Here is a 265,928-nt window from a genome sequence, read left to right on the forward strand (position 1 = left end):
CCGCGGCTCGTCGGTTCAGCTCCTGCCAATGCTTAAATACCCCTGGCTCAGCCACCTGTAATATCCAGAGCCTTGTTTATCCTCGATACGTCACATCAAGATTGTGTGCAAAATGCCATTCAAAACGTGGCTAACGGAGACCCTTGGGATTAAGGTCCCCATCGTACAAGGAGGTGAGGCCTTTCCGTGGTCCTTATCAAGACGTACTAATTCCGCAGGAATGATGTGGGTTGGTCGCGCTGGTGAGTTCGCCGCAGCGATTAGACTTCAGGCGTTGACTTCAAGAAGACATGACTTCTGCCGTTGCGAACGCTGGTGGTCTTGGGTTCTTGGTATGGAACTCGGCCGCTTATCGATGGACAGTCCTCTAATGGGTTAGATAGACAGCCCTAACTCAATCATCACCAGACGCCCTCCGAGCAGAGATTCGTCGCTGTCGGAGCATGACAGACAAACCGGTATTTCTGGGACAATTCTGGGAAAGAAATATGTCGCAAACCTGATCCAGCGTCTCTAGTTCGGCGTCAACATCACCATGCTTCCTGCCATGAAAGCCCCCGACTACCTGGGCTATGCTAAGGCCGCCGTCGAAGAAGATATCAAGATCATTGAGACTGCCGGAAACCCTGAGCCTATTCTCAATTACCTGAAGAGTAACGGTGTGATCGTCATTCATAAGTGCGTTTCGCTCGGACATGCATTGAAAGCGCAGGCGAAAGGTGTGGACTGCATCTCCATCGACGGGTGAGTGAGCCTTCAATCGCATTTTTGGCGGCTGGTTTACAACTGACATGAGTGGTAGTATTGAGTGGTACGTTTGCCTTTCGAGCCCTAGATATCTAGGCGGCGACTAACATGGGAACTTTTCGCAGCGCCGGCCACGGAGGCGAATGTAGGTGTCTACCTGTCTTGACCGAAGGTGAAAATCTGACTGGCCGAATTAGACGATATCACATCTATGATCCTCCTCGGAAGGTGCGCTCAGGAGTTGAAGATCCCATTCATAGCATCTGGCGGTTTTTGCGACGGCAAGGGACTGGCCACTGCTCTTTTCTTGGGAGCGCAAGGGTATGATCACGCTCGCTAGAAAATGCTCTCTGCTTATATGATCAGGATCAACATGGGCACTCGCTGGATGTGCACCGTCGAAGCTCCGATTCATCAGAATGTCAAGGAGGCGATCGTCAATATGGACGAGAACGGCACGATCCTCGTCCTTCGAAAATTCCGCAATACAACTCGATTAGCCCGGGTAAGATTTGCCCACCAGTTGGAATACTTCCATGTGCTGATTTTTGAATAGAACGAGGTCACATTAGAGGTCCATAAGATTGAGAACAGCAAGCTAGACCCTCAGTTTCAAGAAGTGGCTCACCTTATGTCTGGTGCTCGAGGAAGGAACGTATACGAGACTGGAGACATTGACGCCGGAGTTTGGTCTGTAGGTCTTGCGGCTGGGTTGATCAAGTCCATTCCCACATGCGAGGAACTCGCCCGTACCATTGAGAAGGAGGCTGTCGAGTCCCTGTCAAAGGCTTCTAGTCTGTATACCAACCGCGCCAGCCTTTGAAGGGCTAAAACGAGTTGGTCGGGAAAAGATGTATGTGAGAAATAAATCTGTCTCATCTATACTCACTTGTTAAGACTCCAACTCGTCGTGCTTTGAGAATCTGTGTCCAACGAGAGATGTAGATGATACCCAAGGCCTCAATATCCTGCCCAGGGTCGCCAGTGCATCACCCCGCCTCCTATCCATGTTCATGGAGAATCTCCAGACACAAAGACCGGTACTGAGCGTAGATCATTGGGGGATATTCTGTTCTCACATGCTTGTTTCATACTTTATCGTAGTTTGTGACCGCACGGTATAGTCGTGGAACTCCTCTCCCAATGTGACCGCTCATAACTGAAAGCGCGCTATCTCGCAGAGCAGGAGCCATGATTGAGATGCCATCCCTCCTTCTCTGAGTTGACTGGGTCAAACTCCCAAGTAGTCCTTCCCAATAGTATCTGCGCATCTGAACCTAATTCAAGAGTTGCTCGGTTCGGCCGAGGTTCCAACAATTCCCATGACCTTCCGCCAAGATCTGCACTCGTGGAGGACGATCATATCGCATACTCCGGAGTATTCCCCGAGCCACGCGGCAGCGCAAGGTCAGTATTAATGCACACTTTCGCTCCTCAAACTTTATGCCGGCAACCTGCTTCGCCAAGAGGCCGCAGAGCTAGGGCTAATTATGCCCAAGTGGATTCGTGCCAGCGGACTCGTCATCGTGAGCGATTTTGCTGCCGTCCGTCATTGTACTCGGTAGCGATGCTCGCTGCGCCTTGCCTGTCGAAGCAGTCAGGATCTCGAGACCTTGATCGAGGGTGCCAATTCAAGAGAGCCTTTAGTGGATTCTGTTCGGTTGGAAACGTTGCATATTGCAAAGCGAACTGTCACCTTGTGGGAAGGCAAAACCCCGTGACGTTGTGCGACCAGCCAAAAGTCCCTAGATGCCGGACCCTCGCAGTTTTCTCGGGCACCAAAGGCTATCACTATTTGGAATAAGGCGTCTGCAAGGCTCGTTTTCGCATTATTATTGCATCTGAAAATCGGACGTTCAGAATCATCCTCGGCTCCCCTTGTTTGACAGATACACCTGAATCAATAGCGGTCGATCCGTGACATCATCAGGGCTGAAACGCACCATTCAAATTCCACCGGAGTTTCCTCGCTGAGCCCAATTTCGAACCGACCCATCAGCGTCCCCGAAGCGAGAAACACTTCCCCCGAACGGCTTCGAGAAAGTGTGGAACGGTGGAGCACGAACCGGTTCGAGTTTGGCGCTGGGGCATGTCTGGAGATCGCTCGTGTTTCAGACTGCGATAATGATGCCAACGGGCCCAAGGGGGCGGATCCAATTCCATGGGGATAACCAGAGGGGTTCGGGAATTGAAGCTGGTGGGGGTGTTGACCTCCTGCGAAATGCGAATAATGCGATCCCATGCCATGCCTGTCCTGGTTCCTGAAAATTGGTAGGTAACGGTCCACTATTAAATATGGCAGTTCGTCCTCTCGACGTCGAATCTGAGGTTTCGTTTGACTGAGTTTTGCTTTCGCTTTCAACCTCTACCAACTCGCCTACTCCATCTACTCTTCATTCTTTATATACCGAGACGTTCTCGCTTCCGCTCCTTCAATCTATACCAAAACTACACAAAATGCATATCTCCAAGACCCTCATCCCGCTCGCCCTCCTGGCCCCCCTAGCTGCCGCTATTCCCGACGATGGGAGCTTACTAGGGATCCTCACGGCCGACGACTCGTCCCCAGAGTCCTCCTACAGCGTCAACCCAACCGTCGCCGAAACCGCCGTCGGCGCGCCTGTCGGCGTCAGCGGGCCTGTCGCAACTAGCAGCTCTTCTGCTGAGGACGAGTCCTCGAGTACCAGCACGGATTCCAGCCCTACAAGCACCACCACCAGCAGCGCTGAACCAGAGACGGCCGAGGACGCAGCAACCAGCACTACGACGTCAATCCCTACGAACATCCTCACGGCCATCGACTCGGACCCCACAGGTTCCGCCGTTGGGTCACTGACCACCGTGATTGGCACCGCTACCGCTACGGCCCAGCAGCAATCAGGCTCGCTTGCCGCCGAGACCTCGTCTTCCGCTGCGACTGCGACTTCCTCTGGCGAAGACGAGGGTAGTGCTGCGTCCCCGACACCGACGGATGATGCCGCGGCTGCTGTGCTTGGGAGTCCCGCTTCGATGCTGGGGGCTGTTCTGCTCTCGCTGGCTATTCGTCTGTTCTAGATTCAGGCTTGCCGCTGTTGCACCTGCGCTGTACTAGGTTGGCATCGCAGAGCTGGAGATAGCTTCTGGCGTGGGGCGCTCTCGATATCGCTGGACGATCCGACATCGAGACTTAATTCTTAATTGGACCAGGGCAAGTCGCCCTGGGCATTCGTTACTTTACATACTCATCTACTATACCTGCCTGCCCCTCTAGGTAGCTTACTACAAGATACCACAATCGTTATCCGTATTCGGAACTGACTTCAAAACTGTGAGACATTTGCATTCCAAGAATAAGACCCGAAAAGAATTAGAGTATTAAGTAGCATCTGCATCATCAGACTAGGTATTAGGTGCCAAAAAAACACATAACCGAAATAGCCTAGCGCGTTGCCCTTAACGCTTTGAGTTATAGGCATCCATATCATGCGGCAGGACAGTTACTCCCCGCTCCAAAAGGTTCTTGATGTCCTTTTCTTTCATAGTCACATATTTGAGGTAATCAGGGATGGGAATTTCGTCACTATATCATGTCAGTAAGCAAAGACCACAGACTGCACTTGGAGATACCCACCGATAATATGATATTTTCATATTTCGAGCTCGATCTTTAAATGCCACCTGGTCCCGGCCTTCAATGCGCACTTCGCCTGGTTTGGCAGACTGTGCTTTGTTTTCCTTCTCTATTGATGACCACTTATGACCAAGATCCTTCATTAATCGTATGAGTCTGTTGTCTTCAGCCTCCGTCCAACTACTCCGTGCTCTGGATGTGTATCGAGCGGTGGAAGGTTGGGAGATGATCGTCGGGTGGAGCACTATTCTTCGCCGTACTGGGCGTAGAGGCTCCTCTACAACATCGTCTTGGTGGGCATCAGCGCTGGCTTCCCTTTGTGTCGCCGCCACTTCCAGCCGCGGCTGCTTGCTTCTCCGCTGTTCTGGTGGCTTCTCCGCTCGCCGATGCTCGCCATTCATTGGACGAATATCAGAATCGAAGTCGGAACCGTCGCCATCGGAATCCGTCTCGGTACTCGCTCGCGCACGCTTTCGAGATGCACGCTGCTCAACGCGTGTAACGGCGCTTTGAGAGTCATTGTCTCGAATCGGCGAAATCCGCGCGGCGTCTCGTTGGCGGTCGATGAATCGTGAATTCACGCTGCGGCTAGGACCCGATGTGGGCTGCACAGAAGTACCACGCTTGGCTGTTTCCCATACTCTCTGACTCAGTGGCACTTCTCCTGTCCTTTGAGCGGTAGAGGTTGGCTCTCGGCGCCAAGGCGTACTTCTGGGAACGACCGAAGGGCTGCGGGATCTCTCTATCTGACTGTTCTCGTCTCCGTTGGCAAGCTCTGAATCATCTCCAATATCGATCTCCGGTTCCTCAGGCACCAAAGTCGGTTCTTCATCGAAAGACGGTACACGCCTATGAGAGATATCTTGCTGGACTGGGCGGCTTGACGGTAATGCTGAGGAACCGTGGGGACCGTCAACACCAGACTGCTCTTGGACAATATCAGGTTGCCCGAGATTTTCAGAGGGTTCAGTTCCTGTTCGGAGGCGCTCTTGTCTTTGTGCGACACGTTGAATAGCGATGGAGTTCAAGTATGAACTGCAAAGATGTTAGCAAAGTTGACTCATCCTAGGGTAACAACTTACGGCCTGGAAGAGCGTCTCCGCTGCGTATCCCCACGATCAAGCCGAGACTCAGGCTGCTGTTGTTCTGGCTCGGGCTCGGGCTCGGGCAGCGCAAATGTTTCTTGCGGGACGTTCTCCTGTCGCGTCGTCTGCTCATCGGCTTCCCGGGTTTCACCAGTTCTTTCGACCTCTGAGCCTCCCAACGTGCTGGTTAAACTGGAGTTTTTCGCATTAAAAAACATGTAGTGGACAGTTTGCGTGCTCATGCGCTGTTGCAGCTCCGCGTAGATTTCTTCTGTTCGTTTGCGGACCCAGTGGGCTGAGTGTAGGACAAACCGTTTCCAGCGATAGTCCTCTTTCAATTCATTGACGTCAAACTTCCCATCCTGCTCGACCAGAAGAATGTCATTGTAGCGCTTCTGAACGTCATCCATATATTGTGCGGGAAGTGTACCATCGGCCTTGTTGCTGAAATTTGGCAAATTGAAACCTCGCATCGGCGATTTGCGAGACAATGTTTTGAAGAAGCAAAGTTTGACAGCATGCCTGGCGTTGAACTTGGAATCTTCCTGCTTTTCTTCTAAATGCATAATCAGAGACTGAGTGCGAATTGACAACGCGAGGTCAAAGGTCTCCTTTTCTAGAACACTTTCCCCGGGCGCTTTGTCCTGTCCAGCGCCAACTAAGCCAGTCATGAAAGGCCGAGGGAACAATTTCTCAATGTTACGGATCGCCCGTTTCCGTGAGTCTGGATTGGTGCCTGCCAGAAGTATCTCAAGTGCAAAGCGAGCGCAGTTTGCCATTTGCACGATAGGATCCGGGCTCCAGTCCTCAAAGTCCTCACGTCTGCTCGCAAGGACGGGGGAGAATATACGATCAATACCGTCGAGGTCGATGTAGGTCTGGTTACTGAAGATTTTCATGTCTCCATCGAGATTCTTGATTAACCGGAGCAAGCGTTTGCTTTGGGTATTTTTGGGATCGCTGAGCAGTTCGGCCTTATTGACGATCGTTGCCGGGCTGGCCTTGGTAGGTGCAAGGAAATCCAGCACACCTTTTCCGGTTCGTTCAAGGTCCGGCAATGCCTCCAGCATCATCTCTGGGTCAAGGTCTGTCTCAGAGTCCGGTATGAAAGTTGTCCCTGTGATGTCCGCGACATCGGGCTCGGGTGTGACTGCACTTCCATCGCGAGCGCCCGTTTGATCAAGCGTTCTGGAGGGAGATTGTTCGACCACGGGGTCAAGGACTGTTGGAATCTGGGATAAGCAAGACCGTAATAGATAAGAAAGAAGGGAAGGGGGATGTAATTGTAAGTGATGGAAGAATGGTAGGAAAGCGAGGCGAAGGACCGTGTCCCAATCGGGACGCGATCGAGGTAAACAAAACAAGCTCAAGAGCTCAGAGCCACGTACCCTTGCTCGGGTTCCTCATACTCGGTATCACATTTAGCCTGTTAGAGCTGATATGAAGCCCATCAACTTCACGGCTTCGACTTCTCGTCACACGCCTGCGGCTTGGTGATCCTTTGAATTTGGAGAGAAGAGCTTGCCGTTCTCGCGACGAGGATCGCGACCGATGGCGAGTGCGTGATGACATGATTTAGGCCGTCACCGAAGCGAGGGATGCCAAGTATAAATGCAGTGGTTGGCAAACGATGGAATATCGCGAGGACTTTGATGGTTTGATAAAAGAAACGCTCAAGCACTATCAGCGATGCTGAGTGTTGAGGAGAAAAAGAGAGGTCGGTCTGGCGGGAAGGGAGAAGGGGCGGTGATCGAGCTTGTCTTGGCGTTGAGTTGCCCCCGGGGGGAAGGGCCAAATGCGGGTGGTCCGATAATTCTTATGGATTGCTAGGGTTAGGGTTAGGGTTACCCCAATGGTTACCCCAATGGTTACTCCTAGGGTTCTAGGGTTGCAGGGTTCTGGTTAGGGTTCCAGGCTCTTAACATTTGTACAGGTCATCAACCATCATTGACAGACAAATACAGATGCATTTGTACATAAGATCGCAATGCATTACAATATATCCATCCCTAAATTGAGTCTTGAGTCTATTGGCCTGACCTACAATACACGAGAGGGGCTTACGTTCGATCAAGAACGCATTACTACTAGTTGCCCTGACCATACCTGCCTACTTACCAACCAACTTTCCAAGTGAATTGAAGTGTGCTTGAAAGATAGTTTATTCTCATACTCTACATTATTAGATCTAGTCCACATCGTACAATTGCCCAAGATGACCGACTCTAAAACAACGCCTCCAGCAAATAGATACAACCAAAAATCAAGAAAGCCGCAGCGCCGCCAAGTGTCACTTCGATAGATTAGCCACACACTCAAGTCTTGCGAACAGGGAATTGCTTGGGAATACATACCAACACGCATGCTGACTTTACCAGCAATAGCACTGCCCCCAATGACTGCCGCTGCGGTACAAAGACCGTGTCCGGTAATGGCGCCAATGGTTACAAACCAGTAATCTTGTCCTGCAGCCATGGCAATTGTCGCGATTTGACTGCGATCACCCCACTCGCCGAGGAAGGTCATGACAAATGTCTGCACCCAAGCGGGGCTGAGGAGAAGGGAGAACAAGTTGTTCATGCCAACAAGAAGATCATTCCACCTCTGGCTGGGGCGAGGCGACGACCCGCGAGATGAAGAGGAAGACAAGCTTTCTGGAGGCGAGGGAAGACGATTCGCAGATGAGCGGGGTGTGCGTCCCAGTCGTCCGGCTTCCAAGGAATGCGGTGTGATCGATGAACGGCGGCGGCTCATCCGTAGTTGCTCGTGCTCCTTCTCTTCCAGCTCCTGTTCGACTTCCCTCATCTCCTCGCCGACACCCTCATCAGGCGACATCTCCCGACCTTCCTTCAACATCTTCGCGCCGAAGATAAAAAACAAGACAGCTGCGAGAAACTTTGTGAACGTCTTGGGGATCAAGGTGGGAACGGCGTGACCGAGGATCGCGGAGAGTACAGTCATGCCAATCAACGCGGAGAACGCCGCAGAGAAAACAAGCAGTCGCGGATGTCTCATGGCCATAAGAGCGGCCACGAGGAATGTCTTATCACCGATCTCGGAAACAACGATCATGGTAAAAGAGAATAGGAGGGAATGGAATGCGTCGCGTTCGCCCTCGGGAAGCCCTTCGGTGGCAGTCGTTGAAGATCCTTCTTCATCCAAGCCGACCGGGCTATCTTTGACGGTAGTCGGGGATTTGGGAAGCGGGATATCGTGAGGTTTGCCTGGCAAATCTGCGGGTCGCTTTAAGATCAAAGTTAGTTAAGCCCGATGTCAGCTGGGACGCGGCGTGGGGATTATACCTCAAGCACGCCGAGAGTCGAGTCGGCGCTGGAACCCTTCGTGTCCGTCGCGCCGTTGGATCCCGTGGTCGGGAGCTTCTGTTCTTCACTGTGCGGAAGCGGAGGGGCCTCCTTCGGACTATCCGGCAACTTGTCCCCTGTGTAGGTGCTTTCTTTGAGCTTCCCAGACACACCACCTTCTGTTCCCCGAGTGCCTTCTTTGGGAGCCGCCCTGTTACGGTCATCCATGACACCATCATTTGAATAGGGAATCGGCTCCCCATCGGAGTCCAAATATTCTGTAGACTTTGTGCCTGGCTGAGTCTGTTCATCTAGAGCACCAGATCTCTTGCGATCCCGCTCCGCAGTTGTCTCTACCCATGGGCCAGCGTGGGGTCTGCCATCTTTGCCGTCGACAGGGGCGTCCTGCGTCCCTTTCGGAGACGGCTTAGGTGCGAGCTCATCAAGATCTAGAACAAGAGCGTTGGTCGCAGAGGTGTCGCGTGCCGTGACAGCATAATCGGTGACGCCGTCAACACTAGAGATCTGATCGGCGAGTACAGTCGTGATCGCAGGCAATAGAAGGAGGACCCGGGATGAAATGCGGAGCTTCATTTTTGAATGATGGAATGCCACTCGTTTTGAATCCAGACCGTAAAAATGCGATTTGGAAAAGAAGACCGACTTGCTGCAACAGAATTAAAAGTTCGTAATGTGCAAGAGCAATGGGAAATTGGCGGTTTCGATGAATTCGAGGTTTGACAGGTGTCAACGACTACGCCACGATGGTATTCGACGCAGGAATAATGGGCAACAAAAATTAACGTAAATAAAGAAGCCCGTATATTTTCGCGAGTTCCCTCATAAGCCCAGAGACCAGAAGAAAGGAAAAAGAAGGGGAATTGAACGAAAAAGGAGGTGGGAAAAAGAGTGACGACGACCTTGGGGCTGGAAGCCTGGACGCCTGCATTTTCCGGCCGCAAAGGGGGGAATTCAAGGTCACGTGCGATGCTGCCGCTTGCGGTCCGAAACCCCAGTGTTGAGCCTCGATGATCACCACCAATCTCGATAAGGCTGAATGTCATCTTAGAGAACAAGGTCATCATAGTCAACAAACATACTAGGGCGTGAACCTAGAGAATTTATGAGGCGGAAGTGCATGCTGAAGAGTCTTAGAAAAGCTACGGGACGAGATTCCGGCATCATGGACGAGGGCGAGTTTGCGGCACAAATGAGCCTGGAATGGGCCTTGAATAAAAGAATGGTAATGAGTCCCGCATGAATCCTTCCGGCAAAGAAGAGTCATTGTCATGACAATGGTCTTTTTATTCAATCTATATTTCCTTCACCTTGATCTGCTTGCCCTCTGAAATGATTGGATCAAACCAACACAATAGCTCTGAATAAGGCATTCACTTAACCCCGTCAACACTGAGTGACTTATTTATCCTCATATTTACTTCACTTGACCTCCGTATTCCATAGACTTCTTCGGATTATTTGATATGCTCATGGTTTCTTCCTTCTGATATACTCTCTACCTTTCTCCCATCGCGTGCGTTTCAGCTGTCTCTTCCACCCATCTTCCACCTACTAGGGCCACCGTCCTTCTAAAGAAACCTCGACCAATTCCTTCAGCACTACGATTGAATCACGAATCCCGGCACCTCTGCTCTACAATGGCAGAAAGCGAGGATACAAAGCCAGTCAGCTTGGGGCCTGTCCTTGAAGAGAAACTCGGGGATCTGGCGACTTGTCTGAAGAGGTAAGTCAAGCCAGAAGTGGAAAGTGGACGCATTGAGGCCAGATGTTAACGATTACTCCAGCTATTACCGCAGTTCGAAGTTTACCGACCTGACTATCACCACTTCGGAGCAGGAATTCAAGGTCCACAAGCTCGTGCTTTGTAGCCAGTCGGGCTACTTTGCCAGGATGTTCAACGGTGACTGGAAAGTATGTACCGTTCTCTGAGCAATACGACGGCGAGTTACTCATGCCTTTATCCTTAGGAAACGCACACAAACATGGTCAAGCTGGAGGGTGACGACCCCTATTTCGTCCAGACCATGATTGAGTCCATGTATGGCATCGAATACACCACCGCTGACCACGGCGTTATGTCTACCATGATGTTTCATGTTGCTGCCTACCAGATCGCGGACAAATACGATGTCCCGAACTTGAAGGACTATGCTAAGAAGAAGTTCGAGCACGCCGTGAAGGCTAATTGGGCGATGGACGACTTTCCGCCCACAATCGTGGAAGTGTACCGGACCACTCCGATGAGCGACAGGGGTCTCCGCGATCCTATCGTCCGTGTCGTTGGGGACCATTACTTCGACCTAACGCTGAGGGAAAGTTTTATGAAGGTTCTTGAGGAGGCACCTGGTTTTGGGGCAGATATGACAAGGCACTTCTGTGTAGCGTTCCGTCCACCTGGACCGCCTGAGGGCTGGTGAGTAAGTCTACTATCCCCACCGTTCCTTTCCTCGGCGTTCCTTTGTCCAGATGCGTATCTTGCATATTCCATACCGCAGTGCTAATAGTTACCTTTGGTTTATTAGTAGTAGTATGTCTGGCAGTGGGGTCGACCATGATCAAGATTCATCTTTGGATGATGAGGGAGAACACGAGCCAGGATATGGCTGGTTTTGATTGCCCGTTACGGGACTTTCTTTTGGATCTTGCGATATCCATAGGCGTGATTGAACTTGGTTCTTATAGCCATAGGCCATGAGCTAGCTTGGGGCGAAACACTAATGAGCTTGTGTCGAAAGGCGCCAGGAATAATATCAGCGACTTTTCAAGCAGGCCAAACTAGCATAGCTCGAAATCGCAACGAAAGGCGCAGCCCTCGTCCAATGGGCCTTATTCTATTTATGAATGGCATGGGTAGACTTATCATGGGGCGTTTTAATCTGGTCTTGAAATGATGCAGTCCAGTTACGTCCAGCGGCGCAGCAGGAGTAGTGCCCAGTAGTAGTTCTCACGCTTGTTCCGTGAAGCCCCAGGAAAACAACACTGCCTCCGCTGGTCGTGAGAACAGGGTTTAAATGATGCGCAATTATTCTTTTCATGCCTATCTATCCTTGCTAATGTTTTCACGGCGTTTCAAAGACGTCGTTGGGCAAACAGAATCCAGCAAGCCCGTCCACCGGAATGACTTCGAGTGCTGATGACCAGCCTTCCATCCCTTCACATCCTCGCCCCATCAAACTCATCCTCCTTCTTCCGGCTCCTTCCAGCACCCTATTACCTCCATGTTCAGCTCTCCACCAGCCATTGGCGTCAATCTCCCAGCTTCCTCTCCGAGGTTCAGTTTCTCGTCGCCTTATTTCCAGACCGAAAGCCCTCTTCCCACTTGCACCAGCTGGCCAGAGCCCGGCAACTCCAGGCAAATACAGAACCCCTAATTTTACACCCCATCTTTCTAGAGATTCAACCACCTCAAAGACAGGAGAGCTCTTCACGGCGCTTGATCTTGGTGCAGACACTCCGGAAGCGGCTGTAAATGTGCCATCAAATCACTGTCCTCAAACGAAGCAGATATGACCGAAGAGGATTTCTCGAATGATGCGGCCCCCGCGGAAGTGATCCTCGCACAGCTTGAAGAATGGGCTTTGGCTGGGCTAGACCATCACCCCGATGGACGAGAGCTCTTCACTACGGGATCGAAGCGCGGGACATAGTTGACTGTCGGGAAGTAATAGATATGTTTACAGTGCATCGTGAGAGCCAGACAGACTCGCGATCTGGCCTTATGCTAAATTGACCAGGTAAGTGCTTGCGTTTCGGAAGAAGACCGTCTAACCACACACTTAGGGTTTATCTCAGGTCGCCCGTTCCACGAAAGGACTAATGATACCCGATCTCCCAGGTAACTATCATTTCTTTGGTCAGTGCTAGAGCAACGTCTAACCTTCCTTTCATTGGCTTTCGAGATCTCAACCACGCTAGGCGAGGTCACAGAGGCCGTACGCCAGCCCGAGCTGGCCCAACGAGTGAGGGCTGCAGGTGCAGACTTGTTTAGATGAGGCGTATCTTCTGATCCTTGAGCGATTGCGAGAGGGTGCCGCTGGAGGTAGATAATGTTTCTTGTTTTGGATCATGACTACTGGGCGTGGACAAGCACCAAATTGCAATCCTTTGAACATGCTACCACGGTTACTACGCCGTGTACACGACTATAGCGTTCTCGCCCCAGTCCCAAGGTTCTTTGTCGCAGCCTTTGATCGAATCACCGTCCGCCCTTCGCCGCTTCAACGTCCCGAGTCTCGTTTCCCTTTCATCACCCTGCCTAAAATAATCTGCCTCCGTTGAAACCTTTGTTGGCCGAGCCGGAATGGCGCATCTGATCATGCACATCCCACGCCTGCATCCGGCAGCCCGTACTATTTCAATCTCACTTTCCCACGCTTCCAGCCCCAGCCCCAGCCTTCATTATCACCCATAGCGAGTTGTCTCTCACAGGGTAGGCAGTCAACATGTCCTCCAATAATTCAGGAACATCAGCAACAGAATCCTCAAGACCTAGTACAGCGACCTCGTCCTCTGCCAAAGCGACGCATACGATCAAAGTTGGGCCTAAAGAAGATCCGCATGGCTACGTTCCACACTCACTAGACGCCAATGTCGGCGATTTGATCGTCTTCGAGTTCTCCCCTCGCAATCACTCTGTTGTGCAGGCAGACTGGAAGGCACCATGCATTCCTGCCGATGGGGACTATTTCTTCTCTGGGATTAAGAATGATTTCGACGAAGTAAATGGGCAGGTTGTCGGTGCATTGCCGACGTGGAATTGGACTGTCGAGCGGGACGAGGTATCTACACACCTCCTTTCTCGTCTATTCCCTCAGAGAGTATACACGGCTTGGCTGACTAGGAGTGCGCACTATACTAGCCAATATTCTTCTACTGTACCGGCAAAAACTCATGCATCGGAAATGGCATGGTTGGCGTAATCAACCCGGTGAGTACCCTCCCTTCCTCCCTCGCAATCTACTACCTCCAAACCAACCTGACATCCGCAGAACGAAACAAGAACATGGGAATCCCAACGAGACGCCGCCCTCGACTCCCCCTACATGCTCCTCCCCGGCCAACCCATGCCAGCCGAAGGCTCGAAACCCGGCAGCGGCACATCCACAACGGACCACGCGCCCCCACCCTCAGCAAGCAGCTCATCCTCCCACGGCCTCAGCCCCGGCGCAATAGCAGGCATCACCGTCGGCGCCGTCGCCGTCGTCGCGATCCTGTGTGGGCTCCTCTTCGTCCTCGGCCGGAACACGATATACAGGAAGTGGCTTTCGCAGAGCGCCGAAGGAAGCGGCGGGAGCGCAAGCTCTGCGAAGAATATCCGCACCGCCCAGTGGGTGCAGTCTTCGCCTTCTGCGGGCGATGCGGCGCGGAGCGAGGGCGATGCCGGGAGTACCGGTGTCCCCGGGTACATCAACGTGCATGGGTCTTCGCCGGTGAACGAGCCTGCGGGGCTTGCGCTTGGGCATGGGCATGGGCATGGGCATGGGCTTGGACTTGGATCCCGGCCGGCTACGGGGATGGGATTCGTCTCGATGGATCATAATCTGCCGCAGACCCCGCCGCATAGCGGTGTGTTTTCGGCGCTTGATGGGGCGTATGGGGTTAAGTCTCCGTCTCCTCTGGGGACGCCGAGGCCGGTTCCGCAGCAGCAGCAGCAGCAACAGCAACAACCGTATTGGATTTGGGATCAGAGCATCCAGCCGTATCACCTGGGTGGTCGGAGCGGCGGACCGTCAGAGCTGGAGGCGAATAGTGGCAAGTGAGATTATGCATTGCTATTCTTCTTATAGCAAGGTGTTATGTTATGTCATTCATGGCTTTTAGAACTGGTTCTACTCACCGAGGCTCGTTTCGCTGAGAGAACGACTTTGTTATATCACAGCGCTTGAGAAAAGATTCTTAGTAACTAATAAACAGATTAAAGACGGAGTATACAGTCTAATTCGAGTCATCCTTGGAAGATAGCTGTGCGAGACCCGGCAATTCATGTTCCAAGTCCTCTTCGTGGAGCATCTTGGGATTCAGAGACATGGATCCCCGCGGTACAAACGTGGCTACCAAGACCAGAACAGCGACCACGCTGAACTGCACGCTGCCCACGTTTCGGATCGCTTCGAAGATATTGCCATTTCCATCAGGCCCTCCCGTCTTTTCATAGACGTAGTCGATATAGCTGCCCAAGATAGGAGAGGTGATTGCGTAAAGAACGATATAGGCCGAGTAGAGGAAGGCCATGACGGCGCCCAAGGAGGAGACGTTTTTGGTTTTTGACTCGACCCGAGCAAGCGCAGCTTGAATATACGCTGCCAAGGAAACATCGCCGGCAGCCCATCCGAAAGAGATTGGTAAGAATGTGGCTGCGGCGATCCAGGCCATGGAAGCTTCATGCATTTCAGGCCGCCAATAAGGTAGGTACCATGTTATGAGCAGTAAAACAGCATCTAGTCGCAACCACGGGATCGGGGTTGCAACGGCGTTCGTACTGAGGATCACAAATAGCGCACCAAAAAGTTCGCCTAGATTCGAGCCACCGACAATAATCTGCGACCAAGCTGCGTTTCCAAGATAGCGTCGGGCAATAGCGGGGGCTACACTGTTCTCCAGATACCGATGAGCGTACAGCGCAATCGAGTATCCAGGCAGCAGCCAGATAAACTTGCGGGAGGAGAACAGGAGCCGAGCACCGGTCCAGATCGATTCTAAGAAGAGCCAGAATCCGACGACAACTGCTTGGATATATGGCGGTTGATCTTCGAGCACTTGGGTCCGTTGACTCTGAAACCCGTAATCGGTAAGGAAGAACCAGCCGACAGCCGCGAGGGCAAAGCAAACTGGCGTGATTAAAAAAGAGTAGTTGTTTCCGAAGTAAGGAATAAGGGCCAATGCGGTGCAGAAAGCACCACTTGTTCCTGACACTTCGTAGAAGATATGCACCAGAGCATCCACCTGACGTAGTTTCTGCACATTACCGCCAACAAGGTCTCGGGGAATTACACGTCGGATCAATTCCACCATGCCGTACGCAAGTCCGGCAACGCAGTAAACGGGGATAATGCCATCAGTATTATAGTTCCCGTAGTAGTGGAAGTCATGTTCAGGATGCTTGTCTCGAAAGGCGGAGGGCACAAATTGACCGCCTGTGCTGGCGTCGATGATAAGAAGCAGAGCGCTGAGAAGGCCAAAGACCAGAACGGCCCCGGCCAAAACCAGCCGCGAAGGGAACCTCCGTATTAGCGGGGCTATCAGGATAGACCCGACACATTGACAGGCCTGGTTTAGGCCCACCATCAGTCCAACGCGCTGAAAGGTTTTAGGCGTAGTGGCGGTCAGGTAGGCGTCATAGTCGTAACGATTAGTCGCGAGGGTCACGATGGATCCGTTGAAGGCCTCGAGTCCGAATTTGTACATCATAATCCCCAAAATGTAGATAGCTATGTTGCGCCTCTCCGTGGGAGTGAAACGGCGCCAGTTCTGCTTGACTGCATCGTAGAAAGGTGCCATAGCATGGGTCGCCCCATAGTCATCATTCAAAGGCGTGGAGTGTTATCATAAAGGCGCTCAGCAATGGGAGCTAGCTTGAAATATAAGTAATAAGTCGATGAAAGCCCCAGCCGTCAGAGATGTTGTGCTCAGCCTGACATCCCAATGACTGACTCAATAGCGTTCTTCTTCCCCCTGCGGTCATCCCACAGCCCATCTGACTGGCAGCTTGGCGAGCCATGTCGCGGACAATGGGAACAAATCCAACTCCGCGGTTTGAGCACGTTGAGTGGGTAAGTGACAGGGGCGGGAGATAGATGGCGCCAGATTCTGGCTTAGCAATAAGACGAAAGGATCTGGAAGCACTCTTGGAAGTTGTCTGGAAGGGCTTGGAAGACTGGGATGCATCCTGGTCGTTGTCCATGATGGAGGAATCGTTTGCCCCCTTCGATGCACGTGGTAATGAACTCTAAACGCGGCTACCACCAATCACGTGCAGATTGCGGGAAGCACGAGCCATCGCCAAGACCTGTGCTCTATGCCTCAGGTATAAATTTCGGGGTTCAGCAAGGAGTAAAAGTACCCGATCCGAGAGCCACAGAGAATGCCGTTGGATCTCGGGACCTTTTATATAGAGGCCGTTACGCACCAGCGAGTGTGACGAATATCTGTGAATAGGTTGCTCCCCGTGGGGTCTTGCATACGCTCGAACAATCGCCACATTCTGCCAAGGTTGCCTATGCAGTACTTCAGGACCCCGGACCCATACATATTCCTCTCCCAGTGTCGCCAGTTCATGGCAGCTAAGCTCCAAGGTTAGACGGTTGAGCTGCCACAGCCAATTTGAGCGTTCGCCCCGCTCTGAGTATCATGAGTACTTCACCAGATCATGTCCGCCTTCGAAAATCACTGGGTAGGATCACATGCTGAGCAACCGGTCGATTACGAAGCAGACCGAGCTTCAGGCAAGACAGGAAGCGGCAGTAACGATGGACTTATCGGCGAAGGAATCTCTGAGAAGATTAACTGACCGCTATTAACGCGAATTCTCAGCCCCATTATTGCTATACCAAGGATGGCTTGGTTTGGGTTTGACCGGGCGTTCCTGACTGCATGCAGAAGATCTGATTTTGATGCCTGAGGCCGTTATCACAACGCCGCAAATAGCCTTCAAACCTTGTCTCAAGAGCCGCTCCTGGCTGTGGTTCCCTGCGACCTCAGTTCCCGACTCCTTCGCTGCTCGACTTGACGGAGCTCAGAGCCACCATCGACCCCTCCGTCTCATCCTCAGCTTTTGCCAAAAAATTCTCAGACGTCAGCGTGCAGACTCATTGTGGTCAATGACCCTTGTCACATGTATGGCATTGTCGATCGGAGCTAAGTGATTGGATCGCTAGGAGGACAGCGACAAGCTACCAAGCCTCTTTTTTCGGCACCAACCCTCAAGTCTTCGACTGATGCGAGTCAGCCCTTGCCTGCCGTTAGATGAGCAACGTTCGCGTGACTTGTGCTGTATCTGGCTTTGACCGCTGCGGGACCACCGCATGACTGCTGAAACGTCTTGTTGTTGCTCCCCCTCATTGCCTGGGTTGTCACTGTCACATAAATATGCACGTTGGCCATCGACAGCGGGGTTCTTTGGCTCTGCCTGCTACAGGCTCTGATCGTGGGCGCTGTCCCCCTCAAAAATTATATGTGAGTATTTTCTTTTTCTGCCAATCGCGGAAGCTGCTGCTAGAGCCCGCTAACCAAGTGCCACACCGACTTGTAGAGAACGCGTGTTTCATAGCATAGACCTGGAGTTTCCTTTGTGACTTCATCGAATTGCGTATTTCTTCGCTGTCAGCATTTTCTCCGTCGTGCGCTGATTCCTTTGCATAACAATGGCTCCATCCGAAGGCGACATGGCTGCTGAAACGGAGCAGCGACACGAAGGCTTAGACTCACAACAATCAGATAAGCGGTGGTGGAAACGGCTGTTTCAATCTGAAAACTCCAGCTCGAGTACTGAGGACATGGACTATCGCCCAAAGGCGACCTTGGGTATTCTTAGCGATCGGGAAACCGACGAGGTGCCCGGTACGAATGTTTTCCTGTCTGCTCGAAAACTTGTTAACATGAGATAGGTACCGTGCTCCTGCTATCTTCCAACCGCAACGAACCGCTAGGATTGAGGCATCAGCCTCAGCGTACATCAGCCTCATCGCTTCCTGTTCCGTATCCCCCATCCAGATCCTCTTCACGTGCCTCCGCGCCTCCAACAAAGAAGACCGCCAATGGAAAGATCGTCCTGAATCCACAGCCGGACGATTCACGAAATGATCCTCTCAACTGGCCGGTCTGGCGTCGGGATGCCGCTCTGATATCTCTGGGCTTCTACTGCCTGATGGGAGGTGGCATGACGCCTATCCTTGCCGCCGGCTTCAAACAGGTCTCGGAAGACTACGACGTTGATACACAAAAGGTTGCATACACTACAGGATTATACATGTTGGGGCTGGGTATTGGGTCGGTGATCATGTCGCCTACTGCAATTCTGTGGGGAAAGCGTCCGGTCTATTTGTTAGGCGCAACACTGTTCATTATCTCTGCGGTCTGGTGTGCATTATCCCCCAACTACCCGAGTCTCGTGGTGGCTCGCATCTTTCAAGGCATTGCAGTCAGCCCGGTCGAGTGTCTTCCGTCGGCGACAATCGCGGAGATCTACTTCTTGCACGAGAGGGCGTATCGAGTTGGTATCTATACACTTCTCCTTCTTGGTGGTAAGAACCTCATTCCACTGGTTAGCGCAGCCATCATCGAAAGCCTAGGCTGGCGCTGGGTGTTTTGGATCGTCGCGATCATTGTTGGGGCGTGCCTCGCATTGATTTTCTTCTTCTTACCGGAGACATTCTGGGATCGTACCCCGCGACCACGTCGACACCACAAACGTCCCGATTTTTATCGAAGCGTGTCGGACATGGTATCGCATGGACTCCATCGAGGTCGCGGCATCGATGCTCGCCCCCATGAAATTTCTGAGGATGCTCCGGATGCCGCTTCTCACAAACGAATCAAGAAGGGCCATGTTGGATTTGCCGACAACAGATCCGAGACTGAGGACTTACATCAGGAAAAACAAGAGCCATTAGAAGGTTCAGACTCGATGCAGAAGCCGAATGGGCCAGAACAAATCGCGGGCCCATCTGTGGAGCATTCTGCTCATTCCGAAAAGCCGAGTGTCCCACCGCTATCCACCGGCGACTCCGTCCCACGTCCATCTGATCTTGAAGCTGGAAGACTCACATCGCGATCGCCTGCACGAAGTGAATCACTAGAGCCCACTGCAGGGTTAAGCTTGCCCGTGCAGTATACCAATCGGCTCCGTGAGCAGTCAGATATACCATACACTTACTACCTGCGACCTTGGAATGGACGGATCTCGCAAGATCGTTGGTTACGGGTGGCTATCCGTCCGTTTATCTTGTTTGCTTATCCAGCGGTTCTGTGGTCAACCGTTGTTTATGCGCTGTCAGTCGGATGGCTCATCGTCTTGTCGGAGCTCGTTTCCCACATCTACCAAGATAGTGAGACGTATAACTTCACCTCTCTTCAAACCGGCCTGGTCTACGTCTCTCCGTTTGTTGGGGGCCTACTAGGGACAGCGGTCGCGGGTAAGATATCTGATGTTATTGTCCGTTACATGACACGACGCAATGGAGGGGTTTATGAGCCGGAGTTCCGCCTTATAATGGCCATTCCTATCGCATTATCCACGACAATAGGACTTATGGGCTTTGGTTGGAGCGCGCAAGAGAAGGATGCTTGGATTGTCCCGACCATATTCTTCGGGTTGGTGTCGTTCGGGTGCTGTTTGGGAAGTACAACGTCTATCACGTTCTGTGTCGACAGTTACCGCCAATATGCTGGGGAAGCCTTGGTGACGCTAAATTGGAGCAAGAGTGAGTACGCCGATTGCGAACCGCTATGTGATCAATCTAACAAAAGCACAGACGTCTTCCACGGTTTAATATTTTCTCTGTTTGTCGTCGACTGGATGGAGGCCGAAGGAGCACGAAAGGTCTTTATTGCCCTGGGAGTAATCCAGTTCGGACTACTACTCTTCTCCATTCCGATGTATATATATGGCAAGCGGGCTCGGATGTGGACAGTCCGGAAGGGGATGATGGAGAGGTTCTAAGTCATTGCATTTTTGGGCAACACATAATGATTGTTCTAGATTGCATAGGGCATATTAGCACAGATCGGTTAAATGTTTAGAAGCTTTCTAGATCCAAGACGGATATGATGGAATGATAATCTCAGATAAGCCGCTAAGCTGTTTGACACAATCTGGGGTATGATGCCCGTTCATCAGATGATATTAGGCTGATTGGAACAAGCTAATGCAGAATGATGTGAGGTTGTGTCATCTATAATTCTTATGCCCTACTCCGGAGAATGATCGGGCGATCCATTATTATATTGAGGTTGGCTGACGCGGGCCAGTGGCGGGTCCGGGACGAATAGCCGCAAATCAGGGGGGACCCAGCGCCGGTGGGAGCTGACAGGGGTCTTCCGCCGCCTGCGACCAGAAACCGGTTGTGCTTCCTCGAATAATCGCGATCGGATCAGGTTTGTTGCCATCAGAGCCACAATAATAAGTCAATAACGGCAATAATAATGGCTCCATATCGCCCCTCATTCGCCCATGACTCAGATCAATCATCAGCTGCTGTTGATGTACTCTCAGCGAGGGAGAAATCGTCAAACCACTGCCTTGCCACAGCCGTGCTACGCCGAGAGCACATTACCAGGTTCGTTTCCAAGTTTTGGAAATGAAGGGCCGCGCATTCACACTCCATCCACAGCTCCCTGCATGAATCCTCCGTGGTTTGACCCGACTTTTTGCATCCGTTTCAGATTTTGTGCTTTCCGCCCTCTATTACCAGCTTCTTCCCTCTCACCATCGTTATCCTACTACGCTTCACTACCTCAACACTACACGTCTTCTACCAAGAAGATTACAGGCCTGGATTCTCAATATGGGGACTCGGTGAACGATCCTCTAGTATAATTTATCTCCTATTCGCAACCTCTCTATCCCTTACCCGGATTAGACGATTATGGCATCGTCAAGCTCGAGAGAGCAAGAGCATATCGATGGTCGTCGAGCCCGCGAGCTCTACCGTTATTTCCAACCACAGCGCTCTCTTTCCGCGGACAGAATACCGACACCCTCTACAATTGATTCGGACTCCGTACAACTGGGCGTTCCTCCGGCTAGAGAATCTGCTCTTGCTACTCCTCCATCACCCGCACTGTCTGCTCAGCATGCCGCAACCACCGCCGGTCTAGTTCCTGAAGCTCTCATCCTCGGAGAATACAATGCAACTTTGAGCTCTTTCGCGCAGCTGGCGGCCTTACGCCTCGATGTAGAACGAGTTATGATTAGGTGCGTTTGAAGCCATTCGATTTCTCTCACAACACCATTGCATCCTAACTGATTGTATGAAAATTCCAGTGTCTCCGACCGAACCTCTCAATTCATCATAGCTCAGAGCTCGAAATCCCTACTTGGTGGAAAGAGGCAATACGAGTACGATGGGAGTGGGACATGGGATGGCTGCCATACACATACATCCGCTGCGTGGCCTATGTGCAGGGTGAGCTCCCCGGAATATAACCGGAAATCTGCAAGTTCCAAACACTAATATGCCGTTGCGCCTTCTGCACAGAAAACCGTGAATCTTCCGCCGTCCAACAGAGAACGCGGGGAATACTCCTTCCTTGAAGTCAACGATCTGAGCCGCGATGACCGCTACAAAGATATCCCTTTCGTGAAAGACGACCCGCACTTCAAATTCTATGCTGGAACTCCTCTGACAACAGAAACCCCGAGGATCAATATTGGCTGTTTATTCCTGTTGGATACAAACCCTCACAATGGTCTCACCGAAGCAGAGAAGGAAATCATGGGATCAATCTCGGTTTTGATCATGAACTTCCTGAAAGTGAGCCGGCAGGCTTCCGAGGGCCGGCGAGCCGCACGACTGTCTCGAGGGCTCAGTTGTTTTGTCGAAGGCAGCTCGAGCTTTGTGGATACAGCCAACCACTCAAGCACGGGCAGTATTTCTGGTTTACCTAGTTCTCCTCCTTGCTCTGCGCCTAGAGGCAACCATCTTTCAGTACGGTCCTCGAATAGCTTGGAAGGGCTCTTGAAGAGATCACATAGCAGCGATGCTCGATCATTCAGCTCATTGTCAGATTATAAAATCGATCTAACACGCTCCTCCAACCCGACAACCAATCCGCCAACTCCGCTTCCTGAATGGTGGTCCGGAACCCAGCGCAGAGAGCTCGAAGGCTTAGACCAGTCACATAGCAATTGCTGGGCTTTCAAGAGAGCCGCAAATTTACTGCGCGAAAGTCTAGAGCTGGACGGCGACGGTGGTGTTGTCTTCCTCGAAATCGGAACCACTCCAGCGGTTGACATCGACTCGGGAAGTGACTATAGTACAGCGGAAAACGTGAGTCCGGCATCGATCTTGGCCATGTCCACTAACGAAGAGCCGTTCGCGCCGTCGCCTGGGTCGACCGTCGCCTCCCCCGCAGCTAACCTTGATACCGCATTTCTCCAACAGCTTATACGCCGATATAGTAAAGGAAAACTATGGTCATTCCATCGAGATGGCAGTGTTTCAGGCTCTGATGATGAAAACGCCAAGTCTTCGAAAACCAGCTCTCGAACCGCAAAGACTCAGGATCTAACAAAGGGCGCTCCAAAGAGATGGAGAAGCGTGGAGAATTCTTTGCTCAATACCTATTTTCCTAATGCGACCCAAGTACTGTTTGTTCCCCTCTGGAACGCCGCAAGCTCGCAGTGGTTCGCAGGATGCTTTTGCTGGAACACAGTGGAGAGTCGCGTCTTTAGCTCCTCTGTCGAGCTGAGCTCTGTATTGGGGTTCGGTTCCTCTATCATGGTTGAGCATAGTCGCCTCGAATCCCTCATATCAGATCGGCAGAAAGGCGATTTCATTGGAAGCATTTCGTAAGTGCCCTGCTAAAGTCTCAATCATCCGTAACGGGGCTAACTTCTATCTCAACAGGCACGAACTTCGCAGCCCATTGCATGGAATATTGGCAGCGGCAGAGTTCTTGAGTGGCACAGAACTAGACGAGTTTCAAGGGTCGTTGCTTGATACCATCAATGCTTGCTCTGTCACGTTGTTGGACACGATGAATCAAGTCCTTGACTTTAGTAAAATTGTTTCCCTAGAAAGGAAAACTCGCCAATTGAAACGGAAGACAAAGCAATTGCCTGCGGAAGCCGACGATAAACCATCCGTTGGTTTGGACACCTTTGTGGCTACTGATCTTGCGCTCTTGGCAGAGGAAGTGGTAGAGGGCGTATGCCTTGGACACGCATACAGCCTGAAATCATCTTCCAATCCCATGAGCCCCATTACGGAGATTCCCAAAACGGGCCAGGATGGTCGACCTGGTGCTGAGATGGGCGTGGAAGTATTTGTCGCTGTTGCTCAAAATAACTGGATCTACGATACACAACCTGGGGCGTTACGGCGAATCATCATGAACGTATTCGGTAACGCCATGAAATATACAGAGGCAGGCAGCGTTTGTGTCCGTCTTGAAGCTGCTGAATCTCCTGACGGTCGCCGTAGCCAACCGGCAGAGGATCTGGTAACCTTGACAGTTTCTGATACTGGAAAAGGCATTTCCGAGGAGTTCCTTCGGGGTCGACTATACACCCCGTTTGCACAAGAAGATACGCTCGCTGTGGGAACGGGTCTTGGACTATCGATCGTCCGCAGCCTGGTCAAAACTCTGGGTGGCAGCATCGACGTACATAGTCGCCCAGGTGAAGGAACGACTGTGAGGGTCACCATGCCTCTAGCGCGCCCTGGAGATGATGTGGATGTCCTTGCGCCCAACACAGCCGACTCGCAAATTGTCCGTTCAACATCCGAGAAAGATTCTGCAGACGATTGTGACATTCTTCGCCGCAATCACCCCAAGAAACAAGCCGCGATTCTGGGGATGGATCCCGTTGATGCGGGCACACATCCTTTGTGGTCTAGTGTTATGAACTACCTGACTAAATGGTACAACTATGAGCTAGTCTCGTGGGGGTCTGAGCTCCCTATCGACGTTGTCTTAGCGGATGAGCACATATTGGCCGAATATTCGCCACCTGCTTCCACCGCCACATCTCTGCCTCCACTTGTCATTATTTGTAGCCGGTCCATCGATTACATGACCGCGCGCTCTCGATGGTCTTCACTTGCCGACATAGTGAGCATCATTACTCGCCCATGCGGTCCCTACAAGCTGGCGCGTACAATTCAAAGATGCTTCGATTCTCAAAAGGAACCCGTCTCAGAACAACATGTCAAAAACCTCCCTATTCGACAGAAGGCAACACTTTTGTCGGATGCGAATGCTATGCCCGAGAAGAAACCAAAGACCTTTGAGGACCTGAACGACACTCCTGACCTGACTGATGCAGCGAGTTCGACCACTCCAGGTTCCATCAGTTCAGACAGGTCTACACCCTCGCAGGCAAGCTCCGAAGTGGCCGATCCTATATCGACCCTAACACCCTCCTGTCAATTGCAATCTCCGCCCGTGACGAAACTCGCGGCAAAACAGGGACGCACTCCAAGGGTTCTAGTGGTGGATGATAACTTCATCAACCTCAATCTCATGCTCACCTTCTTGAAGAGGCGCCGGCTAGAAACTCTGGAATCTGCTGAAAATGGACAACTGGCAGTTGACGCCGTGGAACGAACGCCAGGAGGGTTCGACTTGATTTTCATGGACATTTCTATGCCCGTTATGAACGGGTTTGAAGCCACGCGGGCCATTCGCGCTATTGAAAAGGAGCGCGGCACTGAGGTTTCTACCCCAGCGACCATCATCGCGCTCACTGGACTGAGCAGCTCGCGCGACGAATCCGAAGCCCTCTCTTCAGGCATCGACCTCTTCCTCACGAAGCCAGTCTCGTTCAAAGAGGTCTCTAAATTACTCGACGGTTGGATTGCGAAGACTGTTGTCTGATTTACTCCAGTTTGCTTTCTCCAAATATTTACCGCACCATCACGCGATAGCAGCGCTACGAACTTACGCATCATGAGACATAAACGTCAGTCTCGGTTTCCTGGTGTTGATGTTTCCTGTTTTGCTTACGGCCTGGTTGTATTCTCAATGGGCGGGTGTTCGGTCGGGATATCGGGTTTATTTCGGTTGATCTTGTTTTATTTGTTTTTAAATCTGGTGGGGTTGCTTTGTACACGGATAAGAAAGCTCGAGTGATACCCCTATTTGAATAGAGACAGCATGATTTGATTTGATTGATAAACATCGAGACTTCTGCTTCGTGAAGATAGACTACTTTGGCCAAGTATAGTACTGAAAGGTGACCCGTGCACACGCTAGGATCTGCCCGGAGTCCATCTCCGTGGCCCGGGCGCTCGTAGATTATTCCTGTTTGGGTATCTGCAGGTCAACAAATCTACTCCAAAGCCGAAGCTGTAGAGCTGTCGAGGTGAAGATAGGGATCCGAACTGCCGAGGCTGATCATTGTCAATTGTTTCATCTGCCACGTTCTTTTGCGATCGTCGCTGGGCCTACCTTGAGCTGCCTAATCCAGTAAGCCACATGCCCTCCCTGTCTCACCTCATCTTTTCTTCTTCTCCTGGCTTCCTCTTCTTCCTCACATTTTCTCCTCCAACACTTCTTTTTTTCTCTGAACTTTCTTAAGACCTTTCCTTTGTTTCTTAATCTTGGTTCTTTTGCTCAATTTGTTGTTCTGCCGCCATGGGTTCTCTATCTTACCTTCGTCAACTCATCCAAACACACCCTCTCATCGATAATCATGCTCATAACCTCCTCTCTCAGTCCGCTGCCCGCGATTATGCCAAATACCCTTTTGAGCAGATTATATCAGAAGCCCAAGGGATCGCCTTGGAAAACGCCCCTTCTACGCTCTCGTTCCACCGCGCTGCCACCCAACTCGCTACTTTATATGAAAGCTCGTCATCCGACTGGGAGCAGCTCCGGAATGCCCGAGACCAATTAGTCCAACGTGACTACGAGGGGCTAGTTCGCAAATGCTTGGACGGAACTCACACTCTCCTCCTCGATGACCTCTTGACCGATGATGACGTTGAGCCATTCGATTGGCATGACCGCTTCACCGCATCAACCACCAAGCGCATTGTCCGTATCGAGGCTTTGGCCGCCCGCGTCTTGGCCCAGATTGTCCGCGAAGGGTCCGTTCCACCAGAGTCGTCTGACGTCTCATCCTTCCAGGACCTCTGGGAGTCATTCTCCCGGGACTTCAGCCTCCTTGTCTCCGATGCCATTGCCGACCCCGCCGTGGTGGGGTTCAAATCGGTCATATGTTACCGTACTGGGTTAGATGTCCAGCCAACCGATGACAGTGATACAAAGCAATTGATCCAGTCCTTTGCGCGTACAATCTCTCAAGCGGCCGTCTCCACTCCTCGGGTAGAGGACAAGCCACTGAACGACTGGCTTGTGCGTCAGACGCTCAATCTACTGAAAGCTGCCAAGGTTACTCAGCCAAACAAACCCTTGCAGCTGCATACTGGCTTGGGAGACAACGACATCAACTTACTCCGGTCAAACCCTGCTCATCTCCAATCTCTTATAGCGCAGTATCCCGAAGTCGACTTCGTTTTGCTACATTCGTCATACCCCTATACACGCGAGGCCGGTTATTTGGCCTGTGTCTACCCTAATGTCTATTTAGATCTCGGGGAGGTATTTCCCATGGTTAGTCGTGATGCGCAGGAATCTATCTTGAGGGAGAGTTTGGAGATCGTTCCCACCACTCGGCTGCTGTGGAGTACCGATGGCCATTTCTTCCCAGAAACTTTCTGGCTGGCTAATAAGCAGTTCCGGGACGCTCTGGAAAAGGTTGGGAGTCTCTGCGTATTCTGATAGAAGCGATTGGAGCTAATTTGGCGCAGGTTTTCGTGGATTATGTCCAGAATGGTGATTACACCGTCGAACAAGCATGCCAGGCGGCTGTCGATATTCTTTTCCACAACTCGAACCGGCTATACGATTTGAAGGAGCAACTTCCATCTACTGCTCTTTGTGTATCTGGGGCTCAATCACTGACTCCATCTTCAACTGATGCGCTTGAGACTTTCATTCGGAGTAACCCAGGTGTCAAATACATCTGGATGCAGTTCATTGACTACACCGCGACAGTCAGACTCCGGATGTTCCCCATCTTGGAGTTTGCCAAAATCACCCGCAAGCAACGCCGAATCGGTATCTCCGTGGCCGTTTTCTGGATGTTGCAGGACGATGAAATTGCCGGAGGCTCAACAACAGGCCAATTCTACATGCTGCCAGATCTATCCACCCTGAGTCCAAATGTTGGGGTCAACTCCAAAAGTGCCACCGTACAGACCTGGTGGAAGACCGAAGAAGGCGAGCCAATGGAGGAGTGCCCACGCACCAACCTCCTCAGAATCAGCAACAAACTCAAGGACGAGTTCGGCATCCAAGCCACTTGCGGCTTCGAAATTGAAGTCGTCTTCCTGAAACCAACTACGGACCCAGAAACCGGAAAAGAAGACTGGGCTCCTTCTACAACGAACCACTCCTGGTCCCAAATGACGCGCGAAACCCGCAGCTATCTGCCACTCATCGAAGAGTGCGTCGAAGCTCTCGCCTCCATCGGTATCTACCTTGAACAATTCCACGCCGAGTCCGCTCCCGGCCAGTTCGAATTCATTCTCCCTCCCAATACCCCCGTCGCGGCAGTGGACACCCTCATCAAGGCCCGGCAAGTCATTACCTACGTCGTCGAGCAGCACGGCCTCCGCGCCACACTCCACCCACGCCCCTACCCGTCCGCCGCCGGCACAGCCTCCCACGGCCATGTCTCCATCACCCCTCCGACAAAAGAAGAGTCCTTCCTCGCTGGCATTCTCCATCATTACCCATCCGTTCTCGCATTCACCCTCTCCGGCGACAGTAGCTATGAACGTGTCAAAGCGGGTATCTGGGCCGGCAGCGAATGGGTCGCTTGGGGCACGCAAAACCGCGAGGCGCCGATCCGAAAGATCTCCCCGGGTCACTGGGAAATCAAGTCCCTCGATGGCCTGGCGAATATGTACCTGGCCATGGCAGCATTCCTGGCTGCTGGATATGCCGGCGTGAAGGAGGACCTGCCGCTTACTATCAAGGATTGTCACTGTTCGTCTATGTTCCTGGCCCTGGAGATTCCTGTAGCTAACGGTTAGATATAGATGACGCGGCATTGCTGTCCGAGGATGAACGCAGTGCCCTCGGCATCACAACGAAACTCCCCAATACCCTTGCTAAAAGCCTTGAGGCATTAAATTCCAACGAGACCCTCAAGGCGCTTCTTGGCCCGAAACTTGTGGAGAACTACACCATCGTGAAGAAGGCCGAGAGCAAGAAGCTCAGTGCGATGGACGAAAATGTGCGCAGGAAGTGGCTCGTTGAGAGGTACTGAAGCTAATGGGGACTTTTGTCTCGAATGGTGATCAAATAATAGATTCACGACATATAATTGATGAATATATACTTAGACATAGCAAAACATGTTACGAGGTAATGTCACAAATTGGGGGTAGCATTTCAATTCCAGCCAGCACACATCATCAAATCAATATTGCCCATCAATTGTCAAAGTTCCAGTCTTGGTAATCAAGTACTCGTTCACAGCCACTTCCTTTCCACTCTCCTTTCCGTATCCTGATTCCTTGATTCCTCCGAACGGCGACTCGGCCGCCGACGAGTTCCCTGTGTTCATGCCAATCATACCGGCGTCCAGATTTTCCAGCAGTCGCCACATGCGATCGATATTCTTGGAAAAGGCATAACTTGCCAGACCCATGCTAGTGTCGTTAGCCAGCTTGACGGCTTCATCCTCCGTCTCGAATTTGTAGAGGGCCGCGATGGGAGCAAAGGACTCCTCGCGCGACACCAACATGTCCTTGGTCATATTCTTCAAGATCGTCGGCTCAAAGAAGTACCCCTTCGTCCCCTCGACACGATTTCCGCCAAGAATAACCTCCGCGCCTAGCTGTCGTGCATCTTCAACCTGGCTAATCGCCTTGTCGATACTGCGCGGGGTTGTGAGGGGACCCAACGTTGTGCCTTCGCTTGCACCATGGCCGATCTTAAGTTTGGCCGTGCGCTCCTTGAGCATCTCCGCGAACTTGTCGTAGACGCCAGCCTGCACGTATACCCGATTCGCGGTGATACAGGCCTGTCCTGCATGACGCCATTTGAGAGCCATCAGCTGGTCCAATGCCTGATTGAGGTCTGCATCGTCGAAGACAAGGAATGGGCAGTTGCCGCCCAGCTCTAGTGTGACCTTCTTCAGGCCGTGCGCGCAGTGAGAGGCAATCAGTTTACCGATGCGGGTTGAGCCAGTGAACGTAACCTTCTTTACTAGCGGATGCTTGCACAGAGCTTCGCTGAGCGGGGGCGTGTTCTCCAGGTCTGTCGTAAGCACATTGAATACACCGGCGGGAAACCCGGCCTTCTGGGCCAGATGGGCCAACACCAAGGCTGTAAGGGGAGTCTCGGGACTGGGCTTGACAATCATCGTGCACCCAGCAGCCAGAGCTGCACCGGCCTTGCGTAGAACCATGGCAATGGGGAAGTTCCAGGGGACAAGAGCCGCAGCGACACCGATGGGTTGCTTAACGGTGAAGACGCGCCGGTTGGGGGCAGCAGGGACAGCAATCGTTCCATGTATACGCTCTGCCTCCCCGGCGAACCACCAGGTAAAGCCAGTTGCGTAGTCAATCTCACCATAAGACTCGGCAATAGGCTTGCCCGTCTCGTGAGTCAGGATCTTGGCCAAGTCGGTCCTGGCCTCGCGGATGAGCGTGTCCCATTTCAAAAGCCATTGGGCACGTTGGCGAGGGTTGACTTTTTTGAACTTCTCGAAGGCGTCGTGGGCAATTTGTACGGCGGAATCGACGTCTTCGGCCGAGTTTGTAGGGCAGCTTGCCCAGGGGAGATCCGTACCGGGATCTGGCGCGACTGATTAGAACGTGAAACGGGGAAGCAACATCCAAAGCTTACCGATGACTTCGAATCGTGCACCGCTCTTCGCTGTGACCCAGGAATTACCGACATAGGAGTCGAAATGGAGCAAGTCGGGGTTGTCCAGCTAGAAGCGAGCAATCAGCACCAGGATACCGCTGTCCAAGAGATGACGTACCTCGAACGGAAGCTTATATTGCTGAGCCATGATTTTCGATTCACCTCCGATGGTTCAGAGTGTTCCTGATGACGAAGATGAAGAGGAAGGAGGAGACGAGTGTGCAGAGATGACTATTGGTACTGACAGTCTGACCCCGCAACCCCTCATCTTATCGGCTCCTCGGTCCCCACGGCGATGATGAGCATTTGGAGATACTCCAATTGATTAGAGTACTTGCGCTACTGGCTACTGCGAGGTTCAAAGTGGAGATAAAACGGAGTAACCGTTATATAAAATCCCAAGTGCTAGAAGTAGATTCCTGGTTCTGACTCTGCTAGTTGCTCTGCTCGTCCTTCTCTCGGGTATCCTGCAGACGAGGGGGCATTCCTATGACTATTGTTGTGACTATTCGGACTAGTTGGCGCAATAACGTCCTTGTCTCTCGTGGGTAGACCCCATTCAGAGAGTGCTGCATGGTCCAAAGTCCCATACACCTGCGCTTTCTCGGCCCACCAAAGCTCCAAGTCCTCCGCGTTGCGCAGTGGGAGGCGTGACCATTCGTTGACGGCAGCCGTTCGCGACTGAGCTGGTTGAGAAGAATCAGGCATACGAAAAGTCCTGGGGGCGAAGGTCCGCAAGTAAGAATACGAGCTATAGAGAGCTTGTTCAGTTGCCGCGAGTCGGCTTTCTAGGTGCGTTATATAGCCTTGCGGAAGGCCGCGTTTCCCGCTTTCTGGATACACGCATTTCGCAGGGTCGGAACACTGCGAACATGCGGGCCTACGGCCGTTAGTAGAGTGAATAGGGACAAAGCAGTGGTGACCCCAAAAAACATACAATATTCGGTCGCACTGCGAAGCATCAGTACATGGAATTCAGGCGGAGTAGGACCAGAAAAGCGAGAGCAAGGGAGAATTGGCGGATATATACCTTGCACTTCTTCTGGCGACAGGGCTCGCATGCGATAGGATTTTGCTTGTCCGCCATTTGCCTGGGAGTTATAAAAAGGGAGAAAAATTCTAGAAGGACAGGAAACATGGGGAACCAAAAAGCCAAGAATGATTGCTGTGACAAAGTCGAGATCTTTGCGGAGAAGTTGCAGCAACCGGCCGGTTGGGAAAATCCTCCAGTGCCGAGACACAACACAACGCCTGCCTTCTTTCCTCGTCTTCTCTTCATTCCTCCAATGTCATCCGTGCTGGCGCCTTTGCTTTTACTTCTTCATGGACTCTGGCAATTCTAACCATGGATCTCCCAGCAAACGCCAGAAGCTTACTCCCAAGGCCCACGAGTTGGGGGTGATGCGCAAGTTTACTGACAATGGCTCGGAATCGGCGTCTTTCCTGGGATCCTCGAGCGGAATCCACTTCATTCGCGTCGTGTACAATGCCTTTGCGCGTCGGTCGGCCCATCTCAAGCAGCCTCAGCAGGCGTCTAAAGGCGCTCAAGTTCCTGGAGAGGACGACCAGCTGCACCAGCAGTATCCGGATCTGTGGCTGCCCCATGAGCTAAACCTCCAGGCAACAGCGCCCCTATCCAGGTTCGATTCGCTAGTCCAGTGGACGAAAGGGTATTTTGAGAACTGGCATCCAATTTTTCCATTTCTGTCCGGGCCAGGCTTCCTGGTAATTCTCGAGAATCTTAGTCGTGATGGGTTCAGCAACCTCTCACCTGCAGACGGGATCCTCGTGCGCTCAATCGTCTCAATATCCCTCATGGATCGCCGGCAGACCAATGCTCCCAGCACGCAGAGTCCTGTTCCAGCAGCTCTGGTTTTCCGCTCCGTTCGACAGGCCATGGAAAGTCTCTTTACTCTGCTTTGCTCACCACCAACCATCCCTATTCTCCAGGCGGCTTTTGGTGTCCAGCTGTTTCTCACCTCTCTCCTTCGGCTCAACGCCGCCTCGAGAATTGGGGGTATCATTATACGCACAGCATTCCACTTAGGTTTGCACCGGTGTCCTGCACGCTATTCATTTACAAGTCTTGAGGTAGCCACTCGCCGCAGGTTATTTTGGTCCATCTACTGTCTTGAAAGATACCTCTCCCAGGCACTGGGAATCCCTCTCGGTATCAAGGACGACGACATTGACGTGTGCTATCCGAACGCCGAAATCCATGGTTCGGTAGACCAAGGTAACTCTCCTCCTCTCTACTTGAGATATCCGCACTTGTAGGCGCTAGATTCTCACTGCTCGGCCTCCAGATCACAGACTACGTCTGCTAGGTCACCTATCAAAGTTTGCCAGTCTCCGCGGACGCATTGTCGAGCTACGCAACAAGTCGATCAACCACAGAGAAGACTCTGTGGACGCGACTCAGGCCCTTCATGGGGAGCTAACCCACTGGTGGAACGATGTTTATGACGACGTCTACCCTCTTGAACACGACGATACAGACAATAACTTAGAGACTCCGATCGCACAATTTCATCGGACTCTGCTCATAGTCCTTCGCCAGGAAGCCATCATTTCCTTGAACCGCCCGCTGCTGGCAGCCGAGGCGTCCTCCCCAGAATATCGCACCGCTTTACAAGTATGCATTGAATCTTCACGGTCTCTCCTCACCACGCTGCGGCAGTACCTTGTTGATACTCCCGGCTCTGTTCCATTAGTATGGCCATCTTTTACTTGGGCTGTGTGGATGAGCTGCTTGATACTGATCTACGCCGCTTGGAAGGGCGAATTTTCCACATCCTCAGCATCGAGGTACTCGCCCCCAGTTTTCTCTTCCAGTGATAGTTGAAAGCTGATATGTAGAGAGAAGATATGCTAAAAGTGGTCTCGTTATTCTGAAAAATCTGTCGCGCCGTGGCAACACATGGCCGCAAACTTGCATCGAAGCCATTCGCGACCTTGATTCCGCTCTTACGACACCAGAACAAACACCCCCAGACCCAAGCACCATCGATACCAGTCAGGACAAAAGCAAGGACCCGAATGCTTCCAGAGAAACCCTCGACTCCGACATCCAACTTGATGATCGTTCCTTACAACAGGTGCCCCCTTCGACACCCGGAGAAGGACTCCTCCCAACGCCAAACCCAGTTGTGTCGGCGAGCAATCAATGGAGCAACTCGTCCATGATTTTTGGAAATCAAGCAATGAATAACCTCGGTGCGGCTTCGGGGCTCGGACTAGGAATGGGCTTGCCGGACTTTTCCATTGGCGGTGGCGGTGGTGAAGATGTTCTGGGGATAGGTGATTTGTGGAGTTTGGCAGATGGACCGTGGTTGATTCATGAGAGTTATGATCTTGCGGAAAATGTTCCAAATAATACTGATTTCATGCTGTAACATAGGATGTTGGTTTGGAGAAGCAATAATTGGTCTTTGCCGCTTGCGTCGTCGTAATTTCTAGAGTGGATCGGACAAAGACAAGTCCGCTGGGTAGTCCGGACATGTATTGTCCGGTGCGGGGGCGAGATCGGATGAAGAGGAAAAAAAGGTATTTAAACTGTCCAATTCCATTCCCCGGACTAAGTTAGACAGATCGCATTCAATTCAATTGACTCCCTTGAAAAGGAAGCTAGAACGACAAAATGGTCAAGTCCTACCGCATCGCTACTATTCCCGCCGACGGAATTGGTCCCGAGGTCATCGACGCTGGCGTTACTGTCCTGGAGGCCCTGGCCGACAAGCTCAAGTCTTTCTCTCTTGACTTCACACACCTTGACTGGAGCTCTGAGACGTTCAAGGCCACCGGCAAGTACATTCCCGATGGCGGACTGGACGAGTTGAAGAAGAACGATGCTATTCTATTTGGAGCTGTTGGCGCACCAGGTAAACAACCCCGCATCACGCATTATGCTATCTTGAGAAGAAAATAAAAGCTGATAATGAACGTAGATGTTCCCGATCACATCTCCCTCTGGGGTCTGCGCCTCGCTATCTGCCAGCCCTTCCAACAATACGCCAATGTCCGCCCTACCCGCGTCCTCCGCGGCACACAGTCTCCCCTGCGCAACTGCTCCACCGGAGACCTCGACTGGGTGATTGTGCGTGAGAACAGTGAGGGCGAGTACGCGGGTCAGGGTGGTCGCTCGCACCGCGGACACCCCTGGGAGGTTGCGACGGAGGTGGCTATCTTCTCGCGTCAGGGTGTAGAGCGCATCATGCGCTTTGCATTTGAGACTGCTGCTAAGCGGCCGAGGAAGCTGTTGACTGTTGTGACCAAGAGCAATGCTCAGCGCAACGGCATGGTGCTGTGGGATGAGGTCGCCAACATTGTTGCCAAGGACTTCCCTGAGGTCTCCGTGGACAAGATGCTCGTTGATGCGATGACCACGAGGATGGTGCTCAAGCCTGAGAGCTTGGATACCATTGTTGCCAGCAACCTGGTACGTTGATCCCCATCTCTCGACCTTGTCGACAGTACTAATACTGTGATATAGCACGCCGACATCCTCTCTGATCTCGCCGCCGCCCTTGCCGGTTCCATCGGTATCGCACCCACATCGAACCTCGACCCTACCCGCCAGAACCCCTCCATGTTCGAGCCCATCCACGGATCCGCGTTCGACATCACGGGCAAGGGCATCGCCAACCCCGTTGCTACCTTCTGGACAGCCGCCGAGATGCTCGAGTGGCTCGGCGAGAAGGAAGCCGCCGACAAGCTGATGCAGTGCGTCGAGCGCGTCTGCGAGTCCGGCGTCCTAACCGCGGACCTGGGCGGCAAGGCCAACACCAAGGAAGTGACCTCTGCCGTTGTCGAGGAGATCAAGCGTCTGAACTAGATCCCTCTGTATATTATACCTCTAGCCATGCAAGTTACGTTGAACATAGAATAGAATGCACGATTTGATGAGCCAACTTTCAGTTCAGTGTCGCGACCATCTCCACCACCGCCGTGACCGCTCGATTTTGACTTCTCTTTGAAGCCGTCGAAGAACCCATTCTTCTCTGTCTTGAAGAGATTCAACCCGCTCTTTCTCTCTTCCGCGCTCGGGAAATTCCTCGACGGATATGGATCGCAAGAGACATTCAGCAACTTCAACGATCATCAGAGTAATTGGGATGAGGAGCAAGAGCACGAGTGCGAAGAGTGCCCCGGCGTATCGCTCTAGTCGACGGTATGGCTCTTGCTCAGCATGTAGAGCGTCGATGTAGGTAATGGTAGCATTTGGCGGTTGCGCAAGCGACCTGTTCCTGTCCATGGGAATGAATGTGCCGTGGTTGATTCTCAAGCCGAAACCACGTTTTGACTCTGCTGACTCCGCTGACTCTGCATTTGCGTATGCGTCTTTGTTCTCGAGAAGCGGCTGTTGTATAGGGGACGTCAAGTCGAGTGCGTTGGAACGAGCGTTGGTGTTGGTGCTGGGAATAGCGAGAGACAGCACAAGCGGAGCGAAGGTCAACAAAGTGAAGGACTTCATGGTGTTGACGCCGATGGCCTGATGGATAGGACCGGGACGGAATAGAGACGACGCAAAAGACCCTGAGTGCCCTGCATGTGGTCAAGCTTCTCTTTATAGTGGTTATGCGAGTTCTCGATAGCTTACTATTCCTTTGTGTCGTCGACGGCTCAGAGAAACCCTGACTGCCCCGTGGCGCGCGGAGCACGGCGATTGGCTGCAGCCAGGGCAACTACACAATTTAGGGACGACTTTCAATTTATTGGAAATCCATAATGCATAATGCATTTGGTTGTCTTTTCAACTAACTAGTAGATAAATAAACTTGTTAGGAAGGAAAAAGCTGACTGGGCTACTCTAGGACACTCTCACTCTTATCTCTAACACCCGGTGGTGCGCTCAGGGGGTGCTGCATCCGCACGCTGGGCAACGCCGTCCTGCATCGCCTTTACGTGCTCAAAGTTGTTTGTATCCTCGCCCAGACTCCAAGCGAACACCCCTCCCAGTTTCTCTGCGTCCACGATGTCCGAGAATTTGCGAGCGATCAGCTCAGGCGTATCCCAGCTCCAGAAGATGTGGTTCTCGGTGTCCATGTAGTATTGTCCGCCAGCCTCCTCGTCCGTCGTGCCCTCGGCGAGAGCGCGTCGCCACGACTCTTTGATTGGCGCGCCTTTGCATTCGCCAAAGTCGGAGTCACAGTTAGCTAAGCAGAAGTCATCGGTCGTTCCACTGTTACGGTTAGCCGACGTTGTTCCTCTTGATGAGGGAAAATAGGACTTACCAATATCCATAGATACTGCAGCATTGCCCAGCCGGACATTTCGTTCCCTTTGCCGCTCCGCAAGTCCCGTCAGTCGATTCCTTCAGGTTAGTGGGCGGAGCAGCCATGTTCTGCGGTTCAAATGTCATAGAACCCGACATGCCATTGTCGCTTCCATCTTCCGCCTCCATAGGTACCGTCGGACATCCGATGGGGTCACTGCCGCAGTCTGCGTCCGCCTCGACTGTGAACCATTTGGCATAGTACGCAATGCCTAGGTTGAGCTTCTCCGGGGGTGCGCCAATCTCCAGATACGCCTTGATGGTATCAAGAGAGTTCGCGACGCCACTGTGGTGGGAGGTCTCGTTGTCCCGGCGGTTCATCAAGTCGTAAGACATCACATTTACCATGTCAACAGACGGCCAAATGTTCGGACCCTGTTCCTTCGTATACGCGATCATATCCCCGCGCTTGCCGGGCGTCGCAATGGAGACAATCTTGTCATCTCCAACAGCCTTCCTCAAAGCCTGGATGAACAACGGAAAATTCACAATCTCGTCGATCTTCTGCTCGTTCGGAATCTGTTTGTAGTCCGCGCCATTTCCACCGGGGTACTCCCAGTCGATGTCCACGCCATCAAAGCCATTGCTGTCCAGCATCGCGGCGACGTTCTTTGCGTATCGCTCCCGAGAGGCCTCGTCCTTCGAAGCACTAGAGAACCCAGCTGTATCCCCCCATCCGCCAATCGCGATCAACACCTTTGTATCGGGCGAGAAGCGATTGCGGAACGTTGAGACCGGCTCGAAAGGCGCGAAAGCGGCGGGCGAATCGCTGTCAAAGAGCGTGGATTGGGCGAAGGCCATAATTGCATGTGTGATGCCCTGGGTCTTGTCGCTGCCCGGTAGGTTTTGGGTATGCCATCTCCCTCAATTAGCTCTTGTTTCTCACTGGTTTTAGTGGGTGACATGGTACTCACTGGTCAACATACATCGCGAAGCGGAGACCCGCAACGCACTGGAGGGCCGCCAGGGCCAAAGCAGCGTGTTTCAGCAGCATGATAATCGATTTACTTCGTATTCGTAATCCAGAAAAAGAACTAAATTCTGAAACCAAAAATCGACAGAGAAGAAGTTATTTATACCTCTGCAGACTGACGCTGCTCAAAGGGGCCTCCAGAGTACTGAAAGAAAGAGCTGTCTCCTTCAGTCAGAAACAAAAGATGCAGGAGACGAAACACCAAATAAGTAACACGCGACGAGGTCACGAGAGGAATCCGCCTTGTTTGTACTTTGTCTTTCTTTGTTCAGCGCCATTTCAGTGAGAAGGTATGTTGCGACATTCCTGAGGTTCTTGGTTGTGTGTAAGAAGCGAAGCGTGGGTATTGGATTCAAGTCTGGCATGTTGGGCAAAGAATCTTTCCACCCATGGCATGCTTTCAGGAGTTTACAAGGTAAACATTCCTCGGATTTGGCTAGATCAGTGACTCTGCGTTCTTGCCATTATTTGTTAGTAATGAAATTTAAGTCCAGAGGGACTAACTCATGTCTGGTGACGCTGCGACACGCTTCAGAACTCAACAGCCAGAGGCATCGTGGTGACAGTCAACTCTAAGAATATGAATTGGAAGAATAGAACAAGAAGGTAATGGGGTATCTCATACGTAGGCCATCAATCCCAATGCCGTCGTATAATCGGCCGAGCGGGATCCCATGGCCCGGAGACAACATTTTTATACTTCTGGAGGCTAATAAGCCACCAACTACAGCCGCCCATCGTCAACGCTGTTAGGACGCTTCCCAAGAATGACCCGACTATCGCGCCCATCCACCCACCCCGTAATGTAATACCCACCGCTCCACCGGCGAGCATAACCAGTGCCAAAGTTAAGAATATATGGCCGGTCCACGAGATATGACGCAGCTGCCGCCGGAATATTGGAAACAGGCCAAACACCTCGATAGAGAATAGCATCAAGCTAAAAACATGGGTTGTGGATGGGAGTCGAGAGGCAAGTACCGTCGATGCCATGACGGCTGCATTTGTGGATAGAGATGCAGGAAACTTGGTGGCGCCAGCGCCCTCGCCGCTTCCATAATCAAAGGAGAATATGTTCATGATTAACAACCAGCAGCTCATCGCCCAGATGGAGTCACTAGCGGTCGATTTGGTAAGAGATTTTAGAATAGGACTCAGTCCGAGAAGCGAAAAGTATATGAGGAAAGCCGACTTGACCGTGGACAATCGCTGCCGATTCCTCGAAAGGAATGACTGGGGCTGCCAGCTTTGAGGCTGAGATTGCGCGCTGGGCCCGTTCGTATAGCTAGCAGGAGGTGAGCCTGGGGAAGGAGAACCTGGGTCCTGCACGGTGAAAGAGTCAGCGCTGAGCCCCGTGCTCTGGCGCCTTAGAGGCCCCGGCTCATTTTGCGCCAAGCTCAATCCAAGTCCGTGAACTTGGTTTTCCTTCTGTCCGCCGCCCCTTTGGTTGATAGGATTAACAGAGCTTGTCGTGGAGCTCGAACTCGACCCATCATCACCATCCACAGCGTGCTCAAGAGCCCTCCGGTTCTCTGCATGTTCCGTGAACGCCCACCAGTCCCAGAGTATCCACCCGACAGCTGTTCCAACACTTCCCCAGCAAACGACAGAGACAGGGCTCACCCGACCCTGAACAATGCCGACGAAACAGCAGACGAAGATAGCCACCGAGCAGACATGTTGTACGATAACGGTCGAGTCAGCCACTAAGGGCCAAAAGTCATACGGACGCACACGCGGATTTCGTTGTAGATGGTCGAGGAACGTTTCGGTGTCGGTGTAATTATCCGGGTCTATCCGTCTAATTAGCATGCGCGAGACAGAATGCTCCAGCCTAGCTAGAACGCGTACATGACTGCTTGACCCAGAGTAGTTTTTTCCAAGCACCTTTTCGCTTCTTCCGCGCGCCTGATCGCAGTTTCCGATTATCCTTTCTAGGGACAGCCCCTGGTACAGCGGGCGGGGGTCGCAAGGCCGCAACGGACGCGGCGGTAGCAGCAGTACCGTTTAGGGGACGGATTGGATCCTCATAGTTAGAGCTACCTGGTCGACTCCGGAGAAGAGAGGGTGAATAATATGCGTCTTCGGGGGCGAGGCGAGTGGGATCGGGGAGAGCGCGCTGTTCCCCCGACGGAGGTTTTAGCCCGCCTGTGCGGTTCGGATGAGTTTCGACAGGAACTGGAGGAGGGACTGGAGGAGGGACGGGCGGCGGAGGCGAGTCAGGCAAAGAAGGCATCGAGTCAGCCTAGTCTTTATGCTTGGAGCATGGCGATTGCAAGAAAGAAATAGAGCAGCTCGTCGGCTCAGAGTTGCCAGTCGGAGCACGGGGAACAGGCCGGGGCGGAAATAAACTTGTCACCAAGATTAGAGTTGTCCGTGCGTAGTCTAGTGCCTTCCCTTTACAGTATGGTGTTGATAGCTTAATCGATTTCTTATCAGTGTTGACATTATTATTCTATACAACATGTGCTCTAGATCAACGAAAGCTCTGTACTACAAAATACCAAGTCCTCTTGCCCAATCTAATAGACGTGATAGTTACAACTGGACAAGACCCACCTCAATGGTCAAAGGCTTCCCCGTGCTCCGAGCAATGTCCTGAGCCTGCCGCACAAGAAGACTATATTCGCCCTCGCTCCCCGCAAAGATGTAATGCTGTTCTGGTCGTGAGGAAAGCTGGCAGGATAGAACGTCCACTTTGAGATTCCGGCCGAATATTCTGTAGAAGGCGGATGCCTTCTCAAAAAGCGCCTTACTTGTTTTGCATTCCTCCAGAGGGAAATCACGGACATGCTGTACTGTGAACTTGAAAAAGCTTAGTTTGAATAACAGCTCTGGCCCTTGACTTGGTACTGATGGAGGCCTATTGTCTTCAATGTCCGGGCGAGGCATTCTATCGGCGTTGACCAGAGGAGGCCTATTGTCTTCAATGTCCGGGAGAGGCATTTTGTCGGCGTTGACCAGATGAGGCTGATCGTTGGCGCTATTCCCCTGAAGACTGGTCCGAGTATCAGTATTGGTGTCATTTTCATCGTCGTCATCCGAGTCTTCTGAGCTCTCTTCGTCACCTAATGAACTCAAAGAACTGTCCGTTTCTTCCCAGGCGGAGGGCGATATATCCCTTACGTCCAATTGGCGTCTCTTACTGTCAGACGTGTTTGTGGTTCCCGGAGCAGCAGCTCGTTTTCGGGTCACGGACTGGGGGGATGGTTGAACTGCAGATTGCGCCCCCGGGCGTGTTACTTGCTGCCCTTTTTTGGTCTGCTCTTCCAGGTAGGACCAAGCCTCTGGTTGATATTCGATGATTTCTCCTGGGTCATGAAAGCGTCGGACAATGCATGGCTCTGATTCAAACCCGTCATCCCAGCCTAGCCATGCCTGCAAGTAGGAGCCATACTTCCCATGATGCTTTAAGTAGCTGCAGACAAATTTCAAGCCATTGTCGGGAAAACGAGCGGCGATCACTTGGTATGAAACTGGGTTCTTTATCACGAAGTGTGTCAAGTCCACCTCTCGACCCTCTCGGTCAAACGCTTTCCAGGGCCGTATGCCATTCCTCCATTTCGGGTTGTAATAATGATATTTGCAAGGCGGTATTGTCCTCCCCTCCTTCTCGTGCCATGTTTCGAGTATCGCTTTAAGATCAGGATCAAGTTCCACAGGCTCTGATGTGAATTTGGATTCTGCGGTTACCGTGTGCGCGGATGTTGGGCTGGATTCGGGTTGTGTGCTGCTCCTTGGGGGCTGTGAGATGTTCGTCAAGCGTCTAACTGCAAAGAGAGGAGCATCCGATTCAGCCGAAGCCTCGCGTTCTTGTTTAATCTCAATATCATGCGTGATAGCAGTATCAGTAGGATCTGTATGCGATTGAGGGGCATGTTAGTGAGAGGCGGGCGCAATTGACGCGTTAAAATCACTACTTGCTTGTTTCCATGACGCCCTTCCGCTGTACTGTTTCTGTTTCCTCAACACTCGGGGCCAACGAAGTTTACACAATGTTGCCAGAGGAGTAGTTCGAAGTCTAAATCAGTTCAAATCGATCAACTCATGAGAACTCAGTAAAGTCCGAAAATTTTCGGTTTTTGACGTTCGTATGCGACTGCATCGCCCCAGATCGGTCCAAAGTCTTGGCGGGGCCGCGCCTGCGATCTGCGCAGGTGCAACCAGTCAAGTTTGTTGTTGATGAGGATTTGCGATTACGCTGGATCGTAGGGATGGGAAGGGTCTTCATCTCCAAGCCAAGTAGAAAGTGAATGGTGACTGGCAGCGATCCCATGGTATAATATCGTTTATCTACGGATCAGCTCTAAGGATCAGCTCTAAGAATCGAAACCTAACTTCGATAACCAAGCCCGCACGGATCAGGGCCGCTTGATGCAGTCAACAGGAAAGAGATTCTATATGCAATTGTATGGTTCTTGCTAGCCTCTATCCCCTAGACTGAAAGGAAATGATACATGCCAAGGCTTTTTGAGATGCCAAATGGCGACATCGTCGCGCAAACAGAAGCCCGAACAGGACAGTATAAAACCAAGAAAACATCGCCATGTACCTATTTTTGTACAAATGCGCGCTCGCAATAGAAACGTCTTGTAGAATCTGCCCGCAGAAAACAAAATCAGATCTGGCAAGCACATGGATAGTTGAGACCAAGATGCATTGAATGTCAACATGATTAACGGGTATCAAACGCTCAAATGTGGTGTTGAGGCGGCCAGCAAATGCGGCCAAATCCCATGAGATCTGTGTTCAGATCCCATTATTAGCAAGTGTGTGCTCATCAACGCTGTTCCGGCGGCCCCAGTTAACTGGCTTCCGCCGTAAGAACGCGCCAACTGCACCGATATAGCCCTCATGACGGAGGAAGTACGCTTGCTTTTCGCCTTTCGACCAGAAACGGATAGCATACGATAATGTGTTCATCGTTTGTCGGTGTCCTCGAATAAATGAACCGCCAAAGTAAATATGCTTGACTTGGTGTTTTTCGGATTGCAAGTATGCGATTTGGCCAATGTTATTACTGAGAATGTCAGTGGCGAGCATACCAATAGATCAGAGTGTCTTACCTTATAGCGTATAGTAGGCTCCTGCTCATATCCTCGTGCTTAAAAATTGACTCATCGGTTTGGCCGGCCCCGTCCTGCGGTGCCTCTCCGTCGCTCGCTTCTCGCTCGCCGTTCTTTAGCCGGAAGACCTTGCCAAATGTGCTTGCGATAGCCGTGCTCTTGAGACCGATCTTGCCGTAGTCCATGCCATAAATGTCACCGACTAACATGTCCACGCCGCTGTTATCCCCTCGGTCCGCCATTGCTAGCATGTCGTCGAAGGTCCGGGCACCTGTCAACAACGACATGATACCCCAGAACGTTCCACCACCGAGATGCGTTCCTCCAACACGCTGAAATTGTTTTGGCCCGGACACTTTGATCATTGACACTCCAGATCCGATGTTCACTAAAAGGTATGGGTACACATCCGGTCGGGCCTCGGCGAACTGCATCGGCTCGGTTTCGCTGTACGTGAATATCTCGTTCGGTATCTCGGTTATGAAGAAGTCAAGACCTAGCAGAGTATCGATTAGCTAGTTGTACGTTATATCTGTCGACGGCGTGGTGAGCGGATGCTGAACATACCCGTAATGAGGCATTCCATCTCATCTTCACGAATAATGTCCACATTCAAAGTCTCCTTGAGTTTGTCATAATACTTGTAGGCGCCTCCGCCGGTAGCCACGACACATAGTTCCTCTTTTGAGCCTCCATTGGAATCCCGGTGTTCTTCTTTGAGCCGTTTGATGAATTCCAGGCAAAGGTTTATCCGGTCAGTCTCGAAATTGATAAAGTTCAGCCGCCCGCCATTGTCAAGTGAGTCTAACTCGCGCGTGAAGTAGACCAGCTTCGCTAGAGAACCGCCGATCTACGGAGTATCATGGTCAATGGTCAGTTACACAGCGTGCTTCGTTGACGGTCGGCAAAACGCGATTGCGGGGAGAAGATGTGCGGGGAACCACGGGCGCAAGGAAAAATTCAGGAATCTCACATCGACAGCAACATGGCTCACCACGCCGGTGTGGTGCGGAAGACGAATGTCCTGGCCCTCGTAATGAACACCTTCTTCTCTTACGGGACTCTTGGAACGAGGGTCATCGTCCACAATGAAAGCCCCCTTGACGTTGATCTTGACGGTCCCCGGGTTGGTGATGGCCTGCTCGAGCCGAGGGGTTCGGGCGGGAGTAGGATCCGTAGCGGACATGGTGCTGCAGTATAGGTTTGAGGTAGAATTGGCGCTAGGAAAGCAGACGGTTCACATGGAGAGCAGGAAGGAGATTATTATAAGAGACGGGGTTGATGTTTCTTTAGTCTACCATATCGATATCGGCGGTATGGAGATCCGTGATGGCCGGTACGGCGTAAATCCCGTCCTTCTGCCCGGAATTTGTTGAGAGCTTAGGTGGATCAAGTCGAGAGGCCGAGGATAAGCTGCTGCACTAGGTAGGATCAGTACCTAGTGGACAGGATGCGACATCATGCTTTTGTGGAGGAGTAACCGATTGACTTCCCCGGACACTCATAGATAGATAGCCCTTGATGCTGCCCTTCTGACAGCTTTCTTCTTGAGGAAGGGGTTCGGTTCGCGGCTCATAAGATGAAACATGACGTCTGCCAACTCGCCCCTGTCGTTGATCGTTTTCGTCCTCAGGCATCCATCTGCAACTTTCAGCTTCATCGACCACATGATTCTGGAATAATATCAGGATATCTAGCAAGCAATTAGGACAGAACCGAAATTGCCATGCTGTCGGTGAGGCATATTGGATTTTCAAATTCTTCTCTGATCTTTAGGTGCCAATTACATAAGGTAAACCTGCCAGGGACGTCCTCGTTTCCGTTGTAGTTATCATGAACTTGGCTCGGAAAGCCAGACAACGCCCTGTCACTATGCTGTATTGACAGTAGTTAGAAGACGCCTTGTGGACTGAAGAGATCTATACATTTAATTAGCCCAGAGGTGCCTCAGTATCCGAGATATATGATTAACTTCTGATGTTCGCCTATCCGAACAAACACATGGATGTAAGTATCCGGCTCTGCCATGTCCACCAGCAAGACAGGACAAACGCCTGCTTCTCACTGAATCTCTGACTTTCTCAATTAGATTGTATCATCTATAATGTTGGCAGTGTCAAGTACAAATATGAGTTGGCTCACAGCTTCATAACACTATCTCCCTTATCCCCAGACCAGAACAGCAAGGGTACCTGGATTGTGTGTATAGCTTCATAGTCTGCCCAATTCATGTATGGTTAGGTAAGGTCTATCTGTGATCCTCTCATCTGGCCACAATTGACTGCTGACTGGGACTTAATGTCTTCCTAAAAGCAGTCTGACAAATGTGATGCTGGTTTGTCGCCAGATAAACAGCTCATATCAACTGAAACCTGCCCTGAGATCATTCCGCAGGGTTCCATCAATCACTTGTGTTGCTTGCCTCTCATTTCTCTTCCCTTTTTTCCCTCCTTTTCTTTCCCTCCCTCCTTTTCCTTTCTCTCCTTCTTTCTCCCACCTCTCCTTTTCTTCTTCTTTCTTCATCTTCAAGTTTTCCACCAACAGTCCTCATCAAGACTCCACGAAGTGAGCTATCCCTGTCTTTCCTCTTCCTCTTTCTTCCTTCCTTTCTCTAATCAGAGTCTATTCTCGTTCTGGTCGCTGACTTCTGTATCCATTGTCTAGGCCCCTCGCTCTTGTCACCATGGATGACACTCAGAGCTTCGATGTCTCGTCAGTCAGAGATGCTCTGGCAGATGTCACCAATGCCCAGACAAACAGGAATGCCGAAGCATCTGCTCTTGCTCGCGAGAAAGGCTGGGCGGCTCCTGAAGGCTATGATTATGATAAGTATGTCGGTGTTCCTCCTCTGGAGAAACCTGCCGAGGACAGCCAGAGCCTGCAGGAAGAAGCCGTTCCTGAATGGGCTGCCAATGCTGCCAAGTACGAATGGAAAGAGGAATACGGTGACGTTGGTCCCGAAAATCCTCGGCTAGAAGAACAACTCTTCCGTGGAGAGTTCATTAACCGGACCGGTCTGAAGATCGGCAAGTGAGTACTCTTCCTCTGCTGAATCATAATTCAATCACTGACCTGATGCAGCCTCAGAAATATCGAGGTGGTTGCCGAGTCTCGTGAGCGGCCTGCGCCCATTAGATCGGTAAGTACTTTCTTCGGTACCATTCCTCCATTCGCTCCTTGATGTTAACACTTTGGCAAGTTCGACGATGCCGGTCTTCATCCTGTCATGCGTCAAAACATTCGTCTTTGCGGCTACGAGCAGCCCACACCTATTCAGGCATACGCAATACCCGCTGTCTTGACGTCTCACGATCTGATCGCGATTGCTCAAACCGGTTCGTCCTTATCGAAACATCACACATCCAATTTCATGCTAACATGGCTAGGCTCTGGTAAAACGGCTGCCTTTCTGATCCCAGTCCTTTCCCAGCTCATGGGAAAGGCGAAAAAGCTTGCGGCACCTCGTCCAAACTTAGGTGAGGGCTTTAACCCCAAGAGTGATGCTGTTATTGCAGAGCCTCTTGTTTTGATTGTTGCTCCCACTCGCGAATTGGCGATTCAGATCTTTGACGAAGCTCGTCGTCTTTGCTATCGTTCGATGCTGCGTCCATGCGTCGTCTACGGTGGTGCTCCCTTTATCGGCCAGCACAGGGAGCTTCAGATGGGCTGCGACATTCTCATCGCTACACCCGGTCGACTGCTCGACTTCATGGAGAAGCCTCATACCCTCTCCCTGCGTCGTGTCAAGTATGATGTCCAGCAGTCCTGTAGCAATCTCAACTGACTGGTCTTCCAGGTACACCATCATCGATGAAGCTGATGAGCTCTTGTTGTCAGACTGGGAGGAGGATTTTAAGAAGATCATGTCCGGCGGAGGTAAGATTTCTGTCATTCGAACCCGCAACTGTTGCTAACAAAGGCAGACGTAAATGAAGATGCAGATCATAGATACATGATGTTCTCGGCGACATTCAACAGAGGCTGTCGTGAGTTGGCGCGTAATTTCCTCGCCGACGACCATGTCCGCGTCCGCATCGGCCGCCCGGGCAGCACCCACATCAACGTCAATCAGAAGGCAAGTGCCCGAAATGAACACACATACTCTTTCATTTACCTAACGAGACTGGCCGACGACAGGTTTATTGGGCTGATCCTTCTCAAAAACGAAAGGCTCTCTACGACTTGCTTCTTGCCATGCCGCCTTCGCGGACGCTTGTCTTCGTTAACTCGAAGGCAACGGCTGATCAGCTCGATGACTACTTATTCAATCTCGGACTGCCCAGCACTTCGTTCCACTCTGACCGTACTCAGCGTGAGCGTGAGGATGCCTTGTAAGTTGTTACCTACTCTTCTCCAGCGAAACCTTACTCATGCATTATAGGCGTGCATTTCGCTCGGCGAAATGCCCAATAATGGTTGCCACCGGCGTCTCAGCACGTGGTCTCGACATAAAAAATGTAATGCATGTCATCAACTTCGATCTCCCCAGTGCTATGCACGGAGGTATAACTGAATACATTCACCGGATCGGTAAGTTAATTAGCTGGGCCAAGTCCCCTACCCGAGTAATCAGACAAGCCCTAACATCTGCCAGGACGTACTGCTCGCATTGGTAACGAGGGCCTTGCGACCTCATTCTTCAATGATCGGGACGTGGATCTAGCACCTGACTTGGTGAAGATTTTGGTTGAGGCGAATCAGGACGTCCCTGACTTCCTCATGGACCATAAGCCTCCCGCGGGCGAAAAGCTCAATTTTCACGATGATACAGATGATGAGGATGCTAACGAAGCTAACGGTACGAACGGCAACGGCGACGGAAACGGAGCCTGGGGAGGCTTTCAGCCCGCCTCTGCGGAGGAAGCGCCTGTGTCTTCTGGCTGGGAGTAGGACTCAATGTCTTGTCTTCCGCGGTGGAAAGACGTTCTCTCTGTGTACTTCTGCTCTTATCTGTCGAGGATGACTGACCGAGGCAGTGCCTCACTGTTGGCGGTACTTCACACAATCGGATAACCTCATGTTCTTGTGGCTTTTAGCTAGTTAGTCAGTCAATGAACTCTATTCGCATGACTCAACTCGTTCCTTTCCTCATTATCAATTCAAATGTCTGTATCTGACGCCCTGTCAGGCAAGCGTCTCTTGTCTCTGTCATGGGCCTCAGAAGATCAGTTCCAGGTTTAGGCAATTTCATAAGTCCTCCAGCTAATGAGTCATCCGGCTTTGCCATATTGTCTTTAACGTAGCTTCCTGTTGAGTACTGACCTCACCAGGACATCTCGAGAGGTCGTTCTTTCCTCTATTAGATAGGCGGCGACTTTGAACCGATGGTCACAGCTCGGCCACATCTCAGTGCACGCTCGTTGTCTTTCAAGACGCTGGGCATATTTACGAGATATTTCTAGTCCTTCATCTTCATAGCTTTCAAGAATCAACGACGGATGCTACCATGAGGCCCACGGTACCTCTCAATCAGGCAATCCTAGCCTTGACGCCCCTCCTTTTCACCACGGCAGTCCAACTCCTTCCTCCTCCACCGATTCCTGTCAATTTTACGGCCGCGTTTATACACAACCCTGCGTCTCCTACTCAGCATACTAAGAACAGATCATCCGGCCTGGTTATCGACTCCTTTACTGAGTCAGAACGCAACGAGCTTGGCTTCTGGCACGGTCCCAGCACCAACCTCGCAAGCGAGCCCGGTAATGGCTATGTGCGTCTCTTTCCTTCAGACCCAGATCAAAACTACCACACAGAGCTCGGGCCTGCAACCTGCTTCGACATGCGACCTTACGAGCATATGTACCTCCATGTAGTGTTTTCGGGGTCGACAAAGTTCAGTATCTCACTGAATCAACATAACGAGAAGTGCGATTCTCGCCGCAGCCCCTTCCTCGAAACGTGGGACAGTGTCGAAACAGAGCGGTACGCGCGGGGAAACGACATTTATGTGCCTTTGGATCATTTTGACATCGATCAGTCTCGGACGGTGTCGGTCTCTTTTCACGGGTTCTACTCTCCGGAGACTTTGACATTATACAAAGTGGAAATCGTCTCAGACCTCCCGTGGGGATTTTATGTGCCCCCGAAGCTAGAGACCGGAAAACTGTATCTTCATTGCACAAGACCGAACTCCTTTGCCTTTGGCATCGACGACGGATTGCCGCACTTGGTGCAAGACGTCATGGATATCTTGGAAGAGGAGGACATCCTGGTCACCTTTTTCGTTGTGGGCGCTGGGCTTCGAGACAAGGAGGCCAACTTTTCGCAAGTGTACCAAGAAATGCTGCGGAGAGGACATCAGATAGCCTTACATTCGGATACGCATCAGCAGTGAGTATTTTCTCAATCCAAGCGCATTGTGTGCGAGACCGATGCTAACTCCCTTCAAGGATAGAAGGTCTCGACACCATAAAGGCTATCGATGAGGAGATTGTTCACAACATTGAGACGTTTCAGAGACTACTTGGGATTGAATGTACGTGATGCCTTTATGAAGCGTGTTGGCCTTCCTCCTTCCAACTCTCTTTGAAGGTACAACTACTGACTTAGCAAGCTCGTTATTTCCGTCCACCATACGGCACTGTCGGCGCTAGAACCCGGCAGCGGCTGGCAGCATACGTCAAAGACCCCAACGTCATAAATTGGAGCGTCGATGTCGAGGATTGGCTGTGGGCAGAGAGCAAAACACCGGAGCGCCAACGTGATGCATTTTTCCGCGACGTAGGTCGAGGAGGCAACTTGGTGGTTATGCATTATCTCAGTCCGACAACGGTCAAGTACTTTGGGGAATTCATCCGATTCGTCAAGAGTATCAATCTCGACATCATGCGAGTGGATCAATGCCTCGAGGATCCCGACAGTCCTCCATTCGACACATTTCGATTCAGCCAGCAGGGGCGCGGGCGATACAGGATTCAGTCGAATAGAAGGCCTGATACCAACCCGCGCAAGACGGGGTGAAACTTCTCGATACAAAGGGCGGGCTGAGAGACGGCCCTTTTGTGATTCATGCCTCATGTACATTAAGCCAGAAGGATAAGCTGCGAATAATGGGCAACCGGCAAGTTGTATTATATTAATCCTTGACACCCACAATGCAAGATCTGATGAGTCTAAAACTAAAAGTACAGAAAAGCCTTTGACGCTTTTAGTGTCCAAATGGTTTCGGCCAGCGAAAAGAAAGAATAGAAAGTCAGATCATAACCCAAAGTCCGGTCGAACACATTGAGGTGCCTGGTCTACCATGTTCTCTATCTTGTTTATGATCCATCCAGACCGGGCGTCCGAGTTTTTGGACCCAAGCCGTGGTGTCGCACCAGTGTAGCATGTTCCATCACGCATAACAAACTGCACACAATCGGCAGCATCCTCGCAGTAAGACTGGCATTCTTGGAACGTAGAAAGCGACGACTGTTCCTTGTCGGAAAGGTTATCCCAACCATTTCGTACATCGGAGAGCTCGGGGAAGATGAGCTCCTTGAAAACATCGCTGTGAAGAAGAGGTCCTTTTGCAGCCTAAAGAAAAAAGAAAAAAGACGTATCAGCCGGTGTACCATGTATAGGTCTTAAAGAAGAAGCCACTGACCTTCGCAAGCCTCCGCTGCTCAAAGTCAAACAGAAACCGGATATCGTCCGGCGAGAGGTGGTGGAATGCCACAGCCGGGAAACACCACGGCCGGCGGTAAAACATCGTCGTGAACTCATCCAGCTCCCCGATATTCGAGTTCTGCAGGATCGGCCACGAGAAGGAGAGCGGGACGCCGACGTTCGAGAGGACCTTGCCGAGCACGCAGTCGCCCGCCCAGTGGGCGTCCGTATACTCGTGCAGTTCGTCCGGTCGCTCGGTGTACTCGTCCGCTGCGAGCTTCATGGCTGGGTTGGAGAGCACGAAGCCCGACCCGCCGTGCGCGAAGATGACGTCTGCGATTTGGGTCTCCGTGCCGATGTAGTGTGGTTTGGAGGTGTCGAAGTGCGAGAGCCAGGAGAGGAGTGTCGGCCACGAGTAGTATGTGTCTGCTTCCATGAACACGAACCATTTGGCTTCTGGCTTGTGCGTGTAGGCCTCCTTGACCATTGGCAGGAACTTCCACTTGTCCAGCTTCCAGCCCGGGTTGTTGGGTTTGCCGATGGCGGAGTTCGCCTCGTCGGCGAAGTCTTGTGTCTGTAGGCCCTCGCGGCCGCGCTTGGAAAGGCGATTGTAGATTTGGAAATCCTCGATGTTCTCCTTGACGACGGGGCTGACGTTGCGGAAGGCGTCGTGGATTTGGACGCCCTCGATTTTCTCCTCAAAGTCGGAGTAGATGATGTAATTGGGGATGCAGCGGAGGGTGGTTTGGAAGTGCACGGGCACTTTATCGAGGGCTTCTGTGACGCCGGTTTTCATGATGACGAGGACGTCCTCGATGCCTGGGAGGGGCGGGCATTGTGGTTGTTTCTTGCTAGAGCTCGAGGTGGAGCTGGGGCGTGCATTGTTCTTGACGGAGGACGAGGGTGAAGAGGGTTTATATGGGACGGAGCCGAATGTGAAGTGGTAGATGAGGAAGAGGGTGAGGAGGGATGCGACCACGGCGATGCGACGACGGATGCCGCGGTGGGAAGTCATTCCGGCGGGGTTATGCGGCGCTAGATTATACGTAAACCGGTCGAGCTTCGAGGGCGTCGTGCATCTTCAATTTCTCGTCGGTTTCCTCCTGTTTGCGCTTTCTTGCCGCCGGCGTTGATGTGAGATATACCTGCGGTCGCGGGGACGGAGGGAGTAGGACGGAGGAGGGGCGGGTTTAAGGGACGAGGAGTCGGCGTCTGGCGAGGATGAACGAGGAAAGGGGAGGAGGATCGACGTTGGCAGTTCGTTTTAAAAAGGAGGAGTATGGAGGATCATCGGCCCATGCCTCAAGGCGAGGGGAAGCTGTTGAAGATCGAGGAGCTCTGATGACGCGTTTAGTCCGTTTCACAAGTAACGAGCCTGGGCCGAAGGCAGACGTCAGCTTCTGAAACTACCGTTGGCCCAAGTGGAGCTCTGGAGGCAGTCAGGAATAAACTCACGATCCAGGCTAAGTCACAACTCAAAGTGGACTCGACACAAAGAACAGGTTCGCGACATTCAGTCTTCCGTTCAATGATGACAGCCGGACCGTTGGAAGTCAACTCAAAAGAGATCAGCCGTTATTCCTGAATATGCTGGAATGCTGGAATCTGGTCGGCGGCTTGGAATGTCGATCACCGGGACAGTGGAAACTGGAAACTCTGTCCATCTCAATCATTCTTCATGATTCCTGACCAATTCCTTGAAACGGGGTGAGGCGGATTCGAACCCTCGAATTCGAGCACAATGGCTTCATTATTAGTAAGATGCATGTATAATACCAGGGTTATGCCTCTGTGCAGCATTCGCCTTGCACAGTATTCTGTACAGAATCCTCAGTCCTTCAGCAGTTGTTTCCTGTTAACCGTTACTTTTACTTCTCTTTTATCACTTAGGCTATATGTGAGCTCTTCAGCTGTGCTGTATATAAGCTTATGGGCGGATTGGTTGATGGGACTACGGAGTGCAAAGATCGATTGAAAATATATATCCACGCGGATTAACGCCCTGCTGGCGTCTTGAGATTCCCTCGAGCAAGTTGCATAGATCGGAGAAGATACTAGAATTCAATATACGATAAGTACTTGAATATACATAAATGACAGGAAACAGCCTTTCAAATCCCGGGAACTACGCGATCTCAAGCATTTGACCCCTTCGTTGGTCTGGGCGTCCGATTAGCCCTAAAAACTCACTGCCACTCTCTCGATGCCAACCCCTTAGCCCTGCACACCACCGAAGCTCGCACCATAAGAAGGTCTGGAGTACTTAAATATGACCGTGAGAGGGAGCATCAAATATTGATATTTGAGCCCAAGCCGGATGGGCCGTGACTCCAAGATTATCGGTAGCCCGGATCCCAGTGCCGTTAGAGACCAGAACATACTCCGCTCCAATACCAACGATATTCTGCAGACGGACGTTAACGTGGTTATTGTTGAGGCGCCACAAGGCCTGCTGGCAAGAATGGCGGTCGATGCAGTCTTGAGTGTATGCACTGAACCAGGAGTATGTGCCGGCGCTACTGACATGGATATTCTGACTTTCCGTTATGATGACAGCCCACGCCTCGTCACAGCCGTTGAAATTTGAGTTGCAGTTATAAGCTGGATCGGAGGGGTAGACCCCGACCTGGTTACTGAAAGGTGCTGGTGGCCGTGGATTAGGCTGGTAGTAGGGTGGTTCTGTTTGGATCACGGTGGTAAAGATATTTTGTGCGTGGTGAAAGTTGTACTGATAGAAGACGCTGTGCTCCGAGGCTGTGCCATAGAGCCAAGTAGCAGAGGTGCTCTCGATCAGCATTCCACGGGCGACATAAACACTCACTTGCGGCTGCAGGCTGGTTAGCTGGAATGTCTCTCGCAATCATCGAAAGACGAACCATATCATTGTAGGCATCATTGAGATCAAGGTCACTAGCGGCGAGATAAAAGGTTAGCAAACAGCATTTCCGCGAATGATGAACAGATGACTGGGGCTGCTGGAATAAACATACTCAATAAGATGGTCAGCTACCCAGAGCCACATATTCTCAAAATATCCTGAAGCCTCCGGCGTAAGGTGTAGCATGAGGCTTGCTGCTTGACAGGACGCCGGGTTGGTGCCAGTGGTCAAAGCGGGACACTCTGTTGGAGTCAGGGATGTCCCAATAGCACCACCAATTCGGGCATGAACGTCTTGAAGAGAATTGATATTAGTTATGCCCTGTAGGATGACAAGGTTCTGGCATAACATACCCCATAGTGCGGCAGCACCGGCGCTAGCCGCTTTGACATTCCACTGCATCAGCACCGCACCAGCTGTGCCTCCTTTCGTTGTTAGGATCAAGTCCTGTACCTCAACAGTCCCCACGTCACCCCTATTGCCGACTTGGAGCATCACTCGAGGATTGCTAAGACTGCCGCGTTAGTAGATACTCATCACATACAGGTAGAAATCATGTACTTGGCATCGGAGAAAGCACTACCAGCGGCAGCAAACTGTGACCAGGCTTCCCCAACTATCTTGGCATCCTTAGGGACTATCACTGTGTTGGTCAGAATGTAAGTGCCGGAATCCACAAAGATAATTCGGTTTCCGCTGCCGTAGTCGTTGAAGGCCTTTTGTATTGCGGCAGTATCATCAGTAACTCCGTCACCTGAATTGAGTTAGATAAGCGAGCAAAAACTGAAGACATATTAAGAAGAAAGCGTACCTCTGGCACCGAGGGATTTCAATTGGACAAAGTCTTCAACAGGCCGGTTTGCATATTGATTCTTCTTTCGCTCGAAGTATGGGCGTTTATTGAGGCCATCAACGCTGCTCCCTAGCAGCGACTGCTCCCGCGTATAGGACGAGACGCTCGCCGAAGTCCAAGCACGTGTATTGTCGCTGTATGTCGGACCAAGCACCCAGTTGTCGTGATAGCCTGCTGCTAGATATGTCTTCCCAGCAGTATCAACAATGGGGCCATCAATCCTAGTATTGTCCAGAACCAGTCCGGTGGTACCGGAGCCTGGAGTTGAAGACGCAGGGGCTATGATGATAGCGGTATTCACGCTGCTGAATTTCGAGTCGATGAAAGTGACTGAACCAATATTACCGCCGTCGGTGCCTATCAAACGGAACCCGACGTCGGCCCCTTGTATACTTAGTGATTTCCAAACCCAGGCCCAGTCCCAGATAATTTGTACGGCCGTTGCACAGCCGATAAAGGTCATTCGATGGGCGCTAAACTGCTGATTGCCACCGTCTGTCCGTCTTGTCAGCACAAGCATGCCTAGAATAAATTATCTTCGAGATTCGCTGCTCACAGAAACCAAAGTTACCACCTCTGAACGTGACGTCGGACATCATACCGCCACTGCCATTCTCAGAAACTACCCTGGCGTTAATGATATTCTGCATGGTCACCGAGAGAAGACTTACAGATTCCTTGTTGTGTGGTTTCAGTTGTGGCAATCAACTCCACGTCCTGCAGGCTCGTTGCCTGAGCTATCTGGTAGTGGATTGCACAGACATAGGCGTTTGGATCCGTGGATGTGATGTCGATGCGAAGGTTGCGAATCTGGCTGTAGAACCGGGCGGTGTTGACATAGTACTCGCCATCGCCGCCGTCAGGCCCAGTACCACCCACATACTGATTAGTCGAGAGCACGCCTAGACCGACAAAGCTGCCCGCTGCCCTGATAGTCGGCCAATTGTTCGCCTGTGGGTGTTAGCAATACTCCTTTTGATGAAGAGCCCAACTTGCATCGCCTATAATCTGTGTAGCAAACAGCACTTCGATGGTGCGGGAAACGAGGTAAGTCCCTGGAGGAAAGTAGACGATGGCGTTCTTTCGAGTCGAACCATTGCACTTTGCTCCGCAACGGTTGCCGTCGTTGATGGCGGCCTGAATGGCGGCAGTGGAGTCGGATGCACCCGTGGGGTCGGCATGATAGTCGCTGACAACGTTTCGAAAGACCTTTCCGAGACAGTTGGTTAGTTGAGGTTGTGTTCATTTCACCGACAGTCCGCCATGGCCGAGGAAAGCACGTGCATCACTCCGATGGGCCCCCTCCTTTTCTCTTCTTGATTATTTTCTGCCACGAGATTCTCTTACCTTATACTGGGCGTCATTTCCCCAGGGCATCGTTCCCTGATGCTTGATGTCCTGCATCCAGAAGGTCGCGGCCGCCGGCCTGATAGGCGCAGAAGTCCCATTAGCCTGCTCGGCTGCCACATCTGCCTCCGCGACAAGAGCCGCGGCATGTGCAATGTCCTCTGTGATCTGCAGCAGAGGAGGATATTCGTCGTCATCCCGAGTGCTGTTTGCTCCAAATCTCAACCTGTACGAGTCGTGAATGGGTTTGTCCAAGCGGGCTTTGTTGAGCTTCGTCATGCGCGCGATGGCATCGTGGACGACCATGCGTGCTTCGTCAATGCTTGCTTCAGTGGCCTCGGCTAATAGCGGCTGCTGAGTACTGAGTTCATCGATCTGACCAACAATAGGATGCGAGTTTTCCACTCGTGGTTCGATTAAGCCATCGGCATCCGAGAAAGGGCTGGCAAGGGCCTGCAGAACAATGCAGGCCCCGAGCATGGTTATCAGCCGACAATGAACCATTATAGCCTGGCACGACTATCCACTGGAAAGCGTCCTGAATGCAAGATCGAAGCCTGAAATAGAAGAACGACAAGGGGGAGAAATGACCAAGGGTGTATGACGCTTCTGGGTGCTATCGAGATCCTTTTATAAGCTTCGCTCGAAGGGCTTGAGTACCGCAATTCCGTTTTATTTGCGAAGGCTGAGCAGCCTGACCGAGCACCATTCTCCAGAGCTCGATCGCACATGGCCAACAGCAAGGGGGTACGGTCGTACTTGCCTCGACCGATCAAGGAGTGTCATCGTTACACCGGAGATGGTCAATCCCACCTTCACACCAGATCTAGTCAACATCGGCACAAGCACGCGTTGATCTTCTGACGTGAAGCAGAAACCTTAGGTCCCCCGACAGCTGCAAGAAACTTGCAAATCCCGTGCGAACTTGGATGATCCTGGCAGTACCTAAATCTGACTTATTGAGGATTGAGACGTCGATCAGAGAAGCAGCATGGCCAGTTGGCCCGATTTGCAATGCAGCCATGGAGGTGACTATATTGTGGATTCACCCATTGCGATGGGAGAAGGAACAGCTCACAGGACATGCCAGTTCCTGCCCTAATCAAGGCTAGCAACCCTTGTTTTGGACGATGAGGCGACAGCCTTCGAGGCAAAAGGCGCGTACCAAGCACGCTGCACGGGTATAAACCAAACGAAGGACTTTATTGTTCATGTAACCCAGCAAGCTTGGCTTGCAGCTGCAAGCTCTAGGTACTGCGTCAGAATCAATCCCTGTTTGTCACCAGACGCATACCTACGACGCGGACCCCCGCCTTTCGGCGCCACTACGATACCTGATTACTCCGACGACTTTTTCATGTCTTCCGGTCACTCTAATGGCTGGGAATGTTCTTTGAAAAGTAAGTGGTGTTTGTATGTCAATCCCTCCGGCTATACTAAATACTATCTTCTGAGGAGCTTATAAACCAGGTACATACCTCCTCGATCTGGACATGTCAGCCCGATATAGCAAGATATAAGTATCAGTAAGCGTAAAGGTTTATGACCCCTGGATCAGCTGCTCGGAGCTTCTTATTTTCTCTCATGAGAATCCATCTCATGACCCACGCCAATATCACCACCCCGGCCGAAAACCCAATGCTGGCGTACATGGCAGGCGCAAACCTGGGAGCATCGCTATCCGGCCAAAGATATGGTGTGTACACACTGGCTAGATTTCCTAGGGTATTGGTGATCGCGATAGCCACGGCCTTCTTCTCATCAGTCTGTCCGACCGTGGCGGCCACCCAGGCGATGTTGATATTGTTCACTCCGTAGGTGGCGCCAACAAACAGGATCATGGCAAAGTATCGTGCCCCAGTGTTTAGGCTTCCACAAGCAACTGCGAACCCCACAATTGCGAGTGCCTTGGAGATTGTGACGTGCCATGTCCGCTCGTTGAAACGGCCTGAAGACCAAGAAACAGCGACCGAAGTGAAAGTCGCCACGAGATATGGCGGGCAAGTCAGTACAAGGGTGACAGTCGAGTTAAAGCCGAGCGTCTCAACGACGGTTGGCATGAAATTCTTAAAGCCGTTGGCTGAGAGATGAAGGTTGCACATCAGGGCGAAAATCCAAGTTCGGTAGTCCAAGCACGCTTCCCGAAGCCCAGTCCAGACACTCGTTCCCTCTGCCTTTTGAGTCGTGTCTCGCGCGATCCTATCGTGAGCAAGCTGCCGCTCCTCCGGTGTGAGCCAAAAAGTCTGCTTGGGAGAGTTCGGAAGGAGAAAGAACGCGGCAATGGCCACTGCCACGGTCACGACTCCTTGTATCAGAAACAGCCACTGCCAGCCAGCAAGGCCATGTTTCTTGTCGAGGGTAGCAAAGACAGCAGCGGAGATAAGGCCCGAGAACGAACTCGCCAGCATGTTTCCAGTATATAGTACGGCCATTCGTGTGGTAGCTTCTTTGCGGTTATAGAAGAGCGAAATCATGAACAGTGCGCCTGGATAGAATGGTGCCTCCACGACACCAAGCACAAGTCGACATGCAAGCATGTGGTGATAATCTTTGACAAGGCATGTGAGGGTCGATACGATTGCCCAAGCCATCATGAAGCCAGCCATATACCACGCGGGCTTGACGCGGTTGAGAAGCATGTTAGAGGGCACCTGTCCGACAAGGTACCTATTGATGCAAATGCGGTCAGAAAAGCGAACCTGGGAGATGACGGATGGCAGGTCCTCACCCGACGAAAAGAATGCTCACGCAGGTATTGTACTGGGTTCCCTTCAAATTCAAGTCTTCGACAAGACTGTTGAGCTTGCCGTTGACGAGGGCATTGCGGTCCAGAAAGTTGAGGAAGTACATCGCCCAGAGCGTTGGCTGCATTCAAGCCGTCAGCTATCGCCGGCCAAGGAGAGAAGAGGTCGCCGAACCATCATGTAGCAGTCAATCTTGCGGACCAGAGCAATCTCCTTGGGGTCGACCTTGGCCGCAGCCCCAAACCTGTCATATTGCGGGACATGCTCGCTCTTCTCAACGTCCCCAACGTGTTCAGCGTAAGAAGCTTCCTTCTCGACAGTGCCGTGGCGAGATATATCGGTCATTGTGAAATTGCTGCAGCGACTAAATGTTGAATTCGATGATGAGACGGGATAGACCGGGAGATTATGGTTCTCATCCATGTCCCGGAGGCCGTGGACCCTGATATAGTCGAAGCTTTCCGCGCTCCACTCCCCCGCTTCTGCGAGTCCGGGGTAGATGGCTGCGCGAGTGATGACCACCAGTTCCGAGAGGCTGTCTAGTGCGTCTCGGATACGACGAAGGCCAATCGGAAGCCGCTGATATATTGGGACAAGGCAGATGGCCCTGTCCAAGGCCATCCTGCAAGCGAGGGGTCTGTCTCCCTTACTCGACTTCTGCTGATTGTGCGTCTCGGATATGAGCTGACTGCTGTAGCTTATCCGACAGCTCTTGTTCTTCAGTCGCAAGGTATGAGTTTGCCTTCCGGGATCTGATACATCAGGGTGGTACGTATGCTGGATGGGAGGTTACCTTGTTATCCGGGTCTATCTCAACCCCTGCAGCCCCGTGATCAACTCAGTGACTAACTGCTGTACCATGGCTGCTGCTCAGCTGGCAGTGCGTGCGTTTGCATGCGACTTAGGTAGTTCTACCACGAGCTCGCCATTGCCAGTGAACAACCCCCTGTGCTTGAAGAGCGCCTTGAGCAACGTCATACTGCATGACCTGAGTACCAATGGCTAGAGAACGGGGCCGGTGGTTTATACTGCGTGATGAAAAAAGGGTACTTGGCCATCATAGAGTCATTGGCAGGTACATTGCTCGCGTAGATGAATCAAACGATTTTTAAGGGCACGCATACTTTAGATATAGGTAGGGAAGAAAGATACTATCAACTTATTATTCTTATTAGGAAGGAACATAGAAAAACCTTCCAGAAGAGCGTGTAAAAACTATGAAAACAGATCTGAATATAGCAAATCTGAAAAACAAGCCTTCATCCTACCACTCACTTCTCCAGGCATCGACAAACTTCTTGATCAACCCACTCTCAATCAGTTCCACGCCGCCCCTCAAAGAAGGACTAGCAGCCTCAGACTTCTCCATCTCAAAGACAAGCTCCGATCGACCCAAATTATCATTATCGTATTTCTCGGCGAAGAAGTCCAACAGCTTAACAGCCGGGTTCTTCTTCGGATCCTGCTCGCCTTCACGCAGGCGCTGAACCCACTGCCTCTTCGGCAAGATTTCAAACTCAAGACCAGCCTCTTTTAGAGCTGGCAGTAGTTCCTCCGTCCACTTGAATGTCCTTGCATTCTGCACGTGGTAGATTGTACTCGGGTCATGCGAGAACTGTCTCAGTATCGCGGAACCAGAAACAGAAGTTTCATTGAGGCCACTGAGATCCAAAACCGCATCCGCGACGATATCCACAGGGAGCCATGACGGCGTTTCATCTATGGCCGGTAATGCTTTCAGCGTGTGCGCGGTTTGAAGCATGAGAGGGATCGCTTCGGTGGTGTTCCATTTCCCGGTGACGGTGTCGCCGACGATTTGCCCGACCCTGAGAACTTTAGCGATCATGCCGGTCTTCTCTGCTGCGGTCTGGACGATTCGTTCGGCGACCAGCTTGGACCGTGCATAGCCCATGCCTTGGGCGTGGGCTAACTCGGGGACTGGGGCTTCGGCGATGGTAGCGGGGAGCGGTGTCCCTGCGGCTGCGGACGCGGACGAGCAGAAGTAGAATTGTGCCGGAGAGGATCGGTTGCTGGAGAGACATAGGTTGATCAAATTGTGCACTCCCCGGATGTGTTGCGCTTCGAAACTGCCGACGCCCAGCGTAAAGTTGACGGCCCAAGCAGAGTGTATGACTCTGGTCAACGAAGTTCGAAGATCGTTAAGGACTGAAGGGGGCAGTCCGAGATCTTCTGAACCTAATTGGGAAGGTAGGGCCATGACTTTTGAGACATTCACCATTGGTAGCGATCGGGAGGCTAGGTTGGAAAGAACTCGATCCAGAGCATTGTTGGGATTGGATGCTCGCACAAGACAGTAAATCTTCTTGACATTAGGCTTCTGCATGAGGCGAGAAAGGATATAAACACCGAGGGAGCCAGTGGCTCCAGTCAAAAGCTAGATGGAAATAGTAAGCAACTGGATTGGCGAGGAAGATTTGTTGATGCCCAGGCAACTTACAATGACTTCTTCTGATTCCGGTCGTGGTATAAAAGACGAGTATTTATCAATCAGCCGAGACATAACAGCTAGCTCATCCTCTTCATCTTGTTGGCTGCCAGTACGAAGAGCGTACAGATAAGCGGCGAGCTTCTTGACATTGGCAAAGTCGAAAACCACATTGTGGCCAAGCTCAGCAGGCCCAATATCAATGTCCCTTATGATTGAACCTCTTGCTTTGATCGCCTGAAGACTATCGACGCCTGCTTCGAAAAAGTCGGAATCCCGACTCAGGTCATGATATCCGAGCTCCTTCCTGAAAAGCTCAAGCAGATACCTTTCTAGTTCCGGGAGACCTAGAGCAAGCTTCGGCACGCCATTGGAAGACCCCTCTTCCAACCTTCGGTATGTAGCCTCAATGAGGTCGCTAAACTCGTTGTAAGAGCGATTGCGAATCATTGTTCCCTTGTCGGTGGCCGGATATGAGCAACCAACGTCTAAGACGACAACCATGTCGCGAGATATTTGACTGAATGCTTCTGCATTCTCGTTGGCGGCCTCGATGTCGAACCATACCTTGTCGAGAATCTCGTCTTTTGTCATGCCCTGACATTCAGCGCTAGGAACAATGATCAGACCAGGCAATGGCCTTCCCGCCCCGAACACAAGGTTATCCTTCACAAATTTGTTCTGGCGGATGCGGTGCTCAATGGGCACTGGTAGCACCTTCTCGCCATTAACCAGTGTGACTCTATCATCGATGCGGCCCAGGTATTTCCAGGCATTGGGAACGCTGGGATGTTTCAGGAATGTGTCGCGAGTACGAAAAGAATTTGGCGGGTCATCGCAGTTAGAGCTGACTTTGGCGGGCAGTCCTTCTAAAGCAATGCACTCGTAGGAGCCGTCCTCCAGCTCTTCCATTCGCAGATAAGGTTGGGAGCTTTTCAAAGGGCGAACATAATTCCATAATTTGTCGTCAATAGGCCGGTCAGATGTCATCAACTGACCTAACTCAGTCCTATAGATAAGATCAGTGTGTTTCCTTCTAGTAGACCCTGGTCAAAAATAAAAATAAAAAGGGGGACTGCATACGCTCCATAATGACTGATCAGTCGAACTCCATTGTCCACAAGGTGATCACCGAGATCATCTGGACAGCTGCTTCCTCCAAAAAGAACTTGTTGGCATTTGGCTAGTGCTTCTGTCCCACCATCAACTTCACTCAAAAGCTTCAGAACGTATGGCACCCCATGAAAACTTTCTGGCTGGAACGCTTTCATAACTTCAAGGACGTTCTGGCCGGTCAAGGGTAGGTTTGCGTTGTAGATGGCAATTGGCTTTGCCTTGAACAAAGATCGGAAGAACGTGCATAGGCCATGATTGTGGTACAAGGGAAGAGTCAACAAGGCCCGATACGAGTTGCTCGTGGTGTAGTTTGCTATACAAGCCGCATGGGTTTGGAAGATTGGCTTGGGAAGACCCGTGGAACCTGAGCTGTGGATGATGAAAGCCCATTTCCGAGCCGACTCAGCATGTCCTGCAACTCCCAAGTCCGATGACTCGGTGCACTTTGCATATGACGAATACTCTGGTATCAGGAGTGTATTGAGATTTGGCGTCACGCCCTGAATAGATGCCACGGCTTTCCGGGTCGAAGACGAGTATAGGATATGACTGCAGTTCGTTTGCGCAAGTAGATTGGTATAGGCTTCGGTGCTAAGCCGAGTGGATAGCAAAAGAACTGCATAGCCCAATCGAGACAGGGCGAACAGCGAAACGATGTAATCGAGATTGGACGGGCCAAGAATTGCTACCACTCGGTTCGTGGTGGGATCGGAGAACTAAAAGGATACGAGTTAGTAAAGGGGTATACCGTATAAGATTCAAAGTTAGCTACCTGTGGAAGTCCAGAGCTCTGAAGAGCTTTACTGGCTCCATTGGCAAATCTGTCCAAGTCTTTTGCGGTATAGAATGTATAATCGCTGACTCCATGAGAGCTTTGTGGGTAAGCAACTAGTGGTGCTTCTGGTGGGTGTGCTAAGCGTTGCAATAGAATATCATTGACCGTGTACAATGGTACTTCTGGCTCGCCTGGTGGAGTTGGAGGAAGCTTAGCAGAACTGATCGCAACGTCCATCTTGTCCATTGAGACATCGCCGCCGACTTGAGATGTAAACATTGTTCAGATCGAGGAATGCGTCGAGTGCGACATTGAGAAGTTCTGCATCAGAACTGGAAGTATTAATCCAGGCTAGCATATATTGCTGCACCTAGTAATGAAGCATGCTATCCCTCACATGGCACGAGGACTGCACCGCAGCATCACCCGTTATCCGTATGCTCCGAGAACCACCATATCCGTGTTAGGGCAGTGTTCGGAAAAGCAAAGTGGGGCTCGGATAAGTGAATATTCATATCCGATTTGCCCGACACGGGGGTGATGAAGTGTCCATCATGGGGGTCAAAGCGTTCGTGTATGGGTTGCCGTTCGAAGGAGACCCCGGAGTCAGACGCCCAAAGCGAGGCGATTGTCTGACAATATCAGATGAATGTTGACGTGATTGTAGAGTTGAAGTCCTTGGCACGGCCTGGAGTCCGGACTTCCAGATGCCCATTACAACAGCCTGCATTGTTGAGAATATGGCAGGGAACTGGGCTTTTAGTTTAGTAGCTGGCAATTTAGGACTGCTAGCGGAAACGAGAACCAAGTCTGTCACATTAGGAGAAGAAGTATGGCTCTCCAGTAGCTGCATAACTTCCCATTTCAAATCACGGTAGCATTATCAATTCGCTGCGCACAAGTTGGCTCATCGGTGCATGAACAAGCAAGAGTTCTGGCTGCATACTGTATCAAACTTTCAACCTTGGAAGTCCGGCAGGTTGTCGGAAGAGAATAGATATCCTAATTCTCCCAACCCCGTTAATGCCAGCGAGTCGAACTCTCCCCAGCCTGTCAGACTAGGAGCGTAGGTTCCTGGGCTGTTGTCTTGTAGCAGGGTTTCTAGCCAGGCGTGCTGCTCCGGCTGCATGTTCATGAGCTCTAGGGACGAATTGTGGGTGGCTCCTTGTTCTGGGCGTGTGAACATAGTTTGAGAATACCCTGTCCGCTCATGACCGAAACTTCCCCCGGAAACATTTGGCTCTTGAGAACCATTCATTCTCACGTTAGTGCTGTTGGCAGCTTGCTGGCCCGTATAGCGATCTACAGCCACCGGTTGTTGTTTTTGTTGGATGCACTTCTGCGCTTCCTTACGAAGCTCTTCGAGCACCATGGCGTAACGCCGGGCAAAGGATGATTGCGCTCCACATGCTGCTAGATGTTGTTGAGCTCTCTCGCCCGCTTGAAAATGGGTCAAGCTTGCCTCCACGTTTTTGTGTGTACAGCTCTGGATAAAATGGACGTATAATACGACAATGGCTGAGAAAGCATAGTACTGAGTAAACTAATGAATGTTAGGGCGAAGCGCAGCACTTGTAGAGCAGAAACCTACCCAGAAGGTATGGTACATTCTACCGTTTTCACACAGATCACGCAAAATGCCAGTGATTTTCATGGCAGCTTCTATACAATGTCGGGTGTTCTCGCTGAGAGATTCGGAGAGATGATTGCTGTCATCGGATGCCGGAACTGCTAGATTCTTGAAATCTTTGAGGATAAACGGACGATATAGTAAGATTTGAGCGTGATAGAATGCAAGATTCAACACTGTATATTGTCGCTGATAGGTGAGCATCAACATGTCGACACTCGGCAGGTCAACAAATGCAGAAATTTTGTGCCGCCATTGTGCAAGATCGGCTCCATGTCTTGTGGCGGCTGCAGCTTGAGACTGAAGAGTCGTTCGTCGTATCCCGTATAGATCACGAAGTATCCCGCTAATTATCTTTGAAAGCTTAGCATGATAAACAGGAGCCAACATAATGCTCTGAACGCTGGAAGCAGCGGGAGCAACACCGCTCGATGTAATTTGGTGATCATTAGCAATAGCAGGCAGCTCCTGGTCTATCTCGTCGTCGTGAAAGATGCGGGGACGGCCCAACGCGGCGCTGAGATAATTATCGAGGCTATACATGCACCAAAACACTCGCTTAGAGCACTCAAGCTCGACGAAGTTCTCTTTGAGATCTCGCCGCCGGCCGCGGTGCAAGCCAATCGCAATGGCGAGCCGTGCGGTAGTTCCAAAAAGGCTCCAGCAGTGATTTATCCGAGAATGACCTAAGAGATAGAAGCACTGGGCCAGCCGTGCTTGTACGCTGGTAAGTCGGACGGGTCCAGTTTCGGCTGCAAGATGATGCTCTGAAGCGGCAAAATAGACTGCGCTGTCGAGGAAAACTCAAGTCAGGCGAGTAAAACAACATCAGGAAAGACTGACCTGTTAACGCAGGAGCCTAGAGATTTATCAGAATCCGGCAAGCATTGCTTCGCGTGGGCAAAGACCATGAGCAGCAATGCTCTTATCGCCATAGCTCCGGGTTTGGGAGAATCGGCCACCGCTGGGTCTCGGTAAAAGTCTTCAAACCAGGCCTCAGCCTGTGGTTGGTGCAAGAAACGGTGAGTTGGGAAAGCAAAGTCAAAATATCTATCCAGAAGTCCCTTCGCTTCGTCTTTAGGGGGAATGACCAGGAAAGACGGGTCGTATTTCGGGAGCGGCGCGTCACCGAAACTGAAGATTGGTGTAGTTCGCGGGAACGAAATATGCTCATGAAGGCGTTTCTGTACACGTATCAGAAATGAGACACCGGAAGCAGGGCCAACATAATGCCCCTCCATATCAGTTTGGTGAGGTTCCGGCGAGTTGCCGGATGATGGGAGGTTGATTTGTTTCTCTGGCTGCAGAAGGACATTCTGTGCGGCGGCCTGTGGGTTTGATGGAGATAGACTATCTATGCTGGAATTCGTTGATTTCTCTCGATGCTGGACAGCATCGTCCATGCTAGCAGCAATGGGAACCGGCGGCACCTTTCCTCGAGTGTAACCAGCGGTGTATTCGCATTTCAACTGGGAGCGTTGGCACAGCGAGCAAGGTAATGTGCCTGAGCAACGCAGCTTCTTCCTGAATATTTAAATTAGACATGGCGCAGAGAAAGGCTCAGTGACTGACTTCTTGCAATGGTCGCAGGCGCGAGTAACGCGAATTCGGTCCTTGCCGCATCGCCGTTTGTTCGGATGGGCTCCTATCGGCTCCATCGCGGGTATATATCAAGATAAATGCATCACATATAATATAAACATGCGGTGGATACTAGGTTTTAACATGCCCAGACCCGATTATCAAGGTCTGGGGTGGGACGTGGGGAGACCGAGGGAATTTCTGGAGAAACGGGCCAAGGCAGCTGTTTAGGTAGCGGCTACGGTACCTAGGGTGCACGTGCCAGGGCCGACAGCTACTGAGGCCATAAACAGCCGGTCTAACCTCCCCAAGCTTGATAGGTGGACAGCAATACCTAGGAGCCCAGACTTATGGGCCATGTCCCGGCATGTTCCTTCCCTCTTTCCAACCTCCAAATTCACTCTACCTACCCCCACCCCAATGCCTCCACGCGCCATAACAAGTAGACAGCAAAATGTGTTCCTATTTATTCCAAATCTCATTGGTATATATCCTGTTTCAGTGCCTCATTTTAAGTGAAGTGAAGTTGACTGTTCAACATAGGATACTTCTGGATTGTCTTTGCCATCACATTCCTCTACTACATGCCGTACCACCCCCGAACCTGCTCGCTTCTGTACAGTGTCTCCTGCCTTCTCGATGCACTTGATGGTGCAGCTGCCAGACATCTCAATCAGTCCACTCGGTTCGGTGCTGTCTTGGATATGATTACCGACCGCTGTACTACCACCTGTCTCCTCGTGTTCCTGGCGAGCGCGTTTCCGCGATGGAGTATCATCTTCCAGGGCTTAATCAGTCTGGACTACTCGAGTCATATATTCATATGTATGCGACTTTGGCGACCGGTAGCAAGCAGGGTCACAAGGACGTTGATGAACAGTGACCTTGGGCCCTGCGGGTTTACTACTCAAGCTCGGTATGCTATATCCAGGATTATCCGCGAAATAGGCCACTCTACTTAACAAATATACTCTTAGAGCATTCTTTTCAGCGTATGTGCGCTGAACAAGCTGTTTTTCATCGCGTTATACCTTCTGTCCTTCTCTGCAGATTCTACTGCACCAATTGAGGGCTTGGATTCAACCTGGAGTGCTGGGACAATGGAGATGGCTCGGTATGTTTATCTTCAGCATAGAAGGTTTGAATGCTAAGTGATGACTTCCAGTGCAAATAAAATCCGCCGCTACTGGCGCTGTTTTGCTTTCTATGTTTCTGCGCCATTTATGCTCTTTAAGCAATATGTTAATGTGCTTCAGCTTATCCATGCTAGTAGGCAGATAGCGCAGAGTGAAATTAATGCAAGGCGTCGGAACAGGGCTGGGTGAAAGGCATGAGTTCAATGCATGGCGATCCCGGACAAGGGAAAACTACGTGGTTGACTGGCTAGAATTTGGAGCTTCTTTGGTATCAATAACTGATTCAGGCAAAGAAGATTAAGCGTTATCAGCCGGTATATCACCGAAATGCACGCCTGGACACCATGATCAAAATAGAGAGTTGGAATATATTTCGACTTTGGATGGCTAGTGCAGAGATCACCACTCCCTCAATTCTCCTCCCGGCCCTATAAAGTGCGGACTCCTCCAAGCAGCTGCATCTATGGCAGCTGCTCGAACCTTTTCTTCGTCAATCTCGATCCCGAGACCCGGTCCACTCAGAATATCAATCAGTCCATCCTGCACCTTCCAAACATCCGGATTCTTGATGTACGTGTCAATATCTGCTGACCCTGCGTTGTAGTGTATCCCCAAGCTCATCTCCTGGATAGCAAAGTTGGCACTGACAGCATCGACCTGCAAGCTCGCCGCAAGAGCAATGGGACCCAACGGACAATGAGGGGCCAACGCGACATCATACGCTTCCGCCATAGTGGCAATCCTACGGATCTCCGAAATTCCACCAACATGGCAAATATCTGGTTGAAGGATGCTGATGGACGCAGATTCGAGGAACGGCTTGATATCCCACCGGCTATGTAGTCGCTCACCGAGAGCAATGGGAATCGGGACAAGCTTGGACAACGCCGCGACGGACTCTGGATGCTCGGAGAGGAGAGGCTCTTCGATGAATAAGGGCTCGTGCGGTGCTAGCTTATATGCGAGTTGCTGTGCCATCGCTTTGTGGACTCTACCATGGAAGTCGACACCAGCGTCAATTCCCAACGACTTGACGGTCTTTAGCCGTTCGACTGAAGTGTCCAAAGCATGGGGTGAGTCGAGCCACGACAGGTCCTCAGTGGCATTCATCTTCACAGCTTTGAATCCTTGCGCCATTCTAGCTCGACTGCGAAACGTCAGAAACCTAAAGTCCGAACCGAACGGAGACAATGTCTCTTACGCTTGTACTTCGACATCGCTCGGACGGTCCCCGCCGATCCAAGCGTACACTTTCAGCTTATCCCGCAGTTTGCCTCCAAGGAGCTGATAGATTGGGAGGCCGAGTCGTCTCGCTGCGCAGATAGTCAGACCGACCAAGTCGAATGATGACGGGGTCTGCTCACCTTTGAGATCCCAGAGTGCTATATCTATGCCTGACAGAGCGCTCATAAGCACCGGTCCACCCCTGTAGAAACCCATCCTGTATCCGTGCTGCCATATATGTTCGATATCGCTACGGACAGAAAGTGTCAGCAAGGGAAACGAAATGATAATATCAATTCAACTAACTCCGCGTCCATGTTGGTGAATCTCTGAGCGAAAGCATCGAGGCAGCCCTCCACGGCTTCTGTATGACCTTCAAGGGACGCCTCTCCCCAGCCGTAATTTCCGTCCGCATCAGTTGTCTTCACGAAAAGCCATCGCGGTGGGATGCGGAAATACTCTATTTGAGCAATCGGAGCCATAACGGTCGCTGCTCTCTATGCTGGCTGGTATATACCGTCGTTTGAAGGGTACCTATCGCAAGCTCCAACAAACAGATGGATGCACAATCGCACATTGACCCTTTTTTTTTGCCAAAGAAGAAGCTCAGAAAGAAAATGACCCTGCCGGTATAACTCCGTGTGTTGATACAGCCATGGTCAACCTTACCCCGCAAGCTCCGCGCAGACCCCCGCATCGGCCTCGGAAAAGACCACGGATAAGCAGCAACGATGGAAGTCTGCGGAGCAACGCCGAGATGACAACTATCGAGATTGGACAAATCATTCGCTTCAAAATGTAAAATGGCGATCCCATCAGACAATCGGCCCCATCAGCGCAATGGAGAAGGAAACTCAGTTCCGGAGAAGTATGAGCATCGGGTTCAAATCCGGGGCCCATCCTCTCCGACGTACATAATTGACCGCGCTACAAATCTATACCTAGGCAAGATTGTGAGAGATTGTTGAGTATCTACAAACAAGCAACGTAACAATGGCGTCAGGACGCACGTTCAAGCTCAACACAGGCTACGAGATTCCCGCTGTCGGACTGGGAACATGGGTATGTGCAGCCCAACTGTCTCTGGAGGCACCCAGAGCTAACAAATACTCTCGTGCGCATAGCAATCCAAACCAAACGAGGTACAGGCGGCGGTGGCTGCAGCGCTGAAAATCGGCTACCGGCACATCGACGCTGCAGCTGTCTACGGCAACGAGCGCGAAGTTGGGGATGGGATCAAGGCATCTGGTGTACCGCGCGAAGAGATCTTTGTGAGTTCTGGGTCAGCCTTAACAGGATACACGGTAGTGGCTGACATGGGAAGCTCACGAGCAAATTATGGAATACTCATCACGACCCTGAGAACGTTGAAGCTGCGGTGGATCGATCGCTCAGTGACCTTCAAACGGATTACCTTGACCTTTACCTTGTTAGTCCTTCTGACTCTACAAGAGTCTCAGTCCAGTCTGATCATTGCTAACACCTGGGCTCGCCTATAGATCCACTGGCCAGTCGCCTTCCGCTACTCAACCACAACCATCCAGCCCGTAGACGAAAAGACGGGCTTGATTGACGTTGTGGATGTACCAATCAAGGACACATGGGCTGCAATGGAGGCACTGGTAGCTAAAGGAAAAGTGCGGTCGATTGGAGTCAGTAACTTCACCCGGGAAAAGATCGAAGAGCTCCTGAAGACGTACGTTCATTACTCTATACGACAACCATTTGTTTCTGACCGGGACCTACGTGAGTTTAGGGCAAAGATACCACCCGCAGTCAACCAGATCGAAGCTCATCCCTATCTTCAGCAAAGAGACCTACTTGAATGGTCGAAGGAGCAGGTAAATAACCGACTTACATACGTTCTAAATAACAGCTGCTGAAAGACGGTCAACCAGGGCATCCTAATAACCGGGTACTCGCCGCTGGGAAACAACATTTACAACATCCCTCGGTAAGCAAGCGACCCCAATACTACCATCCAAAACTAACAGGAATAGAACCGTTGATGACCCCCTCGTCATCCAGATCGCCAAGTCCCTAGACAAAACACCCGCCCAGGTCCTTATCAGCTGGGCCGTCCAACGGGGAACAGCTGTGCTTCCTAAGTCGGTGACCCCAGAGAGAATCGAGAGCAATTTCCAAGGTCCGTACACTTACCTATGCTTCCATACGGGACACGCGAGGTCCGTACTGACTGCTCGACTCAATAGACTTCGTTCTACCCGAGGACGCATTCCAGGCTATCCAGTCGCTGGAAAGGCATCAGCGGATGAACTTCCCTGCCCGGTTGGGAGTGGATATCTTTGGCGAGGCTGGGGAGGAGAGCGTGAGAAGGAGCGCGCTTGAGTGGGCGGAGGGACAGAGACTTTTGAAGGCTCAGGCTTGATTCTGGTTGCGTAACTTGTCCTGCATGAGTCTGCGATGGGTCGCGTTACTTCGATGGGAGGATAGAACGGGGAGCTATGGGAACAAATAACATAGACCTCTGGAGCAACTTTTGTCCCCTCCCTGCACCAGAGGGTAGTTTGAGGCACAAGGCATGCAGGGAAGCACAGACAGGGTGAAGGGAAAAGCCCAGTTGCTATCTAGGTAGTTCGATAAGAATGAAGTGGTCTAGATTTACAGGCATGACTTGATAATGAAGAAGCGAAATCGCCTTGATAACGAGTCTAGTCTACACGTCATACATACATAATGCATATCCGTCTATATCTGTACTCCGATTTATCAAGCTTCAAGTCGAAATCAATCCCGTCCGGGAGTCAACCTCCAAGCCCGTAACGGCAAAGCCTGCAACTTCAGAACAGCTGGCTTTATAAACATGATAAATGTGATGGTTCCAAGCAGGACGCAAAGGATATTCGTCAAGTAGTACCCGTCGCGCGTGATGTTGCAGGTGCCACCGCCGTCAACGCAGCGGGCCCTATCCGGCTCGACGGCACATGAGAAAGGAGACGTGACTAGGTCGCCTTTTAGGGAATCCGGAGCGGGAGTTTGCGAGGGGGGGATGCAAGTAGCTTCGGTGAGCATGTCGACGAGTTTCAGGATGAAGTAGCGCGGGAATGTGCCGCCGAGGTTTGAGACTCTGGAGGGATGGTTAGTGAGGAAATAAAAGAAAGCACTTCTGGGAGTCAAAAACGTACGTTGCTAGCATGGTCATGTAAGTACCACCGATAGCAGGGTCAGAAACGCGAGCGTGAAAAGCGGACACTGCAACGAACATGACCGTGTTCATGAATGTAGAAGCGACGTGCTCGAAGATTACTGTCAGTATGTACCAGGTTGGAACTTCCGAAGCAGCTGGGTAGATCATGACGGTAAACTGGGCTAGAATAGCAGCGGCGAGTCTTCCGACGAATGCCCAACACCAGAGGCGCATCGGAGTGTACTCAGTCGACCATTTACCGGCGTAGTAGCCTAGGCCGATTTCGAATGGAAAGTCAATGAGAACAACCAGAGCCATGTTGTCCTGGCCAAAACCCTTGTCCAGAAGCTTCAAACTGGTCACTCCGTCGTTGGCCTGGAAGCCGATCTTAGCAATCAGATGTACCAAGATAATCGTCTGAACATTCTTGAGCTTCAGCACACGCCACATGCTGCGGTAAACGGCTGAGATACTGTCGCGCTCCGAGACCTGATCTTCTTTTTTCATGACAGCTAGGCATGTGGTAACGACTAGGTACGCCCAACCCCAGATTGTGAGGTACGTGCCGAGAGAAAGAAGGCCATCGTCGGCGGGAACAGTCCGGAACCACCGGTTTGCAAAGTCCTTCGAGTTGAACGCGAGGAAGACCGTGTACGACAAGAAGTGACCAGCCGTCAAGCCGACAGTCTGCGCAGTAGAAGCGTAGGAAATGTTCGGCGGCGACATGAGAGTAATCGCCCACCCGTCCACGGCAATGTCCTGAGTGGCGCAGAAAAACACCAGCAGGAACCACCAGTACGTAAAGTTCCACACACCAGCTCCGCCATTGGCGCCAGCCTGCTTCATCATGTCTTCAATATGTCCTCCGAGATAGATCATGGCGAGCCCGGCAATGACCTGGACAGGGGTAATCCAGCTCTTCCGGCGGCCAAACCGGCGACTCCATACAGCGTCCACTACAGGACTCCAGAGTAATTTGAGTGAGTAAGGGTAGGAAGCTAGAGAAAAGACACCGATCTGCCCGTAGGAAAGGTACGGTTTGAGCAGGAACGGAACCGATCCTGTCGCCAACCCCATTGGAACACCCTGAAGGAAGTATAGCAGACATAGCACCAGGAAGTTTCTCTTATCACTAGACGGAAGGTCGGTAAAGCTTGTAGTCGACAGCCCAGGCGTTTGGGGAGTCACCGGCGGGTCTTCATCGAGGGTAAAGCTCGATCTAGACATGAAGCGATCTGCCCGCGAGGACGTGGAGGATTCGGCGGAAGTGTCCCGTTTGCGCATTTCGATGTTGGAGTTCATTTCGCCGCGAGCGTTCCCGTTCTGGCCGGTCGCAACGCTGAGATTGGGCTTTGACCGACGTTTGGAAACAGTGTTGTTCTTGCGCTTCATCTGTGTGCTACGTCCGCGGTGGGAGGACGCTGCGTCGCCGAGGGGTCGCGTGCCGGGGTCTGTCGCAGAGGAGTACGCGTCGGATTCGGATTCGGATAACGAAGCGTGGAATTGGCGTCGAGATGCTGATCGTTCGCTTGAGTCTGCGCGTTCCTGATCACCTCTGGTGGTGCATGCTAGAGTCTGGAGCTCGGCCTCGTAAGCGTCTAGGTGGGTAGTGGAGGGGCGGCGACGGTAGGGATCCTGGATATGGACAACGAAGGGAGCGGAAGGAGAGATGGGAGAGGAGAGAGAAGGACGGGGGTCCGGATCGTCCTGGCTCGAGCGGTGCATGCGAGGGGAGAATAATGGAGAAATAATGGGGATGGAGTGGCGGATTTGGCAAGCTGGCCTCTCTGGCCCGAATTTCCCAGGGACCCGGCTGGACCCTTTGGATCTGCAGCACTGGGCAGGTTTCAGGCTTCAGTTCGCGATGACCTGCAGGAACGTCATTCGCTTTGTAGAAAATGGAGTCTTCAGAGTCCACTTCATCTGCGAGTTGCTAGAATTCCCCGACTGCTTTTGCGGCATTGTGCCGATCCTGGGTCTTTATAATTGAGGGTATGATTTGGGTTATATCTGCTCAATGAACACAAAGAAAACCTTATTGAATCAATGAAGCCACTACTGCTTACGAGCCCTAGCATGTACTCCGTAGCTACGATAGAATGGCATTCCTAAAGTCTCAGTTCAAAAATAAGAGCAGGGATTGCAAAGATATGCTAAGAGTCACGTGACTGTATACCAAAACAACGGCCTCCATGTCCCGAATCCAAACAAACACCCACTCCACAAGACAAACATCACGATGGACCTAAATGACCCAACAACACAGTTAGAAGAGGAGCTTGACTCGGAGATATCTAACATCCGTCGCGAAAGTCTGTCTTTACCCATTCCCTCAATCAGCACCAACACCAACTAACCCCTACCTCAATCGCAGTCCGCAAGCTCCAAAGACGCCGCCGCTTCCTCGCATCAAGCGTCCTCTCCTCCGAGGCCCTCCAGAACCGCCTGAAACCTCAACAACCTTCTACCTCGACCATCTCCAGCCTAAACGAAGACATCTCCCCACTCGTCCGCGCCGCAGGCGTACACACTCAATCGAACCACCACCGCATCGCTTTCTCCACGACCACATTCCCATTCAAGGACCCTTCCCCGGTGACCGACGCCGAGAGCGAGAAAGACTCGAAGAATTTGCTTGGTGTGCGGATTGATATCTGCGTCCGGAATGGCCGCTTTACGAAACCGTACTACCTCCTCCTGCGCAAAGTGCGCGCGGCCGAACACGCAGAGAAGAACAAACCCGAGATACGGCTGAAGGTCCACCGACACACAATACCCGCATTTATACCAGTACAGCGACTAGAACGTATAATGTTACCTCAACATGACCCCCTACCTGTACCCGGAGACGGCGATGGGAATGGCAACGGCCACGGCGCTATAGAACCGCTGAAGAAGAAACCGAACCCTCCGGCCCGCCAACAGAATCTTCAGATGTTCATCCGTGAAATAAGGCGACAGCTGGTCTCGTGGCATATGCGGTTGGATGCGATCCATCTTATCCGTGAGCAGCTAGGTATTATCCGGCGGGGTGTAGATCCTTACCCGGATGACGAGGAGGATGGGCCGTGGGATCGAGATATGCTTGTTGATGTGGGGTTTGATTCCGGCCTTGGAGAGACAAGGTTAAAGAAGAACGATTATGGGATCGCGTCATTTTCGCCGACGGCGCTGGAGGCGGCGTATGTCCGGGTGGAGTGGGAGGATGGTCGGGTTGGGCGTTTCAAGATCTCCGACTCGGGGACGGTTGAGCGGGCGGTTGTTATTGGTGATAACGGAAGAGACAAGGTGCTGGAGGCTGCGCTTACTGGGGGCGATAGGAGTGTGCTCACAGTCTTAGACCGATTGAAGAAGGACGCGTCACCCGGACGAGATAACGATGCGGACTCGAACACGGGGTAGCCGCAGGCTGAGTGTCAATATATGAAGTTCAATTAGTATATTTATGAGTAGTATCAATAATGGCCATCTCTTCTAAACTGAACATATCTATCAAAACAGACAGAAGAGCTAGTCATCCAGAACCAAGAAGGCTATGCACAAAAGTAATTATCATGAAGCCGTCCCAGATATATCCATCCCAATTATCAAAAATAAATGACCAGAAGAAAGGTAGAGTGGCCCGCAAATTACAAAATATTGTAGGCGCAATGCCCGATGTTCCGGCAAGAGAAGTGATGAGATGATCCGCTGGTGTATAATGCCGCTCTGTGAATGCGAAAGATTAGGAAAAGGGTATCATGATAACATCAGTTCGTAAGCTTGGGTGTAGATGCGGGGTCAAGAGTCCTTCTGGCGCTGGGCTGGTGCTTCTGCTTCGGTGTCGTTGTCCGGATCTGAGACGCAGATGGCTGAGTCGCGGGTATCAGACTGCGAGTCAGTGAAGGATAGCGGGGGTAGAGGGCCGTAGGGGTTTCCGTCTCGGGCTTCTAGTTTCTTTCGTAATATAGCCTCTTCGAGGACCCATTTATGTCGAAGCTTCGTCTTCCTCGCGTTGAGTGCTTGGAGTGTGGTTGCTTCCTCCTTTTGGTGCTCCTTTTGAAGCTCGGTAATCTCTGCCGCATGCCTTTCGATCATGGCATCGAGTTCTCGGTCCATTCGAGCGATGGCTTCCTGCAGACGGATCTCTTGCCGGTCTCTGAGGACTTTGATTTTGGCAGCGTGGAGTTCAGACATGGACTCGTAGTCATGATATTCCTGGGCCAACTGGGCTTTGTGTTGCTGCGTAAAACTCCGACTGGGCGTTGTCAGGTCGGATCCTGAAAAGGATGGGGAACGCGAGTCCGGTGGGCTGGAGCTGCTCAGATATCCTTCCATATACTTGATGCGTGTTCGTGAATTTGTTTTGGCCCTTTCGAATTCCCGTACTTGCTCCATTTCCACGACCAGCTGTCGCTCTTCCATGCGAGCGGCGTCTGTGATGTTCTGGAGGATGGTGAGTATACTCCAAAGAAAATGGCATACGGACATACCTTTTCACGCTTCTCATCCTCCAACTGGCGGGTTTGTGCCAGTTTCTCATCAACTTTTGGTCGCTGCGCCCGTCGGAGCTCACTGATAAGATTATTTTGAAATGAGACGTGCAAATTCCTCTCCGATGTTTGGGTATCCCGCAACTGTTTTAATTCAGAGTTCCCCAAGCTCCGCAAGAGGGCTTCATGGTCGAACACCGGGACCTCCAGCTTCAACTTTTCCTCCTCGTTTTCTGGAGAGATCGACCGGCTTGTGTCATTTGGTTTTGACTCGACGTAGACCTTTTCAACACCCCCCTCACCTTTCGTGAAAGTGATCTGGGCCGCGGGTGGTAGTAGTACCGTAGAGGGCGTTCTCCGGCGTTTCCGAAATGGTATCTTGTCAATCGCATGTTTGATGCCTGACCGCCGTCTTTCTTTTTTCTTGTCGCTGCCAGATACCACACTCAGGAATGAGCTGTTATTTCCTAGTGGCCTGATGGCAGCACTGTCGGTCCTTTGTGCCAACCTACCCTCACTCGAGCAATAGGAGGTCGGGCGTGTTGAAAGCGAACCAACGGAGCGGGTGCTTCCGCCTCTAACCGGCGGGTTGGACGAGATAGTATAATCGGAAAGAGACGTAGCTAACTGCTCGAGAGCTGAGGAATCGTGCGTGGTTTCGTACATCGAGTGGCGACCGGTCGAGGAGCTGGAAGAGAGCATCGGGGACGAAAGATCGACCATTCCCGACGCAATCGAGGCAGCCAAAGATGCCACAATCTCGATCTCCGGAACTTTGAGCCCTAGCTCCTTCGCTTCATCTTCCAACCGCTGCTGTTGTGCATTTTCCTCCTCTTCAGATGAGAGGGAAAGAACTTCCCTGCGGTATTTATCCTCATCAATACCAGCGAACTTTATCGACTCCATGATGCAGTTGTAAGACCCTTTGTTCCCCACCGCGCATGCAGCGCATTCATCAACAATGTTTTATCGGGCGGAGCTTCGAAGGTGGCCTGCACAAAGACCCCTATATGCGACAGGTCGACCGGCGGGAAGACGTTGGAGGGAGGGCTATTGAGAGACGGATCGCGCAACACTCATCGGCTCGTCCACGGTACCTGACGCACGGTGGACGAGAAGTAATTGCCCCAGAGCAGCATTCGACTTGCGGAAAAGGAGAGGACTCGAAATTATTGACTGTTGAGTTTTGAGAGGGACCGGGCGGAAGAGGAAGAACACGAGAGGGGAGCGCAACCCGGCCGCAGTCACTGAATCGATAGTGTAGCGATGGAGAACTGGAGCTGCGGATCTTTAGTGAACGCAACTGACGACCTGATTTGGGCGTTGAGTGCGGGATCCTCCTAATTAACGGGATTTAGGAGGATATTACGGAGGACTTCTTCACAATAATCTTGTTAGTTGGGCCCTGTTTGCAAGAGGACCCGCCTGACCGAATCATGATTACGCTGCCACCGGCAAAGCGTCCACGACATGCAGTCAGGAGGGACCATATTCGCTTGTTAATTCGCCTTGTTGGACGTTATGCAAACAAAAACAGCAGAACTCTGTGCGTTGAACGCGTCCGAATATCCAGGCCCAGAGTAGTGAGGACTAGTGGTGATGGGCCATGGTCGTGGGGAACAGGGAGAGCCATGGTTTCAGCCCACTACTAGACTGCTTCACTTAGCCGTGGTTCAGGCACCACGGCTTCAGATTGTCAGGAGAGTGGGACTTTGCACTGTCGCACTCGCACATGCATTGTTGATCTACATGACTGTCTGTCTCATTCAGGCGTGTATCATTTCAAATCGACCTTTGCGGCCCTGGCTCCATACAACTTGCGTTTGTCTTAAATAGTCCGCGCATCATAAACCGATGGTCTTATATAGCCTAGTGTAGTGCTTGTGGCAAAGCACATGCATTCCGGCCTGTAAGAAATCATAAAATGAAGCTATCGGTGGGCCTCGCGATAAGATCCCGTGATGAGTTCTCCCCGAGTCATCCTAGAATTCCCCGCGGCTGCCAGCTTACGCTGTCAAAGGCTGACGTGGGGACGTGCATCTAGCAGCAACGGCCTTTGTTCACCGCAAGTCAACCATGGAGACAAAGTCATCACCGCCTATTTAGCATCGCAACAACCATGTTGTATGCTTTGTCTCTTGCTTCTCGTTCCACAGCGTTCTTCGGCGAAACGTTCCAGCCATGATTGCAGCCATCCATCCTCGCGGCGACCACCTCGCGACCGCCCTCATCCCTTATTTTCACCGCCAGTTGCTCGGCTTCTAGCGCCAGACTGTCCCCGGCTGCCGTTATGATCAGGATGCGGTCTGGGAAACGATCCGGCTGGGCATAATAGGGTGAGATCCTGGGGTCTTTCGGGTTATGCGACGAAGGGATATAACATGCGTCAAAAAGCCGAGACAGACGCGCGGGAAGAGGCTTTCCGGTAGGGTCGGGTGCGGTCTTGGAGCCGGGTTCGGTGTCCAGGTCGACCGGTGGATAGAATGCGAGAACAGCATTGAACGTCTGTTGTGGGAAGAGAGTCGACGATGCCGCAAGAGCGAGATTACCCCCTGCACTGAAGCCCGAGAGTGCAATTCGAGCGCGGTCAAACTTTTCCGGCTGCTGTAGTAACCAGTTGACGACATCTTCTACATCGTTGAGTGCCGCGGGGAACGGGTTCTCTGGAGCAAGTCGATACTGGACGTCTAGAACAGTATAACCCGTTCTCTGGCTCATCAGGCGGCAAAATTCATCGTCCTGTCCATGGAATGGGAAGACAAATCCGCTCCCGTGGAAGTTGATGAGGACGGGGCCGGGCTGTGATACATTTCCAGACTTGTATACGTGCGCTTTGATACTTCTCCTAGGGTCCCTAGATAGAATCTGTAGGATTTCATCCGGCTTCGGGTTGGATCTCCGACCAACGATGGCCCTCAAAAGGAACACAACAACTTTGCGATACAAGTATGTGAGGAAGAACATAGCGCCACAACTGAGAAGTCATGCGGGGGAAAGAAGTCAAATTAGACTGTTCGTTTTGGAGAGTCGATGATGCCATATCGTCGGTTGGATCGGAGTTCGAACCTCTTCAGGCAGTGCTATAACCAAACTGGTGGAACTCCCGACTGGAGACAAACGGGAAGAAAATCCGCCATGTTGCAAGTGTAGCCTCAGTGCTCACCGGAGGATATCTAGATAGGCCTTTTTAATTGATGCACGCAGCACTGGGGAGATTCATTGAGAAGCTGCATTGTATGTACTCTTTGTAAATTGATAGTAAGAACGGTATCTTCGCGTGAAGAAGGGAGTGCAACAAATGACAACGGCAGATCATGAACGAGTCATGTGCCGCATTCCGGATGACAGCACGAGGCCGTGGCTGAAAATCAGACTTTGTGGTTTTCTTCGACGTGACCTTATTGCAACAGGCTATTTTTTCTGCCCACGCCGAAGCATCAACCGCGCAACCGCTTTCATCTTCCTGACTGTCGCCTCCATCGCATTACGGTCATCAACATATTCGTTGCGCTCTCGTTGAACCTCTATAGTAGCTGCATCTAATAACTGTCACTACCCATATTATTGCAGGCCCTTACGCTATCGACTTTATATTCTCCGAGTTGCATGCAGCACCTCTACCTATCATGCCATCTCCAGCCCAGCCAGGCAACACCAAGTTTACTGTTCTCATCCGCCTGCCTTTCCCCAGAGGTGGCTTTGTGGACCCTCCACCTGTGGGTGTCTTAAGGCCTGGAATTGTGGACTGCTACTCACTGTCGTTTCCAGGTGGAATGGAACGCGGCCAAGGACCAAGCCCTTTGGGACATTCTTTCCCGCCCGTCAAAAGGAAATGATATAGACTGTATGCTTGGCCGCAGGTCCCCACTTCGACATCTTCTCACTGACATTTTACAGGGAAAGCACTGTAATGAACTGCATGGTCTCGTACTTATTGTAAACTGACTCCCCATAGTGCAGAGAGCTTTGATGTGACTCTCCAGTTTCTCCTCCAGCAAGCAGCGTGGCTCTACGACCGCCAACTATCGCAAGTCCGCGCGCAGATGCGCAAAGTACCTAACCCTCATTCAAACACTCCTTCTCCAGCTCCCGGCTCAATATATGCTAGCACGGCCCTAGGGCAGCCAGCCAAAACTGGGCAAAGCAGCAGTAAGACTATGAGGCATAATCGCTGGTCCCTGACCTGGTTGGCTAATTAACTGCTAGATTCGCGGGCTCCCTCTCGACTGGCTTCACAAACCAAAGAGACTCCGCCGATACGAGGTAAGCATCGTTCGTTCATCTGATCTTCCAGCCGTTTTAACTCTACATAGCGCCAATCCCTCGACGTACTAGCTCGGGTAACACCGTGCAGCAGATTAAGGCCCAAGCGTCGCATCCAGGGACTCCAACACTGGAGACTAAGGAGTCGAGGTGGGAAATCCAGGGCCGACGGCCTTCGACGAGCAAGCGCGAGCAAACTCCAATTAGCGCTGCTGTTCAGAGGTCACCCGCGCTCGAAGAGGAAGATCTAACATCTAGCTCATCTGAATCCAATTCTGACGACGACAGCGATGCTGCAGCAGGTAGAAGGGGCTTAGGGTTCAAACGCTTTGGACGCTTCTCAACCCATCGACCGGGTTTACGAGACGATGATGATGACGATGATGAATCTCCAGCCTTTCTTCCACTTTCTCGAGGTCATGGATCTGCGTCCCATGGGGCATCAGGCCATGACCTTAGTACAACCTTGAGAATGGAGCAAGAGGGTGTATCTGCGATGCAGCGAAGAGCGACTGAGCCCCCTCATGGCTTAAGAAAGTCGATTACCACGGAGTCATCCGGGAGCTCTATCAGCTCTGGCGTGCCTGTCACCCGTTCTCGTACCCAGAGAGGCAATCAATTTAATAGTTCCAACTCCCGACGGGTCGCGGAAGCTCCCCCTGTGAGTCCACGGCGTTCTACGATTTCTGGGAGAGATATAAGCGACGGAACACCTAGTATGGGGAGCAGCTTTAGCGATCTAGATGGTGAGGCCGGATCCGTTCTTTAACTCCGAATGTTTTTTGCGGGGATATCTATGCTGACGTGTGCCATCCAATAGGAGACACGAGTGTCACACAGTCAATGCTCGAGGAGGCTCTTTTGAGCAATATGCAACACGGTGGAATGGCGAGTAGGATGAGCACGATCAGCCAAGCACTCCGCAGCCGCTATCTTCCTTGATCGCCATGTTGGCTTTAGGAGATGGCACGTGGCAGTATTCATTCTGCTCGTAATAACTGGCCAGTAAATAATAACCGATACATCGGATGACGCTGCTAAACCTCCGCTCCGTATCTAGTAAGTCAAGCTGCGTTGTCAGCATACATAGTCCTTCCTCGAATCAAGCTAACCATTTGCAGAACGGAGCTGCCGGCGTGGTAGGCTTAGGTTTAAGCTCAGGCTTCAGTTGTGTCAGCTCAAACTCTAGCGTCGGCTGTAGGAATCGCTTGTCATTGATACTTCTATCACCTCAATCTCTAGACGCGCGCTGCTGTTGCTTGGCAGATTCATTTTTTCAAGTTCCAGTCTTCAACAAACCTCGTATTGATGACAGACTAGCGCAACCTGCTGACAATCCAGCGAAGCCATTCGGCATTGATACCAAGGAGATATCTTGAGATGCAGGAAGGAGTGTTCCTTATTCTCTTAGGTTACGAAAATGTATAAAAACCCCGGTTCTTCCTCTGGAAAAAAGGAATCACTCTCGATAAAATTGGATTATCAGACGGACAACAGACTTGATTTCGTGCGACACTCTCTCACCAAGCCACAACTGACTCAAATATGTCTTTCTGGAATTTCGCACCCGAGCCCAAGACCCGTCTAGGGTATCATCGGATCCTCTCCCCAACTGCGGGCATCAAAGTATCTCCTCTATGCCTGGGAGGAATGAATTTCGGCGAAGGCTGGTAGGTGAACGCATGCACCAGCTTGTCAAGAGGCGACTAAGTCTATCTTAGGGAGCACTTCATGGGAAAGTGCAGTAAAGAGGAAGCATTCGCCTTGATGGATGAGTTCTATCGGATGGGTGGCAATTTCATCGATACGTATGCTTCAATGGCTCCTTGCCTAAAAAGATGGTGTGACTGACCGTTGAATAGCGCCAACAACTACCAAGAAGGTGACTCAGAGCGATGGATCGGGGAGTGGATGGAGTCCCGTGAGAATCGAGATCAGATTGTGTATGTCTTCGCCCATCAGTTCGAAGTGGTTGGCACTAAACTAGCTGGGATGCAGGATCGCTACCAAGTACACAACTGGATTCCGTGACTCGCATTTCGACACTGAACGGATCCAGACCAATTTTGTTGGAAACTCAATGAAATCCCTTCAGGTCTCGGCCAAGCACAGTCTGAAGCATCTACGCACCGATTACATTGACCTGCTCTATGTGCATTGGTGGGACTTTACCACTGGCGTTGAGGAGGTCATGCATGGCCTCAATGCCCTCATCACAGCAGGCAAAGTGCTCTATCTAGGCGTGTCAGATACGCCGGCCTGGGTTGTTGTCAAGGCGAATGACTACGCCCGTGCTAACGGTCTGCGCCCTTTCTCTGTGTACCAAGGCCTGTGGAACCCGTTGCGTCGGGATATGGAGAGTGAGATCATCCCTATGTGCCGAGACCAAGGCATGGGTATAGCCCCGTGGGGTCCTCTTGCTCAAGGCAAGTTGAAGACTGCTGAAGCTCGGGAGCTTACGGGCGGAGGCCGGTCCGATGGGGACATGTCGGAGGACGAGATTCGTGTGTCAGATGCTCTGGATGAGGTTGCGAAGAGCAAGAACACGACTCTTCCAGCGGTGGTATGCACCTATCGCTCATGCCCAAGCCGTCCTGAATATGGCTGACACTGGCAGGCCCTTGCATATCTGCTCCACAAGACACCGTACGTGTTTCCGATCATCGGGCAGAGAAAGCTCGAGCATCTGAAAGCCAACGTGGAAGCTCTTGGAATTGAGTTGACCAGGGAGGATATGGACAAGATTGATACGGCGGTGCCATTCAAACCAGGATTCCCGATGGACTTCATCTTCCACGGCAAGTATGACTTGACCCTAACTGCTGCCGATGTGCCCTTGACGCGGAAGGCGGGCCACATTGAAGCACCCCCTCACCAGGGCATAATCCCCGCAAAGAAGACGTCGCAGAATTAGTTCGCCTGCAGTCTATGCGAGCTGTGTACTCAGTTAGCCTGTTTGGCATCATGGTCGCTAAGTAGGTAGCAAACTGCAATGGAAATTGGGTTACCCCGAGAAAACCCCGAGGCAAATCATGTGCTTGTTCCTACCGCAAGCCGAAGACGGCCTAGCTCCGCGTAGGTACATAGCTCATCCTCGGCAATCGTCGGCCGCATTTTAGGTCCCTACTGTTCTGACATCAGCGGCACGTCCAGTACGTCGTATAAAAGAGAACGGTCTTATCAAGCTCAATTTTAAGGAGTTTGCGTTTTTAAGAGGTATGGCGTCCGGATGCCGTCCGTCTGAGATTTCTTTCTCGTCTTCTCCCGCGCAGACTTGATCTTTCTAATCGGCGTCGCTACAGCAGGGTCCGCCTGCCCCGCCTAAGGAAATGTCGCCCGCAGACAGCGAGTCCGCCTACTTCAACAACTACCCTCCACCAAAAGCTCTTCCCAAACATGAATCGCTGGCCAGATCGTTCATAGAATACCATGTCGAATCCAACCGGCGCGTGGTGCTCGTTACCTCCGGAGGAACAACAGTCCCTCTCGAGAATCAGACCGTCCGCTTCATCGACAACTTCTCCGCAGGAACCCGAGGTGCGACGTCCGCGGAGTACTTCTTGCAGCAGGGGTATGCAGTAATCTTCCTACACCGACAGTTTAGTCTGCTGCCCTACTCCCGGCATTACAGCCACTCGACCAATTGCTTCCTTGACTTCATGGACGAAGCCTCCCCGAGCGATGTCAGCAATTCAGACCACGGCCATATCGTGGTGCGCAATGAGTACCAGGACGAAATGCGCGATGTCCTACGGAAGTACAGATACGCCAAGCAAAATAACCTCCTTCTTTTGCTTCCATTTACCACGGTCTCAGAGTACCTTTTCGAACTGCGCATGCTTGCGAAATGCATGAACCCCCTCGGTCCAAATGCGCTATTCTACCTAGCCGCGGCGGTTAGTGACTTCTTCATCCCGCGCGACCGCATGGCAGAGCATAAGATCCAGTCGTCCGAGATTCCGAAGGAATTCCGAAGCCCCGAGGAAGCTGTTGGCGCCGACGACATTTACACGGGCGGGTTCGAGCAGAAGCAGGAGTCCAGCAAGAAGCTCGTCGTCAACCTGGACCCAGTCCCCAAATTCCTCCACCAGCTCGTCAACGGCTGGTCACCAGAGGGAAGCATGATTGTTTCCTTCAAGCTCGAGACAGATCCCAACCTTCTCGTCTATAAGGCGCAGACGGCGCTCGAGCGATACGCCCACCACCTGGTCATTGGAAACTTACTGTCGACCAGGAAATGGGAGGTCGTCTTTGTCACACCGAACCCGCCGCATGAGCGATGGATTCGAGTCCCCAAGTCGCGCCGGAGTAAGAGCATTTCTGGTGTTGAAGACCAGGTTGGAAAGGCTGAGGCAGCGAAGCGGTCATTGGGGGAGCAGACCTCCGCGGCTCCTGCCGAAGAGCCGACTAAGGAGGAAGATACTGGATACATCGCGACCCGCGAGGGCACGGAGATCGAAAGCTTGATTATTCCAGAGCTGGTCAAGCTGCATACGGGCATGATTGAGAAGTTCAAGCGATAGTGAACAGGCCGTCCCTCTGCTCTATACTGTCAATATACCTCGTTCTTTATGAGTATCCATAAGCTTCCGTAAGGCCAGAAGTTAGGTACAACGGCTGCAAATTCGTGACGGGGGTCTAGTCTTGTCGGGTAGCTGTCATGGCTCGAATCTGTCGTGTGGACGACAATATACCCCCAACTCCATCCACGCATGAGGCATCCTACACCACCCTTTCTTGAACGCCAGTCCCTAAGGTCAAACGGCCGATCCATACTACGTTTTCTATACACCATCAATACCACATCCTAGTAACCCCGTCCCTCATCGTCTTCTGAATCCGAAATATCCGATACAGCAATGAATCGGCTGTGGCGGACCTGCACGAAACCAGGCACATTTAACATCAGCAACCACATTCCAACCTCAGAGGCAGACAACTTACAGCCCGGAACATATACATCCACCCGGCAGAATCCAATCACACCTCCTGACAACCGCATAACTATAATGATAGTACCCGCCCCAATTCGCACAGCTACCTATGCTGATTACATACCGCGGCTCACGCATCTGGTCATACACCTGCCTCATCGCCGGCGCCATCTTATTCGTCACCGTACCCGCCACAACCATGAGGTTTGCCTGTCGGGGTGAGGCCCGGAGAAGCAGACTCAGCCGGTCGCCGTCGTAGCGAGGCCCCGCGATGTGCATTATTTCGACGGCGCAGCAGGCGAGCCCGACGCTTAGAGGGTAGAGGGAGGATTGCCGGGCCCGGGAGGTTATGCGATTGAGGGCCGTTCGAGTCGTTCTATAAGCAAGTGTGACTGTTCAGCTTGCCTCTTGGGATCTTGAGTGAGGGCACTTATGGAAGACGAACAGAGCATATTGGACTGCACTGGTGGGAGGCTGTTGGCTTGGTAAGACGACTTCTTCTTTGGGCTTGCCGCTGATGGCCAGGGATGGGCTTGGGTAGTTGTGTCTCAAGGCTAAAGCCTGTGTCGTGAAGGCCTTTCGTGTGAGGGCTTTGGTCCTTGGTGTGGTAAACTAGTACTTGAGAGACTATGTGTGGATAACCCCTCTGCAGTTGACTCACTCTTTATTACAGGTAACAGTGACATCGTCTGAAGCAGTTGTCGAGGTATAACCACAACAGTGCCAGAATCCCAAATAAGACCGGGGTGCCTGCACCTAAATATCAGCAATCAAAGATGTTTCAGCATTATAGGCACAATCGGGCCAACTCCATTAAACCATTAGGAAAGCCAATAGCACGGCATATACATGAGCACAGTTTCAGATCAAATACAACAGCCCTCGCCTGGCTTCCGCTCCAGCTATCAGAATATGATCCCTGCTTCCCTAAACTGCTCAAAGGCCTCCATCCAGCCCTCAAGAGGGTCCCGCTGCTCCATGAATCCAACCGATCTCAATCGTTCAGAGCTGAACTGCCGATCGAACACTAGCCACCAGCCAAAAGAATCCAATTGCTTGTTTCCAGCTCCAACGCCGCACGCCAATGCCTTCGGCTTGCCATTCTCGGCGAAAAGATGGCGGTATTTCTCGATATATTCCCCTGGCTTCAGTTTATCATCATCGCCCACCAGCCCAACTCCCTTGAGCCCAAACCACGCCGCAATGCCAGGCCACAAATCGCTCGCACTGACGGGCTTGTCCTTGTCCAGCATGTTGATGACTTTCCCTCCGCACGTCCCCGGGTTAAGCGCTGCATGGATCGCGATTTTACCTAGGATTGGACCGGACACGGGCGTGAACAGCGATCTGTATCCGGCTTCGTTTCCTGGATATGGAACCTCCACCTCTTTTCCTTCAGATAGTTGGTGTCGGTGGTTATACGCGTATAGAGAGAGGTACTGCGCCCAGTGGAGAGCGAGGGAGAAGGCCGAGCCGTTCGGCGTGAATCCGATTACGGCGTCGGGGCAGAGTTCGCTCCATGTCCAGCTTCGGCCTTTGCTGGCGTCGTTCAATATTTTCCGAATCCAGGGGTATGCGACCGTTTTGGCGTAGTCTTCTGGTAGGGTGTCGGCCATGGACTCGGTCAATGGTGGTTGGAAGATGCCGCCGGGAATGTAGGTGCCGTAGCCCTAGAGCTCTGAGTCAGTCCAGACAGCAACTAAGAGGTGGGTTTTGTATGTACCCTTGAGCCACCGGGGTAGATGAATGATTGCAGGTTTAATGCAAGTGTGTTCAGCGCGTCCACCACTCGTCGCACCATGTCACAGTTCTGGTTGCATTCCTCAACGTGATCACCGTTGAATGGTGAAAATACTGGTGAAAGTTCTCAGTATCTCGTTGCATGGACATCGGGGTTGAGACGTACCGAAATAAAAGACATGGGTGATGCTTTCAACATCCGGAACTTTCTCCTTCAGCTGCTTGGCCAGATCACCAGCCGTCCCTTGCAGAAGGTTGATCCCGGAAGCGATTTCAAGAGCTGGCCGATCTGGAGCTGGGGGTAGATGGAGGTCGGACTCTGACACAGGGCGATTCAGGATGGCGGTAATGCGGGAGAAGGGGCTGGTTGGGGACAGCAGTTGGTTCAGCGTCGCCCAGCCGAGTAGGCCGGCTGCCCCGAAGACAATTGCATGGTTAGTTGACGCCATTATGCTGTATAGCACTTCTGGAAGTTGAGCTGCTGCTTAAGTATAAGGGTTGCTACTTGACTCAGGATGACTCAGGGCGGGGTTGGTGGTCGGTTACCCTTTTGGGTATAAAATCGAGGTATCCTCTTGGTTCTTGCTCCACAACGAAAATTACACGCCACATCTCAAGGGTCTAAGCAGATATCGTACATATCTCTTTTGCTACCAAGAACACCAGGCTAGCTGCCTCATATATTCCACCTCTTTTCATCCGAGCTCATGCCGCAGCCTTACTTCGCGTCTCCAAAGGAAGAGCCAACCAAGCTCCCACCATGGCAATCCAGATCACACCACAGAACCAGACAGGACCTCCTCCAGCAGCAGTACTACCCGCATACACACTGATGATCTGCGCAACCAGACCGAACAGACCCCACGAGAAGCCCATTACCGCGAGCCCGGATCCACGGACAGGCGATGGGAGCACCTCAACCGTGTAGGTAGTCAACACAGCAAGGCCAGCAAATTCCAAGAAGGATATAATACAGGAGAACGCCAGAGCCGCATCTCGGGACCGCGCAACGGTAGCTAGGAACATGAACAGACCGGTGAGTAGGGCGAGCATGGCGCCAGTGCGCTTTCGCCCAAATCCTTTGGCTTCAATGAGAAGAGCTGCGACAATGGGGCCCGGGATAGCACAGATCGCGACATAGAGGTACCAGCTGAAGAGGTAGTCTGTTGACACGCTCAGCGGTGTCACTGCTGAAACCCCATGGCTGGCCTGGTAGTTGCTGATGTACGTTTTATGCAGGATGAATGTCAGACCAGTAGTGATCCATAAGATGAGCAGGACAGGAAGGCCAGTCGGTCCAAGAGATGAGACGAGAGCCTGAGTTCGTGATTGCCGACGGGTTTCGGTGGAATCAATCGTCGAGTCGATACGGGCGAATGATGCCTCTGTCAGCCAAGTCTGACGTTTGTTGTAAGCCGCAATGTCCTTGACAATCTGTGTGGCTTCGGCATCACGACGGCGCGCAAGGAGATGCTTTGGGGTTTCCCGGAGAGGGAACAAGAAGCGGCAGAGATAAAGGAAGAGGGTAATGCAGCCAAAGGTCCACCAGACATAGCGCCAGCCTTTGTTGGATACATAGTGGCAGGAGCTGCCGCTTCCACTCCCGGCACGCTTCTGGTGGCCTAGAGCTTGTTCTGTGCTGAGCTTGTCGGGGCCGGTACCGCATGTGTACTCGGCGATGAATGCCCTGAGTATGTTAACCGTGTACCATGTGCTGGGCTCAAGGTACTCACCATCCAACAGCATAGGATACCAACTGACCAAGACCCCAGAACAGACCTTGCATGGCAACAAGGAACTGATGCGAAGCAGGAAGCGTTTCCGCCAGGATCATCCCCGAGATAAGCTGGTTTCCTCCGATCGCGATACCCACTACACAGCCTACGACGCAAAGGCCGGTAAACGAAGGCATTCCAGCACCGACCAAGCCGCCCATGCCCATGAGGACAACAGTGCTCGTGAAGATCCACTTCCGGCCTAGAGTGTCCGACATCCATGGCCATGCTGTTGCACCGACTGTCAGGCCAACAAATAGACTGACAGGCAAGTATGCCGCCTTGTCTCCGGTAAAGAAGAACATGGCCTCGTCGGATGCAGCGGGGTTGATAACAGTGAACGATGCAATCCAGAACTGAGGTCAAGGCTTTAGCATTGGGTCGAGTGCAGAAAGATTAGTCGGGCACCTACACTATCGAGAAACCATCCGACACTCGTGATGAGGAACAGAAACCACTGGTACCGGCCCATCCCAATATCAAGCAGCGCTTGATTCAGGAGCTGCGCTTTCGCCCTCAGAACAGCATCAGCTCCAGCTCCCGTTTGCGAACAAGAAGTATCAATGACAGAGCCATAGATGGACTTATACTCCGGTTCTTTGCCACATGCTTTAGAACGCGGGGCTTTCTCAAGATCCGGAACAAGCGTTGATGTGGCAAAGGTGCTCTGAGTCTCTCCATGTTCCTGCATGATGCTCTCATCAGCTACTGGAGCCAGACGTCCTTCGTTCGCCATGATTGCAAAGGGCACGGTGTTTGAGAAATAGGAAACGTGCGGAAGAGGAGAAGAGCAAGATCAAGACAGCCCGAGGTGGGCAGACTATATACCCTACCTCTACTCCACACCCGAGACTTACAAGTTGGAGAAGAGAACTCCTCGGAGTTGGCATGTAGGTTCTCTGCCAGCCACTAACAATTCCGCTCTAGATCAGATAAGACGTCCGCGGATTTGTTCCTAACTTCCTTCTGAAGTTCTGCACTGGCCAGGAAACCTGTCCGCTTACCCACAGAACGGTGGGTTGAGGACAGTGCGATGCTTAGGGTTATTGAATCTGCTCTGACCATATTCCATCAGTCATGCCATACGTCCCTCATCTGCACTGAAGCCGCGGAGATAGTGAAGGCGTTGAGCGACTCCACGTTCAGCCTCGGACGAGATTGCTTGTTCGGTCTAGTGCGGGTACTTAGGGCTTCGGATGAAGTCTGGAGGAAACGATTTAAACCACCAAGACTGTCTGACTATTGAGTCTTGACTCTAGGATCATGAAAATGGCAACTCTCTAACGCTTGAAAGATAATTCTGTCTAGAGTGATGTAAGGACATAAAACAGCGCAATCCAAGCGACATCTACGGTTTAGAGCGACGACGACGTGCTACTTCCAAGCCACGCGTCGCCTTGGCTTCTCGGTAAACGCCCAGAGAGAAAGCTTAGGCGACTTTTCCTTCAATGGCTATTCCTAATTCCGAACGATTCATGCATTTGATAGGGGACAAACGCGCTGGTTAAGAGGCTAAGAGTTTAGGGCTCTTGGCTTTTCTAGGCACCGGAGGATGCCGGCCGGGCTTCGGAATACCTATGCCCCAGCATAGGCCAGAGACTCATGAACATGCCTACGCTAAAGATCAAGCCACGCAATGTGTGTTCAATAATGTTGATCTACTTAGAGCAGAGTGCATGACTCCATGGGTACCGGGGTACAAAGTATATCCATTCGGGATGCCTTCTGTTCCTGCCGTGCTAATCACAGACTCAGTTGTACCATATAGCATCCGTTTTTCTCAAGCCGTGCTTTTTGCATTTGCCTCGAGATATTGGGTAGTCCTGTACACCGTACCCGATCACTGCACATCCTCTTTTCTCCATACAAAAGACACCCGCGCACAACCCTAGCCCTGTTCAAAAACGAAGACCCCAACCTACCCATACCTAGCATCCACAACCTCATCATCAAACCAAACCGGCTTCACCCCATAATTCATAACCGTACTCTTCACCTTGGTATAGCCCTCATACGCCTCAACCCCATTCTCCTTGCCAAGCCCACTCTCCTTGAACCCACCCCACGGCGAAGACGGATCATTCAAATGGTGCCCGTTGATCCAGACGATCCCCGCCTCAATCCTATCCGCGACGCGATGAGCCTGCGTAAAGTCGTTGCTCCACACCGACGCACCAAGCGCATACGCTGTCCCGTTCGCAACACGGATGATCTCGTCCTCGTCGGCGCACTTTATGAGCGCGAGGACAGGGCCAAAGACCTCGTTGTTCGCTAGGTCAGAGGCAGAGTGCGTCTCGATGATCGTGGGCGCGAAGAAGAACCCCTTGCCTGACGGGGTAGGATGCAGCTTTGTTCCGCCGCAGAGGATCGTCCCCCCCTCGGCCGTGGCGCGAGAGACGAAGGACTCGCAGCGCTCTATGGCAGCCGCGGAGATCACGGAGCCGATTTGCGTCTTTTCGTCGGTTGGGGCGCCGACTCGAAGGGCGCGGACGCGTTTCTCCAGGAGGGTTTTGAAGGTATCGTAGATATCTTGGTGGACGAGGAGTCTGCTTCCAGTAACGCAGGTCTGGCCGCTGGCGATGAAGCCCGCGAATAGAGCGGCTTTAACTGCGGTCTCGACGTCCATGCTTGGGAATAGGCATACGGGTGCCTTCCCGCCTAGCTCTGCGGTTACGGGAACCATGTTCATTGCCGCGACGGGGGCAATGGCCCTATACGTTGCGATCCCGCCTGTAAGGTCGATCTTTGAGATGTTAGGCTGTTCGCAGAGGTATTTCCCTGTTTCTCGTCCGTACCCGGATACAATCTGGAGGACGCCATCTGGTAAGCCTGCTTCCTTGAACAGGGCACCGAGCTTCAGCACGGAGAGGGGTGCGAGTTCGGATGGCTTGACAATAACGACATTTCCAGCCGCCAGTGCTGCGGCGATTTTCTTCATTGCGATGAGCAGGGGGTGGTTGTAGGGCGTTATTAAGACGACGACGCCGAGCGGGATGCGGGTGAGGGTGTTTGTGACGGCACCCTTGAAGGGCGTTACGCGGCCTTCGTGGACGCGAGCTAACGAGGCAAAGTAGTCGAGCCATTCGGGGACGCGAGCGAGTTGGGTGCGCATCTCGCGGATGGGACGGCCGGTTTGGGCGGTTTCGAGGGCGATGAATTCATTGATGCGGCTGCGGAGGAGGGTGGAGGCTTTTGAGAGGACGGTGAATCTGTCGCTGGGGTCCTTCTTGGACCAGACGCCGGAGTGGAAGGTTTTCCAGGAGGCTGTGATGATCTCGTTGACGGCTTCTGAGGATGTTGCGTTGATAGTTGCGAGCGATTGCTCTGTTGCGGGGTTGATGACTGGGATGGTGGTTGCGGTGGGAGGGGCTTCCTGGCCGTCTATCCAGTTGGACTGGTGAATAACCATATTGACCGTTATCACTTTTTGAATTTGAATTTGCAGCTTTTTCTAGATATGAGATGCTGCAGTTCAGGTTGGAGAACAGAAGGTCTTATACCCCGCATGGCAGAGATAAGATACGACCCAAGACAAGAGCGTCTCCAACAAAGATAAGATAACAATCAGGGCATAAGACAGAAAGATGTAGGCCCGAAATACCACAAATGATCCCTTAGGCTCCCCAGTTCTCTCCCCAGATTCCCTCCCTCATTATTAACCCCCTCGAGGACCTGAATATCCGCAGTCGTAACGGGCTCTTCAAAGGCAGACGTGATCCAGTACTCCGGCCCGGACTGGCTGTACTCTGCCACCACCAGGTTTAGGGCCGGTGCCCTTGATGTACGGTACAGCACCTTCGGCACTTCGTCATTCAGATGTGTAATGCGGTAGTTCCTGCCTCTGTCACTGTCCGACATGTTTGTGATGAATTCGGCAAAGACGTAGTTTCCAATCGAGGGTGCACCGAATGTATACTGGAGTAGTCAGGCCAGTGTCTCTAGCAGTCCGCCTCGTACCGAAAGAGATAACCGGAACTTACAAAATCCGCATTGTATCCCTCGTTCCTCAGAGAGACCGCATAGAGCGTGGCAAGTGCGCCTCCCAGGCTATGTCCGGTCACGGCCAGTCCGTAGTCGGGGTATCTGGCCTTTGCATGCCTTATAGGCCGCTTCAGAACTTGTCCGACAGCCACGGCAGCAGACCAGTACCCTTTATGTGCTAGACATCCGGAACACGCGGCGGATGCGTCGACCTGAGAGATTGTCCAGTCGGTAATGACGTTTGCCATAGTCATGGTGTGGCGGAAGGAGATTATCAGAAGGCCATTCGTGTGATCGGCCGCAAGGTAGCCAGCTGTGTCGCCGGGGTCAATGCTGCAAAGCAAGACTGTTAGCGTCTATTAGGGCATGATGTCTGTTGGAAGTCGAGAAGGATGTGGATACTTTGAGAATCCGAAGAGTATCTCGGTATCTGCAGCGCTAATAAGCGGACAGGATTCCACTCCGCAATACACCGGACTTCCAACGGAAGTAGAGTTATGATTACCCCTGCAGGTTGAGGCAGCGGAGTATTGAGAGAAAAGGGTGAATTTGGTGAGCAAAGCGCGAGGTATCTCTGTGAGTCGGCTTCGTCAGTTCGAGTCCGTCAACCGAGTTTTAAGACTATACGTACCTTTGAGCGCTTGCAACAGAAGTGCGGTGCCGAGCACAGGCAGAAGGAAGGGAACGAAGAGATGCAGTCTCATGATGAGTTGGTGAGGAACTTCGAGGATCTTGTACTGTAGGGATTGATGTGCAAGGCAAGTAGGAATCGTAGCTTCGGGCTCCAGTGAGATTCCAAGGTTAGGAAATGTAGGATGCAATAGTGGCTCAAATGGAAAGAACGATAAAATACTGCTATTTCCCCACCAGTGACAAAGGCTGGAAACCACGAAGGGGGCTTTCCTCTATCGATTCCGATCGTTGGATATGAGCCAAAACTCAAGATCAACGTAGTACTTGGAAACAGCCAGGCAACTTCATTGTTAGCAAAGCTTGTTAACTGTATAATCCATTCTATCTAGGTATATCGTGTCAGTATTTCTTATATATACAGATATGTCACCATATCACAGCCCATCAGGGTACTCAATGCCGTGTTCTGCACTATATTTCCTCCAGAACTTCGCCGTCTCTACCGGGAATACTGTCTCCTCTATCGGCAGCTCCCACTCAGGGCGATGCTCCTCGGCAATGGCCAAGTACGGACTCAAGGTTTCGTTGAAATGGTCTTTCGGCGTACCCGGGAAGTGAACAAGAAAGTCCCCTGGGTGTACTTGAAGCTCTGCCGGTGAATCCTTATTGAGTGACTCCCCATCAGGCGCGCGCATGTATGCGTTGAACCACCTCAAAGGTACGTAGGCGACAGACCGGGAGTAGTACTCGTGCTCCTCGAAGAGCCAGCAAAGGGCGGACTGCTCTGCCCAGTAGAGGCCTTTGCCGGGACTTGTGAAGGGGTAGCCTATTGCGGCAGAGAGCAGTTCGATGGACCAGGGATGGACGCGGATGGGGAATACGCCGGCGTTCATTCCGTTCCAGTCTTTTGAGAGTACGATATGGACGTCGGTGAGATGCCGTGGGGGGAGAAAGGTTTCTAATCTCATGTTGGGGTTCATGACAATTGTATCGCTGTCCGCCCAGCTGTACAGGATTAGCAGGCGTACTACAGACTTTACCGGCAGTACTCACAATAACCACTCCAGCCGTTCCTCTGCCGGCTTCTCTAGTTCTTGCACGATGAGGGAAATGAGGTAGGCGAGCTTGTTCCACACGCCGTCAAGAACCTGTCTCCGCAGGAGGAAGAGTGGATAGCCGAGTCGTTCGCAATGGTCTTTATGCGTTGCTACTGCTCGCTCGTATACGGTATTGTTGCCGTAGATCATCATGACTTTGCCAACGGTCGGGCGAGGTCGATTATTGACAGATATTTCCGTAGAGGCATTTGCTATGGGATGTTAGTTGGTAGCGCAGCTTGCGGACCAGATATGATAACGCACGGTATATCGCAAACAGCCTGAGCAAGGAGAAGCAGGCAATAAACGCCGCCACCACGCGCAGGACTGACTTGAGCTGCAAAAGGCCCCGTCGGCGGGGCTTGAAGCCTTGGTTCATGGCGGGTAAAAATAGAATATACAAGAGTGCACGTTTTATATACAGAAAAGTCAAGATTAAGATATCATTTCGAATCCCCGGCGATTCGAAAATCGACGTCAACGAGGAGAGGAGATCGAAAAGCGGAGGACAGCTGGGCAGCTCAGGCTGGAGTCGCTGGACAGTGGACACCGCCAGGAAGAAGAAAGCATGAGCAGCGCTAACAGCTAGTTCACTGCCGGGCTGCGATAGACCCTGGGCAGGGCCCTGTGATTGGTGGGCCGCCGCAGGGATGGGCGTCCTTAGCCGCCGGGCTCGAGCCGTCCCAATCAACACCGAGAGTGCTGTGCCTGGGCTGTGACAGTCAAAGAAATGCCCAAATTAAGTACCAACTAGTCCCAACCATCAACAAGCGTTCGCACGCCGTAGCCGCCTGCGCCAGCCTGTTTCCCATGCATCCCCTTCCACCCCCCAAGTCAAGGCCCCTGCCCTGGCTCAAGAGCCGCTCGTTCTCCTGCTCTGTCTGTTTGCTCCATCCTCTCCCTCGAACGTGACGCAGGAACAGCCATCAAGATGGGAAGCAACGGCATCATAACTTCGATGACGGAGGTCTTTACTCCTCCAGCTGCATGTGCGACGTCCTGGACATACGAACCCGAGGGTGCAAACAACGTTGATGGTGGCCTGATAATGCAAAATGCGTACACACTCGTGTCCTCCTGTTTTCCCTCCGACTTTGACGGCATAGGACGGATGGAAGCGTCCCAAGTGTATAGCCCAGGGTACTGTCCTGTAGGCTATGCCTCTGCCGATGTGGTTGTCGATAAGGAGGTCACTACTGCAATATGCTGTCTCTCGTGCGTCCGCTTATGCCTCGCTCAATATACATACTAATCTAGAGTGTAGAGGCTTCGACTATTACACTTCCATCATGACATATAGCAACGGCGGCTCAGATACATACGCGGGATGCACAAGCACTTACCCCAAAGGCAACTCGACCATTATACCCGTTCGTCAGGAGACAACATCAACGCAGATTGTCGGGCCCGTCACCATGTGGGCGCAGCCGATAACCGTCGCGCTGGAGTCCAGCGACTCGAGTCTGTTCGTTCCCCCAACGACGTCTTCTACACCCTCTGTCGCCAGTGAAACCGCTGCTTCGAGTCCAACCACCGACCCGGGGAGAACCACATCAGCGAACGAAACAGATGCCTCTGCTACAGAGTCTTCGCAGCCTGGGAGTGAAGACACCCCGTCTGGGGGCGGACTTTCCACTGGCGCAGGGGTTGGTATAGGAGTGGGGATCGGGGTCGGTGGTCTAGCTGCCTTCGCCGCCGTGGGCCTTTGGTTCTGGCGCTCACGCAAGGCAAAGAAAACAGCAGCTGGGCTGGCAATGGGCGGTAATGCTACTGCTTACAACGGGCATGGGCCATACTACCAGGACCCGCGCGCATGGCCGAAGAAAGTGAGTGAGGTAGACGGGTCAAGCAGTACCGGCAGGCACCAGGGTTCTCCCCACGAGCTGTACGGCTGACGGAAATGACGCCGTGGAATCATTACATATATACTCCGGACTACGAATAATGGTGGAAGTCGACATATCGCATAGACAGGGCCCTTCACTTCGACGTGTATCTATCTTACAACCCTTGTTGCCTGACGTCTTTATAATGCAATGTGATAATAGAAGTATTGCTCCGAGAGTCCGAGTATGTTTCAAGTTTAATTATAGAGAACTGTTAGCCGCCTGAGGCTTTTAGGCCAAGGGCCGGACTGACGCGGATCGACTGCGCCGCACCGGGATCGAGTCCACTTGGAGCCCTAGTCTAACGCACTCCAATCACACCTCTTACGTATGCGCCTAACTGACTCAAGGTCAAAATAATCTCAGAAACAGGCACTGCAATGCAATCACTGAATCAGAATGAGTGGGTACTTAAATGTGGACACTGGACATTGGAGTCTCCTCCGCACGTCAGACCACGAATCCAAGCCCGTCTGACCTCATTTCTTCTCCTATTCGACCTCACATTTCCATTCACCAAAGTCTGTCATTCCTTCATCTCCCTCATTATCCAATCTCTTGCTTCATCTTCACCGCCACTGGACAAAGAACTGTCTACTATACCTAATGTTGATTGTTGGCTCGCCGGAGAGCCGCCATCCCCACCTTCGTCGCCCTCTTCTTCCTCCTCAACATATTCTACTTCTGGCACAAACACACGAGCATCGTTCTTCCAATCTCAGACCAGCGATCGCAGCTCTGGCAGCGTCTACATCCGCTGCTGGAGCGACACACGCCGCAATGTCCCGTACCAACGCAACATGACGGACCAGGCGTCGTGCGCTTCGACGCAATCAACGAATTTCCTCGACAGAATTTCATCACCAATGCCAACGAACTGGAGCTGCCCATGCGAGAGGCACATGATGGCTTCGTCAAGGACATGCGCAGGCTCAAAACACCTCGTTCTTACATCCCAGGGACGAAGGGCATCGTCTCATCCGCGGGAGGAACATACCTACCCACATTCGTCGTAACGCTGAAGCTGCTCCGACGGACAGGAACAACGCTCCCAATCGAGCTCTTCCTGAAAGACCAGTCCGAGTACGAGCCGTACATCTGCGACGTGATCCTCCCGCCACTAAACGTGAGATGCCTCGTCCTCTCCGACATCATGAAGCCTGAGCCAGACTCGAGCCAGAAAGAGATCTCCGGCTTCCAGCTAAAGGCCTTCGCCATGCTCTTCTCCTCCTTCGAGACCTTCCTCTGGCTCGACGCAGACTGCGTACCCCTCCACGACGCCGAACCCCTTCTCACCTCTCCCCCATTCACAACCAGCGGCCTGGTAACCTGGCCCGATTTCTTCGCCAACACCGCCGCCCCCGTCTACTTCAACATATCCCGCCAGCCTGACCCCCCCTCCACAGCACGACAATCCTCAGAAACAGGCATGATCCTATTTAACAAGAAGACCCACTTCCAGACTCTCCTGCTATCAGCCTACTACAACTACCACGGGCCCGACTACTACTACCCGCTCCTCGACCAAGGCGCCCCAGGCGCAGGAGACAAGGATACCTTCCTGCAAGCCGCAACAGCGCTCAACGCCCCATTCTACGCCGTCAGCGAGAGCGTCATCGACCTCGGCAACATCACGCCGTGGAACGACCAGATCGCCATTAACGCGGGGTACATCCAGGCGGATCCCGTAGAGGACTACGCGCTCACCAGCGCGGGAAGATACCGCGTCGCCGACCCAGCCGTTGCAAAGGCACCCCGCGCCTTCTTTATCCACGCCGGCGCGCCGGAGTTCAACCCGGGGAATGAGCTGATGGGCGAGAAACTGCGTGGGTTCGACGGCCATCCGACGCGGCTGTGGACGTATCCGCAGAGTGCGATGAGGCGGTTGGGATTCGATGCGGAGAGGATGTTCTGGGAGGAGGTGAAGGGTGTTGCGTGTGAGCTTGAGGATGTGTTTGAGTCGTGGCGGAGGAAGAGGAGGGTTTGTGAGAAGGTGAAGAGGCATTGGGAGGCGGTGTTTGCGGATGGGGTTGTTAGGCCGGAGGGGTTGGCGTTTACAGATGATGATACCAGGGTTGAGGGGTTGAGGGTTTGACATAATTTAATGTGTATCTACTCCGTATTAGAGATGTTTTGATATGCGCGAGCAAGCCTGTTCAGCTGGTCTGACATGACAAAGTCAAGGTCATTAATTCCGTTCGATGAAAACAGATACTACAGAGCCACCATTAAAGCGAATACCAAGCCAACAACCCCCGCAACCAACATTCCCTGACTGGACCCCCTCAAGCCGGCAGCCCCATCATCGGGGGTGAAAGTCTCACTCCCCGAGTCCCCCGTCGGCGCCGGCTCAGCAGTAACCGTAAGCCCCATGTCTGAGTCGGACGTGCTCGTTTCCGCCACATCAGTATCGTCCCCAGCATCAGCATCATCAGTACTAGTCTCAGTCGCCGTCGAAGAGCTAGATCTCGTCGACGACCCAGACGTAGTCGTCGTCGTCCTCGTCGGCACATCATCGAGGTCCGGTGTCGTAGTCGCACTAGCACTAACGCTCTCGCTAATACCGTCAAACAACGAGTCCGCAGCCGCAGAGTTCGAAGCCGACACAGTCGCCGTCGAGGACGTCCGCGTCGACGAAGACGTAAGCGAGAGCGTGCTCGTCTGCACCTCGATCTCGATATACCACCATACCTCAACGTACCAGTACACCCAGTAATACCAGTATATGACCTGCGTGTATGTCGAGATGGACGACGACGAGGACGAAGAAGTCGTGGTTATCGACGTCTCCTCCTCATCGTCATCATCGTCATCGACGATAGAAGTACACCCCGAAACCGGACAACACCCCCTCTCCCCATTACGAATAACGCACTCCTGCCCGGCAGGACAGTACCCCTCGACAAGACAGCACTCGCCGTCGGCCGGAGCACAACCGCTTGAGCAGCACTGCTCGTCGGCCTCGCAGTAGCCGTCGCCGATGAGACAGCATTTGCCGTCGTCGGGCATGCACCCGTCGTCGCAGCAGCTTCGGCCTTCGGCGCAGGCGCCCCCGCCTAGACAGCAGGATTCTGTGTCGGCGATCACGCACGTTCCATCTATGCAGCAGCTGTCGGCTGGGGAGGGGCAGCAGCGGCGGGAGACTAGATATTCGTTAGAGGGTGTTCAGGACTGGATTGGGATGTGTTGATGAGGGGGCATACGAGCGCAGAGGGAGTAGCCTGACGGGCAGGTGTACTGGCGCTTTTCTAGAGAGGTAGCGAAGGGGTCGAAGACGTCTCTGGCGGCGATGTCGACGATACTCGAATTCCCACGCGAAGCTGACTTCTGCCGGTCCTTGGTATGGACGGGTTGGAAGAGACTGCGGGCTGATTTGGAGGCATCGCAGAGTGTGGAGATGGATAGGCAGAGGAGGAAGAGAACGGGCCAGCGGTGTGAGGCCATGATCGGATGAGAATCGAAAGTTGTGCTAGATGACTGCGCTCAACCGGGGACGCCCGGCCACTTTGGAGGATTATATAAATTTCCTGAAGACGAGGCTGCATCGTGCATACTACCCAACGCTGTTAGCCTCTCCCCACAAGGCCTTGGCGGGCGCAGCATCTCGTATTCCTGCAAGTTAGCTAGTCAGTGCGCCCACCCGTGGTGCGCTGGTTGGCCGTGATCGGGCTGCAATAGCAGATCAGCGTCATCCTCGTATTTAGTTGCGGGTAGAGAGGCCTGAGCACTACGATGAGTGCCGTGCGTGCGGCTCTCCATGGTCCCGGCGCCCTGTGACCACCTCGTATTGGCCTTGGAATGAGCCCATGGCAATTCAAGGTTCTGAGTGTACTGTGTGCTGTTTGCATGAGGAGTATCCAGCAGGATTTTCGGCGAAGCCACTGTGACACATCCGCTGCGGGGGCTGAGTTCTTAGCTTTCCGTAGAGGTTCCGTTCCTGGCACGGTCCGTACCAAGAAAAGTGTTTCCGCGGCTCATCTTGGCCGCGTTCTTCAAGGTTCTTACTTTAGCCTTTTAAGTCTTCGTGGAAGACACGTGTGAAAGTTAATGCGACTCTCAAGGGTTGAAAAGTCGATTTAGGAATGAATGTTGGTATATTCTCAGGGTATATAGATCATCTATTTCTAAGAACAATGTTCATATACCTGTAACCGGTCAGCACTTGGGCATAGAGTCGGACTTGAGATGCGAGACTTACATGCTCATCCCGGTCAACGCGATGAAAATCCCCATGACGCTCTGGCGCGGGACAGCATGGTTGTTCCACGCCCAGCCCAGCCCTACAATGATGCAGGTTTTGAGCTGCCCAATGACCGCGCCACTGACTGCGCCCGCAGCGTCAACAATATAGAACTGGGAGAGGTTCACCATGCACGCGAGAAGCCCGCTCTATATCAGGTCAGCGCTGTAGCAGCCACAAGGGAAGATGAAGCGTACCAGTAAAACCATACTCCACATAGACGTCGGCACAGCCGACACGGCAGGAGTCGTCTCCGTCCATGGTATAGCGCACAGGAGCAAGAATGCACTAATAGGTGCTTGGTTCAGAAGCAGCTGCATGCTGCTCAATTCGAACCGTTTATGGTATTGCCCAATCCAGACGGTGTAAATCGAGCTGGCACAGACTGCGGTCAGCGCGAAAATCACGCCCTGGGTTGAGGTAGTGCTCCCATTATCCGCCGACGGAAGCGAATCGTAGTATGTGACGACTCCGACCCCAGAGCACAACAAGACCAATGGCATGAGCGCGGCGCGGGGAGTCTTGATTCGGAAGAGGATGTAGTTCAACAGCGCGACAGCGGGTGTCAAAAGAAGGCGCGCAAGCTGGTGGAACATGACGGAGGAATTTGCGAGTGATAGGTTCTGAAGAACAACTTGGATGGCCATAGCGGCGGCAATTGGGGTCATTTGCGTAAGGCCGACCTGTTTCGCGACAAAGACGCCGAAGAACCGAGTCGAAGCAATCCAAAGCGCAGCACCGGTTATGAAAAAGTGGTAGCAAGCGAGCGAGACTTGGCGGTTTTTGAAGGAGGGATCGGACATGATCGATTTGTTTGTGAATACCTTTGGCGATTAGCAGAGTCAACAGGCTCGGGTGTCTCGGGCAATAGTACTCACAATGCCGACGGTAGAGGTGACATTTAAAATCGTCCATATCAAAAAGCGCACATTGCGACTTGCTGGCGTCTCGGTTGGCTCCTCGGACTTGCTCAAATCAGGGTCGTACTTCTCCATGGTCGGGGATTCAGGGTCCTTCTCGGCAAGGCGGAGATTAACCTCTGCATCGCGCTCATCTGAGTTCGGCGGCGTGTAAACCATAATGAGAGGGATTGAGTAAGAACCAAGAAAGACAGGAGACCATCTTTAGAGGCCGCGAGCAGCCGAGCATGGTTGTTTAAGAGAAAGGGGACAAAGGCGTGGGGAGTCAGCCGGAGACATAGCCTCAGCACCGAACGGGGCTAGTTGGGCTGCTGGAGCCTTCAGGCCTAAGCGAGCGTCCCCATTGGCTGCGGTCTCCGTGGCAGCGCTGACACATCAACTTTCAGAGCGATCCGGATCGATCACAGGCCGACTTTTCTTGTCAAAAGAGGGTCCAAGGTAAGTCACGGTGGGTCACAGGGCTGGCTCTTGTTCGTCTTGTTCCTGGCGTTCCGGGGACTCGGGGTTGCACTGGTCGACTCGACCTTTTATGTTACATTATATTAATGTGGTTGGTTGATTAAGACAGATTGATGAATGCAGCTATCCCCGCAGCAAATACCCCCGCGGAATCTGCACCTCTCGCGGCTTGACCTCGCTCTTGGACCATGGCACAAACGAGGTGTTCCACTGCGAATACACCGTCTCCTCCCCCGCAAGCAGCCGCTGCAGGTTCATCCTCGTGCTGTACACCATGTTGAACGACGCCGCGTCCACCCACCCTGTTGTACTATAGTTCTGGATGTCCGAATGACGCGAGCTCGGCCCTGCCGGCTTGAAAGTACCAATGACGTTCGGATACACTCCGAAACACCGGATCTGGCGCCGCCCGAAGTAACCTCCACAGAGATCGCCCAGCGAATTGTCTACCTCCGCGCTCCGCTCCAGGGAAAGAGCCGCAAGGATCTTGCGGGCTCCTTCATATGTCACCGCGTATCCATACAGGCAGCAGCCAGAGTCTGCCCGGTAGACGAATCGCGTAGAATCCATAGAGACCTCCGAATGCTGGTTTCTCCAATCCTCGTGTGGCCCGATGGGACCTCCCCACGGACCACGACGGTCGAGACTGGGGGTGGTAGGGTCGTCGGGTATCATGTACAGATCAGTTTCATTTTTGCCCTGCAGAGTGGCGCACCCGCCAACCCAGAGGAGGTCCCAGTTGGTGCCATACGGTTCTTTCCTCGAGGCCTGTTGGTTGTTGGAGAGCTCCCGGACTCCGCGGGCGATCTCGCGCAGCTGGGGCCTGATTGTGACATCCCAGTCTGCATCGTCTTCCATGATGAGAGCCGTCGCATACTTGTTGTCGACAACGCTGTCCTTGTTAGTAAACTTCATTGCCAGTGCAACAGGACGCCTACCTGCGTAATGCATTCATGTGCGCACGCCAGCACAAAACGGCTGTATATGGGATATCTGGATGGTCCATCCCCTAGTCGCGTAAGTAAGTATCGCGATGAATACAATGAGGACGTACCGGCGGTAGAGCCTTTTGGGATACATCGCCAGGCCGAACGCCTTCCAGCCATTCGACATTCATCCCTGTTGCCGAGGCGGCCAATGTGAGTGAATCATGCTTGTCTGTGCGCTCCTTAAGGCCAATGGCATAAATATGCTGAAACTGCAGGCTGTCAGTATTATATACTTGGCATGAATTGGTAGGCTGGCAGCGCACCCCCAAAGTCTCATTTTTGATCCGCTCAAACATCACATTCTCTAGGCGAGACCGACCGGCGTGGATCAACTTTCTGGTCGACTGATAGCCATCCTGCCTGTTGTTGAATAGAAAGGTAAGAGTCACACACGCGCAGAATAACGCGACAGCCGTCTTTATCAGCTTGAAGTTCCTGCGGGTCATCGTAGTCATGGCTGCAAGAATCGAGTCAATCGACAGGGATCGACACTTTTGAGGAGCGCTTTTGCTGCCATCCTTTTGAATAACTTGGGGCAGCAAATTATGCAACCCACAGCATCGCCTGCCAAATGCGTTGCCCTCACATTCCGGGCGAAGGCAATGCTGGACTGATCAACTATGGTAGAAAGCGGCTGAGACAGGAGAACGGTGGCTTCAGGCACCGGCCAGGAACAGACTCTCGCTGACCCACTCTTGTATTTTTAGACCACAGGGTCCAGTTCCACCCTGTCATTGGCCAAAGCTTGCCTGGAGCGCCATACTTGCCGCATCCGGAATGTCAGCTGAGGCCAAGCTCCATTCCGTTTTCGACTCAGACTCAGAGTCAAGGAGCTATCTACAGGGACTTCAATTATTGCTTTCGTCTGAAACTATTATGTGCTGCTGTACTGTTTTGCTTGTCTACTACCTGTTTCCAATCTCCATAAAGCTCCTCGCACTTCGCGGATGCATATGACGTCACTATCAGCAGCATTCAAACAATGCCTCTCTCGTCAATTCGAAGACTGGCCTGATCCTTCTCAAGCTTCTCAAGTAGCCAGTGGGCCAATATCGACTGTTTCACTGGCTTCTGAGTATTGACTTTAAAGCAACGACAGCTGGACAGCTGGCAGTTTACGACACTCCGTAAGACGTCTCCGCTCTCTCACATGGCTACCCCACGTTACCCCTCCTGCCGCGACCTGCGGCATACTTCGTCCTACTTTTCTTCACGACATCAATTGCTCGAGTCAATCCCTACAACTAGTCTACGTGAGCAACATGAGTTCGACACCTGTCAAGCCCCCTAACGAGATCCATCGTGCTTGGTGGAAGGAAAGCTCTGTCTATCAGATTTGGCCCGCTTCCTACAAAGACTCTAACGACGATGGCATTGGCGACATTCCAGGAATAGTCTCAAAGCTCGACTACATTCGGGACCTCGGAGTCGACATTGTTTGGCTATGTCCGTCGTACAAATCCCCCCAAGTGGACATGGGATACGACATTGCGGACTACTACAGCATCGCAGAGGAATATGGCACGGTCGCGGACGTTGAGAAGCTCATTCAGGGCTGTCACGAGAGGGGTATGAAGCTTCTCATGGATCTAGTCGTGAACCATACCAGTGATCAGCATGATTGGTTCAAGAAGTCGCGGAGCTCGAAGGATAGCGAGTTCCGCGACTGGTATGTCTGGCGGCCACCTCGCTACGATGAGAACGGGAATCGCCAGCCCCCGAACAATTGGGTATCACACTTTCAAGGTGCTAACTTTTGGTTTCCGTACATAACGCAGAGTGCTAACGTGAATAGGAAGCGCTTGGGAATTTGACGAGCCGACGGGGGAATATTACCTGCATCTATACGCCGTCGAACAGCCCGACTTGAACTGGGAGAACCCCGCCGTTCGAAAGGCAGTCCACGATATTGTGCGTTTTTGGCTGGACAAAGGAGCTGATGGCTTCCGCATGGATGTCATCAACTTTATCAGTAAAGATCAGGGATTCCCCGACGCACCCAACCAGGATCCGGACGCCATATGGCAATGGGGTGACAGGTACTACGCGAATGGGCCTCGTCTGCACGAATACTTACAAGGTATTGGCAAGATACTCAAAGAATATGACGCCTTCAGCGTCGGTGAGATGCCTTTCGTGAAAGATACCGATGAAGTGCTGAAAGCGGTTCGCTACGACCGGAACGAGATCAACATGATCTTCAACTTTGAGCACGTCGACATTGACCACGCTCCATGGGGCAACAAGTTCAAGCCTGGGAGCTGGAAACTCACGGACCTCAAGGCCTTCTTCGAGCGCTGGCAAGTGTTCATGTACAACAACGGCGGCTGGAATGCTCTGTACTGGGAGAACCACGACCAGCCTCGATCGATTGACCGCTACGTCAACCCGCCTCAAGCTCTTCGGCCGGCGGCCGGGAAGATGCTGGCCACCGTTCTGGCCCTGCATGCGGGATCTCCGTTCATCTATCAAGGTCAGGAGATAGGCATGGGCAACGTTCCTATTGAATGGGACATGGGCGAATACAAGGACATTGACTGTCTGAACCACTGGAAGGGGTATGGTTCTCTTCCTTGAAACAAAGCAGTGCTAACTATCTCAGTTTGCTGGAACACAAGCCGACAGACACCGAAGCACAGAAGATTGCCCGACAGGAATACCAGAAGAAATCCCGTGACAACGCTCGCACACCAGTGCAGTGGTCAGCTGAGCCCAATGGTGGATTCACCGGGCCAAACGTAAAGCCTTGGATGTCTGTTAACCCAGAGTACACTCGAGTCAACGCGGCAGACCAAGTCAAGGATCCCCAATCCCTTTATCACTACTGGTCAGAAGTCCTAAAGCTCAGGAAGACGTATCTCGATATCTTCGTGTATGGCAACTACAAGCTTGTCGACCGTGATAACCAGGAGGTCTACGCCTACACTCGGGCATACGACACGTCGCAGGCCTTGGTGTTGGCGAACTGGACAGACAACGATTTGGCATGGGATGCCGCAGCACACAATGTTGATCAAGTTAAAGAGGTACTTCTAGACACATATGGCACTGCAGGCGCATCGCGGGAGAGATTCTCAGGTGGTCAATGGACACTGCGACCGTACGAGGCGGTCGTGATTTTGCTAAAATAGACTTAGCCTAGATACACGGCCCGGATGAGAGAACTGCTCGCTGGGTACGGGCTACATGAATGAAGCATTAAAAGAGCAATGGATGTGCCCATGAAGACCTGTCTTCTCATCATCACTTGAGGCGTACGGCGTAGATGAATCTGATGAGGCCTTCGTTGGACGACCGAACCATATCCACGTGACTTGCATTTCTGCCTCAGGAAACAACAAATCCCGATCAGCGCATCTGGAGATCCCGCAACTCAGAAAAGCTTCACTTCAAGACTAGCCGCTCAATCGCACAATACAACTGCCACAATGTCCGTACCACTCCGATCTATCACGCGGCCTATTGCCCGCTCAACCCGGCCGTCGTTCCTCGCCTCCCAATCCCGCATTCAGCTCTCACAAAACATCCCCCGATTCACAACACCACTCCGCACACAATGGCAGCCCTTCTCAACAACACCGGGCCGCCCGAAAGCGCGCACAATGGGCCAGCTCCGCCAGCGCAACAACACGGGTCCATTCTCTTGGAAGGCTGCGTTGCTGTTCGTCCTCACCGGCGCCGGAATGATCGTCTACTTCCGCGTTGAGAAGGACCGGTTGGAGCGGAAGCGGATTGCGGAGATGAGCAAAGGTGTCGGAAGGCCAAAGGTCGGCGGGCCTTTTGTGCTGAAGGACCTGAATGGAAACACCTTTACTGAGGAGGACTTGAAGGGGAAGTATTCTTTTGTATGACTCCCCGATCCCGGTCTCTTTTAGCCCGAGCCATACAGTTGACTGATTGATTCGTCCTATCTAGGTCTACTTCGGCTTCACGCACTGCCCCGATATCTGCCCCGACGAGCTCGACAAGATGGCTGAGATTATTGACCAAGTGAAGGAGGCCAACAAGGGCGAGAACATCTTCGTTCCTGTCTTCATTACATGCGATCCCGTACGCGACACGCCCGAGGTGCTGCACAACTACTTGCAGGAGTTCCACAAGGATATTGTCGGCTTGACGGGGACATACGACCAGGTGAAGCAGGTCTGCAAGGCGTACCGGGTGTACTTCAGCACGCCGCGCGATGTGAAGCCTGGCGAGGACTATTTGGTTGATCACAGTATTTACTTCTACCTGATGGGTGAGTTTGCCTTTGGTCTTCCGTTGCGGAACCCTGATGCTAACACGGTATGATGTGGTAGATCCCGAGGGCGACTTCGTCGAGTGTATCGGACGACAAGACACCCCCGAGTCCGCAACGAAGACAATTATGCAGCATATCAACGACTGGAAGCGAGAAGGGAAGCCCTTGAAGGAGGACTAGACTGTTGTCCCCCACCATCTCTCCTTATACAGCCATCCATGTATCCATAATATTCGAAGTCAAGCCATGTACTGTACCATAGCTCTCCAATCCAATCACACCGACCCATCCGCCTCCTTCTTCCCCATCAAATTCCCAAACCCATCCCTCTCCCGATTCTCCCTCCACTCCATCCCCCCATCCACAAACTCCTCGCGTTTCCAAACCTCAACCCTCTCCTTCACAACCTCAAGCACCCACTCCGCCCCCCTCCACGCCTCCCCCCTATGCCCCGCCCCCACCGCAACAACAATACTCGCCTGCGAAACCGGCACCTCACCCAGCCGATGCGCGATGTAAACACCATTCAGCCCAAACTTCTCCACCGCCTCCACGGCGATCTTCTGTAGTGATTTGAGCGCTAGCGCCGGGTACGATGTATATGAGAGGCGCGCGACGGGCCGGTCGTCGAATGTGTCCCGTGTTGTGCCGAGGAAGAGGATGTTTGCGCCGCTGGCGGGCGAGGAGATGTGTGCTAGTGCGGTGTCCGGGGAGAGGGGCGCGTAGGTTAGTTCGAGGTGGATGGGCGCGTTAGTGGCTTCGTGGGCTGTGCTGAGGGTTCGCGGGTAGGTGTTTGGGTCGAGGTGGGGTGGGAGGGGGTCGGTTGAGGATTGTGCGAGCGCTTGCGATTGAGGTTCGTCGGTTCGGGACGACATTGTGGATTGGGTTGCGGTGTTAAGGGGATGCTGGTGAGTGCGGGCATCGGAGTTGGACTGGTGAGGGGATGGTGGTTTGCAGATGGCTGCCTTAGGCTGCGAACCGTGAATCGGCAAGGCCTACTGTACGTATTTGCAGAAGACTTTTATTGAGGCGTATATCCACGGTCGTATCATCACTAGAATTACAGATTACTCCCGCTTCCTGCTCCGAGTCTATGTGCTGAAACCATGACGAAGACAACTGACTGACTGAAAACAAACGCAGCTGGAGTATCGCGGCAAGAAACAGAAAGAAAATGAAGGAAAAGACAAATAAACCCGCATGTGACCAATCGCAGAAATATGATGGAAACCAAAAAGAAAAGAAATCTCATGTAGCAGTCGGAGCTCACTGTACACTCCTGCTCGCCTGGCTGGCGCGGCTTGCACGGCTAGGGGTCGTCCTGGGCTCCTCCTCTTCCAGGACATCGCTAAGGCGCGTCGGATGGCGATGACGAGGAGTAACAGATTCCCATCCAGAACCGACGCCCCAGCCAGATCCGCTGTAGTCGACCGACTGCTCGTAACCCGCGTACATAGATCCAGACGTTGGAGGCATAGTACTTGCCACGTACCCGCCTTCGCTGTCCTCAAGCGACGCCTGCTCGTAGTCGTCGCTCTCTTCTGACCGAGGGTAGGCCTGATGGCGGCTCTGCGGGTTTTGCTGATATCCATAGTCGTCCCCAGGCTCACTGCTTGCTAAGCTGGATTCGTGGCCCGCAGCGGTGCGAGGGGGATAGGTACTCTCTGGCTCGTAATAGCTAGCATAATGTCCTTGGCTCTGGGCACCGGTGGTAGGAGGAGCCGGCGCCTGTGGGTAACTTTGTACATCGGACTCGTGGAGCCTCTGCCCTTCCATGAATGGATCGGTCCCAACAGGCGAAACCGGGGTATCTCCGTACAGGTCCTCCGTCGGCTTCGATTCACCTCCAGTGTAAGGGCCTTCCCTGGTCGGAGGGCGTGCCGGGTCCCGACGAGGAAGCCCTGCAATCATTGGAACCACCTGCACTCCGCCAACCAGAGTAGGCTCTCCGTTGCGGAGGGAGTTTGTGCGTTCCCGCTCTTCTTGTTCGCGACGGCCAAGTTCCTCCCAGGCACGGCGAGCTTCGTCTTTCGAGATCTGGAGTTCGCGGCGCATTTCTTTGAGCAGATCCTCCATACGGGTTTTGTCGCCCTCCGCCTTTTGAACAGAAGCCATCGCCTCCGTGCGGGCCTGTCGTTCGGTCTGAATTTGTCTTTCTAGTTCACCCTGCAGCTCCTTGGATCGTTCTTGCTCGGCGCGCGTATCAAAGAACCATCGCTGAAACTTTCGCTCGGATGATGCGCGCAGGCGCTGCAGCTCCACAACGGCATGGAAGAGATTGGCACCAGCGGCACTGAGGTCGGTAACTTGGCGCGCCATCTGCTGGCTGAGAGGGTCCCGCTCGAGTGCCTCGTTGTTTTGTTCAAGCTTGCGAATCCAGTAGCTGGTCAGTCCTTCCCAGTGAGACGAGAGCGTCTCCCACCGTTCAAATGCATGAGGAAAACCAGGGCGTCGAGGCTGTTGGGGCTGCTGTGGTGCGGCTGTCGGGCCTTGAGATTGTTGGGAGGGAAGCTTGGACTGCGAGGTTTGCGGCGGGACCGGCTGAGGCGCTTGCTGCGGTGCAAACCCAGCAGCAGCAGGTTGCCTGGGTTGAGACGCACTGGCGGGAGCGTCCGGCCGACGAGGGCTCGTTGGGGATGGTCCGGGGATGTTAGACGTAGTGCGAGGCTCCGGCCCAGCTGGGGCTCTCGGTGCAGCTCTTCGCTGCGTCGGTCTTTCGCCAGCAACGCCAGCAGGGTAGGGCTGGGCAGCCTGGGCTTTGGCTTGCTCCTGCTGTAGCCGCTTGCGCTCAGCCTCCTCTTGCTCCCGATCTTTTGCTTCTTGTTCCGCTTTTTTGCGAGCTTCTCTATCACGCCGCTGCCTCATGATATCCGTGGGCGTACGCACACCGCTGGCAGCGTGTGGGTTGACCGGAATTGGTCCTTGGGCCGCCCGGGAAGCTCCATTTTGGCTCCGGCCGTTTCCTCCAAACCCAGGTACGCTGGGACCACCTGCTAAGTCCGACATGGAAGCATTCACTTCGTCCCAATCGGGGGTAAATGGAAACGGTTTGCGAATGGCCTCCTCTAAAGTCCAGAGTATCGCGGACGCGGTCCCAGGAGAAACGCGTGTGGATCTGCGAGGCCAATAACTCCCGTTCCCAGTCTGAAGACTATCGTCGAGCGCGGAATCACTATCCTCGCCCTCTGTTCTTGTCACCGACGGCGCTGGGCGCGGCGCGGCTACGTCGCGGGTGTGTTCGGAGGCAGGTCGGACAATTACCGGGATCGTCTGCTCTATATGAAAAGGGCGTCCCGATGCATCTACCGAGCCGGGTCGTCGGGGGGAATATCGCGAGGTTCTCCGTAAGGTTCGCGGGTGGTTGTCGAGAGCGGTAGAAGTGCGATGAAGCGGGTAATTAGTGGGATTAGAAGCAGGATTAGAAGCAGGATTAGGAGCAGCCTGCTGCTGGCGTTGCTGCGATTGGGTCGTGAACGTAGAAGGGTCGTGAACGTCGTAGGTCTCGTCAAGGGTACGGAGGAATTGGTGATGCACCGCTGAGGTACGTTGTGTTGGAGGCAGACGTGACGACAACGTGAGGATTAAGCCTCGGAATGCCGAACAGCCTGACGCAATTCAATGACACTTTCCAATTGAAGGCTGTCAGTCTCTGTTCTGCTGGGCCGGTTCAAGAGACGAGCAACTAAGCGAAGAATCGACGGGCCCGGAATGTGGGTATAAAGTACGGAGCAATGGATCAAAGATAGAAAAAGTGAAGAAAGGGTCCCCTAGAGACCTCGAAGGAGAGGACAGCGCTGGGCGCCCCGAGCAAGGACGGGAGTCGTGCAGTGGCTGGGCGAATAGTGAGCGTCCCCGTCCGGAATTGCGATGGCTGGGAGTACAAAGACGGGCTCCTGCTCCTAGACCACAACGAGCACTCGGGGAAGCCCGTAGTGGTCATAGAGCAGAGCTGATGAGCTCAATGGCCTGACGCGCGAAGGAAAGGCGCGAGCACACCGCGATTTCAAGTATGGAGATGCTGGGAAGTGAGAGGAGAAATTGGGGCGAGCAAGACAAGTTGGATTGTATTTGTTGGAGGCTTGGAGTAGAGACTCGGTAACGTCCGTCACGTACCTCGGTAAGATTGGGCCGGGACACTGCAAAATCTGCCCGATTAACGCGCTTGGGACGTGTATTTTACGCGTAACAAATTATCGTTGGAGAGGGTGAGACCTTCTTTTGGGAGGCTGAACATTCAATAACGGACTCGACTCATCAGGCTGCGAGTCTTATCGCTTCATCAATTTCTGGTTGAATCTTAACGGTTTTCCTTTATATAACGAGATATAGCAAGAGCTGGTGGATTGGGCCTTGATTAGGGCCCAGCAAGGACCGGCCTACCTTACCTCTCCAGGTCAGTCGCCGAACGCACGGAAGCTGGACACGGCTGAGGATGAGGCGATGATGTCTGAACACGGCAGAGTCTGAATGATCCTACGAGGATTACATTATCCAGAGGGATGCCCCAGTCATCCTGACGACCATGTCCTCGTCGATACATACAGTAGTCAATTCGGCCTGATGAGCTGGCAATTAATGCATCCAGTCGGGTTAGTTGATGCTGTTTGTCCTTTGTATTATAATTCTACCCAATTACTCTGTTTCAACTGTGCATATTATGCTAATGCCTACGCTTAGGACGTGGGGTTTTCCTGAAAGCACAACGTCTCTCTAGTCTCTACCTACCCTAGCAAGGTCTGGGCTTTGGGGTCTGGACCCTAGAATTTCTGGCCATATAGTTGGAGTATACGTCAGAGATTTGGAATATCGTCTGCTCAAGGGCAATCACAATTAGACCCGAGTTTTGTTTCTTTTGACCGGCCAAGGCCCCTTCATCAACCTCATCTAAGTGCCAGTACAAGGAGTGCGGGTCTTCCAACCTCATCACCCACGACCACCAAACAGAGGCCAAAAGAGTCGGATCACGGCAATTGCCCTCGAAGACAATTGCAAATCCGCTAATCAACAAGTCTATGCTCCGTCAGGGAGATCGTTTTTCGGGAACCTCCATCGCTCTTCACCAGATTCCTTACATGAGCATGTCTCATCCAGCACTCAGCCATTGGTCCTCACCAGTCACCACCAAACGCGGAAACTTACTACCCGTGTCGCTCCTCAGCCTCTTTCGTGCCTGGAATCAGCTGGGCCCCTGTCTTTCTTGGAATGAGTTGTTAGCCTCTCCTCTTTCAATCGGCTTCAAGGACCAAGGTTCGAGTCGCACCCGCCATCGGGTTAACTCGCTGTGCTCCCGATCAGGCCATCCTCAAGTACGGTCTCGCGGCTAACACTGAACCCACATGTTCAAGAATGTGAGCTGGGGCTCTCTGCGCCCCGGGGGATCTTCCGAAAAGGAGCCCTCGCATCATCCCGAGACGTGGAGGCAGCGGATGTCTGAAGTGCAGCCGGCGGTGAAGCGAGCCGCCTTTAGGCATTTCCTTTACGGTTTGAGGCGAGGCCATGCAGTTACCTATGTATCAGATGGCTGAAGAATGTTCTGCCTGAGGTAAGAGTGCTCTCTGTTCCGGGAAATGCGTATAGAACTACACGCATATCCTCGGTAAACTCGAGTGACTGCTCTCGACGTTCACACCTTACTCCGTGCACTTGCAAGGTGAGGGTAGGTGCACCTCTGGCCTGCACAAAGACAAGATCCACCTCTTTCGACATCCATTTTGTATGGCCATGGTCCTTAGCATGGATAACAAGAAAGGTGCATCTTGATTATATGCAGGCCAGAAGACATAGATGGGATTGCTCGTATTTTTCTGACCTGGGGGTAAGCAGATCCCGGGAAACGAACCCTGCTCCGATTGTGGTACTGCGGCGTGCGCATTCGGGGCATCCGGAGTGGTGGCGGGAGTCAGATTTATAAATCCTATAGATATTTGATACATCAGTAACATCACACTCCGAGCTGTCAGCTTCGACTCAACTTAGATAGCAAATCAGAGTACGTGAGTTACTCCCGATTATGAAAATTGATTGCTGATGTTATTCCGAATGTCGCTTGGGTTGTTGCTCCGTTCGAAGTAAAGTGTTGTATCAAAAATATATTGCCTAACGTAGCTATGCTTTCCCGGGAAACACCAAAGCATTTCCACCACATTACTCCATAACTTGTATATGTTCCATCTTATCTATAACGAATGACTTGCAACAATTCCAGACGTGGTTCATGTTTCAAGAGCTGTCTCCTGTAGACTTCAGACCAATCCCTCCGACTCCAGATAGCAGCACTATAGGCACCAGCTTCTTGGAACCGCGACGTGTTCCACTTACATATGACTGTGCAACACCTCGAATGTGATTTATGCACATATAAATCCTTGAACTTGAGCTGGAATATCTAGGCGAGAGCCAATCGGCGTTGCAACCTTGTAGATTTCTACGGCCGGTTACACAGTCACGGGCAGTTCCTCGCTTAGGGAACACCAAGACCCTGGTCGTACACACAATCCCACATTTTCGGCCTTACAGTGCCAATGGCTCAAATTTAACCGGGAACAGCTCTTTACTTTGGATCTTAGGAACAGCAGCAGTGAGTACCTACTTGCAATTAGCCATTTTACTAGAGCTCAAGTGGCCAGCACTAACGCAAACAAGAAGTACGTACATTGAGCTCCCGTACCTTATGCAACCAGAGGATCATCCTGCATGATAAACCGGTGGGTCGAGCATGTCAACAACCGCTCACAGTTACAGGCTCCTGCAGCTGAAGAATGTGGCCGATGCACCTCTGCCTCGTCGATGTCAAACTCGACTCGATTGTATACTGGCCCTGGCAGGACGCCGAAACTATTGATGCCATCCCAGACGACATGACTCGATGAGCCCATCGGATTCCGCCATCTCGATCATTCAGAGAAACCTTCGACAAGCAGACTGACAAGGGAATCCTTGACCCGAGCTAAATAGAGCCAGACCACTGGGATCTCAGGATTCAAAGTTGCATAATCACAGTGTTCTGTGTACTTCTAGCAATTACTCGATTGGCGGGAGTTATTCAAACTAGGATGATCCGTCAGGGAACCAGGCGGGTTTCAAATATCGAAGAATAAAGAAGCAAGTCTTGCGATAGGTCAGATTCAGTTTGGAGCAAACATCAGCGTACAGGCTACAGCTGAAGCAGGGCTCTCAGCAAGTGCCGATGTGCAGCGATCCTGATTTCTGGCCTTTTGCTAGTTTGTATCACGGCAACCGGAATGAACTTGGGAATGCGGGCCTCCTGCTTCGTGTCCTGCGAGCATCTAAGGGCACACGAGCAGTGCCTTGTACTTTTGGCGATGGAGGTGGACAAGCTTCAATGATGAGACGGGGATGACTGAGCGTCTGATCTCTCACATTAAGGGAGTATTACTCCGTGCTCACCACCTACTGCTGAGTTCCCTTGAGATCTCGCGCCTGCAGAAAGATCACTGCATGCCCTGCTCCCAGCCCAGCCCAGCTCGAAATCATCGACTGCATTGCTGCAGTTCCAGAATTCAGAAAGCAGAACTGCGGATCTCCTTCCGTCTCCTCCTTGCAGCACGCGATCGCCTTGCAGCAGCCTCGACCCATCCCTGGGGAAGGAGAAGCTGTAAGGCCGCGTCTCTGTGCTCGAGCTTTGTTTACACGATGCTTGCTCTGGCATGCCATCGGCGGCTCTCTTTGCTAGCCACCGCTCGGCCCCTGCTCGTCTATAAACTGCTCCCTATTCACCCCGCCGGATTCCCATTCTTGAACCTCCCATCCCCCTTCTTGTTCCTATTCGAACCAGGAGACTCTGATGACTGCAGCTTGCTCCACTGTCACGACCACCAGTCAAAACACAGCCCATGGCTAACGGATACGCTCGAGATTCCGGCGAACTGAACGCTCTACCGAAAAGTCGGAACAGATCGCAGACCACCATAGGTCTACCGCCAACTCCGTCGCCGCAGAAGAAACGCGCGTCTTCCTTCTATCCTCCTCGCGGCCCGGACTTACTCGAGGAGACAAATCCTGACCCCTTCTACCTGGAACACTCTCTTACCAACACCACGAGCTGGGGATCTTGCCAACAGGGCCTCCGCAATGCGAGATCGGGTGAAGACATTCAGAAATATTTTATGGTGTCTGTCGTGAAATCTGGCAAAGACGCCGCGGTCCCACCTGCTGCCCCTCGTACTATCAAATCTCAAGCCAACATTGATCGCTCTACACTGTCTGCCGTCGAACTTGAACATCAACTGAGCCTGCAGGAAATCGGGGGTCAGTCGTGGCGAGACTCTCAGACAGAGGCCACCCCAGACCTAACTCCGAGCAGCTCATTCTCTTCCAATCACTCATCTCCCATTTACCCAGATCCGGTCTTTAAAGCTACGGAGCAACTCTACCGTTCATTTAAGCAAGCACAAGCGCCTACTCTGAATCGCGCGTACCCTTACTCCTCTACGCCTTTGAATGACTCTCAAGCAACCATACCCACAGAGCCATCATCTCCTCCGAACGCCTCTTCGGAAACGATCACTATGCCTAGAAACTATGATGCGTCATCCCTTCGTGGAAAGCCCCTTCCTTCCCTACCACCAGTCCCTCGCCCCAGCACTGCGCACCCGTCTAAGAAGCAACCACCCAGCCGGCTGATCATCGAGCCTTCCATGATATCCCCCCCCAGTCTTATTAACCCGGTCACTCTGGAACCCCATCGGTCACATTTCGATCAAGCGTTGTTCATTCCAGCGAATGAATGTCCTAGCCCAGTGCCTAGTCCGGGACCACCATCACCTTCAGTTGATCGCCAACCACCAGTACCGTCAATTAGAGAGAGGCCTTCCACCTCCACATCAGAAATGCATCCGGAGCAGTCTGTCTGGGAGTCCGACTCCGACGCCGAGGATTCAGACCCCAGGTCGCTTTCTCGGAAGCCAATGGATACCTTGAAGAAGGTCCGCAGTCGAGTGCAATTGCGAGTCGCAAAGTCAACACCCAAGCTGCAAATCAATACGGCGAACAATGCAGCCCTAGAGAAGTTTCCGACAATGCCGGATCCTCCTCCTCCAGAGCGCTGGTCAAGCTCTATGAAGACTGCTCTTCAAACTCGGTCAGGCAAGGATATCTTGAGGCCAACTGCTCATCAGACCCTCCGCTTAGTCGCACCGTCGACCACTTCTTTGGTTCATCCTGGATCACGGCGCAACAGTGCCAAATCACAGACCTACGGTATAGACCGTTCAACTGCTGCCGCAGCGATCCAAGCCAAGTCTCGCCGCCGCCAGCGGTCTACAAGCCCAGAAACCTCACTTTCCGCGGAGAGGGAGAAAATGTGTACGTTTTGCCGCGAGGAGCGATCCGATCGCACCATTCACCACAGCCTGACTCTTTCTCGCCCGCCTTTATACAAACGAGTTTGGGAATCCTTGCGAGTTCTTGGTTGTCACACCGACATCACGTCTACGCGTCCTCGCAAAGGGTTGTAATCTTATCCTTGCCTTCTTATGAAAAGTCTGGAATGCGAAAAGCCTGGGACGGCGTTGGGATGATTTGTACGCTCTACAATGGGCTTGCCTTATGGCACGGTGCATTCGCTGAAATGATGTCAAATGACTATGTCTTTCCTTAATTTTGAACTAATGCCTTATGACGGATCTTTTACGGAGTTGACGTGGGCTCATGGGACGCGCAGCGAACACGACGACTTATGACTCTGGCGCTGGATCTCTCATATGGCAATGAGATCCATAACTCGCCACAAGACTCGATGCATGCACACTCACTTTTGCAAGGCCAATCGCCTTCGCCTTTCTTTTTCTACCTGTCACCTCTCTTGTTTTGCCCGAGCCATTGCCACAGGGGACCGATTCCCACAGATATATTTCCTTTTTGTCATGTTCTACCTGCTACTACTCCAAATTTCCTTATCTTTTGTCTCATAGGAGAACAAAATGAACATCGAATACTTCAAAACCAAGCTCGAGAACTTCCCTGTAAACAAAACTACCGGCCAGAAGCCTAGAACTACGAGAGCAAAAAGCAGGCTAGGGTGAGATGCGGAATGCTGGGGAAAGGAATTCCCCGCTGCTACTGCTACCCTGCTGCTAAGGAGTATACGTAACATCGCACAGACATGCCATGCCGCCTATGCAGCCGTACTTTTTAGCCTCCAACTTTATCGCAACAGTTACTGTTTAGAAACGCCACACTTGTTCGAGGTCCTGGTCTCCCATGCTTGTGTATGAAAGATTGTTGTGCTTGGGTTGTTTTGATGCCCCTTGTGTGGTATCCCTTGGTTCCTAGATTCTGCATCTGCTGGCTGTCTAGTATCTCGACCTAGCCCGAGGAAGATGTGGGAAGGGGTTCCGAGCCAGTCTCTACTAGCGAACCTAATGAGACAGCCTTGCCCTGCAGTGGGAAGTGTTAATTACTCAACTCATTTGCGGCAGAATCCCTTGGTTCCACAAGGTATGTCGTCCAAAATACTTTGATTCGATATAGGAGGTTTTTTGGGGTTGACTCGATGTATATACAATGATGCGCTACTACCGGTAGTTTAGCTCTTGGACTCACATAATGTACATGCGCAGAGGCCAAGCACACGAAGCTTCCACCAGGATGGTAGATAGCTGTGTTTGAAGAGCTCAGGTTAAAAGATACCGTAGTACTCAGGATTCAAAGAGTGGAGACACAAAAGTCCCATCGAGAAATTGTCACCCCTTGCTGCCATCCCACCCGCGGAACCGTTGCCTCGGTGTCGAGGTCCTAGAAGCGCCACCAGAAGCGCCACCAGCAAGGGCCGGCATTAGAGAAAAGCTTGCGAGACGCGTTAAGACGCCTGATCCTCATCGACCTTGCAGCCTTGCAGACGATGTGCGCGGTGCTGACGATCAGACGTCCCGGGGAACGGCTGGGTTGGGTTCCCCGGACGGCGATGCAAGGCGGACTGTTGTCGACGGCTCGACGGTCGTTGCTGCTGCTGCATGTCGCGCAGGAGGAATGCGCGTGACGCATGGGCTGAGTAGAAAATTTTCTGCCTCGGTTGAGAACTCCAGGCGACTCTGGGACTTTGGTTTGGCTGAGGATCGAGGCCGCGCAGGCGGGAGGACAAAGTACTGGCTGCTGAGAAGAGAATATGTCCCCCGCTGATAGGCAAGACGGTCGGTAGGGAGGGAGAATCGCAATCCACAGGGTTGTTTCAAGCCCTCTGCCCTTTTTCATCCTCCCCAGCCTTCCCGTTGCCCTTCCCATCATCACTCTTAGCTTCCAGAACATCCATGATGTGCTCCTCCCACGCCGCAACGGGCACTTTCTTCTCCCACGCAGCTAGCACCTTATCCCCCTTCTTCAATAGCTGAGTCTCCGGTTTCTCCTCCGACCCTTGTCCCTGCAACGCCCCGCCATCCACACCAGCGAAAACAGCCTGGACATTCAGCTCCTTGACCGCCTGCTTATAGAGACGGAATATTTCCTCGCGTTTTGCCTTCTTCGCTTCATCCGCTTCTTTCGACGCCGGCGTGGACGGTGTCGATTTCTGCCCGGGCTTTTTGACCGTAGTGGGGCTGCTCTCGTACCCCCTCAGGACACCCTCGAGAATTCCGATTATCGTTCCTGCGCGCATACCGAGTTGTGCACCGACGGGAAATCCGGCGTCGAAGCCATGCTGGACGTGCTCGGCTTTGGAGGCGGAGATGCCGTCGCGATACCCGGCTGTGACGTGTTGGCGGCGAAGGGAGGGGAGTTCGGAGGGTTCGACGGTCGGATTGGAGTGCGCTTGCGGAAGGGGTTGTTCGGGATGTGGCGGTGAGGAGCCGAAAATATCATCGAGGGAGTCGGCGGCCATTTTGATTCTCGGCGGTGTTGGTGTGAAGATGGAGAGGTGGGAGTTGAGAAAGGTTGTTGGGTTTGAATTTTTGGAAGCGGATTGCGGACAGACAGACGAACGGTGGTGGATTCAGCGGAGTTCCATGGATCCACTGGGTAAGTATACTCCCGTAGACTCTAGAGTGCTTGTATTTGTGTTTAGCAATCTGTTTTTATCATAACAGAGGGGGCCTTTGCATTGACTTGGCCCATGTAATGATCTGCTTATTTGTACATCTGGCGCCAGACTAACCACGCGAGTGCTGCGCGTCTTGCCGCCCCCAGAACCTGACACTTCCTCAACAGACCTGAACGCTCCATCAACAGACCCTCGACGTGCTCATTAACATGAACATCCGATCGATTGGAAAAATACTCCCGTCGCATAGCACTTCTAGCCGTTCCAGCATTGATTGTTGAGCTCAAATTGAGGCATCTCGAACAGCTATACCCCGAACAGGCCGTCGACGACTCAACATGCAGCGCGGTCCTGATCACCCCAAGTTCCCCGGCTACTCAACACATTCAAGTTGACATATACTCCGCCCGACTGTGTCTTGGATATTATCTGGACCGGGCACACAGCCGAAATTCCGGCAAGGTAAACACACCTATACTTGGGAATGCCATCAGCTGGTGGTGGGCCGAACGCGTCTTCGAGAGCCGCATCATCCGCCTACAAGGAAGATTCTATGGTCTCTTTACCGGGAGTGGATTTCAGCCAGGTGATACGGCTGGCTTGTTTATCGGAGACCTTGATGCTCGGCTGGCCTCTATTTCCTCCCATTTGTTTCCAGACTCCAGGAAGTTCAGCCAGGGACGAAATGAGCGGGAAATCCTCCACGGCATGTTCACTGTGGAGCGCCTACCATGGATATCTACGTATGGTCTGCTGGTATCATGGAAAATGCCCGATGGACCTCGCCTGTTTTTTGAGAAGCTCGCGCGCTGGGGATGCCCGTGGCGGCTGATGTCCGGGGGACGTTTCGAGTTCAGTGTATCGGAACCGTTCCGTGACCCGGATCTGGGATGGGTTTCTGACCTACGGATTGCGTCGGCGCAAGATTACGATATTGTGCCTGGTGAAGGAGATATCGAGAGGCAGAAGGTGGTTCCGCAGTGGCTGGCAAGGTTGCAAAGAGGCTATGCGAGGTTCCTTCTTCATCGAGCTACACAGGGTATAATAGTCGCCCTGTAAGGATATGTCATATCTGTCAAGGATCTCAGCACGGTCAGTTTGTTGCTCGTTTTAGAGCTCTCAGTATCCAGAAGCGGTCTGTCTTTGTGAGAGGTTCAGAGAGGGTCCATCTTGTTGAACCCAGGAAGTCGAAGGCATAATGGCCCAGGACACCACAGGGCTGAGGGCACTAAATGCAAGGCATCAATTGTGACGTTGAACGACGGAGTTGGCTCCAGTACACAGTACTCCTACTGCAGGTGTATACTCGGCAGATGTCGGCACGGGGGGTGCCTGAGGCACCACCATGCCGGATTGGGACTAGCGCGTCACGTGCCCCCACAGAGTTTTCTCCCGCCGATCGAGGCGATACACCAATACACCAGACTTCTCCCATTGGACGCTTCGCCTATACGTCGGCCGTCAGCAGATCTTCGTACCTTCTCCGACTCTCCGAGCCCCGGCCGGCCTCGGCGCTAGACAGATTGGGTATAGCGCCGGACCGGAGATGCTAGCGCGTTGGTGGCTTCCCATCACGTCCACGCCTATACAAGGACTTGCACCAGCACAACCTCCGGAGTCGTCTCGGACAGGATCAGCACTGCCTTCTTCTCTCCGCTATAAGATGCTTGGGATATGCGGGCCACCATGTTGCTTTTTTCTTGATTGCAACTCTTTGCCTGGTCTTCTCACAGCAAGCAATCATACCAACGACTGAGAACTGCGCCATGCCTTTCCTCCATCATTTCTTCCCCCCTTCCCCCTCCTTTGTGGAAAAGCACATCCCAGATCTCGCTGGGAAGGTTGCCATTGTTACCGGTGCTACTTCGGGCGTTGGGCTTGAGGCTGCTGCTGTTTTGTACTCGAAAAATGCAACGGTATATGTAGCTGCGCGCTCGGCCGACAAGGCCGACAAGGCCATTGCGTCAATCAGAAGCTCCGAAGAGTGCGCAGGAAGCAGCGGCCGCCTGGAATTTCTCTCGCTTGATTTGTCAGATTTGACTACTATCAAAGCTAGCGCCGACAAGTTCCTGCAAAGCGAGGGCCGATTAGATATCTTGATTCACAATGCCGGTGTGATGCGGCCACCGGCAGGGAGCAAGACGAAGCAGGTGTGTACAAATGCTCCGATGATGCTTCGACTTGTAGCTCTGCAAGGCGAACGACGCTGATCAGTTTGACAGGGATATGATCTTGAAATGGGTACCAACTGCCTCGGTCCATTCACGTTCAATGCCCTACTTCTTCCGCTCCTCAAACGTACAGCAGCAGGCGCTACTCCAGGCAGCATACGTGTCGTATGGGTCAGCTCTATTATCGAATTTAGCACGGCACAGAACGGTATTGTGTTCGATGAGCAGACTGGCGCACCCAAGGTCCTTCCAGATCCGATGGAAAATTACATGGCGAGCAAAGTTGGCGGCGTCTTCTTTGCGGGTGAAATGGCGAAGCGCATAGGAAGCGATGGAATATTTAGCCTGGTGTGATCCCCTCCTCCGATTGATATCTTCATAGGAACTGATGCGAGCAGAGCGTCCACCCTGGGCTCATGAAAACCGAGCTTCAAAGACATCAGCCTGCGCTGTTTGGCATCATCATGGTATTACCCCGATTTCCCGTTCTGCTTGGTTGATACCGTAAACTGACAAGGGAACAGGGCCTTGTCTTCAAGCCTGCGCGATATGGCGCATACACTGAGCTCTTCGCAGCGCTCTCGCCCCAGGTAACAGCTAAGCAGAATGGATCATATATCCTTCCCTGGGGCCGCTTTGGCACTATTCCTGGTCATATTGAGAAAGGCATGAGATCCACGAGCGAGGGCGGAACCGGCCTGGCAGAGAGATTCTGGGCTTGGTGCGAGCAAGAGACGGCCGCGTACCGATGAGATACTGAATGAGCTGTATGACTATGGATTGGTTGGATACCATGTGATTGATAGAAATAATGATTGATTCGTTTCTGACTGCATACATCGTGGCTGGGCTGTATAACGTAATCATTGTGGCCGTATCCCTCCCTGCATTCAACTATTCAGCTGGTTCTTTCTTCAACCCAGCGTCCGAGTATCGTACTTAAGAACATTGAAAGTTGTACTTACCATTAAGCCGAAATACTGTTGCTCATGGACCACGCGCGGCCTCCGGTTCGAGCCATCATATCCTGCACTTTTTGCCGACAAAAGAAGTACGATAAGAGCCACCCCGCTGATATATCTGTTGCCTAATCTCTCTATTCAGGCTGCGATGCGATCGAGTTCGACCATGTGGTAGCTGCGTTAAACGAGGCTTGGGCTGTGTCTATCTCAACCCGAATCCTCCACCCCGCACTGCTCCCACCCGCTCCACGAGGCAGTTGAATCAGCGTGTCCGAGAACTGGAGGAGCTAGTGAATGTCCTAGCAAAGGCAAAGAGTACCCCCAGACCAGATCATGAGACTGAGCAAAAGTCCAACAGCAGTGATGACGAGATTGCCAGCTCTCTGGGCAGGATGCAGGTGGGGGAGACAGGCACCAGTTATGTTTCAGGGTCTCATTGGGCCGCGCTTCAGGACAGTGTATGGTCATCAAACTCACTATTGGATATCAGCTACTGACTCGTTTTGATGTATAGATTGCAGAGATCAAGGAGTATCTCGATTCGGATACTCCTCTGAGCCAGAACTACAGTGAAGGTCCAGCACTCCTAGTAGGACTTTGTCCGCCGGTTGGGAAGGATGACTTCCTGGCCGCCGTACCCCCAAAGGACGTGGCGGATCGCTTGGTATCGAGATTCTTCAACTCAATGGAGCCGGGAGTTCGTACGTTGGCTTCCCTCGAATGCGTATGGCAGTTCTGACGACTAAGCGATAGTTATTTTCCATGCTCCTACTTTCCAGAACGAGGTCCGTTGTGCAATGCCGTGCGCATGTGTATGCTAATGGAAACAGTATAATCGGTTCTGGTCCCAACCCCAGGAGGTAAGCCTGACGTGGCTGAGCATGCTCTTCGGCATGATGTGCTTGGCTATACGCCTTCACCAGCGTGCCGAAGGCGAGCCTGCCGACGTTATTGGTAATCCCGAAGAAGCGTGCAACATATACCGGCTCTACGCTGCCTACTGTCTGATCAGAGACAGATATACCACCCCGACTAAATACACTATCGAAGCGCTACTCACATACGCACAATGCGAGTACTTCCGAAGCGCCGACGCCCAGCATGAGAACTGGGTAATGTTCGGTATTATCATGCGACTGGCCCTACACATGGGCCTGCATCGAGACGGCTCGCGGTTCCCAGAAATATCCTGCTTCGAGGCCGAGATGCGTCGGCGCATCTGGGCTTTCATGACCCAAGGGGATGCCCTTTCCTCGTTTCAATCTGGCCTGCCCCGTATGATGCACAAAGGCGTTGCTGATACCCACCTGCCTCGAAACTTGCTGGATGAGGACTTTGACGAGAACACCACGACGCTGCCTCCCTCACGGCCAGATACAGATGCAACCCCGCTCTCATATGTAATATCAAAGAGCGTAATCGGTGAAGTCTTTGCTCAGATCACCGACCGTGTGGCGTCCACGGAACCCACCACCTATCAATCTATCATTCAGCTGGACAATCAGCTCAACGAGGCCTACGCTGCAATTCCAGCACCATTGAAGTTCCGCAGCGTAGCCCAGTCTGTTATAGATCTGCCGCATATCATCATGCGCCGTTATAGTCTAGAGATCCTCTACCAGAAATCACGCTGCATCCTTCACCGGCAACATCTCTGCGAGGGACGCTCTGACCCCCGTTATGCCAGGTCCCGACAGATCTGCATTGACGCAGCAATGAGCCTGCTGCAACATCAGGCCACCCTAGACGCGCAAGTCCAGCCAGGTGGCGTACTGTGCCACAGTAAATGGTACGTATCGTCGCTGGCTTCTCACGATTTCATCCTCGCCGCTATGATCCTGTGCGTGGAGCTTCACCATCAATCTAGCAGAAGCAATGGCCAGCCACGAGGGGAACTCTCCCAAAACATCGATGGGTTTCTTCCTGCCCTACAGACCTCTCGTCAGATCTGGAGCAGATATAAGGAATTCTCATCGGAAGCCATGCAAGCGTGGCGGTCCATAAGCATCATGCTCGGCAAGCTAAACGCCACAACACTGAGCCCGGTAACGCCCATAACGAATAGCCATGACTTGTCAAGTATAAGCGGGATGAGCGGAGAAAACAGCCTGCCCTTAAGCTCTCCAGGTCAGTTCCCCACTCCACTCCACATGTTCATAGCTTGCCCTAACTGCCATGATAACCTCAGACCAACCGAACTGGTATGACCCACCACCAGCCTCAACCACCAACAATCTGGACTTCGAGAACGCCATGGCGCTGGAATTGGGCTTCCCCGGCGGAGCCATCATGGACAAGAACTTCTGGGACTTTTCCAATAATATCGATTGGGTGAGCTGGTGCTCGTGTTTGTTTGACATGCTTGGTCCCGTAGCTAACTGTGCAACAGGCTGAATTCGATGCTACGGTGCAGAACTTGGACATGGTTGGGAATAGAGTCGGCTTATACTAGCTCCCTCCATCTGCCTGTTGTGTATGAATCCCAGCGAGTTCGACGTTCAAGCTTCAACTCACGCACCGGGGCATATTAATGCCATCTGCTTTTGCCTGCATTCGATGCCATTTCGATACCACTTGTTTTGATAAAATGACATATACGAACTTTAGACGCACTTGGAGATGAACAGAAAGCTTGTTGCTGTAGTAAGCGAGTGCTGAGATATGCTCAAAGGGTATCAAGATGCGTTTCTCAACCTCCGCACTGGTTTTTTTTTTGTGGAAGTACTCTCACAATACTTGTCGTAATCCGCATAGAGCATGGGTTGCAGAAGGAGTCCAGATCACTTTCGAGCAGATTGAAGCGTTGGTTAGCCAGTTGCAAACGACCGAGGAACTAGATAATCTCAATTTCCGATCAACCCAGCAATTAGTGGTGATGAAAGTGTCACAAAGCAACTTCCAGCAACCGTGGCAGATATCTCTATGCCTTGACTTCCTATGTCGGACGCTAGCACTCTCATCGCGTACTGCACCGGTCCTGAGGCGGAGCTTTTACCAATTTCGAACCAGGGGGTTGGATTGGAAGTAAGGGTATGTACTGGAAACAGCAGACGAGTCAGCTTGTGGGATGCCACTAAGCTATCACGCGCCAAATACAAGGTGATAAGCGCCAAGTATTTCCAGGCATTGCGTAATCACTCTGCCGGGAGTATAGAATTCATCAGCACGTGCTGGACTCGAGAAGGACATGCTCAGATCGACCATGTCGTCGGCAAACCAGGAGACGACGCCTTCAAAAGAGCTTCCGCGCGACGCGAGGTTATCAACGCCATCCTCGCCCTTGAAAACACCGGTGCCGATCATGAAGGATGGCTCCAGGCAATGTGGCCCTCCGAGTGCCCCCAAGTTTGCGGCATCACTCCAAGCATAAGGCTCGAAAGAGCAAATGGTTGCGAATTGTGAGGGATACGTCGACGCGTCCACTTTCACTGTCCTCGGTCAACGTTGCCTCGATTGGCGTACCTAATCCCAAACATCTGCTTCAATGGATGCTTCCAACCACACGCAATACAACCGTTACCCACAGGGTTGTATACGCAAGTCTTTGTTGAGCCCCGGAATAGGGACGCCGAGAATCAGATGACAATGGCTGGAAGTTATTTCAGAGTTGGCGAGGCGTGTCTCGAGGCTGATCAGGACGCATCCGGGGGATTCGCTGGCGGTGATGGCAACGGTCAAGAAAGCCTGGCTCTAGGGTTGGTTCGCTAACGGTGTCAGAGTTCAAGAACATGTCAATGGGAGGAACCCTGTCGGTCAGGCTCTTTTGATGGTCGAGGGATCTGCGGCTCTTCTTTGACTTGCCTTTGAGGGGGCCAAACCCTAATGTCGGAGATCGCCTTGTCAGCTCTTTGGTGTTGATCGGAGGTGGGTTACACATTTCCTTTGTGTCTTCGGGGCAAGTCTTTCTTGTCCGCTTCAGGCGCCATCGCGTGGAGGTCAAACAATGACTTTCGGATCTGACTTCTATTCAAAGCCGTTGAGCTTCTTAGTCATGCTGCCGGGCTCTGGGGCGGAAATCGCAACAGCATCTGAGTAGACCCCCCAGAGCCAGGACTTGGTAACGCTGTTTGCGTGCAAATTCTTCCTTTAACATCTGCTGTGAAGGCAAACCATAGACCTGTGAAGGAAGACTGACACATGGGTTGCTCCATTGCCCAATGGCTGATCTGATTGGATCACATCCATGCTGTTAGTCACTCTGATATCCAGTCTTCAGTAACACATCTGTGAAGAACTCATTCACCATGGACCTCTGCTCCTGAGTCCACCAGCTCCTGGGCTCCTGGCATCACCTATAAAGATGGCCTTGTTTCCCGCCGAGAATTGCACTTTTTTTTCTTTCCCATCCACCAATCTTCTCAACTTTCAATCCTTCCTTCAAACTCAGTCCGATATTCAACTTGTTTTGAAATTGTTCAAGCACCATAACCGCCGCCATGAAGCTTTACATGCTTCTCCTCTTCCTGGTGTCTCTGGCCTTGGCCGTTGAGATCACCTCCTCTGCTCCGTCCCTCGATGACACTGATGTTGTTGAGACCTCTGGTATGTGATCCCCTTCCTTGTCTTTCTGCTTATGTCTTCCTTCTCTTGTGTCTCCCTTCTCGTGTTTCCCTTTCTCTTGTGTATACTCCCTTCTCTTCCCGTCCATTTCAACTTCCTTGTTGCTCTTCTGCTCTCACTTCCTTCCTTGTCCACCTCTACTAGGCCTGAAGCTAACACTTGTGTTCTCTCTTAGATGACTCCGACTCGAACACTGGCTTCCTCTCTCTCGTCCAGCGTGCCAATGCACGTGTCAAGACCGCCTCAAACAACGGAAAGTGCAAGGTCGACAAGGACTGTGGTAAAGGCAACGTCGAGTGTATGGGCGGCTTCTGTATCAACCACGATGTTACCGTTGAGGCTTCCCCTTCAGGTGATGCCATGTGTCGCAAGAACAAAGATTGTGGTGAGGATGGCAAGTGTCTCAGCGGCCTCTGTGTTGCCTCCTCCAAGTTGCGCTTCGTTCGTCGCTCCCCCCAGGTCCAGTGCCACAAAGACAAAGACTGCGCTAGCCCTTATGGCCCTGGCAAGTGTATCGCTGGTGGTATCTGCATCGCGCCCAACCGCCAGCTCAAAGAGCGTTCCCCTCAGGTCCAGTGTCACAAAGACAAAGACTGCACTAGCCCTTACGGCCCTGGCAAGTGTATCGCTGGTGGCATTTGCATCGCACCTGACCGAAAGCTTAAGGAGCGTTCTCCCCAGCTGATGTGCAAGACCGACAAGGACTGCGCTAGCCCTCAGGGACCTGGAAAGTGCATCGCTGGTGGCATCTGKATCGCACCTGACCGAAAGCTMAAGGAGCGTTCTCCCCAGCTGATGTGCAAGACCGACAAGGACTGCGCTAGCCCTCAGGGACCTGGAAAGTGCATCGCTGGCGGCATCTGTATTGCACCCGACCGAAAGCTCAAGGAGCGTTCTCCTCAGGTCCAGTGCCACAATGACAAAGACTGCGCTAGCCCTTACGGCCCTGGAAAGTGCATCGCTGGCGGTATCTGTATTGCACCTAACCGCAAACTCACCCGCGAGCCTGTCGACCCTGAATCAGCTCATATTGAACTTGAGACGCGCTCCCCTCAGCTGATGTGCAAGACTGACAAAGACTGCGCTAGCCCTCAAGGTCCTGGAAAGTGCATCGCTGGCGGTATCTGTATCGCGCCTGACCGCAAACTCAAGACCCGCGACACAGTCGAATCTGAATCAGCTCATATTGAACTCGAGACTCGCTCCCCTCAGGTCCAGTGCCACAAAGACAAAGACTGTGCTAGTCCTTATGGACCTGGCAAGTGTATCGCCGGTGGCATCTGCATCGCGCCCAACCGCAAGTCATAAATGCCACAGTGGTGATATCGAGACGGGCCTTTGCTTGAGTCTCTGGATAGTCTAGCAAGCACGACTGATATGACGAAAATGTTTCTTTTTTTCCTGTACTTTTCCCTCTCTGTTGTTCATGTGATTCGAGTATCTTTCAGAGTTACATTTGGGTTTTGGTGGGATCTGCTTTGCAGTTCAACTGACTCAGAAGTAAATTCAGATAGATAAAATCAAGACACTTATCATTTCTTCAAGGACGGAGTAAATGAGCTTCTCATATCAATAGAATCGATGAACTAACCATTGAGAAGTCGCCATCTCCCCTGTAAAATCTACGTAGTACGTAGGTGGTGTCCACAGGTAAAGTTTGGATGTTGAAGTCCTTGCAAGTACGCCGAGCACCCATATTTTTCATTACTGACGGCTACAAAGTAGATTTCGATAAGCAGTATGGAGATGGAACAACCGCTTCGTCCACCTTCCATTCCAGCATAACGGATCGATAATGTTTTTGGTGGAGTCGGGATGGCCAAGAGAGAGACGGCGCCGCGTTGTCAATGCTGATGGGGGCGGTGAACCGCAGGAAGGTGTTTCTGCCGGTGCCTGTTTCGTCTGCGACTTTCATCGTCTTCTCTTTCATTATCCTTTTTACCTTCTGCTACCTTCAATGTTTGCTTATGATGTCTCATCTGCGACCTGACGATACCAGGTACCCCCCGGGTCCCGCCCCTCGGCCGTTCCCCCGCCGGGACGACCGAGATGGCCGCATGTATGACGACAATTCTCCATCCCGTTCTCGCTCACCTAGTGGTACCTACCATCTCCCCGCATACAAATCCCAGCAGCTGCTACAAGAATACCGAACTCACTTTCTCAGGACGCTTGCACACACCCCCTCGAGGCCCAGCCGCCGATAGGAGAGGTGACTACTCCCGAGACCAGTCCGATTCTCGATCCCGATACCAAAGCCGAGACCGCGATGACTTCCGCCGACGATCCTCGAGATCTCCTCCGCGGCGCCCACGACACGGCTACCGCGACCGCGATCGCGAAGACTACCGCTCACGAAGCCGAAGCCGAAGCTACAGTCGCAGCCGGAGTCGAAGCCCACGGCGCGGTCGATCGCATTACGGACAGGAGAGCAGAGAGGTTATGATGGACGGTTTACCGGTGGACATGGTGGAAGAAGACGTTGGACAACTCCTTCCCTCCCTTTCTGCCCAGACTCAGTATTCTGGAGTCGCGCTGCAAGCTTTCGTTATGGCATGAGGCTGAGATGTGTCGACTGGTCAACAGATTTCGAAAGAACTGAAAGAATTCTATCATATTGACGGGTTGGAGGAGGTGCGCGTTATCCGAGATCGGCAGACGAGTATATATCAGAGCTTCCTATATGGTCTTTTTGATGCTGATGTGTTTACAGAAATGTCTCGCCAGCTGGGCTTTCTCCGGTTTCGAAGCCTCAACCATTCCCGCTCCTTTGTGGAGCAGAACTTCCCGACGATATATCTGTGCGGACCTAGTGCGCAGGACGACCGTGGTACCAAGGTGCGCATTGCGTATAGCAGGGAGAAAGAAGACCGCGCCAAGGCCAGGGCTGAAGGGGATTGGACTTGCAAAATGGTGGGCGCTGTGAACTCTACGTGTCGCGCAAAGACTAACAAGTCAGTGCTCTATCGTCAATTATTCAACTCGCAATAAGTGTTTCCGGTGTCAAGCCCCACGGCCAGGTATGTCGGTATGTTTAGGGATCGAGACCACGGCTAATTTAGCGCAGATGCTGGACCGACCGGCCCTCCAGGCATAGCTCCACCGAGGGTAAAGAACAACGGCGATAATGATGCTGCGCCGGAAAACCAACCTTCGCAATTCCTGCTCTTCCGCGGACTCGAAACGTCCGTTACTGAAGAGCTCCTAGCCAAAGGAGTTGCCAAGCTATACCGGCCGAACACGGAGGGTACTTCAACAAGCCAGAAGAAAGGGGCCAAAGTGGCATCTACCACTGGTGACGCCAACCTAGGCGCCCGTGAAGGCTCAATCCGACGCGTTTTGCTGGTCCGGGACCGCAGAAGTAACGAGAGCTGGCGGTATGGATTCGCCGAATTCGCCACAATTCAAGTACGTGCTTCCACCCCCAAGTGTAACCTAGCTAACAAGAGCAGGATGCTCAAGCGGCTGTTTCACGTCTTCACTCGTTTGAGAAGTTTACCATCTCGTCCAGACCAGTGATGGTCACCTACATCCACGCAGGCGTCTTCGTGCCGGTTATGAATCCGAGTGCGAGTAATGAAAGATTTACTTTTAGTCCTCTGAGCAACCCAGCCATGAAGCTCATGTACTGGGATGAGGATGCATATGTTACCGAGCTTACGGTATCAACAGAGGTAGAGCCGCAGCAAGCGCCGAAGACTGAGAAACCGGCGGGCCAGACGGACGTCAAAGCCAAAGATGCCGCTGACAAGGCGAAGAAGCGAAAGGCCGATGCTGCATCCAGCGCCTCAGGGGCGAAAAAAATGGCTATGCCATCACATCTGCAATTCTGGAGCAACCGTCATGCGGAATTGCATGGCATCAAGAAGGACACTGACGATAAAGGATCTGATGACCAGGCTTCGTCTGATACGGCTGCAGCTCCGCCTCGCCAGTCGTACGCCGACCCAAACAGGAACTGCTGCTACCTCTGTATGCGACAATTCAAGACGACGGCAGAGGTCAACCGCCACGAGCGTCAGAGTCAACTTCACCGCGGCAACCTACAGAACGACGAAGTCGTCACCAGAGCTACAAACAAACTCATAAAACATGGTATCATCCCGCAACCGCCCGAATACAGAGACCGCGCCCGCGAGCGTCGCCAGGCCTTCGGCCGGTCGAAGAACGCAACGACCAAACCCGCTCCGCCGCCAGAACGCGAGCCGTCGCCGCCAGTGGAAGCGGCATCCAAGGGCGCCTCATTACTCAGCAAGATGGGCTGGTCGGCTGGCACAGGCCTGGGCGCACAAGGCACGGGGATGACAGCACCCATCACAACAGAAGTCTACGCACAGGGCGTCGGATTGGGAGCACAAGGCGGCAAGCTCGGCGAAGCGAGCGAGGAGGCAGCCCGCAACACTCGCAACAGGTACGACGAGTTCCTGGAAAAGACAAGACAGACAGCACGGAACCGGTACGAACAACTGGGCAAGTGAAAGGAGTGTAGAATAACCGCCAAATAACGCCCAAACCATGAAATATCGTACAATATCTTCCCCCCGCACTGCGGGAAACCTACGTAGACTTCTCCCCTTCAACGCTCGCCTCATTCAAACCCTTCAACTGCCCCCCCTCAATCCTCTTCCCCAAGTATTTCATAACCCACGCCTCAACCTCCTTCTCCATCTCCTGATCCGTGGCACTCAACTCGCCATCACCCCCCGCCATCCTCGTCTTCACATACCGCCTCATATCATCCAGCGAATTAATCCCCATCGCCCAAAGAACGCCGCCGGTACCCATCATCCCAAAGCTCAGCACGTTTATCGTGGCGAGATGCAGAGCCTCGAATGCCTCCATCCCGCCATTGACCTCGGGTCTGTGGTAGACACTGGACGTGTAGTAGGGCGGGATTGAGGCGTTGAAGCGCCGGGTCAAGGCGCGGCGGGTGGTGAGGAGCGAGAAAGCGAAGAAGAGCGCGCCGCCGAAGAAGAGCTTTTTGTTTGTGTCTGGTTTCCACAGTTTGGGGAGGTCGTCTGTGTTTGCGTCTGTTGGTTTGGGGTTTGTTGGGGCGGTTTCGGTGGAGGGGGTGTGTGTGGGTGTGGGCGTGGCTTCGGGGGTTTGTTGCGTTGGGAGAGATGAGGCGGCGGGGTCTGTGGTGGACGCTTTGGGTGTTTCGCTTGTGCGGAACCACGAGAGGACCATTTTGGGTGTGTCGGGTGTGTCTTGGTTCTTGTGTGGTGTTTGTGCTGGGCTCGAGTCCGTGTCTCTTGATGGCGCTACGTGGACGCGAAAGTATGAGGATGACGAAGAATTGATATAACTTCGAAGGTAGAACTGACTGCGTCTAGAAGCGCGCCAATTGAGGATGCAAGGCCGTGTGATTTGGCAGAGAAGATATGAGAATGGATTCAGGAACAGACTGGGAGGTCGACGAGGTACTTTTGGATGCGGAGACTTAGGTCACGTGGACTCTTTGAAGGCCGGAGATAACGTTAGCACCGGGGGTCAGCGATCCATGGAAACAGGCGGTGCCTCGTGGAAAGTTGATGAATGTTTCATGATTATAGTTCGATTAGATTAGATGCGGTTAAGTATGTGGTAAAGTATTAATGGATCAGCCCAGCTGTGTATATATGCTGCACCCGTCGAACCTGCCCCCTCGCCCACTCCACCAGATCCTCCGGCAGATTCTCCGCAGAACAAAGCGTATCCAGCCCCGGCCTGATGACCCATCCACCCACCAATTGCGCCCCCTTCTGTGAAGGTGCTGCCTCCGCGCTCGGATACTCAACCCGGCTGTCAGTGATGGTCATGGAGCCCGTCTGGCTCCCTAGGTAAAATGGCACGCTGGCGCAGATATCGATCGCTAGGGCGCGAGCTGTCTCGGTGGCAGCCTCAATCTCGTTCTCATGGTTTGGTAGAAGGCATAAGCATCTGTAGATAATGTTGTGGATAGACAGCCGGAAGGTGCGATATTGGTTCCATGTCTCGGCGATCCAGACGTCCGTGTAGCAGTCACAGCGGCCTTGATAGGCGCCGGCATCGCGGACAGATTGCGGGAAGTAGGACGCTGGCACGGGGTACCAGTGCTTTGGAAGGGAGAAAGTCCAGGCAGCGAATTGGGCATCGAGGGTGCGGGCTTCAGAGAGGATTGAGTTGATTTCGTCCATGTCTGCGGTGTCCGCACGAGACGAAAATTCGACCCAGCGCTCGCGTAGCTTCACTAATGGTGGCGCGATCATCATCAGGCGGGATGAAGCGAGCTCTGGGATTCCCGGAGAGAGAGGCCAGCTAGAGGGTGTTCGGAACAGTGGTGATCGTTTATCGATGGCGGAGTGTACCTAGCTTGTTAGATCACAGATGCAGATGGGAGCAGTTGGAGCCCTTACGATTTCTCCCTGGATCGCATTCGTTAGTGTATCCGACAAGTACGATTTCCGCCGCTCAGGGCTACAGTTGTTGATTAGAGCAATAGCGCCTCGCAAGTGATGCTTCGGCGAGGGCTTGTTCTCTTTTATAGAAACGAATTCCTGCGCGCATCATTAGTCCCATCCCGGAGATGGCAACGGGCACTCCGCACTTACCTCAAAGATATAGAGCAACATCATCGTCATCAAAATCTCATCGTAGTCACGTTCAACATCGCCCTGTAGCGCATGTCGAGTGCGAGTCAGTGCTGCTCCAAAGCATTGCTGTGCAGAATGGAGCAGATTCTCCTGGCGTGTCCAGGCGGCAACTCCGAAATACGCCACGGCCAGGGCGCTCATACGCAGATGTGAGTCGAATGGGGCAGAGGCATATAACTGAGGAAGAAATTCCATGGACCCAGGTCGAATCAATGGATCTCGAGGCGTGTAAATGTACGAGTTGAAGAACAATGCGGTGACCGTATCCTCCATGGGAAGATACAGACCACCGGGGACCTGCGGGGGGATGACGGATCCCGATGAGACAGGATAGCAAGGGAGAGGAGAAAGTTCAAAGGTAGACGAAGTGTCTGAGCTCGTCTCTACATGATCGCGTATCGTAGGGGACCTAACCACTACGGTTGTATCTGTGGCTGTGTTCGCGCTTCTGCGATTGAATGCTCTCTGGGGCCGTAGCACGACGTCCAGGGGGTGCGGAAACCCCGGGCATTCTCTCCCTGAGCGCACGCAGGCATTGCAATATGGGCGCGTTTCATCGCACTATTGGGCTTGGTTAGCCAAATTGGAAACCAGTTATGAGGTGGCGTAGTTACTTTGATGCGTCTCGTGCGGCACGTCTGACAGCCGGTGCTGGGTCGTCCAGGATAGACCATTCTAGTGTGGAAGATCGGGATTTATATAGCCAAAACAACTGATTAACGGACGGGACTCACGGTCGGAGCCCATCGTACAGCCTGTTGCCTTGCCGATGGAAAAGAAAGAATGACTCGTAATCCTCCGATTGGGGGCGAGCCAGTGAGGCGCAGCGCCGAGTCACGTGTGGCGCGTGGAGAAAGGAACGTGATTGCGGCAGCCCTAAGAAGCAGTGTGAAGAGATGGAAACAAGTCATTCTGAATTGGAAAACGCCATGCTATGCTAATCTAACATGGTATGGCCCCAGAATCTTGGACCAAGAACATCATGAACCGAACTTATATCACATATTTCATTATAATGAAGCGCCATCTGCAAAAATCAATAGATGCGCTCGGAGCGTCTTATCATATGCTCATTATCATATCGTAAAGGAAACGTTACTTCATCGAGTTCGTCGTAATCAGCATATCAGCGCGGCCCGGCCGACTGAACCGATCGATACCAAGGTGCTCCCTGCCGTCACGGCCCACGTAGATACCAAAACCGTACCTGGGATAATCCTTGTCGCCAGGTGGAGTGATCACGAGTCGGGTAACAAGATCGGTCTTGCTGCGTGGCTCCCGCAGTAGCTTGTCGGAAAGCATGGGACTTTGATAGAGGAAGCTGATCTGATCGGCCAGAGTGCTGATGTCGTGGGGTAGATAGCGGCGGCGTCCGGGCCAGATAGCCAAGAAAGAGACCATGTAGACCGCGCAGAAGGCAACAATCGCATAGAAGGCAGACATAAGAGGCGTTATCTTGATTGTGTTCTCTTCGTAGGTAAGGGCGATAAAGTCCCCGCCGGCCAGGATTGGTATGGCGCAGGAGACGATGCTGATGAGGGAAATCCAGGCCACTTTGTAATGCTTGTTCGCAAGCGCTGCAATTGTGACTTCGAAGGGAAGGAGAGATGGATATGCCAGTAGTAGGCTCTGCTCTGCAGTGGCACCTTCCGGAGACGACAGCATGACATATGGCTGCAGCGCACGGAAGTAGATATCGATGTGCTGCCAAGCAAGGAATAGAAAGTTTCCAATCAACGCCGGTATGAAACTGTACAGAAAGTTGGAGGACGAGAACGCGGTAGAGGACGGCCGCGTCGACAAGTGTGGAGGGAACCCTTCCGCGACCCCTTCGTTAACAAAACTGACGACGACGAAAGCGATGAATAGTGCACAGATGACCACTGTCCAGGCAATAACGGCTGGCTTTCGAAGGAACCATGGCGCCCATCGGTAGCGAACAGTTGGTGAGTACAGCTCTTCGGCGCCATCCTTTCCCGTCATACTTTGCTTTTCGGCATCGAACGACACTTTGGAAAGCTGCTCTCGGCGGATCCTGGGCGAAATATGAAGGGACGGATTGCCAACTGTGCCCCCAGCCTCTCCCATACCATAGAATATTTCCGGGTGTCGTCCTTGGGAGAGCTGCCAATAACCCAATCGAAGTGTCCTCGGCTTCAGCGCTTCCCCAACGTCGGTGACTGTCTCCGTATACTCAAAGTCAGGCAGCACATTCGACCGCTGGATAACGGTGATCAAGTCTGCAATGCAAACAGGGTCCCACATTAACCCCGACCAGGTGCGCAGAAACCGAAGCATCAGCGACAGAAGCCCTAGCGCAAGCAAACCATAGATCGCTATCAATGTCCAGCCAACAGCTCTCACTGCATCCCAACGCCAAGTTCCTTCGCCATCTATAACGTACCACTTCGCTTGGAAGAAACAACTTAGTAGAGGCACAGCAATGAAGTTGGACAGCCAAATCGCAAATATTGAAAAGCCGATCACCGCCTCGCCGTGGATGAAATGCGAGAAATCCGGTAGCAAGAAGTTCTTTGGCACAATTGGCAGGCCCTGTAAGACTTTCTTGTACGGCCGCTCAGATGCCATTATCGCAAAGGGCATTATGCGATACACAGCGGCCTGGATGACGAATGTCAAAATCGAGATGATAATCCCCAAGGTTTGCGGTAAGAACTGCACAACAAAGTACCGCGCACCAGTTCGTCCATCGTACCCCCAAATCCCTTGGTGATCTTCGGACCAAGCATTGCTGAATGCGATACCAGCGATCATTAACAGCACGCAAAATATGGCTAGACCCAGTGCCCATGGCCGAAGGACAGCGGGCACAAAGTCCAGCGCCGGGTATATAAGGTTCCCTTCTGGTGGCTCAACGGCAACAAATGCTTCTGGGTCGACTGAAGCCTGCGGGTCTCTTTCTGGTAGCAATTGCTGCTGCGGCGCAGGCGTAACGGCGCGAACAAAATGACCCAAGCTGCCGTCCCAGACTAGACGCTCGGCCGGAGTTGATTCATATCCACTCTCCTCTGACCTCCTCGGATCATCTTCCTCCCCCTCTCGCGTGAGCTGGTTGATCGCAAAGCGAATGTACGGCGAGTCGTCCATCCCTGGCGTCGGCTCGCGCCCCGCATAGCTGTCCCTCACGGGCTCGCCGCCAGCCCCGTCCATCGATAAACCGAGCTGAGCGTTCCTACTTTCAGAAGACTGACTTGCGCTGTCAATCTGTGTCACGAAAGTCTCCCGCGGTTCAGGTGGTCGCATAGGACTGTGTTCTGTTCGCCGAACAGCAGTGGGCGGGGCTAGGAGCGTTCGAGATACGGCTGGTGAGGAAGTGCGCGATACGGGATGTGAGTTCGGCGTCGCGTATCGCACCACTGTTGTTCGGCTGCCGCCGCTCGCCGAACGGCTGGTGGGTGTTTGGCTGGAGAGGGAGTAGTAGTCGTCCGAAGCAGCGGCGGACTGCTGCGACTCGGTGCGAAACAGCTGTGGTCTGCTTGCTGTGGAGCGTTAGTCGCTCGTTCCAATCAATTACGTTATATCAGGCTTGACTAAGATGGGGTACTTACAGCTGACTGTTCTCAAGCTCACATTCCCCGGGGCAAGCATGGCGGCGGGGTTGGCCGAGGAATGTATGCGGGGAGCTCACTTGCAGCAATCGTGATACATTCCCAGGTGCAGATTCTGGCTCTGACGACAAAGAGCGGAAGCTGTCAAAAGTCAAATGAAAGTTATTCTGAACTGTGGAATTGGAGGAGAAACTGTCGGAGCTGGGGTCGAAAGCGAGGCGGTTGGCTTATGGGTGCGTTTGCCAGCCTCCTCGGAGCCCAGCCACCCGTCAACGAGCCCGACATGAAATGAGGCACTTGGGACTGGGAATCGTCGGGATCTAAAATCGCACCGGGTGATTGGAGATAAGTCGCACTTTGAATGACGTGGTTGGCCGGTTTAAGCTCAAGTGTTGGATCTGTCTCTCGATTGAGTTGGCAAGAGTCGGCCAAGGCAAGGAGCCCTGGACTTCGCGGCCCAAGCTGTGCGGCACCACCACGCAAGTCTTCGATAAGGTTGCCTTGAGCCTTGATCTTCATGTTGACGTTGCTCTCTTTTCTGAGCAGCCAAATATGTATTTAGGTATTAATTATCTCGATCCCTGCTATATACTGGTCTTCCGAGACCCGCCCCGGCGGAGGTTGCGGTAACCGTGAACCATAGCCCTAAGCTGGTCCTTTCCACGACACTGTCAGCTCCTCACATCAATAGGACAGCAGGCGAGATGGGATGTATCATGCAATGTCCACCGCTTGTTGGAAAGTACTCCGTACCAACTTCAAATGGAGTACAAATACGCGGCAATGACTCCTCCCCAGCCACCGGCATTTTCATCCTCCGTCGCGATCGCCTGGTTCCCGCTGAGTAGCATGTTGGTTGTGCTCTTGGTATTTGTCCCGTATAAATATACTGCCGACGAGTCCGTAATTTGAATCGCGTTTTTCTGACATTTTCCAGTAGTTGCATTGCAAGGGCCGCCATTGTTGAAGAACGCCCAGTACAACCGCCGTAGAGGAAAAAGTTCGACGAAGCATGGATACGCTCGGAATGTCCCATGCGACACAATGCGTCGTCTGCGGCAAATTGCGAGAAATCCGGGTCGCTTGGGATCACATTGTCCTGCCATGGCGCAGGGATCAACATGTTACCGGGTCCTTGCCAGTATACTGATTCGCTCTGCTGCATCGTGGAAAACACGTTGTGGGCGTTCTCTAAGTTGTACTGGTATAGCTCATGATGCTCTAATCTGGTTCCCACAAGCCAGGTAGCAGCAGTTGCTTCTACAAGTAGGGCCCGGCCCGTGGAGATTGTTTGTCCATTACTGCCGTCTGGCTTTCGCATCTCGCGCCGGGCCTCCAGAAGGACCGTCTAATCGACCGTCAGTCTTCATTTTGGGAGTCGAAAGCGTATAGCCATACCTCTAATCGCTTTCTGAATAGCCGATGATGCGTCTTTTTGCCCAGTATTATCCGCACCACAATCCTTGATCACGTTTCGGAACACCTTGTAGTTTTTTTGTATCCCGGAATGAGAAAGGAAGACTGCCCGTTGTGATCGATTTCCTCGTACCAGTATTTCGACGATGCCGAGGAAGCTGCGCAGATTGTGGCCGGTTGTTTCACCCGATGGGTTATATTGATTAGTCCATGCCATGGTTGCGCGGCGTAGTTCTGGATCGTATAGGGAATCCCTCTTCTCATGTCAGTTATCGCGCCATAAAACGAGCTGGGAGAGGAGGAAATGCTTACGACGGACTAGGAGGGCTATATGCTGGCGTCAGGATAGGATCCAGGTCAGGGACAAAGGCAATTCGAGCTTCCAGAGCCGTGACCAGGCGCTGAAGCAAATCATCAACGCCAATGCCCATGCAAAGAGAGGGAATAATGCCATACTCGCACCACAGCAGCAAATCCCTAAGCCAGGACAATCATAAGAGACGAAACGGCTTCAACAAATCCGGGAGAGAGCCGTCTCGGGCCCCCAAATCGGATAAGATATCAAAGCACGAGAAGTAGAAGAACCGGAATGACGGATAAGTGTTCTTTATTATGTAAAAGGCCTGGCATACCTCGACTGGGGCACGCATGACAATCCGAGTCGAGATCACCCTCGCGGCGGATCCATGCCGGGGAATCCAGCACCCAGTATCTTCATCGACGTCAACGCCAACCCGAGAAGGAGGAACTATGATAAGGACTTCAGGTCAGCCATACTCTTGATTTCTGTCAGTTGCAAACTAACAAGGCTTTATTATACCGGGCAACCCACAATACTTTCTAGGCAAGGCGCTCTCGAATGCAGGACGGTCGAAGAAGATGGAGAGAAATTGCATAGTATGTTTCGCAGCTGGAAAGCAACGATGGCTTGGTACCTAGGGTAAATTGGAAGATATACCCATTAAGAACGATAGAGTAACCAGCAGGGGCTGTTTTTCAAGACCGGGTGGTTTGTGTAGAAGAGTGGTAGAATGGAAAAGAATGGGTGCCGCCTAGCATTCCATTGAAATTGAAAACAAGTACAGCAATTCTCCCTCCAAATTCCCACCTCGAGTTCGAAACCTCATCTCCTCTGTTCAACCAGTTTGTTCTTTCTCCATTTTCGCTCAGCTCATGCCAAGATCACCGATCTTTAGCTTCGGCAGCAGCTGTTTTGACAACACCATGCGGTCTCACCCTAGTCAAGACGTCAGAACGAACACGCGCAAACATCTACATCAATAAACGGAGCCGGACTTGCGGATATTGCCAGCCCCGCCGATACCAAAGCCAACGTAGCGCTCTTGAGGGTTGACGGTCTGTGTCGGAGTCTCTTGTGATATCTGATCGGCATCTCGGTCTTGAGAGAGTAGATGATCACGCTGCTCGTCGCTTATGCTGAGTTTCAATCTCATCCAAGGTGCTTTCCAAAGGGCACGCATTTTGATGTCTTGGGTAGAGGGGCCTGCGTCGTTCGCAGTGGTTGATTTTAATATGTCTCTCGATGTGCTCGTGTATCGCTGACTCGCCTGTTGGGCTCGAAAGCGACGAACACTCGGGGTCTTTATATACCCGTCGCTTCGCTGAGTCTAACGACTCAGCAAGGTGACGTGTACCAGGGAATCCTCAGGAGAAGGGGAAAGACAACAAAAGCAAAAATGCCTGAGCCTGACTCAACCTTCATAGAAGCTGTCTCTTCTCTTACGCAATCCCATTTATAAGGACAATGAAGCGCTAGTGGGAGCGCATAATAGGACCCAATACGAAGTAGACATTTTGCACAGACCGCGCAATACACAATCGGAAGTTTGTGTAAACAACATTTGAAGTCTACTCGGTACGGTAGATTCATGCTCTTCTCGCCGCATAAGACTTGGGAGCTATGTCTCCACCGAAGATAGCGCCTGCAGTTCCTCTTTGAATGAAGACAAGCTCACGAGACAAGTCTTGCCTCTCGAACGATCGACAAGTTCAGAGCGGTTATGGTGTGTGATAATGGCTTGGCATGTCGGCGGAATATACTCCGTAGGCTGCAAGACATCAAGCCAGCCTTGGAGGACCTATGAGTATGTACGCCTCGTCTTGAAGTCGTTGCACTGTATTTCTGTTGGGCAGGAATATATTTGGGGTTTCCAGCATGTGGTGATGATGCTCGAAGAGAGCGTTCCAGAGCCTCGTCGCCCTGACTTATGGTTATATCTAGTCTTTGTCGCAGATCGCTGGCTGATCTAGCGAGCACTAGTTAGCAATAATGCTGGCCCTAGCGGGATGTTCCCAAGTGCCGTTCTCGATCAATAGGGCGAGGTTGTAGTCCGTAGACTCCGTACAATCCAAGATCCCCCAACACCAGCGCTATCAGAGAACTATTGGATATTGACCGACGAGCACACTTTTGGAACTGATCATGCCAGCCACCCATAATCACTGACTGCAAGTGTTTGTTGTCTCACTTCGGTTCCCGTCAGTACTCCGTAGATACTAGAAGATGAACCCCGATTTCCGGCTCACCAAGACCACTTCGGCGGAGCAGACCACCGCATGAGAGCACAAAGTGTCACCTCAACCTTCTAAAGGCACGGTCCTTCTTCAATATTCTCCGGTGCGCAGTAATGCTCGCTGAGATCTACTCCGTAAGCCACCGTTGGAAATGAAGACGAGTTATAGTATTCCTTGTCAGAAACGTTAACCCCAGGGTCCACAATCTGTCAATCGGAGGCTGGTGGAGCGGCGGAGCCCCTAGAAGCACGGGCTAGAATCGTGAAATTGGAGTTGCGATGCTGACTGCGCGTCCCACTATCTTAAAACAAGTCCGGTCACTCTTGACCAAGAGTCGCGACGGCAAGAGTCGAAACCAGGAATCATCGCGTATCACAAACGACCCCATCGTGTTGGTTTGTCTCAACCTCCTCCCAAGAATGACTGCAAAAGACTTGGCCAGATTCCGTCGTGGAGAAAGCGTCGCGTCATCAATCTCGACAGGAGAAAGCTAGTCCCCGATCGCAATCATCGTCTAGCCGATCTTACTCGTGTGGTCTTGGGCTCAAACGTCTCTGCTGCAAAAGCAATCACTTCTTAGCCGCCGTCCGACACGATATTAAGGGGAGCATTTCACTGTGTAACCATCTGCGAATCAGATGATTCAATCTGGATGCAGCAACGTAGTGCTTTCCGAGGCGATTTTCTGTTCAAAGTTCCGCAGTCTCTTGCAGCGAGCTACTCTAGAACATCATTGACACTTGACAGCGACAGTCTCGGCCGCCAGCAGTGGAACTCGACCAAGTAACTCGTGGCGGGCAGCGAATCACAGCGATATGTTAAGAGTAGTGGATGCGTTAGCAGACATCGCTTGTTCTAATCTGGGCTCAGCCACCACGGGAGAACGCAGCTCCTACTCGAGGAAGAATTCAAGAGGGTCTTTGTAGTCTGTATAGAGCAACATACCACGGCCTTGACGAAGATCTTGGAGATGGTCACGACTCACGAAGGGTCAAAAATAGAAAGAGTAGTCGATCTAGTCCACAGAGTGAAAGAAACCTTGGAAGGAGAGCGTACCCTGGAACACAGACGATGACTAAGCCCCGCACTCCTCTCTCCAACTCGCCCGACGCCATCCTGGAAGCAATCAAAGTCGCCGTCATGCTTATACCTTATTCCACCATTGACCATTGTCGCTAGCCAGATACTACTACTGCCTTAGTACTATTCTTTCCGCTCCTTACAGTCCGCTCTTCTCTTCTTTTCTCTTATCTCTCTTGTCTGGACAAGAGCCTTTTGTTTCTGCCTTCTCCCCGCTGCGCTACTCCGATACCGTACTCGCCCTCCTCGGTCTCTTTCTCGCCCCTTCAACCTTCCTTCCAGGAGAAGCGCTGCAGCAGTTCAATGCCTCGCTCAATGCTGTGATCCAGAGCTCATTTATTTCGCTTGGGTGAGCCGCTGTCATCAGGGGCCTTTTCCCCGGCCTGACGTTCGTTTTCTCTCTTCTTCCCTCTCTCTTTGTCAACAGTTGCGCGGCCTCGCGGTTCCCAGTTTCGTGGTCGCGATGTTGCTCAAACCCGCAACCCCATTAACTATCCTCCTTCTCATCGCCTTTGTCCTTCTTCTCCTCTCCGTGCTATCTACTCCTATCGTCAAGAATATCCCACTAGCGACTTTTGACAATGTCGAGTATGGTGTCTTCGGTTACTGCAAAGCTGGCACTTGCACCGCAATCCATATCGGCTACACCACAGGTTTGTTGCGCGCATAGTTGCTCCCTTGGCTTATGGTCTCTAATAATGGCGCAGAGGAAATCGAAAACACCGGAAGCACCGACAGTGACTTCAATCTCCCCTCCGACGCGCGGAGGTCACTATCCTCCATCCTTATCGTTCACCCGATCGCTGCTTTCCTCACCTTGATATGTCTCTGTCTCGCTGCTGCGGCCCATCTTCATGCTCCTTCGCATTCACCGCGCTATTTACTCGCCTTGTTGATATTGCTTCTCCCGACTCTTCTCGTCTCGTTGCTTGCTTTCTTGGTTGATATACTGCTCTTTGTGCCACATTTATCATGGGGTGGATGGATAGTTCTCGCCGCAACCATCATTCTGGTTACTTGCGGTGTCGTAACCTGTGCCATGCGCCGGACGCTAGTCAGTCGCAAGGCGCGAAAGAGGCGTATCGCAGAGAATGCCGAGATGAGTGGGCAAAACTATTATAACCGTCAAAATGCCGCTACTGCCGCGTTGAACGAGACCAAACCGATCGCACCTGAAACTAAGGAAACATTCGTCAGTGCGACTCAAAGCTCAGAATCTGGACCTACTTTCGCCACGTTTCGCACAACCACACACTCGAGTGACGATGACCGTGCACCTTTGACTAATCAAAACGACCCGGCCGGACAGGAGGGTGGTTACCAGTCGCGGATTCCCGGTGATCCGGTGCCTTATAACGCCCCCCGGGATGAATATGGCAACCCACTACCACCAGCGCCGTATAACTCTGCACCGAGAATGCGTACGCCTGGACCTCCTGGGCCACAACCTCCAGACTCTAGAATGCGCGACCAGTATTCGGAACCGCGACGAGGCCCTCCTCCAGGATTTGCTCCACGTGGTCGCGGCGGGTATCCACCTCGCGGAGGATATGGTCGCGGTGGACCATTCGGAGGCCCGTACGGACCCAATTCTCGTACTCCCCCTCCTGGGCGGGGTGGTTATATGGGCCCAATGCGTGGCGGGCCTTCAGGACCGATGGCACGTGGGGGATACCGGCCGCAGCCAGCAGCAGGCGGATATGGTGCCGGCGGACGCCCCATGGGTGAAGATGGATACGGTTATCGTGGACCTTCGCCGCGTCAGCATACTCCTGGGCCGATGGCGGCGCCAGCAGCCGAAGGGCCACCGGGTCAGGCTATAGAAATGATGCCGCAGACGCGGTATGAGCCGGAAGCCGAGGATCAAGTGCCTGAACCGCAACAACTACATGCCATTTCAATTGACAATCAACACGAACCTGTTAGCCCCACGAGCTTTTACAGCCGGACACAGTATGACCGCTTGACTTCATTGCCCCTCTAGCCATTTGCTAATCAGCCGTTCTTAACCAGATCATATGTTCCCCCTCGCCGAAACTGGGGACAGCAAGCGTACCAGTCGAGTGAGCCGAACCTGCCATATCAGCAGAATCAACCTAGTCATCCGAGTCAGCCGCGCCATGCCCGTTCTCAGTCAGGTAGTATGTATTACGAAGATGAGGACCCGGTGTATACGAGTCGGAACGAGCCGACAGTAGGTAACCAAGGGGTGCCCTCTGCCTTGACACCAGGACCAGGCAATTCTGGTGAGCAAAAAATGAAGGAAAATGGGGTGGAACGTCCGGGCTCACCTGCTGCTAGCGAAGTAAGCCATTTCACATCAATATCCGAGCGTCCAATCAACCCAAAGTGGCGTCCGCCGCCTATGCCGGCACAAGCTGCTCAACAGAAGCGGGACGTCTTGCTCGAGAACAACCCCGACTTTGATCTCCGCGCCGGTATGGGCATGGGAGGCCGCATGCCACCACTGCCAGGCAAGAATTCTACGAGATACCCACTTCCTTGATCAATTACTCAACCTTTTTCTTTCATTGTTCATGATTGGAGACTGGCGTTTGGTGTTTTGAGAGCTTGGTTTGTTTCTTCTGGCATCACGTTCAACGTAATTTGTCCGCGACCTAGGACATGGTTACGCAGGGACATTGGCAAGTACTTGGTGCTCCCTGGTGGACTGTACAAACATGGTTTGGAACCTCGTACATAATTAGATAGCAATATGGCTAGATATAATTCAGCCTTTTGAAGCCGATTATCTCGCAGCTCTACAGCAGTTCACAGCACTGGTCTCCAGGAGCGTGTAGGCAGTAACTAGTATGAATAAGTCCAATTTCGCCCGCTAACTCTCATCTGAGTTGTGGTATCAATAAAACCAAAATGTAACCAAAGCAAAAACCAAACCGTCCACCGTCATTCCAGCCTTATGCATCCCAAATCTCCGCGTGTCATCAATCATCAAAAACTCATTCACCCCAGAACCAGATAAAGACAGACCCAAACCAAATCGCGCCTAGAACTTCGTCGGTAAAAAGCTCTTCGAGTCCTCCTCCTGCTGGCTGAACGACTGAGGGAACGCAGCTATCGCGGCAACGATCGCAATGGCGATGAAAATGAGAGACACCATGGACCAGAGCAGACCCCAGCAGCGCGAGGACCCGCCGTAGCGCTGCGCGAAGACGCTTGCGTCGGAGGAGTTGACTTTGCGCAATATGAGGTCGTCGCACTGTACACCATTAGCATACAAGTTGTTGCAATGTGCTGGGGTGGCTTACAATATCCCAAACGCTGTACAAGCCTGACATGACCCCGATGAACAACTGCACCATCCGTTAGCTGCCTGTCCATAAATACTCTGATACGAGCGAACGGGGAAACGTACAACAACCCACTTCAGCGCCTCCCCATGCGCAATAAACCAGCACGCAACCAAAAGCCCCACGGCCAACAACACCGTCACGATCGTCAACCAGTCCCTCCTCGCCCACCAGAGCGTCAACAGAAAGCACACGCCCAGCACTATACTCGCGACTTTACTCGCAATGATATTGAAGCCCGCGAAGATCAGCAGGGCCCCGATAATCGACGACCCCAGATAACCCGCCGGCAGGGTAATGGCGGAGATCCCGCCCTGCATGTGCGTGACGCCGCCTTCATGCGGGTCGAGCGAGATAGACTTCACGCGGCCACCGGTGCAGCAGGCTGTTATCGCGTGCCCGAATTCGTGGAAGGCGATTACGAGCATCTGGGCTGGATTAGTTGGGGGGTTTCTCGTTGAAGGGCGGGAAGGGGTTCGCGCACCTTGAACGGCCATAGTGAGTACCGCAGATACGGCACGTTCCAGAGGATAGCGATGACCACGACGTAGGCGCCCATTATGCCTAGGGTGACGGCTTGTGTGTGGTTGACTGTGAGGTCGCGCTTATAGAGATGGGATTCTGCGGCCTCGACGACGCGTTCGGTAAAAAGAGCGTGGTAGGGCGCCATGGCTGTAGCTGAGCTTATCCTGTTGAAGATTTCTAGTGCGTTAAAGGGCGCTTTGAAGACATTTAGAAGGATTTCTTGGGGCTGATTGCAAGATAAACTGGCGCCTGGTCTACGCGTCTGCTGATGATTCTTTGCCTGAATGGGACTAGCGTGTGGCTGGGATAACGGCGTGATGGGCTATTTTTGTGTGTGGCTGGGGCGGGTCTACCGCTCGTCCAATCGGAGAACGCAGTGATCTATACAGGGCTGACGCTAACGTGTTTCTAGTATCTGGTTTGAGATTCTTCACGTCGCGTTCTAGTTGCTTTTTGCTTTTAGGCGAATGCTACTCCGTATAGGCTAGCGGATGTGCCCTACTTTATCCTTTGCTCGGGATAGTTCATTTGCCGCGTATCAGTTCAAGCCAGGATTTTTTCTACCTTTGAATTATTGTGAACTTTCTGTCTTCGCGGCGATGAATGGCCCACTGAGGATGAGCCCACTTATCCACCCAGCCACCGCGTGGCCTAGGTGGTTCGGATCGATAACCTTCTCGGCTTGACTCCACTGACACTGCACTTCGAATTTCGTGTAGTGCCAACATGAAGTCTCCGCGACGTAAGCATGAGCAGGTACGCGCAGTGATATCGTGCCAGCTGGTGTGACGGGCTGAATTACCTAGTCTCTGTGAGACATTTGTTCGCAATAATTCTAGGGCTGCGAGGTGATAATATCCAAATATCAAGGCAAAAGGGTGTAGTGGTGGATCGTGAGCTCCCAGCAAGTACACCTCAGATATACTTCGTATACTGCGGTGTGTAGTCGAAACAGGAGCATAAAGCTCCCCCTGGCACGTAACCGTTTATGAACCATCAACCCAGATACAGGGCAAGCCCGATTGGTTTAATCAGCCGGTCTCCAGTCGTGAGTTCATGGACGGCGGCGAGCGAGCTATGGGCGGCTATTCTCGCCATGGTTTCGTTTGCGGCGGAGGCGTTCGATGATGCTGGTTAGGGCATGGAGGTCGGGAGCGCTGTAAGATGTTGCATACTTCTCTGACCAGGATACGGCTGTGTATCCGAAAGATTGTGAGATGATCATTCTTGGACCTGTCACTATTTAATCAGTCAATGATGCTCAGGATGATTGTTGCGGCTTTCAAACAGCTCCGTGGTCGTAAAAGTGTATAGGAGTAAGGTACCCATTTGTATTCACGGCGAGCTCTCCCTTGTTGCATGCTTGAGAATGATCATCGTCCTGCGGCCTACCTCAAACAATGTGCAGACCAGTGGAGCCAGATGAGAACCCTTGAATCTAGGGCCTCTGCTACAGCTCAATTTGCCCAGACAGTCATGTTTCAAGGCATGCAAATTATGAGCATGCCCCAAACATGGCCTCCTCTCGTACGTCTTCCTGAAGCCACGCGGTCAAACGGATGGTCCAGTTCAGAATATGGGGGAAAGACTTCTGCCGAGTCTATAGTATACCATAACCCCCACGGTCTCGGGGCCTGAGGGGGTGGTTGCTGCCTAGGTAAAAGATCCAGACCTAGGGGCGGATATTCTCCGTTGGAGTCTGCACAGCCCTCATCACCTCTCGTCTAACCCTGACCGGCTCGTCGACTATGTCAATCTACTGCTTCATTGGGATGAATAATAGCTTGGCTCGGGACTCCGTCTGCGCAAATGGACCAGGTTATGGAGGTCGTGATCATGAAGATGGTAGTATCCGACCAAGATTGTACGACTGTTCTTCGCTCTTGCAAACTCACTGTGGAAAGTCCGTCTCCATTCAAGGTCTGCATACGTTCAGAAAGAGCCGTGAAACCTCGACATATCGTAAGAGGCTTGCGTGACTCCGAAAGCCCGTCATAGCAGGCATGGCATAGGAGAGTGTCGGAATACGGAGTATATCATTCTCGAATAGGAAATGCTACCATGTCCTAGCAGTCTCATTGGCCGGGATACTTTCCCTGTTCGGGGGTTTGTCAAGGATTACTCCGCAACATTATCCCAACACAATACCCTTATCAGCTTGACAAGCAACGCTTGGGGCCAAGCGCCACCCCGCGACGATATGAAATTTGGATAAACTCCAAATCCGCTACCCCACTGCCGAGACTGGCCGGTTTCATAGTAAACTCAACCCCCGAAAGAGTTAATGCATCACAGATAAGTCCAGGAGATGGCGCACTGGCATGAAACCGCAAGAGCTAAGAGCGAAACGCTCGAGTATGACCTCAGAGCTGTGGTCTGTGATCAATGGACACGAAAGCTCGGCAAACAGATCTATATCCCGAGCTATCGGGAATAATCGGTGCATGAGTGAGACGGCGGCCAGAACGCACCAACGAGCATGAAGGAAACAAAGCTGCCTCCTGAAGGATGACAAGTCCGCTGGGTCTATTCGAGGATCGACGCAGCCATCGACTTGGACTCCCACCTAAAATGGGAACGGAAGAAGCATGCCAAGCTTGTTCACGCCCAATGGGACTGGAAGTATGAGGAATTGTGTTGTATACGTAGTCATGCTTCAAATTCAGCCACCAAACCTGGCTTGAACATTCCACATACCGGACCCCGGAACCTGATGACCGAGTCAGACGTACGTCGGTGATTGTGACGGCGAGCTAGAACGTGATAACTCCGCGCCTCGCATGTTATACCGAGCAATTGTCCTTGGCGCATATTGATACTCGTTGGGAGCCAAAGTCTTGCTTGGCGTTCGCGGAATTTGTCCTCTTTCTATTTACGGAGTAGTTGTGTTCTTCGACCCTGGTTCGGACCCTGAAGTCTCGGTGGGTAGGACATTAGTCGATCATATTAACAATATAGATAAAAGAAATAAGAGACGGCTGACGAACTACCGGCGAGCGGAAGATTAAGATGCCCCCGCGACCCTTAATCCCTGAGTTCCGCTTCGCTGGAATTTGTATTTGTCCTCTAGTCGCCCAAGGCAATGCCAAGGTGCGCTCGACTTCATACCCGACGAGCACGGGTCAGCTCGTCAGCGCAGACGCGGTCAACCAACCGAAACGGGCACATGGCAACTGAGCCGGGGGCTGTGTCTGACGAAAGTTCGACAAGAGCCTAGGCAAGGAACCACGGTTTAGGAATCACAGATCCGACATCTAGCCAAGCACTCGGGAAGCCACTTGTCTTGTCGCTGGCTTAAATTGAGGTTCACGCTGGTTAAGCGACTAGTGGAGGCGCCGGTCCTTGGAGCTGGCGATCCTCTTGGCGGCTTATACACAGGAGGCCAGAAGGGGCGGTGCAAAGTCTTTGCACAGTCAGAGGAGGCCTGGAAAAAAACAAAAACAAAAGATGAGTAAGAGGCAAAGTCTGAAGAAAGAGGAGAGTACGTAGATAGGCGATGCAGATTACGGAGATAAGAAAGAAGGTGTGGTTGCTGAGGTCAGGTCGGGGGCAAGGTTTCACCGGGACGCCTCTGCGTAACCTTAACCAGCTCTCGGTCTCTCTCCGTCTCGCTCTTCAGCTTCAACCCCAGACGGACCTTCTCGTCTTCTCCAGACTCCTCCATCACGGATTCTTCCGTCGGCTATCGTCACCAGAGGGTTCCATCAATCCTCGCCAAGAGCTCCACCATCATGATACAGTCCTGTTTTCGGAGACAGAATGAAGCTGCCTGCAACATCACCACTGCTTTAGACGTCTCTTCCCTTGGCAGTCCCCACAGATCGACCACGAGATAACGAGCAATTCGCATGACGAATGACTGCTTGTTTGATTCGCCTCGCCGGGTCTCATTGGGCACGGATTTGACAATCACGACTGTGCCACTCTTTCATCTCTGAACGGAAAATGGGCTAGGCCGTGACGGAATACGCCAAGATCCGGCCAAGCACGCCCCTTGATACGGAATTGAGATGCACAAGGGTCAGAGAGCCTCGAAAGGGGTCAGCCGGTAGACAAGGAATGGCTGTTCAGTCAGAAGTCACCATTCCGCCATCTGCCTGGATGCATGAATATGCGATCTCAATTCCTACGGCCCGTTTTGAAACATAACGGTGTAACATCAAGCACGCGGGTCTTGACGGGCATGTCCGGTTATACTCCGGATACCTGACAGATCAACGAGCATCCACCTGGCTTTTATCTGAGTCCGAGTTGGGCTGACGAGTAGAGAGCTTTCCTTGGCGTCATCGCTATTGATTCTCATGCGGGATCCCAGGTATAGCGGACCCATATGGTGGGGGATTGTCCGGTCCTCAGCCAGATGAGGAATCATATATTGAGTGCCACCTGCGCCCAGCAGTTCAGATGTTGCCCTATCCGTCCTTCCTCTTAAACCAGCCTGCTCAGATCCACAAGCTTTAAGGTTGCTTGACAAAGAAAATCTTATCTATTCTCCATCAGTCAGCCCTACATATCATTGCCAAAGCCTTTTTCCCTTCTTTCTGTTGTCGTCAACATGCAGCAACCCCCGAGGGCCTCGACAGAGATAGAAACCATCACGGGAGAGAATGCCCCAGCAGCACCAAACACAAGCAACAACCGCCTCACATACTGGGATACCTCGACGGGACCTCCAGGGCCGCAAGACGATTCCAAATACCCCGGTGGGCTATGGTCCGTAGGGGGCAGTACTACTGTGTCTCTTGCTGGGAACCCTACTACACTCTCCGACGAAGAGCCTTCCACATGGCAGGCAAGCCTGTCCAGACACATGAAATGCAATGTCAATACGCACCGCACCGATATCTTTCTCGTCATGTGTGGCTTCGTTAGTGGTCTCATTGACGGTCTGTCCTTCAATGCATGGGGCAGTTTCTCCAGTATGCAAACAGGTAAGCTTGCTTGCGCTATGTTCCAAAGCCTTTTTCTCTGACGGAGCCTAGGAAATACGGTCTTCATAGCTCTAGGTGCCTCCGGTCAGCCCGCGTACCCCGCCTATCTCTGGGCCAAGTCCTTGATTGCCCTTACTGTCTTCCTCATTGGGAACGTTGCCTTCATCCGCATCGGCCGCGCTCTGGGTGCTAAACGTCGGTCATCCTTGGTACTCTCCTTCGGCGTGCAAACGGCCTGCATTTTGGTCGCCGCGCTCCTGGTCCAATTAGAAATTGTGGATCCTCGACCGGAAGACCCTCGCGCCCCGATCCAGTGGATGCAAGTGCTACCAATCTCGCTACTAGCCTTCCAGGCCGCGGGTCAAATCACTGCATCGCGGATCTTGGAGTACGACGAACTCCCTACTGTTGTGCTTACGACTCTTCTCTGCGACTTACTCGTCGATCCCAACCTGAGCGCCCCGCTCAAGGCAAACGGTAAACGCAACCGGCGGATCGGAGGATTCCTCTCTCTCTTCCTAGGCGCCATGACGGCAGGAGGTCTATCCAAGGTGTCCGAAATGGCAGCGAGTCTATGGTTTGCTATGGGTATTAAACTAGTCATCACTGTCAGTTGGTTTGTCTGGAAGGGAGAGCGAAGCAAGAAGGTGGAGGGCATCGGGTCTGTATGAAGTTGACTGTACTCTGCTTTGCTTGCTTAATTCTCTTCACTGCACATGTCTTGCATGTTACTTTGCTTATCTTCTTGCCTATGTTCAAGCTTCTTTTGCGTGGCCCATGGAGGGTTCCTTTTTATGTTACGACTTTATGATGAGCGATAGATTTACCAGCACACATACGAGTTGGCGGACTGTCTTTGAATGATTACGGCCGATAGCGTTTATTGTTTAAAGCAAATACTTGTGTGTTCTGACTATCATCATTCAGTAACATTGGTAACCGCGTGTACTGACACGCCAGACCACTCCGACTGGCCACCTGAGCCCTAAGCCCCAACTGCCAACAGCTGTATTGTAAGTACCGCCAGTATCTTTCTCTCTTTCAATACAAATATCACACTTCAGGCTGCGTTGCCCATAATATTCCACGTACACGAAGAAAAATCGGCCGCGTGAGCATATGGCCCAAGATTGTACCTGTGTAGCCCCAAGCCAGACAGAGACGGCCCAGCCCTAATCAATGCCCGCGGATCAAGCATCCGATCGCCTCAAAGTTTACCCGTTCTCTTGAATACGTACACCGTAGATCTGATAATCGAAGTAGATAATCAGATAATCTTCGTGGGGGTGTTGAGCTTATATTACTGGCGACAGTTTTGCCGCGTACGTGTCTGCCACGGTGCTGCTTTTCCCGCGAGACCTGCCGCTGCGACACTAAATAATACCGCATTTTCGTATCGGCCAAAAAGAAATGCCTGGAAGTTGTCTGCGTTGGCCTAAATCTATGGTATTTCATAGGTATACACCGGAAGAAAAGTGGACAAAGAAAAGAAAGAAAAGTACACTGTCAGAGAAACCTAGGTACCTAAAATCCGCATCGAGATCTAGCCGCGCCAACTGCAAGACAAACAAAGCAAGAATGAAAGAGTATCAGCTGGTACTGATAGGTCATGTGACTTTCGTGGAAGGGCAGGGATGAAGTACAGCCCGGTAGTAATACATTATTAAAATAAGTATAGTATGTGCGTCTATCCTGAGATCAACACCCAGAGAAGGAAGAAAATCTACAAAATCCCGTTTAGTACAGTACATGTCGCATGTGCAGACGGGGAAAACTTACCATTAGAACTCCAAACATCTTAGCAATCAACCATCGGTTTCCTGATACCCGTGTCCAGTACTTCATTAATTCGCGTTGTGCTCCTTGGACATTATCCACCACGTCTTCTGTGTTGGCATCTATCCGCTGGATCATCTCGGACTGTTCGCTGACCATTTGCGCCAGCTGACCAAAGATACCTCCCAACTCGTTGATTGTCCGCTCAATTGCATCAATTGCTTCGCCACGGGACTGTATGTACGAGTTACTTGACTCAGCCTCTTCCATCATCAAAAGTTGCTGGTCAGACTGCATGGACGGGCGACCTAGAGGGGACGGATTCGATGGCTCCAATGTTAAGAGATCCGAAGAGCCACCCGGTTGCGGGGTTCTTCGTCCAGAGGGGTACAGTGGGGAATCCGACCGCTGTGTGTCTAGAGCGGCTTGTGATTTGGACGAAACGGATGAGACAAAGTTCTCTGTCCGTGATCGTGATGCTTGGATGTTCTTGGTGCGGACCTCGAGGACGTCCTTGAAATTGGCACCCACGTCCGCCAGTTTCCCTTGTAGCAGGACAACAACCTAACCAGTATTAGCCAATAAAACTTGTAGTAGCTACGCCCAACGTACGTTATCATTATGCTCCCCCTCCTGGTCCGCTTTTGATCGGTGAGATTTTGGATGTTGTGAGAGTGTAAGTGCTTGTAACGAGGCGATTTGCTGGTTGAGCGACGCCAGGTCCTGCTTAATGACATAAGTCAACTCTGAGATCTCGACCGGTCTGTCATCGAAGAGAGTCTTTCGTTTCGCGACTAGCGCAAGTTAGCATGCGTATTTAATCTGCTTTGCATCAAGCACCCACGCTCTGCCAGTCTCCGCAGCTTCGCCGTAGTCGCTGTAATTCCCCGTCCGATCTCCGCTGCACGTCGAGCGAACTCTGACCTCCTCTTGCCAGTTCCATCTGCAGAGCCATTTGCCTGTTGCCGCTGGGAGTCTGATAATAATGCTTGCCGCTGAGATCCAACTTTCGATGATGCCGCGCGTTTCTGGGCTTGTCCGAGGATAGCCTGGAATTCGCCCGTGCGATCCTGTATCGAGGGGCCGGTCATATCGCGAGTAGCCAGGGGTCCAACTGAAATAATAGATGCCCGTTTAATTCAATACCAGAGAACGGTCCGCAATTGTCGAGCGCCGGGGAAATGCGATTGGGGGCTCCGGAAAAGGGTGACCTAATCGATAAGGAGAGCAATAGGAGGCGTGTATGGTCGATGGTGGATCGGCGACTTCAGGTTAGTCTAACGAAAGAATGAGCGCTGATGGAGGGAATAACGTTTAAGAAGCGAGCATAATCTCCATAGTAAATGATCCGGGCGATGTTGTGTGAGCATCAGTGACGAGGATCCGGTCTACTTGGCCCGTTGCCTCGCCCGGGCCGCAGGCGTCCTTCCCCCGATCGGACGGCGACAAGCACGTGACAACATCTCTACCACGTGAAAGCACAGCCACCGGCCGAGCTTGTCACCAGCCACCCGAGGGCCAATTGGCGGCCTCCCCAGGTGTTCAGGCAGTGACATTCAATTCTCGCCCTAGCCTCAGGGGTTCACTATACGTCAGCTTAGACCATTCCTTTGCTCTGCCTCAAGTCTTTCTTTTATACAACAACAACAACAACAGCATCCACTCATCGCATCCTGCTCCTCTCTAATTGTACCCCGAGAACTACGTATCCGCCACTTTGACCCTCATTCCATCCTGCTTCCCGCACGTCATAGTCGCCCGATTCGAAACTTGCTGCCTTCTGAATATCCAGACCTCATTGTGTGACAAAGCACACGACAGAGTGTCAAGATTACATTGCCAGCGCCTGGGTATGCTGGTCGCGACTCTACATTAATCTGTTTGTGACTGTTAATGAGCTGTTGAAGCAGCCCGCTATAACCATGTCCGGCCCATTTCAACGTCCGTAAGTTGGGCCGCTCAGCCTACATGGCATGATTGTCGCTGATTTCTTTTCTCTGGCAGTCCTCTCAACACATCGCACTCCACTCCAATATACCCCGGCGGCGAGACGCCTGTATCTTTCAAACCGAATGTGAATCGAGCAAAGACGAAGCGGTGGGTCGAAGCAAAGAAGTACTCTTATGATGGTGACGACTGGGGTGAGGATGAATATGGGGAGTACGAGTACGATGACCAGCCGCCGGAACCGCAGACCCAGCTCACTGCTGCGAACCGAAGTACACCACATATCTCAAGCACCCTTTCAAAGGGGGCGTCGCATCCTCCACTGCCCAGCACCGATCGTTCGCGCTCCATGGAGCGAGCTCAGACAATGCCAACGGAGAGCCCGGCCGCGTCGGGTAGTCCCACGACGCCCATAATCCGTCCGGCCGACATCTATAAGCGGATGCGAGGGGAACAGCAGGCTCGCCAGCCATCTCCGGCTGCAACATCATCAGACGAACGCACTCCTGTGGCCTCGCCGCCTGTCATCGCGACTTCCGAATCTTCCGAGAATACCGTCCCACTCCCCGGGCAAGCCTCCGTACCTACACACAATCCAGACGCGGTCAATGCTGAGCAGCCGAATACACCTCCGGTGGGAACGAATGAGCCACCAACGATCGCGTTGCCTGAAGTCAAGCGCTTGTCCGCGTTTGATTCGAGTTTCTTTGGCGAATCCGGGCCAGCCCCTCAAAGCAATCAGGAACCAGCTGGCCAGCCACACCAGCTTCAGCACAATCCTTCTCTCGGCTTCCGCTCTGCAGTCAACCAAGCCTTCGATGTTCCTGAGACCCCAAGCACCATTACTGACAGTGTAGCTCGCTCGAATAGCGATAGCACCACGGGCATCAGTCCTATCATCCCTCGGCGTGGCACCACCGATGACAAGACGCCAACCATCCACGAAGAGCCAAATGAAAACACAGACACACCGACCGACGGTGACATTGTCTTTAAACCAGGACACCGCCGGGACTTAAGCATCCCCAGTCCCGGCAACAGTCCTTCTCGCAGGCCAGTCATTGCTGGGCCCGATGCCAACGCATCGTCTGAACTAGCTCAGATTTCCTCTGAAACGCCAGCATCCCCTCTGGTTGCGCAGCCTCAGCCGCATGTTTTCAACCCAGACATTCCCCAACCATCTCGAGAAACGACGAGGGATGATTTGCCTGCTCCTCTCAACGTTCAGACCAATATGGCTTCTGGCTCGGTTGTCTCAACTGAGAACATCCCTGTAATTATACCAGCAATGAGCGCTGAGAATTCTCCGGAGGATACGGAGAATGACCGGTTACGAAAGGAGATCATTCGTTCCTTAAGTCGAGAGAATTCGCCCTCCGACCACCAGGACAATGATACCCCTCCTCATACCAGCAGGCAGGATAGTCTATTCCCCAGAGAGTATGAGACTTACAGGCCCGCCGCGCAAACCGCAGCGCCCCAAGAGCCTCATCAGTCTGGTCCGACTTTTGATACTATTTTGCAGACTCCTTCAACCGCGCAACCGTCTTCAACCACGCCTCAGCCTAAACTCAAGAAGCGCTTTTCCTGGGAAGAATCATCTGATGACGAGGATGCTACCGCCGTCACACAAGCGCAGCCCGCTCGACCACCGCCGATGCCCGGGCAGTTCCCCCTTTCACAAGATAGTGTCCTCCCGGAATCCTTCCGAACGCCCACGGACCAACGATCAGAAACAGCTGAGCTTTTGGAAGAAAAGCAAGAGCCTCCTACTCCTGAAAGACCTAAGCTTACAGTCGTGCCGCCTGTGGCTATGGACAGTATGAGCATTCAGTCAAGTGGCCACGGTCATGAGTCTTCCCTCTCTCAAACCACAGAGGCACTCGCTCGAGCCGAAGAGGGCGAGTCATTCAGTCCTGTGCGGCAATCTTTCGAACCACCAGCACAATTACCACCTGTTCATGTCGAGACGGGCCTGCTTGGGTTCAAGGACATTCTCAACATGCAGTCACCATATGAACGGATCCAGTCTTTTGATCGGACCCGAGACCAATTTGCAGCCGTTGATACAGGCCTGGGCAACTGGCTTCAGGTCACTTTTCATGCTCACCCAGAGCATAACGATGTCGTTAACCGCAATAACAAACCTCTATCTGAGGAGTTCAAGAACAGTGTGCCGCGCACAAAATTCCCCAAACTCGCCTCTCTAGGAAACCTTGCATCTTCACTTCAGGATGGATCTCACTCGGCGTCGGGCCATATCAGGCGGCCATCCGCGCCACTCGGATCCATGAGACAACCGTCAGGTAAGGATTTCTTGCACACTGCAGGAGTATTAGGTGGTCAAGCAGGCAAAGCTGCAAAGGGCCTTTTCTCCAAAGGCCGGAGCAAACTGAAGGGCTCTGGAGGGTCTGAAAAGGTAGAGCCTTGATTTCGTTCTGGAGTGTGCTTATACCACCGCTGTTTCATCTTTATTGTTATCTTTACTCGGGCTTTCAAGCAGCCTTCTTCCGTTTCATCCTTTTGTCCCATAGGGAAATGTGGAAGTTTACGCCTTTACATGTTGAACCCCATTCTACCTTCTGCTTCATGTCTTTATTCCATTGATACCAGGCCTGTTATAATCGATAACATCTTGAGGTGCAGTTCAGAATGTGACACGAGATAATGTTTGCGAAACAGTCTGTGTATCCGCGCTCTCCCGTTCCATCTGCCTCTTTGTCTTTTTTCCCGTTTTTCTTCATTCTTTTCTTCGCTTATGTCGCCTCTAATATCCTGGTGATTATGATGTAGGGGTTCCAAGCGATGCGTGGATATCACAGGCCCGTACGACTATCAGACCTTCAGCCTGATGCTGAGTCTGGCCTAGACTAGAAGACCCCCAGGATCCTGCAGATCGGAGTAGACATTCTACGGACAGCAAAGCCAGATGACGCTGCAGACCCAACAAGGGGTGGGGAATATTCTCTTTGTTCAACCTTCTGGTCAGCAGCGCCCACCAGGCTCCAGCAAAAGCGACCCCTGTCCTATTGAGAGACAAGGGGAGCCGCAACGAGACTATTATCCTCGTTGGTCCAGTAGGAATGTCAATGACGACCAGGGTGTTGATCACTTGGGCGCTAAGCCGCTCGCTGGCCTTTGAGGAGCAGCGCAACGCCGCACAGCGAGAGCGAAGACATTATGCCATCAGCCTCTGTACCTCGTGAGGCACAGCCAAGTCCTCATTTGCAGCCTGCGATCCTTCACGGCTTTCGGAGTCAAGACGACGAACAAAGCCGCAATCCTATTCTTCCTGCGAAGTGCCGGTGCTGCCCTCAGTTTCGTCCACTGTCCTTGGGCGTGTATGACGCTAATCTAGACCGTGGCCGCCACTCGCTCCGAAGCTTGGTGAGCCCACCGGGTTTGTCCCTTTATGTCGAGTATTCCGACTGGTGATCGATTTTCTCCGCAGCCCAGAGAAAGCATCGTTTCTCTCAGGTTTCTCTACTCTTGACGTGGGTGACTCCCAGCCGTGTCACCTTGGCGGAACAACTCCGCAACGTAGTGACAGCAGGGCCTCGAGTCAAGGGAAGAATCACCTTTTCGAAAGCTCTGTGCCTCCGAGTGAGGTTATCCAACCCGTACCGGCCCGCCTCAACGGTTGTTCGCCTTTTACCCCTAGACTGCTGGTGTCCCTCTTCCCCAAGCATGACTGGTCGCGCCGGCCAGAACAGAGATCCTCGCCGCAGGACCCCGCATCCCACAGAATCTCGTCCTCTCTCATGGAAAAGCTGAAGAGCGTTGCCCGGTTTCGCGGAATATCGATGGGCGCGAATCAATCCGATCTCAAGACTGGTCAGCCGCCGAAGAAGTCTTTTAATCGATTGAGCGTGAGTTCGTCTGTTCTTTTTATCCTGTGGGCTGAACACTGAATGTCTTCCTAGGGTCTTTTCAGCCGCACTCAGAATAGAAAGTCGGCGCCCCCGGTGCCGATTATCGAATCTTCCTCCGAAGCCAGTACGAGGCACTACCTCGCGCCAGTCACCTCGCGACCGGACTCCAGAATCGCCAGTTCGTCCATCTCCTCGTTTGATAATCACGAGCGGCCAGTGTCTCTTCCAGACGGTCGCAACACCCTTAATAGCCGGCGAGCACCTGTTGAAGGATACTTTGCGCATGAATCGCCAGAGTCCTTTACCGTTCCAAGCCCTCACCAACACCTCCGCGGTGCTACGAACTCAGACCATATGAGATCAAGCGACCCTACCCCCATTGATCACGGGCGGCTCTCGCCCCATTTCCCGGGCTATCGTCCGCCTGGCACTCCACATCCTCAACCCCACGTTTCATCCCCGCGATTGAGTTCGCCTCTCCCATCCCCGGTCCCTCGCACGCCGCCGTCTCGCGGCCGTTCCAATGACCACACCTACGCCCAAGAACTCCATCTCCGTTCCCGGAGCCCCAAATCGTTCGCGCCACGCCCGGAAGAACGTAATCTCCCAAAACACGATCCCACCGATCCCGCCTTCAATCTCGGCGCCTTCCGGACATCGAACATCCGCACCAGTCGCGTTGGTGACCAAGAACTACCCTGGAAAATCACCATCCCTGGCGATGACGATGACGACGACGAGCCCGCGGTGAGAAATACGTCAGCCTCCTGGCGCCATGAAACCGAGGACGTCCTTAACGGCGCCAGTACTGGTAATAGTACCAGCACCCGATTACCCACTTACGAAGAATATGAAGAAGAGCACGGCCCGACCCAGTACCAACCGCAAGACGAGAAACAGGACTACCCCATTACTGACGCTCCAGCGACGTCCGAGCCGATTCCACCACCAGCCCAGCCAAATACCGCCTCACCCGATCAGAACCACCCGCACCGCAGCGGCGCCCGCACAATAAACGCATTCGACGCGCCAGTCGAGCTTCCCGTACGAACGGACGACAACTCCAGCGAGGAGATCATGATGTCCAGCACGGCGTACCCGGGTCAGGAATGGCGCCCTCTCGGTTTCTCCGAGTGGGAGCATCAGTGAGCAGCTTCTAAGTTTCCAATACCATACCACATGCGATATACGCTTCGTACGATATAGTGATACCCATCTCTTTTTAACAGTGACTCTGCGGATCTTGTATTCTCTTTTCTCTCTTTTATTGTCTCTTGGTCTGCAAGCATGCAAGCGAGTTTGTATACTTACTCCTGTTTCTTCCATCGTCAGAGCTTTCAGTTTCTTTATTATTTGATAGCATCATAAATAAATCGCGCTTTTGACTCCCCACCGTGAACTAGTAACCAGGTACAGGTAGCAAATGACCAGAGTATATCTCTTTATATCTCAAATCATAGATAATGTACATAGTCTATAGCGGAGGCAGCGTTTAGACATGATTTTGAATGAATCAACCCTCAAAGACACTATGGTTCAACTCCACCCCCATATCCTTGGCCACGGACGCCATCTGCGCCTCGAGATCATCTTCCATGCCACCACCCAGATGCAAGAACTGGCGCACCTTGGTAAAGTAGAAGAACAGGTCACTCGAGAAGAGCACAACCCGGAAAAGCAGGTGGCGACCATAGTTCCTGATCTTTTCGGCAAGCGGGAGATCCGGGGATTCAACGAGCGCCCGCGACGCCCAGAGCCCCGTGATCTTGATCCGGTTTACAGGCGAGCCGAGGAATTGGTTGTTCCCCTGGACGATGCGCAGGTTCCGACCGATGAAGATAAGCTGCTGGGGCCATTTCGTCTCATCGCCCAAGATCTCGCGGACGGCTTTGCGGCTGGCTTGTTGCATTTCGTAGTTGCGTTGGGCGCGCTCGGCTTTGCTGAGACGTTCAATTCCTTGCTGAGTGGAGAGGTTGCCGCCGCGGTACGGTTTCATGAGCGTTGCTGAGGCGAAGATATCGGGGTTATTGACACCCCAGCCCTTGACGATGTCGGCGATGGTGGCGTTGTCAAAGGTGAGCAGGGCCTTCCAAAAGCGGGCGTATTGGTGTCGAAATTCGGGCTCCATGTGGATGTAGAGGCCGTGATCGATCAGGACGAGCTCGGAGTGGCCATTAGGCTTGCGGCGGATGAAAATGTTTCCTGGATGGGGGTCGCAGTGGACTAAACCCCAGAGAAACATTTGAGCCGAGAAGAGGTCGACCATGGTTGTCATCACCTCCTTGAGTGATAGGCCGAGGCCACCGCGGCCATTTCTCCCGCGCCAGTCGTTGCGTTCCGGCTTGATCTTGAGATTTGTGCCTCGCGGCGTTGCTGATGGGGACTTTTTGGGCTGTGGAGAGTCCAGTGGAGTTCCACCGCAGCCAGGACTGCCTTCGCGCCAGCCTCCGCGCCAAGTGCGTGTTATAGCATCTTTATCCCAGAGCCGTACACCTTCTATCCACTCGGCTGTCATAATACGCTTGGAGCTCAGCTCACGGTATACTCTCGGGACGTACACGCGGTCACGCAGGCGAGACTCTCCCGCAACAAACTTGGCCATCATTTCGGAGTTATCGGCTTCGTTTTCGAAATCCGTCTCGAGAAAGAGGCGTTCGCTGACGTAGGGAACAAGACTATAGAACGGGAGATCGAAAACGCGGCTGTAGATCCAGGTCACCACTCTTGGTGATGTTAGTAGCAAGCCGAGAACTGCAAGGTCGAAAACTTACTTAAAGGCCCATAGATCCCACTGTATTTGCTGCGCAATCTCTCGCTTCTGAATCTTGATAGCAACTTCTCTCCCGTCCGCCAACCGAGCCCAATGAACTTGGGCTACACTGGCGCTCGCTCTGGCCACGCGTTCCATGACTCCCTTTGTAGGATCGCCGCTGAAAGAGACGCCGAAAACCTCCTCCGCAGACTTGCCAAAGTCCTCCTCAATGACCTTTTCCACGTCCTTCCAACTGTTCTGCGGCGCATCGTCGAACATTCGTGCAAACATCTTTTGGAATTCCGGGGGTAATATAGCTGACTGCATTGCGATCGCTTGGCCGATCTTCAAGTAAAGTCCACCATTATGCCGCAGGAGGTCCGACAGTCGCTCTGCGTTTCGGCCATGGACGTCTGCGAGGGATCCGGCGAGAGGAGGGTTAGGACGGAAGTTGATTTTGTAGTCTAGTGCAACAAGCAATCCAAGCGAGAAAGTACGGGCGGTTCGGGTGATGGAGGAAGCGTAGAATTGGTTATCTAGAACGTAGACGATGCCAGTCGCGAGCGAGAGGTAAAAGATGCGACGCAGCCATTTTCGGGTTCGGTGATAGGTCTTTGCGGGGACGGGTTTCCCTAGGGAGCTGGGTGAGATCGGCACAAAGGGCTGAAATCCGCTAGAATGTATATCGCGACGCAGCGGAAGCGACTGGGCCAGGCGAGGATGGCGATGGGGCAGAGAGCGGAGATGGCGCGGGGATAGAGCGAGTCTCGTGAGCGGGAGTGAGGCGGAGGAACTTGGGCACAGAGCCCGGTGGAGAGCGGCGGACGCCATGGGAGATCCAGATAGCTAACGGTGTATCATGACGATACCCATGGAGCCAGGTCTAGGATTTAACAGAATGTTAAGGGAAGGAGATAGCACGGAGGTAATGATGATGAAGAGGTGAGGCCGGGAACTTGACGCCGATTCCCCGAAACGGACGGAGATAACATCATCGCCATTACATAGATTGTTTTATCAAAATGTATACATCTCGTCCATCACCGGCTGGTATGCCAACTGCCTGCAGACTTTGGCGTACTCCCTCATATTGTTTGGGATGATCTCATCCCAGAGTTCGTCCGATTCCAGGTACTCGAGCTGTTTGCGACAAACCGGCTCCGAGGCCATTGGGAGCAGCTTCGGGAGATTGACAATGGCAGTCTTGACAAAGTTCTTCTTGAAACAGTTCCCAAACGCTGCCAGAATGTGAGAGTCGGCGCAGATGTCGCGTCCCTCGAGTTTTGGCCCACACTGCCGCTTGATGATATCGGCGGCCTCGTCGCCGAGTTTCAGCATTGCTTCCTCCTGCTTCGGGGCATTCAGGGTCTGCATCACGCTGCGAACGGCGGGGACGAAGGTATTATTGCGAGTCCAAAGGTCCCAATGGGGCACTGTTGGCTGGCATCCTTGATCGCAGATTTCGCGCTGGAATTTGTTGAATAGATCGTTGGGCCTTGCGGCAAGCGCTGTGACGACTTTGATGCACGTCGGGCTAAATTTGGCGGTTGTAAGGGGGAAAAGGAGTAATAGTAGAGACAGTATGAAGCGCATATTGTTAGATAAGGGCTGAATATATTGACAAGTGCGAGAAAGTTGAGGCAAAAGGAGAAAAATTAGGAGCTCATATTTGTGGAGGATCGACAAATTATATATCCCCGCAGATTGAGGGCGTCTACAATTCAAAATGACCAAAACTGGCTACAGGTGCAATAATTCTACCAGCTGTTTTTAATGAAGGACAATATGCGAAGAACAATTGTATTCTGATCAACGTTTGATCTTGATCTGGTTGATTTCACGATGATGTGAGGTCTCCTCGTATCCCCACTCCTTTCTTCCGACTCACCTTGTCAACTCCAGTACTCTCCCCGAACGCGACTTCTTGCGATCATCAAAATGCCTCCACTAGACCTAGTTGAAGTTGACTCCTTGGAGGCACATGTTATTATCGACAATGACCTGGATCCCATTTCAACCATCGCCCCCGACACCGTCCAGGTGTCTGGCTTGATGGGCCATCTGGCCATGAACTCACCCCATCACCTAAATGACAGAGGAGACGCGCATAGGGAACTCCAAATGGAAGATATATGTTGCTCAGCGCATGGCTTGTCGATTATCTTGGTACGCACCATTCCATTTCGTTCATACAAAAATGGCACCTGTTGATTCCGCAGACCGCTACCAAAGGCGATCAGAAGCATTCTATTCTTTTCGATGCAGGGCCGGAAGAAGACGCATGGGAAAGAAACGTTCGACGAATGAAGCCTGACCTTTCTTCTGTTGAGCTGGTCCAACTCTCCCATTGGCACCGAGACCATTCAGGTCAGTTTCCTACGCGGATGTAAGGTATAGGCTAAATCAACATAGGCGGCCTTCTTCGAGCGATTCGAATGATTACTGATGCAAGAAAAGCCAACGGGCTTTCTGACAACTTGATAGCCGATCTTCATCCGAACCGTCCAGACTATCGAGGATTCGCAATCGGCGAGAACATCATCTCTATGCAGGCGGATCCATCGTTTGGAGAGCTTGAAGCTGCCGGCGCAACTGTCCAGAAACATGACAGCGCGCATACTGTGCTAGATGACTTCTTCCTTATATCTGGCGAGATACCAAGGCGAACGCCTTACGAAATAGGCTTAAAACATGGAATGCGATTCAACAAAAAGGACAATGAATGGACATCCGACGAGGTCATTGCTGATGAGCGATTTATCATGTGCAATGTCAAAGGTTTGCCATTATTCATGCCATACACATTCACATGCAACGCTAATAATATCAGACAAAGGAATCGTCATGTTGACTGGCTGCAGCCACGCTGGGGTTGTCAACTGCACTCAACATGCGCTGGAACTTGCAGGAGGTTCCATCCCTCTGCATGCCGTGATTGGGGGCTTCCATCTGGCCACAAGCGATGAAACCATGATTAATAGAAGCATCAAAGATTTGTTGAGATTGGATCCCGCGGTGCTTCTGCCAGGCCACTGCACCGGATGGAGGGCTAAATTTGCTATCGAGAAGCGCCAGCCTGGCATGCTCGTCCCATGCTCTGTGGGTTATAACATCACATTTTAACTGCTAAGATCCTTGAGCTGGGCGAACGAAGGATCGTTCAATACTCATCACGGGCTTACATCAAGCTGGATTGGTAGAGCACGAGCTAGCTAGCCCAGGATCATGGCGGCTTGCAGGGTTCTCCGCAACCCAAGCATTACTGGGTCAGCCATACAAATTGACTCAGGTATAGCGAGTGTTATACCTCCGGCAACTCGGTCAACGTATAATGATGCAGTCCGCCAAAGACAGCAAACAAACGAGGCCACTCAAGATGAACCTCAAGGTTTATCTTTTAGTCTCTTTTGAGCCTGATGCTCACTCTAGGTGGGCTTATTCTAATCTATATACTTACTAGGCCGATTAGGCTCTTTATCCATGACTAGCGAGTGTATCGGAAAGGCGGCGGTTTTGCGCTCATTATCCCGAGGGACATCATTTCCCGTACCTGGATCGGTAAACCTACCTGATATGCTATGGCTAAGGTGTCAAGCGACCCGCTTCTTTTTCGCTCTCATCAAGGCACAGAGCGAGCACCGTCTATACCGGTTCTTCAACAGCTTTGAGCATGGCCACCCATCATCGCCGAACTGTGTGGAGAGCAACATCTTTGGTTCATTCCGCGTGATACAGACCCGCGAACCTGAGCACCTCAAAGCCGTCTTAACAGGGAAGTTTGCAGACTTTAGCAAGGGCGAGCTCTTTCATAAGCTGTGGATTCCGTTCCTTGGGGACAGTATCTTTACTACAGATGGGAAACAATGGCAAGGCATCCGCAACCTCATTCGTCCGATGTTTGTCAAGGATCGTTTCAGCGATTTAGATATCTTTGGGCGCAAGGTGCAGACCATGCTGCGCTTATACAGTCCTTCTGGCGATTCAACGGACGTCATGGACCTGTTCTACCGGATGACCCTCGACGCTATTACCAAGTTCCTGCTCGGCAAAGGCATCAACAGCCTGGAGAAACCCGCAGGCGGACTTTGCCTTGGCCTTTGCAGATGTTGAGCGCACCCAGATAATGCTGACCATGATCGGGTATGTGCCCATACCTCAACAATGACTTGAACTGACAAACGCAGCGCGGCCCAGCATCTATACCCACGCGGCAAGTATAAAGAGGGTCTGAGGTTGTCCGGCCATTCGTTCATGATACACTAAGTCTCCAAGCGAGCGAGCCTGGAATCGGCTCGGAGAGATCCTTCACCTTCCTCCACGCCCTAGCCAGCTACATCCGGAACCCTAAAACAATCCGTTACCAAGTCGTATCTGTCCTTCTCCCCGGCCCAGACACTACGGCCGCGACACTCTCCTAGGCCTTTTATGTACTCTCCCACTATCCAGCAGTCACCTCCAAACTCCGCTGTGAGATTCTTGGCAGAGTAGGCTCTACACGAGCACCGACATACGAAGACCTCAAGAACATGCCCTACCTTCGGCACACAATCAACGAAACTCTCCGCCTCTACCCGGCCGTGTCCTATAACATCCGATTCGCTCTGACGGATACATCCTTGTCCACTGGCGGCGGAGCAAATGGCGACCTCCCGATAACAATCCTGAAGGGTGACGCAGTCGCATACTCGACATACGCCATGCAGCGCCGCGCAGACCTCTACCCACCGGTGTCTGAAACCTTCGCAGACCCGGCTGTCTTTTCGCCGGAGCGGTGGGAGGTATGGTCTCCAAAGCCGTGGCATTATATACCATTCAATGGCGGGCCGCGGATCTGCATTGGCCAGAACTTTGCGCTGGCGGAGATGGGGTATACGATTGTGAGGATTTTGCAGAGGTACGAGAGGATTGAGTATGTCGGAGAGTGGAAGATGTAGTTTCACAAGTCGGAGATCGTGGGGACACCGGGGATGGGCGTGAATTTTAGAATGTATGAGGTTGGAGAGCCCTAGTTGTTTAAATGTTTCTGTTCAAGGCATAATTGAACGTCGCCGCTGTGGTCATCAATGGTTTGAAGTCTGCGTGTGTGGGCACCAAGTACATAAGAGCCTAACTCAGGTCTATATATCCACCTCGTAGGATGCTCAAATGTCATAGAGCCCTGGAATGTAAGGACCTGTAGAGGATTACTCCCATCAATAGGGCAGTATGCTTCACTGTGTCGAACAAGCTATACCTATGAAGTGGTGGCAAGTGCTTCCGATGACCGTGCCCTAAGTAGAGCACCTCTAAGCACTTGGTATTAAGACCACACATGAATTCATATATATAGATCTGGGACTACAAACATTAAGTTACTTGTATACTGACCACTGATCATATACCGGCCACATATACTTTGCAGCCCTGCTTCGAGTTAAAGCGAACGAATATATATTCATCTGTGAACCAGAGGGATCCTATACCCTACCTACCTTCCCTGTATACTCCGTACCAGATGACTTCTCACCCAGACATTCACCCAGGTAGCAAACAGCACCGAACTCGTCCTCGCTCGGAGTATCTTCGCTCTTAACCCCGTGAGTACTCCGTACGTGCCCCATATTGCTCAGGAACCATGTATACCACAACTCCCACGCCTATCATCGCATTAGCACACACCGTTATGTAACCAACTGACCTTTAACCGGCAGATAGATAAGACACAGGCACAGACAGACACAGCCACGGCAATCGCTTCGCAAGACCTCGACCAAAACATGCAGGGAACGCCCCGGCCTTGCATAGTTTCAGCGCGAAAAGAGCAAAAACGCCAAGCGCAGTATTTGGAAGGAATGCCACGCCAATCCCGGCGATGTCGATCCCCCGGAAATGGTGCTGCCTTTGTTGGTGCGCTTTGTGTGTTTATCCACGGGTCCGGGGTGCTCCAGTTGATCGGGATCTTCAGAGATAAGACTGGTTGGGGGCTTGGGGCAGTGCAATGCAATGGGCTGATTGATTCATGTTTAGAAGCTGGTAGACTAGGCATCGCAGTTTCCATCCCGGGTCGATATCGATGTGGACAGGACAGGACATTCCAGCCTCGAAGCCAAGAGGTGAATCAATAATGGGGGGAAAACAAACCTCATTCTCATCTCGCCCTCACCGAATGCCTCAAAGTCAATGTACCGAGAGGAATGCATGGCAGGGGTCTTGGCGGGGTGTAGCAATAACTGAGTTTCTGTGTCTGACGATGAGAGTGATGATCAGGAAGGTGCCATTGGATCGGACGCAGTAGTGTTACAGAGCAGCGTAGACAGATGCGGTGCTGTGCTACGACCACAATACAGTTTAGCAAAGGACACTTCTACAAGATCATCAAGCAAAGTCATACAAGGGGTGCCAAGCGCACCCTGTCCATCGCAATTGCTTGGCGGCAATAGGACGAACTTTCGGACTTCACTTCGGGGACTCTCACCTGCAGGCTGACTTGCTTTTCTTGTCTCCTCGGTCGGCAGCCCCAAGACCCAAGGCATTGGACAATGGGGTCTCGTGCGCAGGGGTCTCGTCACTCGTGCGCACTGCGCAGAGCTCTCCCGCATCTTGGCCTGCCTGATTGATTGATCGATACGACCCCGAGACATGATCTACGATGCGGACTCATGGGATTTGCAGGCAGCAGCGAGTTTGGCTCTGGCGCTTCGCCTTACTTGGGCGTTGACTCGGGTTGGTTTCATCCTGGGCCCGTGATAATGATTCGATGAATACAGATCGCCAGGCCAAGTCCGACCTGCAGGGCAGAACGGCAACACTGAATCACTCGCTGTGAGCCTGAGACGTACGGGGTAGTCGAGTCATGCACTGCGACCCCGTGCTCAACCCCGTATACGTCACCGGTACTGCAACCCTGAGGGTATCACTAATCACTATCACTATTCGGGCGTCACATTGTAGGCAGAACGTCCCCGACAGGAGACCACCAATGTCAACTGCATGCACAGTCTGTTTTCTTGAGCTTGGCATAGGCACGGGATACCCTATGCTGCTACTCCGGCGATAACGAATCGATTGCTGAATGGAGAGGAATGCAGGCTTGGCTGGCCGTTGCCTGTTACACTGTGTTCCTTGACGAAGTCAATGGCCAGGGTCCAAACTCCCAAGTCCCAGCTTCGTCTCAGGTACTCTAACGAGTACTGCTGCAGAGTGATGCTATCCGCTACCAGTTGCAATGCAGAGTCGCAAATTGGGTGTACCGGGTGCGCATAATCTGGGAATTGCATAACTCAGGGTGAGGTTCGAAGTTTTAGAATTGAGGGCGCGGGGGGCGATTCCGCCGGCCTGGCAAGACCGACATCCCTGAAGATGATCACTTGGCGTTGATTGTGTAACGTCTCGTCAGGTTAATTTGCTGGATATTTGAGACGAAGCTGTTATGACGCTGCCGGTAAGTCAAGTGGCCGCGGGTTCGGTTGGATCAGTTGTATCTGGAGTAGAATATAGAAACGTGGTAAGCACGAAAAGGTCAAAAGTACTCGTCTGAACCAATTCCGGCGGGATATCGAGAAGTGGTCGGAGTCCATTTCCGCACAGCAGTCAATCAGTCGGGCGGTTGGAAGTTGGAACAGGGACAGTCTACTGTCTTCCAGAAAAATCTTATCGCGCATCCAAAGAGTCTCCAAATCTGGCTCGTGGAAAGAGTCTTTGAGAGTGCGTTCGAGACAGAGTCAGGTCAACCACGGAACTCACCCGCCATCGCTCGTATCAATTCCGTGGTTGGTTTAGATATGGCTCAAACGTGCCGATTCCCGAGTAGACTGACGAGTAGACTACGTTGCTAGCACGCCGATTAGAAGCCGAGATTTGATTTTGCGTCCGAGCCACTTATCGATGGACTTTGTGCTCTCGAAGACACGTAGTACTTTGTAGTGCGTCTTCCGTGCATACGGAATGCGGAGCGATCTAGCTCCTCTGAGCAGGAACTTCAGGATAACACGGCATCTCAGTCTTGGACACTTTGCGGGTGAGCGATTTCGAGTCTTTGACTCTTTGACTCTTTGACTGTAGAGACAGTCTACCTAGAGCGTGAGCTCGGACGAGGCAAAATCCGGTTCGTCCGAGTCCGAGTCCGAGTCAGTCGCAGTTCGTACGTAGTCCTCAAGTTCATGTATCTATTCCCGCCCATAGGGAGCAGAGATCCAAAGTGACGCACGGAGATATTCGCCAGGGCGTATAGACCTCTATCCCTAGCCGGTGATCATCAACCTCGCTTTGTAGTCTACTGTTCCCTCCGGGGACTCATCGAGTGACTCGAGTCAGTCTCGCCTGGGGTTGCTGAGCGGATACGAGTACGATGCCTCAGCCTGACTAACTCGTGCTCGAGAACACTGAATATCGCGGAGATGCCAACGGTCAACCACCAGCGTCAAAAGACTCAGGCAGAAGCCGTGGTTATGATGAGCTGTTTCTTGTCCCGTCCCGTCTTCTAGCTGCCTCAACTTTAACTCCTTTAGTTAGGAACCTAGGAGTCAATCGGGCTTGGAGCCTTGGACCGGACCGTGTCCGCTATAGCCATAGCCGTACCATAGGCTGTAGGTCACTGCCGCCGTCGTGGGGTGACTTCGAAGCCATCCAATCCTTCAACACGATGCCATGGATCATGGGGTAAGGGTTCTATGGTCTCGACAGCTTGCGCCTCCATCGATTGAAGTTGCCTACCGACAGCACGTAACCTCCTGCGCGGTGTGCTTGGCAAGCTTCACTTTTAGAAGGCAATTGCGTACTCTTGAAGCGTCGCATCCTGCTGTCAGTAGGCAGAAAGCAATATCGCATGGCGATGTAGCCAGAGCCACGATGTACTTCTCGCCGACAACCGTATGTGGTGCGCTGAATCATGAACAGCCTCGGGTTATTCCATCCTTCGTCCGGAGTAGAATAAGGCTGGGCACGCAGAAAATCCCTCACCAAGATCATCGATGCGACAGCTTGGCACGGGCGATCGTCTCCGGAGGAGTGGGGTGGCCTGCTAGCGACTCACAGCTGCAGGAGCGGCATCCATTATCTTGATTAATTTGGTGTTCCTCTTACTTAATTCCCTAGCTCGTGTTGGGGATAGTGTGTGCTTGCAATAACAGGGCCGGTGAGTGGGCGTACCTTTGGATGGCGTAACTCTGGTACGGCCGGACCGTAAACTACTGTAGGTACAGAAGCCAAGACCGCACCGGACTCAATAGTCCATCTTTAGAGCCCTTCTCTGGAGCTCGTTAGCGATCGCAATTCGACGTCCAGCAGGTTGTTCCAACTTCTATTAATACCAAGACCCCATACTGTGATATCAGGGCCTTGCCTATCAATCAGGGGAACAAGTCCCGGGCGCGAATCAACCCCATGGAGTATGGACTATGGAGAGAGACGGATTCATTTCGTCCACTGCTGCCGTAACCTGCCGTATAGAGTAAAGATTGATACGGAATGGGCCGCTAACCGAGTCGAGTATCTCGCTTCTCTTGCTGCCGAAGCCAGGCGTCATTAATATTCGCACTCACCGTAGGCCTGTGTCCCGCATTCTCTCTTGTACTCTGTGGCCGTTTCTCCGTAATTAATTAGGGGCCGGAAAACAGAGATTATCGCGAAGATTACGCGACGCACGCGTGAATTTACCCGGTTGCCCCATCCGGGCACGGCCTGGAGATGGATTCGGGCTGCCGATTGAGTTTTCAATTCATGACGTAGTGCGCGTGCAACTGAGCCGATCCAATTGGTCTGAGTGTCATGCCGATTTCCGACCATCTGCCAGGATTGTCTGAGCGATACTCCGTAATTGTACGGAGTAGCATCTGGGCTATCATCAGTATGAGTGCCAAAATGTCACGCGTGAGCGAATTTCTGATGGCGGTGATGCCAGAGATGCCGCTAGACCCACGAAGTCTTCTAGAAGAAGTCGAGAACGGATCAGACGGATTCGATCATGCAGGACCGTGACGGTACCTGAGTTGGCCCCAGAGTTGGTGGACGCTTTCGGTCTTTGACGGTGGCAACGCGACCACTCAGAGTAACGTGAAATCAGCTACACCCACGAGGCCGGCATCAAAGTTACTCCGGTACCGGACAAACTCCACTAAGGCTAAGGCTAGAGGGGAAGGAAGGCGATGGCCTCACTTTTGGCGTGCGCGATATTATTACCCATCTTATTGCGCCGCGGAACAGATAGATGACATCTCCAACGTCTGTAGACTACGGTTGTTGTTGAATGTTGACGGACGAAACTAATTGTTTGTGCCTCGTGGCCTGCTGTGGCCTCACGTGGTCTGGCGCAAGAAGAGCAAAGATCGCCCCCATTAATCCCCAAGTCTCAATTCAGTACTCCGTAGTCCTGTACGAAACGACGATCGGTCGCTAGTTCGACTAGATGGTGACCCCGATGCTGCACAGAGCGTTGTCGATGACTCGGAATCACGATCCATGGGCCATGGCAGCGGTGAAGTATCAGACACTGTTTGAGACTTCCCCACGACAGGCTTGCTATAGAATTTTCGTCGCGACTCGAGCAAGGAGATGAGAGGCTGAGAGCCGCGGACTGTTAGGAGTTCATTTGGTTCCACGGTTATCTGTGGGGTGTATCTCAGGCCTCGGCAGAAGGAGTTTGGTTCAGGACAGCAGCTTGCCTATCAGCTCCACCTCAATTCATATCAAGAGCTCCTTCAATTACGGTGTCATCGACAAGTTGTGCGTATTCGGTTAGGACGAAGTGATTATCGAATGATCTCAAGGGCTCAATTGCATCAAGTTGACCTTGGAGAAAGTCATGTTCCAAGCAGGAGGCAAGAGAAGCTCATTTCAGCCTTGCGAGAGCCAGTCCTCGTCTTCCAGATACCCTTCACGCTGGCGTGGGAAATGCTTGGCTGACGTGCTATTACTATGAATCTCGCCTCACTGGGTTAAGCTTGCTGCGAGAGGTCCTTGCCCGGCACCGGTGAGAATCCCCCGGAAACTCGATCGCAAACCTCTGCCGGGGTCGATGCGCACGGAGGTGCGGTGCGGCGTCATTTTTTGCTTCTGTTTGATCCTTCGTGAGGTCGGGATGGGGAGGGCAATCACAATCGCAAGAATGACATGGACAGCTGGGTTTCTGGTTGGCCATTGCCTCCTTCTCGGCAAGAACGGGAGTCTGGAGAGGATGGACTAGCCTGATCCAGCAGCGTGAAGTCACCGTGGCCGTTGCATGACAGAAGAGGCTGGGCTTGAGGGGTTGGGACTTGGGATTTGAGAAATAGTGAGCCGCGAAAAGCGCTCTGCTGTGAGGGAGGGGAAGCTATCCAGACGGGCGTCAAACTTCCTCATACCAAGAAAGGGAAAGAGCTTCTCTCGGACCTCCCGCGATTCCTTTCAAGCTCGCGTCTTTAGTTGTGTCACGGCATGTATGAAACCCCACGCAGTATCGTCATATTTCCACACCGGTCAATAACGTCGGGTTTCTGTTCGAAGTAGATTGGTCGATATGCTTTTGTACAAGATCAATCATCCACTGATCAATAATCATTTTTCTCACCTCGCTTCTGCTGCTCGCATCGGGATTGTGTAGCCTGTGAGAGTCCACATGCTGCTCCCTTGCAGCTGACAACGTGGCTAGATACTCCGTACCACGGATCCCCTTGGTTGAAAGGAGGGAGGTGCGCAGAGTCCAGATGGAGTGTCGAGTCACCTGCACAGGCTGCACCTGCTCACCGAAATCTGGGGTCGAACCATTGAACGATGAGACGAAATGAGGCTGTGGAGGATGCACCTTGGCAGTAGTGCATAGTCCAACCATCTGACTGACTCCCGGGACAAGCATTATGTGTGGTGAAGCTTGGGGTCTCCGGGTCGGTGAACCAGGGAACCAACCTGGACATTGCCTGCTCACCCGCATCCCCAGGTAGGAAACCGCAGTCTGGTGGGAGAGGAAGAAATACGAGGGTCGAGGCCGATCTAAGGCTGTCAGATAATTCCCCCGCGCTTTCAGTGCGACATCAAACTGCATCTACTCCGTAAATTCTCAGACATCTCAGACGTGATGGGTCGCTTTTTCCAACCCTGCTATGCATGAACCAGGATGTATGAGTTGTTTGTAAAGTGAAGGAGGCTCATTGGTCTCAAGACTGACTGAGAACCCGGGTTTACTGTCAATAAAGTCCACAAAGTCCATGCACATGCACACCGACGCTGACTGCATTCGGAAGAACAGATCTTCTATCCAGAACGTGGAACGCATGTGCCTTGTTCGGGTATGCAAAGCTGAACTTATCTACTGGTCAACGGTATACAGGGTGACCTCTTTTTTTCCCGGAAGCTGTTGCTCGGTGAGAGTCCACGCGGTGGATAGAACGAGCACCCAGCTCGTCCAGAGCGCCACTATAGTAGTAAGGTTATTATTGTCATACGAGTGTCTCGTCAAGTATGTATGGACGTAAGCCGCTCCAGCGATAACGCAGATTAAGATATGACTCTTATTAAAGCCTCAAAGAGGAGCTCAGCTAGGAGTGATGCTGGCCATTCAGGCGAAATAACGCATCTAGAGCTCGACGATGGAGACAAACCTCCCGGCAAGCAAACCTGGAGCGAAACTATATTCGGATTAGAGGGTGGGGGATAGTCGTCACACTTTCCTGGAGGCTGGAGAAACCGAGGCAGGTTGACAGGGATGCACGAAGGTGAGCTGATTGATGGCAAGAAGAGAAGGCTCCAGGTTGAGACTGGAAGTGGTGAAGAATCCGAGTTGCCTGGAACGTGGAACTGAAGCGCGTTTCTTGGAAGATTGGACGTCGAACGTTTGCAACGGCAATCAGGGACTCGGCAGGCCGAGTTCTCTTTACCCCGTATGCACCGAGGAGCTTCACACTGAAGCTGAAGCTATAGCCCTTCGGCGCTTACTCCGTACCCGGGAATCGGGTCAAACTAGGGATGTTAGATGACAAATGTCTGTCCGACATTTCGACCCTTTTATGTCAACTTGACAGACATTTTCAGGCCGGGTATGTCCGATCGGCGCCCCACCTTCCCTAGGAAGAGTAGTCCTTCAGGGCCTGTAAGCTACTAATCTRGRAAAGGTAGTWTTARARAAATCTAAGCCTTTTRGGGACTAGCTTAGCCCACYTAGTCACGTGTATGTCCATCCGGACAGACATTCAAAACATGGACATTACGGACAGACGGACATTTTGGAGAAAATGTCGACATTATAACATCCCTAGGTCAAACAATCACTTGTTCTGAGCTAGCAACCTGGCTAGCAAAGGCTAGAATCATCACCGGCTTCACATTCAAATGGGACCTGGTAGACGATAGCCATGACAGTGTGTTTAGATAGACAGTCTAGGCATTACGAGCTGGCAGTTTCGGACTATGAGCCAAGCTCCCAGCCATGATGGATAACTTGAGGATAATGATGTCGATGTGTGTCAGCTGAGACCCTGATTCTTTGTTTGTTTTGACCCTGCATAACCGCAATTGGCTTCAGGTTTCTCGACACACCCCTTGCGTTCCCGTTTGAGGAGCTCGTGGCCGCGACCCTCATTGTAGACTATGTAGTCATCATGGATGATCCTGAAGACGGAGTTTCTGGAGAGAGACACGTTGGTCTCGACCCTACCCTGGAGTAGTCTGACGATCGGAGCTTTATTGGGCTATCTCTAAAGAGGAAGATTGTTTTGTCAATCGCAACTAGACTGTACTCCGTATACTCCGTATCCTATGACTTCATAGTCTTCAAAGCCACAACCCTGGGGAGGCTCCAGTGACAATGATAATACGGAGTCTCTCCGTATGACTCGGGGAAACCGAGATATCAGATCCCAATAATATCAAGGCGCTTTGAGGCAAGGGAACGAGGCAGACTTTCCGAATAATGATTGACAATAAGATCGATAGCGTTTCTTGTCATTGTCTTGTCCAAAGTCAGTCAGTGTCGCCTCGTTTCTAGTCGCAGACTGCAGTTTCACTCGGCATCGAGCCAGTCGCAGAGTCGCATTTATTATTGTATCATCCACGAGATGTTAGTGTAGTAGTAGTTATTATTATGTGCACTACTATCGTCGTTTCCTTAGCCAGGCCAGGCCAGAAAATCGCGCATAGAAAAGCGCAAGACTGTAGGGCGGCCCGCTGGCGGCAAAAAGGGATCTTGATGCGGTATGAACTGGGCGTATCATAACCGCGAGTTCCAGCCTTGTTCCCCCAGGACACCCCGTGGAGATGCCCGTCCATCCCGTATTTTTACCGACAGTGACAACCCGATTGACAATCATGACATACTTCAGGCGGCCAGAAAGGCGACGGGACGAGGCGGATAAATCTCCCACGACCGGGGCGTCGGGATTGTCCGCAAGAGATTCAGTTCGCCTCCTCGTCCGTAGGGCAGCGCCCGGTGGTTGCAAGACTCGCAGTAAAGTTCGTCGAATTGTCACCCTCGTCTCAGTCTGGAGAGAGTCCGGGAGAAGGAGGGGGGCGAACTCGGCACAGGTCTGCCGGTCATGGCCGCCAAGTGCGATGGAGGATGGAGAAAGGCAGGAGGGATTTCCCCATCCAGGACCACGACAAGAGCGACCGGCGAAAGGTGCCGTATCAAGGTGCCAGCCAGAGGCACCCACCGTCAACAAAGGGAAAGAGGAGAGTTTTCAATCTCCAAAGCTAGACTGGTTCCGACATGTGGGTTCCCATGGTCCACGGAAAAAAGAGTACTCCGTAACAAACAATCATAACAGAGGTGTAATGATGCGTGCCGTTAAGCGGTGGTGTGAGTGTGCCAGGTAGTCAGGGACAGAACCTGAGATCAGTGGCTAACTAGTCCCGGCCGCACTAGACCCGTTCTGTCTAGCTCCCAAAAAACATGAAAAATAAAACCAAAAACAAAAATCGGAAAAAAAGAAAAGAAAAAAAAAGTGGGCTTACGCACAGGGAAAGTTGCCCGCCCGTTGGAGCTTCAAGGCGTGTTTGTTCGTGGTCCCGTGAAATCCATACTCTCCCCCCCTCAATATTAAAGGGCCCATTCTCCCTGCCCTTCTCGCTCTTCTTCCCCTCTCTCTTTCCTCTTCTTTTTTATAGGATTGTCCGACTCTTGCCATCCCTGTCATTGATCGTTGTCTCTGCTCTCATCGTTTGGATCGTGAGGCTTTGTGAGCCGTAGCAACAATGGCGGAGCGGAAGATTTCCTATGCTGCCGACGTCGAGAATGGTGACCATTCTCGTCCCACCGACTTGAACGAAGGCGCTGGCCTTGACGAATATGGCGCCCTCAACCGCTACATTTCGACCGCTCGCGACAACCGTCGTGGCTCGACTTCTAGTGCTGGTGCTCTGAGCACGAAGCAGCAGAAGAAGCCCTGGTGGAAGTTCGGCAAGGGTGGTGGTGACGATGGCGAGGAGGGCTTTGTGTGCCCCGAGGACTGGCTCGAGACCGACCTCAACGGTATTCCCGGCAGCCAGGTTGAGCCTCGCCGCAAGCGTGCTGGCTGGAACGAATTGACTACCGAGAAGACCAACTTCTTCGTTCAGTTCATTGGTTACTTCCGTGGTCCTATTCTCTATGGTAAGAGCCCGCTCTGCAGGACGTCTCTGGGACCACTGTTCTGACTCAATGCGCTTGTTTAGTTATGGAATTGGCTGTTCTCCTCGCTGCTGGTCTTCGTGACTGGATCGATCTCGGTGTTATTATCGGTATTCTTATGCTCAACGCTGTCGTCGGTTGGTACCAGGAAAAGCAGGCCGCCGATGTTGTTGCTTCTCTCAAGGGTGACATTGCCATGAAGGCTATTGTCAAGCGTGATGGTCAGGAGCAGGAGATCCTTGCCCGTGAACTTGTTACTGGTGATATCGTGAGTGGTTTCCGTCTGCTGCTCAAATCAAGGTTCTTTGACTAAACCAACACTCTAAATAGGTCATCATCGAGGAAGGTACTATTGTCCCTGCTGATGTTCGCCTTATCTGTGACTACGACAAGCCCGAGAGCTACGAGACCTACAAGGAATACCTCGCCTCTGCCAACGATGACACCCTCAAGGAGAAGGACGATGATGATGAGGATGGAGGAATCGAGGCCCGCCTCGGTGTTTCCCTCGTTGCCGTCGACCAGTCCGCCATCACTGGTGAATCTCTCGCTGTCGACAAGTACATGGCCGACACCTGTTACTACACCACTGGCTGCAAGCGTGGAAAGGCCTACGGTATCGTCACTGCTACCGCCAAGCACTCCTTCGTCGGTAAGACCGCTGCTCTCGTGCAGGGTGCCCAGGACCAGGGTCACTTCAAGGCTGTCATGGACAACATCGGTACCTCTCTGCTCGTTCTCGTCATGTTCTGGATTCTCGCTGCCTGGATTGGTGGTTTCTACCGTCACCTCAAGATCGCTACTCCCGAGCACTCTGACAACACTCTCCTTCACTGGACTTTGATTCTTCTCATCATCGGTGTCCCCGTCGGTCTTCCCGTCGTTACCACAACCACTCTCGCTGTCGGTGCTGCCTACCTCGCTGAGCAGAAGGCTATTGTCCAGAAACTCACCGCCATTGAGTCTCTTGCTGGTGTCGACATCCTCTGCTCTGACAAGACCGGTACCCTCACTGCCAACCAGCTTTCCATTCGTGAACCCTACGTCAACGAAGGTGTGGATGTGAACTGGATGATGGCTGTCGCTGCCATTGCTTCCAACCACAACGTCAAGAACCTCGACCCCATCGACAAGGTTACGATCCTTACTCTCCGCCGCTACCCCAAGGCGCGTGAAATTCTTGCTCGGAACTGGGTTACCGAGAAGTACACTCCTTTCGATCCTGTCTCTAAGCGTATTACTACCATCTGTACCTGCGACGGTGTCCGCTACACCTGTGCCAAGGGTGCCCCCAAGGCTATCCTCGCCATGTCTGAGTGCTCCCAGGATGAGGCTCAGAAGTTCCGTGAGAAGGCTTCCGAGTTTGCTCGCCGTGGTTTCCGTTCTCTTGGTGTCGCCGTCCAGAAGGAGGGTGAGCCCTGGCAATTGCTCGGCATGTACCCCATGTTCGACCCCCCTCGTGAGGACACTGCCCACACCATTGCCGAAGCCCAGCACCTCGGTCTTTCCGTCAAGATGTTGACTGGTGATGCTCTCGCCATTGCCAAGGAAACTTGCAAGATGCTTGCTCTCAGCACCAAGGTTTACGACTCTGAGCGCCTGATCCACGGTGGTCTCGCCGGCTCTGCCCAGCACGACCTTGTTGAGAAGGCCGATGGTTTCGCCGAAGTTTTCCCCGAGCACAAGTACCAGGTTGTCGAGATGCTCCAGCAGCGTGGTCACTTGACTGCCATGACTGGTGACGGTGTCAACGATGCTCCTTCCCTCAAGAAGGCTGACTGTGGTATTGCTGTCGAAGGTTCCACCGAAGCCGCCCAGGCCGCTGCCGATATCGTTTTCCTCGCTCCCGGTCTCAGCACCATCGTTGATGCTATCAAGCTTGCCCGTCAGATCTTCCAGCGTATGAAGGCCTACATCCAGTACCGTATTGCTCTGTGTATCCACCTTGAGCTTTACCTCGTCACCTCCATGATCATCATCAACGAGACCATCAAGGCCGATCTGATTGTCTTCATCGCTCTGTTCGCTGATTTGGCTACCATCGCCGTTGCTTACGACAACGCTCACTTCGAGCAGCGTCCTGTCGAATGGCAGTTGCCCAAGATCTGGGTCATCTCCGTCGTTCTTGGTGTTCTCCTTGCTGCCGGTACCTGGATCATGCGTGCTTCCCTCTTCCTTGAGAACGGTGGTATCATCCAGAACTTCGGTTCTCCCCAGCCTATGCTCTTCTTGGAAGTCTCTCTCACTGAGAACTGGCTCATCTTCGTCACCCGTGGTGGTAAGACCTGGCCCTCGTGGCAGCTGGTTGGTGCCATCTTCGTTGTCGATGTCCTCGCCACCCTCTTCTGTGTCTTCGGCTGGCTCGCCGGTGACTACGTTGAGACTAGCCCCCCTAGCCAGGCTACTTTCTCTACCAACAACGACACTGACATTGTTACCGTCGTTGTCATCTGGGCTTACTCCATTGGTGTCACGATCATTATTGCCGTGGTCTACTACCTCCTCACCATCATCCCCGGCCTTGACAACCTCGGTCGCAAGAACCGCTCCGTTGTTGACACGAAGGTCGAGAACCTGCTTAACCACCTCTCTAAGCTGGCTATCGAACACGAAGTTGATGCTCACGGCAAGTCACGATACACCCTTGGCGCCCGCACTGAGGCCGAAGAGGACGATGAGTAAACGCTTTTTACTCATCTCTCATTTTATCTAATTTCCTATCATCTGGATATCACTTGCCCATACATGCATAAGTCGGTTCCCCTGGCTTTTTACCCGTATTATAGACTTTTTTTTCACCCTATTACCCATGCTCTAACTTGATAGAGTCATCTTTTCTTCTTTACATGTATGTATGTGATTAATAGTGATAAATTTAGTGAAACAAGGGTTCAAGAATTACTGCTTTCCATCTTCTGTAGACTTCAAAGTAAACGGCCTTGCAATTCTCAATGAACTTTCGATTTGAAAAAGAACTCAGACCTGGGGAGAACCGGCAATCTGCCCAGTTGGGACCTCATCTCCGAGTTCCAGCCTGTGGAGGATGTTCGCAATTCGCATGCGCACAGTACCACGCTAAGGAATAGTGCAATTTATCCATCGTATCCACAATCCACACAATCTCTCGGTTTCGTCCTATAACAATTCGTCCCCTTTTGTTTGATTCAGATCGGCCTGGGGCTCCATCGCGAGCTTCGTTTCCATCTTTTGCGTTGCGTGAGGCGCGTGGTCGGAGTCTCACCGAGGCTGGATTCGTACCTGTTTTCCGTACCTTCTCCAGCTTCTGTTTCAAAGCCCCCAGCCCCCAGCGGCCTGTCCACAGTGCAGTGTGCACACTGCCAGTCTGCCAGTGTCGCGTGCTCACAGGCCACAGCTGCAAGCCTGCGCCGCTTAGCTAACTTGACCAACTCCGCGGTGTGAGTCGTGACCTCTCTCTTAGTCTTCGCAGCTTCGCAGCTCGCTAGCCCGGTGGGCCGCGGTTTGGAACTATTGATGACGAATGTTTGGGATAGGACGAGGATCGCAACGTGTGTCATTATTCGGTTCTCATTTGCGTCATGGCGAAGAATTGAGAGCGAGGGTTATCGCATTGATTGTGGTCATTGATATCGCTAATGGAAATGTTGATAGAAGCGAGAAGTTGAGGTTCGTTGACGTTGAGGTTCAGTGCGCCCTTGCCTGAGGCCACGATCTCGTGATCTTGAAACTGTGGCTTGAAGCTTCTGTTTGCTTGAACTGTTGAACACTGCATCTTCTGCATCAGTGTCATCTTCACATCTTACCTGCGTTGCCACGCTTCATCCATGTGGCATCGGCAGCTCGATTGGTACAATATACTCCGTAGCTCCAGCCAATCGAACCTGGCCGATGGGAAATCTCATCGCGTCTCGCCTCTGCCCGCGGAGCTACTATACGCACTGAGTATCCTCAGTAAGAAACTGCTCAATTACTCCGCACCGTGGCTAGAATCTTGCTAATTCCTACAGGCGGGACTCAATTTTCCGTCATGCTGCTCGTGGATTTTTCCGTCAACTCAGTCGACCAATTCCTCCAGAGGCCGGGCTGATCATATCCCTCCTTGGTAGTTGAAGCCATTGCAATTGGATGAAAGCCTCCAGGGTATTCAACGCCGGAGCTTCGTATGCTTGATTCATTTAAACAATGCTCGCGAAGACAGCCGATTCTTCACCCGTGAGCTTCTTGCTCCCCCGCATTTATCCCGAATCATGGAGATTTTCCGGGGACAATAGCCAGCCATATCTATAAGAGCCATTGATGGCCATGGCGTCGAGATTGTCTCATTCCAAGACGTTCAGTCCATAGGAAAATACAATGTTCAGACCACAATTCTGGGCCTCCGTGCTTCTCAATGCGCTCCTGGCCAGCGCAGCGAGTATACCATCGAGCAGATACCGGAGCTGCCAGGGATCGCAGAGAGCTTGCCCCGAAGGCACCCTTGTTGTCTCCGCATATGACCCCAAGGCCGACTTTTCAACTGTCCAAGACGCAATCCTGTCCCTGCCACATGACAACAGCAGCCAGACAATCCTGATCCTAGCGGGCAAATACACAGAGCAAGTCAACGTTACCCGTCCTGGCCCGGTTACGCTGCTCGGGCAGACAGGTCATGTCACCGACGCCTCCAAGAATCTGGTAACGATCAATTGGGCACAAGCCAACCACGACAGCACGGGTCAGAGTGTCGATAATGTGTTTGGAAGCGTCTTGACTGTCGCACCTACTCTGAACGCGAGCTACACTGGCTCCGGTCCGACTGGGTTTGCCGTGCCCGAGGACACGCCCTTTGGGTCTATCGACTTTCGCGCGTACAATATCGACTTTACAAACACCTGGGCTGACTTTTCGGATGGTCCTGCGCATGCACTCAGCTTTAGCCGGGCCAATGGAGGGTTCTACTACTGCGGGTTCTATTCCTATCAAGATACCGTACGTCCGCGCTGGCTCTGGAAGTAATGAACAAGCTAACAAACGCGCAGGTCTACGTAGGCAAACTCGGCAATGCCTATTTCCACAAGAGCATCATTGCTGGCCAAACCGACTTCCTCTACGGCTTTGGCACCGCCTGGATCCAATCCTCCGATATTCTCCTCCGCAACTGCGGCGGCGGCATTACCGCCTGGAAGGGCACCAACACAACATTTGAGAACAAGTACGGCGTTTACATCGTCGACTCTTCCGTCCGAGCAGCCAATGCCTCGATTGCCCCGGACATCGTCGGTTCTTGTCCCCTCGGCAGGCCCTGGAACGAACTGCATCGCTCAATCTTTGCAAAATCCTATGAGGATGCCAGCATTGATCCCGAGGGATACATTGATTGGATCATTGATGGCGTCGGCCGTCTGTCCAACAAGACCTTCCAAGCAGAGTACCGCACCTTTGGGCCGGGTTTCAACGCAACAGGACGGGCGTCGACCAATGCTTCGAGGGTCCTGACGGCGAAGGAATACGCGCCGTATGATTCTCCTGCGAAAGTCTTCCTGACCCCGGACGGGCAGCCAGGCAATATTGACTGGATTGACTGGCACGCATAAGTAGCTAGCCTAGCACAGCCTTGAACACAGAACCCGATTCACTAAGATAAACTCTCCAACTCCCCCTTCGCAGCCAAATAAGCAGCACCCGTGTCCGCCCAAACCTCATATCTCCTCACCTTGACCTTGTCCTCTTTCTCATCCCGCACCAGCCCAATCCGATAGGTAAACACCTCATCCCACCCCTGACCGCTCTTCTTACTCGTAAACCGCGCATACCCCTTCAGACAGACGACCCCCGTCTCAACATCAACAGCCCACTCCTTCTCGTCGTCGAACCGCATGTTCTCGATGCCCAGGTGCTCGCTCAGTAAGTTGAAGTACTCCTCCACCTGCTGCCGGCCCGTAAATGTGCGGCCCAGGAAGGGCGCGAGCTGTGGGAGGCCGTGCTCGTGTACTGTTGGGCTTGGTGAGGTGGTGAATGTGTTTAGCAGCGTTGGGAGGTCGGAAGAGCTTGAGAAGGCGTGGAGGAGGAATTGTGTTGCGTTCGTTAGGGTCGCGCGGGTATAAGGAGGCATTTTGCTTGGGCTCTGTCTTGTATCTGCTGTGGCTTTTTTTGATGTCTTGATTGGAGCAAGTTTGATGCTGTATGTAGGTTGTAGGAACTGCATGCTCCGTTGGTTGGGAAGGCTGCAGTGGATGACGTAGTTATGGCAACATTGGATGTACCTGACTACTGTGCACTCCAGCACTAAGCTGCCTACATTGAGGGAGTATAAATCCCAAGACTGAAGTCTTGGAATAGACGACATGTATTAGTCTGTTGAAACTACATGCACTGTGGTGGCAGCTATGATAAGGTAATGCATTCTTTCCCCAGTGTCTACAAACTTAACAAATGGCCAATCCCTCAGGACGATATGATAACAATAGATGCAGAATTGTGTCTGCGCGACCGTTGCCCAAATCAACAGCAATGACTCCCCCTTTTAAATGAGCCCCCAAACTCCGCGCCGCCGGTAATAGTCCGCACATATTTGGCAAATAAGAAGAAAGATGAATGAAAAGAAAGATTGCCAACTACTGGCGCCATGACTTTCCGCAATTCATGCATGTGCAGAACAATGTCATCGGTTCGTCCGCACTGCGGGTCTGGGCCTCTGTGTAGGTGACCTTGCGCTGTCCGCACTTGCCGCATTGCAAGCTTCGACTGATACTGCGTTCTGCTTGAGCAACCATTGCCTTATCCATGTTCTCTTTTTGAATTTTTGCGTCCTTCTCTCGCTGTTCGTCGGATCGGAGCTCCTCGTGTGACATCTTCACAAAGCGCTCGGGGCTGACTTCGTTGCTCAAAACACGAACTCGGAGATTTGGGTTGGACTTGTTTTTGAGATTCTGGAATAAGCTGCGAATCTTGGTACGGTAGGGCTCTTTTGTTTCGGGTCCGAAAGCGTCGTACGCTGCTGCCTCTACCGCGGCGGCTTTTGCGAGCACAGCCTTGGGAGATTCCGTCGAGTGTAGACATAGACCATCATACATAAGCCCAATGCAGTTGTCGCGCGCTCGGTTGCCCGTCTGGTTGGTATCAACACCGTCCGCCTTCCATGTCCGCTTGTCTGGGGGCACTGAGAGCTTTGAGGCCTTGTCGGATGGGGTCGCGCTGGCAGGCGAAGCGGTTCCGTTCTGCGGTGGGCGTGGCGATGCGCTTGATCGTTGACTTCCGGCCGCTGACCCGCCCACCTTTTGCTTGTTGACCTCGTTACGCCATTTGGAGACGATTTCACTCGATAAGCGTGCGACTTCCGGTGCCTTGTGTTGCTTGAACTTGTTGACTATGATGCCAACGCGAGTGGACCGCAGCAGATCTTCCGAAGCCTTAACACCTTGCTGTAACTCCTTCAATAGCGACACTATGTTGGCGGCGGGTTCGTTTTGAGTCGCAGCCTTTGTAAGGGCCTTTGCCTTTAACTCGATCTCCTTCGCCTCGAGCGCCATCGTATAGGACACACTTCGGAACAATCAGACAAGCCTAGGAAGGCCTGTAGATGTTAGTATAAAGCCTGGATTGACACAGGTTTGAATAGGCGAGAATTAATAAAAGCGCAAGATTGATATGGATGAAGGATATGGGGTTCGGCTCGCAACAACCACCTCAAGGAACAGGAATAAACTCAAAGCTTCGTGGTAATCTGTAGATCCCATATTTTCATTCCTTGCTTTCTTGAGAGACTGCGCGACACCTCCGGTTGCCAATCTCGTCGAGGTAGCCGCACGTGCCCACTGGTGGTTGACTCGAGAATTCGATGTAATCGGAGATCGCATTGCAGATATCTCTTGACCAAGCTTCGGGGACGACATGCGCTCAAGATCAAGTACAGTGGGCAAGCAGGACAGACACAAGAAACGGCATGAATCACAAATACTTACTCTTGGGTCGGGCGGGATGGACTCGATACCTCGAGACGGAGATTAACAAGTGAGCTTTGCAGACGGGAGTAGCGGATTGCGCTCGACCGGGATGTGACGAGTGCGCGATGATGAGTAGCAAAATGGATGACCGAGGAAGAAGAAGTTGAGCTGGTGAAGAGTAGAAGTTGACAAGATGGCGACGGAAGAAGAGCTCCGTCAATGCCAAGCCCCGGACTGCCTATCCGGGAATAGCACCAGTAGACAATTCACTTGTTCTATGCACAATGCTTGATTTTATTGTCTTTCTCTCATTTATATACATAACTTGGGGCTAATGACATGCTGTGTAGGGGCACAGGTAGAAGGGAAGTTTGAAGGTAGACTGACTATGTATCCTTCCATTTTACAAAGAAAAACGGAAGTATGGGGCTGTTCAGGGCTTCGCGGCAAGGCAAAGTAGAGTAATAAAAGCACACAGAGTGAGTGTGCTTTCTTGAGTACTCTTAAAACAGGGGTTCAACGGGGATATAGTGGCGGGGGCTTCAGCGGGTCCTGTGGCCAAATACAGGCAAGCTGTGACTGAATTGCCCAAGTTGCCATCCAGGGTTCACCTCTAATTATGAGGTTGACACCATCGTACTTGGGAGTAGGGTGGAAAGGGCGGGGTTTTGTGCGATGAGCAGCGATCTTTGCGGCCATGCGTTTAGATGCCGGTCTTGCCCAGAGCCTCCGCGAGATTGTCGACTTCGTTGTCCTGCTTCTGAGCAACCTTTTCATTCTCTGCAGCCTCAGCGTCCTTGACAACCCTCTCGGCCACTTCTTCTTCTTCCTCTTCTTCCTCCTCCTCCTCCTCTTCCTCTTCGCTCTCAAGCTCATCAAGCTCGTCGAGTCCCCACATATCCTCAGGGTCATCATCCTTGCCATGCTCCTCCTTTCGGGACTCTAGGAGCTCGCTGAATTCGGTCACGCTGTTGTCGTCCTCCTGGAACTTGTTTCCGTTCAGCTCAATACGGCGCAGCGCTGGAAGTGCGGTCTTGGCAGCGTGCAAGAATTGCTTGATACCCTCCGCTGAGATATCATTGTACTGGAGGCGCAAAGTTTCAACCTTTTCATTCTTACCCACGGCAAGGGCTTGAGCGACCTTGACGCCTCCGCGAGCGGAGAGCAAGCAGTCGCCGACACCGAGTTCGCGGAGAGAAGGCCATCCACCGACCACACCAGCAAGGGCAGTAGATCCCGTAACAGTGAAGGTGTTGTCCTGCAGATCGAGAACCTCGAGAGCACTGGCGTGACGGAGACCTTCCTTTAGCAGGTGAGAGATACCTTCCTGACGAATTCCATTCTGAGTCATCTTGACGGACCGCATACCGGCCGCATGGGCTTTGTAGGCGTGCGCCCAAGCAGCCATACTGCCATTTTCCAAACGGTTGCGTCCGCACACGATGCTCTCCAGCAGAGGAACTTCCTTGCCGTCCTTGCGCGCCTCTTCCTTGCGCTCTGCAAGCTCAGTAAGAGCCTTGGCGATGTTCGACCCAGCCTCAGGTCCCATACCGTTGTTGTTCAGGATCAGGTGGCGGAGAGGGGTGTGGCGAGAAAGGAAGTCGACGAGGGGCTTTTGAGTGTTGGCACCGAAAGCATTGTCGGAAAGATTGATGGTGTGGAGAGTCGAGATTTCGAGAAGCGCATTGAGGAGAAAAGTAAGGGCGTCAGGAATTTCGCTGAGTAGACGTGAGGTGAAGATGTCCGCAAGCTCGGCCACTTCGAGGCTCTTTTGCGTGGAAAGGACGGCGGCGAGACGTTCGGACGCGGGAACCCCCAAAGTGTTTCCTCCAAGACGAATTTCGGTGTAGTCGGTGCTTTCGAGGAGTGGCTTGATATGGGCCTCGATGTCCGCAGCTGAGTCCAACTTCAGACCCTTGCCCTCGAGAGAGAAGATCTTTGGAGGGGCCATGGTGGGGTAAATCACAAGAGTAGAAATGGTAGATCGCAAAAGTAACAGGTGGAAGAAAAAGAAAGAGGGTGTCCTGGAGTATGAATATTAGAATACCAAAATAAACAAGCCAAACGAGCAGATTTTAAGGGAGTGTGTGTGTGAGGAAGGCTTGTTGATGGAGGGGAAAGACAGTCGGAGGCCACAGCAACAATCGGAAATCGAAAAATAAAGTCAATAAGGAGAACCCCGATCCATGGATCGCCGCTCCGGCTGACAATTCAGGCCACTTCCGCTGTTTCCGCCCGGCGCATCTAAGCTGCTCGCATTATTATTAAGCAGTTCAAGAACAGCTGCAGCGCCTGCAAAACATCAGTGAATCCCTTCTGACCTTCTTCGCTCGCTATACATTGCCTTCCAAGAAATTCCTGCATCATGTCGTGGCTCTTCGGTTCATCCAGCGGTAAGCCGGGTCTTCCTGCGACACCCATCCCATATCGATGCACTTCAAACAGACAATCCTCTAATGGTCTGATCTTAGGTTCCGCTGAAAAGACTCCCATTCCCGTCGCGGCCGAAGCCCCGGCAGAAAAGCCCAAGGTCCGTATAGCACGGTGATGTATCGATCTCAACTAACGCCATTCCAGCCATGCTGCGTATGCAAGACCGAAAAGACCGCCCGAGACGATTGCATGCTCTTCTCCAAATCCGATGACCCAGCGCAGGAATGCAAGTCCACGATCGAGCAGTACAAGGCCTGCATGGCTGGGTTCGGCTTCAAGGTCTAATTGCGCCTTGCGCATTAGTAGACGATCTTCGTGTGCTCAATGTGCAGTGTGAAATAGTACGCGGCCGTTGTATATTACAAAGTTGCGAGGATACCTTCGACATGTGATAGAATGGAGGTATGCCTCTGCGGCATCAGCTCGGTGTTACGGTCATGGGTCTATCTGGGTTTATTGTACATTATTTGCATCTCATGGTTTTGGTAGCAATAATCTCCTTCTCTTACCTCTGCTCATGTCTACGGTAGTGGACGTAGCGTGTAAATTGTGTGCGGCTGGGTGGGGCGGGATTGCAGACGGTCCAGAATGCCGATGATTAGGTGTTTTTAGGCTTGACAAATGGGGTATCATCGTTCGAAAGTATATACATTTGGTTCTATACGTGTCCGGCCACGCTTCACTGGTTCTTTTTCCTAGTGTCCTCCACTTTGAAATCCATCCGGCGGGATTGGCTGATCAACTTCCACAAGCACCAAAGATACGCGAGCCCAAAGCCACCGGCGCCGATGAGAACGTTGAGAACAACCCAGAGATCTGGCTTGTCCGGCGGAGGAGGAACGAAAGCCTCCAGCACATGCCAACCTATCATAGCAAGGTAAAACAAAGAGTGTATGAGTTTGGTAAGACCATGAGGTTCGGTATGTGCTTCGGTCTCTCCGGACGGCTTCTGGTGGCGATAGATCAGCCATGAGGTTGGGGGAAGGCCTAACAAATAGGCCCAGAGGTACGTGACCACAAAGTATGGCACCCGCAAACCATCACGCTTGAGGAGTGGGTATAGAGTCCAAGACCCAAGGACATTTGCCCAACCCACCCATGACCGGGTATCTTTGTTGAGACCTCCATCACCAGCAATAAGCAATGTCATGGGAAGCAATGGCAACAACACGCTCTTTTCATGAACCTGGAAAGAGAAGAGGAAGAAGCCCCAGCCAACGGTAGCAAAGGCAGGGAGCAGAATTGAAGCGCGCGGGTGACGAAATATGATAATGCACGGTATCAAAATCGATGCCAGTGTAGCGCCAAGCGACACACGCTTCAACAGATCGGGCTCGTAACGGTGGAGTTTGTAGAAAGTGTGAATGGCGCACCAGGCATTTGCCACCTTATCCTCGAAAAGACCCCGCGAGAACGGGAAAACGCGGTGGATTATCTGCGCTAGTTGGAAGAGAACCAGGTATAATGATGACTCGTGGTCCAGCTTGACGGGAAAAATCTGAAGCAGAGGTGGCTCCGGGGTTGACTGCTTTTCGGTTGCGGTAGCTCCCAGTAACAACGGTAGAAGGAGGATAGCAAAAGCGGCAATGGTGACCAGCGCTATGCAGAGGAGTCGGACAAGTCGAATCCGTGGAAAGACGCAAATCCCGAGGAGGAATGCAAACATGACCGGTGCATAATATAGAGCCATCTGTTTGAACCCTAGAGCCCCAACAAAGAAGGTACACGCCCAGAGCATGCGGCCTGCCATTATAGCATCCAAGGACGCAACAAATAAGCCCAGCATCACGGTATTGTATTGGAAGTGGCCGTGATCAATAAGTATAGTTGCTGGCTGTAGGAGAATGGCAACGAGTGCGATTGAAGACGACCATACGGGTACGGCTTGCATCCGAGTGTAACGCCGCAAGAAAGTGATAATCGCCGGAATATAGACGAGGTACTCGGAGACTATCACTGTCGCGCGCATGAAGACTTTCAATAAAGGATCCTCAAGGCCGCGGGAGTCATCCAGGGCGAACCATGTGGTATCAAAAAAGGAGCCACTGCTTGATATCAGATCAAATCTGCAAAAGGTAAAGTTGGACGTACATTTTTCCTAACAGCCAACTATGGTATGCCGTCAATGGCGGGTAATCGAGTCCCCAGTACTGCAGATCATACGTATACCATTTCGACAGCGGCAGGTTGGTGGTAATTTCCATCCAGTGACGCTGCGCTTCAAAATCACCGTACATCGGAGGAGTCTTGCAGCCTTTGATTGATTAGCGCTTGATACGACCTCAACAACTCGCAGCATACCTGAATAACCCCACAGGCTTACAGCCCAGCGAAATAGGCCGACTGTCATCAGAACAAGAGGGAGGACAAGCCATTGGGAGACACCAGCCCGAGCTCCCCAGAGAAAGGAAACTAAGGGAAACGCAGGCGCAGATCTACCCTCCCCAGCGTCCATGGTGAGTGGATTGTTCGAGCCGGCAAACAGTGCGGCAGACTTTCTCTTCTTGCGCGGGCGATAGGAAGGGTTCGGAGGCGCCATGTTGCAGGTGGAGGATCAATGATCTTCCATTGGCCGTGTGAGAATGTTGTGAAGCAGAAACAAAGAGGCGAGAATGAATGAGGTCGGAAGTTCGGAACTCAGGGGAGGGACAGCGTAGACGTTGACAATTAACAACTGGAGTTCTCACGGAGATGAGTTATCATTGTTGGTCAAAAGTACCCGCTCCGAGGTCCCCACTTTTCCTCGGCGTAGTTCCTAGGCTAGATCAACTGGAGCAGGCGGTGGGAAGATTTCTGCTAGCCTTCCATTTTTTTTTCTCTTATCAGAGCTGCTGTTCCTCGAAGCTTCCGAAATTTTTCTTCCCTTCTTCATCTCCTACCAAACTCTTTTACTATCTCACCAAAGAATAATATTCTTTTGGTATATCACTTCGATTTGACTTTCCCTGCCTTATTCTACTTCTACTGACGTGGGAGCGCAAGCTGTATCTTTACCAGATACACTTCAACAGAGACCTTGTTTGTGGGCTTCTACACTGAGGGCTGTGGGCTGTAGCATCTATTTGTGGGATTTTACCATCTTCTAGACCGTTGCATATCTCGTGTCCGTTTCTGTGGGCTTGAACATTGTCCGTTGTGGGTTACTTGTGGGCGTCCGCGTAAATCTCTTCTTCTTGAGGTTTACTTTCAGTCGTGCTTGAACACTTCTGAATATCAAATACTGTGGGATCTTCAAATCGGGTGTTTGAGGGATCAGAGGGTTTGCCGCACTTTTGACCTTTTCATCTCATATTACTTTATCAGGTAGGCCCCGTTCCTTAAACACGCCACTGTCACGTCCGTCCTGCTAACCCTCGTTTCCCTTGCAGTCAACATGTCCAAGTCTAAGTCCGTTGTCAAGAAGGGCGCCGAGACCGCCGGAAAGCTCGCCGACAAGGCCTTGAGCAAGGTCAAGGATGCTGGAGTCACCAAGGCTTCCCAGTCTCCCAAGGCCAAGAGCAAGAAGGTCGCCCAAGAGATCGCTTCCAAGGAGAAGAAGTCCAAGGGCAAGAAGAAGGAGCCTACTCCTAGCAGCAGCTCCGAGTCTGAATCTGAATCCGAGTCTGAGTCTTCCAGCTCCAGCTCCAGCGAGGATGAGAAGCCGGCCAAGAAGGAGGTGAAGAAGGACAACAAGAAGGTGACCAAGAAGGCTGAATCGTCTTCCGAGTCCGAGTCCGACTCCAGCGACAGCGACGAGGAGATGAAGGATGCCTCCAGCAGCGAGAGTGAGAGCGAGAGTGAGGAGGAGAAGCCTGCTAAGAAGGCCAAGGCTGAGCCCAAGGCCGCCAAGAAGGCCGAGTCCAGCGAGTCCGAGTCCTCTGACTCTGACAATGAGTCTTCTGAGGATGAGGAGGAGACCCCTAAGGCTGCCGCTGCTGAGTCGAGCGACAGCGATGAGTCCGACTCCTCCGAGAGCGAGGATGAAGCCCCCGCCAAGGCTAAGAAGGCCGACACCAAGGCCTCCAAGGAGGAGTCTGGCTCCGACTCTGACAGCTCCGAGGGCTCTTCTGACTCCGACAGCTCCGAGTCCGAGTCCGAGGATAGCGACAAGCCCGCCGAATCCAAGAAGCGCAAGGCCGAGGAAGAGCCCGAGGCCGCTTCCAAGAAGTCCAAGACTGAGGAGGGTGCTTCTGCTAACCTGTTTGTCGGCAACCTCTCCTGGAACGTCACCGAGGAGTGGCTCCAGCAAGAGTTCGAACAGTTCGGTGAGCTGTCCGCCCGTATCATGACTGAGCGCGAGACTGGTCGCTCTCGCGGATTCGGTTACGTCGAGTTCACCGATGCCGCTGATGCTGCCAAGGCCTACGAGGCCATGAAGGAACACGAAATCGACGGCCGCAAGATTAACCTCGACTACGCCACCGTTCGCCCCGCCAACAAGGACCAGGGCGGCTTCAAGGAGCGCGCTCAGACCCGTGCCCGCTCCTTCGGTGACCAGGCCAGCCCCGAGAGCGACACCCTCTTCGTTGGCAACCTGCCTTTCAGCGCCAACGAAGACTCCGTTCATGAAGTCTTCGGTCCCCAGGGAACCGTCCTGGGTATCCGTCTGCCCACCGACATGGAATCCGGCCGCCCCAAGGGATTCGGTTACGTCCAGTACTCGTCCGTCGATGAGGCCCGCAACGCCTACAACGAACTTCAGGGTGCCGAGATTGACGGCCGTCCCATCCGTCTGGACTTCAGCACTCCCCGCCAGAACAACGGAGGCGGCGGTGGTGGCCGTGGCGGTGGCCGTGGCGGTTTCGGTGGCCGTGGACGTGGCGGTCCTCGTGGTGGCGGTCGTGGAGGCCGTGGAGGCTTTGGCGGACGCGGCGGTGGTGCTGGCGGTCCCCCCAACCGTGCCCGTGGTGGTATCCCTGAGTTCAAGGGTACCAAGATGACCTTCTAGATCTGATACCTTTTCTGCATATTGGTTGGTTTGTATTTCAAGGCTCTCGCGGTAACATTGCTAGGGTAATTCGGGAAAAGTTCTTTGTTTTCGGTTTTAACGGTTTCATGAGATAGACCTCAATGCATAATACCATGAGTTTCTTTTCTTCAGTGTATGTTCCACCTGTAATCTGTTTGACTAGGCATGTTAAGTTTACGTCAAATCTTGGGTGAGGCCCTGTGTCTATTGACTTCGGATCCGGCAGGGTCTTGGCGTGCTTTTCTTAGGTACATAGTTGGCGCCTGACGGTCCGCGATTCCCCACCGGAACTTATCTGATCTGCTCATCTGTACTCTACTCTCCCTCTACCCTCTCAAGAACCCCGCCGTGGAGCATCTATCTTGCGCATAATCTACTTCTGCTTCTTAACTCGTGAGTGGCGTGCTTTTGTCCAGGCCAGGCAGTCCTTCACTGGCTGTGTGTCGATCACTCATGCAAGCAGGTGGTTGAGGACAAGTCAGCTGTCAAGCCTGTCATCGATCCGATGATTTCTCACCCCCATCCAGCGCTACAGACTTGCGACATCAGCAGCCAGGCTTCCTCCAGCTTGCCTCCCATACTCAACTTGCTCCAGAGGCTCCGTTTCTACTGAGTAGCTCTGCAAAGCGCTTTGTTCGGTTGCGATATCTCGGGCGATCATTCAAAGTCTGGGTCGCTTTCTCCACGAACCCCACCACATTGTCTGGCTTGAGTCCGCTTGACCGCAGGTATAATCGGCCCTTTCTTCCCCCTTGTGGCCTGACTGTCAGTCGAGGTCTTATTCCCCTCCCTCACTCAAGGTATCTTCTTTTCATCCTTCAATAACCTTCATACTCCATTACCCCTCTTCTCGCTGACCAGACCTACAGCGATGCAGCCGAATCACTATGACCTTCTAGGTCGTCAGGTGCAGGATGAGCCCAGGACTACTGCCGGCCGAGTGACGCGGGATACGCTTCAGTCACGTTCAGGCGCAGCCTTGAGATCAGAAGGTGAGGTCTCTGAAATCATAACCATCAGAATCTTGCATCCTGCTTTTCTGTCTCTATGTCTTTACCCCATAACTAGTTGCGCTACCTAACACATCATTCACCATGTACTCACTGCAGTATTATATAGACTCTTGGATCGAAGTTTCCTCTCAGCCATCCTCCTCGTCGCTGTCTTCAGTAGCAACTGCCGATGACATAATCACTACCGGCCTCCGCGTCCAGCCTGACGGGTATCACCGCCGAAACCGCCGACGACGTCTGCAACGCCTAGCAGCCGTTACCGCAGCGCAGGTCGAGTATTCGTCCCATGAGCCCAGCAGCAGTCAGGATGAATATGAAGAAAGTGAAAGTGAATCCGACCGCGTTCTGTCGAGTTCAAATGAAGATATTGCTCGTCCACCTCGCATCGGACCCTCCTTGCCTCGTGCTGAACATGCGGTTCCTTCAAGTGACGAAGATGATAGTTCAACAGCGCTCGGTATGCGTATAAGCTCGTCTCCATTCGTGCCTCAACCCAACGTCTTCTCGCATCCCCCAGTCTCTGGAGAACCATCCTGGACTGGACCTACCGATACCCGCCGGTCACGGCCTATCAGCGACGTATCGGCCTCAAGCGGACGGACAGCCATACGAAGAAACTCTCAAGCCAGCGTTCGCTCGTCCCAGCGGGCTTCAAGCCAACAGCACGGTCCTTACAACATTATTTCGCCGTCCTATCACGCAGATCATGATGCCGCGCTCCGTGCGAGCCTTTCGACTTTGCTTTCTTGTGCAGCTGCAGCACGAGGACTTCCAAAGTCTGAGTCGCAACCTGCGCCAATCGGGACTTCGAGAACACAGCCAGCATCATTCCGGTTGGTGTCAGAAGCTGTGGCTATGGACGAAGAAGCCAACGAAGAAGACGCATCATCAGACATGGAAATGCCCACTTCGCCGCGTTCACAACGGCCTAAGCAGTTGCCCCAATACTCGCCGCGGGAGTCTTCTTCTACTCGGGCAAAGCGGCGGACAAGCACTTCGAAGGACCGCGGGTCCGGTCAGTCTGCCACCAAAAAGAGCCGACGCTCAGGAGCTACAGAGTCGTCGTCCGCAGTGATGACGTGGGTTATAAGTGCAGGCGTTGTTGTGCTATTCTCCGCGATCAGTTTCTCTGCTGGATATGTGCTTGGTCGGGAAGTTGGGAGATTGGAGGCAAGCACTGGTATGGGATCCGTTCTGGGAGATGCCGGCGTGCCGGGCAGCAGAGTATCAGCAACTTGTGGCCAGGAGGCGGTCCGAGGCGGGTTGAAGCGTTTTCGATGGAGTCCTGGGTCAACTGTGTCCGGAGTAGTTGCTTGAATGGGCGATAACGTGGCTCGCTCCCAAGGAACGCATATGCTCACGATTAAGGATAAGATGCCGACAACGACGTTGATGATGAACTATGATTGATGAGGATTCCCCAACCTGGTTATTTATACCTTTTTTTCCGATTTGTTCGTTCTATTTGGATTTGCTTAATGTCTCTTGGGCACGCCTTTGGGGTCATGTCTCGGACCGCCAGAAGCAAAAGTCTCTGGTAGAGTCATATCGACTCTCTATGTCGATCATTCCGTTGTGCAGGAGTTTAGGTGCATGTTTTTTCATTGGTTCCTGACATGTTATTTGCAGGCTATACCCATCCCCTCCATGTTTCACGTAATAACAAATTTGAGCAATATAATAGCTTCATTAGTGGTTTTTTCTATCTTCAGGTATAGGCCCCTCCATCTCATGTATTCACAGAGTACTCATAGTTCCGTACCTAAGGCTTGGCAGCGAGCTATCAAACCATCAAAACACTCCAAACTGGCCAAACAATTTCATTCCCTGCCGACTTCTACCATATCGCGCGCATTGTGATTGCGCCTTGGAGGTAGTGTTGTTTTATCTCGGGCATGAATCTCGTGGATCCTGGCAAATGCCCAAGCTCGCCTGCAAATTGGATCTTTTCGCCTCCCGTTGCGCCCTGAAGCACCGCGTCCACGTCGCGTCGTCGACGAAGCGCTACTCGGCGGAAGTAGCAGAAAAGCACCCAGCCGCTTTTGGCTCTTGGGAATTTTTGTGAGATTGTTGTAATTGCTGAATTTGGGGGAGTGGAACCAACAATGTCGACGCGACAACCTGCTCGTCCACGTCGCATCGACGACGCCCTTTCGCAGCTCGTCGACGCTCTCACTCCCCCGTTATCTCTGTCTGCGTTTAGGGACGAATACGCCGGAGACGCCGAAGAAGCCCTAGCCGCCGCAGAAGAGCAGCGCCATCATGATTTTCTCGAGCATGCGTGGCGTGTTCTTGATACCCACACGAACTCCGCGGACAACCCAGCATCACCGTCCGGGAATCTAGGCATTGGCCGCCGAGGGAGCTTAGCAGGTGCTACGGGTGCAGAGAGTATTAACAACGCGTCGGACCTCATTAAACGAAAACTACTACGCGACAATGCGAGCCCTGACAAGGCGGTCCAATTCTCGAATCTATACTCGCGTCTCTTGACCCAGCCTGTGCTATCGCAAAAATGGGGTATACTATACTTGCTCTATCGGTTATCCAAACCGGAAGCCTCCGAGGGCCTTGCATATGAGGATGAGAGGCCGCGGAGCCCATTGATGGATCCAGCCAAGTTACAAAGAATGCTGGCAAAGGATCAAAGGACAGGGAGCGGAATGGCGGCGAGTTCGGAGGATGATGGACCAGCTGTTAGCTCATCAGCATCTCAGATGGCTGCACGCCCTGAAAGGAAGACTTCGTTGCGACGACAAGACTTGGAAAGGGAACGAGACGCAGAGCATGGAGCTGCGCCCGAGCGACTGCGCATGAGCCGTCAACACGAGTCTGCCGGTGGAGATCCTCGTGTAGCGGAATACCTTCAAGAGCCGGGAATGGATGAGGGAAAATCACGCCCTGTTGAATCAGGGCTTTTGCGTGATCTCCCATTCAACCTACAGGGTCTGTCGTCGAACGATCTACAATTCATGTCAACTTCTACGCTCAAATTACCTCCGACATTACCAATTCCTATGGTATCAATTCTAAATACGTTAGCCGAGCCGTGCTTGCTATATCGGGGTCTTTCTACATTTGTTGAGGGCAGTGAAGGGGGTCTCATCAGTCAGAGCCTGCGGGCAGCTCTTGCGAATGAGCTCCGTTCGTATCTAGGGCTGGTAGCTACGCTTGAAGGCGAGATTCGCAGGGCACTGGCTGCGCCTCAAGAATTGGGCGTTCCTAAAAGTGGGGTGACTTTAAAAAGGTGTGTTATCTGGACGAGAGATGCGACAATGGCGTTGCGTCTCATGAGTCTGATCGTTGAGGAGGCTAAGAGTAAGTGCGCTCCGTTTCATGTCATACAATTCTCTAATGCTTCATAGACAAGAAAGGGGGCCAATTGATTTCTCTGATCCATGGCTTTTCCACATCACATGGAGATCCCTTCGTGTGTAACTTTGCAGAGAAGCTCCTCGCGCACGTAACAAGACCGTTCTACAACATGCTGCGGCTCTGGATCTACGACGGCGAGCTGTCAGATCCTTATAAAGAATTCTGCGTTGTCGAGCCAGAATTCAGGCCAAGCACAGATCCACGCCGCATTGCAACTAGTGTTTGGGAGGATAAATACAAGCTTGAAGATGACATGGTGCCCTCAATAATCACCAAAGATTTCGCTAAAAAGGTATTCCTCATTGGAAAGTCTTTGAACTTCATCCGATACGGCTGCGGCGATTCCGGGTGGGTGGAGGCGTACTCCAAGGAAGCGTCCAAGGAGCTGCGTTATGGGGACACAGCCAGTCTTGAAACCTCAATTGATGAAGCCTACAAAACTACAATGGCGAGGCTGATTCACCTCATGGATGACAAGTTCAAGCTGTTTGATCACCTCCATGCGCTAAAGAAATATTTGCTGCTGGGACAAGGCGACTTCATCGCTTTACTGATGGAATCACTGGCATCGAACCTCGACCGTCCTGCTAACTCACAATACCGTCATACGCTGACCGCTCAATTGGAGCATGCTATTCGTGCGTCCAACGCACAATACGACTCCCAAGATGTTCTTCGACGTCTGGACGCACGTATGCTGGAGCTCAGCCATGGCGAGATTGGATGGGACTGTTTCACCTTGGAGTATAAAATCGACGCACCCGTGGATGTAGTGATTACACCGTGGGGCTCTACGCAGTATCTCAAGGTCTTCAACTTCCTCTGGCGCGTGAAGCGCGTCGAGTTCTCTTTGGGCAGCACATGGAGACGGTGCATGACGGGCGCCAGAGGCGTCCTAGGCAGTGTTGATGACAAAGTCGGCGCTGACTGGAAGCGTGCACGATGCGTCATTGCAGAAATGATTCATTTTGTTTGCCAACTTCAATACTATATCCTCTTCGAGGTCATCGAGTCTAGTTGGGATCAATTACAAGCGTCCATTTCTAAGCCAGGATGTACGCTCGATGATTTGATTGAAGCTCACACCAAATACCTCAATTCTATCACACACAAGGGCCTCCTAGGCTCCTCAACCTCGTCAAAGGCCGCTGGCAAGCCAGAAGAAGGCTTCCTAGCCCAACTGCATCACATCTTAAAAATAATGCTAGCTTACAAGGACGCAGTTGACGGATTGTACTCGTTTTCCGTCGCAGAATTCACCCGTCGACAGGAGCTAAGCGCAAAGATCGAGACACGCACAGCTCAAGGTCAGTGGGGCATCTCAGAGCGAGACATTCTTTCCTCCCGACATAGCCAGGCACAGAAACTTGCGTCGGCATCCTCGTCATTCTCCTTAACGCCCAACGTCGGATCTGGAGCCGACGGGGTCGCTACACCATCTTCGCTTGCCAACCACGACCTCTCCGCAGACGACCACATGCTTCCATCTCTCCGTTCTCGCCTCCGCGACCTCTCTCTGGAATTCCGCTCCCGCCTGAATACCCTTCTTGGCGATCTGTCCTATCAACCTGATGTTGACATGCGGTTCTTAGCCGTGGTTATGAACTTCAACGAAGTCTATGAACCGGTCCGCAGGCGAAGAGCAACAACTATCTCTCGAGATAAAGAACGAGAACGGGCAAGGCGGAGAGCTGCGCCGTCATCTGGATCAGAGGCTCAAGCCCAGATACGAAAAGAGAAGAAAGATGCAAGTTCGAACGGACAATAGCACCACGCCGATGTATATTTTTTGAAGCATAACGAGGATCAAGCTATGATTTTGTGGTTTTGACTGGAGTCATGGAAGCGAATTAGTGATATAATATGTCAAGTCATGATTGTACGATCTATCCATTCTTCTAGATACGCCCTTTCCAGTAAATGAAACCTATAGGAGAGTCTTTCTTGTTCTCCCTAGTATAGTCCGTCGATCGGCTTATCATGGTTATCGATATCTAATCACGTGGAAATTTCTCATGGCCTCAAGATAATTTCTTGACAACTTCAACAGCCGCAACCACACCCCATATTTCGTCTACGTTGCTCTTAAACCCCGAAAGATCGAACTGTACATTCGCGCGATTCGACTTTTCCCGCCAGTGGCCACCAGCACACCCTTACTCCCGCCTCAATGGCCGAAGAGAAAAAATCACGGTCGAAGCGGCCGAGCTCCAAGAGCTCCAAGTCCAAGCGCAGCAAAGACGTCGAACCCAGTGTTGATACCGATGTCGATGTCGCCATGAAGACGGCCGATATGCAGCAAGAAGACGAGAATAAGGAAAATGCTGTCGAGAATGGCGATGCCGCTAGCGAAAAGAAGCAGAAGAAGAGCAAGAAGCGCAGGCTTGTCGAAGAGGATGGCGAGAAGGAGGCTGTGAGTGAAGAGAATAAAGAAGATGAGAGCGAGCGCAAGGCGAAGAAGTCTAAGAGGGTTGCGTTCTCCGCGGAGACACAGGTCAAGTCTCCGTCTCCATCGCCTGTGGAGGGAGATGAGGAGGCAGAAGCCGACGACGAGAATGCGGATGCAGGCAAAAGGGAGAAGAAAAAGAAAAAGAAGGAGAAGAGCAAGAAGAAGACTGAAGATGTTACGGATACAGCGACAAAGCAGAAATCTGGCGAGGCCCCAGTGCTTGGCTATCTCGATCAATATCACAATGACCGGTCATCGTGGAAATTCCAGAAGATCCGCGAGATTCAGCTCTTCAAGCATATTCTGTCACTGGAGCAAATTCCGGCTACTTATGAGGCTGCTTTACTTTCATACCTGCAGGGGCTGAGAGGTGAGGCCGCGAAGCAGCGGTTACGAGAGGTAGCTCAAGCTGCTATCAAGACGGATGTCGAGGAGATCAAGGAGACCAATATGGACCTGACCGAGAAGCCGTCAGACGACCAGGCGGAGTCGCCGACGGTGAACTACAGGAAGGCTATCTACGCTTTCCGAACGAAGTTGACCGCTGGTGAACTGACGGAGGATCTCGGCGAGGCGTTTGAGCAATTGAACGAGGAGGTGTTGAAGAGGTTCCAAAAAAGGCGACGTGCTGAGATCGTATACTTTGCGGTGGATGGAAGGGTCTTTACCATGTCGAATCTGAAGGCACCGCCGCAGAAGGGCAAGATTGCCGCCCCCCAGCCCGCGAAGAAGAAGAAGAACCGAACTGCCGTCGTCGAGATTTCGAGTAGTAGTGAGAGCGACAGCGACAACGATGACGATAAGAAGAAGGAGGAGCCTCAACCCGTGAAGAAACAGCCCGCTAGGAAGAAGAAGAAGAAGAGCCGGACCGCCGTCGTGGACATTTCAAGCAGCTCTTCGTCGGATTCGAGCAGCGACAGCGACTGATAGCTCGTGATCATCTTCGCCTTCATCCTGGTTGCCTTATTCCTGTTATGTCTCTGCCACCGCATCCTACTGATAGGTCACCACTCGTTCTGGCTCTTGAGTGTCAAAAGTTCTGATATCCTCATTACGGCGTTTCAGCACCACCGGCTCTGGCGTATATGTTTGTTATGGGATGCATATAATAGACGATATATATAACGATACAAGTAATTATCGATCAAAAAAGTCTCCCCTGAATACGCTCGGGCTGTAAATGTGCACAGTAGATGGAGGTAGAGAGAAGGCGGTGACGGGAGCTTATGTCGGGCCAGAAGCTTGAGCTTCAGCCAGCAGGCTTCCTCTAGCACGCGTCCTCTGTTCCAGCCGCTTTCCATCCTCCATTCCCCTCTCCACATCGCATCTATTGCTCACTCTTTCTCTGCTATCTACACACGATCCTTTCTCTTGCAAAGTGCGAATTTGAACCACCACAATCATGTCTGGTATGTTCATCGAGCCTCACGACAGACCGCCATGACTTCATCAGTGAGCGGACTGATGGCCGGACGCTAAACAGGAGCAGGTTACGATAGACACATTACCATCTTCTCGGACCAGGGTCGTCTCTACCAAGTCGGTACGCACTCCAGATACCTCCCCAGATACCAATCCGCCCTTGCCAGCTCGACTTGAGGCCTCCGCTGACATGTGTATCTCAACCTAGAGTATGCGTTCAAAGCCATCACCGCCGCAAACATCACCTCGATAGGTGTTAGGGGGAAGAATTGTGCCGTTGTGTTGTCCCAGAAGAAAGTTGCCGTACGTCACCTGAGCAACTCCGATATACACCGAGGCCGGTCTGACGGATGTCTAGGATAAACTGATCGACCCTTCGTCCGTCACGCATATCTTCAGGCTCTCTCCTTCGGTCGGCTGTGTGATGACCGGGTCTATTGCTGATGCAAGAGCTTACGTTGACCGTGCTCGTGGTGAGGCTGCCGAGTTCCGATACAAGTATGGTTACGAGATGCCATGCGACGTTCTTGCCAAGCGTTTAGCCAATATCAACCAGGTTTACACACAAAGAGTCAGTCACTTGCGATCTGTGATGGTTCAGCAACTAACACCTCACAGGCTTACATGCGCCCGCTCGGTGTTGCGATTACCCTGGTCTCTGTCGACTTGGAGAAGGGACCACAACTCTACAAGTGTGACCCTGCCGGTTACTATGCTGGATACAAGGCCACTGCCGCGGGCCCGAAACAGCAGGAGGCGCTCAACCACATGGAGAAGAAGCTGAAGAACAAGGATTACGCAGAGGGCAGCTGGGAGGAGGTTGTCGAGCTGGGGATTACGGCATTGAGCAGTGTGCTGAGCGTGGATTTCAAGAAGCACGAATTGGAGATTGGCATCGTCGGTGCTCCTCGAGCAGACGGCAAGGAAGGCACAGATCCAAACTTTCGGGCACTGACAGAGGAGGAGATTGACGAACGGCTGCAGGCCATTGCCGAGAAGGACTAATCTGTGAGCTGGATGATGCTGGGAGATGCAAACGATATCAAGACGAATTGAGACAAATACGGGCTTCGTCCGATGCGTAGTTTCTCTTGCTTTTTCTCGTCGTAGTCAGATTCTCTCTCTCGAAGCTGGTGGCGATAGGAGTTGGAAGAGCCGGGCATCAGCATGTCAGAAAGGACTGATGTTTGGAAGCTTGGATATACAATTCTACAGGCCCAAGGCTTCTGCAAGTCGGACGGACGCGAGCCCGAGCTGTCACCTTGGGCGGGGCGCAGCTGCCGACCCCATAATCGCTCTCAGATCTGACGATGGCACAACGGACTCCGGAGTATGTCGGTATGCCAGGTAAATTGTTGAAAATTGCCACCGAATAACGCATCGACCATCAAGACGGGATAGGAGTGGGTTTATGAACAAAGGGATCAATCAGAAGAGCGAGCCTTAGGCTGCATCTGGTTCCTTGTTCAGCTGGCGTTGACTGCATGGACTGTGGCTGAGCTCCGCCAGTGGGTTCTCTCCCCGTTCGTGCCTTCGCTTCGGCTGCCCTTCCAGAAATGCTTTTGTCCAACCGTCCAATGCACGCTCGTCGCTTCGATCCATATTCTAATTATGCTTTCCTGGTTCTTGACAGCATGTGGCAAACCGCCGATACGAAACGACGACCCCAGCTGGCCTGATCGTCTAGACCCAGTTTAAGCTCTTGTTCTGAACTATTCCGGTGTTCCTGCGATGTCATACCAGCGAATAAACCCTCGCTATCCATCGAGATCCGGCGTATCACATCGGCCAATGCGTTACCAGTTCTCTTTTTGATACCCCCTGCAGCAACTCCGTGCTCCTGGGTGGTTCTTCTCCAGCGACATCATCCCGCAGCGCCGAGTCATCTCTGCACCGTCACTAGCCACAACTACGTAGGTTCGCGCCCCAAATCCGTTGGCATGGCCTTAGCTCAATTCCATTTGGGACGAAGCAGCACATGGTTCCCACGTCTCCTGGTCCGTTCGCTATAGATCCACCAGGTCTGGCGGCTTTCCAGCTGGGATGTCTCTTGGACTGCTAGCATCAGCAAGCCATTGGCGCAGCCAGCCACATCTAGCAATGCTCCTACTCTTGCAATGCTCTACAGTCTCCAGCAGAATGGGTTGTGCTGCCGTTGAGGATTAAGCTTAAAAGGATATCTCGCCCTCAACCATGGGACGGATCCAGAAGCATGCACTCACTCAATTGAGCCTGGCGACTCACTGTTCTCTTCCCTTCTCTTCTTTCCTTAATCATTGCGCTGTGCTGTCTCTCTGTGCTCTTCTTGGTGATTCCTGCATTACATCATTATTCAGACAACAAGTGATATAGAGGAGGTAAAAATGGCCGACGGACGTAAGCAATGTCTCTCCTTCCCAGTGTAGAGATAGAAAAGACTGACGCATACCAGTCAACCAAGCACGCGCTCTGAGGGTAGCCGAACTCATGAACGATTACCGCACTCTGCTGGTGCATATCAACCAGCTCAATGTCTCGATACCTCCGGCGGATCAGGCAGAAGAAGGGTACAGGGTACTGAAGGAGTGCCTTGCTGCTGCGAATGCCTTGATGGCTTCGAGTTATAGCCCTAGTCCGCCGCCGGCAAACGTTTCGAGCGATGAGGCTGAAAAGGCTCAGTTGCGAAGGTAACACCTTCAGCCATATCGCGTCATGTATATATAGTTCTGACAACCACCAGGGTCATCCTTGACGGTAGTGCCCGCCGGTTCCAGGCCCATCGGATCTACCTTCGAGCAGCGGCAGCCAAGCGTTGGATCATTCATCGAGATCGCATCCTACGCGGACAGAGGCCGGGTCCCCAGCACGCCAGTCCGATGAAAGCTGTCAGCAACACTTTGCGCCAGGTTTGTCATCCCCGCAATCCTCTAGTGACATCGCTGATAGTAGGCAGGAACTAGCACAAATCTCAAACCAGCATGTGGTTGCGGATCTCCGAGCCGCTGACGCAAGAGCTGGTCACTGGCTTGCGGAAGATCCATCATTGGATGCGATCCTTTCCTGGATCCGATCTCATCCTTGAGTGCAGACCACTGCCCAGAGTCTGAAACAGGCTCTGTTTTTTACCAAAAGAAAATAAACGGATATATGCATAGCATGATGCACTGACTTTACGACACTCTTTCGCGGTTTTTTGACTTACTTGGCATGCATGCCTGTTCCAGTTATCATAGCGCAGGTCGCTTCATCAGCCTCTTTTGACTCCGACTCAGGATGAGTTCTGGTCACTTTTCCTGTCCCTTGTTCTTTAGTATGATGGCGGTGATATCCCTTTAAATGTCAATTTACTTCATTGTTCGACTTTGCCTGGCTATCAAGGCAGTTTATGCCTGTTTCTCTTTGTCCTGTATCTTTTGCATATTACAATTTTGTGTCCGGTTTCCCTCAAAGGTTTCATATAATTTGCGTGATGTCTCGGGTATTCTGTTTCAGCCAGGTATAGGCATTGGGCAGTTACTGACTTACTTCCCTTCTTTTTCCAACCTTTGGTTCCTTCTTAGGCATCAACCTCTGGGCGTTGACCGCTACTCTGTCAGTCTTTGACCATCGGTAGACAGTTTGCCGTAGCAGCAGATATACAGTGGCATCGGACGGCAGCAATGAACCATCATCAGCTGAGGTCAACACGCGCCGGTGGAGTCGTCCAGAGGTGGAGAGAAAATCTTTTCTTAACTCCATCCGACCGACAATCACTTCGGACTTCTCCGTTGATATCTCAATCACAGTTTGAGTGTTGTCGATGACGACGGGGCCCCTGCAGTAGTTCAGTGATGTGATGTGGATGTTGCGGTGGAGATGTGATAGTGGGGAGTTCAGCTGAGGACTTGCTTGCAGGCTAAGAGATACTCCGCTCCAATACATCAAGTCATCAACAGACAGCATACTTACTTTTAGTTTAGACTTTAGGAGGATTATCAGAGTTGATGGCAGAGAGTTTGCTAACATCATGTGGCTCTAGGATTCGTTGCCGACTCCAACCAAGACTTGCATCAGTGCGCAGGCCCGTTATTTAATACTTAAAACCCGGGGCTATAATCTGATCGTCACCAAGATGATCGAAGTCAATACTACCCACGGTCATACTCATAGCTTTGAGCTGACACTGCAACCCCAGATCCATGCGTTCCCATGATGTCGGGTCGTTCGACTGCTTGCGCCGCCAGTAGCCTCACCCAGCAATCCATCATGTGAAAGACACCAAGGCGACTCGAGCCGGAGACAACCTTTTCCCAGCAGACCTACGATAACCTCACGCTCGCTGTCTGAGAGGCTGATGTGCGATGGAGAAGAATCCCCATTTTCCCATCGGGGATGTTTGTCCTACAGTGGCTTCCATGCCAATGCCAGAGTTCGGTTTGCGGCCATCTCGTGACGACTCACCAGACAGGCCATGCTTGATGGTTCGAAGATCGAATCCCTGTTCCTCCGCGAGGAGTCCCTGCTTGCATTTATCGGTTTTAGCTAATCTGATTGGCCCGGGTAGGGGATGTTGGTCGGATGGCAGCATGGACTGCCCTGCAGGCACACTCGGACAAATCCCCGCCGTTAAAAAGCATACATAGGAATGAAGGTCAGACAGCACGATCATGACGAAAGTCCAGGTCCCGTGTTGGCTCGTGTAGGTTTTTCACGCATTTTTCTGCCAGGTTGATCTTGCTCGACACTGTGTGGAAAAGGTATAAATATAGCTGCGTTGTCAGGCTGAGTTGTGTTCTCCATCTCTGCTCCATTCTCCATTCTGCTGAATAAGCAAGTCCAAGCAAGTCACCGTCACAGCCACAGCCAGCCCTATTTGCACCGCCTCATTTGTTCCCCGCCAGCTAGCCACATACGCCATTTTGGTACCTGAAGTATAAGGCACTCGGTCTCAGGTACATTTGTAGTTGTTGGAAAGTCACGGCTATTCTTGGTTTAAGGCAGGTACGAAGCAGGCTCCAGTATTTATTCTCTTTGTTTCTGTTGGGCATTTAAATTTATTGGCTCCATATGGTCTTTTCTCGAGCTCTATATCTTGTCTCTCTCCCCGTCTTACTTGTCACTCTTTACCTTCATTACTTTGGAAGTAACACCTCTTACTTTGGCATACATTACAGCACTCCAGAATTTTCGAATAACTTGTCATCGTCCAACATGTCTGGATATAGAACCGTTGGTTATTTTGTCAATTGGGTACGTATCTTTCACCTTTCCTACGTAACAATATTTATACCACGTGGCTAACGATCAACAGGCCATTTACGGCCGCAACTACAACCCCCAGGATCTGCCCGCGCAGAAACTGACCCATGTTCTCTACGCGTTCGCCAATGTCCGTCCCGAGACTGGTGAAGTGTAAGCACGCCAATTGAATCTTCTCGGTGGCTCGAGCTGACATGAACCCACAGCTACCTCTCTGACACCTGGTCTGATGTTGAGAAGCACTACCCCACTGATTCGTGGAATGACACCGGAAACAACGTCTATGGCTGCGCCAAGCAGCTCGGCTTGGTGAAGCGCCAGAACAGACAGCTCAAAGTTCTCCTCTCTATCGGAGGTTGGACCTATTCTCCCAACTTCACCAACGGCGCTGGTACCGCTGCGAACAGGGACAACTTTGCGAAGACTGCGACTAAGCTCATTACTGACCTTGGCTTTGATGGTGCGTTGGCTTAAGAAGGTGGTGCAGGATGACTGCTAACTGGGACTAGGCATTGATATTGATTGGGAATATCCCCAGGGTAAGCTGCGTGGCCTCTAAATAGTCTGATGGATGCTAACGGAGCATAGACGATCAACAGGCGCAGAACTACGTTGATCTTCTCCGTAGATGCCGTGAAGTGAGTACATCAAAATACCATATATGCTATATTTGTGCTAATTCGTGCAGGCTTTGAATGCCGTTCAAGGTTCTCGGAAGTTCCAACTTACCGTTGCTGTCCCGGCCGGTAAGTATTTTGACTCGAAGATATATACAGACCTGACCATCTTCAGGCCCGACCAACTACAACAAACTCCGACTGCAGGAGATGACCCCGTACCTGGACTTTTACAACCTCATGGCGTACGATTACGCCGGTAGCTGGGATCAGACCGCAGGCCACCAGGCGAACCTTAACCCCTCCACCAGCAACCCTGCATCCACCCCGTTCAACACGGTTCAAGCTGTCAACCACTACATCGATGCGGGTGGCGTCCCATCGAACAAGATCGTCTTGGGCATGCCGATTTATGGCCGTGCGTTTGAGAACACCGATGGACCCGGCAAACCCTACTCGGGTATTGGCCAGGGAACCTGGGAGCAAGGAGTGTATGACTACAAGGCGCTGCCCAGACCTGGAGCCACCGAGCAGCTGGACACCAACATTGGTGCATCGTGGTCGTACGATCCTTCTTCTCGCGAAATGGTCTCGTACGATACTGTCGCCGCAGCCGACCTGAAGGCCGCCTACATTCAGAGTCGCAAGCTCGGCGGTGCTATGTGGTGGGAGACCAGTGCTGACAAGGGCGGCAAGACCGCGAACAAGGGTGACGGCAGCCTGATCGGCACCTTTGTTGAAGACGTTGGAGGCGTTAACAATCTGGACCGCACGCAGAACGCCATCGATTACCCCGACAGCAAGTACGACAACCTCAAGGCTGGTTACCCGTCGTCTTAAGGTAGGACGAGAGAGTTGTTTCCTGCGTTGATTTGCCACACCAAGTTTATACGCTCGCTATGTGTACATATTACTATCACTACTAGTATACCGGTAGATACCCGGCTAGATCAGTTTGCTTGATGAATTTTTTTTCATTTATATTGCAATATTTGCTCAAGGTTCCTGATTCAAATACCACTGTAGAACGATCTAAACGCACACGTCCTACCCTAGCATCACCATCCCTCAACCGACATAGACCGACATAAGGAAAGGCGAGACCCGGCTAGTCCATTTACTTGGACTCGTCGAAGACGTAGGTGAGGTGGCACTTGCCGCAGTACTGGCGGTTCTGCATGGCAGCCATGAAGATACCGGCACCGCACTAGAGGGAGTTAGTACTGTCACAGACATTACAAGTCCGGGATCAAACATACCTCAGGGGAGGGGCATTCACGGCGGAGACGCTCGATCTTGCCATCGCCATCGACCTTGTAGTACTTGAGCACAGCGAGCTTGGTCTTCTTGCGCTTGTGCTTGATCTTCTTGGGGGTGGTGTAGACCTTCTTCTTGCGCTTCTTACCACCACCACGCAGACGCAGGACGAGGTGGAGGGTGCTCTCCTTCTGGATGTTGTAGTCCGAGAGGGTGCGGCCGTCCTCGAGCTGCTTGCCGGCGAAGATCAGACGCTGCTGGTCAGGGGGGATACCCTCCTTGTCTGTGGCATTCGTTGTTAGTTGGTGTTTGTGGGCGACTAGGGGGATGTGGTAAAAACGCACCCTGGATCTTGGACTTGACGTTGTCGATGGTGTCGGAAGACTCCACCTCGAGGGTGATAGTCTTACCCGTGAGGGTCTTGACGAAGATCTGCATGTTGAAGGCCTGGATTGGATTGTTAGTGTTTGTTCGTGGTGGTGGTGGTGAGGCGGCTGCTGCTGCTCTTCATCCGGGCTTCATTTTGCCTCAGCGTCTTTTTGGCCGCAATGTGCGCTTCATACATCTTGCAGCTTTGTGGGAAAGACGCTGAGAATAAAGAAGTTTGAATGGAGCAGGTATTCCTCTAGCCACTGGGGGTATCTGGGAGATGCTCACCTCGACAGAACTTGTCTTCCTCAACCTTACTGCGAACTTGCGAAAAGATCTTGTAGAGGCGGAAGAGTGGGCTCGTTTAAGTCGGTTGTGTGGTCACGTGAAAGCAGATTCTGTAATGGGCTTAGTTCAAGGACCTTGAGACTGATTAGTCATAAGTTTCCACGTGATCTGCGTCAAGGGCAATCTCACTGATGTCATTGAGCCTGAACTTTGAGGCATCAAGGCGATCTCCATAGCGGGAGAGCTTCAAGAGTTTCCATGTTTTGCTCGTTGCTAACTTGCTACCCAACAGGATGTTGGCATTGATGCCAATCCCTTGACCTTGAATAATTGATCAATGAAGTGATTATTATCTTGACTATCTCCCAGTTATTGCGATAAAAGGGATTAAATGACAATGTCTCACCCTGCAGAGACCGGAAGGCCGGGTGTCTATGTCTATGGCAGCGCAGAGTATGCAAAAGTCTCGACCTTCAAGGGCAGGAATCTCCTTACAGGTCGATAACAGGCTAGCGACTCGGATCGCAGCCTAAAGACGATGACTCCATGTCCTAGCCAGGGCGCCAGTGATGATATCGCTCCACCGGGCCAGCCCTCGAGCCGCGCGTTGCTGGGCCAACATCCCCATTGTTGATCTGAACCGTGGATAGCTTCACAGCTCCATCCGCCTTTCCTCGGTTCCCACTTCTAAATACCTACCTTATCTACCTTGGGGCTTGCCTCTTCATTCCAGGTTCTCTCCTCAGAAAAGATTCTGGGCCTGGGACGCTCAATTCTGCTCAAGATCGCGCAGTCGCTGTCTTAATCAGTTGATCGAGAACTGAGCAAAAAGCTACTACCCATACCCACACGCATATCTGCTTTGAGCTAAAGCGGATTGACTTTGCTTTCTTGCGCTTCATTTTCGCTCTTCTTCTTTAGCTTCGGCTTTTAGTTTGCGTTCTTGCTTCGGGAGTTCACTCACTGACACTGGTACAGGCGGTCTTTTCGTGCCCCATCTGCGTGGCTCCAGCCCGACGGCTAGCAGCACCGCGTGAGGTTGGTATATCGCCTGCCTTGTATATGCGACCTGCATATGCTGATTGAGATGTATAGTCCTGCATTGCAATAAAGTGATCTGTCACCTGCCGGTTCCTCGATCCGCGCGACGAGTATCTTGCCAGTTGCCAACCATGCATTCCAATCCACAACGTACCCTTCACGGGCGCCATCGTCAACATCGGCGGCAGATCTCGACCCCCTCCGCGCTCGACGCCGCCAAACCTCCGAGTCTTCCCCAACAGGCATTGCACAGATACCATGCTCATCGCCGCGGCCAAAGTCTGGACCAGCGAGCTGTGCAAGCTCAAGCTCAACGATCACAGCTCGCGCAAGATGCGTCAATTACTAACCAAACAGCACCGCACTTTGCGCCCAACTCACCTCTCGTCCCTTTAATGCCCGACTGCCAGGTCTTCGGTCAAGACGACTTGCAGGCTTTAAGTCATCCCATTTATACGCCGCAAGGTCTACCTTATTTGAACACGAATTTTGTCAAGGCCGATGATCAGGCTCGGGATCCTCGACCCATCACCATCAATTACCACCTCAACCTCATTCAACAGCAGCAGCAACAACTTCACAATGCTAAACTTGGCTGCAACAACGCACTCGATGGCCAGCTGCTCGACAGTGGCTCCTGGTCTGCCACATCCTCGCTTCAACAAACGACTGTCGATATGAGACGACACTCTGTCCATTCGAACCCAAGCAGCTCATATCGCCCGCACACTCCTAGAAAGACAACGACACGTAAGCGACATACGAGTTGACGCAACTTTGTACCATGGCTGACGAATAGAACAGAATACTTCCCCATCTCCCCAGCAACGACGCCGTTCAACAAAGAAGTCGATTTCGCTCAGTACTGCGCAGACTCGCAGATCGTCTCATCAAAAGACCAGAATGCGGCCGACGCCAGCGCCCAGTCGGCATATATGCAACGCGCCAAGTCACTCCAAGGAGTGGCTGGAACGAACTTCTCACAATCAAAGATTGAAATGCCCTCCCCCCCCAACACTGATTCATTTGCCGTTGATGGTTTTGATGCGTTTGACTACCAGCAGGGTTCCAGTTTCGATGTCCTCACCACCGGCAGCCATAGCCAATATTCCACATCGTCCAACTCCCCAGAGGTTGCCGCGATCCCGAGCTCTGACGAGCAAAAGAAAGCCAAGATCCCCATTTGCCCTGCCACACCTAGCCGTCTCAGCCTAAAGAAGCAGCCCAGCACACCAACCGCGGCTTCGTTAGTAAAAGCGAAGCTTTCTCCTCGTGTCGCCTCAATTGACAATCTCAACCTCGACGCCCGTGTGCATGCTTCAATCAAAGAAACCGGTGTCAGCATAGATGAGATTGCATCGTTCATTCACGGTCCAGACCCTCAAGACGGAAAGTGGGTTTGTCTCCACCCTGGCTGCGAGCGTCGCTTTGGTCGCAAGGAAAACATCAAGTCGCATGTGCAAACTCACCTAGGCGACCGTCAGTACAAGTGCGATCATTGCGATAAGTGCTTTGTTCGCGGGCATGATCTGAAGCGCCACGCCAAGATCCATACCGGAGACAAGCCGTACGAATGTTTATGTGGCAATGTTTTTGCCAGGCACGATGCCCTAACTCGACACCGCCAGAGGGGTATGTGCATCGGTGGCTACAAGGGAATTGTGCGCAAGACAACAAAGCGCGGTCGTCCTAAGAAGCATCGCCCAGAGATGGATGAGAGACGAGACAAGGCAACCAAAACCCGACAGAGGATCGCCGAAAAATCATCGTTTGACACTTCTGGATCGGACACGTCCCGCCATACGCCGCCCTCGGAGACTTTCGAAAACATGAGCATCCATGGCTCTAGCTCAGCGGACGAGATGGTTACATTTGACAACCAGAACTACTTGCCGCCAGATGTGTTTACCTTCACTCCCCCTGACTCACCCAACTACGGTGCTGCAAGCAAGCCTGTAAGCCCACGATCTCTCACACCAAGCTCCGAAGACGAAATGCTGCCCTTATCGCCGTCCAAGCGACCATTGGAAAACATCCTCGAGGAGTCCGGGCTTCCGCTTCTCTCACACGCCGGCACATGCTCCTTCTCTTCCGTCTCAAGTTCAAACACCCATGCACTATCGTCTCCACACACTGCGCCTACCCTAAGCGATGGCTCCCAACCATCCGATCTCGATATCTTCATCAACAGTGAACCTTCTTCTGCCTTTGGCAAACAAGATTTCGGCCTGGGTGATCCTGACATGGCTGCATTCCCTGACTACGTCAATACCTCTGCCTTCGATAGCGGCTTGGATATGCTCCAGGGGAAGAACTTCTCCACCGGGCCCTCCATGGGCGACGACTTCTTCTCCTTCCAGTTTCAAGTCGACGAACAACCATCGGATGTCATGTCAAGGGAGTTCTTTCTTGACTAAGGCAGGCTACCGACTGAACTTACTTTACGGAGACTTGACGACGCAATGTACCTCAGGATATTTAATGGCTAATGTGCGACCCTCCTTCACCTCTTCACGACTCAAGGCTATCAACGACTGGAACCCATGCTGATGGCAAATGACCTGACCTGACCTTCAACCTCACGATATGAGACCATGTACAAATCTAGCGACTGCTCTTTCCAACGACGAATCTCTTTCGACGCAAATGATTCCAAAACGACTTCTTTCTTTCGGGGCATTTTCCTCTTTCTCTTCGTTCGTTTCTGCCTTGCCTTGCATCGCCGACTCCATGGCATATGTACGACCACCACCTTTTCTGTGACATCTGCTTCTGCGCGAACTGCGACTGCGACTGCTATATAGACCGGCGTCTTCTATTCCCATTCCATTTCTGTATTACAGGCCGTCCCTTCTTTCCCTTTGTGCTTTTTATGCTTGAATGTCCAACGAATTTTCTCTCTGTCATAAACTGACAGACAACCCTGTTTATGAGATTCACGTTTTTGCTATGTTCCAAGATTTATCTTCCACGTTCACCTTAACAAGGAATCGAGGCGTCGGATGGAAGCCTCCGATATCTGGCGTTTCTTTTTTTGTTCTCAATCCGATCTTTGGTGGTCGATTGCTTGATTATGCGGTCTTGATGCTGAAATCGCTGAACTTTTTACCTTACTTGTTGGCCTGTATTTTACTAGCTATCTACTCAATGAATGATCTGAACGACCATTTTGCCTTTCTCCCAACCCGGCCACAACTGGCGTCATCCATCGGATTCCCGTATCTGTAGTACAGTACATGAGATTGGCAAAGACAAGAGCAATCCGCGCGTCGGTGCTTGGTCGCTCCTTCCCTAAATAACGGGCACGTACCTGCCTAGTTAGACGGCGCGCCGTTTCTACGATGGCGCGGGATGATCTATGACTTCGTTTTGATAGAGATACACTTCCTGATAATGCGTCAAGAAAAAGGCTAAGCAGTTACATATATACTCTATTATCTGATCTATTTCAAATACTCGATCTACTCTACGCTCCCCTCCAAGCTACAGACAGCTGGATGGAATGGTCCTCCTGCGAGACAAAAATATCGCTCTGCACTTTGCCCTTTGGCGCTTTATCCGCGTAGAAGGTCGTGTTTCCGTTGTAGGAGAGCTTGCCGTCTTCGGTCTGTATATCAATGATAAGTAAATAAACCGTCAATGATATCATTATGAGAAGGAAAGAAAGGAGGCTTACGCTGAACTCCACCGGATTCAAAATGTGCGAGCCGCAGGTGAGGGTATCATCCTGGAAGGCACAGGGCCCTTTGCGGGAGGAGAGTGTAAACGCATCACCTGAATAAAATTGTGTTAGTACAGTGTCTTCTAATTGTACGGGAAGAACGAACCAGACGCCTTCTTTACCCTGAAATCAGCACAGGTGCCGGACTGATACCATGTTCCGCGGCCGATAATACAGCCGCGCTGATGACCCGCCGTGGAAACCATTAGGTTTCCTCGTCCGATGAAGGGGGCACCAGTCGGCCCAGGGGGATGTCTGGTCTTGGTAGGCTCGTGGCCGTGGTCGGGGTTGTTGTTGAGCGTTTTCGGTCTGTAGACGATGCCGCTGCTTGGGCAATTGGATGTTTGGCCATCTGTATTTTATCAGCTAGATGAAATGGAGGATGTTGGCGAATAGGAACGGACCAGGGTCCGATGGGACAAATTTCCCTGTCTGGAGGGGACCCTCGACGTTGAAGAAGTACCAAACTTCTTGGAGTTGATGGGATCTGCAGCGCACCGTGACTGTTGCACCGTGTGCCTTGGATAGTGTATCCTCGATTTCACGCCGGGTGTATGTCTGAGTATATGAGGGGACGATGCCGACATCGGCGAGTGTCTACAATATCTCAGTATAATAAGACTCTGGTCCGTGGAGAGAAATCAAACCTTGTAGGTAGGGAGATCGTGGAACAACTCTACGGTCTTGTCAAAGTAGTCCACAACCTCTTGCTGCGGGTAGTAGTCAGAGTAGCAATGCGTCTCTAGTGTGCTGACGCAAGTGCCGTGCTTGTTCCACTCATGCTCCCAGAGGTTCGGGTCATCGCCTTTGTAGTCTTTCCAGTAGGTACTCATCTCATCCAGCAGGTCGCTTCGGCCTGCATCGACAAGGATCAAGGAAATGTTGCTATATCTCCTGTGAGAATCACAGAACTGGTCGAATCCACCATTGCAATGATCCGGCCTACGTATATATAGTTAGCACTGAGAACATGTTTGCTGGCATGTTGCCCTCGAAGGGGCTCACCAAAGCCCATGAATCGTCCAAGAATCCTCAGGTCCAACTGCTGGATCGGCGTCCCAGAATTGGGTCTGCAGCATCTGTCCACCCGGGTAATTGAAACAGCAGGTATCTTGACCATGATAGCTGGTCTGACAGCTCACTTCGAACTTGCCACATTGGTCATATGTGCTTCCTGAGGAGGCAGTTTCTGGGACCGACAACGGGGAAAGACTTAGTGAGCCAGCTACAGCCTTGAGAATTTGCTGCGGTCCTGGTATGGCCTCGAAGAGGCCTGATGTTGAGCTCATTGTTGAACTCCGCGCGTACTACGTAGTTATTGGGATATGATTTGCCGCCAGGGCAGCTTGATATAACTCAGTAAAGATCCCAGTGAAAGTTGAGAGAACAAGATCCAGCGAAGGACAAGAGGATATCACGGTAGAAGGCCTCGATGTGAGAGAAGCGAGGAATGGCTGCGTTTGAAGGCGTAGTTGTAGGTACCTCGCAACACACGTGAGAGCCCATGACTCAGCACTGTCACATGGCGCAGTGATTCAGCTGATAAGCGCCTTATCGGGCCTAGCATGAGGTATGAGGTCCATATTGACAGATGATCTTCCAAATGCTGTATTCAAATATGAGAGGGGTATAATCTAGTAAATATACATGCGTGGGTCTGATCCAACATATACATGTAAGCGGGGAGGCGGTCTCAGTTCACGCCTTCTGAGCCTCTTCAGTTGCAGAAGCTTGCTCTTGCGCTCGCTCTTTCCACAACCTCAAGACCTCGAATCCAACCTCAACAGCGATGAGAAGTATGATAATCCATTCCAGTCGGAGGCCGTGTGTCTCGCTCAACCTTTCCCGGAGGACGCTGGCAATCTCTTGCGCATAGTCCATCTTCTCATTGAGCAGCTTGATGCGGATTCCGACGTCCAAAGCTCTACCAACCTGCTCGTAGTACCCTTCCAGGCCAAGCTCATGTCGGCTGTCCCAGAAAATATCAGGAAGTGAGTCGGTTAGCTCCGAGTACAGGTTCAACTGGGCGCGAACGCTCAGTAGTTGTCCCGTCTTTCGGAGAATGAAGTCTCGAGTATAGGGGAGGCGAGATCCCTGAGACATAAGGGTGGGGATCGTCCGCGTAGACTCAAAATAGCTGGACAGCAGCGTTTCCAGCACTGCCAGTTTGGTGCTGCGCGCCAGACCAGAAGAAAAGGCAACCTTGGTCAGGACGGTATCCACAGACTGATGACTTGCAGACTGTGGCGCAAGCGCCGCATCACTAGGCTTGGTTCCCAAAATGATGGTGTCGCCGTGGATGCTGCTGTTCTCGCGCTGCGCATCTTCGACATACTCCAGATCCTCGGTTTCCAGGTTATCAACATGCGCTCCCTCTGCCGCGGGGAGTAACGTCCTGGTCGCCAAGAACGACGTAAACCCTTCAGGAAGTGCCCATGCTACAACCGTGCCCGAGGGGAAAACGAATATGTCGCCAACCTCATCCGGAGAAAGTCCCTCCGCGCTGGGGTTGCTCACTCGGCGTATAGAGTCTAACGGAACTTGAACGTGGACGACCTGAGGGTATAGACCGGTTCCGAGAGGATCGGGCTCGTATCCTTTTTCCTGAAGGATCTCTCTCGCTTTGCGAATGTTGAACTGTTCGGCTACAGCGTACGCAGTGATTGTCTTGAAACGAAAATGTCAGGCAGTGCTAGCGAAAACTCAGCAGGAACCGAACCTTTGTCTGCAACAGTCCGGCCTCCCTCAACTGTGCTCTGGACTTGAAACTGTCCTTCGATCTCTGCGCTTCCACCGCTACCCGTCGTAGGGATGTTGGTGCAGCGGGTGATCTTGCGCCTCTTCTGCGCTGTTTTTGAGACTCTTGCGATGCTTCGGCAGCATCGGCTCCCGCGGGGTGCTTTTGAGCCAGAAATGCATTCGAGGAGAAGAAGTCCTTCCGCCGCGGGAGACCCAATGGTGACGACGCATGGAGATAGTGGCTCTGTGGCTGTCTTAGGAGCCGAATCGCTGCAGGTCGATTATAGATCGACGAGACATAAGGTCGTGCGAACATGGTTATACCAACCGAGGGTGGATTGATGAGAAATTGTGTCGGTACATATCATAGCAGGTTGCGAATATCCCTGCAGAGCATGGCCTATCGTGGACCAAGCCAGGATTGCGAGGAGAAAAATAACGCGATGCAATCATGCAAAGCCTATGAAGCAAAAGCGGCGTGATGAGCTTCGCTTAGTCAGAATTTAAAGTGGTTAGCGTGGGCCTACCCCAGGTACAGCTCCTTCGGCGATGTCATGAGCTCTCCGACTGCGACTGAAGTCGCACGTACCGAAACACCCTCGGCCATGGACGCGCCGGGCGCGACTGAGGCATCGGTATCTCGAGTCAATCCGGGGCCGGGCTCCCCTGCGAGACCATTGACACATCACAGACGCCCGCACCGGCAACTTCACCCCGAAACCGAGGATGACGATGGCGAAGATCAGGGCGAGGGTGCCGACCGGGAGGAGGGAGAGACTGTGACAGACACAGGCTCAGAATATGAAGAAGGAGAGGACGACGATGAGGAGGAGGAGGAGGAGGAGGAGGAGGAGGAGGAGGAGCCGCATCTGAAGTATTCATACTTGACCAAGCAGCTGGGAGGTGCCTATCGGAATGGGGACGCAACAAGTAGTTTCCTTGCTGTCGGGGATAAGATGGTATTGTTCCATGGCTACAATCATTTCGTATAAGTCTGATTATCTTATTAGGTACTTGGAACACATAACGGGAATATTGTAGGTAGCCAGGAAATCTTCCGGTGATTCGATAACTGACCTCATAAAGCATGTCTTCTCCGTCCCTCTGTTTCGCTCTCTTCGCGTCTACCATGCACATTCGGCCACTGTCACTTCCATATCAATCTCACCTTTTCCTCCACCGTTGCCGACTTTCAAGGATGAGCTGGCTACTCGACTTGCTGAACACCAGGGCGCAGCCGCAAAACCATCCTCCAGTTCTGGAAGCGTTCGGGGCCAATCCAGACCGACTCCTCTTCCCGCGACTCCGTCCAACTCTATCTACATAGCCACTTCGTCGATAGATGGCAACGTATGCGTCGCATCATTACTGGACACAAAGGATGTTCTACTGCGAAATTTCGGTCGACCGGTCCAGGCCGTTGCGCTGTCGCCAGAGTATAAAAGCGATCGGACATTTATATCCGGCGGCCGTGCCGGCGAACTGATTCTCACGACAGGTGGCAAGGTTGGCGTGAGCACAAACTCTACAACCATGGGCGGCGCCGCTGCCACCGCCTCAAGTTGGCTAGGAACTCTGGGGCTCGGGGGCAACACCGGCAAGGACACCGTCTTACACAGCGGCGAAGGCGCTATCAGCACAGTGAAATGGTCACTGTCCGGAAAATACGTTGCTTGGGTCAATGAAGAAGGCATCAAAATCATGCGATCAAACCTGCATTTTGACTCGGCGCATGCGGAGCTTGCATGGAAACGGGTCAGTCACACGGACCGCCCCAACCGTCAAGGATGGGAGGAGATGGCTAGTGTTTGGAAAGCTCGTGCTGAATGGGTTGATGATTCCTTGTTGGAGAGCGAGCATCTGCCAGGCGATAAGGTAGAGGACGAGGCTTCGACGCCGACGCGGTCAACAATAGTCAAAGAAAGACTGGAGAAACTGGTAGTCGGTTGGGGAGGCACTGTTTGGGTAATCAACGTCTACCCCGATCGGCCTAACAAGACCAACAGAGATCTAAGGATTGGTTCTGTGGAGGTCGCTACCATGTGAGTTGAGTGCACTCCTGGCTCCTAGTAAACACTAATTTGGTTCTAGACTACGGACGGATTGCATTATATCCGGAATCTCACTCTATTCGCCCAGTCACTTGGCCGTCCTAGCCTATTTAGAAGCAGAGAAGGAACCGGCAGACGAGCAGGGCACCCGTCGTCGTCCACGCGGACAAGAGCCTGAGCTTCGTATCATTGACATCGAAAGCAAAGAAGAACTCAGTGCTGATACTTTGTCGATCAGCCGTTACGAGAACCTGACAGCTTCAGACTACCATCTTTGCGTTTTGCCGCCCTGGAAAACGAACGTACCGATCTCTCAGCGCGGAGCGTTGGGGGCCCTTGGCACTGGCCTCTGGGATGCTACTATGTATCCCGCGCGCTTATTCAGTTCAGCCGCAAGCATCCACAGTAGAGCGAGTAGTGGGGACAAAATCTCTAGCAGAGCGCCAAGTACGTTTGCCTCACGGCGGCTGGGCCCAGAAGAACCTTTACCTACAGAAGTGCAGGAGGTCGCCGAAAGCTCAGGGCCCAAAATATTTGTACACAGCCCGTTTGACTGCGTGGCAGCTCTGAAGAGAGATTTTGTGGACCGCCTCGCGTGGCTTACTGAGCACGAGAAATATGCTGAAGCCTGGAAACTTCTAGACGAACATCCTGAGGCAGCAGGGTCTAGCGAAGGTGGTGATAATGTCTCGATCATACCCGGAAGGTCTCAGACTAGCCTCCTTGACCTATTTGGTGATGATAGGTCTACCACCACGGCAACGGACCGTGAGGCTGTCACTGCTGCTGTGCAGGAGAAGCGCCGCATTGGTGAGCTGTGGATAGGACAGCTTATTAGGGATGATCGATGGCAGGAGGCTGCTGAAGTTTGCGTGCAAACATTGAGTGCCACACCTAGGTGGGAACATTGGGCCTGGACGTTCATCAAGAAAGACAAATTCGATGAGATCTCGTCCATTATCCCTGTCGCTCTACGTCCACCTATGTCCTCACAAGTCTACGGATCCATCCTCGAGCATTATCTTACTCAAGACCGGCAACGATTCAGCGAGCTTCTCGATTCTTGGCCTTTTGACCTGTTTGAAATCGACAGTCTGACGGCTTCAATTGAGGGACAACTGGAATCCAAGGAGCTGACCCCGGAGATGGAAGATGGGCGTATACTAATTAGATGTCTAGCCAAATTATACCTTGCTGGCGGCCACTATACCGATGCGTTGCATTGCTACATCCGGATACAGGACGCGGATACAGCGATTGCGTTGGTCAAGGACCATCATCTCCTCGGTTCACTTGCCGACGATATACCCGCATTCATCAAAATTCGCGTGTCAAAGGAGCAGATGAAATCGGCATCGATCTCAGAACTTGCGGAGATCACAGCTGAACCTATCAAGCTGCTTGCGGGCGAGGCGCACACTGGCATTGTTCCTCCTGAAACTATCGTTAAGCAGCTGCAGGCTGTTGACAAACCCCTATTCATCTTCTTCTACCTACGATCCCTTTGGCGTGGGGAATCGCTGTCCCATGAAGCTGAGAAACCCCGTCGAGGGCGTCACCGCCAGGATGCAGCAACTAAACTAGCAGCTGATGAAGGCAAGAACCTCGTGGATCAGTTCGCGGACACGGCCGCAGACCTATTTGCTCAGTATGACCGGCCTCTGCTCATGGAGTTTCTTCAGACCAGCACGTCGTATTCATTTGACCTAGCTGTGACTATCTGCGAACAATACCACTTCACCCCAGAGCTCATCTACTTGTTGTCCAAAATGGGACAAACAAAGCGGGCTTTGAACCTGATTCTCTCCGACCTGAAAGACGTGTCGCAGGCTATTGCGTTTGCAAAGTCCCAGAATGATCCAGATCTCTGGGAGGACCTCGTCGACTACTCTATGGATAAGCCGCGTTTCATCCACGGTCTGCTTGTCGAAGCCGGGACATCTATTGACCCTATCAAACTTGTCCGGCGTATACCCAGTGGACTGGAAATCGAGGGCCTCAGAGAGGGTCTCACTGGCCTGCTAAGGGAGCACGACCTCCAGGCAAGCATCAGTCAAGGAGCGGCCAAGGTCTTGCAGAGTGAAGTAGCGATCGGGATGAATACTCTACGGAGCGGTCAACGCCGGGGAATCAAGTTCAACATCATTGAGGAGTCTCCCAAGTCCGGGCAGGCAAAGCCCGGCGAGGCGAAGAGTGCAACCGATTCCGAAAAAATGGCAACGCCGTCACCGAATCCATCCATGCCGCAAGCTGGAAGATGCGCGGGCTGCCATCGTCCTTTTCATGCGAACGGTAAGCCAACTACACACGGTTTCTTTCCTTGTCTTCGGAATATTATAGCTAACGCCGCATTTATAGAGAAAGAAATACTGGTCGCTTTCGCTTGCGGCCATGCCTTCCACTTGTCTCACGTCCATCAATCCGAACCGTCGTCCCCAACAAGTACAACCGGGCTTGAGTCAGGCGCTCAGACGCCTCGCGCATTCCCTCCACATACTCCTATCCTCGAGGAGCCGTCTACCACGTCCCGAACTGTTGGTCCTAAGGTTACAACAGCCCGGCTTTTGCGGGATCGAATCGGGGACGGATGCCGGATATGTGCTTTGGCCAAGGATTTAAAGGCCCTTGGAGAGTCAGAGTCTTTGGTCTTTTGACGTGAGCATTCTCCCGTTGCCATATACGCATTCGCACATTTAGACCTACGGCTTACATATGATCGCGTCTATAGATGATGGACTGGAAGAACTGTACATAGGGTGAGCAGCGCTCAATGATCTAACGCAATACTTTGGGGCAGATGTATAATATCAAGATACCCATGACATTATTATAACCAATCAAATCCTCATTTGAGGTACTATTCTATAGAGAGAGCTCTTGCATCCCCTCAAATCACGCCAGCACCCATAACGCAGGGTTACAGTTGTTCACCTCAACAATGCCTCCGCCAGCAAAGCCCGAGGTGCCGCAGATCAACAAGTTCAATTCCATCTCTGAATACCGGTGACATAAGCTCCTTACGTTGCGTGGCTTTGGATAACCAATATAAGAGGCTGCGGTTGGACCAATTTGAGTTTGTATGTAAGGTTGATCCCCAGAACATTATTGACTCCAGAGCCAAAGGTTACGGAAAAGCATGCTTAATGGTTCCTGGGCCAGTCCACACTAATTCTCGCAAAGAATCGAAGATTAGCAGCTGATATCACCATCGAGCATACAGCAATACTACGATCGGTATTCAGCGCGTTAAATACATCGATGAACAAACCTGCAGCCCAGTACTGGTATAAACAGAGTATCGGATATATTAGACGCCCGAACAGAAGCGGCATGATAAGCGCCGATCAGTCATCAGTCATAACTTCCTTGTACCCTATTAGGGGCGAACTGTGCTGCCTGTGCACTGTCAGACTCTCAGCTCAGGAGTCAGGACTCGTCACTCAGGTGCTCGGACTCCAGAGTCGTTAGGAAAAGTCAGCCCTTCCAATCGAGGCTCGCACTCGCACTGCCACTAGTGGCTGCACTGGAGCAAGTGTAAAAGTACCTACGGAGAACGGAGATTTCTGCGCCAGTTAGATTCGATGCTCGGGGCAGATGGTTTCTGTCACTGCTGTGATGTGCATTAGGAAATTGAACCCTCGGCCCCTCATTAAATCTTCTGTTCGCTTCAAAGGGTCTGTCTGTCGGTGGCCGTGGACCGTGGACCGTGTATCACCATTCTGGGATATCGCTCGATAGCTACGCCGACTATCCAATCCGGGGTACCGTGGACCATGACAAAAGATGTACGTACGTGGCATTCGGCGATCGCAGACGCTCGTTCGATCCTCGATCCGATGAGTCGAGACTGCATCTACTACGATTGGACGCGATGACCTTCTATCATCGTGAAGGGGGGTATGTGCGTGTTGTAGGGTCGCGATATACCGTATGCAGGCTGCCACTTCATCTGACCACAGCCTCGCATTTTCCGCGCATAGCACGAGAAGTTGAGAAGGCGCGTTGCACAAGGGATGGACGTTCGTATGACTCGGGCCAGCGAGGATAAGGCTCTGTGCCGGATGTGCCGCGATCGAATGATAGCTACCGTGCACCTTGTGCCACACGGTGAGAGTGAGAAGGCCCCGAGAAGGAGGGGGAGGGGGTGGACTAGACGGGTGTGGCAAAGGTGGCGTACCGCGGCCACTACAGCATCTCGAGCCCACCACACCATCGTAGTCTGGCTGTCTTTCTGGGGAGTCTGAAGGGCCCCTCCGGAGTACTCCGTATGGAAGAAACAATAATAGAATGCGAGGTCTCCACACCGAGGTTGACAGGTTGTCAGGGACGTCACTACATGGTTTGAGACAGCCACATCACCGTCTAATAAGTTCGTCGCTCGTCGCTACCCAGCTTCCAAAGAAGGGATCTCGTGGCGGTGCGAATCACGGATGTAATCCAATTCGTGGATAGCAGCCGGTCTGTGGCTGCAAGACACGGGAAATGAGTATAAGATCGCCGAAACATTGGCTCACTGCAACCACAACGGGAAGGAGGGCGTTTCTCGAGGCAATTAATGAGATCAGAGTGCACCATGGGTGGAAGGGATTGATAATGATGGGAATTCTGAAAGGCGAAGAGCAGTACGACAATAGTAAAGCCACAGTATGGGATGGGCAGGATCGGATTGCGCATCCACGGTTCAGAGCGCGAGTCAGACTCAGCACCCCCGAAATGGCGACTTTGGGGACCATGGCCCATATTAAATGTTAAATCTCTTCTTCCACATGCGCAAAAACGTCCGAATTGCCGCGCTTAAACGTTGCAAGCGGAGCAGCTCATCCGGGGAGTACCCATAATTCTAAATTCAGAGAAATGGCCGCTGCGGCTGAGGCTCGCAGAGGATATAGGTTCCTTGAGCCCTCTACGGAGTAAGGTATAGGATGGGGTTTCCGCCGCCCCGGGGATCGGTCCAATGGTACCATCTACTGTTCTCGTGTAGTCGCTCGGGCTCCGGGCTCTCGGCATGATTCCGTGGACGTCGTACCTTTGCATGGTGGCATCGCCCGCATTCGCTGTAACTCCTTCTGGAAAGATAGCAACAATCATGGCAAGTTGGGCAACGGGCGCTTCGGACACACTCCGCTGCAGCATTGACTACCTAAATGGGGGATATCATGGTCTGCTCCGTAGGTCCGTCGCAAGTGCCGTGATTTTGGCCCATTCGTCTAAATATTCTGCAGCGTAGGGTTACCGGTGTACGGAGTAAGTAGTGTGATTAGAATAACGGCCAGAACATCGTGGATCCGATCAACGCAGCAGAATGGAGTCGCAACTCGCAAACTCCCTCGATCTGTCTCCATCTTGCAGCATCGGGTATGCTCGGTCGATGCTCGGTACCTGATTGCAGTTCTCTAGGCCCGTCCCTATCTCAAACATTTGGCCTGCGCTGTTCGTCCCTGCGGCTCGATCTATGGGTTGACTGTATATCGGGGGCTGTTTCTCTTGCGACTTTATTTGACGTCATGATGACGCATTTGCGGCGTGCGGAGGGTGTGGGGCGGAGTGGACGTGCGTCCCTCGGCAGCCGTGGTGTACGGACTGGCTGGCTCGGCTTCGGGCCCAGCAAATCACAGACTCAGCTTTTAAGCTTCCGGCAGATTCTACCCCTTACAACCAGACATTTTTGATCCGCCTATAGGTGGCTGGTGTACATTGTATATACCCTTGACGGCGGATAAACTGTTCAATGTCGCCTTTGTTCAACTACATCGGAACATTGCCTCTTGAATGTCAACCGGACGTAAAACACCTATCCAGGATCGACAGATGGTCCAAGCTCCATGAGCTCGGTATTACAGTATTACTGATACAGGCTGCCGATACCCGATATTTGAAGGTCGGGCAGTTTAGCCTTTCAAATGATTGGCGGATGGCTCGACCGAGAGCGCGAAATTACGGCATGAGAGCCAAGAGTTAAGAATTGGTATCGTGACGATGGGGACATCATCACATTGTTACATGATTCTACATTTCTTATGCGGACGCGAATTCAATGCCTCGGGTGCCATGATCGCGAAACTCTATAGGTACACGGTGTATCTGGACTTTTCCTGTGAAGGTGGTGTATATATTCTCTCGAGATTGCCAGAAACTGTAGCAGCAACGATGCTTTGATATAGGAACTATGTCCGCTGCCGTGTCTATGTAGACACATATATATAGAGCAACTTCCTACTTAGAAACAGAGTTCATATAACAACGAAATAACCACGAGCTTCTCAAGACAACGAATCAATTTAGAACTGTTATATTTACCCAATGATCCAATTCAACAGCTTGTCATCACCACATTAAGCGCCGACTGCGCGATTCGGCCCTGAAACCACCATGTATCAGCCCACATGCAAGCCAATCTGGCCTAACCGTCTGTACAACACGATTGGGTTAGACCTCAGAAATGTGGCTGAACCTAAGAAACGCCAGCGAGATGTCAAGTGCGAGGCGCCCCCGACTCTATTATAACATTAGTCCTACATAAGGTGGCAGGGATCGCGGAAGAGCTGTGGCTGTAGTCCTAGTGGCTCCCTGGTCATCGACTGAACATTGAGAATGACCTGACTGGTGCAGTACATGGTGGTCATGCTAAGGGATTGATATCCTGTACAACAAGATACGCCACATTCCCCGCACCCGCTGGTTATCAGAATGCCAATATTAATTATCTACTCTAAATGCTGGCAGTTCCTGAAGCAAATGGTGCTTTACGGAGTAGTCCTGGTATATAGATGCAGCGCGGTATTGAGATGAAAAAATTACCACACCGTTTCGTACTGTACCTGGCGTACTGGGGCCCCACGCTGTCGGCCAGCAATGAGAGCCCCCGCTGGCTTCCATCAATTTCATATTGTCTGAAGTTTGTGGCCCGTCTAGTTCCGTCAAAATCATATAAAATAAAATAATAGTCAACAGCGCAGAGGTCCCGTGGTTCTAGAAGGTTTCTTATCGTCTGAGTTTGCCTATAGGTGCACTGTCCCCCCTCTCAACAACACTCGACCTTTGTCTTTCTCTCAGATTATTCATCCTACAACTAACTGCTGCACCCTCCACATCCACTCACTCGACACGACCGAGCGAGCATTCACCGCACGCAGTGCCTCTGTCTCTTGATCCTTGACCTGACCATCCCCCTTCTCCAACTTTCCTGCGAGTTTTTGTCTTTCGTGTTCTCCCTCTCCTAAGAATCGCCCCTCCCGCGATTCTCAGTCCGGCGCACACAATCATCTCGAGCAGAACTGCCATTAGATCAGTCATCCTCGTCTTACTCACTTCGGCGCATTGCCTTCTCTGACCGCAATCTCTCGTTCCCTTGTGTTTTCCCCGCTGAAGTCCTTCCCATTCCACTGCGACAAGCACTTTCCACCCGTCCTCTCGCTATAACGGTCGTACAATGATTGCGCGATCATCGCCCACAGTTTCCATCTAATCCTAACCACCCCGCCCTTTCGGCGTTTCGAGGCGACAACAAGGGCGCGGGGACAAGACGGGAAAGCCCTCTCAGAACTCCTGTTCTTCTCTGGCGCCCGGTTAAATACGCATCGCTTGTAAATAGGGTGCTATCTCCACCTGCGCGCTCGTTCCTCGCACTTTCCTGACACCGACCTCGGTGCTTTTGCCCACTTTTTAGGCGCGTAAAACGCTCCGGTCAGGCCAACATGTTCCGCAACAGGTACGTTCCCGTGCTGTTCGCCGAATTCAGTGGCCGAACCTAGGCTGACTTAGAATCTTTCATTCTGGTGTAGGCGCAACTCTCAAAAGCCCAACGAGGAGTTGATTCAGCGGTTTCAACGGAACTTCTCTGATGTCGTCGCTCCGACAGCTGGCATGAACGCTGCCGTCGCTCAACTTCCTATCGGTCATGGACCTCCAAAGTACGTTACGCTGAAATTCACCCTGTCTTTTATTTTGGATAGAACTCGATATGCTTCTGCTCGAAGCTAGATATAGTTCGAAACTGACCAGATTTGATGCTAGATTTTCCATGGACCCGGACACCATGCCGGGACCACCCACGCAACACCCCCAGTTCATGGCACCCATGGTCGACCCGAACTCAGTCCAATTCGTCAATCCACTTAACCAGCTTCATGGCTACTATACACCGAACTCGGGAAACCTGAGCGCCGGATATCACAGCCCAGCCGGTGACCTTCACACGCCAGGGATGGGATTGAGCATGATCACTCCTCTTTCTCTTTCGCAGCAGGGCCAGATTCCCACGAACCCTGCAGGAATGGCCATCGATCCGTTCAGCCAACAGTTCATCTCGCCGCATTTCCAGAATCCCCAACCGTTCGCGCCGCAGGTAGCTTTTGCACCCAGTGAATTTGTTCAAGGTGATCTTGGGTTTGATGCTGTGGATGAATCTGTTGATGAAGTGTCTCTAAATGATGTCGATATGCAGGGCAATGCTCAGTCACATATGACTACAGCGATGCGGGGTTCTGACCAACAGGAACTGCAGATCCCGGGTGAAAAGTACGGCTTCATAACCATTTGATACTGTTTCCCTGGCTAATCCACTGTTCTAACAGTTTCCGGTATAACGTTACATTGCGAGCACCGACAGCCATGATCAACCACCAGAACGAAATTCCGGTCACTTACCTTAATAAAGGGCAGGCATACTCCTTGTCTGTTGTTGACACCGCGCCTCCGCAATCAACCTCGCAGCCAGTCAAATACCGAACATTCGTCCGTGTCTCGTTCCAGGATGATGAACAAAGGTCAAAACCCGCGGCTTGCTGGCAGCTATGGAAGGAAGGACGTGGAACGAGCGAGGCACACCAAAGGGGAGGAAAATTGCAGGCCGTTGAGTTTGTGGACCCAGTTCAAGGTACAGTGGATGACAAAAACCGGCAGATCCAGCTGGAGAGTTCGTCTTTCGACGGATTCTGCGTTACCTGGACTCGCAACCCAACCACCAAAACTTCGGATTGCGCCATTTCAGTTCGGTTTAACTTTTTGTCTACCGACTTTAGTCACTCCAAGGGTGTGAAGGGTATCCCGGTCCGGTTATGCGCGAAGACCGAAATGATCACTAGCGACTCCCCCCAAGATGCTAGCCAAGAGGCGGAGGTGTGCTTCTGCAAAGTGAAGCTCTTCCGTGACCATGGAGCTGAGCGAAAGCTGTCCAATGACGTTGCCCATGTCAAGAAGACCATTGAGAAGCTTCGCCAGCAAATCCAGCAGAACGAAATGGGCGCTGGCAACTTCGGTAAACGGAAGCGCAGCAGCGCCGCTGTCGGCTTCAAGAGCTCGGATACGCGCCCCACAAAATTGTTTAAGCACAAGCGCACATTGTCCATGAGCTCGCAGGATGGCGTTACTGGGAAGGTGAGCGTTGCCGACGACCTGCACGAAAAGCTTGCGTTGCTGCAGGACATGTTCTCGTCGACCAGACCCGTCAGCGTCCTCAGTCTGCGAGGTGATGAGCAGGACGACCCTGACTTGTACCCCGTGCAGCTCCCGGAAACCCGCGACTTTACCAAAAAGGACTTCCGTGGCGCCCGTCATATCAGTCTTGACCGCACGGTTATGCAAGAGGTTTCGCCAACCAGCAGCCACATGTCGATCAGCTCCCCCTGCAATCCCCTGCAGGCCAATCTATTCTATGATTCCGAATACTCACGGCAATCATCCGAGGTCCCAGAGAGCGGTTTCTTGAAGCATCCGGTCAAAGTCCAGAAGGTTCCCTCAGGAAATGGCTCCACTCCCATGGGTTACATTGAGGCAGTGGATATCGATCCGACCTACAGACCTCCAGCAGAACGCCGACCCAGGCCGAGTAAGTACTACGCTCATCCTGTTGAGTTCCGAGCTAACTGAAATTAGTTGCGTGCTTTTATGTCCGATTCCCAACGACCGACCAAAACCAGGATGATTATTACCGCGCCGTCTACCTCACCGAGCGCACAGCCCGTGATCTAATGGAAAAGATCTCTGTGAAACAGCGGATAGATCCCCAGCGTATCATGCGCGTGCTCCTTGTCAAGGAAAACGGACTCCGTATCATGGTCGACGACGATGTGGTTCGCGAACTCCCTGATGGACAAGACATGGTGGCTGAGATTTCAGAAACGGCGGCGTTTGAGGCTTCGGATACACCCTCGCCGGTCGAAGTCAAACTGAGATATAACTAAGGTCTCTGACCTGAGCGGCGACTCGTGCTTCTCTTAAGCCCGGTCACGCTTACTGGTTCACATTCGGAGCAAAAGATACCATCTAGCCTCGTTGTTTGAGTGCGCCTGGTGCGCTTGGAGGCGTGGATTTTGATGTTAACGGCCCTTTCTTTCGAGCATATGCTCGCTCATCTTTTTTGCGGCGTTCGGGACATTTACCAATTTTAATGCGGTCAATTCGGGGCGTTGGATACGGGGATAATATACGAGTTCCCGGGCAATGATACCCCTCTTTATTTACCGTGGACGGCATATTGCTTGCGATGTTTTTTCTGTCTCATACTAATCTATGAAACCGTCACCATCTTAGGCCGGTCATGCCATGCTTGCTGCTCGATGAAGATGGCAGCACACACTCCTTTTTCACTTGATGACGACTCCTTTTTTCTGTTTGTTTAGCGGCTCTGGTTGAGGGACGATCTTGCACACGAAGAGATACCCTCAATTTCTCAAAATATTCGAATTGACGTTCCTGTTTCGAGCTATAATCGCGGCTTGCATTGAGTTGAGATGATTGGGCATCCACCAGGGGAGCAACGGGTTGCAAGGGACTACTGAACGGCATGTTGAGGCAGGTCATGTATGTAGTCGTTGGGATGCGAAAAAAATACGACTTGGACCCTGGAAGAAGCGAAGTCAATGGGAGTACACAGTGTAGGTTTAGAACACGTTAACCTAGGCGATGATACCCTTTAGAGTAGGTAGAATATCCAAGCTCACCGGAGCTCAATGTATTATTATGAGAATAAAGATCATATTTATAGAAACATGGCGGAGTATTCCTGCCTTGCATGGTGTTCTCACCTGCAACCTCTTTACATTGCTCGAAGAGTCGAAGCCTGCCCTTCCGGATATAGTTTCCGGGCCCTTACCCGTTATCCCACATGCTCGGTTTCTCCTAACCATAATTGTAAATCTGTTTTTGCCTGCCCCTCGGTGTCTGACTAAGTTCCAACCCTGGCGATCCAGGCACTTCCTAAAAATTCGAATCTGTGCGATCGAGAATCAATCGCAAATCGGTCTCGGTTGAAGATTGATGACATCATTTTGGATCTGTTCTTGGCGTCATCATAGCTTTCTCGTTTCCTTGGAACGGATCGCAAGAGACTGACTTTTATTGATGGATCGTATGGTGGGCCTGCAGGTGGAGATACCGTATTTTTTCACTTTTGGACCTGCCTCTTGTTTGGTTAATTTACGCGTGTAAGCCCGTGACCGTACCATACCGTAGTATAGATTCTGCCCTGTCCTTTCATGGCCTGGGAGTCGAGGTCGAGGAAGGGAATGGAATAGTAATGTAGATCTTAAATAATAAGGGGCGATATGCATTTCAAGTACCAGAGGAGCCCATCATCGGACTACAATTCCAGGCACAGCATTTTCTGGTCCTGACTCCGTACAACATCAACGTCTTTGCAGTGACGTTCGCCACCCACCTTGTGCTCTGCAGCCCAGGAACAACAGCGTCGATGCCCCTCAGCTAAGCTTTTTTGAGTATAACCACAACGGCGTCGCTGCGCTGATCTCCATGGAGATGGGGCCTGGACACTGGCCTCGCCCCGGCCCTCGATCGACGGGTCTGGAACCTGAGCTTTCTGATCCCGGACTGGACTCAACTGCGAACGGTCAATCGATCAATCTCAACGGCGTTCGCGTGGCAGCCGTGCCCACCCTAAGCTGCTGACGCATGAGCTTATCTTGCGCTGGACCCCTCAGATAGGTAAGGCTGGCTTGGGTGCGGACTTGATTGCTATATATGGAGCTGCGCTGTACGGCCCAGGCTGCGTGCTGGAGTGGTGGGTGCATGGGCACTTGACCGGGGCTTTCCGGCTTGCTGGGGTTCTTTATGCGGGCTTCCTGTGCTTGTGCTCGGCCTGGAGTCCTTATGCAGGTGGCTGTCTTGAGGCTTGACTCTTGAGATGCGGACTGGACCCTGCGTTGCTACTGTATGTTTGCTTTCTGCATGAGTACTAACGGTGCCTCAAGCACGTCTTTAGCATAGCCGATATTGCTTATTAACTACCTAAGTAGAGGTACCAGGATAAGGAGAGTGTCAAGACCGAAAATTGACCGTGGACGAGGCCATGGCGGGATCGCGCCTTCCTCGTGAGGGCGTTTGGTGGTACCTTCCCAGAATGGAAGGGACGCTTCCTCAACCCGAGTAACACAGCACCAGAACTTCCCTCTTCTCATCCCACACACAATCTTTCGCCTCACTCTGTATTCTCTCTTCGTCTCGATCTTGACTGCGCGCCCCCTCTTGTTTCTCGTTCTCATTACCGCTCGTTCTCGCTCTTCATCGTTCGCTTTCTTGTTCAGCCCGCTTCCAACCGCTGCTTAAGCCTTCCTCTCCAATTCGCACTCTACCTTCTCGTAACTGGAAATCTATCAAGATGGCCTTCAAGCTCGCTCTCCTCCTTGTTGCCTGCCTGCTGGTCTTTACCACCTGTGCCAAAGGTGAGTCGCTGCAGCGTTGTGCTTGTCGTCTTGTATGCATCTAACTGGAGTGTTATGATAGAGAAGGGAAAGCTTGATTCCTTCCTGGAGGGATTCGTCGTCGAGGGCCCCGTGAGTATGTATTTAACCTGCCGTCCCACTATCTAAGCGTCCTGCTCTAATGATTACCCATTGCAGACTACTACGAGGTCGATGAGGCCCGTGCTATGGAAAGTTCCGTCCTTGCACGCCGTGCCGGTAAGTTTCTGCCCGTTAACGGTCCACTTCTAGCAATCTAGCTGACCCGGTCTTATCTGTTCAAGAAGCTGCTACTGTCACCATTACCGAGACCGTTTGTGGATCTGATGGACCTACTTCCGCCGGAGAACCGCCCATCTTCTCGATTCCCGAGACCACCCTCGTGACTGATACCGACACTTCCGGCCCTGTCCCCACGACCGTGCAGCCTCCCGTCTCGTCTCAGTCTTCTGGAGCTGGCGGTGTCACTTCTGTTGAGCCTACCTCGGCTGGTGCTCCCTCTAGTTCCTCTCACGGACAAACCACCACTACGCTCCACCATACCACCTCGTCTGCTTCTGGCACGTCCACTTCTGCTGACGGCTCTGAGGCTCCCACTGCAATTTCAGCCTCTCCGACCTCAACGGCTGCTCCTACTGCTAATGCCGGGTTTACCCGGGGTGGGATGAGCAGTGTTGTTCTCGCGTTGGCCTTGACCTTCGTTCGCATCTTCGGGGTCTAGCCTTGCTACCTTACATTGGTCACTGGTCGACAGACTAGCAGACATACTTATGTGCTTTTCTTTCTCTTTTACAGTTTTCTCTACTGTCGATGGCAAGAACATCGGAAATAGTGTTTTCATTTATGTGTTTGGATGCAAATGTGACTACACATGCTGCTCCAACTAATGCCGAGATGACTAGCTGCAGGTGTTTGTTACCCAAGCAGGCGTTTCTGTACATCTAATCAATCAAATCGATTGTAATCTTGCGTCAAAACTTGAATGTAGCTCGTATAATACTTGCTACGCCGTCTTGAGGAGTGTGACGGCTCTAGGCAGAGCACACCTCTTTCAACGTCGGGTACCAGCCTGTACGTATGACAAATGCAGTGATTTTAGCCAGCGAACTGACAAACGGACTCTGACGCGGACAGATATAATGCATGTGGTATTATCTATAACCACTTGGCCTATTATCGATTATGTATGATATAACCGTAGAGTGAACAACCATGATCCAAGTCCGGCTCATCTCATGGTATAAATGTCCCCTGCAACCGCCAACGCCTGATATCTCAGAGCCAGACAAGCCCCAGGGAAGAAAGGTCAAATCTCCAAACGCCGCTATGTGAACAATGCAAACAATGTACACAATGTACGTACACATTGACACCTCCGAGTGTATGTTGTATGAGCTAGTCGGGTATGAGGAAGTATGCCCTATGTGCGGTGGGCCACGATGCAAAACACAGCTCGAGCCTGTCGGGCTGCGGGAAAGAAGGGGTGCAAGCGCAAGAGGTAATTGATGATGACAAATGAGAAAGAAGCGAAAAGGTCAACCCAAGAGTTGACGTGTCGTCCAGATGGTTATATATGGTTGAATAAACATCAAGGTTCGGAGCCTCAAAGGTGGAGTCCCTTAGGGTGTGTACTCTGGACTCATAACGTAGGGAACACTGGGACTAAATGACTCAGATTGCCGAAGTCTCTTAAGAAGTCGGCAAGAGTCCACCGTGACGATACGATTCTATGGTCGTGAGATCTCAGTGCATGATGATGAGGGAAAGGCCGTCGATCCAAGCTCCGCAGCTTCCAGTGAGACCGGCAATCTTATAGCCTAAGGGAGGAATCAGGTTGTATCTAGGATGACTGTTAGTATAAGAGTATTGGGGATTGAGAGTTAATGCATACCCTGAGCCTCCACTAGCATTGCCAAAGATACCAGATTTTCGTCCCAAGCTGGTCAAAATCTCGATAGCGTCAATCCAGTGACCTGCTCGAACATAGAAGCCGAGGAGTATTTCTCCGCGTCGCGTGTCTGAAACCATACGTTAGAGTCGGTGGCGTGCAAAGTGCGGGTCAGGTACAAAGCTTACCTAGCACGAAATCGTCGGACTTTCCATCCCGATTCCCGAACATTTGACTTGTTGCATCCTCATACAGGAATTCTAGTCCATGCACCTTGTCATTGTGATAGATCCTGACAGACGTCAGAAGCTTCTTATATTGAAAAGCACAATCCAGGAGAAGCTGTTCTAGTTGACTTTCGGCGAGCTGTGACAACCCAAGCTTGCATCCGCGATAACCGACGCCCTTTGGCAGTTTCACTTGCGAGTTCTTAGATTTTAAACTGCTAATGGAGTCGACGGTGAAAGATCCGAGAGTGCCGGAGTATATGGAGATTTTGATCTGTTTCTTCTTCTCCTTGTCGGTACCGAATACTCGTTGCCGCAGTTCGCTCTCCGTCACAGTGACTTGCTTCGGAAGCCCATTACTGGTCGACTCGGTGTTGACGTACTCAAGGAAATGGCGGCACACCTGGTCTCCTTCAGCGTAGAGCTCGATGAATGCTATCCCTGTGGTCGCAGTCAACAAGATCTTGCCATTTTCAACCGGCCAGGCCTGAACGCTGTCGTCAGAGCTCATGGGGGCATCATTAGGAAGCCGGAAGCAAGGGTGAAACCGGAAGCGCAGAGTATCCAATCGATGCCATGAGCATTCGTCCTGCGGCAGGCATGGATGAAGGCCCTGCGTCTTTGTCCGAGTCGAGAACGGTTCCCGAGTCACAAAGGAGCGGTTGAGGCGGACGTAGTCTCTGAGCATGATGCCTGACTCCTGATGCGGGCAGCCAAAGAGGTGGCCGACTTCATGCAGATGGGCTCCGATACCAATATTGGCGGACTCCCAGTTAGAGCCAGCCTGGCCACAGTCGTTGGCGACGTAGTCTGTGTTTGTCCGAGTGCAGTCGGAGAACGCATCCACTACTCCCTCCAGACTAGACGGATAACTCTGCAGACAGTGAGATCCAAACATTGCCATCTTCAGGTCGCCACTGCCTGAGCCCAAGGCAGCATGACCCGTTATAGTTTGGGACTCCTTGTCCCAATGAGAGTCGAGGAGCATGACGGAGACGTACTGTTTCTGACCAGGTTTCAGTTGGAAGTGGCTCTTCACGGCCTCTTGTGCGATATTGAATAGCTCATCCTTCCTAGTGGCTGCGGCATATTGCTGGGCAAGTTGCAGGTCCCGAAGCTCCGCGACAGTTTTCTCGGTCCGAACGATATGAACCTTCGCCTCGTTCCGCATTTGACCACTGGCTGCATCCCGTTCGCTGACTGTACCTGGCTGCCACTCTTCTTCAAAACGGAAGCATCGTCGCCCGAAGTTGTTACGAAACATCTGCTCACCGGTGAATGCCTGCCAAAGGTATGCGGCCATTCGGTACTTTCGAATTGCGGTTTCTAGATTGTTGCCCTCGCGATTTGCCTTCTCCGGTACAGCATCGAACGTCCCTTCAGAATCCTTACCAAGCAATATCACGAGATGTAGAGGTGGCGAGTTGGTTAATGGAAGGTAATTGACATTGATCCAAGAGGAATGAGTGGCATGATGTAAGTTGCCAGACGACGACTTGGCGGCGACAAAGTCAAGACGGAGGCGATTCGGACCAGGAACAAGGTGTACAAGGGCTTTAAAATGAGACGAATTGACGGGCCAGGAGACTTGGGGAAAGTTATCTTGGTGGTGATTAACCGTTATACTTCCGTCCAGCGGATGCTGCCTTGGGTCCCCGACTTGGCCGTAAATCAACAGGACTTTTTGGTTAACCTGAGATAATCAGCTGGACAGACCTTATGATACTCGCTAACTTCAAGACCTTACCCATGCGTTGTCTGTAATTGAAACAATTCTGGGGGCGTAGGGAGACGATGGGCCAGGCGACGACCGGGCACCCCCATTGTTGACAGAGAGGGAACTACCGCCCTATTGGACCACGATAAGGTTAGGTAAAGAGACGGGGAGGACCGCACATACGAAGTAGCTATTCCGTTGGGACGGGGATACTGAGGGAGGTGGGCGCTGCTGGGACACAGTGAGGGGGGAGCTCCCGCCGTTAGTGCTGCCGTTGGAGCCGTTCAGCGCGGGTAGATTTTGTGTAGAGAGATTGGGCTTGATGGACGATGGCGGAGTGACTGAACTGTAGGATGCCGAGTCGAGGGTCGAGGAGGACTTCCCGGAGATTACGTCCCCATTGGACTGAGCACCGTTGGACGTTCCATTGGACTTCTCTGTTGATCGCGATGGGCTTCGGAAGCTAGACCGGGAGCGACTTCGTAGGTTTTTGAACAAGGGCATGGCGACGAAGCGATTAACGCGATCGGGCGAGCTGTAGGGATAGGCGACTTAAAGGTGAGGCTGGCAGTTGTGCTCAAGTCGTCAAGATAGGGTTAGACGAAATAGGAAGGGGCGGCCCTTGAAAGTATCACCCGTCTCCCTCGATCCACCAGACAGTACAAAGAAAAGATGTTGTAGAAGCGAGAATCGAACTAGCTGCCAGAAACGAGCGACGAAGTTGGCAAGGTGTCGGAGTGACCTGGAAGGAAGTAGGCCTGGCAGGGAGGGACGACTGGCGACCGTTTGCGGAGGATGTTGACAAACCCCCCACACCCACTGGAGCTTCAGGAACGAGAGATATGAATGTCGACCAGCTACAGCCCATTATTAGCCACCGATATGAACAATGAACAAAAAAGAAAATCAAGGCAAAGCTGGGCAGCTTTACTTGGCGAGGCAAGAAGCATTGGCAGCGACCGGAGTGGGGAGCAGAGCTGCAGAGCAATGAGCATTGCAGGATGCGCCCAGGTGGCAGGGAGGCAGTGAGACGGTCGGACACAGGGCGACCATGGCGAGAAACAGACAATCACCTACCTTTGTGGTCTGGTCAGTCACCAGTGGTGGACAATGGACAGTTGTTGTCTGTGGAGGGAGAGTCGCAGGGAAGATCAGGAATATCAGAAATTCTGGCCAGCAATAAAGCTGGTATCAAGGCAGGCTGAGACATAAAAACGGAAGAACGAGCATACTCTTAGCTTTGAGAGTGGGTCGGTGGCCTGGATAGCACTTGTCTAGTTTCACCTGCGGCGGCGATCTGCTATATTTGTCTCTCCAACGTTTAGATAGAGACACATATATGCTGTGATCCCGCCGGTCCATATTGAACTGCCGATAGCAGAGTGGTACGAGTACACATGCCCTATTTTCTTTTCGCTGTATAGTTCTACTATACGGTATACCATTCTCCGTGGAATCAACAGCAGCGTCCTTATCGGTTGACAGACACGAAATCTCTTAGCGCTCTCCTATTGCATCATCAACTCCACGTCATACACTCCTTGGTTCCTGTTCCTGGCTCAACCTCTGCTTGTTTTGCTCCTCGAGTGGACCTTATCTCTGGCGTCTCTGGCCCTTCAATTTCTGCCTCTGGATGCATCAGTCTATCGGCTCTACACCGGAGTCGCACAGCTAGCCATCCCGTGGACCAAGGTCGAACAAGAAACGTCAATGTGCATAACCCAGCGGCCCAACCTCCGGCCAGAATGTCGCGTCGTACGCCGCCAGAAAAGGGATGGATAGTGATGATAACCTGAGGAATAAGGAGCATGCACGATCGGAGAATTTGGCGGGCTATTAAACGGTCCCAGGCCAACTTGCGACCCATCCAGATTCCAGTGGGTTTCAAGGAGTCGGCATATCTACTTCCGTATTCCGTATCTACAGATGAAAATTTGTGGGATGTGCGCCTGATCTCTAGCTTGGTATTGCTACAGTTCATATATCAAGATCTCGATCTGTGTCTCTCCAATTGCTTGTAGGCTGTAGCAGATTAATCATGAGCGCCAGACTCTTAAGTGGACGAACCGGGGAATCCGTCGCGATGGCGCGCGTTTTCTCGCTCCACACGAAATTGCAGACTGCAGAATCCATGAGTGTTCCCCCGGACAACAACAAAAATTCTCTCCGGACGACTCGGTCTCGACTCGTCTACATATCTGGCCTTGAGTACTCCGTACCTGGGAGAACTCTATGACTACGCCATCATCGTTCCTTTTCTGATCTTGTCAAGATCTCGTTCCCCAGATCCTTTAGTGCATCTCGCGTGCTCCAATTGGGTGTCAATTCTTCTCTTCCAGCCGCCCTCCAGCTCCCTCTCCCCACTCTCTCTGGATTCCGACATCCCTTCCTGGTTTTCGAGTCTCATAGCCGCCTTTTCCCTTGAACCCTGCTTGGTCAACCTCGCCATTCTCTTCTTTGGCCTCCCGGTTTATGGTCCCCTCCGTCGTTCCAGTGTCACCCACCTTCGAGCAATGGTCCTGTCAAACCCCGAAAAGACGATCCGCAAGATTGACATCGCTCAGGTATGTGTCAATGGGCCTTGATCGGAATCTATAGATGGAATCAAGGACGGGACAGCAAGAAAATGCTAACGCTCGTCTTGGGACAGGTGTCTCTCAACCTCCAGGACCGCCTCGGCCTTGCCAAAGTCAAGTACCAGCATGGCCGGCTTCCCTCACACCAGAACGGTGGGCTGCATATCTCTTTTGGGTTGGAAAGCAGTGACAAACCCTCCGATTCCTCCTCCGACATCTCCACCAGCCGCTGCGAGACACCTCTGACCTCTCCCCTGCGAGCCTCGTCCTATTCCTATTCGAAGGAGCTCCCTCGCTCGTCCAGAAACAGACATGCGGCCACCTTCAACTCGAGGGTGATGCAGCCCATGCTCTCTGCCAGTCGAAAGCGCATCCGAGCCGACTCCGCTGCAGACCGTGACCGTCCGGCAAAGGTTTCTCGGGCGTCATGGAAGAGTTCGTATCAATTGCCCGAGTCGTCTCCGGGCTTCCGTCGTCACACCAATACTCGCCGCGGTCGAAACAACCTCCCGCTTATTACGGAAACAGCTCCCATTTCCGAGCTTTCCTCCCCGGGCCCAAGGTACCACGCTCAATCGGACGATGAGAACGACCCCGATCTCCCTGTGCACAGCTTCCAAGTGAGCTCCGTTGTAGGCTCGTCACCTCCTCGTACACCGCCGCCAAAGCATGCCTCGTTATCACGAAATGACCGCAATCTCCGCCACGAAGACGGAGCAGATCTCCTTCTGTACCTAGCCAACTCGCCAACCCCGGCCAGAGTAGCAACCAAACCCCAGCCGCAAGCATTCCCTCCCTCGACGCCGCCTAGTCAACATGCGGTCCTTCCATCCATGACACCGACACCAGGCGGCGGAATGTTTCCCAACTTCGGCACGCCGAATCAACAGTTCAACTTTGCGGACTTTGTCAACGTGACTCCCAGCCCAGCACAGCCTGCCTTTGGTGGTCGGACACCTGGTGGGCTCGCCCGGACACCACTGACGAGCAAAGACATACGGAGACGGTCAAACCTGGACAACCTTCTGCCACCAGGAATCGACAGCCCCAAGATCCGCGAGAAGGGTCCAGGTGCTGTTTTGCAGCTGGGTGGCGAGCTGCGGCCGTGATTTCATCTTTCCCTTCTTTCCCCCACTTCCAGTATCTCTTTATTACCCCTATCGTGGATCCCCTGTTACGACCCTGATGACCGATATGTACACTCTCATGTCCAAATGTATCTACTTAATCCTCCACCTCCCCTTCTGCTTGCCTCAATCAAGTCTCGTGTACAAGCCCGGTGAGAAAACTGTGCGCTTCATGTACACCCATTCCCTTTCCTTCTGTCCATACCCCATACCCCATACCCCCATACCCCTTTCTTATGTTTCTTGGCGAACATTGATGGCATCTACATAGCATCACTATCATCATAAACAGTAGATAGAACTAACTATTTTATACTCCACGCAAAAGCCCTGGCAATTGTAGCAACAAATTCACCGTAGGCTCGCATCTATCCGTCGGCCTAAGGAAAAAATCGGCCGGGGTTGTTAGGGTTGAGTTGACGAGGTGCGGTGGCAGATGCGCTGGAAGTTAGGGCCTCTGGTATCACCATCATGGACAGTAGACTACTCTGCGATAGCGCTAGATGTGCACTAAAAGCGCATTTCCTACACTAATGTAGGATTCAATAGAGTATGGCATGTCGAGACTCTATTACCGTAAGGATCAATGTGCAGAATTCATTCTTATGACTGCTTTCCGGAGTCACTGAGTATTCCCAACATCCATTGGAATCTCGACGTTAGAGTTCGGGGGAAGAAGCAGGTGAGTTTCATGTTGGGGGAACACGAGGATAAGAGGAAGTAAGATTAAGCTAGAAGACATATATAATGATGGAAGAAATAAAGTACAAAGTTGTGTAGGACATATATCAAATGATACAGCCTCGCGTCCAACCAGCCTCGCGGATATGACTGAAATGATTGTACTACACATTAGATCCATTTCTTCACCATGAAAGATCAAACCAATGCACCAAAGCCCGGTCCATCTTCGACTACACCTTAGTGAGAACGGCGAGCCCGCTTCTTGTGGCTACGGCGAGCCTTGCAAGTACCCGGCGGGTGAGAAGAGCCAGAGGAAGAGCCCTGGCTCGCTGCACCAGAAGGGGCAGGGGCAGGGACGGCAGTGCTGGAAGCCTCAGGCTCAGGCTGGATAACATGCGTCTCAAAAGCAGGAGGGGTCGGGGTGGGATACACAAGAGGCGTGCTGGTGGGGATCACAGGGACGCTGGAGGTAGGAGTAACAGCGGCGGCGCTGCTGCTGCCGCCGCTGGTGCTTCCGCTGGACGAGAGCTTGCCGATACCAGCGTTGGCCAGGACGTAGGCGGCGACCTCCTCAACTGCCATGATGGTAACGTCGCCCTCTTCGTCGGCGGGGAAAGCAGACAGGACGCTCTCATCCGCGACAGCGGTATATTCGGAGCTGGTGAGGCTGTTGGCAATGCAAGTACGGCCGAGGGCGGAGGAGCAGGTAGCCTCGGAGTCGGAGTCGACGGCGAAGATGGCACCAGTGCCGTCGCCGTTGTATGCGGAGTTGATGTCCTCGAAGACGTTGCCCTCGATGAAGACGTTTGTGCCGGATTCCTCGACGTCGAAGGCGTGGCCGGTGTTGTCCGACCAGTAGTTGTTGTATACGTGCCAGAAGCTGGGGGCGCCGACTTTGGGGGCACGGCCGGAGGTGGTGTGGATGTAGTTGTTGGCGAAGGTTACCTTGTCATTTTCGCCGAGGGCGAGGCTGTTTTGCGTTAGTTGGAGTAGACTTGGGGTTTTATAACCGTAAAACCCTAAACTTACATAGTCCAATAGTGATGGCCATCACAAGAAGCACTCCAGTCCGTGGTGCCGTCGAGTTCGTTGTTAGAGAAAGTGACGCTTCCACCTGTGCTTGTTAGAGGTAGCCCTACTTTTTGAGAATGGGATGGACATACTGGACTCGTATCCAGTGACGAACATCTGGCGACCGACGAGGGAGATCTTAACGTGGTCAATCCACACCTTATCGGCACCATCAAGGGAAATGGCATCACCACCCCAGATGTACTGCGGGTTGAGCTCCGTGATGTGGATGTTCTGGACAATGACGTTCTCCGTGCCATGGATGCGCAGACCCTTACCGCGAAGGACACCAGCATCGCCCACACCAACGATAGACTTGTTCGGGCCTACATCGAGGCCGTCAAGACCGGCGTTGTCGTACGTGCAGGTCGTAGTAGGGTAGTCACCACACCAGCCGATGCCAACCTCGATAGCGTTCTGGCCTGCGTCGCCACAAGTGTTGGAGTCGGGAATGCAGCACTCGCAGTCAGTGCATACATCGCCGAGGAAGTTGAACTCCTTGTCGATGAGGATCACTCGGGGCTCGTCGTCTGCGAGCCACTCGGTGAGCTCGGCCGTATCCGCAGGAGCAGCGGGAGTCGCATCACCACCACCGGTGGTGGCAGCACCGAAGCCAAAGGGAGTGCCCACGACCTGGGCGTTGGCCGCAGCTCCGAGGAGAGCAGTTGCAGCGATAATGACTGAACGAATGGCCATCTTGCAATAACGAGTGACGGCAAGAAGACCGCTCTAAGAATGAAAGAGAAGGAAGGACAGAAAGCACCGAGCCAGCAGTACTTGGACAGTAAACGAAAGATGATGCTGAGGGATGATCCATGGAGGCAGCGGCTATATAAGCACATACAAGTTCGACTCGGCCATGGTGTAGCAGTCTGTCTATACGAAACTCTTGGTGTTCTTGGCACACTCCCAAGGCCCCGACCATGCTGAATCCTGCAATGCCCCCGACGCCTTGTCAGGAACACGAGTCAGGCGGAATGCACTCAGCACAAGCCTCGTGGTTCCTGGCTTGTCTCCTGGCTTGTTGCAGGTTGTCGTTCTGCCCAGAATCGGCCCAGATGGATGTTCGCTTCTCCGCTCCAAACGGACAACGGCTCCACTAACGCCTCTATCTGAAGCAGGTCAGGATGAATTCAAGTTAGGCTTCGTTCACTGAGGATAATTTTAGGCACGGACCCAACCGGCTGTCAGCGCCAGTTCGTCCGGCCGTTGAGTTTTGACGTCTGCTGCTACGGCCCAGGGGTCCACGATCCACTTGCACTGTGCGCTGCAGTCACCTCGCATCCATTGATTCAATTGCAGGATGTTGAGTCGGATTGGCCTCGAGCAGCTTGGGTCGACATCGTTAAGACGGTATCTTGAGCCCTCGTTCCCTTGCTGAGCTTCATCTCGGAAAAGTCAAGGAGTAGGAGGGTTGACAGTTTCAGGACTTCTTGGCAACGGTGACGAGACCCTGTCCCGCCAGGCTCCTCCAGGCTTTCTATACGAGACACCGTCGGCTTCAATCCCAGTTTTCCATGAGATCTTCTTCATCGACGAATCTCTGATCCTGAAAGACAAAAACAAACCCTCTTGATCGGCCTCACACCTATTCCGAATTCATAACCTACTCTCCGCACTGCGTTCAAGATCGTCCGCATTAATCCGTCTCGGTGGAGATATACTTTCAACCCGAAGCGAAACAAGTTTGATGCTCAATGATTTCATTACGACCGCGTCAATGCAAATGTCACCTTGACTTGGCAGGGTGTACAACTTCTGGTCTGCATGTAACCAAGACTCCCATGTTCATGTATCCATGTGATGAGCCATGGCCGTACTGTGTGAAGACAGTAGACTTATATGCAGGCCACAAGGTATATACTCAAAAGATATCTGCCTGGTTGACCTTACCTTTGCCCGTGGCTAAAGGGTGGCAGATCAGCGACGGGCGTGGACGATGTCACGTAGATTAAGTATCCTAGAGAGCCTAAATGTAGAGATTGGGGGTCGACTATCCTACTCTGCCAATTCTACAACCTGATCTGCATTCGCAGTTTCCTCAATCCGTGCCCGTTCTGACTGCTTCCTATACAGCAACGCAAGGTAGTCCGCCGTAGAGGCCTCATCAATTGATTTATCCTCTCGGACTTTGAGAAATCGTGGGAAACGGAGACTGAGACCGCGCTCATCGCTCACTAACCCAATAGCAGCGATATAGGTCGGACTGAGCGTAATGTCGGCAAATGCTATCTCCCAGACCTCTTGGGGATTAAACCACACGTCCGGCTCACCATTGTACTCGACATAGCTGGGCCGGGAGATGACATTCGGACTACCCTGCTCGTACTTGTCCTTGTTTGCTTGGTAGAATTTATCGCTGAAGCCGGACATGCACTTTGTCACGGCTTCAAGGCCGCCTGTTTCAGGGTTGCGGACAGCGAGGAGAATCGGGGACCACCATTTGGCTTTTCGGCCATTGCCATGCCACCCGGCCACGGGAATGAGATCTAATGTCTCTGATGATGCGCTGTAATCCTTCTTCACCTTGAGCCAACTCTCCCGTCTCTGATCCGGCGAATATGAAGACAGCAACTCTTTTCGACGACCTCCTTTCTTCACTTCCTTGACTTCTGCTGGTGTGTTTGGTGTGTTTGGCGTGTTCGTGGAGTTGGAGCTGGCCGTGGCCGATTTGACAGGCGCATTGTCAAGCACTTTGACCATTATACCTTCGCATTTGCTGTCAGTGGCACTCTTGAAGAAATCCAGAACGGTCTCAGAGTCGGCCGACGTAGCATCAAGGCTTTTAACCCAGGTAAACCGGTTCGGAATCTGCACAAAGAGACTTCGTAACAATTCCCTTCGCTCGCGCAAAGACCGATCCAGCAGAGGCGTACCGTTCAGGTACATCAAGTCAAATGCAAACAAACAGACATTGATCGAGATTGCACCGATTTCCACATTCTTCTTCGCCCGGTTTGTCAGGGTTTGGAAAGGTTGGTGCTCCCCATTCTGGTCTACCGCAACCACTTCACCCTCAAGGATGAAACTAGAAACGCCTTCTCGTATTTGAGGAACAAGAGACACGAGGTCGGGGTATTTTTCGGTCATTTGCTCTAGATGACGCGAGAATATCGAGACTTTTCCTGTCTCATCACAATGCACCTGGGCACGTTGCCCATCGTACTTATACTCACAGGTGAAGTCTCGTCCTTGAAGTTTGGTCAACATTTCGGACAGATCCCTAGTAATGCTGCCCAGCATTGGCATCAACGGGGTATGGATCTGCAACCCACACCGTACAAGAAGTTCCTCAGAGACTCCAATCTCGAGGAGGCAAGGTACGAGGTCATTGTAATTCGGATGTCTGGCATAAGATGCCTTGACCAATTCCTCCGCATTGTTGTAGACTTCTGTGAGTTCTTCCTTCTTGAGACGAGCTAGGTCGTGTTGAGAATGAACATTAAAGCTTGCACCCTCCGGTTTGGAGAGTAAAAGAGCTCTGGCGAGCGCAATGAGCATAGTCGTCTTGACGGCGCCGATGCGCAGGTTTTGAACCAGGGTCCTTACGACATAGCGAGCCTCCTCCGGGCCCCGGGCGTCTTGCAATAATTTATTCACAATACTTTCCTTCATGTTTTGACTACCGTTGCCTTTGCTCATGGCAATCTTTGTCAAAGATTGATAGACTCCCTTGATGCTCAGTGGTTTGGGCTTTACCAAGGTGAAGCTCTGCCTCTTTTTGGCCTCGAACGCGACATCCCCAGCATCTCCAAGACGATCATATAACGATTTGAGCCCTTGGCTATTCAAGCCGTATATCTTCTTAAAAGCCTTGGATATCACAGACCCACCAAGTCCGAGCTCAAGTTCATGGTACGGCGGTGATATTGAGTTTGTTGCTAGCCATACTGCGGGGAGTACGCTTGTTGGATCTCCTTCGATTATAACGCGAAGAACGTTAACTAGTATACCAACGATGGCTATACGGCTGGTAGTTGAGCTGGCCAGGACAAAAGCTCTAGTGAGAAGAGCATACGAAGCATCCCCGCCTTCTGCCGACCAGTGCGCTTTCAATTCTTGGGCGTATCTGAAGGAATTAAACACTAGAGGATTTTCATCGAGAGGAACTGTGAGCGATATCGTGTCTTCTGCCCCTGTAGATGACTGCAGTGAGAGCACTCCGGCTTTGGCCTTCTTCCGTTCTCGATCCTGCTCTGGAGAGGGTGATGCAGCGGTCGGAGGTACCGTCGCAGGAGGCTCGGGAGTTGCGGGTTCTTGTTCGTTGTTCCATTCAGCTTGAAGCTTCCGAGCGAGGGCCTCATCAGAAAAATGTTGTTCGCCGTCTTCCGGGGGAGATGATTGCTCTGTCTGCTCAGCCTTTTTGGCCGCTTGGCCCTGAAAGAATGACGCGATGCTGCGCGTGGGCTGGGTATCCCTCTTGCGCTTCTTCGCGGGACTAGACATGATGACCGGTCACGTAGGTAGTGATAATGCGAAATCTGTTGAGTTGGTGTCCATGATGGGGTTTCCAACTGCCATGACGTCGTGTAACTGAGATGGTTGATCCGGGGAAATCCCAAGAGCTCCGACTCCGCTCGGAGCAATCGCGACACCTTGCTTCAATGCTCCTCTTTTCTCCCCCCACCAACGCCGCAAAATGGCTACCCCGGTGTCAACACTCTCACCACATGAGAGGACAAGGGTGGAGGACTATCTCAACGATAAGATACAAACATCAGCCGATTTCGAGAGTCTTGACTCACTACTTTCAACATTGCGGGCCCAGCATGAGCTCCAGCGCAAACAGGTATGAATCGGTGCCGATGGAGGCAATATTTTGCTCGTCCTACTAACTACAGAATATAGCTAGCTGAAGCACAGGAAGCACTCTCGGCCGCCACCCAGAATCACAACGACCACGTCGAGACCACCCGCAAACGAGCCGAAGCATTCAATGACCAGCAAGCCGACATTGACCGCCGACTAAAGGCTTTGACGGGGTCCGACGCCAGCGATGAGGCAGCAAAGCGTTTCGAAACCAGTATTACGAAGCTCAAACGGCTCGAGTTATCCAGGGGCTATGTGACGCTGCTAAGAGATGCCGAGGAATTAAGGTATGGTGCTACGAAAGCTCTTGGGTTAGCTTGGTCGCTGAACATACGCGCAGTAAGGAGGCATTACGGAGTATACAGGCTGAGCCTCGATCGGCAATCGCGTTTTATTCTCGGTTGCGGAGGATTGTGGAATCATTGAATGAGGCCCAGCCAGCTGCGGAAGGCGCAAGCCCACATTTGGTTGATTATGTAGGACGATTGGCATCTAAGCTCAGAGAACACATGAAGGAGGAATTTACGAACAGGTTTCGTTCTACGTTGGAGCAAATGAAATGGCCGTCCAAGGACTTGAACTTTCCAGAAACCCTCAAACACCAGTGGGCGGACAACGTTGAACTGCTCCTTGACCTACAGATTCCGTATGTTCTTGTGGGGAAGCTTTGTGTACGCTCACTGCTGACCAACTCATTAGAGAGCTTGAGTGCCATGACTCTACGAACCAGAAAGCTGTTCAACCGCCGGTTTTGTTTCCATTGGAGGCCATGGTGCATCCTCTGGAACTCCGTTTCAAGTATCATTTTAGTGGTGACAAGCCGACAAATAGACTCGACAAGGTACGCTCCCCAAAAATCTATAATGACGCATGCGCCTGATTATATATAGCCTGAGTACTTCCTTGCGCATACGACGGACCTCATGAACGACTTTGGCGGCTTTTTCACCTCATACCTCCAGCCCATTTTCGACCAAAAATCCCAGACCGTGGAAGATCAACTCGCGTGGAACTTCCTCAACGCCTCGGATGCATACATTACCGCTCTGTTGCCCATGTTGAGGCACAAAATAACTACCTACCTCCCTCAGATCTCCACACATCCTCAGCTACTCAGTCACTTCGTGCACGAATTGATGAATTATGATAATGATATTCGCGAAACCTGGAACTACTTGCCTGATCCTCACTCGAAAGAAGATTGGAGGGGTCTCACGTGGGAGGTACTATCCAAGGAAGGATGGTTCGAACGATGGTTACAAGTCGAGAAGGACTTTGCACTAGCCCGGTACAAGGAAATCGTGGATACACCGGATAGTGGTCATATTGACTACGACGGGGTTGAGCCAACTGCAACTAAGCCTACCAAAGCCGCTATCCGCGTGAACGACCTGTTGGAGACAATAACCGAGCGATATCAACCCTTGTCTTCTTTCAGTCAGAAGCTACGGTTTCTCATCGACATTCAGATTACACTGTTCGACCAATTCCACGAACGCCTGCACTCAGCGCTAGAAGCCTATCTTGCGATGACCTCAACCATCGGCCGCACTGTGCAAGGTGCAGACGGACAAGCCAGCGTCGAGGGAATCGCTGGCCTAGAGCGGCTCTGCAGAGTCTTCGGTAGTGCAGAATATCTCGAAAAGAAGATGGAGGACTGGAGCAATGAGGTCTTCTTCGTTGAACTCTGGTCCGAACTCCAAGAACGCGTCAAGCAGAACAAAAAGAGCGGGAAAAACTTTGCCGGGTCAATGTCCGTCGCCGACGTAGCATCACGCACTTCCCCAGCCGTCAACAACGGCCCGGGGACCAGCTCTCCAGAAGAAACCCCAGAAGGAGCCCTCTTCGACGAGACGGCCTCCGCATACCACCGCCTCAGACTACGCTCCGAGTCAATAATTACCTCAACCATTACTTCCAATGTCCGATCTGCCCTAAAGCCCTACTCTCGCGTGTCCACATGGTCAACAATCTCCGGGCACTCCGTCCCCGCCACGGGACCCCTCCCCCCAACCGCAGACCTGGCGCAGACCATGCGCACCCTATCCACGACAATCTCGTTTCTCTCGCGCGCTCTTGGAGTCGCCCCGCTCCGTCGCATTGTCCGTCAGATCCTCCTTTCCACGCAGACATACATCTGGTCCAATGTCCTTCTCCGAAACACATTCTCCGCTTCCGGTGCGGCTCAGTTGGCAAGTGATATGGACCACCTCTATAGCGTCGTCGATGCAGCTCTCGGCCACGCTGTTCAAGCAGGTGGCTCTAAAGCAATCCTCCAGAAACTTGATGAGGGTCTTCTCATTCTGAACCTGGATGCTCAAACAACCCAGGGCGAAGGGGAAGATGGAGCTTCTATTGGGGTTGCACCTGGGAAGGGGTTGGGACTGTGGGAGGTCGAGAAGAGGCTTTTCAAGGATAACGAGAGTGCTAGGGAGATGCTTGCTGAGTTGGGCGTTGAGACGCTCACTGAGTCGGAAGCGCGGAGTGTTCTGGAGAAGCGAGTTGAGATTGGGAGCTGAGCTTATTTAATGTTGGCGGATGTATAGTCTAGCAGGCCATATGGCCATGAGTGTAATACATATTTAACAATACCAATCTATCATTCTATTTTGACATCAATATTCTCTATCTCGACCATATACGTCGCCGACTCTAAATATGAATAAATGATACAACCCCGCTCATACATGATGAACAACAGGCCCATGCCCCCTCTCCCCAGGTATCCTCTTAGCCGTCGACGCCTCCTCCGCCCTAAGTCTCTCCACAACTCCCGGTCCAACCTCCTCAATGGCCTTCACAAGCCCCTCAACCGTCTCCCGCGTCGTCTGAACATTAACAACACACCGGAAGAACTTGCCATCACCAACAGAATTTTCATCACCACTAGGCGGCGCATAATCAACCATAAACCCGCGTGCTACAATCGCATGCGTAATCTGCTCAGTGACCTTGCTATTGGCTTTTGCGCGCTGAGTCTCGTTTGAGACGACACCGCGGGGATGAAGGAGGTTCTTGCTTGGGGCGTAGTAGAAGCAGACTTGTAAGCAAGGCGGCGGGTTCTGACTGACGAGGATGAAGTCCGGGTGGTCCTGGACCAGGGTTGCGAGGTATGCGGCCGTGTCGCAGGCTGTATCGATTTGGCGCTCGTAGCCGGCTGTACCGTAGTACGTCCAGCCGAGGAAGAGCTTTAGAGAGTCGGCGCGCCGGCCGCACTGGAGGGTTAGGTCTGCGAGGTCCCAGACCTCTGGGGAGTCGGACTCTAGTTCGGGGGCTCCTTCGATTCCGTTCTGAGCCGGAGCTGCGCATTCGTCGTCGCTGTTGTGGAAGAGATACCCGGCGGGAAGGGTATTGGCGCGGTGGAATTGGCGCAGGTCGGAGGCTAGGAGGAAGGAGCAGGTTACGGGGACACCAAGCATCTTGTGCGGGTTGATGGCAATACTGTTTGCCTTTTCTGCGCCGGCGAGCTTGTGTCGCTGGCGCTTAGAGAAAGCGAACGAGCCGCCCCAGGACCCGTCAATGTGCAACCACAGGTTGTGTTTTTTGCAAATGGCTGCGATATCCTCGAAGGGATCGAATGATCCCATGACCGTTGTTCCGGCTGTCGCGTTGACGTAGAAAGGTGTGCGCTTCTCGCTCAATGCCTTCTCAACCAGCTTCTCCAACTCAGCAGGGATCATACGTCCCTCCTTGTCGATCGGAACTGACCAGACCGCGCTGCTGCCCAGTCCTAGCATCTGAGCCGCCTTCTCAATACTGTAGTGCCCGTGCGCACTGGTGAATAGGACAAACCTGTAGTCGCCATTGCCGTCTGTCTTCGTACTAGGGTATAGATTATTGCGCGCAATGACAATGGACGTCGTATTCGACGCAGAACCGCCCTGTACCGAGATCCCGCCGGCCCTCGGCCCGTTAAGGCCAAACAGCGCAGCCAACTGCTTTCCAGTATGCTTCTCGATGATAGATAGCGCAGGGGAGACTTGGTAGACATGTACGTTCGTGTTCAGAGCCGCGAGTATGAGTTCCGACGCAACTCCAGGCGCATTGGTGGACGCATACAGCTTGTCTAGGAAGCCTTGGTGCCAGGTATTGACCGAGTAGCGCAGGACATTTCGGAGAACATCGATCAGACCGTCTTGCCCGGTGCCTTGTTGAGGGAGACTCAATTGTAGAATTTCCTGCAGTTCCTCTGGCTTCTTGTAGTCCACCAGCGACGTGCCGACTATTGCGTGGTCTCCGTTGGCTCGGTTGCTCTTGTTGACTCCATTCTCCCGCGTCTTGGGGCCAAGGGTGTCTTCGTCTGCGGATCGGATGAACGGAATCAGGAGATCTTCGACTGCGTTGAGAAGCTGATAAGAAAATGTTATTAGTATTCCGTGCTGCGAATTGCCCATGGATGACTCACATTGTGCACTTCGTCGGCGCGGCTTGAGGATGAAGGCGTAGCCATTGGGCTGATATAATATAATAATATGCGCGAAAATAACTATAAAATGAGCGGATAGCAAGAAAAAAAATTCCAAAAGACCTCCAGGATATCTAAGAATAAATCAACGGATGCCCCTCTTGAATAGCGGGGAGAGCCTTCGGTGACGGTGGACCCGCTGGGAATGGCGTGACATCATGAGCCGAGCCATAGTGTTCTATATCTATCGCTTGCCTCATTGAGTATGGCAGTGACTGTAAAGAAGTCATCTTTGAAGACTTTGGGGGAACCAAAGGGACAAGTTTAAGGTGTTGGATTGGGATTAAAGAGAAAGCTACCTAGAGTGGGGGCCCAAGCTCATGCAGGTCCGGAGTGCTTTTGCTGTGTAACATGAAGCTCCAGCTGAGTTCACAAGTTAAAATGACTACAATAATGGATCAAGAACAGAAAAAAACAGTCTGCAAATGAGCTGATTACCACGCTATAATATGCTAGTTATAGATCTATATGGCAGCAAGTCTACCAATGATAACGGCGCTAATGCTGAGTATTACATGTATCGAGGCGAGAGACTCACACTGTTCCTGACAGCGGTAGAGTCTCAAATCACAATGCTGCCATTTTCGCCAATGCCGTCAAAAGCTCTCTTCTTGCGTCGATCTCGACAGCCGTGGCTTGATTCTTCCGGTAGTATTGCAGGACAATACCATGCACGGCCCGATAACAAGAGTACCTAAATGGGTCAGGAAACGTCTCACAAAGCAGACTTGCGCATACGTACAGAAGCTGTCGAGTTCTTCCAGATTGGTTCTTGGCATAGCAAGATCCGAAACCATCCAGCACAGAAGCCGTCGGATTCTCAAAGATCTTTGCCATATAGACGTCTCCCCAGATCGCTGTCCCAAAGCTGGATATCCCGCACAGCCGTTTGCTCTCGTTCACCAAGACCTGTGATGGCTGGCCAAAGTCGACCACCACCAGCCGTGGTGTTGAAACCTCATCTAGCGCTGAAGACGCCCGGCTGACCTGATACCTGATTTCTCCGTAGGGAAGGTTGATGAAGACGTCCTCCGCGTTCCGAAGCAAGCCCTCGAACAGTACAAGAAAACCCTCTCTCCAAGATTTAGTCCCTCTCGAGGTAGCCACCTGCCCTAGGCTTCCAAAGAACTCAGAGGTATGCTGCGCGATTCGTTTTGCTAAAATCCCTAAGCTTCTCTCAACAGAACTTCGCTCCTGGGTCGTGAGCTGAGCGTCTAGGTCCTCCAGGGATGAACCCGGAATGTGATGGCGTATCAGAAAGGATGGCCCGAGCAAATCTCCTAGGGCATCGTAATGGAGTAGCCGTGGGACGCATGGCATAGTATTCTTGTTCAGGAGAGACAAGGCCCGTGCCTCCGTGTCTAGCAGGATATGTTCACGGCGTAGAAGCGGCGCTGTCGGCTTTGGTGAGCATTTCATCAACAGATGAGTCTCGTTTGATAGCCGAACTAGGTAGAGAGAATGCAGGTGACCAGTTAAGGGGTAGATCCTGTCAACATGGATCGGAAGTAAGAAATGCTGCTGGAGAATAGAGACCAATTTGTCAGAGACTTCTGCCTCTGCATCGGAAGGAGCAGATAGGGGAGAGAACATGATCGAACGAGGAGCCGTTTCTTCACAGGCCAAGGAGGATATCGTAGCCCAGGACTTGCATCTCATAGTCAAGAACAGAGCGGTGCTTGCTCACTATTAAGAGTTCTCTCACTGTAAGCAAGACATCAACAGTTTAGAAACCGCCCAGACGATGTAAGTCGACTTAGATGAGCCTCGTTAGTTTCAACGAGCAACAACAGGCATTGGTTATTCCGGCCCTGGGCCAGTCTCCATCGATCGTAAGCGAGTAAAGCCTTTGTTTATGACGGATTACGGCAAACGCAACAGCCGATCTTTGAAAGGGGCGAAGCATTTGGAATCATTATGCTGATGCAAAGATGCGGTGGGACGTCAACGCCAGAGAAAACGGTAGCCCTACCATAGAGGACTTGTCATGAACCGAAGAAAACAATGGGGTTCGCCTAAGCATCCCAGTCTGAGAAAGGTGCGACATGGAGATCCGAGAACGTCCAATCAAAAATGGTCCTTGCCGAGCAACCAAGCGAATCGGTTTTGCCGGCAATCCAACGCCCGTGTTCTGTGGAGTCTCGGCCCGCCGCTTCTACTATTTGTTCTATGCCTAGCGCCGAATCGCAGAGGAGAGCAGCAGGATTTCTCTTGGGTTTCAGTGAGAGGTGTCATCCATAATTAGGCTTAGGTTTTAACCGTTTTATAGTGCTCAATGACTCTGATCTCCACGAGGCAGATGATGCCTATTGCCTGGCCCGGTTCCAAATAATCGAGGCTCGGACCCTTGTCGCATTCGGGTTATTCCGCCGGGATGCGGTGCACAAAGCAAAGGATGGCAGGTGCCACCTGGCTGCTGACAAGAAGATCAGTCACTGCGCATTGAGCACTGAGCAACCTTTGACCTGGTACTATCTGGTACGACGAGAAAGAATAGCTATAAGCACGGCGCCAAGCTGAGCGAAGTTGGGACGAGCATAAACGGGTTGGCATGATTCGTAACCTAGGGCTTTTGCGGCGCTGCTTCGGGGCTAAAGAGCTCAGCAAGATTGAATCGTTTCAACATGTCATAGTCGCTCTCTGCAACGCTCATACTTATGACGTTCTAGGTCCGGTTAGTTGTTTTGTTTTTCTGCTGATGCAGGGGTGCTCCGCGGGGGAGGAGCCTTGCGAGGCCTCACCTGAACCACATCGACAAGAATCACCAAATCATAATTCTTCAGGTCCACCGGATGCTCGGGACCAACGACATCCGCTACAGTTTTGATAATGGTGTCCCTATCAAATTTCTTGTTGCCTCTTACCGAAGGGCGAATGGCGTACTGTTTTCGAGCGAGTCAACCACTGTTCCATAAAACATAAACGAGCAACGAACCTTCTTCGGTGGCCCTCCAGAGTGGAATTCTGGTTTAAGGATTTCTTTTGCAAATTCTGCCAAATCCACGCTGAGGGTTTTACGGATGGAGCGCGCGGGCGTCAGCCGCTGGATATAGCGGCTTCGCTTTTGCTCCGGATTGGCGTGCGCATCAAGACATATCTTGTGTACTAGCTTTTCAGGATCAACCGATTGGTCGAATCGCACGAATATTACTGACTTTGTTAGTATCATCCGTTTCTGCTGGGCGAGGGTCACATACTACACGGAAGCTCGAATTTGACGACTTTGAACAATGGCGATTTCTTTGATGTGCTTGGTTTCAAGCCCTCAATTTCTTTGCGGATCTGAGCTTCAATATCATCATCATCTGAGTCGGACTCAGCTTCCTCTCCGCCCTTTCCAGGCTCTTCCGTCTTCCCAGGCTGTTCCACGTTCTGGAAGCACGTAACATTAGATAAACACCAAGCACGAAGAGACGCCGGTATTTTTGATCGGGATATCTACCTCAGTAAACAGATCAATGACTTCTGTAGCGCACTTGTTTTCTCTTCCCCTTTCGCAGGTGACAAATACTCCCCAATCCCCAGTTTCGATAGTCGATCGTGGAGTGTGCTTCTGCCAGTTCCCCCCCTGGATTATGTATCAGAGAGTCGCCATGCCCTAATGAATGCAGAAATGAAGTAGAAGTCATTAGGAGACGCCGATAGAACGAACAAACCTTTCTCTTCTTGTGGGACTGGCTAGACGCGTTTTCGGGCATTTTTCTCTTTCCCCCGTCGGCCATTCCAGGAATAACAGAGACTACAGTGTTTGTCGGGCCGAAATTGAGGGGATCAAGTTCTGGAATTCTTGCTCTGGAAAAGGTGTGGTTCCCCAGAAATTCTTGACGATCATCGTGCTGGACGGCGGCGGATGAATTGGGTTTAGCGGGGCGGGACCAGACGGCAGCCTCGTCGAAGACTAGGAATCATCGGCGTTATCCTGATCTTATCCTGATCTATATCTGCTCTCGGTAATGCACAGCAGACGTTTTGGCCATGTGGCGGCATCTAGACCATCAGACTCGGAGAATCTGCCCATTCATCAGACCATCTTGTCGACATGGGGCCGTACAACGAGCCTTGAGCATCCAGTCGTTGAACCCGGTCAGTCCTAAGGCATGACATCACGTTGTGTGCATGACGTACTATATAAGGCCGCAACGAAGCTCAGTCCAATTGTCGTGATAAGACTTCCCACTGTCCCGAGTTCTCTTCAACTACAATTCACTCTCGAAGACATTCTCAACCATACGAACCCGCCATTTTAACATCAACATGGTCGACATCGCTACTAGGGAACTTCGCCAGCCTGTTGACATCGCTGAATACCTCTTCCGCCGGCTGCACGAGGTTGGTGTTCGGTCAGTGCACGGTGTTCCTGGTAAGCGCCTTTATTCAAGTACCTTGATTGGAGTGTCCTCTGACGCGTTATTCAACTCCAGGGGATTATAATCTCGCGGCCCTCGATTACTTGCCCAAGTGTGGACTTCACTGGGTCGGAAACTGCAATGAACTCAACGCGGGTATGAAGGATCAACCGACAGCTGTGAACCCGACTTAACATTCGTCGCAGGTTATGCCGCCGATGGCTACGCTCGTGTAAATGGAATTGCTGCTCTAGTTACAACATTTGGAGTCGGCGAACTCTCTGCGATCAATGCTATTGCTGGCGCATATTCCGAATATGTTCCCATCGTCCACATTGTCGGTCAACCTCATACAAGCTCCCAGAAAGATGGAACGCTGCTACACCACACTCTGGGTAACGGGGACTACAACGTTTTTGCGAACATGAACAAGGGGATATCTGCAAACCTGGCACATCTGAACAACACCTACGATGCCGCAACTCTCATCGATAACGCCATTAGAGAATGTTGGATCCACAGCCGACCTGTGTATCTTGCTTTGCCTACAGACATGATCACTAAGAAGATTGAAGGGGAGAGGCTCGAGACACCCATTGACCTATCTCTACCTCCAAACGACCCCGAAAAAGAAGACTACGTTGTTGACGTGGTGCTCAAGTATTTGCACGCGGGTACGTTTTAGGCTCCTCTTCCGTCCTGCGGCACTACTTTCAGATTTCTAGGACCTTGCTAACGGTGCTTTCAGCGACCTCACCGGTCATACTTGTGGACGCTTGCGCATTGCGGCACCATGTGATAGATGAAGTTCATGACCTAATTGAAGCGGCTGGTTTGCCAACCTTTGTGGCCCCAATGGGCAAGGGTGCCGTTAATGAAACTCACAAATGTTATGGCGGTGTCTACGCAGGGACAGGGTCTAACCCCGGAGTTCGTGAGCAGGTCGAGTCATCGGATTTGATTCTCAATATCGGTGCCATCAAATCGGATTTCAACACGGCTGGGTTCTCATTCCGTACCAGTCAGTTGAACACGATTGACTTTCACAGCACTTTTGTGCGAGTGAGATACTCCGAGTACCCTGATATCAATATGAAAGGAGTTCTACGCAAGGTTACCCAACAAATGGGCTCTCTCAAAGCCAATCCCGTTCAACACATATCGAACGCACTTCCCGAACACGAGAAAGATTCCAGTAACCAGACAATCACTCATGCATGGCTGTGGCCAATGGTCGGACAATGGTTGAAAGAGAACGACATAGTTATCACGGAGACCGGCACGGCGAACTTTGGAATCTGGGACACCCGCTTTCCTGCTGGAGTTACAGCCATCAGCCAGGTACTCTGGGGCAGTATCGGTTACTCAGTCGGTGCGTGTCAGGGTGCTGCTTTGGCTGCAAAAGAGCAGGGTAATCGCCGGACGATATTGTGGGTGGGTGACGGCAGTCTGCAACTTACTGTGCAGGAGATCAGCACTATGATCAGGAACAACCTCAACCCAATCATGTGAGTGCAACGGTTGCGGCCTTTACTTGAGAGGGAACTGACACAGATGCAGCTTTGTCATTTGCAACGAAGGTTATACCATTGAGCGGTTCATCCACGGATGGGACGAGGCCTACAATGATATTCAGACCTGGGATGTCAAGGGCCTACCTGTTGCATTCGGTGGCAAGGACAAATACAAAGGTTACAAGGTTACGACCAGGGACGAGCTCACCAAGCTGTTTGCCACCGAAGAGTTCTCTTCCGCTCCATGCTTACAGGTAAGTTTTGCGGCTTCTCACATGAAGTTTTCTGGTGTTGACTTGAAGCAGTTGGTCGAAGTTCATATGCCTCGCGACGACGCACCCGCCGCTCTGAAGATTACTGCTGAGGCCGCCAGTGCTCGAAACAAATAAGGACCATAAGCCAGACCGATTTTGTGTGGTTCCACATCTTCTAGCCTGCGTATAATCAAGGCCCGTCTGTTTCGAAGAACACCCTCCTCGACCATGTTCCTTAGCGGGACTACAAGACGGGTGGATAACGATCCTACGCTGGGCAGAGGGTGTTATATGATAATCGTGATGAACCTTTCCTAACTTTTGGTGATCCATGTAGCATTTCATTAGCATGAAACTCAGGGTTGTGGGTTTACACCTTCAATCTTCCATAATCATATAATCAAACTCTACCTGTCCGGATATCTGCCCTACGGACCATGTCAATAGCATACACGGTGACGATCAAAATGTGGATATTCCTTACTACCTAGTTGGTATGTACAGCAGATATCAAGCTTAGGCCATGGTCTATGTCTATAGCATGAATACTTACTATAAAGTGTAGACCATGGCTGTATTCCGTACCTACAAGGGGACTATAAAAACAGGTGGATCTTCTTTAAATGCAGGCCGAAGGGTTAATCTAAATTGGACAGGGAGAGTGTTTCGACCTCGGCATTGACACCGTACCTAACGGTGTAACAATCAGCATCCTCAACAGGGCTGAAGCCGAAGGCAATGTACGTACTGCACGGACACATGTGGCAGCATTGTACTCCATGGAAAGCGAACAGCTGCCATTGCCCTTAATGGAATGATCGTCGGAGAATGGTCCCTGGTGGAGAAGCCGAAAATCACTGCTTGAGTTTGACAGTCCTTATCGCAGAGCCACGTGACTGAGAAAGTCATGGGCGCTAAGGCCGCCAGGGCAGCGAGGAGTTCCAAGGGCATGAAACATTTGACGCTTGGCTAGACCTCAACAGGCTTCGCTAATAATCCCCCGAGCGCCTTATCCTAATCATTGTGGGGGGCTGATTGATCCATGCGCCTGCGGCCTGATGAGCTGTCATAGACTTCCTTAATTTCAGGGACTCGTGTGGTACGTTTCTTTTCCTTTCATATCTGCGCCGCCCTTCTCTGCAGCCCCGAGAGCTCCAAGCGCTTAGGTATAGCCAGCAACTCTCCGGACCCTGACTCGGCGCGTGAAACTAGGCTTGCCGGCACTTTACTTGCATCCCGCCCCGGGTTCCTGCCACCGCTTCGATTGCGCTCGCCGTATCCGCGGATTCCTTGACCTTCCGACCTATTGCTTCGAGCTTGGGGCCGAGTTACACGTACATGAGCTGGCTCATTGCGACGTTACGTCCGAGAGAGAGAGAGAGTCTACGGGAGACAAGCACCGACTGAGATCGTACGGACGTGGTTTAATCCATGCTCGGTTGCTCTTGTAGAGCAAGCCATTTCGATTCGCCCCGGAACTTCGTCGACCGCAATACACCGATATCAAGGGAGCTGCGGGGCTTTCCATAGGCAATGAACACCTTCAGCGGGACGTGGCATACGAGCTCCATTAGCCGCTAGATTGCAAGGACAACCTGCTCGGCGGCCGAGTTTAGACCCGAAGCTGCTATCTCCTCAATTTATGGTACACGGCAGCTTGCAATATGGACGGCCAGAGACAACAGCCGTACGTACCGGCTCCGCCGCCTTCGGCATCTCAACCCTCACAAGCTCATATCATGCCATTACCGCCTCCTCCTCCTCGATATGCTCCAGCGCAACCGCAGAATGTCATGCCTCCGCCGCCACCTGGGCCACCTCCCGGAACTGCGTATGCCCCGAAAACCAACCCTCAACTCCAATCATACATCCCAGGGTCCAATTGGGGCGGGCGCGGGATACCACAATATCTTCCACCGCCGCCGCCTCCTCCCATGACCCATGCCAGTCATGCAAATCAGTCCTATGCTCGCCCGTCGGCCATGCAAAATAACAACGCTACGTCCGCAACCTATGTACCGCAGGCTGGAACGTTCGGACCGGGAGTCGGAATACCTCCTTTCGACCTGCATTCGCTTTCTTCGTACGATGCACCCGGCACTATGATGGCAAACGACAGATCACGGCCTCCAATGAACACGCCATATGGGCATGGCACCTCTAGCGTCTCTGCTTACCAGCTTGACGGAACGATTCCATCGACGCCATTGACGCACACAGTTCCTTATCCTCATGATACTGTTCAGGATATCCCTTCTTCTGCGGTGCCCACAGGGTCTCCTTTCAAATCAATCCCTCAGAGTACGAATCAAGCAAGCGATCTGACCAAGACTTCGAGCCATCGGCATAATAACAGTAGTACAACCGTTGGTGGCATGTCTGCTAGTGAAGCAGCAGTGCAATGGCCGTTAGACCGGGTGCTGATATGGCTCGCGAGGAATGGATTCTCGCATGAATGGCAAGAGACTTTCAAGACTCTAGAAATAGAGGGAGCAGATTTCCTTGAGTTGGGTCACGGGCTGAATGGGCGTCCGAATCTCGGAAAAATGCACAACGTGATTTACCCTCAACTCGCAAAAGAATGCGAGGCCAGTGGCGCAACGTGGGATCTGACGCGAGAGAGAGAGGAAGGAAAGCGCATGCGGAAATTGATTCGTTTGATTCACGACGACACAGGACCTGACAGTGGAGTCACTCACCCTAGACACCACGATTATGAGGACGGACAGGGCAGCGCTCCTGATGAGCCTAATTCCCCTCACATCCTCATCCCTGGCTCTCCGAGTCTCAATTCAGCGAATCTCTCTAGTAGTCCGAACCTCAAGGCCCCAAAGTATAGCCATAAACCTCGATCCTTTACAACTCCGGGGTCTATCAGTCACGACAGTACCTCGGCAGAAATTGCTATGACTGAAGGTACCAGCACAATGTTGCATAGGTCAGACTTTTCGCGCAACGTGCTAGGAAATATTGGAAGCGACCATACGAGGAAAAGTCCTTCCATGTCTAGCGACAACGGGTTGTTCGCAATCCCACCTCATCGACCACACGAAGGTAGCCCCAAGAGCGGAAGCCCAGCCACGCAGCATGCTGCGCTGTACTCAGCACCCATGTCGTCCGCTCCCGATCTGAATGCTAAATTCGACGCCAAGTATGGACACAATCGAGTCAACAGTGGAGAACGCCGGTACTATGAAACGATAAAGCATGACAGCTCACGTCCCTCACCACAGGCCATTCAGTCAGCTGGGGACAATGCTTCGTCTTACCCCAAAGATCACCGCATGGGCTTCCTCAACTTTTTCAAGAAGAAATCCGCAAGAAATAGCGATCCCAATAACCCGTCCCCCGATGATGGGGCCCCGGAGTCTCCAATCTACGGTAGGTATAACTTCAACAACAGTGATGTCTCGGTGAATGAGCGACCTTTATCGGCGTCACTATCCGACTATGAACGGATGGTATTGCGAACGAAGCCGGCGCACAGAGGAAAAAGGTTTATTTTCGCAACGCTGGATGGCCTCAACTATCGGCTAGTTGACACCACTGATATTGATTCTGTCGAGACGCTCCGTGCTTTGATTTGCAAAAGTCTCGGAATCAATGACTGGGCTGATGCGCAGATATTTCTCACTGAGCCTGGGCAGTCCGAACACGACGAGCCGCTCAACGACACTTTCCTAACTCTGTGCCAACGATCAAAATCAGACTCTGTTGGCTCTCTCAAATTATTCGTCAGAAGCCCACCCCACCGTCAAAGTAATAATGTCGCAGGCCTTGGAGTCTCTTTCCCAGACAAGTCTGCTGTCTCGCCAACGTCCACTGTACCCAGGAAACCGCTGGACGGCGAAGCACTCAGTAGGGTTTCACCCCTTAAAGCTACTTCTCCCCAACAATTCAAGCCACCGGCCGGTAGGCTTCCTCTCCGCGACCTCCAGAACTCCACTGTTGGAGCTTCTCCCGTGGAAGAAGAACCAGAGGTTCTCCAAGACCAGGAACGGAAGCAGCATAAGTCCTACCGTACACCACCGACACCCTTACCACGACCAGATGCTTATAGCGAGACTGGTTACCGCCGCAAGGAGGTAATCAATTTCGATAAGCCACGCATATCGCCCTACGAAGATAAAAAGTCTGAAGTGCTAGTGCCTTTCCGCAAGCCACCATCAGCACCTCAAGAGTCAAATACCCTCAGCAAGGTAAATTCGTTGAGGAAGAAGGATGGTGAACGGCCGCGTCCTCAACGTTCTAACCAACCACACGGCATCAAGGAGATGATGGCAGACATGGGAATGATGACTAGTCTCATTGGGAAGCCCACGTCGCCCAATTCGGGAAATACAAATTCAGGTATCCAGCATTGATCACTTTACTTGTGCCTTAGTTTGCTGACAACGGTAGATGATCCCCACAGCAGCGTTGATTCAACTTTTGACCAACATGGCCAAAATACACCGCCGCTTACGAACACAAGCTACTCACCTACCAATACCACGGCTTCATCTGGCTTATCCAGGACGGTAAGCCAAAAACGAAAGTCCGTCGGACCAGCGTTCGAATTTGAGGAAACGCAAGTATCTTTCCAGCGCTCCCCTAATCTCGAAGATGACTCGGAAGATGATTCGGATGATGGACTATTTGCGATTCCGTTGGCGAGCACCAAGACTCCCGTCAAAGAGAAGGGTGTGCTGCCTGGGTCTCCCGAGATGCAGAAAAGGCCACGAAAACCATCTCTCACTGTTGATACTGACGCGAAGCCCCGTGCTGGATTGAGTGTCAGTTTCAAGTCGCCTAGCGCTACTCGTGAGACTTTTACGAACTCTGATGGCGAAGCAAGCCACCCGGGGACGTTCTTCAATTTGAGTAGCTCTCCAGAAGAAGAGAGAACTCCAATTAGAAGAAAATCCTTTGCAGGAGACGATGTTTGGGCTAGCCGTCCCCCTGTTGAAGGCGTCATCGATCAACTAGACGACTTCTTCCCAGACATTGATCTAGATGCACCTTATCTGGATGAGCAGGGAACCTCACCACCATCCTCGCCCGCCAACAGGGTTGCTGCCGACAACGAGATAAACCGCAAGGACAATTATCACGGGATGCAGCCACCCCCAACTCCTGACGATAGTACTATACGTGCGCCCGAAAAGCCGCTTAGCCAAAACATTGTCGCGCGTCGAAATGTCTCTCGCTCCGGTGGAGGAGGAGGCCTGACTCGAATGAAGTCGATTCGAGAAGTTGCCAAAGGCGCCAATCAAGCAACTCGACAGCGAAGCGTCGCATCTTCTTCCGCTGGTAATAAAAGAACTGTTGACGTTCACCGCCGCAAGAGTACAAAGATGTTCGGAGCAAAGATTATGCAGATTAGCCCCAGGCCCGGCAGTCGACTCAGTCAGCTTGACCCAATTCCTCAAAACAGTATATCGTCCAACACAAAACCTCAGAGACAACCTACCTTTCGCATCATCCGTGGTCAACTCATTGGCAAGGGTACGTATGGTAGGGTGTATCTGGGAATGAACGCCGACAATGGTGAGGTCTTGGCCGTCAAGCAAGTTGAAATCAACCCAAGACTCGCTGGACAAGACAAGGACAAGATAAAAGAGATGGTGTCTGCGTTGGACCAGGAGATTGATACAATGCAACACCTCGAGCATCCGAACATCGTGCAGTATCTTGGATGTGAGCGCGGCGAGATCTCAATATCGATCTACCTTGAGTATATTTCTGGTGGTTCAATCGGCAGCTGTCTTCGAAAGCACGGAAAATTTGAGGAGAGCGTGGTCAAGTCCCTCACCCGACAATGCTTGGAAGGGCTATCTTACCTTCATAACCAAGGAATTCTTCATCGCGATCTCAAGGCGGATAACATCCTGCTTGATCTTGACGGAACGTGCAAGATCTCCGACTTTGGTATATCCAAAAAGTCAAACGATATATACGGAAATGACTCCTCAAATTCCATGCAAGGATCCGTCTTTTGGATGGCGCCCGAAGTTATCCAGTCCCAAGGCCAGGGGTACAGCGCCAAAGTCGACATCTGGTCTCTCGGTTGCGTGGTGCTCGAGATGTTCGCCGGTCGTCGTCCCTGGAGCAAAGAGGAAGCCATTGGCGCGATCTTCAAACTTGGCAGCCTGAGTCAGGCGCCCCCAATCCCAGACGACGTGTCCATGAATGTTACTCCCGCTGCCCTGGCTTTCATGTGGGACTGCTTTACGGTGTATGTTTCCTTTCCCTTTTGCAGAATACCTATAGCTAATCCATCTTACACCTGCAGTGACACATCCGAGCGTCCGACAGCGCAGACCCTCCTCACCCATCCATTCTGCGAGCCCGATCCTAAGTATAATTTCCTTGATACTGAGCTTTACGCCAAGATCCGTCATGTCCTTGGGAGTTAAATGAGGTTTTCTATATTACTGTCAAAATGAGTGTTACAAACGTTGTATTCAAGTTATAGCGAGGTACCTTGTTCTTGCAGACATGTTTTACTTATACAGTCGATGTTCTGTTCCTTGTTAAGGGCTAGGGTGTTTGAGTTCTTCTCGTCGATTGATTGATCGATTGACTGACGCAACCTGTTTTGTATCCTTATTTAGCGGGATTGATTTAGACACATCTTGAAAATAATAGGACATGGGTTATACATAGCAGGATCCTCTTCATGCCTCTAGCAAACTCGAACGTGGCTCTACGCCAGTTTGTACTCGATTAAAGAAATGGGGTCATTAACCCATGTCGGGTATATATACAATGAAGTTATGTGACCTATCTACATGCCCTTTCCTAAGAGAACCTATCGAAACTGAGACGCTAAGCTCCCGGTTCTACTCACACTCCGACTAGTAACCTGATCATCGTCATCCTGCGTCGCAACCCCTACGCGGAAAATCCTTTCGCACCAGTCCGCAAAGGTATCGACATCCCACACGGCATCTTCACGTCCCTTCCCTTTCTTGCTAACAGCATTGCCCTTGTTCTTCTCCGCGGAGGTATACTTGATGAAGAACTCCTCATAGATCTGAATCACGCGGTCCTGGACTGCACCAACGAGCGTCTCTTTCATGCGGATATCATCGAGGTAGTCATCGAGGACCTTCCGGAGACGGGGGACCTCGTTCTCCACATTCCGACAGGTCGGGTAGATGAGTTCTCCGCGCTGGAGATTCCGCCCGTCAACGAACTTTGCCGGGAGGGAAGCGGTCATCTTGCTCGCGAAGCCGTTTATGAAGTCGTTGATTACGGTTCTCAGGCGACCGTCGAGCTCGACCTTGGCGTCGAGCATGTTTTTGACGACGCGCGGGAGGAGGCCGTGGCCGACGAGGCGCATTAGGTTTCGGGGGTTGAAGAGGCCGCCGCGCTCGCGGAGCTCCCAGAAGGTGCTTGTGACGCCGGAGAAATCGAACGATACTTCTGGGGCAACGTATTCGATGTCAAAGGCGACGATTTGTTGTTTTAGGATTAAAAGGTGGCTCATGAGGAATAGCTGTGCGTCTGTGGGGGACTTGCTGGAGATTGAGGAGCTGGCGTGATGGAGTGAGGCTGTGGTTTGATGGACGATTTGGTGTGCTAAATCATCGAATACGGTGGACTAACTGAAAGTTAGAAAAAAAGGAAATAAGGTGCCTGGAGGTCGTACATTTACAAGGCGGTATATCCGGCTCAAGAGCCACACGGCTTTCCGCAATGTAGGGTACCAGGCGGCAGGAGCATTTTGAGACTCAAAGTCCCACTTAGAGTCCTGTTCGGGTGATGTGGCTGCACCATTTTCGGGGGATTTTGTTGGCTTGGGCGGGACATAAGAATCAGCGTGTGAGACTTTTCTTCCTGATATCTGGTTATCGGATACGGATATAGAGAGATGTTTGTTGCGTGCAGGGTAATCGAGGTCCTCGGGTCGGGCTTTGAACCGTTCGATCTCGTCGCGGAGGAAGGCCTGCGCACGGAAGACGAGTCTGGTCTGCACGTCCTCCAGAGCTGGTTGTATTAGCGCCGAAAAGTCAAGTTGGTTCGGATCCATGTATTCCGTCTCTTCTTCCTGATCAAACAGATATCGCGTCTGAAGTAGAGTACAGAGTTGGCACAGCTTGACAATCTTGTCTTCGTGGATGATCCTCGGTCTTAGATGGTCATATAGCGGCTCGCATACTGTCTCGAGGAAATCATACAGCCCACCTTGGCCATGAAACCATTCGCTCCACAAATCGAATTCATCCAAGCAAACTCCTCGGACATAGCTTATACTTGCGCGTGCGAAAGCAACGAGATCCTGTGAGCTGCTCGGAGCCTGCGCTATTTCACCCAATCGCTTATGGACTAGAGGCACGATAAGTTTTCCGCGCGTAGCCGCATAATTAGTATGAAGCTCAGTGAGAAGGCTCTGGTATTCAGCTTCTGTGCCTTGTTCAGGGTCTAGTGGCGGGACAGCTCTCTTCTGGATCTCAAGGCCGATTTGTTTCAATTCTGGTGCGTCAACTCGGAATTTTGCATACAGCAAAGCGGACAAGGCAGCGTCATTGAGTTGCTTATCTGCAACCTTTTTCGAGACACTGGAGTATACATCACGAATCGCAGAAACAAAATGTCCTCGAATGAGCGTGAGTGCGCGCGTCAAGAGCAGTCGGTATCTTGACCTGTATACTTCTGCTTCCTTTTGCTCAGGCTAAGGAGATATTAGCGTTCAACAAGATGATCCGAAAAACAGACATGCTCACATGTGTCTCCATGTAGTCCAGGCACTCGTCCAGTTGCCTTAGCATGTCCGAGAAGTCCTGCCCACGCACAGTGTTCCCTGCGCCCGGAGCATTGAGTCTCCTGGAAGCAGGATCAAGAAAATCATAAAATTGAAGGTTGTACTCAATCTCTGTCACCAAGCCTGTATCGCGCTTCTGCGCCGAGAGGAGCCCTTCGCATTGTTTCTGGAAATTGGACGTTTGCGAATCGACCGTTTTGAAATCTTCCGAGAGTTTCGATAGGACATTAAGCGTAGATGATGTGTCGGAAAGCAGGGAGTCGAGATGAGATTTCGACGTTTGGAGTTCGTTGAGACAAGCCCTAAAGACAAGAGCCAGTTAGCCCATGGGCGCTGTGAGAACTCGGGGCGGGAAGATACGTACTGATACTCATCGTAACTTGACTCTAGCAAGCTAGCTTCCACATCGTCGTACCATTGCGAGAACTCCAGTTCATTATGTATATCATCAACTGAATCCAGCTCATCTGGGACATGTTCGAGCTTCTCAATCTGCGTCGCTTTAGGGTCGAGCGGCGAGGTGCCCGACGGGGCGGTTTGCCGGCGACTTCGCTGTCCTGCAGTTTGCGGAGGCATTGCGTCTGTGTTATAGCTAAGCTTCCATATGAGACGCGAGTCACGCCTTGCCTATCGGTCTCCGAAACAAATTCATGGCGATCGCCTCTTGATTGTCTGTTGTCCGTTGACCTCCGCGTGGCCGCTTTCTAGACCGCCGTTCTGCCGCTTCGTTCCGCCTTTAGTACTGACGCAAAGAGCTCCATCTACAGTTCCCCTGACTAACAGTTATGGAAATGCGCTTTTGAGCGGATCTTGCAAACAGCATGTTGGCTACTCGGGTGCGTCAACCTGCGGCCAATGCGGCCACTCTCACGCGTCAGCTCAGAGGAACCGGTGTTCGGCGAACGACTGCGCTCGGCCGTCGGTATTATGCTGACCAGCGAGAAGCTTCCGAGGGCCAGACTCCCTCCTCAAACTGGATAAGGAACTCTCTAGGATTCGCGGCGACGGGAACAGCCGTATTTCTCGCCTATTCGTATGCGACCAGGCCGGACGAGAGCGAGTTTTTGAAAAAGGTCCAAAGCCCATCCAAATCAATCGAAGATCTATCCACCCGATACGTGCAAAAGAAACGAAGCTTGGGAAGTCCCGGTCTATATATATGGGGTACCAATGAATACCGAGTGGTGGACCCGGAATCTAAGGAGTCTGTTGTAAAGACTCCGCGGAAGCTGTCATATTTTGACAGTCACGTACTCCGGGATCTCAAGCTTGGGGAAACCTCTGGCGCTGCCATTATCGAGAATGGAGACTTGGTGCAATGGGGCAAAGGTTATTCGGAAACCGAGTTCAAGCCTACCAGGACCCTCACTGGAAAGAATCTGATTTCTCTGTCCATGTCTCATGATCGTATTATTGCATTGTCATCCGACGGGAAAGTCTACTCCCTTCCTGTCTCACAGCATGACCAGTTATATGGAAAAAGGACTGAGGAGAAGTCGTGGTTTTCATCTAGCAGATCTAGTATGAGCTATCGTCTGATTCAGCCAAGCCTGAAGATGGGAGAGAAGGTAACCGCCATAAGCGGTGGCTTGGAACATGTCCTTCTCCTTACTAGTTCAGGACGAGTGTTCTCCGCCGCTGCATCTACTGAGAACTTCCCTTCCTTCGGGCAACTTGGTGTCGCCGGGCTAGCCTGGGCGACCAGACCACCAGGGCCGGTAGATACACCCCATGAGGTCAAGATACCCAACGGCGCAAAGGTCACCCAAATTGCCTCGGGCGATTATCATTCCTTACTACTGACTAAGGATGGCGACGTTTTGGCATTTGGCGATAATTCGTTTGGGCAACTGGGGATGGGATTTGACCCAGCGTTTCCTTTCAGAGACACGCCTACTCCTCTACTGATTAGGGGACTTTACCGTGATGGCTCGCGTCTGCCTCAAGCAACTGGCGTTGCGGCCGGTGGTGCCAACAGCTTCTTCACCGTGGACGTACACCAAACCGGCCCCACTCAAGATCTCAAGGCGGCTGGGAAAATCACATCTGATATCTGGACCTGCGGACGCGGCATCTGGGGTGCCCTTGGAAATGGTAAATGGACTCACTTACAGGACCGCCCCACCAAGTTGAAGGCCCTCAGCGGGTTAGTCGAGTATGATGAGGCAACAAAGGGACTGTTGCCCATCCGCTTGAACGATATCTCTGTCGGTACAACACACGTCGCGGCTATTCTAGACAACCAAACGCATTTGAATCGCTCCACGGCCGCCTTGGAGGGAGCCGACGACGCAGGCCTGGATGTGGTCTGGTGGGGAGGAAATGAGCACTTCCAACTCGGAACCGGCAAGAGAAGCAACCTGTCGCAGCCAGCGCATATCAACGTGTCTTCAGACACGGTACCAGATGTTAACAAGGAGCCTGCCCGGCTCCAAATCATGCCTGCCTATCGTGGAACGGTTGGCGGCCGGAGCTTTGACATGCGACAGCGGGTTGAGTGCGGAAGGCATATCTCAGCCATTTACACTGCCCTCAAAAAGTAAAAGTCATGCTTACTACTTTGATGATGTACGATAATTTGTATAATACAAGTCCAACATTATACCATCTTACTGCCGTTCTAA

General features: G+C 52.2%; 97 protein-coding genes across 97 annotated transcripts; 49 read left to right on the top strand and 48 right to left on the bottom strand.

Annotated features, from left to right (window-relative positions):
- Window positions 1-535: 535 nt before the first annotated feature.
- On the top strand, window positions 536-1,570 carry DSM5745_02870 (NAD(P)H-dependent flavin oxidoreductase; the record flags this gene model as incomplete). Its single annotated transcript, XM_026744886.1, has 6 exons — window positions 536-744; window positions 803-811; window positions 873-892; window positions 945-1,068; window positions 1,114-1,252; window positions 1,304-1,570. 6 exons carry the CDS (start codon window positions 536-538, stop codon window positions 1,568-1,570), a joined length of 768 nt encoding a protein of 255 aa, XP_026605752.1.
- Window positions 1,571-3,204: 1,634 nt separating this feature from the next.
- Window positions 3,205-3,801, top strand: DSM5745_02871 (uncharacterized protein; the record flags this gene model as incomplete). Its single annotated transcript, XM_026744887.1, has 1 exon — window positions 3,205-3,801. The coding sequence occupies one exon, from the start codon at window positions 3,205-3,207 to the stop codon at window positions 3,799-3,801; it is 597 nt and encodes a 198-aa protein (XP_026605753.1).
- A 378-nt stretch (window positions 3,802-4,179) lies between these two features.
- On the bottom strand, window positions 4,180-9,338 carry DSM5745_02872 (uncharacterized protein; the record flags this gene model as incomplete). The annotated part of the gene is made up of 5 exons (XM_026744888.1): window positions 4,180-4,306; window positions 4,358-5,392; window positions 5,440-6,664; window positions 7,797-8,685; window positions 8,745-9,338. The coding sequence occupies 5 exons, from the start codon at window positions 9,336-9,338 to the stop codon at window positions 4,180-4,182; spliced, it is 3,870 nt and encodes a 1,289-aa protein (XP_026605754.1).
- A 1,064-nt stretch (window positions 9,339-10,402) lies between these two features.
- DSM5745_02873 (uncharacterized protein) lies at window positions 10,403-11,182 on the top strand (the record flags this gene model as incomplete). Its single annotated transcript, XM_026744889.1, has 3 exons — window positions 10,403-10,488; window positions 10,550-10,676; window positions 10,733-11,182. The coding sequence occupies 3 exons, from the start codon at window positions 10,403-10,405 to the stop codon at window positions 11,180-11,182; spliced, it is 663 nt and encodes a 220-aa protein (XP_026605755.1).
- Window positions 11,183-13,207: 2,025 nt separating this feature from the next.
- On the top strand, window positions 13,208-14,524 carry DSM5745_02874 (cupredoxin domain-containing protein; the record flags this gene model as incomplete). The annotated part of the gene is made up of 2 exons (XM_026744890.1): window positions 13,208-13,543; window positions 13,754-14,524. The coding sequence occupies 2 exons, from the start codon at window positions 13,208-13,210 to the stop codon at window positions 14,522-14,524; spliced, it is 1,107 nt and encodes a 368-aa protein (XP_026605756.1).
- Window positions 14,525-14,699: 175 nt separating this feature from the next.
- On the bottom strand, window positions 14,700-16,262 carry DSM5745_02875 (uncharacterized protein; the record flags this gene model as incomplete). The annotated part of the gene is made up of 1 exon (XM_026744891.1): window positions 14,700-16,262. The coding sequence occupies one exon, from the start codon at window positions 16,260-16,262 to the stop codon at window positions 14,700-14,702; it is 1,563 nt and encodes a 520-aa protein (XP_026605757.1).
- A 1,862-nt stretch (window positions 16,263-18,124) lies between these two features.
- DSM5745_02876 (putative MFS transporter) lies at window positions 18,125-20,186 on the top strand (the record flags this gene model as incomplete). The annotated part of the gene is made up of 3 exons (XM_026744892.1): window positions 18,125-18,320; window positions 18,368-20,072; window positions 20,156-20,186. The coding sequence occupies 3 exons, from the start codon at window positions 18,125-18,127 to the stop codon at window positions 20,184-20,186; spliced, it is 1,932 nt and encodes a 643-aa protein (XP_026605758.1).
- Window positions 20,187-21,346: 1,160 nt separating this feature from the next.
- On the top strand, window positions 21,347-25,301 carry DSM5745_02877 (putative sensor histidine kinase/response regulator; the record flags this gene model as incomplete). Its single annotated transcript, XM_026744893.1, has 4 exons — window positions 21,347-21,675; window positions 21,745-21,886; window positions 21,959-23,271; window positions 23,330-25,301. The coding sequence occupies 4 exons, from the start codon at window positions 21,347-21,349 to the stop codon at window positions 25,299-25,301; spliced, it is 3,756 nt and encodes a 1,251-aa protein (XP_026605759.1).
- Window positions 25,302-26,060: 759 nt separating this feature from the next.
- fluG (extracellular developmental signal biosynthesis protein FluG) lies at window positions 26,061-28,764 on the top strand (the record flags this gene model as incomplete). Its single annotated transcript, XM_026744894.1, has 3 exons — window positions 26,061-27,185; window positions 27,239-28,481; window positions 28,535-28,764. 3 exons carry the CDS (start codon window positions 26,061-26,063, stop codon window positions 28,762-28,764), a joined length of 2,598 nt encoding a protein of 865 aa, XP_026605760.1.
- A 153-nt stretch (window positions 28,765-28,917) lies between these two features.
- On the bottom strand, window positions 28,918-30,519 carry DSM5745_02879 (NAD-dependent succinate-semialdehyde dehydrogenase; the record flags this gene model as incomplete). Its single annotated transcript, XM_026744895.1, has 3 exons — window positions 28,918-30,299; window positions 30,351-30,438; window positions 30,490-30,519. The coding sequence occupies 3 exons, from the start codon at window positions 30,517-30,519 to the stop codon at window positions 28,918-28,920; spliced, it is 1,500 nt and encodes a 499-aa protein (XP_026605761.1).
- Window positions 30,520-31,694: 1,175 nt separating this feature from the next.
- On the top strand, window positions 31,695-33,766 carry DSM5745_02880 (CeGAL family transcription factor; the record flags this gene model as incomplete). The annotated part of the gene is made up of 3 exons (XM_026744896.1): window positions 31,695-32,607; window positions 32,678-33,179; window positions 33,238-33,766. 3 exons carry the CDS (start codon window positions 31,695-31,697, stop codon window positions 33,764-33,766), a joined length of 1,944 nt encoding a protein of 647 aa, XP_026605762.1.
- Window positions 33,767-34,011: 245 nt separating this feature from the next.
- Window positions 34,012-35,205, top strand: DSM5745_02881 (putative tartrate dehydrogenase; the record flags this gene model as incomplete). Its single annotated transcript, XM_026744897.1, has 3 exons — window positions 34,012-34,252; window positions 34,319-34,809; window positions 34,864-35,205. The coding sequence occupies 3 exons, from the start codon at window positions 34,012-34,014 to the stop codon at window positions 35,203-35,205; spliced, it is 1,074 nt and encodes a 357-aa protein (XP_026605763.1).
- Window positions 35,206-35,289: 84 nt separating this feature from the next.
- On the bottom strand, window positions 35,290-35,844 carry DSM5745_02882 (uncharacterized protein; the record flags this gene model as incomplete). The annotated part of the gene is made up of 1 exon (XM_026744898.1): window positions 35,290-35,844. The coding sequence occupies one exon, from the start codon at window positions 35,842-35,844 to the stop codon at window positions 35,290-35,292; it is 555 nt and encodes a 184-aa protein (XP_026605764.1).
- A 359-nt stretch (window positions 35,845-36,203) lies between these two features.
- Window positions 36,204-37,639, bottom strand: DSM5745_02883 (uncharacterized protein; the record flags this gene model as incomplete). The annotated part of the gene is made up of 3 exons (XM_026744899.1): window positions 36,204-36,552; window positions 36,605-37,504; window positions 37,560-37,639. The coding sequence occupies 3 exons, from the start codon at window positions 37,637-37,639 to the stop codon at window positions 36,204-36,206; spliced, it is 1,329 nt and encodes a 442-aa protein (XP_026605765.1).
- Window positions 37,640-38,342: 703 nt separating this feature from the next.
- On the bottom strand, window positions 38,343-39,854 carry pigc (phosphatidylinositol N-acetylglucosaminyltransferase; the record flags this gene model as incomplete). The annotated part of the gene is made up of 3 exons (XM_026744900.1): window positions 38,343-38,558; window positions 38,600-39,411; window positions 39,470-39,854. 3 exons carry the CDS (start codon window positions 39,852-39,854, stop codon window positions 38,343-38,345), a joined length of 1,413 nt encoding a protein of 470 aa, XP_026605766.1.
- A 302-nt stretch (window positions 39,855-40,156) lies between these two features.
- Window positions 40,157-43,870, bottom strand: DSM5745_02885 (pantothenate kinase; the record flags this gene model as incomplete). The annotated part of the gene is made up of 5 exons (XM_026744901.1): window positions 40,157-41,475; window positions 42,460-42,638; window positions 42,685-43,180; window positions 43,252-43,534; window positions 43,658-43,870. 5 exons carry the CDS (start codon window positions 43,868-43,870, stop codon window positions 40,157-40,159), a joined length of 2,490 nt encoding a protein of 829 aa, XP_026605767.1.
- A 1,497-nt stretch (window positions 43,871-45,367) lies between these two features.
- Window positions 45,368-49,644, top strand: DSM5745_02886 (DEAD box RNA helicase; the record flags this gene model as incomplete). Its single annotated transcript, XM_026744902.1, has 12 exons — window positions 45,368-45,714; window positions 45,766-45,823; window positions 45,884-46,019; window positions 46,071-46,431; window positions 46,481-46,560; window positions 46,608-46,747; window positions 46,822-47,015; window positions 47,066-47,214; window positions 47,279-47,570; window positions 48,103-49,014; window positions 49,074-49,159; window positions 49,238-49,644. The coding sequence occupies 12 exons, from the start codon at window positions 45,368-45,370 to the stop codon at window positions 49,642-49,644; spliced, it is 3,162 nt and encodes a 1,053-aa protein (XP_026605768.1).
- A 237-nt stretch (window positions 49,645-49,881) lies between these two features.
- On the bottom strand, window positions 49,882-51,286 carry DSM5745_02887 (glycosyltransferase family 31 protein; the record flags this gene model as incomplete). Its single annotated transcript, XM_026744903.1, has 2 exons — window positions 49,882-50,199; window positions 50,270-51,286. The coding sequence occupies 2 exons, from the start codon at window positions 51,284-51,286 to the stop codon at window positions 49,882-49,884; spliced, it is 1,335 nt and encodes a 444-aa protein (XP_026605769.1).
- A 1,248-nt stretch (window positions 51,287-52,534) lies between these two features.
- DSM5745_02888 (glycoside hydrolase family 55 protein) lies at window positions 52,535-55,829 on the bottom strand (the record flags this gene model as incomplete). Its single annotated transcript, XM_026744904.1, has 10 exons — window positions 52,535-53,098; window positions 53,148-53,181; window positions 53,262-53,442; window positions 53,503-53,663; window positions 53,711-53,903; window positions 53,961-54,497; window positions 54,559-54,624; window positions 54,674-54,953; window positions 55,029-55,211; window positions 55,350-55,829. The coding sequence occupies 10 exons, from the start codon at window positions 55,827-55,829 to the stop codon at window positions 52,535-52,537; spliced, it is 2,679 nt and encodes an 892-aa protein (XP_026605770.1).
- A 1,043-nt stretch (window positions 55,830-56,872) lies between these two features.
- DSM5745_02889 (putative MFS transporter) lies at window positions 56,873-58,714 on the bottom strand (the record flags this gene model as incomplete). The annotated part of the gene is made up of 3 exons (XM_026744905.1): window positions 56,873-58,016; window positions 58,078-58,214; window positions 58,268-58,714. The coding sequence occupies 3 exons, from the start codon at window positions 58,712-58,714 to the stop codon at window positions 56,873-56,875; spliced, it is 1,728 nt and encodes a 575-aa protein (XP_026605771.1).
- Window positions 58,715-59,357: 643 nt separating this feature from the next.
- On the bottom strand, window positions 59,358-62,709 carry DSM5745_02890 (putative NRPS-like enzyme (JCVI); the record flags this gene model as incomplete). Its single annotated transcript, XM_026744906.1, has 4 exons — window positions 59,358-60,488; window positions 60,552-61,548; window positions 61,623-62,371; window positions 62,428-62,709. 4 exons carry the CDS (start codon window positions 62,707-62,709, stop codon window positions 59,358-59,360), a joined length of 3,159 nt encoding a protein of 1,052 aa, XP_026605772.1.
- Window positions 62,710-63,388: 679 nt separating this feature from the next.
- DSM5745_02891 (Zn(II)2Cys6 transcription factor) lies at window positions 63,389-65,718 on the bottom strand (the record flags this gene model as incomplete). The annotated part of the gene is made up of 4 exons (XM_026744907.1): window positions 63,389-63,973; window positions 64,022-64,850; window positions 64,904-65,584; window positions 65,633-65,718. 4 exons carry the CDS (start codon window positions 65,716-65,718, stop codon window positions 63,389-63,391), a joined length of 2,181 nt encoding a protein of 726 aa, XP_026605773.1.
- A 1,458-nt stretch (window positions 65,719-67,176) lies between these two features.
- Window positions 67,177-68,483, bottom strand: DSM5745_02892 (uncharacterized protein; the record flags this gene model as incomplete). Its single annotated transcript, XM_026744908.1, has 3 exons — window positions 67,177-67,924; window positions 67,979-68,251; window positions 68,308-68,483. The coding sequence occupies 3 exons, from the start codon at window positions 68,481-68,483 to the stop codon at window positions 67,177-67,179; spliced, it is 1,197 nt and encodes a 398-aa protein (XP_026605774.1).
- Window positions 68,484-68,994: 511 nt separating this feature from the next.
- Window positions 68,995-70,390, top strand: DSM5745_02893 (aldo/keto reductase; the record flags this gene model as incomplete). The annotated part of the gene is made up of 8 exons (XM_026744909.1): window positions 68,995-69,063; window positions 69,126-69,272; window positions 69,326-69,430; window positions 69,501-69,697; window positions 69,758-69,842; window positions 69,900-69,955; window positions 70,002-70,147; window positions 70,215-70,390. The coding sequence occupies 8 exons, from the start codon at window positions 68,995-68,997 to the stop codon at window positions 70,388-70,390; spliced, it is 981 nt and encodes a 326-aa protein (XP_026605775.1).
- Window positions 70,391-70,749: 359 nt separating this feature from the next.
- On the bottom strand, window positions 70,750-72,874 carry DSM5745_02894 (SD08430p; the record flags this gene model as incomplete). The annotated part of the gene is made up of 2 exons (XM_026744910.1): window positions 70,750-71,089; window positions 71,148-72,874. 2 exons carry the CDS (start codon window positions 72,872-72,874, stop codon window positions 70,750-70,752), a joined length of 2,067 nt encoding a protein of 688 aa, XP_026605776.1.
- A 514-nt stretch (window positions 72,875-73,388) lies between these two features.
- On the top strand, window positions 73,389-74,551 carry DSM5745_02895 (uncharacterized protein; the record flags this gene model as incomplete). Its single annotated transcript, XM_026744911.1, has 2 exons — window positions 73,389-73,461; window positions 73,524-74,551. 2 exons carry the CDS (start codon window positions 73,389-73,391, stop codon window positions 74,549-74,551), a joined length of 1,101 nt encoding a protein of 366 aa, XP_026605777.1.
- A 378-nt stretch (window positions 74,552-74,929) lies between these two features.
- DSM5745_02896 (uncharacterized protein) lies at window positions 74,930-76,527 on the bottom strand (the record flags this gene model as incomplete). The annotated part of the gene is made up of 2 exons (XM_026744912.1): window positions 74,930-75,574; window positions 75,622-76,527. The coding sequence occupies 2 exons, from the start codon at window positions 76,525-76,527 to the stop codon at window positions 74,930-74,932; spliced, it is 1,551 nt and encodes a 516-aa protein (XP_026605778.1).
- A 1,185-nt stretch (window positions 76,528-77,712) lies between these two features.
- On the bottom strand, window positions 77,713-78,585 carry DSM5745_02897 (putative esterase/lipase; the record flags this gene model as incomplete). Its single annotated transcript, XM_026744913.1, has 1 exon — window positions 77,713-78,585. The coding sequence occupies one exon, from the start codon at window positions 78,583-78,585 to the stop codon at window positions 77,713-77,715; it is 873 nt and encodes a 290-aa protein (XP_026605779.1).
- Window positions 78,586-79,247: 662 nt separating this feature from the next.
- On the top strand, window positions 79,248-80,653 carry DSM5745_02898 (multidomain presynaptic cytomatrix related protein; the record flags this gene model as incomplete). Its single annotated transcript, XM_026744914.1, has 6 exons — window positions 79,248-79,337; window positions 79,390-79,465; window positions 79,519-79,528; window positions 79,577-79,770; window positions 79,828-79,884; window positions 79,935-80,653. The coding sequence occupies 6 exons, from the start codon at window positions 79,248-79,250 to the stop codon at window positions 80,651-80,653; spliced, it is 1,146 nt and encodes a 381-aa protein (XP_026605780.1).
- Window positions 80,654-81,429: 776 nt separating this feature from the next.
- Window positions 81,430-82,798, top strand: DSM5745_02899 (uncharacterized protein; the record flags this gene model as incomplete). Its single annotated transcript, XM_026744915.1, has 5 exons — window positions 81,430-81,554; window positions 81,606-81,692; window positions 81,747-81,827; window positions 81,883-82,447; window positions 82,502-82,798. The coding sequence occupies 5 exons, from the start codon at window positions 81,430-81,432 to the stop codon at window positions 82,796-82,798; spliced, it is 1,155 nt and encodes a 384-aa protein (XP_026605781.1).
- A 415-nt stretch (window positions 82,799-83,213) lies between these two features.
- DSM5745_02900 (phosphopantothenate--cysteine ligase CAB2) lies at window positions 83,214-84,407 on the top strand (the record flags this gene model as incomplete). Its single annotated transcript, XM_026744916.1, has 1 exon — window positions 83,214-84,407. The coding sequence occupies one exon, from the start codon at window positions 83,214-83,216 to the stop codon at window positions 84,405-84,407; it is 1,194 nt and encodes a 397-aa protein (XP_026605782.1).
- A 1,316-nt stretch (window positions 84,408-85,723) lies between these two features.
- On the bottom strand, window positions 85,724-87,007 carry DSM5745_02901 (uncharacterized protein; the record flags this gene model as incomplete). Its single annotated transcript, XM_026744917.1, has 3 exons — window positions 85,724-86,488; window positions 86,542-86,672; window positions 86,725-87,007. 3 exons carry the CDS (start codon window positions 87,005-87,007, stop codon window positions 85,724-85,726), a joined length of 1,179 nt encoding a protein of 392 aa, XP_026605783.1.
- A 256-nt stretch (window positions 87,008-87,263) lies between these two features.
- Window positions 87,264-89,069, bottom strand: DSM5745_02902 (uncharacterized protein; the record flags this gene model as incomplete). The annotated part of the gene is made up of 3 exons (XM_026744918.1): window positions 87,264-88,245; window positions 88,292-88,689; window positions 88,746-89,069. The coding sequence occupies 3 exons, from the start codon at window positions 89,067-89,069 to the stop codon at window positions 87,264-87,266; spliced, it is 1,704 nt and encodes a 567-aa protein (XP_026605784.1).
- Window positions 89,070-90,251: 1,182 nt separating this feature from the next.
- DSM5745_02903 (aldehyde dehydrogenase) lies at window positions 90,252-91,742 on the bottom strand (the record flags this gene model as incomplete). Its single annotated transcript, XM_026744919.1, has 1 exon — window positions 90,252-91,742. One exon carries the CDS (start codon window positions 91,740-91,742, stop codon window positions 90,252-90,254), a length of 1,491 nt encoding a protein of 496 aa, XP_026605785.1.
- A 155-nt stretch (window positions 91,743-91,897) lies between these two features.
- Window positions 91,898-93,018, bottom strand: DSM5745_02904 (lipase family protein; the record flags this gene model as incomplete). The annotated part of the gene is made up of 4 exons (XM_026744920.1): window positions 91,898-92,248; window positions 92,314-92,647; window positions 92,717-92,888; window positions 92,946-93,018. 4 exons carry the CDS (start codon window positions 93,016-93,018, stop codon window positions 91,898-91,900), a joined length of 930 nt encoding a protein of 309 aa, XP_026605786.1.
- Window positions 93,019-93,381: 363 nt separating this feature from the next.
- Window positions 93,382-94,423, bottom strand: DSM5745_02905 (uncharacterized protein; the record flags this gene model as incomplete). Its single annotated transcript, XM_026744921.1, has 3 exons — window positions 93,382-93,952; window positions 94,001-94,256; window positions 94,309-94,423. 3 exons carry the CDS (start codon window positions 94,421-94,423, stop codon window positions 93,382-93,384), a joined length of 942 nt encoding a protein of 313 aa, XP_026605787.1.
- A 552-nt stretch (window positions 94,424-94,975) lies between these two features.
- On the top strand, window positions 94,976-98,025 carry DSM5745_02906 (uncharacterized protein; the record flags this gene model as incomplete). Its single annotated transcript, XM_026744922.1, has 3 exons — window positions 94,976-95,259; window positions 95,309-95,929; window positions 96,561-98,025. The coding sequence occupies 3 exons, from the start codon at window positions 94,976-94,978 to the stop codon at window positions 98,023-98,025; spliced, it is 2,370 nt and encodes a 789-aa protein (XP_026605788.1).
- A 119-nt stretch (window positions 98,026-98,144) lies between these two features.
- DSM5745_02907 (uncharacterized protein) lies at window positions 98,145-99,374 on the bottom strand (the record flags this gene model as incomplete). The annotated part of the gene is made up of 2 exons (XM_026744923.1): window positions 98,145-99,073; window positions 99,134-99,374. The coding sequence occupies 2 exons, from the start codon at window positions 99,372-99,374 to the stop codon at window positions 98,145-98,147; spliced, it is 1,170 nt and encodes a 389-aa protein (XP_026605789.1).
- A 670-nt stretch (window positions 99,375-100,044) lies between these two features.
- Window positions 100,045-101,249, bottom strand: DSM5745_02908 (uncharacterized protein; the record flags this gene model as incomplete). Its single annotated transcript, XM_026744924.1, has 4 exons — window positions 100,045-100,048; window positions 100,129-100,319; window positions 100,368-100,994; window positions 101,049-101,249. 4 exons carry the CDS (start codon window positions 101,247-101,249, stop codon window positions 100,045-100,047), a joined length of 1,023 nt encoding a protein of 340 aa, XP_026605790.1.
- Window positions 101,250-101,672: 423 nt separating this feature from the next.
- DSM5745_02909 (uncharacterized protein) lies at window positions 101,673-102,993 on the bottom strand (the record flags this gene model as incomplete). The annotated part of the gene is made up of 4 exons (XM_026744925.1): window positions 101,673-102,441; window positions 102,488-102,558; window positions 102,604-102,747; window positions 102,802-102,993. The coding sequence occupies 4 exons, from the start codon at window positions 102,991-102,993 to the stop codon at window positions 101,673-101,675; spliced, it is 1,176 nt and encodes a 391-aa protein (XP_026605791.1).
- Window positions 102,994-103,800: 807 nt separating this feature from the next.
- On the top strand, window positions 103,801-105,669 carry DSM5745_02910 (glycoside hydrolase family 13 protein; the record flags this gene model as incomplete). The annotated part of the gene is made up of 3 exons (XM_026744926.1): window positions 103,801-104,284; window positions 104,334-105,096; window positions 105,141-105,669. 3 exons carry the CDS (start codon window positions 103,801-103,803, stop codon window positions 105,667-105,669), a joined length of 1,776 nt encoding a protein of 591 aa, XP_026605792.1.
- A 297-nt stretch (window positions 105,670-105,966) lies between these two features.
- Window positions 105,967-106,961, top strand: DSM5745_02911 (SCO family protein; the record flags this gene model as incomplete). Its single annotated transcript, XM_026744927.1, has 3 exons — window positions 105,967-106,383; window positions 106,454-106,778; window positions 106,840-106,961. The coding sequence occupies 3 exons, from the start codon at window positions 105,967-105,969 to the stop codon at window positions 106,959-106,961; spliced, it is 864 nt and encodes a 287-aa protein (XP_026605793.1).
- A 1,129-nt stretch (window positions 106,962-108,090) lies between these two features.
- On the bottom strand, window positions 108,091-109,646 carry DSM5745_02912 (uncharacterized protein; the record flags this gene model as incomplete). Its single annotated transcript, XM_026744928.1, has 2 exons — window positions 108,091-108,115; window positions 108,274-109,646. The coding sequence occupies 2 exons, from the start codon at window positions 109,644-109,646 to the stop codon at window positions 108,091-108,093; spliced, it is 1,398 nt and encodes a 465-aa protein (XP_026605794.1).
- Window positions 109,647-114,634: 4,988 nt separating this feature from the next.
- Window positions 114,635-116,257, top strand: DSM5745_02913 (uncharacterized protein; the record flags this gene model as incomplete). Its single annotated transcript, XM_026744929.1, has 1 exon — window positions 114,635-116,257. One exon carries the CDS (start codon window positions 114,635-114,637, stop codon window positions 116,255-116,257), a length of 1,623 nt encoding a protein of 540 aa, XP_026605795.1.
- A 1,712-nt stretch (window positions 116,258-117,969) lies between these two features.
- On the bottom strand, window positions 117,970-118,614 carry DSM5745_02914 (Yae1 family protein; the record flags this gene model as incomplete). The annotated part of the gene is made up of 1 exon (XM_026744930.1): window positions 117,970-118,614. The coding sequence occupies one exon, from the start codon at window positions 118,612-118,614 to the stop codon at window positions 117,970-117,972; it is 645 nt and encodes a 214-aa protein (XP_026605796.1).
- A 1,925-nt stretch (window positions 118,615-120,539) lies between these two features.
- Window positions 120,540-121,696, top strand: DSM5745_02915 (uncharacterized protein; the record flags this gene model as incomplete). Its single annotated transcript, XM_026744931.1, has 4 exons — window positions 120,540-120,923; window positions 120,996-121,292; window positions 121,343-121,411; window positions 121,469-121,696. The coding sequence occupies 4 exons, from the start codon at window positions 120,540-120,542 to the stop codon at window positions 121,694-121,696; spliced, it is 978 nt and encodes a 325-aa protein (XP_026605797.1).
- A 237-nt stretch (window positions 121,697-121,933) lies between these two features.
- DSM5745_02916 (putative Zn(II)2Cys6 transcription factor) lies at window positions 121,934-124,358 on the top strand (the record flags this gene model as incomplete). Its single annotated transcript, XM_026744932.1, has 8 exons — window positions 121,934-121,995; window positions 122,049-122,364; window positions 122,421-122,607; window positions 122,660-122,691; window positions 122,737-122,766; window positions 122,830-124,033; window positions 124,095-124,237; window positions 124,296-124,358. The coding sequence occupies 8 exons, from the start codon at window positions 121,934-121,936 to the stop codon at window positions 124,356-124,358; spliced, it is 2,037 nt and encodes a 678-aa protein (XP_026605798.1).
- A 485-nt stretch (window positions 124,359-124,843) lies between these two features.
- DSM5745_02917 (uncharacterized protein) lies at window positions 124,844-125,308 on the top strand (the record flags this gene model as incomplete). Its single annotated transcript, XM_026744933.1, has 1 exon — window positions 124,844-125,308. One exon carries the CDS (start codon window positions 124,844-124,846, stop codon window positions 125,306-125,308), a length of 465 nt encoding a protein of 154 aa, XP_026605799.1.
- A 3,207-nt stretch (window positions 125,309-128,515) lies between these two features.
- DSM5745_02918 (uncharacterized protein) lies at window positions 128,516-128,912 on the top strand (the record flags this gene model as incomplete). The annotated part of the gene is made up of 2 exons (XM_026744934.1): window positions 128,516-128,566; window positions 128,634-128,912. The coding sequence occupies 2 exons, from the start codon at window positions 128,516-128,518 to the stop codon at window positions 128,910-128,912; spliced, it is 330 nt and encodes a 109-aa protein (XP_026605800.1).
- Window positions 128,913-129,181: 269 nt separating this feature from the next.
- On the top strand, window positions 129,182-130,944 carry DSM5745_02919 (putative G-patch domain protein; the record flags this gene model as incomplete). Its single annotated transcript, XM_026744935.1, has 4 exons — window positions 129,182-129,379; window positions 129,426-129,486; window positions 129,534-129,874; window positions 129,919-130,944. The coding sequence occupies 4 exons, from the start codon at window positions 129,182-129,184 to the stop codon at window positions 130,942-130,944; spliced, it is 1,626 nt and encodes a 541-aa protein (XP_026605801.1).
- Window positions 130,945-131,023: 79 nt separating this feature from the next.
- Window positions 131,024-131,653, bottom strand: DSM5745_02920 (uncharacterized protein; the record flags this gene model as incomplete). Its single annotated transcript, XM_026744936.1, has 1 exon — window positions 131,024-131,653. One exon carries the CDS (start codon window positions 131,651-131,653, stop codon window positions 131,024-131,026), a length of 630 nt encoding a protein of 209 aa, XP_026605802.1.
- Window positions 131,654-132,057: 404 nt separating this feature from the next.
- On the bottom strand, window positions 132,058-133,350 carry DSM5745_02921 (uncharacterized protein; the record flags this gene model as incomplete). Its single annotated transcript, XM_026744937.1, has 3 exons — window positions 132,058-132,792; window positions 132,841-132,981; window positions 133,036-133,350. 3 exons carry the CDS (start codon window positions 133,348-133,350, stop codon window positions 132,058-132,060), a joined length of 1,191 nt encoding a protein of 396 aa, XP_026605803.1.
- An 822-nt stretch (window positions 133,351-134,172) lies between these two features.
- On the bottom strand, window positions 134,173-136,686 carry DSM5745_02922 (DUF3433 domain-containing protein; the record flags this gene model as incomplete). Its single annotated transcript, XM_026744938.1, has 2 exons — window positions 134,173-136,577; window positions 136,647-136,686. The coding sequence occupies 2 exons, from the start codon at window positions 136,684-136,686 to the stop codon at window positions 134,173-134,175; spliced, it is 2,445 nt and encodes an 814-aa protein (XP_026605804.1).
- Window positions 136,687-137,404: 718 nt separating this feature from the next.
- Window positions 137,405-138,279, bottom strand: DSM5745_02923 (uncharacterized protein; the record flags this gene model as incomplete). Its single annotated transcript, XM_026744939.1, has 3 exons — window positions 137,405-137,509; window positions 137,575-137,994; window positions 138,196-138,279. 3 exons carry the CDS (start codon window positions 138,277-138,279, stop codon window positions 137,405-137,407), a joined length of 609 nt encoding a protein of 202 aa, XP_026605805.1.
- Window positions 138,280-139,244: 965 nt separating this feature from the next.
- On the bottom strand, window positions 139,245-139,543 carry DSM5745_02924 (uncharacterized protein; the record flags this gene model as incomplete). The annotated part of the gene is made up of 2 exons (XM_026744940.1): window positions 139,245-139,299; window positions 139,359-139,543. 2 exons carry the CDS (start codon window positions 139,541-139,543, stop codon window positions 139,245-139,247), a joined length of 240 nt encoding a protein of 79 aa, XP_026605806.1.
- Window positions 139,544-142,140: 2,597 nt separating this feature from the next.
- DSM5745_02925 (putative pH signal transduction protein PalI) lies at window positions 142,141-144,183 on the top strand (the record flags this gene model as incomplete). The annotated part of the gene is made up of 3 exons (XM_026744941.1): window positions 142,141-142,330; window positions 142,385-143,630; window positions 143,691-144,183. 3 exons carry the CDS (start codon window positions 142,141-142,143, stop codon window positions 144,181-144,183), a joined length of 1,929 nt encoding a protein of 642 aa, XP_026605807.1.
- A 501-nt stretch (window positions 144,184-144,684) lies between these two features.
- On the bottom strand, window positions 144,685-145,416 carry DSM5745_02926 (M50 family metallopeptidase; the record flags this gene model as incomplete). The annotated part of the gene is made up of 3 exons (XM_026744942.1): window positions 144,685-144,897; window positions 144,947-144,991; window positions 145,054-145,416. The coding sequence occupies 3 exons, from the start codon at window positions 145,414-145,416 to the stop codon at window positions 144,685-144,687; spliced, it is 621 nt and encodes a 206-aa protein (XP_026605808.1).
- A 4,652-nt stretch (window positions 145,417-150,068) lies between these two features.
- Window positions 150,069-151,115, top strand: DSM5745_02927 (YoaK family protein; the record flags this gene model as incomplete). Its single annotated transcript, XM_026744943.1, has 2 exons — window positions 150,069-150,444; window positions 150,496-151,115. The coding sequence occupies 2 exons, from the start codon at window positions 150,069-150,071 to the stop codon at window positions 151,113-151,115; spliced, it is 996 nt and encodes a 331-aa protein (XP_026605809.1).
- A 1,016-nt stretch (window positions 151,116-152,131) lies between these two features.
- Window positions 152,132-153,311, bottom strand: DSM5745_02928 (t-SNARE syntaxin; the record flags this gene model as incomplete). The annotated part of the gene is made up of 4 exons (XM_026744944.1): window positions 152,132-152,167; window positions 152,224-152,784; window positions 152,833-153,014; window positions 153,065-153,311. The coding sequence occupies 4 exons, from the start codon at window positions 153,309-153,311 to the stop codon at window positions 152,132-152,134; spliced, it is 1,026 nt and encodes a 341-aa protein (XP_026605810.1).
- Window positions 153,312-154,142: 831 nt separating this feature from the next.
- Window positions 154,143-156,598, top strand: DSM5745_02929 (uncharacterized protein; the record flags this gene model as incomplete). The annotated part of the gene is made up of 2 exons (XM_026744945.1): window positions 154,143-154,165; window positions 154,225-156,598. 2 exons carry the CDS (start codon window positions 154,143-154,145, stop codon window positions 156,596-156,598), a joined length of 2,397 nt encoding a protein of 798 aa, XP_026605811.1.
- Window positions 156,599-157,928: 1,330 nt separating this feature from the next.
- On the top strand, window positions 157,929-159,188 carry DSM5745_02930 (uncharacterized protein; the record flags this gene model as incomplete). Its single annotated transcript, XM_026744946.1, has 2 exons — window positions 157,929-158,036; window positions 158,091-159,188. The coding sequence occupies 2 exons, from the start codon at window positions 157,929-157,931 to the stop codon at window positions 159,186-159,188; spliced, it is 1,206 nt and encodes a 401-aa protein (XP_026605812.1).
- A 364-nt stretch (window positions 159,189-159,552) lies between these two features.
- On the bottom strand, window positions 159,553-161,622 carry DSM5745_02931 (ABC1 kinase family protein; the record flags this gene model as incomplete). The annotated part of the gene is made up of 2 exons (XM_026744947.1): window positions 159,553-160,762; window positions 160,811-161,622. 2 exons carry the CDS (start codon window positions 161,620-161,622, stop codon window positions 159,553-159,555), a joined length of 2,022 nt encoding a protein of 673 aa, XP_026605813.1.
- A 186-nt stretch (window positions 161,623-161,808) lies between these two features.
- On the bottom strand, window positions 161,809-162,384 carry DSM5745_02932 (uncharacterized protein; the record flags this gene model as incomplete). Its single annotated transcript, XM_026744948.1, has 1 exon — window positions 161,809-162,384. The coding sequence occupies one exon, from the start codon at window positions 162,382-162,384 to the stop codon at window positions 161,809-161,811; it is 576 nt and encodes a 191-aa protein (XP_026605814.1).
- A 345-nt stretch (window positions 162,385-162,729) lies between these two features.
- DSM5745_02933 (MBL fold metallo-hydrolase) lies at window positions 162,730-163,914 on the top strand (the record flags this gene model as incomplete). The annotated part of the gene is made up of 4 exons (XM_026744949.1): window positions 162,730-162,957; window positions 163,011-163,158; window positions 163,204-163,569; window positions 163,622-163,914. The coding sequence occupies 4 exons, from the start codon at window positions 162,730-162,732 to the stop codon at window positions 163,912-163,914; spliced, it is 1,035 nt and encodes a 344-aa protein (XP_026605815.1).
- Window positions 163,915-164,271: 357 nt separating this feature from the next.
- DSM5745_02934 (uncharacterized protein) lies at window positions 164,272-164,901 on the top strand (the record flags this gene model as incomplete). Its single annotated transcript, XM_026744950.1, has 1 exon — window positions 164,272-164,901. One exon carries the CDS (start codon window positions 164,272-164,274, stop codon window positions 164,899-164,901), a length of 630 nt encoding a protein of 209 aa, XP_026605816.1.
- An 11,025-nt stretch (window positions 164,902-175,926) lies between these two features.
- On the top strand, window positions 175,927-179,023 carry DSM5745_02935 (plasma-membrane proton-efflux P-type ATPase; the record flags this gene model as incomplete). The annotated part of the gene is made up of 3 exons (XM_026744951.1): window positions 175,927-176,323; window positions 176,386-176,609; window positions 176,672-179,023. The coding sequence occupies 3 exons, from the start codon at window positions 175,927-175,929 to the stop codon at window positions 179,021-179,023; spliced, it is 2,973 nt and encodes a 990-aa protein (XP_026605817.1).
- A 1,650-nt stretch (window positions 179,024-180,673) lies between these two features.
- DSM5745_02936 (putative pectin methylesterase) lies at window positions 180,674-181,893 on the top strand (the record flags this gene model as incomplete). The annotated part of the gene is made up of 2 exons (XM_026744952.1): window positions 180,674-181,288; window positions 181,339-181,893. 2 exons carry the CDS (start codon window positions 180,674-180,676, stop codon window positions 181,891-181,893), a joined length of 1,170 nt encoding a protein of 389 aa, XP_026605818.1.
- A 41-nt stretch (window positions 181,894-181,934) lies between these two features.
- Window positions 181,935-182,411, bottom strand: DSM5745_02937 (uncharacterized protein; the record flags this gene model as incomplete). Its single annotated transcript, XM_026744953.1, has 1 exon — window positions 181,935-182,411. The coding sequence occupies one exon, from the start codon at window positions 182,409-182,411 to the stop codon at window positions 181,935-181,937; it is 477 nt and encodes a 158-aa protein (XP_026605819.1).
- A 502-nt stretch (window positions 182,412-182,913) lies between these two features.
- Window positions 182,914-183,828, bottom strand: DSM5745_02938 (transcription elongation factor DST1; the record flags this gene model as incomplete). The annotated part of the gene is made up of 1 exon (XM_026744954.1): window positions 182,914-183,828. One exon carries the CDS (start codon window positions 183,826-183,828, stop codon window positions 182,914-182,916), a length of 915 nt encoding a protein of 304 aa, XP_026605820.1.
- Window positions 183,829-184,945: 1,117 nt separating this feature from the next.
- Window positions 184,946-186,193, bottom strand: DSM5745_02939 (GTPase-activating protein RNA1; the record flags this gene model as incomplete). Its single annotated transcript, XM_026744955.1, has 1 exon — window positions 184,946-186,193. The coding sequence occupies one exon, from the start codon at window positions 186,191-186,193 to the stop codon at window positions 184,946-184,948; it is 1,248 nt and encodes a 415-aa protein (XP_026605821.1).
- A 414-nt stretch (window positions 186,194-186,607) lies between these two features.
- On the top strand, window positions 186,608-186,960 carry DSM5745_02940 (copper metallochaperone COX17; the record flags this gene model as incomplete). Its single annotated transcript, XM_026744956.1, has 3 exons — window positions 186,608-186,635; window positions 186,714-186,772; window positions 186,820-186,960. The coding sequence occupies 3 exons, from the start codon at window positions 186,608-186,610 to the stop codon at window positions 186,958-186,960; spliced, it is 228 nt and encodes a 75-aa protein (XP_026605822.1).
- Window positions 186,961-187,354: 394 nt separating this feature from the next.
- DSM5745_02941 (dolichyl-P-Glc:Man(9)GlcNAc(2)-PP-dolichol alpha-1,3-glucosyltransferase ALG6) lies at window positions 187,355-189,214 on the bottom strand (the record flags this gene model as incomplete). Its single annotated transcript, XM_026744957.1, has 3 exons — window positions 187,355-188,720; window positions 188,767-188,929; window positions 188,977-189,214. The coding sequence occupies 3 exons, from the start codon at window positions 189,212-189,214 to the stop codon at window positions 187,355-187,357; spliced, it is 1,767 nt and encodes a 588-aa protein (XP_026605823.1).
- An 834-nt stretch (window positions 189,215-190,048) lies between these two features.
- DSM5745_02942 (putative nucleolin protein Nsr1) lies at window positions 190,049-191,602 on the top strand (the record flags this gene model as incomplete). Its single annotated transcript, XM_026744958.1, has 1 exon — window positions 190,049-191,602. One exon carries the CDS (start codon window positions 190,049-190,051, stop codon window positions 191,600-191,602), a length of 1,554 nt encoding a protein of 517 aa, XP_026605824.1.
- Window positions 191,603-192,717: 1,115 nt separating this feature from the next.
- On the top strand, window positions 192,718-193,953 carry DSM5745_02943 (uncharacterized protein; the record flags this gene model as incomplete). Its single annotated transcript, XM_026744959.1, has 1 exon — window positions 192,718-193,953. One exon carries the CDS (start codon window positions 192,718-192,720, stop codon window positions 193,951-193,953), a length of 1,236 nt encoding a protein of 411 aa, XP_026605825.1.
- Window positions 193,954-194,741: 788 nt separating this feature from the next.
- Window positions 194,742-197,779, top strand: DSM5745_02944 (tubulin gamma complex associated family protein; the record flags this gene model as incomplete). Its single annotated transcript, XM_026744960.1, has 2 exons — window positions 194,742-195,954; window positions 196,002-197,779. 2 exons carry the CDS (start codon window positions 194,742-194,744, stop codon window positions 197,777-197,779), a joined length of 2,991 nt encoding a protein of 996 aa, XP_026605826.1.
- A 402-nt stretch (window positions 197,780-198,181) lies between these two features.
- DSM5745_02945 (WKF domain-containing protein) lies at window positions 198,182-199,387 on the top strand (the record flags this gene model as incomplete). Its single annotated transcript, XM_026744961.1, has 1 exon — window positions 198,182-199,387. The coding sequence occupies one exon, from the start codon at window positions 198,182-198,184 to the stop codon at window positions 199,385-199,387; it is 1,206 nt and encodes a 401-aa protein (XP_026605827.1).
- Window positions 199,388-199,862: 475 nt separating this feature from the next.
- Window positions 199,863-200,887, top strand: prs2 (proteasome core particle subunit alpha 1; the record flags this gene model as incomplete). The annotated part of the gene is made up of 5 exons (XM_026744962.1): window positions 199,863-199,869; window positions 199,950-200,003; window positions 200,091-200,185; window positions 200,241-200,453; window positions 200,501-200,887. The coding sequence occupies 5 exons, from the start codon at window positions 199,863-199,865 to the stop codon at window positions 200,885-200,887; spliced, it is 756 nt and encodes a 251-aa protein (XP_026605828.1).
- A 1,358-nt stretch (window positions 200,888-202,245) lies between these two features.
- DSM5745_02947 (uncharacterized protein) lies at window positions 202,246-202,943 on the top strand (the record flags this gene model as incomplete). Its single annotated transcript, XM_026744963.1, has 4 exons — window positions 202,246-202,258; window positions 202,314-202,548; window positions 202,602-202,767; window positions 202,815-202,943. 4 exons carry the CDS (start codon window positions 202,246-202,248, stop codon window positions 202,941-202,943), a joined length of 543 nt encoding a protein of 180 aa, XP_026605829.1.
- A 2,108-nt stretch (window positions 202,944-205,051) lies between these two features.
- Window positions 205,052-206,556, top strand: DSM5745_02948 (glycoside hydrolase family 18 protein; the record flags this gene model as incomplete). The annotated part of the gene is made up of 7 exons (XM_026744964.1): window positions 205,052-205,090; window positions 205,152-205,252; window positions 205,306-205,559; window positions 205,609-205,638; window positions 205,688-205,737; window positions 205,788-205,845; window positions 205,892-206,556. 7 exons carry the CDS (start codon window positions 205,052-205,054, stop codon window positions 206,554-206,556), a joined length of 1,197 nt encoding a protein of 398 aa, XP_026605830.1.
- Window positions 206,557-206,833: 277 nt separating this feature from the next.
- Window positions 206,834-207,411, bottom strand: DSM5745_02949 (ubiquitin-ribosomal 40S subunit protein eS31 fusion protein; the record flags this gene model as incomplete). Its single annotated transcript, XM_026744965.1, has 3 exons — window positions 206,834-206,923; window positions 206,976-207,256; window positions 207,318-207,411. 3 exons carry the CDS (start codon window positions 207,409-207,411, stop codon window positions 206,834-206,836), a joined length of 465 nt encoding a protein of 154 aa, XP_026605831.1.
- A 1,391-nt stretch (window positions 207,412-208,802) lies between these two features.
- Window positions 208,803-211,088, top strand: ace2 (putative C2H2 transcription factor (Swi5); the record flags this gene model as incomplete). The annotated part of the gene is made up of 2 exons (XM_026744966.1): window positions 208,803-209,421; window positions 209,476-211,088. 2 exons carry the CDS (start codon window positions 208,803-208,805, stop codon window positions 211,086-211,088), a joined length of 2,232 nt encoding a protein of 743 aa, XP_026605832.1.
- A 1,049-nt stretch (window positions 211,089-212,137) lies between these two features.
- On the bottom strand, window positions 212,138-213,681 carry DSM5745_02951 (T2 family ribonuclease; the record flags this gene model as incomplete). The annotated part of the gene is made up of 6 exons (XM_026744967.1): window positions 212,138-212,278; window positions 212,348-212,445; window positions 212,499-212,744; window positions 212,797-212,989; window positions 213,040-213,334; window positions 213,398-213,681. 6 exons carry the CDS (start codon window positions 213,679-213,681, stop codon window positions 212,138-212,140), a joined length of 1,257 nt encoding a protein of 418 aa, XP_026605833.1.
- A 409-nt stretch (window positions 213,682-214,090) lies between these two features.
- On the bottom strand, window positions 214,091-215,447 carry DSM5745_02952 (RMD1 family protein; the record flags this gene model as incomplete). The annotated part of the gene is made up of 2 exons (XM_026744968.1): window positions 214,091-215,059; window positions 215,112-215,447. The coding sequence occupies 2 exons, from the start codon at window positions 215,445-215,447 to the stop codon at window positions 214,091-214,093; spliced, it is 1,305 nt and encodes a 434-aa protein (XP_026605834.1).
- Window positions 215,448-215,685: 238 nt separating this feature from the next.
- On the top strand, window positions 215,686-219,836 carry DSM5745_02953 (CLH domain-containing protein; the record flags this gene model as incomplete). Its single annotated transcript, XM_026744969.1, has 5 exons — window positions 215,686-216,090; window positions 216,142-216,168; window positions 216,218-217,173; window positions 217,223-219,474; window positions 219,541-219,836. The coding sequence occupies 5 exons, from the start codon at window positions 215,686-215,688 to the stop codon at window positions 219,834-219,836; spliced, it is 3,936 nt and encodes a 1,311-aa protein (XP_026605835.1).
- A 5,040-nt stretch (window positions 219,837-224,876) lies between these two features.
- On the top strand, window positions 224,877-227,363 carry DSM5745_02954 (grainyhead-like protein; the record flags this gene model as incomplete). Its single annotated transcript, XM_026744970.1, has 5 exons — window positions 224,877-224,890; window positions 224,964-225,092; window positions 225,196-225,699; window positions 225,756-227,008; window positions 227,056-227,363. The coding sequence occupies 5 exons, from the start codon at window positions 224,877-224,879 to the stop codon at window positions 227,361-227,363; spliced, it is 2,208 nt and encodes a 735-aa protein (XP_026605836.1).
- A 2,432-nt stretch (window positions 227,364-229,795) lies between these two features.
- Window positions 229,796-230,598, top strand: DSM5745_02955 (uncharacterized protein; the record flags this gene model as incomplete). The annotated part of the gene is made up of 4 exons (XM_026744971.1): window positions 229,796-229,859; window positions 229,921-229,974; window positions 230,037-230,096; window positions 230,162-230,598. 4 exons carry the CDS (start codon window positions 229,796-229,798, stop codon window positions 230,596-230,598), a joined length of 615 nt encoding a protein of 204 aa, XP_026605837.1.
- A 1,022-nt stretch (window positions 230,599-231,620) lies between these two features.
- On the bottom strand, window positions 231,621-234,213 carry DSM5745_02956 (zinc metalloproteinase family protein; the record flags this gene model as incomplete). The annotated part of the gene is made up of 5 exons (XM_026744972.1): window positions 231,621-231,717; window positions 231,769-231,895; window positions 231,954-233,685; window positions 233,740-233,841; window positions 233,893-234,213. 5 exons carry the CDS (start codon window positions 234,211-234,213, stop codon window positions 231,621-231,623), a joined length of 2,379 nt encoding a protein of 792 aa, XP_026605838.1.
- A 2,009-nt stretch (window positions 234,214-236,222) lies between these two features.
- Window positions 236,223-237,394, top strand: DSM5745_02957 (uncharacterized protein; the record flags this gene model as incomplete). The annotated part of the gene is made up of 2 exons (XM_026744973.1): window positions 236,223-236,273; window positions 236,360-237,394. 2 exons carry the CDS (start codon window positions 236,223-236,225, stop codon window positions 237,392-237,394), a joined length of 1,086 nt encoding a protein of 361 aa, XP_026605839.1.
- A 939-nt stretch (window positions 237,395-238,333) lies between these two features.
- On the bottom strand, window positions 238,334-239,863 carry DSM5745_02958 (polysaccharide lyase family 1 protein; the record flags this gene model as incomplete). Its single annotated transcript, XM_026744974.1, has 3 exons — window positions 238,334-239,066; window positions 239,126-239,210; window positions 239,260-239,863. The coding sequence occupies 3 exons, from the start codon at window positions 239,861-239,863 to the stop codon at window positions 238,334-238,336; spliced, it is 1,422 nt and encodes a 473-aa protein (XP_026605840.1).
- Window positions 239,864-241,165: 1,302 nt separating this feature from the next.
- On the bottom strand, window positions 241,166-243,613 carry DSM5745_02959 (putative DNA ligase I; the record flags this gene model as incomplete). Its single annotated transcript, XM_026744975.1, has 1 exon — window positions 241,166-243,613. One exon carries the CDS (start codon window positions 243,611-243,613, stop codon window positions 241,166-241,168), a length of 2,448 nt encoding a protein of 815 aa, XP_026605841.1.
- A 193-nt stretch (window positions 243,614-243,806) lies between these two features.
- DSM5745_02960 (RINT-1 family protein) lies at window positions 243,807-246,495 on the top strand (the record flags this gene model as incomplete). Its single annotated transcript, XM_026744976.1, has 5 exons — window positions 243,807-243,956; window positions 244,016-244,263; window positions 244,317-244,622; window positions 244,676-244,817; window positions 244,867-246,495. The coding sequence occupies 5 exons, from the start codon at window positions 243,807-243,809 to the stop codon at window positions 246,493-246,495; spliced, it is 2,475 nt and encodes an 824-aa protein (XP_026605842.1).
- Window positions 246,496-246,657: 162 nt separating this feature from the next.
- On the bottom strand, window positions 246,658-248,426 carry DSM5745_02961 (pyridoxal phosphate-dependent decarboxylase family protein; the record flags this gene model as incomplete). The annotated part of the gene is made up of 2 exons (XM_026744977.1): window positions 246,658-248,325; window positions 248,382-248,426. 2 exons carry the CDS (start codon window positions 248,424-248,426, stop codon window positions 246,658-246,660), a joined length of 1,713 nt encoding a protein of 570 aa, XP_026605843.1.
- Window positions 248,427-251,004: 2,578 nt separating this feature from the next.
- On the bottom strand, window positions 251,005-252,139 carry DSM5745_02962 (THUMP domain-containing protein; the record flags this gene model as incomplete). Its single annotated transcript, XM_026744978.1, has 6 exons — window positions 251,005-251,106; window positions 251,183-251,323; window positions 251,377-251,591; window positions 251,639-251,813; window positions 251,884-252,009; window positions 252,098-252,139. The coding sequence occupies 6 exons, from the start codon at window positions 252,137-252,139 to the stop codon at window positions 251,005-251,007; spliced, it is 801 nt and encodes a 266-aa protein (XP_026605844.1).
- A 556-nt stretch (window positions 252,140-252,695) lies between these two features.
- On the top strand, window positions 252,696-254,690 carry DSM5745_02963 (alpha-keto acid decarboxylase family protein; the record flags this gene model as incomplete). The annotated part of the gene is made up of 6 exons (XM_026744979.1): window positions 252,696-252,801; window positions 252,863-252,943; window positions 252,994-253,461; window positions 253,536-254,295; window positions 254,348-254,555; window positions 254,607-254,690. The coding sequence occupies 6 exons, from the start codon at window positions 252,696-252,698 to the stop codon at window positions 254,688-254,690; spliced, it is 1,707 nt and encodes a 568-aa protein (XP_026605845.1).
- A 1,529-nt stretch (window positions 254,691-256,219) lies between these two features.
- On the top strand, window positions 256,220-260,953 carry bck1 (putative MAP kinase kinase kinase (Bck1); the record flags this gene model as incomplete). Its single annotated transcript, XM_026744980.1, has 3 exons — window positions 256,220-258,905; window positions 258,957-260,772; window positions 260,830-260,953. 3 exons carry the CDS (start codon window positions 256,220-256,222, stop codon window positions 260,951-260,953), a joined length of 4,626 nt encoding a protein of 1,541 aa, XP_026605846.1.
- A 395-nt stretch (window positions 260,954-261,348) lies between these two features.
- Window positions 261,349-263,880, bottom strand: DSM5745_02965 (Golgi transport complex subunit COG3; the record flags this gene model as incomplete). The annotated part of the gene is made up of 4 exons (XM_026744981.1): window positions 261,349-262,143; window positions 262,192-263,214; window positions 263,267-263,606; window positions 263,669-263,880. 4 exons carry the CDS (start codon window positions 263,878-263,880, stop codon window positions 261,349-261,351), a joined length of 2,370 nt encoding a protein of 789 aa, XP_026605847.1.
- A 245-nt stretch (window positions 263,881-264,125) lies between these two features.
- On the top strand, window positions 264,126-265,847 carry DSM5745_02966 (RCC1 domain-containing protein; the record flags this gene model as incomplete). The annotated part of the gene is made up of 1 exon (XM_026744982.1): window positions 264,126-265,847. One exon carries the CDS (start codon window positions 264,126-264,128, stop codon window positions 265,845-265,847), a length of 1,722 nt encoding a protein of 573 aa, XP_026605848.1.
- Between the last annotated feature and the right edge of the window lie 81 nt (window positions 265,848-265,928).

Source organism: Aspergillus mulundensis (genome assembly GCF_003369625.1).
Source record: "Aspergillus mulundensis strain DSM 5745 chromosome Unknown scaffold_2, whole genome shotgun sequence".
Classification (NCBI taxonomy): Eukaryota; Fungi; Ascomycota; class Eurotiomycetes; order Eurotiales; family Aspergillaceae; genus Aspergillus; species Aspergillus mulundensis.